Source organism: Gouania willdenowi, chromosome 7 (assembly GCF_900634775.1).
Source record: "Gouania willdenowi chromosome 7, fGouWil2.1, whole genome shotgun sequence".
NCBI lineage: Eukaryota > Metazoa > Chordata > Actinopteri > Blenniiformes > Gobiesocidae > Gouania > Gouania willdenowi.
In genome coordinates, this window is record NC_041050.1 from 5365602 (window position 1) to 5618801 (window position 253200).

The 253200-nt window shown below is 37.2% G+C and overlaps 6 protein-coding genes and 5 non-coding genes across 28 annotated transcripts in view; 7 read left to right on the top strand and 4 right to left on the bottom strand.

The window, feature by feature from the left end:
- The window catches only part of eif2d (eukaryotic translation initiation factor 2D), an 18077-nt gene extending 15142 nt beyond the window's left edge, over positions 1-2935 (bottom strand). The window contains exons 1-4 of the mRNA XM_028453744.1: positions 2710-2935; positions 1025-1215; positions 866-949; positions 677-767 (exon numbers count right to left, since the gene is read on the bottom strand). Coding sequence (XP_028309545.1) covers positions 677-767; positions 866-949; positions 1025-1215; positions 2710-2765 — 422 coding nt within the window. The 5' untranslated portion in view covers positions 2766-2935. The remainder of the gene's footprint in view (positions 1-676; positions 768-865; positions 950-1024; positions 1216-2709) is intronic.
- A 15283-nt stretch (positions 2936-18218) lies between these two features.
- Positions 18219-20852, top strand: fmodb (fibromodulin b). The gene is made up of 3 exons (XM_028453783.1): positions 18219-18349; positions 18459-19352; positions 20439-20852. Exons 2-3 carry the CDS (start codon positions 18464-18466, stop codon positions 20588-20590), a joined length of 1041 nt encoding a protein of 346 aa, XP_028309584.1. The 5' UTR covers positions 18219-18349; positions 18459-18463; the 3' UTR covers positions 20591-20852.
- Positions 20853-24664: 3812 nt separating this feature from the next.
- Positions 24665-39145, bottom strand: csf1b (colony stimulating factor 1b (macrophage)). 3 transcript variants are annotated; one of them, XR_003674515.1, is made up of 9 exons: positions 38922-39145; positions 34233-34352; positions 34074-34136; positions 33815-33985; positions 32152-32356; positions 31943-32075; positions 27682-27725; positions 27572-27609; positions 24665-25325 (listed from the first exon to the last, which is right to left on the bottom strand). XR_003674515.1 is itself a non-coding variant. In XM_028453788.1 (9 exons), exons 1-8 carry the CDS (start codon positions 38961-38963, stop codon positions 27573-27575), a joined length of 819 nt encoding a protein of 272 aa, XP_028309589.1. In that variant the 5' UTR covers positions 38964-39145; the 3' UTR covers positions 24665-25325; position 27572. The 3 variants fall into 3 exon arrangements, 2 of the variants coding, with proteins under 2 accessions (XP_028309589.1, XP_028309590.1); XM_028453788.1 differs by having other exon boundaries at positions 31943-32079; XM_028453789.1 differs by having other exon boundaries at positions 31943-32079; positions 38918-38958.
- A 7244-nt stretch (positions 39146-46389) lies between these two features.
- ren (renin) lies at positions 46390-56472 on the bottom strand. Of its 2 annotated transcripts, none has more exons than XM_028453772.1 (9): positions 56344-56472; positions 55801-55948; positions 53169-53292; positions 51843-51961; positions 51558-51730; positions 49844-49966; positions 49621-49762; positions 49428-49526; positions 46390-46892 (listed from the first exon to the last, which is right to left on the bottom strand). In XM_028453772.1, the coding sequence occupies exons 1-9, from the start codon at positions 56418-56420 to the stop codon at positions 46731-46733; spliced, it is 1167 nt and encodes a 388-aa protein (XP_028309573.1). In that variant the 5' UTR covers positions 56421-56472; the 3' UTR covers positions 46390-46730. The 2 variants fall into 2 exon arrangements, with proteins under 2 accessions (XP_028309573.1, XP_028309572.1); XM_028453771.1 differs by having other exon boundaries at positions 51558-51754.
- Positions 56473-72864: 16392 nt separating this feature from the next.
- Positions 72865-199042, top strand: LOC114467420 (membrane-associated guanylate kinase, WW and PDZ domain-containing protein 1-like). Of its 15 annotated transcripts, XM_028453714.1 has the most exons (25): positions 72865-73545; positions 111919-112035; positions 141672-141791; positions 144177-144365; positions 145676-145937; positions 148241-148288; positions 148574-148656; positions 149797-149835; positions 152781-152838; positions 152989-153104; positions 156765-156887; positions 158007-158192; positions 160073-160684; positions 172211-172245; positions 175732-175990; positions 180435-180526; positions 181967-182162; positions 183317-183619; positions 187815-188018; positions 192161-192245; positions 192342-192393; positions 193858-194001; positions 194074-194212; positions 195387-195478; positions 196975-197181. In XM_028453714.1, the coding sequence occupies exons 1-25, from the start codon at positions 73242-73244 to the stop codon at positions 197029-197031; spliced, it is 3915 nt and encodes a 1304-aa protein (XP_028309515.1). In that variant the 5' UTR covers positions 72865-73241; the 3' UTR covers positions 197032-197181. The 15 variants fall into 15 exon arrangements, with proteins under 15 accessions (XP_028309515.1, XP_028309501.1, XP_028309506.1 ...); XM_028453700.1 differs by lacking the exon at positions 195387-195478 and having other exon boundaries at positions 196975-199042; XM_028453705.1 differs by lacking the exon at positions 195387-195478 and having other exon boundaries at positions 187851-188018; positions 196975-199042.
- Positions 199043-203402: 4360 nt separating this feature from the next.
- Positions 203403-204846, bottom strand: LOC114467466 (rhodopsin). The gene has a single exon (XM_028453781.1). It carries the CDS (start codon positions 204774-204776, stop codon positions 203715-203717), a length of 1062 nt encoding a protein of 353 aa, XP_028309582.1. The 5' UTR covers positions 204777-204846; the 3' UTR covers positions 203403-203714.
- A 4585-nt stretch (positions 204847-209431) lies between these two features.
- On the top strand, positions 209432-209503 carry trnaa-ugc (transfer RNA alanine (anticodon UGC)). Its single transcript has one exon. It is a non-coding gene; the product is annotated as a tRNA-Ala (tRNA).
- Positions 209504-212014: 2511 nt separating this feature from the next.
- Positions 212015-212086, top strand: trnaa-ugc (transfer RNA alanine (anticodon UGC)). Its single transcript has one exon. It is a non-coding gene; the product is annotated as a tRNA-Ala (tRNA).
- A 6042-nt stretch (positions 212087-218128) lies between these two features.
- trnaa-ugc (transfer RNA alanine (anticodon UGC)) lies at positions 218129-218200 on the top strand. Its single transcript has one exon. It is a non-coding gene; the product is annotated as a tRNA-Ala (tRNA).
- A 1288-nt stretch (positions 218201-219488) lies between these two features.
- trnaa-ugc (transfer RNA alanine (anticodon UGC)) lies at positions 219489-219560 on the top strand. The gene has a single exon. It is a non-coding gene; the product is annotated as a tRNA-Ala (tRNA).
- A 1473-nt stretch (positions 219561-221033) lies between these two features.
- trnaa-ugc (transfer RNA alanine (anticodon UGC)) lies at positions 221034-221105 on the top strand. The gene has a single exon. It is a non-coding gene; the product is annotated as a tRNA-Ala (tRNA).
- Positions 221106-253200: the final 32095 nt, after the last annotated feature.

The window sequence follows — 253200 nt, forward strand, 5'->3', positions numbered from 1 at the left end:
TTATCCAGGAAGTTTATTATTATTTGCACCATAGTATATAGTCATCTTAAAGATGTAAATCCTTGTTTAAATCAGAAATAAAATGGTTTAAAAGTGACCTAAAATGGTGGAAAAGGTGTTGAATGGGATTTTTGAAAACCACAGAAATTGGTTAAAAAGTGGAAATTAAGTGTGGCCAAAAACGAACAGAGAAAGTGTTAAAAAGGGTTCAAATTGTCAATATTGGGAAGAATTAGTTTCAATTTGCAAATAATGGACATGACAAATCGTGAATGTGGTTAAATTGGCAAAAAATAGGCATGAATTGTGGTGAAAAGGTTAAAAGTGACAATAACAGGTCAACATATGTGACGTGGGAAAAGTGGTGGAAATGGTTTATAAACGGCGAAAAAAGAAATGTGCAAAAAAGGCATGGAAATTTGATGGAGAATTGGCAGAAATGTAGCAAAAATGCATTAAAAGGAGCAAAAATATGGCACGAAAAAAGTGATGAAAATAGGTTAAACAATAGAAAATTTGTAGTTGCATAAAAAAATGGGTAAAAGTAAGCAAAAAAATGGGCTCAAAAAAAATTCTTAGTTTCTTGAAGGCATCTGGCGACCCCCTCCCAGTGTCTGATGACCCTAAATGGGGTTCCGACCCCAATGTTGAGAAACACTGCTTTACCGTAACACACCTGTTGTGTACGAGAGTGACGGCACAACAGTCGCCCTGCTTTACATCTGGTAGACCACATGGAGGCACCACCACTCCCGGCAACATGAGATCTGTAAAAAATAAACACATAATAAGGGCTGTTAATCATTTACCATCACCAACAAATACATGCTCAGAACATGACGTTAGTTTGTAGAAATAAAAGTACCCGCTCCTCCGATCAGCTTCTGCAGCACAGGAGGCCATGTAGTGAACGTAGGCAGGAGAGCTGGGCAGCGCCACAGCACGTAGACTGAAAAACAACAACATCACAGATTCATTTCCATTGCAAAGAGCTCATTTCCCCACGCTGAATGTGCTTCATCACCTGTGGGATACAGTCGTTTCTCCACCTCAAAAAACAAAGGATTTTTGTGGACAACATAAAGTGTCACTGCTTCTCCTTTGTGGGCATAAATCTTTACAACATTTAGTTCTTCTTTGTTGGGAACCAGCTCAGAAAGATCATCAGCAGAGAGAGAAGGAAACGCTGCTAACAGGTCGGACTTGAGCTTTCGCCTGAAAGTAGAAAACAACAAAAAGTCAGAAAACAAAATTACCCAGTAGCTCTCCTTTTTACAGCACAAAGCCAACTATTTAATGCATTTTAAATTTACGCAGAACACTGGAAGTACATGGGAAATCTGCAAACTTATGAAAGTGGTTGAGGGGAAAAAAAAACTATATTTAGTGTCAGAAAACAAAGGATAGTCTATCATTTACACTAAAAAGAAATAAATAAATTACTCTACAGTCCCTAAACTAGTCTCATTACATTTGTATCTTTAAAAACTATTTTCTTAATCATTATTATGATCAATATTTAAGTAGATTTTTATTTTTATTTACTTCATTAATATTACTAGTCTCATTTTCCATTTTAAATTTTCCTAAATTGTTTTTGACAGATCCCCAATTTCCATTTTGTTTCAGTATTACAGTTTTTTCCAAATTTGATGTCATGATACTTTCTGAAATCGTGCCAAACAACCTTAATATGGTTACCGTACTTGAGTTTACTATTGTTACATTTATATTGCTATGCTTGAGTTGAGATGTGCAGAAGGAATGTTGTGCAAAAAAAAAAAAAATAATCACAAAAAATTGCATAATAGCCGTTCAAACGATTCAACCATCCATTTACAGGAAAACAATCCATATTCCTCACGTCTCTACTCTTTAAAAATGACACACACAGCACAGACCCAGATGGAAAAATGTTTAATACAGTATATTCTTGTATGTGCTCTAAAATCTGAAACTAAATCTAAGCCCAAAAAAATATTCAGGATCACATTAAAACAGCAGATAAACACAGAAGAGGAATAGGGCCACTAAAAAAACAAAAAAAACAATACGTTAAAAAAACAGAGCGAGTAGTAGAAATAATCTTTTTTTTTTTTTGAATTATTATTATTTCTTTTTCCCTTGATTTTTTTTTTTTTTTTTTTTGAGACGCCTGCAAGCTCCTCCCACACAAAACACAGGAAAAAAAACGAGTGAAAATGACCAAATTTGTGTGGCCCTAATCCCCTTCCGTAGATAAAGGTGTATTTTGAAGAAGGAAAAAAAAAAAGCATGTTAATACACGTTTAATATCATAATAATATCATGATAATACATATTTTAAATTTGAAAAGGGACCAAAATATCAGTATCTATATTACAGGCAAAACATTTTAAATGAAACAATTAGGATGTTTATTTGCTGAGGACTTGCGGAGTTAGTGAAAAATAAAAAAACGGCCACTTTTGTAAAAATTAAGAGCAACATTTAATTAAAGAAAATATTTTATTCCACTTGTGCGTCTCCGAACTTTGACCACGTTAAAAACCCGCACATGCGCACTGCTAACTAAACGTCAGAGCCCAGTGATGCGTTTTTATTCACATGGTGTGAAGTTATTTTATTAAGTACATGATTTGGACGAAGTTACAAGGTCATGAAAGCGTCACAGAGGTAAAAACACGTATATAACACCTTCAGTTTGGATTCTTGTGTGTGTGACTCACCTGTCAGAGCCCTTTATAGCAGTGTTGGATTTGACACGAAACGCTTTAGCAAACATTATCTCACAAAATGAGAAGAGCAGACCGATTTAACCTCATAGAGTCAAACTTAATAGTTACTATAAAGTTGTCGCATATTTGTGAAAAGACTGCATAGCAGTTGACAGCCTGCCTGTTTGGCTTTTTGAGATATTTTAATAAAGATAAGCTGCACCGCGTTCTATCTAAATGAGTCTCACACGTATTTACCTCCGGTCAGAAACCGCGCATGAGAAAAGTTCCGGGGGACGAGTAAAGATGCACACATAGAGAAAATCAACGAGGGTTTGAATGTTTAAATGTTTCTTTGGGAATCGCATTTATTCTTAGCTTCAGACCACTCATATATTATAGCAAGTAAATTCGTTTTGAAAAGAAAACGTTTAACACTATTTCTCTCAGTTATTATTATTTTCTTCATGATGATTATGATTAAAGATAATATTGTGTTTAGAAAAAATATATTGACGTGTAAAAAATATTTTCTGACTTTGATTTTAGTTGAAAAATATCTCCGGATTTGAATTTGAATCCTTGGAGATGACAATAGATTATAGACATTAATTAATTTGTGTGTATTAATTACTATACAAAATAACAAACACTAAATATGCAAGTGAAATTCTTGTCAAACACATGTAAAATAAACTATAAATTACATATGTTTTCATTTATAATGCATTTACTTATTTATTTTAAATATGTAACAATGACTCAATCAGAAAAGTAAGTAAACTAAAATAATTTGAACTCATGCAAAATAATAAAAGAAAGAAAGAAAGAATATTACTAGCACTCTTATTCATACCGCTGAATCTCTTCAAAATAAAATAAAATATTGCTCACTTGGGATTGTTTTCAGTGTTTATAATTTTGAAAAACACATAATTAGATAGTCAAACTAAAATACATTAAAAGGATAAGTGAATGAAATAAGATAAGACTCGAGGTGTGACAATTTTTTATTTTTTTTTACAAGGTGAAGAAGAGTGTGCTGTGCACTACAGCCAAACACACTGATAGTGATTGTCATATATCTGACAGTTGTATAATGCAAAATCATATTTATGTGCTCAGAAAAGTACATATTATACTGTTATGCGTTATCTGCCCGTTCTCTGTAGCAGCAGTTCTTAAACTGGGGTTAGGGGTCCTCGAGCTGCAGCTTCGGGTACATGTTTTTTTTTTTTTTTTATTCATGTTGTATTATTATAAAAGTGTTCATCTACATATGGGACCAATGCCCCAATAATACAAACATACTTCACATGTACAGTATGTAATTGGTGGTCACGACGCACTGCTCATTCACTGTGGAAAAAAACTACTTTAAACATTTTTTTAAAAAAAAATGTGCACATATTTTGTTTATTGGTAATACATTAAACACATTTTATGTGATATACAAGACTAGTACAGGTTCATTTCTACTATAGCGATCTTAAACATTTACGTTAAAATGTTAAAAGAATAAATAATTTCTATGGCACCCAGGGGTCCGACAAATGGCAGTTTGACGTGAAGATTATGCAACCCAGTAGTTTCACAGCAAATCGTCAAAATAATTCTAAAGCCACAATCTATCTTGAAATAAGGCAACTTGCCACTAAAACATACGAGATGTCCACCATGTTTATCATTGCGGAGTCAGCAGTCACGTGACCTGATGTCAGCCCGTTGAAAAGACTGGGTGGAACAAACTGTAAGCATCTTACGTTCTAAGAGCCTCATCTATCTATAATGCAAGAAAGGTCTGTGTGTGTGTGTGTGTGTGTGTGTGTGTGTGTGTGTGTGTGTGTGTGTGTGTGTGTGTGTGTGTGTGTGTGTGTGTGTGTGTGTGTGTGTGTGTGTGTGTGTGTGTGTGTGTGTGTGTGCGCGTGTGCGTGTGTTTGTGGAGCGTATTTCTCTCTGACACGGTGTCTGTTGGACCTGAAACTTTGTCAATGGCTTCCAAATACCTCAAGTGTGTGCATCCGTTATTTTGGGGTAATTTGGTGTTGCAAAACGTTCATTTTTTTTTTTAAGTAGTGTTGTCAAAAAACTCGATACTGAATAAAGTATTGATATCAAAAAGTGAGTATCGGATATGACACTCACTTGCAAAAGTATCGATGCTAACAGCGCCGTGTTCGTCTCTTAATATATCTATAGTTCATCTCCAGTTTTTTTTTCTTCCTCGCCTGTTTCATTTGACACAACTTTATTCTCTGCTGCAGACACAGACAGTCACACGTGCAGCCCCTCCCCTCAGCTGCAGCTGAACACACTACTTGGGCCCTATAAAATCTGCATTAACGGAATCGTGGACGGAATCACGAAATCGACCAATGAAAACGGTTAAACGCGAAATGGACAGAATCAGGATAAAACACAGTCAACGTGAGGCAAGGAATGTTTTTCATGGGGAAATGTTCAACTGATAAGGTGCACCGTTCTCCACCCTCCTGTCCTGGCTGCATTAAGCACTGCCTAAAACACCCAAACGCTCTCTAAAATTGCCAAAAAACACTGCACAAATCATCAGTGACTCCTAAATACAGAGCCACCAGTGCCCATTTAACTTTGCTGTGCCTGTGAAGCTCCATCCAATTCTCGTGTAGCGCAGCTGCGCTCTGAGAAAACATCATCAGCTTTCATCAGTTTCACATGCTCAGGGCGTTTGAACAACATCTCATCTGTGCTACAGGAGATCCGTGGAAAAAAGTTGTTCTGTTGTTGTGGACAAGACCATCGATGCCAGGGATTGTGTACATAAAATGTTTACAATATTGCTTGTGGACAAATATTGCTATTACACATTTTGCTGTAAGATTATGATTATGATGGGGTCCTTGAAGAATTTTCTCCTTCGTAAAGGATCCCTTGATCCAAAAAGTGTGAGAACCACTACGTTATAGAATTTCAGATTTCTTCCTTCTAAGAGTGAAAAAGCTTGTATTCAGCCAAAGACGTACTTTGTTTTTAACGTAGGGTTATCACGTTAAACCTCTGGACTTTCACCCTGTTTGCTTGCCTGTAAAGAAGGCATTGAAATATTTTTCAGTGCAGCATGGATTAAATTTATCATTTGTCAGCCTAACTTCATGTATTAGAAGCACTTAGCGGTAGCACTGGAGCCACATTGCAGAAAGTCCTGGGTTTGATTTCCCACAGAGGACTTGGGACTTTCCCGTGTACAGTTTACATGTTTTTTTCCCCCCAGTATTATTTTAGTATTCCCACATTTGTAGTCATGTGCCTTTCTATTTGAAACCTTGTCACATGCTGGCTGTAGTGGTCACAGAGAAAGTGTGATCGCTGTCACAGAAAGGCCCACATTGAGGATGGGAAATGAAAGTGAACAGATGCCTGTTTCTTGTTTTGTGTGTCACTGTAATTGCCTTACACGCTCTGCGTTCCCTCACTGGACGCCAGCGTAATGTGTGTGTGCAGCTGAGTGGGACCGGCACTCTTCAAGGAAAAGAAAAATGAGCATGTTAGCTTTGTGCTGCGTTCCTACACAATCAGTTATTCACCACATGAGGTGTGAAAGGCAGTATTTATAGTCCCACGTTCAAAGCGATGATCTTACAAGAATGCAGGGTTTTTTTTGGTGATGCCAGACAACCTGTAATTTATTTGGTATTTTTCAAAAAGAATGTTTTCCTCTCACTCATCTCAGAGCTTTCTTAGGTCCTAATTTATGTCTTTACCCACAAAAATCGGATTTTATAAATTATATATTACCAGAAGTCGTGCCGTAGGCTTTCCAGATTCAGGTGTGTATTTTGAGAGAACTCTTTTTTTTCATTGCCGAGATGTTGCCAGAGAGAGAGAGAGAGAAGTCTCATGAAAATGTGCAGATGACTGAGCAGACTGTTTGAGATCAAATTAGGAAGTTGTCACTGTGCAAAATTATTTGTGATACCGTAGTTTTTTAGAGAAGTAAGACAGCGATTGGCTTGGCACCATTTTTGTTCTAGTTTGGTCCCGGTATTAATAATAAAATATCCCAATATAATATAAGGGACACTTTTAAACTTCTGCGATTTTTTTCTGAGTAAATCATTTTCGATTTATTGATTTAAGAGGCTGTTGTAACGCTCCTTAGGCTAGAGGGACTGACTGTGGTAAGCTATACAATAATTATTACAGCCAATCAGAAAGATTCATCTCACTTTAAGTATGTGTGTAAATGAAAATAAGAAAAATAAGAATTGTTTGCAAACCTGTATATTTTAGAAATTGGAAGATTATATACAAATATATATATATATATATAAGACATTTGTACAGTGGGAACAAAAAAGAAAAGGAGGAAAAACTCAATTCATGCTTTTGTTTCCATTGTTTTTTTAAAGTAGAGGTCCCAAGATCCAGCAGAAAAAACAAAGGTTTGATTCCTACCACGGTGTGATTGAGGAGGGGTAGCTCACCATCTTCTGAGTCAGGTCATGTAGGGTTTTTGTCCGCAAATAAAAACCTGACCTTGACGCAACTTTGATCAGAAGTATTGTGATGAGTTCCGGGTTGTGGCCGACTTTCCAAAAAGCTCTTAGCACCTCGTGGAATCCAACTCAAAGGTCGCTTATTCAGCATCCATCCATCGATTCAATTTGGTACTTTTGTGCCAGTTCACCATAGAAGTTTAACACGCGTGCTCCTATACCCCATAGGAAAACAGTGCTGCGGCCGGAACGTTTTCAAAATAAAAGTAGGTAAAGTAACATGGGTTACACTGTGTTCGAAAATGCATAATAATGTAAACGTATACTAAGTTTGATGTCAAAATTAGTTTGTAGTGCATTCAATTTATGTAGTATGAAAAGAACGCAAGAAATACCTGGATTTATCAAGATATATTTTAATTATACACGGTGGGCACACTAGTCATACTCAACCACTCCATGATGCATTGCGAGCGAAACGTATGGAGTGTGTCATTACATCATGTCTTTAAATATTTTAGTTTTAGAGTAGAGTTCTATAAGCCCAGTTACAGTCAGTGTCTCATGTACAATATTTTTAAGTACAATTCTAATCTGCTTTGCTAAAAAAAAAAAAAAAAAAAAAAAAAATTCCCAAAAATAATCTCTGTTTCAGTATTTAATACATTTCACATACAAACCAGTTATTTTCCTAAACAGGCCTGTAACCCACAAATGTAACAAATTTATTTACTAGTTTCTTTGTATATGTTAAACATGCTGTAGTTGTTTGATAGGTACTTTTTTTATTTGCAAAACAAAATGCATGTGTTTTGCATCTTCACACTGAGTTTTTGTTTTGAATCTTTGGCTGTGAGTAAAATATGTTTTGTGTTTGTGAGGTTTTGGCCTGACTAACTTCATACCAGCAACTCCGTGCATGATAAAACGAACATAGGAAACATGCATTTACTGCCGTACACATGCTTTTGTAATCTCCTGTCTCTGATATCTGATACCGTTACTTCTCCATATCTTCTCAGTTCAAAGCCTTCAAACATCACTAAATCAAACAGTCATTGTCCTGCATCTTGTCTTACTTTTGAAAAGAAACAGCCTCAGCCTGTTTAAGGTTTACAGGGTGGAGCGTAAACCTTTTCTGGTGTTTTATGCCATGTCAGACAGGTGGATCTCATGATGAGTGACCTGTAGAGAGAAGCCAATGAAGTGATGAATAATCCCAGTCATCTGAAAGAGCCGTTAAGAGATAGTTATCAGATGGAGAGCTAACAGGCTTATGGAGGAAAGGCAGCGCAGAGCAAGAATGATCGTGATCTTTCTAAAAGATACACAAAGCGTTAGAAAACAGAGAAGATGTTTGTCCTCCCGTCGATTTCAATCTGCGTTCTGATCCTGATCCAACACAGATAAAGAGAAACCATGCAAACTAAATCATCTCCCTGAGGGGATGGCCACAGACCACTGGCACCAACCAACTCATCCATTTATCACAGACAGACACGGTCACTCCTACAGAAATTTATAATCACTGACACGTCGCCCTGTTGAACTGTACGTATTATTTCTGGAAGTGCTACTGTGAATATGACTATACAGTCAGTCCCTGTGTGACAGAAGATAACAGTGAGCAAGTGGTGAATGAATATGTAACTGTTAGTTTTGTGTGTAAAAACTCAGTCATTTAGCTAATTTTTCTTTCATTTGAGACAGATTTATTTAAAGCGTCCTGTTTCTAAACATTTAGCTTTACACGTGGTGACTGATTTAACATTTCGATTTAACATTAGCATTTCGATTTAACATTAGGATTTCGATTTAACATTTAGATTTAGCTATACATTAAACATTTAGATTTAGATATAAATTTAACATTTAGATTTACATTTCACATTTAGATTTAGGTTTAACATTAGGATTTAGATTTGATATGTTTAACGTGATAGACCCCTGCTTCAACCTCTTCTTTTTTAAATGTGAATTTTGTGTGAGGTTCTTTAATGTGAGTTTTTTTCTGAATGAATGAATGAAGGTTGTTATTTTATCATTCTTTGTTAAACCTTTGCAGTTGCACTTTATTCCCAATACAAATATTTCAGTTTTCACTTCTTCAATTTAAAGAAAATACTTGAAACAAGGAAATCCAGGCTTTTTTTTAAGTTTTTTTTTTTTTTTTTTGAGCTAAAATTGTGCAGCCTTAATAAAACCCCATATTTTTAATGTTTACATTTGTTAATTTTCCACTCTCTCTCACAAGTACCCCCTGTAGTGCCATGGCTTACCCCTAGAGGTACACGTACCGCGATTTGAGAAACACTGGTTTAGTTAAGAGGCAGCGACCAAACAGTAGGTGTCGACTTGTTCACACATTGTACTTGATGTAAATGTTTTCAAGAATCTGGAACAAAGCCAGAACTGCCTTTTTATCGTCCTGGAGTTCTGTGCACCAGCGTAACACACACACACACACACACACACACACACACACACACACACACACACACACACACACACACACACACACACACACACACACACACACACACAAAGTAGTATTAACATATGTTGGCTGCAGTAGTTTTCCGTTGCTGGACATTGTTCATCTTTTACTGGCTCCTGGCAGTTGTAACTTTTTATGGAGGAGGCGAGGGAGGTTCTCCTCGCATTCAATAAGTTATGGGAGGTTTGTAGCTTTTAGTACTTCAAGACAAGATGGCTTCATTCTATTACAGGCCTGTGGAGGATCACGACCATCATTAGTCCACCTGTGCTTAAGGCCCAGGAGATATATTGTTTTTCATCTGATAACCCTGTCATGTGTTTTCTGCATTGGGCGAAGATCAAAATATTACCAGAGCAAGTACAGCTACCAATGCAGTCTTACATCTGATCATGTCTGCTCAGAAAAGAACAGAAGTGATGGATTAGAACATAAAATTGTTGTTTTTGAGTTATTTACGAGTTAGAAAACATAGATTGGATGGGTTTGTGCTTTTGTAACCCAGCAACAATGGCATGACATTACAACTTTTCTTTAATTTGGATCAAGTTGAAAGAATATATGTTATAGGAAAGTAACTTTACAAGAAGACAGAAGGAAAGAAAGAAAGGACATTTTTGAAATTTAGATTTTTACACTTTCATTTTTATTCTTCTAAATGTTTTTATACTTTGAAAAATGTTTTGTTTAGTGTTCTTTAAACGTACAGGACTTTTTTGATTTGGAGGGGTAAAAAAAATAAATTAAGATGAAGGAATTTATGTTATAGGAAAGTACAATAAGAAAGAAGGAAACAATTTGGATTTTGACAATTTTTTCTATACTTTAAAAAAAATGTTTTCTAGTATTTTTTTAACGTACAAGACAGATGTTTAAAAAAAAAAAAATAATAATAATAATAATTATTAATATTATTTTAAACCTTAATGGAATCTAAAATTGAAATAAAAAAATATCCAGAAATTTGTTGGCTTAGGAATGCTCTTTAATTTGATTTGTTCAGCTTTGTTTGACATATTTGCCAACTGTTGCATCACCAATCATTATGCACAAGTGGTTGGGACATGGGAACACAACCGTGCAGCATTAAATGATTCATTCTGTAACGCGGCCCAATTTGCATCAGTTGTTTTCAACAAAGCACCAGTCAGAAAATGACTTTTCTTTCACAGTCAGACCACAGGCTGCACTATTATTTTGTCTGTTACCAATGATTTTGGTCTTTCTGTAAATCCTGACAAAATGTATAAACAATGTGTTTTGTGAAAGACCCACATTATAACCACAGTCATAATCTCTATCATATTGTAGTCCTGTGTGTGATGATACTGTAAGTTACTGTTTTCCACTTTGCTTTTCTTGCTTAATGCAGAAAGACTTGAGAGGCCACATATTGTTCACTCATCAATGTGCACAACTCAATGTTTGATGTAAAGACAAGAGTTTACAATTGTAATCAATCGTAAACCCTTATTGTAAACCCTTGTGTAACTGAAGTTGACCCAGTTGTTGTAACTAAAAACAGCAATAGACACGTAACAATTAAACCAGGACCAACAAACCAGAAGCAGCTGTTGTTTTGAGTCACTGTCCAGAGAAGGAAAATGTGTTGGAGGTGGACGGAGGCGGTGGAGTGAAAGGCATCCAACGGCACTGGAACAACTGGAGAGGTTTAACTGCATGTCTACCACAGCAATTGACTCATTAGGATTATAATCCCTAAGATCTGCTCTTGTTCTTTGACATTGGAAAGTTTGATTGACAGCAGCTTTTTAGACCTGAGAGACCAAAGCGTTGTCACATTAGCTTTGTGCTTAAAGCTGCAGTATGTAGAATCCAGAGGTGTAAAGAGTACTGATACTGTATGTCCTACTCAAGTAGAACTGTTAATTGAAATTGTACTCAAGTACAAGTAGAAGTAAGTCATACATAAAAGAATCAAGTACAAGTTAAAAAAAAATGCTCAATTAAATAGTACTCAAAGTTAAATCAGTAAACATCTCATGTATAAACTTAAAAGGAAGAGACCAAATTGCACAAATGGAACTCAAAATGTACAATTATTTTAAAAATAGAATAACACCAATGAATTCAATTCAAAATAATAATAATAAAAAATGTATGAACTCTGAAACTGAGGAAATAACCAGTATTCAATGCTGTTTTGGCACCGTGTAATACGTTTAATCTTGTTGGTTGATTGTCTCGTCATTTAATTTTTTGTAGTTTCACAATGTCCGTTGATCATTTTAAAATAAAAAAATAATAATTTACCCAGTAAAGGTTGGGTCTAAAAATGTAATAAATTACTTATTTTAAAACATGCTTAAGCACAAGTAAAAATTACTGATTTAGAAATATAATCCGTTACCTTCTCCTCTGGTATAATATTGAGACTTGTATGGAATCAACCACACTCCCCCCTCCTCTCACTGTTTTGAATTTACCTTTATCCTTGTGAACGTGCACAACTCCGGAGTTCTTAGCTACTTTTTTCTAACGATGTGATGGGGACCTCTACTTTTACCTATGGGACGTGAACGCGCATTGACTTCAGTCGAGCAGGCAATAGTAACGCCCAGAACAACTCATGGAGCACTGTTTGTAGAAAGATCTCTGATTGGCTCAAAAGTAGTGTCACACTCCTGGATTTCTAAAAGCTGAAATACAGAGCCAAGAGAAGGAGCAGAAGTCTAGTGTGCTCTTAGAACGCTTTGAATTACAATACGCTCAAAGGATACAATGGATTTTGGACCAAATGAAGCCAAAAAAATAAACGTACATACTGCAGCTTTAAAGGGTCCCTGTAGCAAACTTTAATTGCAAGCTCTGTCAAAGGTTCACCTATATAATACAAAAGGTTGAGTCTTGGAATGTTCATCATAAGTCTTTGTGAAGCTTCCAGAAGTAGGTAACACCCTACTGTTAATAATAGCATGCAAATTTGTGGGATTACTACAAACAGAGGAAAGATAATTATCATTGTCAAATGATGGTATTTTATAAAAGAGATAAAAGAATATGTATAATTCCAAAACTAGATTTATTTGACAACCTTAAAGGAAACGTATTGTTTTCTCTGATCCCAATAATGGTACAGTATGTGTTTGTTTTGTGCTACTCTTTGGCCCTTGAGTATCATTCAAGAACATTAGCAGAGCTCTTTTTTTCTTTTTGAAAGAATGAAATTATTTAACAGTTATATGAATCTACCAGATGTTTGACCACTGTTTCCTCTTTTAACCTAGAAAACCATGTGCAAATCAGAAAGGCCGATAATGCTCTCAAGCTGAAATATTCTGGCCAAACAAACTCCATCCTTCAAGTCTTTGGTTTGAGTAAACTACATTGTAGGTTCATGGCAGCTATGCTACCTGCTGAGACATTTTGTTTACTCACTGAACAGATTATCTGCTTTCTTAATGGATTCCTGTCAAATAAAGATGGAAATAAGATGCAAAACGTGGTTTTCATAATCAATTTGCATCTCATCAGCCAATAGTGTGCAGAACTTCCTATTCGAGGAGTATTGTAAATTTCTTGGAAAGTGGCCATTACAACGGTGCGCTCTATACCTCGGAAAATACGTCATTTTCTCAACCAAAATTCTACAAATCAAGGTCCATGCCTTTTTCCTTGTTGGTTTGTACCTTAGACATGTGCTCACTTCAACACTGAGGATTCCTGGAGCCACTCTCCCAGTTTGGGGTCACTGTTCCGTCTGCTACTAGTACCCCGGGGACGACGTGGACTTTGACCTTCCACATCTGCTCTAGTTGTTCTATCAACCTTCGGTGCTTCTGATTTCACTACATCTATTAGCACCATGGACGTTTTTGGCTATAGGTGAACTCTGCTATTGCATAGTGCCCCACAAGCCACTTGAGGCCCCCTACACAAAGTCATAGGTCTCATCTGGGGAATGTGACCTGTCTTTGTCATTAATACAGGGGCGTCAAATTCATTCTAATTCGGGGGCTAAATACTGACCAGTTTGATCTCAAGTGGGCCACAGATACTAAGCAGGAAAATAAGCATTTTCAACATTCATGTGCCATTGTTTGCACTTCCATGTTAAATGATATGTGAAGCACGTAAGGCACCGTCAATATCCAAGTAATAAGTGACAGATATCTGTCCCTGTAGGATGTTCCCTTAGATTTCCTAAAACCGTTGGTTGTCATAGTTGCACAGTGTGTGACGTCTCCATTAGGAATCTCTCTATGCAGTTACAAACTGGGGACACCCAAACAGGAACTTGCCTAGGCCCCCCACACAGTTTAAAGCTATTCTACTATGTTAGCTTGGTTAGCCAGCAGCTGTAACTTTGTTAGTCATGAAGCGTAAGTCCCACTTTTGGTGTTATATCCCATTGGGATTTGGGTTCCTCAAGTTTGTACTAGATACAGATGTTCCTGTACTCTATTCCCACCACTTGGTTGTGCCTTTTCATGTACATGGATGCCTGCATCTTACACACTACTCCTAGCCCCCAATTTTCACTGGAGCTGATAGGTTTCCACTTTAGTCTATGTGTTAATTTCCACCGGGTCCCCTGCGGTGCGTATCTGCTCCTTCCCAGCTGTGGCAGTCTGGTGCCCTCTGCCAGATATACGCAGGGCTTCTATTTCTGGTGGACACCGGAGCACGACACATCAATCAGCACAGAGCAAATGAAGCTAAACAGGAAATTAGGCACGTATTCCGCAATAGAATGTCCAGTCACTTTTCAAAATAAAACAGTTTCAAGTAACTACATCACCAAAACATCATAATGTGTAAAAACAAAATTACATTCACTATATTGTTTCCTCTCATACTGTAACTGCACTGTAAACTGCAGCAACTTTGATGTAGTTCATATTTTACTGGTGCAGTTTTATCTCTTCTCTGTTGGCTGTTGATAAAAAATGTGGTTATGACAAATCCAGAGAGTCCAACCTTCTTGTTCTCCTTCGTTAGGAACACTGACCTGTTTATCTGTTTATTGTTGCGTTTATAACACATACCTTTAACTGCGTTCCTGCGCGATTATATAAATATCGTGAGAACTTCTCTGTCTCGTGATGTCATAGTCATCCAACTGGAGTGCACCGTGGCGCACTCAAAATGCAACCGGTGGGGATTACCGGACGGCTGACATTGGGGCAAAACCGGATCGGTGCCGTGGCGTAGCGGAGACGTATCCAGTGGAAACCCCCAGTAAGTGCCCCTCTCTCCCCATCTCTCTCTTTGTCTCTGTCTCTATTTCTTTCTGTTTCCTATTACAATAATATTCTTGACCCACATTTGTTAAAAAAAAAACATAATTTCAGAACAATAATACCACTTGTTGTACATTCAAGTAAATATATAGTACTTAATCAATTTGTATCAATATCTCATGCAGGTCACTAAAAGGAAGTGCTTGCAATTCAGGCGGTGGACATACATTCCCTGCCTGTCATGCCAATTTGTCATATAAAACACATTAATGAAGGAGGACGGGAACCGGTTCCAGCATTGACAATCAAGGGACCGCCTTTGGACTCTCCTCAAATAAACTAAATTCACTGTTTTGCCTTCCACTTTGCATTGTGCTTGTGTGATTGCATAATAGCCCCTAAGCGGTGCTCTGAAGATCAGAGGGAGTCTGAAGAGAAATGCACTTTCCAGTTCTAAAAAACTAGCTGCGCACACATGACCTGTCTGTTTGAATTACAGCACAAACACAGGTCGAACCAATAAAAGAGCCTGACTTAGTGCCTTGGAATGTGTATACTTTGTGTTTTGAGATTCATGTGTACCTAATATCAAGTGGCTTCTTTGTGAGGGCGATCAGGGTGATGCCCTACCAAAGGGGAAAAATAAGTGATTTGTTTCTAACAATTTCACAGTGTTACAGGGTTGTGACAGTTCTAGACAGTTTTAGCTGCTCTCTATGTCATTGTCCAATCAGCACAGGGCTGTGCTCCATAAAGTACCGCCCCTTTTGGGTGACATCAGTCAAATTGAAAATTGCCCAAACTGCTCTCTTAGACTCCCATGTAAAATCAGGTTTTTTTTTCCTAATTTCAGTGATTACAATGCATTCCTTATAGGTTCCGGGAGGGCTTGCACTAAAGTGCTTTTGTCATCCCTAATGTGAGCATAGCCGGTGTCAGATTGGCTGGAAATTACGTTGTTGAAACTGAATTTACTCTAGCGTGTGAATTCCTGATGTGGAAGATGAGTGACACCCCAGTTCCCCACAAAGACGACAAATGGACAATCGCCAACGTCCTCAGCACATTTAAATGTGCACTTCAGACAATGCTGACGGTTTTAACAGCCTACTGCCTTGATCTAACCTTAGAAGCATCAAGAGTCACCTGTGATAACTTGTTTTCAACACTTAAATACAGAGAAACACCATCTCCCTCTTTACTGACACAAGATAAACTGGAGAGAGGACGCCACCGCCTCTACTCAAAGTGTGTGTGTGCGTGTGCATGCTTGGCGCTGTGATGGACTGGCATCGTTCCAGGGGTATCCTGGATAAACTGCACAATCCATCGTAGTATAACATGTTTTTTTTGTCAATTGTTAAAAAAAATGTGTGCCTACTTGGTGCCAGTTATTAAATCAGCGTGCCTCTGTATATATCTGATACACACACACACACAGACAAATTCAATAGTTATATTTTCATTCAAATGCTGCTTTCAGGCAATATGTTGAACTTACTGATTCACAGTTTATCTCTCTCTTGATATTCATTTGTAGAGCCATTGAGTTTAATTTTATTGGTTAAACACTCCTGGATGTAACTTTTCCCTGTAGCCGTTACATTTGGTATTGCTATGTAAGTTGACCAGAAAATAACAAGATACGGCAATTGTCTTGCTTCCTATTAATTTTCCCATATAACGGGTCACCTTAGTCATCATCAAAACATTAGCCCCCCCTGAGTAATTTGTCGGGAGCCGCCACTGATCCAGTGTTAAGCAAAGTTTTAAGGCCCCAGATCTTAAAACGCTGATAGTAAGGCATCTGTGCATGTGTAGTAACCTCATCCGTTGATGGAGTAAATCAAGCCTTTTTGTTAAAGTGCATCAAGGTCATTTTGAGATATTGAGGTAGTTACCATATTTTTATCTATGTTTGCCTCACTAGACAGAAGTCTAGACAGTGTCTGAAATCGAAGATGTTGCAGCCGATATGATGTCATGATGGTAATTTCACACTCGTGTAGAAGGGAAGCCATAAGGAAAAGGAAAACGCACTGCAAGGGGAAGAAAAGAGAGCAAATAACACCTCCACTTTTTAGGCCATGTCTGTCGGCCTAGAAATCTGTGAGACACTTTGTGACAAAATACTTTATTTTTTACTTTAAGTGTTTGAAACAGTGTTGAACACATCTGCAAATTTGCAGTGCGGTGTTCTTCGTACACATGTTTTCAATGGAGAAGCCCACACACAAGGGAAGCACGAATGTTCTTTTTCCTGTTGTCTACTTTGTTTATTCTTCAGCATAAAGTGGAAGTGTAAACATGCTTGCAACTTAAGATTAAAGCCGATGAACTTTTGCTTTTTGTGTTTTTTGGGGATTTACAGCACATAAACAACATGTTTATTGAACACAGTAGATGTGTGCATGAATTCATAGCTCTGCTGCAGTGGAAAATGTCTCCGGGCAAAAGGTTTTTTAAATGCAGCAGCATGATGTGGTCCCTATAGAAAAGCTGTCTCCCTAGTGCACATTGATGTGGATTTGATAAATAAACACTTTTTCTGTAATGAATTCACATACAGTATTACATGTGGAACATGGATTTTAGCCACTATTTTTCATGGGGAAATCCTATATGTCAAATCTAGGCATCGTGGTAGTTTTGCACGGGTCATGGTTCCAGTGCTCGTGTACAATAGAAGCCAAACAACTACTACACTTATGCATGGCACAACACAGGAGAGCCCACACCTCAGGTCAGGAAGTCCTTTAAATCCACTAAACGTGATCAAGATAAAAATCCGTCCTAATCTTGCTTCTGAAGAGTTTGAGGATTAAGGCCTTTTCCTTGTAAAGACTACAAACACGGCGTGGTAATCCATTTGTTCACACACGCCAACAAAACCATATGTGATTGTTCTCCCTTGCTTTAACACTGCACTTGCAGAAGCCAGAGAAAGCAAAGTAGTGTTTTTAAAGGATGATTTTAGATAATAGTGTGCATTACATAGTGCACTACACAGTGTGTAGCTGAAATAAGCTACACTTTTACACAATTACAAAGGTGCAGTGTCTGATTGCACACACAGAAACACTGATACCATGTACCATGTGCTTGTTATAACAAAGCAATGCTGCTGTCTTCTCAGCAGATCATCAGATCTCCAGTGACTGCTAATAATAAGGCGCCATGCAGCGAAGCAAAAACAGGGCTGTTAAAAAGCAGATGTCCATACTGGTTCACAGCTGGGATTGATATTAACTTTGCCGGAGGTGTGTAGTGTATGCTTACATGCTTACAAGTGGAGAAGGGTACTTGTGCTAATGAGTGTGAGTGGCTGGGACTGCTGCTGCAGGCAGTGAAGGGGGATATTTACTCTGAACCAAAAACGTTGCCCCACTCAGTCGATCAGAGACCCCGGCAACGTGAGCAAGGAGGCGTTCTGTCTGTTCAAGCCGCAGGTTGATACACTTCACCACCTGTACCTGGTAAGAATACATCTAAGAACAACCCATACCTGCAGCTATGGCACTGATGATACCTCTCATTTTGAAGTCATAGATTTAAAGCATTTTCTTTTCTTGGGGTTTCTCTCAGGGATCATGCGAACTGTACTGCTCATTCTCGTGTTGGGAACAGTGAATCTGATCATGACTCAGCGTCACAGCCATTTCCACTGGCTGTCCCACTTACGAGGTCGTCGGCTGTATGATCATCTGCAATCTGAAGATGTGGATTGCCCTTTGGAGTGTGACTGCCCCTCAAAGTACCCCACAGCAATGTACTGCCACAACCGCAACCTGCAGCACGTTCCCTACGTTCCCTCCCACATCAAGTACGTCTACCTGCAGCAGAACCAGATCGCAAGCATCCAGGAGGGAGTGTTCAGCAATGCAACCAACTTAGTTTGGCTTGTCCTGTATCACAACCAGCTCGACGTAGACAAGATTGAGAAAAATGTTTTTCGTAAGCTCAAGAATCTTGAACATCTCCACTTGGACTACAACAAACTTACCCGGGTGCCTCCGAACCTGCCTAAATCCATTACAAACCTGCGACTTGGTCACAACAAGCTTTCAAAGATTCCCTCCAACACTTTTGAGGGAATGGTCAACCTAACCAACCTCTACCTGCAGTCCAACACCATAGAGGATGTTGGAGGTGTGTTCAAAGAACTAAAGTTCTTGACAAAGCTGGATTTAAGAAACAACAAGTTGAGGAAAGTCCCTGACCATCTTCCTGAGAATCTGCAGCAGCTATATTTAGAGTTTAACAACATTGAGAGTGTGCCAGTGGGATTCCTCACCACATATCCCCAACTGCAGTTTGTCCGGCTAGCGCACAACAAGCTAACCGACAGAGGGCTCCCATTTAATGTCTTTAACATCAGCTCTCTGATTGAACTTGATCTGTCCTTTAACAACCTGGAGAAGATCCCTGCTGTCAGCAGAAATCTGGAGAACCTTTATCTGCACGCGAATAAGATCAAGGGTATGTACAGTACATCACTCTTTACAACCTTTTAATATACTAATTTAATATCAACATGAATATGACCTTAAAAATAATAATACATAACCTTTTATGTGGATAATCTTTTAAGAATCCAATGATTTTACTTCTAATTATCTTAATGTTTTATGTGTGGAGACATGCAAATAGTGTAGATCAATTTAGCACACGCAATAAGATTTACTAAAAATTAGAGATGGGTGATTTTATCCAATAACCCAAATTGTCGGACAATATTGGCCAAAAAATACAATATCGGTTGACATCGGTATTGGTCTTTCCACAGATATTGAAAAACCGATATGTTCTACACAAGGGTTGATACTTTCTCCGGTGGGGAGAGATATTGAGGTGAAAGCGTATTAGGTGGTCAATGAACTGAACTCAATAAACCCTTTTTTCTACTAAAATGTATTTGGTATTTGAAACCCATCAATTACAATCAAATTTAGCTATTGGCTCAAAATGATGGTTTGTGATGTTTTGGTGGCTTATTACATTATGAACCACCACTTTTGGCCCCACCCCTTCTATAAAAACTGACACCCGTGGACTCTGCAATCTGTGGTGAGAAGATTGGATTGAGAGAATTGTGAATAGAGAGGTATAGTGAGCATTGAGTAGCTAGTTAATATAGTTAGAAAAAAAATTACCCCACCCCATAATGTATTTAGGGTGGGGCACAAACACAATTCACAAAGTAAGGTTTTCAATCACGAGATGACAGCAGGCCTGGAATTCTTGAGCTGTTTTCCAGTTGAAACAAAGGAAATTTTTGAAAAAATATTTGTTACCATCGACATGTTGCCAAAAGACAAGACCACAGGAGCAGTAAAAGGCATCATAAAAATTGATATTCTTTAAATAAATGTAGGAAATTCCAAATAAATGTTATTTCAGATTCATAGGATTTGGTCACTTTATGGTTGCTTAATAGTTACGAACCATCAAATCTGGATTTTTGGCATGAGTTAAAATCCCTGGTTTAAATTAAAGACTCTGTGATTTATTTCCGACTCGTGAAAAGGCCAATTAACCTCTTCTCCTGTTCTCCACCACTTGCAGAGTTCTCCCTCAGCAGCTTCTGCAGCACAGTTGACATGGCAAACTTCTCCAGGCTGAAAATGCTGCGTTTGGATGCCAATGAGATCAGTGCCAGAGACATTCCTGCTGAAGCGGCCTACTGCTTGAGACGCGTTACCTTCATTGATGTGTAGTCTCCATCTAAACATTCACACCTTGGCTATGTGTCGTACAATTAAATTTGACTGTTGTCCACTCAGGTAAAATGAGTTAGAGAACATTTTATTATGGTCATACCGCAAAGCTTTAATTAGTTGGTCAAAGGGGAAATACCATTGTTGTATAATCATGCATTCAAATGAAAGGCATGTGGGTGGCAGAGAGGGATGAAACATCCCAAGATGACCAATATATTTACAAAGAATCCACTTTAGTGTTCTGCATGAAGAATACGATCCTGGCCCAATGTGAGTCACAACATTTATCACACATGACAATGACTGACTCATCTGTTGTATGAAACGATCCTTTCCTTATTGTCAGATTCAGCTTTGCCTCCACCATGTGGCACACGGTGATAAAACAGTGATGGGTGTTAATTAACAGTGTAGTTAATAGATCCTCCTTTATTACGCAGGCTGATCGTGTGTTTTCTACTATTCAAAATGTGTTCTCATCTCACTTGTTGATTTAATATGAACTTTTTACTTGACACTTGGTTTGTATTCAATCATTAAATAATCTTAAAAGTACATAATGAGTCAAATATAAATTTTCATCAACAACACTATTGTTGAAAACAGTAACAGAAAACAGATGTTAAGCTATTGCTAGGTTAATGCTTAGCTAATGCAATGCTATAGCTAGGCGAATACGCTAATGCTAGATTTTTTTTTGTTTGTTGCTAATGCCAGGTTAGTGCTCATGCTAGATTATTACTAGATTAATGCTAGGTTATTGCTAATGCTAGGTTAATGTTAATGTTAAGCTATTGCTAGGTTAATGCTTAGCTAATGCAAGGTTAATGCTATAGCTCGGCGAATGCGCTAATGCTAGATTTTTTTTTGTTTGTTGCTAATGCCAGGTTAGTGCTCATGCTAGATTATTACTAGATTAATGCTAGGTTATTGCTAATGCTAGGTTAATGTTAATGTTAAGCTATTGCTAGGTTAATGCTTAGCTAATGCTTGGTTACTGTTATAGCTAGGCAAATGCTAATGCTAGGTTAGTCCTCAACTCATGCGCCCAGGACTACGTCACTTCCTTTGCTCGAAATCCATAAGACAGAGCTACTGGGACGTAATATTTGAATGTAAACCGACCATACAATGTTTGTTAAATATTTTAATAATGCACATTTAAATATGTGACTGTTTTGTGGCGTTTTTCATTTTTCATTAAAAAAAAACTAAACAAAAAAAAAAAAATTTTTACATAGCAGGTTTTCAAACTTTTATATAGTAAACAAACTGCCGTAAAATAGGCTGACCGGATGTAGACGCGTTGCGTGCATGCGTTGATAGGATCCGCTCTGTGAAAGGATTTGGTAGTGACAGTGCTAATGCTAGGATAATGCTATTGCTAGGTTAATGCTTAGCTAATGCTAGGTTAATGCTATTGCTAGGTTGATGCAGGTGTAATGCTATAGATAGGCAAATGCTAATGCTAGATTCATTCTAATGCTAAGCCAATGCAAATGTTAGGTTAGTGCTAATGCTAAATTAATGCTAAAGCTAGATTAATGCTAGAATAATGCAATTGCTTGGGTTATGCTAGGTTGATGTTAGTGCTAATGCAAGGTTAATGCTAGGTTAGTTCTAACACTAGGTTAGTGTTAACACTAGTTTAATGCTAATGTTAGGTTAATGCTATAGCTAGCCAATGCTATGATGATGCTAATGCTATAGCTAGCCAATGCTATGATGATGCTAATGCTAGGCTAGCGCTAATGCTAGGTTAATGTTAGTGCTAGATTCATGCTAATGCTACGTTTGTGTTAATACTATGTTAATGTTAACACTAGGTTAATGCTAATGCTATGCCAATGCTAAAGCAAGCTAATGCTTTGTTAATGCTATGCTAATGCTCATTCTAATGCTAAGCTAATGCAGTGTGACGCGGGATAGCACCTGCATTCTCACTTGCATTGTCTTCAGGAAATACAAATATTCTAGTTACATTTGACTACATTTAACTATTTGACTTCGACAATAATGACCAAACATAAATCAGTCTGTGACTCGCTTTGGTCCTGCCACATAACTGATTTAAAAAAAAATAAATAAATAAATATATATATATATATATATATGTATATATTTTTATTTTTTTTTTTATTTTTTTTTTTTTCCCCCCTAAACATCTGAATAAAGTTTAAAAAAACAAACAGTATTACTCTATATTGTCTTTTGTCTAACTGTTTTGTCTGTTGGGATGAAGCCTTTCCTTGGATTTGAGGTTGAGATGCACAATTAGAAAACATGTGAATTAGGGTTAGGGTCCTATCTAAGTGATTTCTTCTACTTCCCACATGTTTAATGATGGACTACCATCTTCCCATTTCCAGCAGCTGCTTTTAACTGCTTGCAAAGAAGCACTCATTAGAATAAGAGAAATGTACAACTCGTTTTGTAACAGATGATATTATTCTGGGATGATTTGTGACAGGCTGTGAAGCTGCTGATGTTTATTTGAGGCTTCAGGGAATGGTTTTCCTTCAGCAAGGATTCCTTAAAATTACAAAATAGTTTAGCTTTGTGGAATGTAGGTGGGACTGTCTTATGGGAGACGTAATGATACAATTTTCGACAACAAAGGGGGAATATCATACGCGTGAAAGTCAGGAGAGTGTGATGCTAAACACCGCCCTTTATTATTAACCTGTTATTACTACTGTGCTATAATGATTAAATGCCTTTTGAGCAGCGTATCATTGCCTTTTCTTTAATCTCTTGGATAGTATCAAGAGTTTAGGCAGTTTGTGCAATTACAAAGTATTCCTGAAAGTAAAGTAAAGATGCTTTAATATAGTATTCCTCAACATGCATGTTTTGATGGTCAGGCACACTGCACCTAGAAAGGACCCCAGGGATCAAACCACGGTCTTCTTCTAATCACCACCAATCCATTAATCTGCTACGCTGCACCATGGTGTTGCTGACACCCGCATGCCTACCCTCTCCGGTGGCCCACTGTATGGACGGACCGGGCTCTCACCAGAGAGGCCTCCTACATGGACCGGGTCTCAAACATTGTTAGGCATGTGTGCAAAGCTATACAGTGCACTTAGGACCCCGAAACATTAAGTTGCCAACAACAGAGAGTGGCGTCCATTTACTTGTGGATAGCACATTTAATAGTTCAATGCACAATGGCAAACAACTGTATTTTCGGTACGTTTCCCCATCACAAAACTTTTTCAAAACTTTGTGCTGCCGCGCATGCGGTGAGAGCAGCACATTGTTCAGGCTCAGTGCCATGCGTTGCTCATGCTGCCTTCAGAGCCAATCAGAACATCCCTGAATTTCCTAGGAGCCAATCAGTGCTCTGCATGCTCTGAGGAGCGCTGACTGGCTGCTGGGAAACTTCCTCCGCTGTCAGAACATTGTGTTTCCAGCACGGAGGAACCTGTTAACCTACAATCTTCTGTGCGTTTGTACAACTCCTCGCCAACCGTCCGCGTTTCACCGGCATGGATCCTGCTGCATGTGTATCAGACTGGAGCTGCAGGAGCCTGTCTGTAGAGCTGCATGTACAGGCTGGGGCGTGGACGCTGTGATTGTGCATTCATGAAGTGCGGGCCAGGATTTTTCCAACCCGCTGGGCCCCGCATGTACAGCAAAATCTTACCCACACTGACCGCCCCGAGCTGCTCCCTCTATTTTCAGAATCCGCCCCAATCCAACCCAACGGCGTCATGCTTTACGTCCAACTTAGAGTTCAGTTTGTGTAAATCACATTTTTGTGGCCCCCGATGTGATAAAAGTTGCCCATCTTTGAACTAGACTTTTATTTTATTTATTTATGTGACTAAAGGGGTAATGAGGTTCCAAAAACAACTCCCTTCATCTTCTGTACCTACCTATCCAGTGTATGATAAGTAGTGGTTGCTGGAGCCAATCGAGGTAACATCCCATGGATGGACTCAGACAGACAAGGCTCCACTAGTCGACTTGAATCCATAGTATCTGCGCTGAGAGAGCGATGCTCACCACACAACACACCAGGGATCCATCCATTCAAATAACGTGGATTTATTTCAGCTCGAGACAACAATACAAAACTTACAATTTGGTTTCCCCGCAATATCCTGAAAATCTAGTGCTTTGTAGCTTCAGACGTGCGCCTTCGTTGAAACGAAATCTTTGTTCACTTTGTCACCAGTTTAACACCAGGAAATCATTTCACACTTTCATTCTTTACACCTTATTTACACTGATGATGAACACACAATTTTTTGGGATGAGATCATTACCTGCCGTTCACATGTTTTCCGGTTTTAAGATACCTGAACAGAGTTGTATAGACAGCAAGACAGCATCATAAACTTTCCTTTGCGCTTGTGATTAACTGTTATGTTCAATATGGTGAATGGATAGCATAATAAATAACGCATAGAAATGTTGGCAAACTGTTACAAACTTTTGGTTTAGTGGAAGCAAATGGAGAGACATACATTTGGGAAAATAGAATTTTTTAGTAAACTTGAAATGTTTTCTGCAATGAAGCACAGACATAATATATACAGAGCATATAATTCAAAATAAGTCCATCTTTGTTCTTTGTCAAAGCAAAGCTTCTGATTAAATAGTCGTGCACGATACTTGATATTACACATACATTATTGACATTAAGAGTTGCTCATGATGGATAAAATGTACAGCTTCACTAGTGCTCTGTCTTCAGGTGGAACCATGTGCTCCTGAATGCCTGAAGAAAAAAGAGGGAAAGTGTTGAGCACCGTTGTCCAAACATTAGCGGCTCAAACTTTTCTGTGCCAGCTCCAAAAGTTCATGGTTATGGAAAGCGGTTTGTTCATACATTTAGTATCAGTGATATTAACTGTAGTTAAGATCTACCAATACTCAAATTTGGAGTACATGTACTCAATTTTTTGTTTACTAGTACGTGGCTAAACATTACCACTGAAGCAAAAGTGTCACTTGTTAGCCTTATACTTGTTAGCCTTTTTTTGTGTGTACTGTACTGGTAATACTAGTAAATTAAAAAGTTGTTTTACTCGTAACAGTTTTTGGCGCACTAGTGAGGAAGTAGACCTTGCTGCTAGTAAAACAAAATCCTCTGCTACCAGATAAGTTTTTGTAGCCAGTAGTACTAGTAGACTTAAAATACCTTATGTTACGTGTAGAAACCCAACGCTTCATGAGTACAACTAGTAACACAAACTTGCCCACTAGTAGATAATTTTGCTCTAGTAGTAGTAAGGTCTAGTTGCTCACAAGTTTGCCAAAAAATTGTACTCGTGAGCAGAAACGGCGTATTACCACACCCAATTTCTTACTTTTTGTAAGAAAGTGGGTGTGGCTTATCACCAGGCTAGTTCCTCAGGGCTCCATCCTGGGGCCCTTGCTGTTCATCATCTACTTACTCCCTCTCGGCCATATTTTTTGTCAACACCACATCAATTCACATTTTTATGCGGATGACACCAACCTCAACCCCTTTCCCCCCTCCTCCCTCACTCACTGCCTCCTTGAAATAAAGTCTCAATTCACATCCAACTTTCTAAAATTAAACAGGGATAGTACTGAAGTTTTATTAATTGGTACACAATTCACTCTAACCAAAGCTGATAGTTTTACAATATCCATTGACAAGGGACAACTCCTCCATCTCTCCCTCTCATCAGGTTAAAAGTGTGGGTGTCATCCTCAACAACACACGACACTTGTATCGCAAAAGCCCTATGGCAACACTTTTGACGTACCTGGTGACATGACCACTTCTCTCCAAGAAACATGGCACTGTACATGTGGACAGAAGGCATTTCTTAACATTATACTTGAAAATTATTACTGCCACATTTGACTGCAAACAGCAAAGGATTACAGAGTGCTGTGAGGATGTTCTGAGTGTTCATCTGCCTGCAGTGAAGTCTCATGGGATGAGATTTCATGGGAGTTAGGAGGCTCCAAAACAACCTTCAATAGAAAAACATTCAATGCTCACTTGTACTTTGTCGACATTTAGAAATGTCACTTTTATTTTGCAAAAATCTGTAATGTTACAGCTACTGCAGCCATACGAGTACAAGGTCTTGTTACTTCCCGTCTGGATTATTATTCCCTCCTGTTTGGCCTACCTTAAAAAACGCTCCATAAAGTACAACTGGTCCAGAACTCTGCAGCCAGGCTCATCATCAGGACCCCCTCAACTCACCACATCACATCCATCCTGCAGCAGCTCCACAATCTACCAATAACACATCGCATCAACTACAACATTTTATTAATCTTTAAAGCCATCCACAATCTCACTGCCCCATACCCCCCCCATACCTCTTCTTCACATGACCACACCTGCTCAGCTCACTCAGATTCTGCTCTTCCATCCACCTCACTGTCTCCTCTGCACGCCTCATCACCATAGGTCTACTCCCAACCTCTGGTATTTACTCCCTTCTGAACCTCCGAGACACTGATTCACTCAATCTGTTGACACTCGCCTACTCCCTCTGATCAACTGCTCTTCCATCATTGTCCACCTTATTTTCTTTGTACATTTTATTGTTCTTTATATGTTTTTTTTATCTTTATCTGATAATGCAGTGACCTTGGGTATTTTGAAAATGAATAAATAAAATGCAGTATTATTATTTATTATTACTAGTAATACTAAATCCAAAAGTTTTACTAGTAGCACTAATAGACCTAATGTAAATAAAGTAGGAGGGATTACAACCAAATCCAGCTCCCTGATTGGTTTGTAATATTTTTGAAAGCCAATGCCAATGCCTGAATTTGCTTGTCCGCATCCCCTTATTAGCATGTCACTGATATGATATATGATATCAGGCTCACTAGTAATACTAACATCTTTTACTTCACTAGTAAAGTGTAGTCAGTAAACCAACATTGAGTACACGTACTCGAAATATGAGCTTAACTATGGTTGATATCACAATTATGCTTTAAACACGTCGAACAAATACTCACGTTACTCTGGTTCTATCTCAGCGTCCTGTCGGTCTCGCCTACAGGAAACACAGCTTTAATAACATGCCATTGATAAATATGTAAAAAATAGAAAATCAGCCTCTTCTCACCTGAAGTTTGAATATATTCTTGCTCCACCTGGATTATGATTCCTCTATTTATGGAAAAAAAATATTTTAAATTAATATATAATCTTTGTTTGCAGAGCAAGTGCTTTAAGCAGGGCAACAATAAACAACTACAATTACGCATTCATGCGTTTTAAAAGAAAAAAAAATCAGATTGATGGATATATTCACACAGAAAGACTCAATGGGTTATACAGTATGTATAATGTTTTTGCACATTTAAGATGAGATATTATCTTTGCTTTTTTCATTTTCACTTAATCTCAGGAGAAAAGGATTTCCAAGGAACTCGTGTGTATGTTTCCCCTGAGCTTGGCCACTGTCCTGCTGACAGATGGACAAAGAGTTTCATTTTGGTCACGACAAACAGCTGTGCATCCGCCTCCTGTTTGGATGTTCCTGTGTTGTTAATGACAGGCATTAAATGACTCACTTTGAGAGGGTTTCTTCTTGTATACTTTAGTCAATATTGATCAGACCAACAGAAATACTTTTATTAAAAGCTACTCATTACTAAAAACCCATGGCAAATCAATTTTACATGTATTTTTTAGGGCTGCTGTAACACAGAAGTAAATCATCATGGCAAGAGGCAAACATGAGGTTAGTGGAGTTCTTAAAGAGGTCATCAGCAAAGGGTTTGTTTAACATCCATTACTCATCCAGCACATACAGTAGTTTTGTGTTACACTGTACCCACATTATGTTCAAACCAGATGTTCTGCTGGTCACGTGCAGGTACCATTACGTGCAAACAGCTAAACAATAAATCCTTAGCAGTGTTGGAACTCACACGAAACTGTAACACCAATAATTCTGGCGTAACGAATACTGTAACACACAAATTCTTATAATAAGTCACTCCTTTACTGTAAAGTGCATTTCTCCAGTGGTTCCCAAACAGTGTGTAATGTTTCAATGGGACAGAGCTGCCATGCAAGGCGCTAGTCAATCACTGGGAGCAACTTGGGGTTCAGTGTCTTGCCCAGGGACACTTTAATGTATAGACCGGGATCTTAATCGGAGGACGACCCCTCTACCACCTAAGTCATGGTCGCCCAGGGGTACAGGAGCACATTGCAGGCGGTACTCGTTAAGATTGAACAAATAATTTAAAAACAGTCGGGAAATGTTCCAAGTTCCTTATTTTTTGGCTATTTTTTGGACAAATTCACCACAAACTAACAGTACTAATGCACAATAAAATACAACATTTACTTGTAATTTATTGAAATAGGATTATTTTTTTGCTGTAGAGGCCATTTTATCACAGACAATCGAGGACAATAATTGGCTACCATTTACAAAAGAGACTATATTTACTTACTAATGAAGTAAACTCTGAAGTATTTTTGGCAAATTGGCCATTTTTGAAAATAACTCGTCTATTTCCGATACAAAGTGTGATCTAACTTGTGTCTTAGGATAAATGTATTTGTATGACCCAAAAGCACTTCCATACCTAAGGGGACCTTTGCATGAGTTGAAGTCAAAGGCCTCATTTTTGGGCTTAACCTCCCTAACCTCCATTAGGTTTATTAACGTATAAGTTGATCAAATATAATTGATTTAAGTCAACATAAATTCATTTTCTGAAGTCAACGAGTTTGCATATTTTTTTTTTTTAAAGTAAAGTTAACGTATTATTCTTCACAGTGTATCTACTACCGGATACAGCATTCCTATGAATAAGCAAGAAGCTAAAAGAGACCAGATGGACACATCTAAAGTGATTCAAGCCTCTACATCAACACTACAGCAGCTGGTTTTAATCAAAGGGCTGTTACAGATTAAAACGTGTAAATAACAAATATATGATTTACTGTAATTTTACTGAAAATTCTAATGGTATTTAATGTAAGATACAAACAAATCCAGGCGGCTACTTTGGGGCTGAAATAATTAACTGTTTATTAAATAAAGAAGGGCATGATGGGGATGATGATGATGATGATCAAAGTGACATTCTTTACAATAACAGACTATTCAGTGCTTTAAAGTAATTATTGTAAGTCATTTAGTCTTCAGGATTTGTATTCTCCCCTGCCTATAGTATTTGGTTTTTAATCCTTATTTGTATTCTTGTGTTATTATAATAATTGTCTGGGTTGGTATATTTTAAGAATAGAGTTGTAATTTTATCTTAAAAACTTGTAATGTTATAGCGCTCAGAATTCCATGTTGAAGTGAATGCAACTAACACCGATGACCCTTAAATCGTCCACTTCCAGCCAGTTCCTCCTCCACTAAAGATGCTATTTGCTCCAAATCAGTCTGGTTCTTTCGTCGGAACAAGCATATTGCGCTCCTCACGAGTCATGTGCATGAACTTCCTTAACAGTATCCAACCAGCGTGAGGTCTCCTGAAGGTCATAGAAACAGAGCTTCTCCCCAACGAGCTGGTTATCTGTGCCATGTGTGGTGTATAAATGCTCTCACAAGCTTTTGGCTGATGTAGATCTACTTCTAGTGCTGTAGTGAACCTAAAATGATTGGGATTTAGCAACAATTGGCCCAACATAAGTGCTGTTAAAACCTTCTACTGTATCTAATACTCATTGAAACTGTATCCTAGCTGGAAGGTCCTGGGCAAGAATGCAGAATCTGGTCTCTTTAGGGCAGTGGCTCCCTAACTTTTCACAGTCCTGTACCCCTTCAGACATTTAACCTGAAGCCATGTACCCCCTACTCCTGCACACTTAAAAACATAATAATGTAATGTCAGATACAAAGTAACCCTACAGTGAAATTTGGCCTTGAATTTTACCTATCCTGTAAGGAATTATCTGTAAGCACACAACAAAACATCTTATTCAGAATGATCAGATTTATTAAATAATTAGCCAAGCATTTTTAGTGAGAAACAATATTTTTTCAGGAAAAATAAATCTACCAAACATTTGTTGATTGAACATATAGCAGTAATACAACATTTTCACCACCATAAAACTGTGAAATAGAACTTGCAGGGTGAGAAGGGTAAGGTTGAGAGGATGACCATAACTCTGCAATGTTTGGCTGATTTTGGGAGAATGTGAGTCTTAAATTGTTCTCTATGGAAAGTCTTGTTCTATATTTTGTTTTCATGTTTGTCAAAGCTGAAAATCCAATTTCACAGCACGTTAATTAGTGTCTTTCTAAATATGTGCATCAATTGTCCCCACTGCCAATATTCACCTTTTCACTTTTCTTTTTTTAATCATAATATGCAATCAATATTAAACACAGAACCAGGGACTTTTTCTTTGTATCCAAACGATGTCCACACTTTAAAATGAAATAGTTAATAATGTTAACGACGAGCCCTAATTTCCAAGAACATATTTGGAGAACAATTTGCTTTCCACTGCCTTGGAGCATGGGGTGATGTAAGCTCCCTCTATGGTGGATGTAAACATGTCATTCTCTATAGCCATTCTCCATAGTTTATGAATGAAGAAACCACAGCCTCTTCATGATTTAAAACAGCAACAAACAAGTCCAATGCTCATATGTTTCTTGGGAATGCTCTTTTGCAGCCGATAACGCACAAACCACATGCACTTTTCTCCACAACGTAACCACACAACCGCTGATAGCTCAGTTGATCTAACTTCATCAACTTATCCAATTGATCTAACTTGCCCTTAAAAAAAGAAAAGCAAAGCAGAAACCTTTGTGGCGCTTTCACAAAAAGGTCAACTTCTTCTGTTATCAAAGATGTCGACAGATGTGCTTGGTTCACAGAAAAGCATTAAGCGGCTAAATAAAACAGTTCCCTTGTCAGGATGTAAATTAGGAATGACGCATTTCCTTTTTCCAAACCAAACACTGTGCTAACATTTGGCCAATTTGCATATATCTTTTTTTTTTTTTTAACATGAATCTTGTTTTTTTTTATTTTACCTGGGATACATTTACTGTTTTACTTTATTGTTTCTAAGAATCTTGTAAAATGCATTAGTCCATGGTGTTGGTGGTTTTAATTACAAAGTCAAACCAAGTGTTTTTTATGGGGAAATAAAAACATTTTTCAAAGATTAAACCATTTTTCGAGCATATTCTTAATTTTTTTTTTTTTTTTAATGTGGGCCTACACTTTGTTTTTCTCTGCTGACTTTATTTTCTTACATCTACAGAAGGGAGTATCGCAGCGAGCAAATGAAGCCTGCCATGATTTGACTTTCTTACATAACAACCGGAATGCCATTTTATAGGAGCAGATGTGATTATTTAACCGACACAACAGACGCAGCAGGTATACCTTGTGTGTGATGAGGCAGTAAAGAGTAAATATTAACAGCACTCCTCCGCTGACGGATGTGACGATAAAGCCAAGCTTGTATACGTCTTTGACCGCTCTTTTCTGAGAGGCTTTTGCAGGGTTTGTTGCATAACTGTCTGCAGAAAAGAGAGAACATTTCATAAGAGATCAGAGCAGCTCCCACACATCTGCAGAACTCGTGTCCTCACCTGTAAAGTACGACTCTGCAGGCGACTCTGTGAAATGCTCTGTCGTCGAGTCGAATATTTCTGTGTATTCGTACTGACATCTCCAGTCTACTGATGCGTAGCTCATGGTCATCAGCTCCAAGTAAAGTGACAACACCTCTAGAACTCTTTGTAGTGTTTCTGAAGGAGAGCTTTTGTAGATTATCTCGAAAGACTCTGGCTTGTCCTGCAGCAGATTTTAAAAAGGATTCCTGAAACGTTTTCCCATTGGCTTCAGTGTTACGAGCTGATGACAGCTTGTTTTTTAAATGGAGCATTTGGGACTTTTTCAACTGTCGTAGAACAGAATGTTATGGGATTTAACTTTGTACACTCATTGGCCCACTGTTAGTCAATCTCTATTTGTGTTCTTGTCTTAAAAGCTTCATGAAGGAATTATACAGTATTTAATACTGATTCATAAATTAAATTGCTGCTATTCTACTGCACGTTTGAAGCTTTAGATCTATTAAGATATATTTGATATGTTGACTGCAGAAAAAAAACTAAAATATGAATATCCAAACTTCATTCTTCCCACTGATTGAGCCAAAAATACCTTAATAATGTGACAGGGTAAAGGCTGTCAAGAGAACCAACCCTCTGTTAAAATATGGATGAACGTTTTTCATAAAGTGTACAATAAGATAAGCTTTTTAAGGCCATTTTATGAACATTGATTAATCAATTATTCTTCTGTACACACTGTATTCTGTGTCAAACTAAAGACCCCGGGGCCAAACCCAGCTCTTTAGAGAATCCAATTCAGTAAATGTGCCAATATGAATCTGAATTTAATTTATTTATGAATATGAATTCAGTTGTTGATATCTCAGACCCTCAAAATGCACAAATTCAATAAAATTCCACCATATTTGCATGGCTCACAGTTTTCCTGTGCTTAGATCATATGATGGCAGTCATTTTTAGTCACAAATTTTCCTTTAATTCTTCCACAAAATGTACCATAATCAAACAATATGTGGTTACAAAATCAAGGAAATGTACAGTAAGGGAATATTCTACTATATTCCTTGGATATTGTTGGTGTCTTACATTCTTTATATATTATTCACACATGGAAGTGCAAACGAGAGCACTATAATGTTGCAACTGTTCTCCTTAAATCTGCGGCCCACTTGAGATCAAACTTTTCTGTTTTTGGCCCCTAAACTAAAATGAGTTATCTATTTAAATAAACTAAAATGAGAATACACCAACGTAAATGTTGGGCTCTGCCTTTTTGGGAAAACTTGGCATTGGGAGAACATGCAATTTCATACAGAAAGTTCCCAGGTCTTTAACCCAAGGAGTGAAGCTATGGGCCTTGAAATGGAAAAAACACATCTTAGCTTTTTATAGCCTGAAGTAAACAGATTTATATCCCATGTCCACCATGGACTCAACAGGGACCAATAACAAGGTAAGGTTATTCAACTTTGTGTTAGATTAGATCTGCAGATCAGACGGCTTTTAATTTGGCTGCTTTTTATAGTTTACTTCGGGTTAGATTTAGGCTGTTATGTCATTATTTGCTGGCTTTTATCAGAAGGACAGGACATTATCAGTGATGAGAGAACATGTGCTGATTGTGCAAAGTGGCATTTTCAGATATTCCCACACTCGAGTTGCACAAAACACTCACCTCAACCTCTTCATTTATCTGAGGCACACATTTTTGAGAATAGATGTTGAGGATGAGCGTTCTGAGGGTCTGAACATAGCCATCATTGACTGAGCCCCGATTATATCTGAAGTGTGTTGTGAGAAGCTCCAGGATCCAGGGTAGAGCAGCTTTAACAAAGCAACATTTACTCTGTGGGAAACAGAAACATGTTACCCCACAAATCGAATCAAAAGCTGACATCCAAACAAACATGGTCATTACGCAGCCATTACGTTACCAAGCTTCTTCGCTCTATGAACGTGTAGCTTATTGAACAGCCACTTCTTAACTGGTTATCCATCTGCAGAAACAAGAGGAAGATTTCATCATCAGCTCTATCTCATGTTGATCTAGCTGCTGCTGTTGTTGTTGTTGTTGTTGTTGTTTGAACACCTACCAGCTGTCTGACTGTCAGTAGGTGCTCCCTAGTGATGGAGTGTCTGCATGGACCGGGAACCTCAGCCATGGTCAGAGGGAAGCTCAGGAACATAAGTACACACAGACACTTTACCTGCAACTGACACAACCAGACAATGTACACTAAATGTGGTCACTAACATCACCCACTTTGCTCTAGGGCCTGTACTATGAAGCAGGATATAAAAATGTTTACTTAAGCAAGGTGATTTCAGCCAGAATATGTGCACGCTCCTCTGACAGGGGTGGAGCTTGCAGCGTCAGACCAATCACAATCACAGAGAAACTGAAGTTTTATACATAAGGCTGACATTACACTTTCAGGCGCTCTGCTCCCAGACTCTGGAACGCCCTCCCCCCAGATATCAGAAACATTTTCTATTTTTACTGTAAAGTGTCCTTGGGTGGCCCGAAAGGCGCTTTTAAATAAAATAAATTATTATGAATAAGTTGTCATGAAAACTGTCATTAAGCTGATATCCAGAGTTTCTGAGAAATCTATGTTTATGTATGATTCTTTTGAAACTAGTCTTTTACTATGGTCTACTGCCAGTGGTCATTCATATACATTAATGTATATAAGTCCCTCCTTCGTCCTATAGACCCCTATACAAATGGAAGCGAGTACCGTGATTGCCCAGCCAATAGGCTTCGACTTCCTGTTTTTGAGACTGTCAATCAAAATTAATGCGGAACTGTGCACGGAAACAAGACCGCGCGTCACATCAGCAAACAGGTAAATATGATTTTGGCTCTTACCTGACTCATAAACCTACAGTAAATCAATGCGACCCGATGCGACCTTGTTATGTTCCGCGATGCGCATGCAGAAAAGTAGAAGCGTGGCTTCTGGTAGATTGGTAGAGGTTGTAGGAGGAAGTGAAGTTGTTTAGGGCGGGACATCAATACATTTCTCAGAAACTCCGGATATCAGCTTTAAGTGTCGTTCACTAAATGATGACACCTTTCGCTAAATTATGACAACTTCGGAGTTATGTTGGTATTTTTTGGGTTAGGTCAAGGGATCTAGTGGGGTTAGTTAGTGGTTAGGGTTAGGGTTAGATGCATTGATTATTGGTTTTAATGAAACCCCCTGAATAAATCTGGGACCGATCCAGTTTGCAATAGGGACTCAAAGGCAGGGCACGGGCCGGTGCTTGTCATAAAAGTTTCTCCACACCTGCACGTTCATAGAAAAAAGTTTGGGTTAGGGTTAGGGTAACGATTGAGAAATAATTCTTTAAAAATACGAAGACTTAAAATCCATAATTCAGACCAAAAATAAAAACTGTTAGAAAAAGAGCAGGAAGAAAGGAACACAGGCAGGAAACTGCTGACACTGTTAATGTGTAAAAGCCTGAAAATATAATCTATGAGATGATGATCAGTTTCACCTATTTACATCACAGACGCTTTTTTATTCAGGTAGTCCTCCTCAATTTATCACACACACACTGGTATGAGAGCACATTGTGACTTTAGATCTCGCTCAGATCTTATCCACTTCATAACCTGGTCCTGACCATGATAAGAGGAAATCCAGCTTCGTAGTACAGGCACTACGCAAACACTTTATCTGGAGATCAAATGTAAATCTGACCACACAGATTCAGAAGCACTGCAACAGTGGTTCACTCCAATTTCCCCCTACCACCAAAGAGCCTGTACCTGTTGAAGATTGTTTCTTAGTATATAAAGCTCCTGGAGATGATAACTATTTTTATCTGAAAAAGACATGGTGTAGGCCTCCGAGATCAATAAATGAAATGATGTGGGGTGGGATCATATAAAGTTCACGAGATGAGACGATATTTTAGAAAAGGGTAAAAAAAGGCCCCAAAAAATATGATTTGAAAAATAATCATGCTTTTATTTGACAGACATACTTAATTATACTCTGGGAATAACATTTCCAACTTAAAAGAAGTATTAAATAACGAATCAATGAATAATAATAAATTAGACCAATTATTCCTATTTAAAGTCCTAAAAGTGCCAATTTGCAAATAGAACCCAAAAACAGATTAACAATTCATGCCAATAAAATTAAAACTACATCATGTCATTATCAGGACATTCTTACAAAAATATTCCCATGTATAAAATTTGCATAATATTTTTAAAACATAGAATGTATCTACACAGCCTATATTTAGTTTATATTTTGTGACACTGTGGTACATTGTTCCACCCGTAGTAAAAGGTTAAAATTGCTGCTCAAAAATCTGTTTTCATATTTACGGTAAACACTCCGTTTGTTGACATTGTCAAAAAAATTTGGCACATTGCATTGTGGGATGTGGAGCCGAATAGACGGAAGTGTTTTACTTCATTCTTACTGTGATTTCTTGTGGAAAAACTCTGCCAAAGTGACTTCCCAACACATTTCTTGTGTTTTTATAGACTGAAAGGCTTTAATGGAAAAGTCCTGAATCCATCCAAAAATGAATGTCTCACAGAGAGAGGTGATCTCATCGGGAATACCGGAAATAAACTAAAATGAAATCTGAGCCAAGCCGATCACTGTCCTTTTTGTCTGGTGAAAAAAGACAAGAAATCACAGAAACAATGAAGTAAAAACACTTCTATTTATCCGTCTATTGCAGTGGTACTCAACCTTTTCAGCCTGTGACCCCCATAAAGGTTCCAGAGAGCGGGGACCCCCGCTGTACTTGAAGGTGATTGAACACAGACATGAACATTGAAGAACAGTCATGTGGAGACAGGGCCATCTATAAGGGGGAATAAAGGGGGCTTTTTGGGGTCCATCTATAAAGTCAGCAAATTGATGTTCCATTGTTCTATGAATCTGTGATAACCACATTTATTTTTATTTTACTGAATAATATCCACTGTTATCCAGGAAGTTTAGTATTATTTGGGCCATGGTATATAATCATCATAAAGAAGTAAATCTTTTTTTTAATTAAAAATGAAATGGGTCAAAAGTGACCAAAAATGATGGAAAAAGTGGTGAAATGGGATTTTAAAAATTACAGAAATTGGTTAAAAGTTGCAAATTAGAGTGGCTAAAAACGGACAGAAAAAGTGGTAAAAAGGGTTCAAAGTGTGAACAATTAGTTTGCAAAACAGCAATTAATGGGAATGGCAAATCGTGAATGTGGGTAAATTGGCAATTGACATTAGTGGGAAAAATGGTGGAAAGGGTTTATAAGTGTCAAAAATGTCTTGAAAGTGGAAAAAATGTGCAGAACATTTATTAAAATTTGATGAGAAGTGGCAGAAATGTGAATGTTGTAGCTACAATGCATTAAAAGGAGCAAAAAATATGGCAAGAAAAATTAATGGAAATTTTGTGTAGTTGCAGAAAAATGAGCAAAAATTAGCTGAAATTGTTAAAAAAAAATTTAGTTTCTTGAAGGCATCTGGCGACCCCCTCCCGGTGTCTCGTGACCCCAAGGTTGAAAAACGCCTGGTATATGGGACTCCACATCCCACAATGCAATGCGCCAAACCAGTAAGTGAGTGTTTACGGTGGAGATGAACACAAACTTTCGAGCAGCAATTTCAAACTTTGATTTTTTTTCCCCAGAAAATAATCTTTGATCCATTGATCAATGAGGCCTACGCTCTGTGTCTGATGAAACATGTTTTTGTCTCCAGCAGATTTAAATAACGAATCACAGCAAGCTCAGCTCAGTTTCCCCAACCAATCTCCCAGACTCTGAGAGAAATCTTCACATTAGGAATAATAACAGTGCATTCTCTTTGCTCTGCTCACTGCCTGCTGCTGATTTCCAGAGCATCAGGTTTCAGTTTGGGTGGTACGCACAGCGCTTTCTCTGCTGCAAAAGCCACCAGTGTTAAAGATTTAACTAACCATGACCTCAGAGGAACTGAGCCAATGTTTAGATTCCAGTTACGGTCAAATAGTGCCCTCTACCATGAAAACTTGGCCATGGAGAAAAACATGCAGAGACTCTGATGCTGCAGAAGCAGAGAAATGGTACCCAGATGGATTTCTCTTTTCTGACACAGGTTTTAAAACAAACACATTTGCCATTGCAGATAAAAATTTAAAAAAAATAGCATTTGAAAGGATTTGTATTCTGCAAAACCTTGACTGATGAGTTGGTTACAGTTTTTGCCAAAAAAATGTCTGATGGAGACAACAATGAACCCCGCAATGGTTTCTCTTGTCTTCTGAGATATGTCAGTGAAAACAAATCGTCTTTTAAACCAAACCATGATTGCAAGCTTTTCCATTATAATGAACTGTTTGTTTGTCTTCTAACACAAAGTTGTAAACTTGTAATGTTATTCCTCACACATGAACTACAGGCATTTGCCAACAATCAAATGCTTTATAGAAAAGAAATAAAGAAAAACAGGAATGTGTTCAATAGTTTTCACATCTTGAGCAAATTGGCCATAATGTGACCAAATGTGAAAAAGAGCTTTTCTCCCAAGTTATTTTCCACCTAACAGCTAATAAACATAGACAATCAAGTTAATGTAATCTAATAAATCTTTTGATCCGACTGGTATGTGGAAAATACAGACCCACATGATACAAATGTTGTCTATCACATGATTCCTTTTCTACATGCACGTTATGTATATATCTCTATGTAGGTCAGCAATGAAACATAAAATCTTGATGAACAAAAGTTTGCAGCTTTTCTCATAATCTCAAATTCTCACCTACCTTTACTTTGCTCTGGATCAGGGTTAGCACAAGGATGGTCATCTGGTACGTATTTGGCAGTGGAAAACATCAAACTCCTCTGTCACACATTGAAGCAAAGAGGTCCTTTTCATATAGTCAGTCCCGCTCCACGTGAAGAATGTGCCGCTGAGTAAATGTAACACTTTGTCATATGGTGTGGTTTTCCAAAAGCTGATGTGCGGACGTGCTCCCTCTTGGTTCAGTCTTTTTGCTGAAACTGAGACTGTTTGAGCAAGACCCTTTTAAAGACCTCCCACCTCTGTAAGTTTGGCAAACCGTCCCAGTTTTACAGATGAGCAATGGCAGATCAGCTCCTTGTGTTGAAAGCAGATCAGTTGACTTGACATGGATGTTGGTTGGGTGACTTTTGTTTACGCATTTAGCCAAATACATTTTACTAGCTACCAAAAGAAGAGAAAAAAAATAATGACGAGGATGCTGACATCTGTTCTTGCTTTTGAAACTCAACTCTTTGGTGAAATCTTTCAGGCTAAGTATTTCATCAAGGAGCCTTTCACCTTGTCCACAGGAGAATTCAGGCTGAAATTGAGATGACCCATTCCCAGAAAAAAGGAAAACATATGGACTGCTTGTTGTGGCATTGAAGGTGAAGCTTCACCATGGACCACACAACTTCAGCAATCTAAAATGCTGTCTTTCAAAACTCCTAATTAATCACATAGACCAGGGGTTCTCAAACTTGTGAGTCACTGGGAGGGGGTCGCCAGATGCCTTTAAGAAACTAACATTTTGAGCCCATTTTTCCTTATTGTTTACCTATTTGTTTTTCTGCAACTACACAAAACTCCTTTGTGCTTCTTTTAATACATTTTGCTACATCACTCCCATTTCTGCCACTTCTATATAAAATTTCAGTGCCTTTTCTGCACATTTTGTTTTCCACTTTCAAGGCGTTTTCAGCACTAACAAACCCTTTCTACCACTTTTCCCACCCAATGTTACACATGTCACAAACTAATTGTCCCTCCTTTTTTTCTGTCCATTTTTGTCCACTCTAATTTGCAACTTTTAAACAATTTCTGTGGTTTTTATAATCCCATTTCACCACCTTTTCCACCATTTTTGGTCACTTTTAATTCATTTTATTTCTGATTAAAACAAGGATTTACATTTTTAAGATGACTATATGGCACAAATGATAATAAACTTCCTGAATAACAGTGGATATTATTCAGATAAATGAATGAATGTGGTTATCACAGATTCATAGAGCAATGGACCATCATTTTGCATTGTATATTGCATTGATTTTTCACATTTAAGTTAGAAAATCTAGAAGAAAATGAAAGCGGTAGGACTAGATAAGTTTAAACTTCTTCCTACTCCTTTTCGTTCATGTAAACTGAGATCTGCAACAATAATTTGAAGATGCAAGATATGGTTTTGTTGTTATTTCTTGATGTTAATTTTTTTTTTTTTATTTTAAACAGTTTTTAAGTTGTCATTTACATGATTGAAATAAATAAATAAATAAATAAGATAAAAATAATACAAGTGTTTTTGTGATTATTTGCTTTGCTCATAAATAGGCAGGAAAAAGGCTAAAACACAGTGTAAAAAGGACAAGCATGTATTGCATATGTCGTAATACCGTTCGTGATTTAAAGGCACACTGTAACTTTGGCCACTAGGGGCGCTAGACCAGTGACTTTCACGCTAGCGCCCCTAGTGGCCACAAGCACCACAGCACTGTTGCAAAAATCAACAAACAGTCTGTCGGGCCAGCCTTTCTTGTCTTTTGATCGTGTATGCAGACAGTAGTGACCTGTGACTTCGGAATAAGGATTGACTGGGGTGCAAAACGGGGGTGGGCTCGTGCCGCGGCTACAGTCTTTGGGCTGGAGGAGCAGCCGCTCCCCGTCATGTTTATCTGAACTATCGCGGCAATTAGTGCATTAACCCACCACGGAACTACTATTGTGGTCTTTTGGCTGTAAACAGAGGCTAACTCGTTTCGGCGCCAGGTCGGGAAATGCCCGTATGTTGTGACGTCACGTAGGAACTATATTGATCCGAGGGTCACGTGACTGCCGTAAAGTGAAACGTTCTCCAGGCATTCACCAGGCATGACCTGGCCAAAGATTGACCGTCTCTCCAAACTTACATAATCGGTATTTCAAAAGGGAAGCCCCGCTTGGAGCGTTGATACTGTCAAGCTCTGTATATTGGCCTGAGGAATCATTTAAAATAACTCATATGGGTCAACTCTTTAGGTCCACGATGCGCCTTTAATGTAAGCAAAGTGCAAAAAACCACCAAACTTCTACATGAAAAAGATTCAAATAAATAAAATAGTAATAACCGTAAATATTCCTTCTACAGTATTTCATGTAATTTACCATTTAAATGAAATATAATTGAAAATGTATGCACCGATATTGATTACTGTCAGAATGACGATGCATCAATGCATCAATTATTTCTCCTATTCCACTCAGAACTTTATAATGACTCCCAGCAAGGCCAGTTTGTCTGACAGAACATGCATGTGCACCTAAACCTTTATGTAAGCAGTGCCATCCTGATGCCAACCCAGAGGCCTAAACCCTGAAGGCTGGAGTAGCAACCAATGACCAAAGCCCAACGACACACCAAAGACCCAGTAGCCCAAAGGGGGATCCACATTTTCAGTCCAGACCAGTGTGGTGCAGTGGTCCATCCACCCTCCACGCCAATGCATGTTGCATGTTCTCCTTGTGCTTTCTTTAGGAGCTCTGATTTCTTCCCAATTGGAAGAATTGGAGACACTAAATTGTGTGAGTCGGTTGAGTGGTTGGCGCTCTGTTTGCTTTTGCCTTAATTGCAATAGATTGGCCTCCCTCATCCAGGGTGTAACCCCACCTATACCTGCTGAAAGCTGGAGACAAGGACCAGCAGACCCCTGTACAATAAACAGCTCAGAAGATGATTCAATGTTCTGAGATACAGTATAGTGCTTCAAATAATAAAGAAAAGTAAAAGTGTGAGCATGAACTTTTCACTGGTGATTATCAGAAGGTTAGAATTGTATTAAGAATGTCTTAAAAAAAAGAACTATAGTTTTTTTAAGTTCCCTCAATGATCCTTTTACACTAATCAGTGCTTCTTAAATGGGGGTACACGATGGCACTACCCGGGGTACTTTAAAGAGAGGAACAGAGAGTGGGAAACTAACAAATTAAAGCATAAAAATATTGGGTTTTATAATATTTATTTTTCGTTAAAAATGATAATACAGTAATGATGGAAATGATATTGATTAGAACATGAACTGAAAATAGAAGGTCCCACATGAGACCGCAGATGACCAGTAATGATACAAACTATAGAAATAAATCTATTCAAGAGGCACAAAATGCTGTTTCATTCCAATAAGATTCTTTAAAATGTGTGTTATTACTCATTCATTCCATCATTATGCTCTACGAGTACAGTACTCTACTAGAAGTATGTATTCATATAGTGGGAGCTTAGGTAGAGTTGTCAATAATGGCCAAATGAGTGTGTTTGAAGGTTGGACGTACAAAGAGGTGGACATACTCTGTACTCTGTAGTGTTTTAAAGGGGCATATTTGTGGGTGCAAAGTAAAATAGTGTGCGCGATTTCCCTGCGATTTGCTCCTCAAACACACACACGCACACACACACGCACACACACAGAACCTTTTTGCTTTTTTAGATAGATCGCTGTTTTTTCATAGTATTCTGAGAAAAATGCTGTACTCGGACCAAAGGAGTACTTGGATTCAGAAGTAAGAGAAAGGCAGTAACTCAGCCAAAAAAGTTTGAGAACCACTAACTGATGAATTATATAAGATTCAGGTTCAGTTTTAGGATACTTAATTTATTCCCGAGGGGCAATTCAGTTTGCAGTAGTGGGTTGGGTTGCAGCGAGAGACAGAACATTACACACACATCCACATTTCATCTTATCAGTCAGTCACTGTACAGGAGAAAAACAGAATCAGAATTGTCTTTTATTTCCAAGTACATTTACATATATGAGGAATTTGTCTTGGTGTATTGGTGCAAAAGAAAAAAACAAGACTAAAATAACAAGTACTTAAATAAAATAAAATATGAGAAGCAATTAACCATTATATAAAATATAATTTAAACATGAAATGTACAGCCATGAAGTAGCTACAGTAGTTACGACATTGCTACAAAGTGTAATAGTGGTAATACAAGCTTTCTAGCTTGATGGCGGAAAGAATAAAAGAGTTTGCGTACCTCTCATCTCTCTTTAAGAACATGATGTGGATGGCCAATGATGTCCTTTGCTTTTTGGAGCACCTGTCTGCTCCATAGAGAGTGCAAATCAGGAATCTGCACACACATGATCCTGGCACAATGTTAAGTGTCGTTTTTACAATGTTAAGTGTCGCTCCTGCCTGTGTTATCTTTACATGTTATTTTGTGCCTTTTCTTGACTGAGGTGCTTGCTTAAGCCTCTTTTCATACCAAATACTTTTGTTCGCTAGTGCTGCGAGAAATGTTTTTGCAACAGTTTGATGACTGAACAAATACAAATGTGGAGCTTTTCCAGCCTTGCTTCAATGCTCTCTGTCAACACGTTAAATCAAAAGCCGATTAATCATTATAAAGAAGAATGGGTGGAAACGAGATGTCGGTGCTGCATTAATGAGCGTCTGTGGGAGGTGATTAATGAAGACAAAGGAGAAATCTGACACTAGATGTTATCTAGGACTGAGGACATAGTATGTTTTAGATGAGCCAAATTGGCTGTACTTTAATATATTCATACACATGCTGTATTTTATGTTTAGTAAATTATGTAAAGGCTACAGGGCTGAGGAAAAACACTTTAATGCTTCAGTCATCTGTTTTGAAACTGAGAAGATCAACTTCGTGTCGCAGATCACAAGCAAATCGTGAAAGCTTCAGAGGGAATAATTGGATTTTGGGAAAAATAATTGTGACAAGTCAGGTGCCATCGGCTGTTATGGTAAGTGTTGTTTACCTAACCCAGTTTAGACCTGAAGCCACACAGGCCATTCTTTCATAAAGGGGAAACACGTTGAAATGTTTTATTATTCAAAGGCCTTCTGCTGACATCTACGTGGAGTTCTATGAACTAATGTCCAAGTTGTACAAGCAATCTAAAAAGACAGGGAACCAAATGTAGCATCAGGTTGGGACCAGTTAGTCATGCTCTACTGGGGGCAACTTTAGGTAAAGGAGCCTGTCTCCATTGGTGACATAAATATGTGTCTGATCGTGTCTGATTCTGGAAAAGTATCTGTTCTCATTCTATTGGATCTAAGTGCCGCATTTGACACTGTAGATCATACAATTTTGTTGCACAGATTGCAAACATGGGTTGGACTAAATGGAAAAGTAATGCAATGGTTTAAGTCATACTTGGAGGAGAGAAGTTATTTTGTAAGCATTGGAAACTTTGAATCTGACAGATTACCAACGTCCTGTGGGGTTCCTCAGGGCTCTGTTCTTGGACCCCTTCTGTTTAGCCTTTATATGCTTCCTTTAGGACAAATTTTACAGAACTGTAAGGTTGATTATCAGAGCTACGCAGATGACACACAACTATATCTATCACTGAACCCAGATGACTATGGTCCCATTGAGGTGTTGTGTGACTGCTTAGAAAAAGTAAACTGCTGGATGAGTGAAAACTTCCTTCAACTAAACCATGACAAGACGGAGGTGATTGTCTTTGGTAAAAAGGAAAAGAGGACTGCTGTCAGCAATTATCTTTAGTCTTGATCTTTAAAAGCTAAAGACCAAGTCAAAAACCTTGGTGTTCTGATTGACTCAGATCTGACATTCAGCAGTCAGATCAAATCTATCACAAAAACAGCTTCTACCACCTAAAGAACATCTCCAGAGTGAAAGGTTTAATGGCTCAGAAAGACCAGGAGAAACTGGTCCATGCTTTTATCTCCAGCAGACTGGACTATTGTAATGGTCTTCATCAAACATCTACAGCTGGTTCAGAACACTGCAGCTCGGGTCTTAACCAGAACAAAGAGGTCAGAACACATTAGTCCAGTTTTAAAGTCTTTACACTGGCTCCCAGTCAGCCTCAGAATAAACTTTAAAGTTCTGCTGCTGGTGTATAAATCTGTGAATAGGTTTCGTCCAGAATACATCAGTGACATGTTAGTCAGGTATGAACTCAGCAGGTCTCTCAGATCTATGGACACAGGTCAGATAGTGGAGCCCAGAGCTCACAGTAAACATGGTGATGCTGCTTTTAGTTGTTATGCTGCAAAGAAGTGGAACAAACTGCAGCAGAGCTAAAGTCAGCATCACATGTGAACATTTTTAAATCAAAATTAAAGGCACTTTTTTTCTCTACTGCGTATGATTGAGAGAGAGATTTTTGGTTATGTTGTTGATGTAATGTGTTTGTTGATGATTTGAATGGATTTTACTGATGATTTTAAATGTTGTTATTGATTTTAAGCAATTGAATGTTTTATCATTTAAAGCACATTGAGTTGCCTTGTGTATGAAATGCACTAAACAAATAAATTTGCCTTGCCTTGCCTTTACCCTGTAAATGTTTCTATTGTTTGCAAAAGCGTTAAATTGCACAGCAAATTTGATTTAGTTCTCATCTTTTGACTTAAATGCAACTTAATTTTTGTCCAAATGTAGTCATCAGGATTAATTCAGTTATAGTCTAAATCATGGTGTCGGACTCATCTTAGCTTGAGGGCCACATACGACCCAGTTTGTTTTTAAGTGGGCCGGACCAGAAGAACCTATAATTTTGTAAAAAGCAGTTTTTTTCACGTGTAGGATTTTTTTTTTTTGAAGTCTCCTATAAAGTCCTGAATGTCAAGCAAGTGGTCAAAATTTCTTGAATTCACAATACATTTTCTTGAAATTTGAATTCTGTTGGATTTTTTACGAAAATTTTTTCGATTTTAATGTTGCTGCAAGTAATGTAGCTAGTACTGCGATCCTCATTGTATTTTGGTGGAGTTATTTAAATGGAGGGACTGTGATATCGTCTAAGAGTCAGACTAGATGCGAGCGCAGCTGGCTCAAGTGTTGTAGGGGGGTCCTGGGGCATCCTCCCCTGGACCCCTCTATAATACTCGCAACAAAATGTTTAACTCTCTTTGTTACTGGCTTACTTTAAAGCCAAAGGTTATTTGGAAAAAACAACACAAAAAGCACCCTACGCTGGTTGAACACACCGTAGGGGATCAAAGTCACACCGTAGGAGGCCGCTACAAAAATGTGGTCGACGAAAACTACAGCAAAACTTTTTAGTCAACAACATTAACATTGGTTTGCAAATGTAACAATGAGTGAAAATAACATCGGAGCGTCCTGTGGCGCGTGACGTGTAACTTATCAACAATCTGAAACCTGAATTTCAGAACATCACAGAATATGTTTGTTTGATGGACTTCATAGAAACCAAGTAAGACAGCGGACTAAACTGGAATTGAAAATTTATTAGAAAACTTTATTCTTAGTACATCAAAACAATGCAAATGCAGAGTCCCATTGTTGTTGTACGGTGACATTAACACTAAGTGAAGGAAAGCTCTCAGACATTTTGGATTTGCTTGCAAAGAAAAGTAAAAACATGTCAAATAACACGCCTTTTTATAGGAAAGCAGATGTGCAAAAATGAAAACATTTGAGCAGAAACTTCTTTGTCTAAGTCATTGCAGAAAGCTTTAAAGGAGAAGAACCGGTGGACATTGTGTCTTTGGTAGATTGCAGTGCAATTATATTGAGGATGAAGAAAAAACTGTGACGTTGTTGGTGCTTCACCAGCTGTCAGACGGCTGTAGCAAATCCTATTCTATTATTTTGGCGATCAAACTCTGTGTAGTAGCGAGCGATGAAGTTGGCACCCAGAATCCAGATGGGTCCTGTGGGGGGAGGCACATCCAGGCCCCTGAAGGTGACAATGCAGACGTCTCCTTCGATCTGGGAATGCTGGGAATCAGTGCAAAGAGGAGTTAGCCACTTTTTAAAAGGACTGGTACACAACAGCATTATAAGTACAAAGAATGAATGAATACTCTAAAATGGCTTAGAGTGGTGTTGGCAGTAAATAGGGTGAGGCCTTTCTGAAATGGTTTCTTTGATGATAGTTGGGAGGGGGTTGAGCTTTGTTTTGAAAACTTTTGTCTGTTTTTGTTTTGAACATGTGTAGAACTTTAAATCTCAACAACGTTAGGGTATACGCAGAGTTTGCGGGAGGTAGTGTTCAAAAGTGTTTGAAAAAATACAATATAATGTACATATAAGTGCCATAAAACACAGTGGCTGTACAAAATATCTATCTACCTCAGGTGTGTAGTATAAGTTTTCAGTGAAACGGTCCCAAAATTTTGAGACTTTAGGTTGGTTCTTCTTCTGTTGCACAATTCTTTGTCACAATGTAAATGGTGAAGCAACAGTGCACCCAGCAGGTCATGTATGGTACTGCAGCAAAAACAAAGCAGAAAGCGGCCGCCGGCCTGATTTTATCATGAATTTACAACATTAAACGGCGCGTCAACGCAAATTTTTGTTGTCAACATTATAACGTGTTCCTAATCATTTTTGCATTATTGTATATGTTGGCGCGGATCTCGAGATGGTTCATATATTTAATTCTATTTTTACTTTTGACCCCCCAACGGCCAGAATCTCAAACTCCGCCTATGTGTAAGGGCTGGGTTAAAAAAAATAAATCGATTTAACAGTTTGAATGCATCCCTTGGATAGCCCAATACTGATCCTAAAATCGATCATTTAATACGTCTTTTCTACCACATGTAATGCAGTGTTCTCGGCTCAGTTCTTTCTGTACAATAAACATGAATATGTTTAGTTTGTTTCTAGTATTTACAGCACGAGTTCTCTGAGGATCGCTTTCATATTAAAGTATGATTGGTACTGTGATTGAAACATCGAATCGATAACGAATCAAAACTCAACATTTGTAATCGAATCAATAATTAGCTCTAAACATAATCAAACATAAAAACGTATGAATACAGTTAGATTCACTGAAGATTGGCTAAGTCTTAAGAAATAAAAGACTGAAAAAAAAACCTTTAATTTCATCTTTGCAAATTTGAGATGAATCCGGAATTCAGTTTTTTCAGATATCCATGCACACCCTGATCTGCTCACATACAGTCGTATGACGACATTATACGCTGGGCCAAGGCTGGGAAAATTGTTATGAAACCTTATACAAACAAACCCTGAAGGCAAAAAAATTAAAAAAAACAAAAACTCATAATGTACAATGTTTTGACATTGTATGGTTTTCGTTAAACCTGTGTAGTGTTGGCAACCGCTCCAATATCAGATCCAAGAGAAAATGAATTTTTCATGACTGCTGTTGCTTTTCCTCAAACTGCATTTTAGAAAATCAGCTTTTTCACTGACAGCCTCAGATCAGTGGAGCTAATGAAACAAGGGCCACAGTAGAATTCTCTGTAATGACCCAGTGTGACTAAATCCAAAAATTGAACTGAAAAGCTAATGTTGTGTGAGGTGTATGCCAGCAGTCTTCAGATGAATAGAATACATTATGCAGAATTTTGGATATCATTTAGGGTATGAGGGTTACAATTTAGTTTAAATTCAATATGTCTTTTACCGTTTATGTTTCCAAAGCAGGACAAAAAAAAAGAAAAAGAAAATGTAATATTGTAACAAAAATATTCACATGAATAGCCTTGAAAATATAAATGTGATCAGTAACTTGTGGTTTGAGCGTCAATTGTGGCTCAATGGTTTGTCAGATTCAATCAGATTCAATCAGAAAAAGGCTTAAAACATGTAACGAGTAAAAAGTCAAAGCTTGACTGATGCTACTAGCAACACAAAATTGTCAAATAGTAGATTTAGCTTCACTCTAAAAGTCTACTCGAGCACACACTAGTAAAACAGTGTGTGAAAGCTTTACGCTCACGTGAAAAGATTTATGTGCGCACACACACAAACATGCTAATGCGAGGTAAACTCAGACCGTGACACTGGTTCACTTGACGGAGGTTTTGTTTAGTCATGAGTCCGTTTTGTCCGACAAATGACAGTCTTTCCTGTTACCAGATACCCTACTGTGAGACCTGAGGGTGCCCTAAAACGTACACCATATGCCAGTGTTGTTGTCGGGTAATGTTGCACACGTATACATTGACATGTTGACATTTCGGCACCAGCAGTCACAGACTCTGATATGTCACAGATTTCAGTGTATCACTTTACTTTTACAATAAAGTATTGTGTATGTATTTACGCACTGGCATAAAACTTTAAAGTGCTCACATAAAACAGTTTTAAAAAGTTTTAGTTTAGTTTAGTTTTCTTTAGAACGACAAAGTATGTAGTTAAATATAGCAATAGTACATTGTTAAATAATGAACAGTTTATATAATAAATCCTGTTTGTGAAAATTGGAGGAGAGGAGAAGTGTAAGTAGGTAAAAGAGTTATGTTGAATGAACCAGGATTTAATGATCCTTCGTACCCATAAAATATAATCCTCCTGGGTAAGTGAGTACTCCTGACCGCCCAGGAGAAACGTGACACTTGGCAAACTCTTCACAGTCTCACAGTCCACTTTGTACTGTCAATGCAGAGGAAAATGGTGATAATAGACTTTAAACAGACGCATATGTTAGTCTTTGCGGTAAAACTATTCAGTGTATAGGAAAGCTCACTCCGCTCTCATCTTGCTGTGCCCCAATGGTTTTCATCAGCATGGACACGGAGGAGGCGGGGCCTGTGATGAAGGAGGAGCCTGTGTCAATCACTGCTGTGCAGCCCTCAGCACAAAACATCATCTCCATCCCCACAGAAACTCTGGGAAACATGAACATTAGAGAGTTTCTGAATGACAGCACAGAGACACACTGAGACCAAGCCATGAGGCGCTGAGCTCACCCTTTCATCATCACCTCCCATTTACCCATTTCTCTGGTGTCCAGGTAATTGAATCCTCCAGTGTAGTAGTTTGGGTCGGTTCCACCGAGAACCAGCTCTCCACCTGGAAGGTGTTTGGGGTCCCTGAAACGATAAATGGAAGTACCCTCAATTGTATCCTGCTCTGCACATTGTCATCAGTACTGAAGGTCAAATGTGCCACTCAGTATAATTCAAAAAAATTATATATATTTCAAATACACAAAATGACTTCAAAAACAAAACACAGACAAAAAAAAAAGATGAGCAAAATGACGACAACAAAAGAACTAACACAAAATGAATCCAGAAACAGACAAGATAACCTAAATATATATATATATATAATGTATATATATGCTAATTCAGGGAAATACACAAAAGCCTTTTATTTTATTTTATTTTGATTTTGTTTGTTTAGTTTTGTGAGTAATTATTTTGTTATTTGTCATACCTGTTCTCTTTTTTCCAAGTTTATTATTATTCTCTCTATATTTAGTACCTTTTACATTGTAGGTTGCTTTTTAAAATCTAACCAGGGACACCAGATGAAAACTAGCCTCTTGTGGCTAACTCTGGCTCATTTACAATGCATTGTCCCTTTTGAATAATCAACAAATTAAAATTCAAATATTTCAACATCGCTCAAAATAACAAAAATACACAAAAACTGAATGTATCAATATTGATGAATCTCGTATTGGGCTTAACCTTAGACATGTTGATCCCAAAATAGCACTCACCCCTTCCCTCTGTTCACGCCCACCATTATTATACTTAAGAAGGGTGCTGTGTTTGAGGCATTTATTATTTTTAGAGATAATAGCATTTATTGAAAAAAAAACAACTTCATACTTAACCATAGATATAAAGTTTTTTATTATATTTTTATACATTATATTTTTTTTTTTTGCAATTTTTGTCTTAAAAACACAATTAAGAGATTTTTTTTCCAAAAAATAAGGTACATTTTGTATTCTGAAGGTAGATGTTTAGATTTACTAGTTATTAAAACCACTGTTATATGTCAAGATAACAGTATATCCAAAATATGTGGTTATAACTGGAGTCAATGGGACAAAGTCGGTCCCAAACACATAGAGTGTCGGTACATTTTATATCTTCTGTTCTACACATCTCGCAATAAAAGTGATCATGGAATCACGGACTTGACATTAAAAGAAAACTCCTGGCCAAGGTTCATACAATTAATCTTTAAACTGAATGAGATATTTAGGATTTAAAAAACTGAATAAGCTGAAGGTACACGTTTTTCCCCACAAATAGGAATTTAAAATTGCACATCATTATCATGTTTAAAGAGGTTCTCCTGAGCGGTCCTTTCTTCTGATAGATTATTAGACTATGTGTGAAAATGTTTGGCACCCAGAGGAAGAAAAAAGAAAGTGTCTGTTTGTGCGGTTGCCGTATACGGACAACCCCCGGTGCTATTGGTATGGTTACCGAAGTAAACGTACGTAGCATTTTAGGGTTAGAGTTAGGATCAGGTAAGCAACCGTACGGATAGCCACTGCCAAAAAGAAAATTAACACCTCGTCAACGAAAGTGTTTTGTAATGGTCCCTTAGAAAACACCCCAAATCTGGACATAGTCAGAGAAACATGAGAAACATATTAAGGAGTGACTGGAAGAGAGGACATGAAACATCAGGGCACCAAATTGGTTCAGGGCCCACCTGCTGTAGTAGACGGAGAACACCTCCTCTTTGAGGACTTGCTGAGACATGATGCGATCGAACACGGGCATTATGCCATCGATGGCCACGTTGGGGTAACCCATCCCTAGAACGCCGTCAAACTTAGCAAAAATGAAGGGCATGGCTGACAGTGATGTGGCCTCAGCAAAGACCTGAACCACAGGGATGCCCCCCACCTCCATGTATCACAGAGAGAGAGTGTCAAGGTAGAGGTCACACGCTTCACTGAAATCATCTCACTCACAAAAGCAGACAATGACTCACCACAACCACGTCCTCGCTCAGGAATCCCCGGATGTTTCCCGATGCGTATTGGATGGAAAACCCAGTCCCGTTTTCCAGATAGGTATGAGATTTAGATGCATCATACCTGTTGTGAGTAACTAAAAGTTCAAAATGCATTTGAGTCGTGAAGCAATCACATCACTGGAAACATCAGTTCATTCACAGGGGCACTAGAGGCCAGCATAGGGGGTGTAATGGTTAGGATGGTTGTGGGTTTAAACCTTAGGGGTTCACACTCTGGAATAACAGGAAATTAGGAATAAGCCAAATATTCCTACAAATGATCCATTCAATAACTCGTAATATGTTAAGTGGATTGGGTAAACTACTTCACTGTGCGTTCAAAATCGATTATCATTAATGATTCAGATATTGGATTATTGCTGATATGCCAAAATCTCATTTGGCCGATAGCCGATATTTTCCCCCTACATCTAATTACAGAGATCTGGTTTCCGTACATATGAAATTATTCTGCAGACTCTTGATCATGTTGGCCACAAATACCTTGCGGAAATAAATAAATAGAATTATTTTGACAACATTTTAACCAAAGATAGACCATACGCCATGGGGAAAGATTTCATTACGTCTTAGAGGAGATCCAGATCAATATACTGATTCTGGATCAGTTTAACAATTCAAAAACAGTCCCTATCTGTCATTATTGGCAAAGTTTTAAAATGTCATATCTCTGTTTGTAATTGACCAATCTTTATGAAATTAGACTCAGTTATGTCTCAGTTATCTTTGTTCTCGAATAGATATGATTATTACCGCAACAAGTTTCATCCGTATCAATTCAAATTGTGCATTTTATCATGATTTCTCCCAAAAATGGGGGTGTGCATTCATTTGGACCTACTGTATGGTTATTTATGGGGATAGAAATTGCTTCCATGCCTTTAAAGTGTGATGTACTATTATCAGATAACTGTGAATATCTGGCAAAAACGAGATTTGGCTGTTTGTAGAGATTTTCTCTCTCTCAGGGCTTTTGTTATTGTTCACTTTGATTCTGGTCATTGAAAGAAGGTCTTCAGAACATTCACACTATTAATTAATATTAATGTTATGTTTTCATTCCTTAAGAAGTCTCCCGTGAACCTATCTTGCCCTCTCATTGTGTTGAGTACATTCTACTGCGGTGCGACTGCTGCTTGTTTGGTTGCCTGTGGTTTATTTTGGCCAGAAGAAGTGAGAGTGAAGGAAAACCACAGGTCTCACATCGTAGAGAGAGCGAACGGAAGTGGACATAAATCTACTCTGAGGTCATTGTTAGTCGTTGGTGTTTAATCATCTTACAACAGGCTGTGGAGAAGGGCGAGCAGCTCTGGGAGGGCACCCACAGGTTGGCAGAGCCGGTGTCAAACACCACGTTGAACATCTGAGCCGGAGAGCCGATGCTGATTTCCCCAAAATACTGAGACTTTTAGGAGAAAAGAAAAAAACAGAGATTTTATCAGAAAAAAACAACTTCCAAAAATTGATCAAAAAGTGAGTGTAAGTAACGGAATGTAGGGTCATGACTCCAAAACACCAAGTCGTTCAAAGAATAAAAAGCTGCTGTTTATTCTGGATCATCAGGACACTTATCTGAATAATAATAATGATACATCAATTTTTTATAGCGCTTTTTTGGACGCTCAAAGATGCTTTACAAAATCAAGGGTTATTTTTTCATTCCACACTTACGAAGACTGATGATCTTCCACGATGAATGTATTTAACCATCAAAACTAGGGGTGGAGCAGAGGGTGTTCTAAGGGTAGGGCAACCATCAACTACGATTTACTAAAACCACGATAAAGCTGCGATTAGGCCACTGATACTCAACATGTAGCTCTTTATGTCTTAATTTCAATTATTATTCTGCCAGAAAACCTTAAAAGTCAGAAACTTTTTAACCCCTTTTTACCTTTTTCTTTGGCCATTTTGCAACTTCCATTGTCTCATTTTTGCCCCTTGTTGCTAAAAATTGTACAGTTTTTTGTTTTTTCAAATTTTTGCATAATTCTTTTTGCCAATAAATATACCTTTTTCTTATTTCTTTGTCAATTTTTTAACCATTTTTGCCACTTTTCATCCAAATAAGCTACCTTTTGCCCAATAAATAATTTTTTTCCTTACATTTTGCCTCTTTTTGTTCCACGTTTGCCTTTGTTCACTATTGTTTGTCACATTTTGCTCATTTCAGCTGCCTTTTGCCATCACATAACACTTGTTTACTCTTTTTTGTCAATTTCTTTTGCCACTCTTGACTGCTTTTGGTCACTTTTTATTAACTTTTCACTCTTCTTTCCTGATTTTTGCCACTTTTGGACAATGTTTTGCCACCTGTTACTCATTTTTTTTATCACTTTTGCAAATAAATATACCCTTTTCCTATTTTTGTCCATTTGTTCAAGTTTTTTTTTTTGACGCTTTTATCCAATTTTTTTCTATTCTTATCCATTTTTTTTTTTGCCACTTTTCATCCAAATAAGCTACATTTTGCCCAATAAATATCACTAGTTTCCTTTTTCACCCTACATTTTGCCTATTTTTGTTCCACATTTTTGCCCTTGTTGTTACTACCCATTTCCGCTTTCCTCTCTAACACCCATGTCATTTTTTTTTTTTTTTGCCACACTTGATTGCTTTTGGCCAATTTTATTAACTTTTTACTCTTTTCTTGCCACATTTTTGCCACTTTTGGGCATTTTTTTTGCCACCTGTTACTCATTTTTTTGTCACTTTACTCATCACTGGCAGCTCTTTGTTTCCCTTCTTGGAACAGCATATTCGTCAAATGGCTGGCTGTGATTGGCTTGATCACCATTCAGTCAATCTAACTGGATGACCTTTTGTTTTTATGTCGCGTCCCCCGCATCCCCCTCGGGTGAGACGTGCCTGATCAAAACTGACATCTGTATTTGTCTTCGAGCTCAAAGAACAAACCCACATGTCTTCAGTTTATTGCCGCTATGCTTTTGTTGGCTTTTAAACCCATCCATCTATTTTCATATCGCTTATTCCCGTTTGGTTTTTAAACCTTTCACGATAAACACACAGTCGTGGCCAGATTTTTGTGAAATGATCTGGCTCTCAAACTTTTTTGGCTCAAGTACCCCTTTCTATTACTTTTGAATGCAAGTACCCTCTTATGTCCGACTGCAACATTTTGCTCAGAATACTATGAAACAACTATAGAGCATAATGATGAAATGAATATTTTAAATAATATAATTCCGTAAATAAGTGAAAGAAACAGTATTTAGTGCCTCCTGAATTATTATGAATTATTTTTATAGTTTTTTTAATCATTTCTATCATCAATTTGTGTGTTTTTAGTGTGATTTTGTGTATTTTGTTGTTGTTTCTGTTCTTTTTATTATTCAGTGTATTTTTCTCCTATTTTGGGTGTTTTTCTTGTCATTTTTGTGTGTTGTTGGTATTATTTAAATTGTTCTCTCTCAGTGTGTGTGTTTTTGGTGTCGTTTGGTTGTTTCTTACGTTGTTTTGTATGTTTCTCTGTTATTGTTGTGTATTTTATCGTGCTCTTGTGTATTTTTTTTTCATTAAGTGTGTCTTTGTTGTAATTTTGTGTGTTGCTGGTAATAGTCAGTATTTTTCTATCTTAGTGTGTGTGTGTGTGTGTGTGTGTGTGTGTGTGTGTGTTTTGGTGTCACTGTGTATTTTGTTGTTATTTCTCTGTTCTTTTTATTATTAGGTATATTTTTCTCTTATTTTGTGTGTTTTTGTTGTCGTTTAGTGAGTTGCTGGTAATATTCAGTGTGACTATCATTTTTGAACTAAAATAAACATTGCAAAAACCCCATATTTTTGATGATTTCATTTACACATTTTCCTCTCTCTCTCTGTCTAAAGTACCCCCCTGTAGTGTCATCGCGTACCCCCATTTGAGAAACACTGATCTAATGAATGCAGCCCTTACGTCTAGGTAGTTTGTCAGCGGTGTGGGAACGGTGCCATTGTTGGTATCAGTGGAGCCTTTCTGGGCCAGCTCCGTCAACACCTGCTCCACAGAAACTCCCATGTCCTGCAACGTCTCTCTGATGGAGGGCATCCTCTTCAGAGCTATTCTATACACACACACACGCACACGCACACACACACACACACACACACACACACACACACACACACACACACACACACACACACACACACACACAATGAGAAATTTAAGCACAGAACACTAAAAACATGCTAGAGGTCTAGAGGTTCCTGAAGCATATGTTGGGTATTTTGGTGTTCATCCCATTATAATGTCTTTGATTAAAAAAATAAATAAAAAATAAAAAACAGGTGGTTTTTCTTTCTGCCTCTAGCAGAGAGAAAGACCATTATGAACTCAGGCATGTGTTGAAATGCTTTTTTTTTGGAAAAATGTGCTGCTCTGCTGTGGCTTTAGGTCACCCAAACTGAGGCTGATTTGTTGTCTTAATCCTGCATGCAAATAAAGAGATATATTTACCTTTTCAGAGAATAACTCGTGGTTATAGTCAAAGACAGAGCAGCAAAAGCCATCAAGTAATTCAGCAACATTGCCATGGTGGTTCCGTTGAGTTATAGTAACTGGGATATCCAGGTGAAAAGAAGTCTTCCTGGGTTGGTTGTGGGAGTCTTTGGGCTCTTATTTATACTGCGTCCTCCTCACAGAAAGGCCCCTGGCTCTAGCCCGTAGCTTCCCCTAAGGTGACCACATGAAAACATCCCACCCCAACGAGCACCCTTCCCCACCCTCACCCCAGTGGTTCTGTCACACAACCCTTCATGCGATAAACAGGTCTCAGGGAGACGTGAACTTTGACCTCTGACGACGCAAGGCAGGGGTCGTGGAGCAGCAGAGCTGGACTTCCTCGTCTGCCAGACTGTGAGAAACTTTAAAGAAGATGAAAGATTTTAGTGAGAGTAAAAGCAGTTGGTAGTTGTTAACTCCAGAGAATGAGATAATCCTTCTCAGCTGCTTTTACACTTTAGGGCAAATATTCTTGTTTTTCAAAATATCAAGGAAACATTAACGTACAGGCTCAGTTCATCTTTCGGGTCCATTTTCCCACCTTATCTTATTCTTTCAAAATGTTTTCTCTGATGTGAAATGGATTACAAGTACTGACGTCACTTTAATTGAGTTGTTTTTATGGGTACTTGAACATTTTTGAGTATAATTTTAAACCTAAGTGTGTTTTAAAGTAAGTGTATTTATAAGATTCAAGATTAGTAAAGAAACATGTTATTCCTACTTTGCTCACCACACTGGATGCCACAGAAAAAAACGAAAATTCAAAACGAAACAAAGAACAAAACCAACAATTAAAGAGAATGGTATAATAACAATAATTATAATCATTTAAAAAGTAATAAAGATATATGTACAAAGTAGAAAAAATAGAAAAGGCAAATATAAAGTGCATTTTCCACCTTGTACATACAACTGTTATTAAGTAAATTATTATTTTTTGTGATTTTTTTTTATTTCCGTTTCATGGCAAATTGAACATAATTCATTTTCGTAGTCGTGCCATTTCTGATCAACGCCACTTTCTTTGGTTGAGGTTGTGTTTTCTACCTATTATTGTTGTTACCCACAGGGAACATTTGGCATGACTTTGTTTTAGAATTCATAAATGTAACTTTAACTAGAGCCTGATCATTTCAATTCAATTTCAATTCATTGGTATTATTTTATTTTAAAAAAGAAATGTACATTTTGACAAACCTTTTTTATTTTATACAGATGCCTTTGTGGAAAATAAATTAAGTTCCAATTGTCCAAGATTTTCTCTCTTCCTTCCTAAGTTTATACATGAGATGTATCGATCCAAAAAAAATGTCCAAATCGATTTTTTTAAGTCATGGTTTTTAATGAGATGTTTTTTTTTAAAAGAAGTAAAGAAATTTCATGGCACATTGAACATAATCCATATGTTTTTAGTCGTGCCATTTCTGATCCAAACCCAGTCACTTTCTTTGGTTGAGGTTGTGGTTTATGAAATTGTTACCCACATGGTACATTTGGCACTGATTTAGAGTTTATAATATAATACTAGGAGCCTGAGATTTTGTTTTATTTTAAATTGAAATCGTTGGTGTTATTTTATTTTGAAAATAATTGGACATTCTTCTTCTTTCTTTGACATTGGCCTGTTGCAACCAACTTTAATAGGTGCATATGGCCAGCTAATGTACATTATTTATTTTATTACTCTGTGCAAGTCATTAGTGAGTTTTAATTTTACACAGATGCTTTTGTGAAAAATAAATGAAGTTCCAATTGAGCAGGATTTGGTCTCTTCTTTTTTAAGTTTATACATGAGATGTTTTAGATTTATTACCAAAAATAAACATGGGGGTACTTATTAATCATTAATTAGTTGCTTATAAGCATGGAAATTAGTAACATCTTAATTAGTCATTATTACATATTTATTAATGCCTTATTCTGCATGGCCGTATTATACAACCAGTAAGCCATTAACTAAGAGTTTTCCCTCAATAACGTCTGAATTATTACATATTAGTAGTAAGTGAGGAAGTTGTTGTATATTGTCACGGCAAATTTGCGGTTGACCTCATTTGGAGACATGATTTATTGCTCTGGTTGAATGATGGAGTCCAGTCGAAGCATTGATGATTTTATAAAAAAAGATTTATTATAAAATTAAATAAAAAAGGAGTAAAAAATAAGCTTCCATCCTGTGGAATGAAAGGCAAAAGGCTCGTGGCAGAGCAAAAAGGCAAGACCCACTCTAACTAACAGTTTCACAGCTTAAGCTTTTATACAGATAACAGAAAAAGTTCCACCCTGAGGTGAGGAGAAGGAGGGAGTCAGATGCCCAACAGTGGAAACGTTTGAGGATGATGAAGACGTGTATATTATGAGGAAAGTTAAGCGCCACTCTTATCTATCCTTGATAGCGTGTGTGCGTGTATATCTGCATGTGAGTTTGAGTTCAGCAGAGACTCTGTGTTGCACTGTGGACACAATACGATCTGTACTGTTTAATCTAACATGACTCAGCTGTTCAAAAGTGCAAAGAGTAATGGAGTCATCATGTATTAAAACATGACAAATTGTACACATGAACACACATTTGACGATATGATGATGAATATAATAATTGCCATAACAATATGAGTTATGATCTCAATAAATTAGGGTTAGGATTAGGATTAGCGTTAACCCTAATCCTAACCCTAACCCTGTTTGAACTGCAAGACTGCCATTAAGTGTATAGAAGGCATTAATAAGTACTTATTGATAAGTAATTAAGAGCCAATATGTTACTAATGCTATTGAGCAACTAATTAATGGTTAATAAGTGTTCCCTAAACTAAAGTGTGACCGTTTACTTTGAGTACCATTTAATCGTGCTATTTTTTACTTGTACTTGAGTATTTTATGAATGACTTCCTTGTACTTATATTTGAGTACAATTTCAATCAGTACTTCTACTTGAGTAGCATTTATCAGTATCTTTACACCTCTGCTTTGAGTCTATATCCCTGATTTCTACGTGAGAGAGAGAGAGAGCGAGCGCATGTTAGGTGTGATAGATGGCAGCGTATGATGTGCTTTTCTCGGGCAGCGTTTGGACTAAACAGTTTTGGACAATGGACAGCGAGCGCTTGATTCACACCCAATGTGAGGGTCGTGCCTTCACTGTTACTGGCTCAGATGTGAGGAATTCTATGGTTATCAGCTCTGATAACACCATATTTTACCACAAATATTAAAGCTGCAAACAAAAGTCAATTTAACAAGTGATCAAATCGGTTTAATGGAAATACTGTACAGTTTAGTAAACCATACTCCACAGCATCAGTTGTTTAAATGAATGTACTCATTGTGGCACGTCAGCCAAAACCTGATCTTTACTTACTCTTTAAATAGTTAAATCTTTTCATGGATTTTTAGAACACAAATGATAACCTCTGAAAACAAACAAGCAATGTTCTTCAACCTTGGGGTCGTGATCCCATGTGGGGTCGCCTGAAATGTCTAGTATTTGATAGAAAAAAATTACTGATTCAAATTGTCATTATTCATTTTATTTATTATTGTTCTTTTTCAAATTAAAATGCCACACACATTCTCAAACAGTTGTATTTTATACTTTCATTTGCACAAATATAGATTTAGTTAAAAAAAAAAATGAAGTATAAAAATATCTAAGCAAGCGCATTTTGTCACTCTGCGCACAATCCTAGCTTTACTCTGTAAAACAAACATGATCAAAAACTAATTCTAGAGGAAAAATGTCTCTGGAGTCGCCAGAAATTAGTGATGTAAAAATGGGGTCACCACCTGAAAAAGCACTGTGTGGCCTTTTAAAAAAAATATTATTAATATTTTTGCATGTACAGTATATGTAATATATTTTCATAATCATTCAACTCGCTCTTGACTACGTTTTATGCATGTTTTTACATTTCTGGCTCGAGGCAGAAAGAAAAACCTGTTTCATATTAAAGATGTTACAAAAGGATGAACGCCCAAATATCCAACATGTGCTGCAGGAACCTCTTCCATCATTTTTAGTATTTTTCAGTGTGTGTGTGTTGGATGGGGGGGGTCATGTTTACAGACATCTGACTTTTGACCTTCTTGTCTTCAAACATACGAGAACATTTCCCACAGAGTCCTGGCGTCACCCACCACATGGCCTCCCACCTCTGCAATGGAGTGCACTGCACTGGTGGACATGGGAAATGTAGAGAAGGATGATTTATTAACCTTTGTGCCTTGTCTCAAAGATGCGGAAGAGGATTAGGGACAATTTTGAAGGATGAAAATCATTTTGGGAAAATCAAATGTCGGGAACAAAGCCCAAATGTTGAGATTAAAGTGGAAATCTTCAAAAATAAACTCAAAATACAAAATTGTAGTATAAGTAGAAGGTTTGCTATTAAAGCCAAATCGAGTGAAACGGACCGGTACAGCCAAAAACACAGCAATATTTCACTATTAACTCTCGAAATTTGGGATTTGCTTGTGTGTGTGCTGTTTGTAAACCTGCTGCATATCTCCAAAATGGCGACTTCCGGGTTGATGAGGCGGTTGATGGCGTGGCGTGAAAACCCTCTATTCTTGAAATTTCATCTTTTTTCTCGACATTTCGACTCTATTCTCCATTTGTCCAAAATGATTTTATCCATCAAAATTGGCCCTAAACTTCTCTGGGATGGTCAAAGAAAACTCCAGCTCTATATGAACAAATTTTAATAATCGCCACAAGACAGGAATGAACTTTACTTGCTACAAACACCTGAAGCAAATAATGTCCAAAGATGATGTAAGTCCATCCAATGCTTTGGAGCACATGGACACGTAGCAGTGGCAGATCTCCTGAGGGGGTACATCATGGAGATCCCCAATATAAAAGAACATGAAGTAATGCCCTGGATTAAACTCAAGTGGGGAAACAAGCTTAATCCCCCCAAAGTCACAAAAAGTCCTCATGAAATGTCAATTTGCAGAATGAAAACCTGCGTGTACAATGTTTAAATGACTCATTTCTAAACACCTGCTTTCTCAGATCAAACCTCCAAAAAGCTGCTGAAACGAGGTGAAATCTCACAGTTTCCGAACTTAATCTTTTGTGAGTTTCAAATAATCCAAAGCCGTATTTCAAAATATGAAGCTGCATATCCATCTGGAGACAATATGTGGAGTAAAAATATGTGAGGCTCACAACAGGAGGTAGAACAATATGAAAACTGAGATGAAGTGTGGTGGACAAACGTCTTTTAAATCTTTTTCCACAATAACACATCACAACAAGATTTCCCCCATATGGACTTTCAGGGACTTTATGAACAAAATATTACATTTGTATCTTTTTTTTAATCTCTGAAATCTTTTTTTTTTTTTTTTTTTTTTAATACATCAGCAGTGTTGGTCTGAACCAGTAGGCGGCAGCATTTTACTTAAATCGCTAGCATAGAAGTCCCAAAGTCTAACTGCTCTCATATGGAGGTAGATCTGTCTTTATTTTTCAATTAAAAAAGAATTGAACACAAATCTACCTCCATACTCTTAGATCACACTTCACTTGAAGGCAAACATCATGTATTTAATAATTTGTCGTGTTGGTGATAAATAAGTTCCTAAACAAGTTTATCTATCTCATGATTAAATACAAGTGTATTGATATAAATGTACTTTACCAGCATCGATTATAAAACCTCATTATCCTAACAGATATTTGATTTGGTCATAAATTTAGAATACATTGTATCAAAATGTTTGACTATAAACGATAATGTAAATTCATATTTGGATGAAGAATTTCTCAAAAACTGAATATTTTTTACATTTTGAATTTTGCTCTCATGCAAACAATTGGAGTCAATGCAAAAATGGCATTTTTTAACATCCGTTTTTCTCTTATGGAGCCAATACATAATTGTTAAAAAAACACAAATGACCAACATCTCCATGCTGCACATGCACCATGATGCAATATGTGTGTTTTGGAAATTGTTTGTCTTAATAACTCATTTTTTGCATGCATTTGAAATCTTCTTTCTGTTCTGCACACATGTGACTGGCTTAGTGAATTAGTGAAGCTGCAGGTGACATTTTCATGTGCTGACTAACTTAGTGAGATAAAGCATCATTCCTTGTGCCATAAATGGTGAGTTAGCCTGCATTAATTTAATTTATTTATCTGTTTGAATAATATCCAGGAAGTTTATTATTAATTGTGCCATAGTATCTAGTCATCTTAAAGATGTAAATCATTGTTTCAACCAGAAATAAAAATGGGTTAAAACTTAATGACCAAAAATGGTGGAAAAGGCAGTGAAATGGGATTTTAAAAACTACAGAAATGGGTTAAAGTTGCAAATTAGAGTGGACAAAAATGGACAAAAGGGTTCAAGGTGTCAATATTGGACCATTTAGTTTAAACTGGCAAATAATGGACATGAAAAATTGTGAATGTGGTTAAATTGGCCAAAATAAACATGAAATATGGTGAAAAGAGGTTAAAAGTGACAATAATGGGTCAGCATATGCGACATTAGGTGGGAAAAGTGGTGGAAAGGGTTTTTAAGTGCCAAAAATGTCTTGAAAGTGAAAAGAAATGTGCAGAAAATACATTAAATTTTGATGAAGAGTGGAAGAAGTGTGATTAATGAATTAAAAGTGCATTAAAAGGAGCAAAATAATGGCAAGAAAAAGTGATGAAAATAGGTTAAAATATGGCACATTTTGTGTAGTTGCAGAAAAAATTTAAATTGTACACAAATATTTTTAGTTTCTCAAAGGCATTTGGTGACACCCTCCCAGTGTCTCTCGACTCCAAATGGGGTCCCAACCCCAAGGTTGAGAAACCCCTGAACTATACTACACTACAGTCTATTGTTTGTGTATTGTTTGACAGGAAATGAAAGTTGTAACAATTACAGTAGATCAGAGGACAGAGTAAGTCATCCAAAAATGTAATAAAACTCCATAAAAACCCAAGTCTGCATGCAGCCCTTTGCCTGGTTTTATGTGTTAAGTTCATGTACAAAATGACAGAAAATACACAAAACAAAAGCAAGAATATATATTAAAAAAAATGCAGGAACATACAGTAAAAGACAAGAAAAACACAGAAAATACTACAAAAACACACAAAACTACTACAAAAATAAACAAATTGTCAGCAGTAATACACAAAATCACACCAAATAACATAAAAAACGACTGACTCAAAACATTTTTACAAAATTACAGAAAATGACAAAAAAGTACACAAAAAGACAACAAAAACAGAAAAAATTACTCTGCTAACCCACAGTACTAATAAACAAGCAAAACGACAACAGAATTACACAAAAATTACTCAAAAAACAAAAATAAAATAAAATGACAACACCAATAAATATGACTCTAAAAACATATCTTACAGGACAAATACACAACTGCTGAAATGCACAAAAAGCACACAAAATCTCTAAAAAAGCATGTCCTGTGTTAGTGCTCAGATTATTTTAAATGCTGACATAATGATGTGGCCCTTCTATCAAACAAACCCATTTTTGTGGTCCCCGCTGTGATAGTTGTCCACCTCTGCTCTACAGACAATAAACCACAGTTGATGCTTGTCTGTCGGCCAGTTAACCAGGAAAAGTATTCCAAGAGAGCGACCACCTGTTTTCAGTGCTAACCAGTAAATACAATTATGCACACAAAGCCACCTTTCTCTTTCTTATTGTGAGAACAAACACTTATCAGAGTCGGAAAGAGAAGTCCTTTTATCCTGGTGCCTGATGGCTTTGATGTGAGCATGAGGTCTGCAGCTGATTTGAATCCCGTGGGTGATAAAATAGGGCACCAGCCTAGAATGTGTTGCTAAGAGTTGTTGGAGCCACAGACTCTGATCATCTGTGTTTGAAAAGCCTGAAACTCACACAAATATCTTTGTTTTATACTAAATGGCTGAATGTCAGACTAAAAACCTTCTGGAGGGAAATTAAGCTTTGATATTTGAATTTCGCTGTGTTTACTGTCAAAGAAGTTTCCCTCAACACACACGACACACACACACACACACGTTTGTTCTTTCCCCAAATAGATAAATAGTTTAACGGGGAGTAACCATAGTTTAAATCTAATCTTCCCACAGTAGCTTCTCCTCTCCCTGCAGTAGCCCTAACGTCTTTCCTGAGTAAAGGAACACAATATTGAATTTCAACTTTTATTTTGCTCAAGGGCTTAACATTTGATCTATTTAGGCTCATATTAGCTGCAGCTAAAGATACTGAATAGAATACCACTGCAGATGGAACCTGCTGCCACAGGAAAGCAAACAGATATTATGGCCAACCAGTGTTAGTGTTGCTGAGTAAAAAAATACTCATGCAAACCATTAGCAAATCAGGCCCATAGACTGTTGTGATGGGCTGCAACCAGTGACAACGTCATCTTTGCAGATAATACTTGTCATTTTCTTTTCTACTTGATGGGTTGATGATTGAAGGCTAAGGACAGGACACTGACCACTACAGCACGCAGCACACGGAGCGGACAAAGGGGCAAAGTTGTGCATGCTAAAATAAAAACAGCCACTTTTTGCTACATTTAGCAACAATCTATGTTTAAAGAAACTTATGTGAATTTTTTTTTGTTACTTTTGTCCAGATATACAGAAATATTTGTGAAATTTGTGATATTTTTTTTCTCTAAATTTTTGTAAATGTAAAACATCTAAATCTAAATGTTAAATATTAAAGCTAAATTTAAATGCTGAATGTTAAATATCTAATTCAAAAATATGAAATAGTAAATCTAAATGCTAAATTTTAAATCTAAATGTTAAATCTAAATGTTAAATGTGAAATATCTAAATCCAAATCTAAATGTTAAATGTTAAATATTAAAGCTAAATCTAAATGTTAAATATCTAAATGTTAAATATCTAAATGTTAAATATCTAAATGTTAAATATCTAAATGTTAAATATCTAAATGTTAAATCTAAATGTCACAGCTGAACCTAAATATTTAGCTAATATGCAAAGTAATTGTTTGGATTTACATTTAACATTTAGGTTTAGATTGAACATTTAGCATTTAGATTTAACATTTAGATTAAACATTTAGCATTTAGATTGAACATTTAGATTAAACATTCACAAAGTTTTACAAGAAAAAAAAATCACAGATTTCACAAACATTGCTGTAAATCTGGTCTAATAAGAAACAAATTCACATGTGGTGTTTTGTTAAATGTTTATTTTAGCATGCGCAACTTTACAAATGTCGCCCCAAACCAGGAGCTGTTAATGAAAATGAAAGATCTAAACTTTGATCAAATATTGATCAAACTCAGCACCTGCAGTAAGAACTAATCGCTATTTGTTGCCCAGGTGACTAAATTATATACGTTTTCCCATCATGCAACATTGTATTATGTTGGTTTTCTGGCCACTTTGCTCTGCTTCTGTGATGTTCTCTGTGCCTGAATAATTCAATATTGCTCAGTGTCTGCTCCTGTTGTGCTGAATGCTTAAGAGCCAGTGAAGGATAACGCTCAATGCATGGGGACAGGCCTTGTTTTTTTACGCTCTCGGCCAAGCGTGCGTCTTATGTAATGTGGGGGGGGGGGGATGTTGAATGTTGGATGGTCAGAGTGAAACATCCGCTGCTTTAAAGCTCACGTCACATCTTCTAGTCTCCTCATGCTATGGCTCCTCTAATGCTTGACTGTTGGTTGTGCTCACTATCACTTTGCCATGCATCATTCTTTGTCACTTTGTCATCGTTCTGAATCTGTCGGATGTATCTGCATTCAGTGCTTCATCCTTTCACATCCATCCCTGCCCCCACACACCCTCCTTGGTCATCTTTAACAGCCCTAGAGCACACACACGCACACACACACACACACGCACACGCACACATGCACACATGCACACATGCACACACACACGCACACACGCACACACGCACACTTACTTTACCATTCACAACTCGCAAGGAAACACTTTATTTTGACATTCATAAACTCATCATAAAATATTCATGCACAAACATTGTACCAGGGAACATATGTGTGTTCTTCTAAACGCAGCAGGAGTTTATCTAAAAGAAGAATGCATGCTCATTAGAAATAGTAAAAACAAGCCAGTTAATGACATGAGGGGAGGAGTGGGGGCTCTGGGTTGTTCTGCACATGTTCAGTTCACGTCCCAAACTGTATAAATGACTATAAATGTAATAAAGTGAATGAAATCATCATTGTTTGAACCAAAATTACAGAAAAAAGTTTATTGCATAAACCCATTGAACACTCTGCTAAATAGTGATGGAGCTAATCACGAAACGAAGCACACCGGGGTGCAAAACAGGAGGGAGCTTTATCACTCAGTGGGAGTGACGAGTCAAGCAGGAAACCCTGGGAACACAAAAAACAACAGTTAACAAAACACATGAACCAGAAACCTAAATACTACACAGAACTAAAGCAGCAGCACGAAGGCATGAAATGAATCATAAATCATCACTATAGCCTAGATATACAGGGTATATCGGAGGCTTATGTACAGTATATAGTTTAGTGCAGTGGTTCTCTAACTTTTTTGGCTATAGTTCCCCCTTTCTCTTATTTCTGAATCCAAGAACCCTTTGTCCCCCCCTTTGACAACAACATTTTGCTCAGAATAGTGTGAAAAACCAACTATAGAGCATAATAATGGAACGATGAATGATAACACACATTGTAAAGAATGTAATTTTGTAGATTAGTGGAATGAAACAGTTATTAATGCCTCCTGAATAGATTTATTTCTATAGTTTTATCATTTCCTGGGATCTCCTGCCTGTTTTTCAGTTCATGTTCTAATCAGGATCATTTTCAACATTATTATGATTATAATTTTTAACGATAAAGAAACATTATAAAACCCCATATAATTAATGCTTTCATTTGTTAATTTTTACACTCTCTCTTTCAAGTACCCGCTGTAGTGCCTTTGCGTACCCCCATTTGAGAAACACTGGTTTAGTGTATATAGTATTACATTTTATAGTTTTTTCTATTTATTTAAATTTCATTATTATTTTTACACATTGATATAAATACTGTTTCCCAGTTGTTTGCATAATCACACCTCGTGTTATCTGAGTGACATCATCCCACATTTAGGTTAGCATTATCAACAAATAAGCAAATGCTTGGTTTGCTTATTTGTTTAGGTTTCATTCAGATGATTTTGTAGTTTAATACTGTACATGTATTGTTGTTCTTCTGTAATCCTAAAAGCAGAATGAAACTAAACGTTTTATCTCTTTCTATCTTGGTAATGCAATTAAACTAATTAATATGTTGGAAAAGTTTGGCAAAGATTATAATTTACTGCATTTAAAAAAAAAAAAATGCATGTATATAACGTGTTTGAATATGAAAACAAGGAATCTGACTTTTTGCTAAATACATGAGTTATAAAGACGAAAAAAGTTTATGGACAATTAATTGAATTAGAGGAGAGAAATATTTGTTAAGAAATTCATCGATAAAGCAAGCCCCGCCCACAAAGTGCAGACTGGGTGTGGGACAATGCATACTTTGATCTTTGCCATCATCATCACCAGAGAAACTTTCTGATACAGTGTTTGTTTGACTGCGAGAGGTTCACAATGGATCAATACAATGCTAGACGTTAATATTTAACTACGTATTGACTGAAAACCCTTGACATTCCCGAGGTTTGGATCGACCCATTCACTGTCAGTCAGAACAGTAAACACAGTCTCTATTACACGACACACAAAACATTCATTATTCCCTCCATGTAAGTCAGCCCTCTCTGTTACTGCTCACTGATGTATGTTTGAGTCACAGATCATTTTATTAGCAGATAAAACATAATGTAGGCTCATAGATTAATAAATCATAAAGAAAAAATGTTCAAAAAAGGATGAAAAATGATTGAAATTGATGCTCGAAACTTGGTTGTTTTAATCTCACACTCGGTTTATTTACATTTTTGGAAAAGATTTGTTCATTGCATTGTGGGATGTGGAGTCCTGCAGACAGATGCACAGAAGTGTTTTTACTTTATTCTTCTCGGGAATTCTTGTGTTTGCCCCCAAAAACTCTGCTAAAATGACCTCCCAACACATTTCTGATATTCACGTGGACTGAAAATTGCGGCAAAACAATAGCAAATGTTCATTTAGATCCAAATTCGGCCATAATTCAATGTCTTGTGGCGTGAGATGTGCCAAGACTCAGAATCACTGTCCTCCATGGCTGGTGAATTAATACAATTTCAACCTTTTACTTCTGTTTTTGTTTTTTTTTTTAGCAAATTATCTTTGATTTATTGATCTATGACTTTCTATGACTATGTATGTCTGATAAAACAAATATGGCCTCAAGCAGAAGAGCTTTGAATCAAGAGATTTGTTTAAAACTCTTTGTAATCAGAAATGATTTCAATCCAAATTGAAGTGGTTGATAAAAATGATTTTACACTTATTTTGGCAATGGCTATCCGTACAGTTGCCGTATCAATAAACCGACATTCTATCCATACTCAGTGCCACTATTTGACCAGTTTAGCTCACGTTACTAAGACTAAACCTTACCCTAACCCTAACCCTAAACCTAAGACAGGAACTCGTACTTCGGTAACTGTACCAATAGCACCTGGGGTTGTCCGTACGGCAACCGTACAAATAGACACTTTTATTTATTTTACACTAGCGTCAGTTTGCAGTTTAAAAAACAAAACTTTTTCAAATGCAGGATTTGTTGTGATGTCACGTGTTTTTTGTTTTCTAGGCCATATTGGATGACAAACATAACTATCGTTGGGAGGGGTTTATGGGATATTTCACGACTTATGCTATGTTCGAATTGTCATACTAATATACAACTCATATCAGTCTAACGTCAAAACGAGTATGTAATGTGTTCACAATAGATAGTATTAAAAGATTGAGTACACGAGAAACACCTGGATGTACAGTATACTATATGGGGACATTTTTTAAGTATGCACAGTGAGCACACCAGTCATACTCAACCGTCCCATGATGCATTGCAAGCGGATCATAAAGTCGTCTTCAAGCTAAAAGTCAAACATCTCCTTTTAAAAACAAAAGCATCTCTTTTTGTCTTCCTTGTTTTTTTTTGTTTTTAACCCTTTCGTAAATAGGGCTCAAGTTTTAGTCAGTAGCACAATGGATGGTCTCTGAAAATGTTCGAAATTTCGGCATTAAACGGGTATAAGTGAGTTTTGTGGATCAAATGACCACATGTTGATATTCTACTGGGTCACTTTCTCACTTAAAATGTTTTCATAACTTTCAAAGGTGGAAAATCATCAGAGATATTTAACCTCAGTGTGATTCAGGTTTTTGTTGTTGTAGGTTCCAAATGCATCTTGGGAAACTTGGCTGTGGTCAAGTCCTGCTCTTTCTGTGCAGTTTGCATGTTTTCCCCAAGCATCAATGGATCCAGTGTAGTAGGTTGATTTTTATTTTCTGATCGAACGTCCTCTTTCTCTCATACTGTTAATGCTTATTTCTATAGAGATGTATTCTCCCAGAATGTGAGCTCCATTATTTATGTCCCAATAAAAATCAGCATCAATGCATAAAACCAGAGGCCGTAGAAAAGCATTGAACCTTAGCCTTTTGAAGCCAACAGGGGTCCAATCCATTATTCATTGACGCTGTGGCCCTCCCAGCTGAAGCCTGTGATGTATGGACTGGATGTAGCTGTGGAGTTGATGGAGGGTCTTCATGTAGGAAACTGTGCGCACTGTGCACCTCGCCATTAACACACCGTGCATGTGTGTGATGTTCAGCAGCCTGCAGCCACTTCTCCCTGCTGAGAATGTCATGTGACACACAACATGCAGAATGGCCTCTCACACACACACACACACACACACACACTGCATCCACATGGAGAGAAACGATACATACATCAGCATCTACTGCACGTTACGGATTGGTTGATTAAGATGATCAGAGGTAAATGTGGGCTAGTTTCAGACTATAGCTTCTTTTCATATGAGAATCAGAGGAACAGCTGAGTTCTCATCGCTGAGATGTAATGGAATGGAAATCTGTCTTTTCATCCACTGCTATCCAGGCCAATGCCCTCACAGACAGTGTAGAGTGCAGGAAAGAGGAGAAGTGAACTGGAAATGTCACTTAGTGTCAACAGATAGATACTGTACCTTTCAAAGGATCAACTCTGTATTCTAGATCAGGGGTTCTCAACCTTGGGGTCAGACACTGGGAGGGCGTCGCTAGATGCCTTCAAGAAACTAAGAGTATTTTTTGAACAATGTGAGTAAATTTTTGCTTATTTTTACCCTTTTTCTGCAACTACACCAAACGTTACTTTTTCTTGCCATGTTTTTGCACTTTCAAAACATTTTTGGCACTTATAAACCCTTTCCACTACTTTTCCCACATATGTTGACTCATTATTGTCACTTCTAACCTCTTTTCATCTCATTTCATGCTTATTTTTTGCCTATTTAACCACATTTACGGTTTGTTATGCCCATTTTTTGCCAGTTTGAACTAATTGTTCCTTTTTCTGTCACGTTTAGGCAAATATTGACACTTTGAACCCTTTTTACCACTTTTTCTGTCTGTTTTTGGACTCTAATTACCAACTTTTCACCACCTTTTCCACTATTTTTGGTCACTTTTAACCCATTTTATTTCTGATTAAAACAAGGATTTACATCTTGCAAATGACTATGTACTGTGGCGCAAATAATACTAAACTTTGTGGATAACAGTGGATATTATTCAGATGGATAAATAAATGTGATTATCACAGATTCATAAAACAATGAACCATCATCGCTTTCATGTATTAACAAAAAGAAAGTATCACAAATGTATACAAGTTTAGTAAAAGTGTGTATAGTGGTACCACCGAGCAGAAAAAGTATCTAATTATCAATAAATAAATGGCATGTTTTCATTTTCCCAGGACTCTTTTTTACATTTTGAATTCCTTTTAAGAATTTGGTTTCGAAACGATTTTATAGCAAGCATTTCATTTAAAACCTATAACTTACACTTAAAAAAAAAGTTTTAAGGTATCATTGTGAATTTAGTCAATTTAATTACGGTTTTACAAGAGTTAAAGTATTAATTCAAAAGGACTGAAAACAAAAGAATAAAATGCTGGTTTCATATGAATTAAAGTATTATTAATTATAGTATTATTATATTAATTACTGACGCCTTTGTAGTGTCAGATATTACAGAACACATTCAACAGTCTATAGAGTGCAGACAGGATATGGAGCTGAAACTGAACCCCAGTGCAATAAAAGCTTAGTTAGCTAAAGTGTATACACACACACGCACACACACGCACACACACACGCACACACGCACCCACACACGCACTCATTTATACATGTTCACATACTTAAGATGAACAATTATATGCTGTTTAAAAAAAATAAATAAATAAATAAATATATATATATATATATATATATATATATATATATATATATATATATATATATATATATATATATATATATATATATATATATATATTTTTTTTTTAGAATGTCAGGATGACATGGTTTGGTTTTAATTTTATATTGGCATGAATTATCAGTCTCTGTTTTTGCATTTTATTTGTTAAGTGGCACATTTTGCACTTCGAGTCATAAAAATGTATCTTATTTATTATTACTACTAGTTTGGAATTTTTTTTCAAGTTATTTTTTTTTAATAAATCCTATATGAGTTGAAAAGGTTATACCCAGAGTATTTTCCTAACTGTATTTTGGGGTATTTTTTCCCTTTCCAAAAATATCATCTTGTACCATGATTGTGACCCTGGTATGTATGTATGTATGTATGTATGTATGTATGTATGGGGTGTAGAATGTAAAAATTCAGTCACTGTTTCATAGATGACATATATTTAACATTAACTAATTTTTTTTTTTTAATTTGCAACAGGAATTCATGAAAAATTTGAATGAATGAATTTGTCTCAAACGAAAGAAACATGAGCTAAATATTCAAAATATGTTGGCTATTTTTACATTCAACACCTCAGAGGTATGTTATATTGTCTTGTGAACTCTGTACCTCTAGTGAACATTAATGAGTCATTGTGTCTATATGTGTGGCTTTTTTTTGTTTTGTTTTTTAAACTAAATATGTATTGTTCTTCAACCATGCAGGCATATCTTGAGCAGTATTAACATGGGGTTTACTCTGTAGAGGTCTGACTAATCCTCAGCACAGCCTTGTTTCTACACTGATCCACCTCCTGCTGAGTGTTTCCATTATTTATCCATCCACACACTGGGCTGGAGGCAGATCCAGGGGATTTAACCCAGTGATCGCTGTAATCCTGTGGATGGACTGGGCTGGGTGGGGTGACAGAGGAGGAGGATGATGATGATGATGATGATGATGGGTGGAGTTCCTTCCTCTGGCACCTGGTGGAGCAGCGGCTGCGCATGCGCCACATCCAGGGCGCACCGCAAATTGGATGAACTTGTTACGTTACCTGTTTAAAGGCGCAGTGAGGAGGAAGAGGAGGAATGAGATCAACCTGTGCAGTGAGGAAACAGGTGAGTGTAGGAGGTTAAAGAGTCCAGTTTAAAGGTGTTTGGATGTGGAGCGCGAGCGCGGATTAGATCCATTGAGAGGAATCAGAGCGCGCGCTGTTAAAGATGCGGAAACAACAACAACAACAACAAGAGACGAACCAACGGGACGGACTCTGATCCATCTGGGAATATTATGTTTCTGCTCAGGAGAAGGATTAAAGTCCTCCAAGTAGTTGGACTGAGACACCATGAAGTTCCTCAGTGTGCTTTGACTGAGTGGGATTAGATATGATCCTGATCCTGATCCAACATGTCTAAAGTCATCCAGAAGAAGAACCACTGGATCACCAAAGTCAAGGAGTGCGTCGTGGTCCGGGACGCGTTTGGGGAGCTGAACTTGGAGCTGCGCGGCGGAGCGGAGAACGGAGAGTTCCCCTTCATAGGACCAGTCCGAGAGGATGCTGTGGTGGACCAGGACCAGGACCGGACTGTGTCCGAGGGAGAGCTGCTGCTGGAGGTGCAGGGACTGGCCGTGTCTGGATTACCGCTTTATGACATTTATATGGTGATCGAGTGCTGCAAAGGACCCGTCAGGTTGAAAACTGTGCGTCAAGGTAGGAAAAATATACACAAAAGTTGGTAATACGTGTTTGTAGAAGAGTATGAGCTAGGTCTGTAGAGCTGGGCGATATATCGAGGTTCCGGGTGCTGATTGGAAAGTTGCGCATGCTAAAATAAACAGCACCTTTTCGCAAGTTTTAGAAACAAATCACATTTATAAATCGTGATTTTTTTTTTTTAATTTTTACATTTGATCAGATTTACAGTAATATTTGTTAAATTTGTGATATTTTTGTCTCAGGGCGATTTTACGTTACACTCGCAATGCATCATGGGGCGGTTGAGTATGACTAAAAAAATGTGACGATGTACAATACATCTGGGTATTTTTCGCATACTCATTCTTTCCATACTATCTAATGTGAACGCACTGCATACTCATTTTGACATCAGAGTTAGCATGAGTAGTATGCTAGCATGAGTAGTACGCTAGTGTGAGTAGTACGCTAGTGTGAGTAGTACGTTAGCGTGAGTAGTACGTTAGCGTGAGTAGTACGTTAGTGTGAGTAGTACGCCAGTGTGAGTAGCGTGAGTTGTACGTTAGTGTGAGTAGTACGCTGGTGTGAGTAGTATGTTAGCGTGAGTAGTACGTTAGTGTGAGTAGTACGCTAGTGTGAGTAGCGTGAGTTGTACGTTAGTGTGAGTAGTACGCTAGTGTGAGTAGTACGCTAGTGTGAGTAGTACGCTAGTATGAGTAGCGTGAGTAGTACGTTAGTGTGAGTAGCACCCTAGTGTAAGTCGTAGATTAGCGTGAGTTGTACGTTAGTGTGAGTAGTACGCTAGTGTGAGTAGTATGTTAGCGTGAGTAGTATGTTAGCGTGAGTAGTACGTTAGTGTGAGTAGTACCCTAGTGTAAGTCGTACATTAGCGTGAGTTGTACGTTAGTGTGAGTAGTACGCTAGTGTGAGTAGTACCCTAGTGTGAGTCGTGCATTAGCGTGAGTGGTAAGCTAGTGTGAATATTACATTAGCGTGAGTAGTACGCTAGTGTGAGTAGCGTGAGTAGTACGTTAGCGTGAGTAGTACGTTAGTGCGAGTAGTACCCTAGTGTAAGTCGTACATTAGCGTGAGTTGTACATTAGTGTGAGTAGTACGCTAGTGTGAGTAGTACGCTAGTGTGAGTAGTACGCTAGTGTGAGTAGTACCCTAGTGTGAGTCGTGCATTAGCGTGAGTAGTAAGCTAGTGTGAATATTACATTAGCGTGAGTAGTACGCTAGTGTGAGTAGTACGCTAGTGTGAGTAGTACCCTAGTGTAAGTCGTACATTAGCGTGAGTTGTACGTTAGTGTGAGTAGTACGCTAGTGTGAATATTACATTAGTGTGAGTAGTACGCTAGTGTGAGTAGTACCCTAGTGTGAGTAGTACACTAGTGTGAGTAGTACGCTAGTGTGAGTAGTACCCTAGTGTGAGTAGTACGCTAGTGTGAGTAGTACGTTAGCATGAGTAGCACGTAGGACATTTTGAACACAGCCTTGGTATTGACTGGTATCCTCCTACTTCTTAACAAGGCTGATGTTGTGTTTTTGTAAAGTGAGCGTGCAGAGGGAGAAACCACTTTGTGAAACAAAACGGGGGTTATTTTTGGAAGTGCACATGTGTTGGATGAGCTTGACCCAAAGCTCACGGTCGGCTAAAGCTGCATCTGTCTTAAACACAGCCAAAAGGAGTTCAGTCCTATGTGTGAACTAACTGTGCTTTGTTTCATTTTTCTATTTTTTGAAGGTAATAACTGAGGGCTGTATTTGAATGTGAATGCCCACATGTGTGTAGTTCATCTCAGGTGTTTCTCCTTCCACACTAGTTCACATTAACTCACACGTACACAGCGTATGATGAAGTTTGCAGAGTCCCCTCCTCTGGGAAATCATTACCTCTGTTATATAATGTTGGCTTAGTGTGATGGTAGCTTCTTTCACTTTGTTATGTTTGTCCATTAGTGGCAACAATAAGAACGATTCGTTGTCAAACCTGCAGTATTTGCTAAACACACCTTTGTTGGACAGTGAAAGAAACATTATTTCTAACTCATGTCCAGATGTGTAAAGAGTACTGATTCATCCTACTGTTACTTGATTGAATTTGTACTCAAGTACAAGTAAGTCGTACATAAAGTACTCAAGTACAAGTAAAAAGTAGTACTAGTTACTTTCACACCCAATGTTTATTGTTGGTAATAAATCTTGCCATGGTTCCCTTACATACAGTAAACCTCTCATGTATAAACTTAAAAAGGAAGAGATTAAAACTTGTACAATTAGAACTTCATTTATTTTCCACCAAAGCATAACATAATCATTATTATTTTCTAAATAAAATAACACAAATGAATAAAAAATAAAAAATGATCATGCTCTAAGTATAGCTACATTTATGAACTCTAAAACTGAGAAAATAACAGGCATTCAATGCTGTTTTGACGCCGTACATTAAGTTTAATCTGGTTTGTCAGCTATGATGTGATACATTTGGTTGTTGTCTGGCAATTTTTATGTTTGTATCTGATTTTGTGGGTTTTTGTTGTGGTTTTTGTATATTTTATTTTTTAGTGTCATTTTTTTGTTGCTATGTATATTTTTCTCTCATTATGTGTATTTTTCTTGTGCTTTTGTGTGTTGTGTGTCATTTTGGGTCATTTTGGGTATTTCTGTTGACATATTAGGTTTCCGGAGTTATTTTGTCCTTTTTTTTATGTCATTTGTACATGTTTCTGTTTTTTTTTTTGTGTATTTTTGAAGTCTTCCTGTTTGTTTTTAGGAGTAATGTGTGCATTTCTGTTGTCCTTTAGTGTATTTTTCCTGTTTTGTGTACCTTTCTCTTGTTGTGCTTTATTTCTGCTGTTGTTTTTGCATATTTTTCCATCCTTTTGTGTTCTTTTAGAGTCATTTTGTGTGTTTACTTTTGGAGGACTGAGGGAAGCATGTCGCCAGTCACCAGTTACTTTCATTTTCTGTAGTTTCACAATGTCTGTTGATCATTTTAAAACAAAAGATAATAATTTACTCAGTAACGGTTCAGTGTAAAAATGTAGTAACAAATTACTTCTTTTTTAAAAATTACCTAAGTAAAAGTAAAATAACTGATTTAGAAATATACCGTACTCTAATAAGTACAAGTACCCATAAAAGCAACTCAATTACAGCAACGTGAATACTTGTAATCCGTTACTTTCTCCTCTGCTCATGTATAACTTGCAAAACTTTGATTGTAAACATGCCTTTTATTTCTCTACTGAGTCAACAGATTTTCCTGGTCTCTAATTAAAGTGGAGGGATATTCCCTGTGTGTCACTGGAGCTCACAAACCCTCCATTGTGCCGTCTGTTGGGCAGTCGGGCAGAACTGGAGGAGAGCGATCCAAGCTGTCCCAGTCCAGTGACAGGCTGCTGAGATGGATCGTATCGCAAACTCATTTTTTCCCCTCTTCAATAAAGCCGTGGGTTAGGTTACGCGAGGCCGCATTACCTCCGTACTGTAACACTATCACAGTGTCGCCGTGTGCACTGCCCACAGGTGTGTTCATCATTGTGAGGAATGCAGGAAGAAAGAGAAAATTCAGAGCGTTCCTGTGGAGAAGGTGGAACATTACGCTCTTTGTGACCGTCCCTCTGAGTTTGGGGTGTGTGTGAAAGTTTAAACAAGGTTGGGGGTCATTCTGTGTCATTTCACAAATGGCCCACGCACTTTGGACTCCAAAAATTAGGATATCAATTGTTCCTCAATAATTCAATAGGCATACTGTACATTTTTAGTTTGATCGAATGAATACTTTTAGAGATATGGACAATTATTTTCCTTCCCTTTTCATCTTCCAATATCTCAGGAACTACATCACATAACTAACTGAAATTTTATACACTAATACAGCTCCACCTACTCTCTTAGAATATACAGAAATGTCTGCTATACATTCTATCTGGTGGACATGCCAGCCCCTCAAAATTAGAATAAATTTTGTCGGGTTTTGGGGCTGGAACATGTTTGGGCCTTCAGTAAACCACTTTAAATATGCCTCAGCTCCCTGTGATTTGATCAGCTTTGAGTTATGAACATAGACTGTTCACATCACTAATGATTAGTCACATATATGCATTGGTCTTTGGGGTGACAGTCTCTTGAATTCAGAAAAAAACATTTTTTTAAACTTTTTTCAGTGGCCTGTAACTGCATGTGGGAATGTAAGAAAAAAAATCTCTATTTTAATTCATAGTATAAAGATTAACTCTTTATTGGGATATGAAACATTTTTTCTTCATGCAACTTTAAAATGTTTATTTTTTTAATTTCACCACTTGCGAATATTGAAAATCCTTGACATGAGGCCATTGCAGTTTGCCTCTGTGTCTTATAATCATTTGTTCATTAGTTTTTCATGTGAACCGTAACATGTAGTGTGGTATTTTGAACAGGATTACAGGTGGAATTGCACATATTTGTCACACTTTAAAGTTTATAGACATTCAATCATCTGTTTTCTTGTGAAAAATAGTGTGAAAATGTGTGATTTTGTCTCAAAACATGCAGGCGAGGCATTCGAGTATCATGTTCTACAACTTTAAATTGAGAGCGATCAGATTGCTTTTTTCATTTCACATCGCGCTAAATTCTTTTTTTTTTCTGTGATCACAGGAAATCAGAGGCCCTACATAAGCTTCTATTTGAATGATTCTTGATTTGACTCTAACAACTGCACATAACCTCTGCCTTGCATTCCTCGTGAAATTCTTAATATGATGTAGTGTAAATATATTGGAATACGTTTCAGACGTTAAAAAACTTCAAAAAGTGCCGTTAGATGCTTCCAGCAACTCCAAGCATTCATTGTGCATTATCCTACCTTTAATCTTAATATTTTGTTATCTGATGTGTGGCTTTTATTCATAGTTTATGTAAAATGCTGATGAATTAGCAGCTTTAAAATGGATAATGTAGCATAATGTTGCAGCTACCCCTCCAAAAACTTCTCAGTAAATCCAAAAAATTCCAAATTTTATCTTCAATGACAAGTGTAAATAGGTTTGTTTGTGTGTTAGTTATTTGTGTGAAGGTCTGTGACGAGTGAACTAACAAAACAATTTCTTCAGAAATCAGCCTTTTGTTCCTCTAAACAGACCCGGGTCTTACAACACAAGGTGAATACATTCAGTTGATATATTGTCTTGTATTATTTGTGCTTTAATAAGCTACAATGTGTCATTTAGTAATGAATATTGGTCTAGTCTAGTGTGTGCAATAAGAAGGTAAATGTTATCTACGGCACGCTGCAGGATGATCTTTTCAGTCAGTTGCACCTTTTGAGTGGCCTTAACAAAGTAGCAACACAGTGATGATTGTGTTACAGTTTGAAACATCATTGTATTGTTTTGTATTCAGTAATCCAACACACACCTGTGTCTTCAGCACGCTAGCCTCAGGCCTCGCACTCTCCAGCCTCGTCCCTCTGTGTCACAAAGTGAGAAAAGCACAAAAGTCAACAATAGATTCTCTGAATGAGAACCACAACCACGCGTTGGATTTTCTTTTGTTCCAAAGGTGAAGAACAAACATTTTATGGCAAAGGATTAAAGTCGGGGTAAAGTACAAAGAAGAGGGATGGTCGTTATCAGCTGTCGGGTACAAAGTGTGATCTTCAGTAAAACGATTCCTGGCTATTATTGGCAGGGTTGTGTAGGTGCATTAATTACGTGTTTTATTAGAACATCAGTAGAAGTAGGACAGTTTATTTTACAATGAACTGACTTGTAACTTCAAAGAGAACAGCTGTTTTATTTCTAAGCCAGGGATGGGCAGTGTGTCACTATTTAGAATATTACTGTATCTGAGCAAGTACAGGCAAAAACAAAGGGTTCAGTAAGAGTTTTCTTGTGGTTTCTTTTTTTTTTGTTGCTATTTTATATATTTTTATATAGTTTTGTGGATTTTTGTTGTGGTTTTTGCATATTTTCAATGTTATTTTGCATGCTTTTGCTGTTGCTATGTATATATATATTTTTTTTTTATCTCATTCTATGTATTTTTGTTGTGTTTTTGTGTGTTGAGTCATTTTGTGTATTTCTGTTGATATAATTTAATGCTTTTTTGATGCCATTTGTTTATGTTTCTGTTATTTTTGTGTATTTTGTAGTCTTCCTGTTTGCTTTTTGGGAGACATTTGTGCATTTCTGTTGTTCTTTTATGTATTTTTCCTGTTTTATGTACCTTTCTGTCATTGTGCTGTATTTCAACTGTGTGTTTCTTTTTGTGTATTATCCCTGTTTTGTGTACCTTTGTGTCATTGTGCTGCTGTTGTTTTGTATATTTTTCTGTCCTTTCGTGTATGTTGATGTGATCATGAGTGGGTTGTGGCCAGGTGTGTGTCTGAGCTTTGAGGACAAAAGGCCTTTCGTCCCTTTGACTTTAACCAGCCAGAGCGATTCAGACCCGCCTGCTGGATGCCACGCATTCCTCAGACCAGGGGCCAGGAGTTCATCTAATCTAAACGCCACATTTCAGTGACCTCATTCAACAATATCATCCTTTGGAACATTTTAATACGATGATATCGTGGTCACGGAATTCACTTATTTAAGGACAGCATGGTTTAAGAATTAAGTTGAACATTTGGTAAACCATTTGAACCTTTTTGGTCGTGAGAATTTGATTGATTCCAACAATTCCCGCAGCTTGGCAGAAATTAACGCATTCTTCATTTCTTTCTGTGAAATTGCGAGTAATCACAGACTAGATAGAAGTCGTTTTGGGTGGGAGTCCTTCAACAGTACATTATTTACTTCCTAACTTCAGCCACCAGAGCATGTCAGCACACTGTTTAAGGGAGAGTAAAGGTCCCATAGGAGAGCTTTTCTTCTCTGCTTCATTGTCTATTAGGAAACAGCTGAGGGGGAACTGTCGCCCCCTGCGGTCACAGATTGTTTTTCAGGTCACGACTGTTTTTATTCTCTTTCGTTAAAGAAAATATTTTAACGTCGACATCTTTAACTTTTCCTGATTATTTAGTAGGGGTGTGCATTGCCATGAATCTGACGATACGATATGATTCGCGATTTGCAAGTCACGATACGATATAACCCAATATATCTCGATACTAAACAATACTATACAATTACAAATTTCACCTTAACAAGTACAAAATGGCATAAAATACAAACTTTAAACTTGTGAGAACAAATAAATGGTCACTTACTGTAATTCAAGTATTAATATCAAAATCAAGTGGTCACTATCAAATTACATTTTTCAAAAATGTTTAACTTTTGGTTCTACATCAGATTATGATTCTGTTATGATCTTTAATTCTTTAAAAAAAATAATAACCACATGCATCTATTGTACAAGTGTCCAGTATGTTTTATGAAAATAAAGTGAAATCAACTTCCAGCTAAAATGCATTGATTAGTGAGGTAGTTTAACAAGGTCTGATGCGGTTCACTGACCTTGTTAAACTAGGACCGGGCGTTTATGTGCTATGCATTTGTTAGCACAACAAATAGTTTTTTTTTTTGTTGTCATAAAACACAATTTAAAAAAAATTGATTTGGAGATTTTTCGGATCAATACGATAATCGCGCGGTGAAATATCGTGATATATTGTCAAATCGATTTTTTCTTACACCCTTATTATTTAGAGCATCCAAAAGCAGCAAAAATTAGAATTTTGACTGAAAAAGTTGCAAAATGATTTTAAAAAGCAGCCTGAATGTTTGACTCCAATAGGAAACAATGGGATGTTCATAGTTATAAGTTAATAAAATGAATAGGGTGCAAAATAATACATTTTGTTAGGCATAGGTCTTCTAATTAGTACATTTCAGAGGTTTTTGGCCACATTTGTAAAAACAGTGGATGATCCCTTTAACATAATGTTGTTTTAATGCTGTATGGAAAGGAGTTTAAGCATATATCAAGTTCCATATTTCCTCAGTTTGGTGCTTGTGACTCCACACAGGTCATAAAACAAGCAGGTCACGCTTAAAATAACTTATGGTTTTGGTGAAGCTGAAATCAGTTGGAATTGAAAGATGATTATAGTAGTTGTGTGTGTGTGTGTGTGTGTAGCCCACAGAGCTGTTAGCGTGCATGAGTCTGTAAGTAGAGCAGAGTCTTTGAGCGGCGACACTGCTGTCCATATGGAGCGCTGGGATGTCACAGATGGTGAGAAGCAAAGGCTAACCACGTTCGCCCACCAAATGGTTAAAGAGCTGTGAAGCTCGTGAAATGTAATGGCACAGATCGAGTGTCAGCGAGTCATTTACTGGAGATTCTAACACTGAGAACGCCACGCTATTGGAAAACCGTCATGTTTCTGGTAAGTGTGCTCACAAGTGCGTCAATACGAGAAAAACTGAGGAAATGACAAAAAATATCGTCATTCACATTTAATCTTTTATTTTCTCTCACTGGACAAAAAAATACAATATTTGAGCTTAAACTAAAACTATTTGCATGCATTGAGTGGTATTATCCGTCCTAGATCTAACTTTTTGTTTGCTAATTTATCGTCATGTTCCCGCCCTTTTACTTTGAAATGTCATATTCATAATAGTCAATATTTGTTATAGCATTATTAATCTTTCAAATCACACAAAGCACAACCATTTAGACAGATTAGTAAACTGATCCAATATCGATATCAGATATCGGTCTGATATTAGCCTGAAAACGAATATCGGATATCTGATTGAAAGTTCCGGATTTTCCGATTTTTTTTTCTTCTTTTTTAATTCATTTTGTATTATTTTATTCAATTGTAGAATACTGTAGATATTATGTTGAAGGTTAAAAAATATGTAACCAATTGGTCAGTTTTTCTCATGCCTTCTGTTGCTGACTATTGTTCTCTGTTTGGTAACATCACTTGATCAAGCCTTTTCTAACATTCCATTCTACAAAATAAGTAATTATTTTTTTATTAAAGAAAAGAGAGAGAAAATAATAATAATAATAATAATAGTAATAATAATTTAAAAAAAAAAAGTATAAATAATTCATGCTAATATCGGTATCGGCCGATACACAAGGCTGCAATATCGGTATCATATTGGAAATGAAAAAGTTGTATTGGGACATCCCTATGCATGATACTGGATTTTTGACCGATCTTTTACATCTCATTTGGTTAATAACCAATGCCGATATATTTGCAGAGATCATTTAATTTTTTTAGTTATATTAACAAACATAATTATTCTTCTGACTCTTTATCATGTTAGCCTAATGCAGACATAAGACAAAACCAACAAAACAAAAGTGATGTAACATAAGTAATCATGCCTTGTGCAAAATGAAAAAAAAACTTCAACATATGTTCTGTAAATTCACATTTTCTCATGACTATTGTTTTTAAACACAACAATGAAGATACTGTTACTTACCTACTTACATTTGTATTTCAGTGGTAAACACAGCATTTGTATAGGATCCAAGCTTTCTGTGTCCTAGCTATAAATTATGAAAAAATCGGATTATTACAAAATCTGTAAATTAAGTGAATAATTCTACTTTTCACAGAAAAACCTGAATCTGGCTAAAATTGAGTGAGGTGACATAATGGGGAATACTGTGAACAAACTAAAACAAAAATGGTGTCAAGCCAGTCACTGTCCTCTTTGTCTCGCGAAGAAACACAAGAAATCACAATAAGAATGAAGAAAAAACATTTCTATGCATCCGACTGTTTGACTCCACATCCCACAATGCAACTGTGCAAAACTTTCCAAAAACGTCAATAAGAGAGTGTTTACAGTTTCAAGCAACAATTTCAACCCTGAGCCTCTTCTCTGTGAGTGACTCGATTAAATAAAACTAGCTTATGTCTACAGTACAACTACATTCCTTCTTTAATTCCATATCTTAAAACACACCTTGATGAAGTAACTCCGTCTGCACTGGCAGCACAACAGCAAAGGATGTGTGCCGCCACAGAGCAGCTTGCGTCGTTTAGAGTTGAACAAATGGTTGTATAATTCCGAGTCCTTGCCTCAGGTGTTTTAACAAAGAGGTTAGGATGGAATGCAGGCCAGAAATGAAACAACAAACAGTGCTGTGGTTGTGATGCTCCAGAGAGCAGCATCATTGAATGCTTCCTTTTTTTGTACCAGCAAACTGTCAGGGACCCAAAACTGACATCAAACATTTGGCTTGATTTGTACGTTTGTATGTATGTGTGTGTGTGGAACATAAATTGATGAAAATCTGTCTTCCTCCTTATGCACAGCTCAGTTTAACCAGCTCACACGAATGCTCTTTAGATCACGTGGCAAACTCAAGGCCCGGGGGCAAAATCCGGCCCTTTAAAGCTTTCAATGTGGTCCGCAGGAGAAAGTAAAAAATGACAGTGTAAATATGACTCATTGTGTAAATCACCAACTGATTCGGTTGTAGATATCTCAGTACCTCCAAATACACAAATTCAGTGAAACTGCACATTTTCTCCAGGGCTAAAAGTTTTCCCATGCCTATATCACATGATGGCAGCTATTTTGAACTTTCAATTGTTGTAACTACTCTCAATTTTTCCAAATTCCTACAATTTTTCGCAAATTATTCCCCAGAATTGGTCACAAAATCAAGGAATTTGCATATTGTCGGTGCCTTACATGCTTTAAATACTGTTATAGGTGGAAGGTAAAACTTGGGCACATGGATGATAAAATTGCTCGTTTTACCACCTATAATCTGTGGCCCACATGAGAATAAACTGGTCTGTATTTGGTCACTGAATGAAATGAGTTTGACAAACACCCCTGCTTTAGATGATTGCTCTAAAGCTGAATATTAAAAGTTTCTTACTAATTTGTGTCAGAAATGTCTTTAGTCTCTCTTTATATGTGCATCGCATCTTTGTATATCATGTCACCTCGTCAGGGGCTCCCAAAGAGAATCTATGGAGAAATAACATTTTAATCAGCCGTTAAGTTTCACCTCCTCCTCAATGCAGTTGGACCTACATTAATGGAGCACTTTCTTGAATAATCACTACGTCACAGTTTGTCAAACATGTCGACCTCCACAAGTATGAGTTTAAAGTGCCTTTTTGTTATTGCATATTATGCAGCTGCTAGGAAAGCTTATCTAAGCTATGTTCAAAATCGCATACTAACGTAAAAGTACTACTTATCCTTAGTTTGACGTCAAAATTAGTATGTAGTGGGTTCACATTAGATAATATGAATAGATTGAGTACGTAAGAAATAAACAGATGTATACTATATGGGGACATTTTTTAAGTATGCACGCCATTGCACGGTGGGCACACGAGTCATACTCAATCGCCCCATGATGCATTGCGAGCGGATTGTAAAATCGTCCTGGGACCGGCTTCAAGCTAGAAATAAAACATCCCTTTTTCAAAATAAAGTTAACCAGAAGTTTTGTCAGTAGTACAATGGAAGGTCTCCGAAAATCTCTGAAATGTCGGAATGAAATGTGTATACGTGAGTTTTATGGATGAAACGATATTCTACTTGGTCACTTTCTCTCTTAAAATGTTTTCAGAAATTTGGAGGTGGAGAATTAACAGAGATATTTAGCCTCAGTGTGCTTCAGGTGTTTGTCGTTGTAGGTTCCAAATGCATCTTGGGAAATTTGGAAATATACTTCAGTGGGAACGCTAATCATCCTAACCATACTTATCGTATATAGTCGATAGTATATACTCATTGAGTTTGTTGTGTATAGTATGGTGTTCTATTTCAAACACAACCATAGTCTTTCAGTTGAGCTGTTTTTGTAAATTGATTTCTCACAATCAAACAGTAGAAACTCGCCAAATAACAGTGAGACTGATTGTTGGCCAGCTCAAAGGTAATGCATCCATCCATCCATCCATCCATCCATCCATTAAACACATATGAGGGTTCTGTTTTTAAGTGGAGGTCTACAGAAAATGAAGTTGTGCTTCTTTCTTCAGTCCCACACCTGGAGGGGATTATATAATATTACTGGGTCTATACACAGAAGTCATACTTCTAGTTTGAGGCCTTTCTTTGGTTTTGTTGTGGTTTTTGAAGTCACAGTAATTGCACTTTACTTAAGATGTTAATTACACACTGTGTGCTAGCTGCTCTCATTTTCCCAGGGCTCCTCTGTCATTTCTAACCAGCTACTGGCTGCAGGTCACCGCGTTGAATGAAAACATTTATAAAGACATCACTTACTGTCGTAGCATTTTATATACATTGAGTGAGTCTTGCTGTGTCGTTCATGTGAAGGGAATAGTTTTCCCTCCTCCTCCTCCTCCTCCTCCCGAGTCATGTCTACAGATTCAGGTTACTCATATGCTCTTGAGAGGCTGACCCAACACTGCAGGGTTTACCGCTCTATAAAACCCTTTAACACTACTGCTTAATCCCAGAGCATCTTTCTATTTAATATGCATGTGAAAAATAGACATGTTGTCCTATACTATACTGCTGTTTGTGAAACATCTCAATAACCAACAATCTAAAGCTTTATTTGTTCCTGAATGATTGCAGCATGACCTCAGTACAGCTACCCCAGGGCTGTTAGAGGAATATGAGCTTTTTCTTAATATTTAACCACTACAGGGCTGGCAAAGTGATGCTTTAAGATCTTATTCTTAACTTGATCTAAGTTGAATTGTCATTAAAATTTCTTGGGATACACTGAAATGAAAATTTGTGGCTAAATCCGAATAAAATATAAACGCTTGGCCGAATACTGAATATCGGATACCGAATATCAAATGCGGTTGTTAAGTTTTTCACTATTTTTTTTAATAGTGCATAAATAGCCTCGGTTGTGGAATTAAACAGTTTCCAATTTTTACGCGGTAACGGACGACGGAGAGCGGGAAGCGGAAAGTAGAGAGTCTGGCTGTGTTTGTGTGTGGAAAGGAGGAGCTGCTGCTGCTGCTGATGATGCTGCTGCTCCTGCAGCGACGCGCACACACTTTTCCGACTAAATCACTGCATGTTGTTTGCATCACACGCTACTATTCGGCCTTGCTTTTAACTCACCAAACTGAAGGCCGAATGTTGCTTTTTTTTTGCAATATTCGGCAGAATATATTCAGTGGCCGAATATTCGGTGTAAGGACTTTGCTGCACAGTTGGTTGTAGGAGGTAAAGCGCACAAAGGCCCTCATTTATCAACCTTGCGTGAAAACGGGTGCAAATCTGCGTGCACATTGTGTTGTAAGACAGGACCAACGTGTGATTTATGAAATATTTGTATCTGTCCAATATCAGTGTACAAATGATCGCTACCCAAAAAACTGGCATCAGTAATAACGTAGGCTTTTCTTTTTTTTTTTTTTAAATGAATTTTATTTCGTTTTATTTGTTTTAATAATCCGTTTTCTCTGATTGTAGAGTACGCTCACGTCAAAATTGATAAATTGGCTTCAGATTGCCAAAATAGTAGCCTAAAATCATATTTGAAAATGTGGTCAACAAGAGACAGACAAACAAACATAATGCTATCAGTTAAACTTAGCGACGCTTGTCTTCACATACGTACATCTGCAGAGAGCTCTGCTTTCTGTATCTACACAAAGTCCAAATTAGGTTAGACTTGAAGCTCAGATCTGAATTTTTCACTAAGGAAAATTCAATTTAAATTGCAATAGCATTGCAATAACATAAAAACATCAGGAAAATGGAGTTTTAGCATCACCATCTTGCAGTGGTTGTAGGTTCAAGTCCCAAGTATAGAGCCCAGATTGGGCCTCATACATGGGACGTGCTGAGTCAGCAGAAGTATGAACCAAAAGCAACCACCTGAAAGAAACTTGTCATTTTTAAAACCTTCCATTGCTTTAATCAAATAAAAAAGTTATGTTTATCTGTCTATTTGTTGCCTTTATGTTCCAATCTAGTGGGAAAATAAGTGCATGGTGTACTGCACGTAATGCATATCTTGTATTTTTTCACTGTTAATCAAAGAGTGAGAAGCTGGAGGTTGCTGCAGTTTTGCAGAAAGAAACCCATCAGCAGACGAAGCTATGACTTCATGTAGAGCCCTCCAGTGGCAGAATCATGTAGTTTTATAATGAAACGTAGCAAAAGTAGGGATTTTTCAAACCTTTTGCTTCATAGTGTCAAGTGTGGTGGCGAAGAGTTTAAATTTGCATGTAAGTAACCTCTGACATGCATGTTTCTCTTTATTGTTTCAGTATTCTTTGCAAATACTTTCATGTGTGAACTAGCACTCATCAAAAGAAGAAGATAGAGGTGTGTGCATGCGATGGAATTCACTCATTGGATTTAGTCCCTTAGTTTGTATCCAAATAGTTTCAAAATCCATGTGAAATCAAAGGGAAGTTTCTATTTTACTACAGCAACAAACAGAAACCCAGTTGCATCACTCCAGAAAAACGCAGCTTTGATCTTTGACCATTAGTGGATTCAACATGGCTTTCCCACGATTCTTTAACCTGAGTTATGAGCCACGAAAAAAAATGATGAAGTGAAGCCGTTCAACAGGTGAAGAGGAAGCTTCAAACTCTCTTGATCTCAGCGACTGCTTGTTTTTAGGTATGGGGTCCAACAACAAAGCGGTCAGTACCTTATCCAAATCAAAGCTGACCTCCGACATCTGAGATATGCATCACTGGTGACAGGAAGATGGAGATGAGTGTGGTAGCTGTGGTGGTATGGGTTAGTCACAGTGACCAGAGGAAAGGCTGATTAGTGGAATCATCCTATGGTTCATGTTCTCAACAGCGTCACGCTCTGTGATTCACAGAACCAGAAGTGTTTGAAACTGAAAAACATCAACCAAGGCATCCATGATGGAGAGAGTTTATCCATACCTGTCAAGTTTTGAATTTGAAAATAAGGGAAATTTTCTGGCACCCACTATGAGCCGTCCCACCCGCTCAACCAAGCAGTTTCCCTTATATTTTAAGACAAGTGTACAATAAATCTAAAATACCCACTTGTCAACCACTTACTAAATACAATTATGTGATTATAATCTGGTAGGTCGACCTTTATTAACATTTAAATGCTGTGAACATTCCTACTAGGGCTGGGCAATATGGACCAAAACTCATATCTCAATATATTTTCTCAAAATGGTGATAATCTTGATAATTTTATCAAATAAAGTCTGACCAGAAAGACAATTATGGGTTTAATTTGCTGATGCAAAATGCTACACAGGGACATTCATTAGCAAAAAGCTGATCAATATGTGCACTCATTAATCATCTAACTGAGCTTTACATATTGTTCTGAGAAGTAAAAGTAGCGACTCCTAAAACTAGTATTTTGATACATAATAAGCTATAATATATATATATATACATATGAAATAATATATTATTCTGTATCGCCAAAATAGAAAACTCGATATATCTTGAATCTCGATATATTGCCCAGCGCTAATTCCTAAATTACAAAACAGCCTAAATAAAAACATAAATGTGTATATGAAGCACGTGTTTATTTAATATAGTTACTGTTTATATACAAATCAACACATTGCATATTTATTTTTAATTTCACATTGTTTTTAAGTTAGACATTAACATTTTATTTTTTTATAATTTCTCATGCTCACTCGTGGTTCTCTGGTATTCACTAATGACTTAATAGACACATTTATTACAGACTTTACATTCTTTAACACTTTTTTAAAGCAGTGTATATTTGTGGCGCTTGTGATTGGCTGATTTTTCATGGTGACTTACGTTGTTCCTCCTGCTGTGGGAGACGTTAAAATCTCAGTTATTAATCTAACAGAACGTGTAACTGTGTCACATCCTGCTGCTCTTTAGGAAGATAAACTCTCTGTCACATTTCACAACATATTTACACCAGTTCTTTGTTTTTTTTTTCACCAGAACGTCTTCATTCATTCATCTCTCTTCTGAGTTGTTTCCGGGTTTGTTGCCGCTGTCAGCACTAATCTCGCGAGAACCAACGCAGGCTACTTCAGGTGGCAGTTCTCGCGAGGCTAGTGACGGCGTTCAGTTTAGTGAGGCATCTTTTATTTATTACATTAAAATACGGGATATTTATGGGAAAATACCTATACGGGAAAGAGCGGTAAAATACGGGAGTTTCCCGGCCAAAACGTGATACTTGACAGGTATGAGTTCATCTGTTACAGACTCCACACCAAAAGACAGAACAGTTTGGATTGTACAAAAGAACACAAAGAAAATAAGTGTAATAACAATAATTATAGTAATTTAAAAAGTAATAAAGATACATATGTACACGGTAGAAAAGAAATCCAATTTAAGTATATAAGTAGAAGTTCTGTTCCTTGATTGAAGTTGTACTCAAGTACAAGTAAGTCAAACATAAAATACTCAAGTATAAGTACAATGTATCTCAATGAAATAGTACCCAAAGTAAAAGTTACTAGTTACTTTCACCCCCACGTTTATTTTTGATAATAAATCTTGCCATGGTTCCGTTGAATACAGTAAACATCTCTTAATTTATTTAACACAAATTCATCTGTATAAAATAAAAAAAGGTTTGTCAAAATGTACAGTTCCAATGAAATCAATTAAAAAAAAAAAAAATAAGCACACTAACACACATATATAACAGTGCCATGCCAAATGTGCCCTTTGGGTAATAATATAACAGGTAGAAACCCCAACCTGAACCTCAGAAAGTAGCTGGGTGTTGATCAGAAATGGTACGACTAAGAAGATATCAGCAGTTTATCAAGAGACCATGAAACAGAAATAAAAATAATCCCAAAAAATAATAATTTACTCAGTAACGGTTGGGTATAGAAATGTAACAAATGACTTTACTTCTTTTAAAACATACTTAAGTACAAATAAAATTACTGATTCAGAAATACACTCAAAAAAGTACAAGTACCCATAAAAGCAACTCATTTACAGTAACGTGAGTACTTGTAATCCATTACTTTCACCTCTGCCATTCTTCCTTCATGACAGAAATCTAACGTTATCAAACGAGATCCAACAACTGGCGATGGGATGGAGCTAGGGATGCATCGATACGACCTTTTCACTTCCAATACGATACAGATATTGCAACCTTGCATACTGGCCGATAACGATTTGATCCGAAATCAGCATGAATCGAACATACGTTTTATGACTTATTTTGTAGTATGGAATGTTAGAAAAGACTTGATTAAGTGATATTACTCAAACAGAGAACAATATTCAGCAACTGTAGGAATGAGGAGAAACTGAGTAATTTATTAGAAACGCTGGGGTCTGGAATGGACTGCTTATATCAAAGATTTTAGATGCTTGCTGGAATATTCCATACTCCTTTTTTCTTTGCTGATATCAGATATAGGTCCAATATTGGATCAGGACACCCCAGATTAAGTACGTAAGAAAAAAATCTAATCGGAGATATATTGCGATATTTTATTATGTGATTATCGTATTGATCCAAAAAGTCGATTTATTTAATAATGTTTTTTAATGAAAAAAACCATATAATTGCACTAACATATGCATAGCATGTAAACGCCTGATCACTAGGTGTCAGTGAACCACATCAGACCTTGTTAAACTACATCACTCCTCAATGCTTTTTAGATTGGAAGTTGATTGCACTTTATTTTTAAAAAAACATACTGAGCACTTTTATTAGAATTTAAGAACATAACAGAAACAGAATTTCTTGTTGAAGCAAAAGTTAAACTTTTTTGAAAAATGTAATTTGACAGTTTGATAAACATACCAGTTGCTGTTGATATTTGTACTTGAATTACAGTTGGTTACCATTTACTTGTTCTCGCAAATGAAACAAAAAAATGAAATAAATTGTATTTCATGTGTTATTCTCAGCCTAGCAGCCACTGAACGGCACATGAACACGTCACCTTACACCAACCTCAGGCAGCACACCAACACACGTTTACAAAAGCAGGGCTGTTTATTAAAGCCACATGTAAGAAAAATGATATTTACCAAACCGGGTTACGCAGAACCCAAATGAGAAGAACATAGGTTTTACCAACTGAGCCAGACGAGAAAAACGTATAAGTAACAGAACCACTCTAGCATCGGTCTCACTGTCAGCTGTCAAACACTCAACTGTCAGCTGTCAAAGGACTGAAGGACGTGCTGTGTGCTGGTTGGAGCGTGGGTAGGATAACCCGCCCTCTGAACCTTCTCTGGCCTCATCCAACGTCACCTTGGCTCTTTTTCTAGCCGGCCTCCACCGAAGCTCAGCCAATCCGACGTGGACCCGTTACTTCCACAGACCACGCATTCAGGTTGGGCTGTTCATAGAGAGAGACACCCCCCAGCGCACAACACAGAAACACAGGTAGAACACAAACAAAAATATGACATATGACAGCAGTCATAGCATCATAACATTTTATACTATAAAGGTGAAATTTGTAATTATTGATATTGCGATATATCGCGATATACCGCATTAGTATTGGGATATATTGTATTGTGACATGCAAATTGTGAATCGTATGTGTCAGATTCATGGGAATGCACACCCCTACCCCAGTTGCATCTTTTTTTTGTCCTTGTTTAACATTATTTTTCCCATGTTTGCTGGTTTAGTCCAAGCCAGGGTTTTTTAATTGGGAGCTCTCACTTGTTTATTTGGAAGGGAGAGAACAACAATCCTTATTACCACAATATGGAATAAAAGATTCATAGTTTTTTGACCTCAGACCAAGTTTCTACAGATACACTCAGACATCAAGACAACAATGAAATACACACATCTTAATTACTGTAACCATTCATTTACAATCTGAGAATCTTTGCCATATTTGATTTCTATGGCATATGTTTTCTTGGAGTCGTTGACTCACATCTGGCTTTTCTTCCACATCTGTTCCAAAGACATGTCATCTAAGCTTTTCTATGGACCAACATTCTACCTCAGTCTGCTGCACAGCTGTCACGTGACGAATCCACCTCAGCCCGAGTGCTTTCTGAAGGCTCGCTGTGCGTTCCCAGCTATGGCTTTGAAGCCCAGTGTTTCCAGAGTAACTGTAGGCCTTGTGTGGCCACTAGGGATGTAACGATTCACTCAACTCCCGATACGATTCGATTCACGATACTGGGTTCACGATACGATTTTCTCACGATTTATTTTACAAAATGGGACTGTAGACAAATGATGACTGAAAAAATATTCCTTTATTTTTTTGGGGAAAATACTGTACTATTTTCCTTTTATTTTTCATTGTCAAAAGAATCCCTTGATAAACTATTCAAAACAATGCAATTTCACTAAAAATAAATCTTGAATTGAAATAAATAAAGGAATAATACAAATGAAGAAGAAGCCTATTAATTTAAATTCTGGTTTTATAGTAAACAATTCAAAACTACATAATAGTTCTTTTTCTTTTTAAAAGTGCAACTGAAAATGTATTTTGTGGCTTAACAATTAGACTTTAAAAAAAAAAAAAAAAAAAAAAAAGTCATTTTACTGTGTTGACGTCAGATATTTGTTTGGACCAGCAGAGGGCGCTGGTAACCCAGTGGTCGGTTGGCATGCAGATATTCCACCAGTGAGGAAGAGATGCTATGCTAGCAGACAGAGCTAATAGAAAAACGTGACTTTTACAGATATTCACGTAATATTACAGATAGTCTTTCGGTGCTAAAGATGTAAAGAATCATTTATGAGAATGTTTAACAGTAAATGGCGGCCAGAAAGAAAGTAGTAGCAGATTCCGCCCGTCACGTCCACTTCTGGAAGGATTAATATATAGCGCCCTCTGCTGGTTAAAAAAAAGTACTGCGATTCAATTTTCAGAGCATCGATGTGAACCGTGGTACCTATGAATCGATTTTTAACTGCCTTACGATTAATCGTTACATCCCTAGTGGCCACGGTAGGAATCATATTTGAGCAGCGATGTCAGCTAAAGCCACTTTAAACACGCGTAATTCACTTGCTTGTACATTTATATACATTAGAAACTTAATCTAAAACAAACGTATTCCTCATAAAGCTCTTTAAATGAAAGCGATACTCTTGGTTTATGGATGATTGTTGGTCTCAATGTGGCATATTAGAGTGATCTTATACAGTCCATACAGAGGATGATTATTATCCTCAGTATGTAGCATGTTAAGAAAGAAAAGCAGATACACATGGATTCAGTGAGTTTACATGCTTGTGCCTGTCTGAGGGGGGAGTGACATTGTTCTGCAGCTGTTGGCAGCATCTGGCTGTGCAGAAGAGAGAGAAGAAGTGTTAGTGAGGGTCACTTTGTTCAGAGCAGGTCACATCGAGGACACTCGGAACACTTCCTGTATTTGGAAACCATTGATTTAGGTGTCTGAAGATAAGTAGATGAACTGATTAAAGACATACAGTATCTATGGCATTGACGGTGGTCAACATTTTGCACAGTGCACGAGAAGATTACTTACTATAATGTTGTCATTATTTGCGTTTCAGAGCTAATCCATTTCTGCGTCAGTTTACCCTTTTCCATTTGGTTTCTTCAAATTGGTGATGAAGTGTACTCTCATCCAACGCTAACGGCTATGCTAACGGCATTTCGGCATGATAAGATCGCTGCTTCCAACTGTGCATCCGAAACGTGTCCTTTTCGCTTTAGCTGGTGTTGGGCACAGAACCTCCTCATGGACATTTCAGAGGATTTAGAGACTTTTAGGTGTTGCAGAGCTAAAGATATCTCGTAATGTGTAACGCTTGACTTCCGGGTCACGTAATTTGGCATCGGTAATGGAGAAAACGAATAAAAATGTTCGTTTTTCGTTTTCTGTACCGAAGCAAAAGAGCTTGAATTTGAAAAACAAGGCGTTTTCCGTTTTTTCATTCTGGTGTTTGTGAACACTAGCAGAATCCATCTTGCAGGCAAGGTTAATGGAAACCCAGCATGTGTTGAGTTATTGTTTTTTGCTTGTTACAACGAAGACCTACGAGGTCGCTAGTAAACACGGAGTTCAGACACAGGAGACACCATTTTGTTGACTTGTGATGATATTTGTGACCAGACAAAACGGTGACTCATCATGTCTGTCTTTTCCTGGCTGCTCTATGGGGCATTTTTTAATACAACCTTCTACCTTAGTAAATGTTTTCAAGCTTAAGTATGTTGTTACCCAAATGAGTAGTAGTCAGTTATAATTATGAAGCTCTGAAGCCTATATCACTCACACAGATGTCGTAGGAATCACAACAGTGGAGTATTCAGGGTTAATGGGATTAAAATGCTTGTAAATACTTACTTGTCTCTGCTGTAGCTGTACGCTTCTGTACAAAACAATTGCTAATGCGTGGCTGCACCTACTGTACCAACCTGTTGTCATCTGTATCTTTAACTTTTCTGATTTCTTTTTTTTAGAGCAACTAAAAGCAGCACAAGTCGAAGCTATATGTTAGGTTTATATCTTCTAATAGGTACAGTTGAACGATTTTCGGCCAAATTTAAACTATTGTTCATAATTTTGTATTTGTAAGCTGTATTTTTGCGACAGATACAAAATTATTGTGAGAATTTGCATAAGACTTGACATCCTTCTGTTTGTTAAAGTCGCTACACAGTAAACCACCTGTTTTACAGCGGAAAATTGAGTGTAAGTGCATGATATTCTCCCAAAAGTCAGTGAGGGTTTAGTCCACTTCACATAGCCATACTGTATGTGAACGTGAATTGATATTTCTGACTCTTTTGGATTTTAATGAAGTCATAATAATCTGAACTGTTTGTTCATCATTAAAAACAGATTGCTTTTTAGGTTTTAGAACGTGAATTCTGTTTTCCTCGTCCGTCTTCCGCGATAGTGGAAAATCGGAGGCCATACAACTTCCTGTTGTAATGTCAACACCACTCATTTATGTTTGTGTGGCATCTCTTCTTTTTTGTTCTGCTCTATGATATGAATATGAACCATGATTCAGGACTGAATAATGCCTTGTCTTGTATCTGACTATATTTTATCATGGTCTGCTGATGACCCTCATCCCTGTAGTGTGACTATGTGCTTTAGACTCCTGCAGCAGGATTAATGTGGGAGGAGCCTCCCCTCCGTCTCATCGCCCCTGGTCATTGGCTGTTGTGAGAGAGAAGCCATTAATGATAAAGGGGGGGTGGTGTGTGTGTGTGTGTGTGTGTGTGTGATCCAGGCTTGTAGTGACATTTTAGAGAAGCAGCTGCTAAGAAAAGAAAAGATGGCGTGCGTGAGTAGGGCTGGGCAATATGAACCCAAACTCATATCTCACAATGGTGACATATTATGTCAATTTTGATATTTTTAACTTAAAGTGTTACCAGAATGACAATTGAATATGAAATTTGCTGATGAAAATAGCCACACAGGCACATTTATAAACAAACAGCTGCACAATACAATATGTGCCACTTTTGTCTTTATCTCCTCTAAGGGACAGCACGTGTGAGTGAGTTCTGTGTTGTAGCGTCTTTAGGGGACGGTCTGGGTTAGGACGCTCTCAATAATCCAAAAAAAAGCCAAAAGTGGCACATATTGTGCAGCTGTTTGATAAAAAATGTGCCAGAAATTCACAAAAAGATGACAAAAAACATGAAACCATGAGAAAAATACACAAAAGGACAACAAAAATACAAGAAAACACAAATAGTTACTCCAATAACACACAAAATTACTACAAAAATAAACAATTCGACAACAAAAATACACAGAATGACTTGAGTTTTCTATTTTGTTCATATAAAAGATTACAATATCGCTTATAATGATATACTTATATTTTATAACTCATTTTGTATTAAAATTCTTGTTTTAGGAGTTGCTGCTTTTGCTACTTTTTAGAACAGCATGAAAAGTACAGTTCGATGGGTCACTGAGTGTGTCCTAACCCAAACCTTCCCCTAAACAAGCCACACTACAGAACTCACTCACACGTGCTGTCCCTTATAGGAGAAAAAGCCAAAAGTGGCACATATTGTGCAGCTTTTTGTTAATAAATGAGCCTGTGTGGCTTTTTTCATCAGCAAATTTAACCGAGAATTGTCTTTCTGGTCAGATTTTCAGTTAAAAATATCGAGATTTATATCGGATATCGCTTGAGTAAAAACATCAAGATCCATAAAGCCCAGCGCTTAATTGGAGTCATCTAAAGGAATCAAAAGAGTGAATGTGTATGTTTTTTTCTGTCTTTGTGGAAGATAACCAATGATTGGAAAAAAAGCTAAATATTTGTGTGTGAGAAATAGTGTTAGCTCTTAGATTGTGATGGAAGGAAGTGTTTTTCTACTTCCCAAATGAACCCATGGGATGAGAATGCGGAGGATGTTAAGTTTGATATTAAGTGATTCTGACATGTCCATCTCTCTGTGTTTAGCCTGTGTCCAAATATTTTCAGGCACTGGTCATGCACATCTGTCTATCTTTATTCAGAGCAGTGCCCACCTATAGGCGTGGCCTCTCTCTTCTTAAAGTCCGTCTCTCTCTCCGTCTCCATCCATTGCACAGAGCAGAGAGGGAGTGGTCAGCCTGATCCTCCTCAGGTTATATTTAGCTATGAACAGATGCGGCGCACTGGAGCGGAAGATATACCGCCTCTGTTATGTGTGCGCGCCCGCTTCTTTATTTGCGTCTTTGTCTGTGACTCTTCCTTCAAACATCTTTCCCATCATGCACTGCTCACTTTGACTCAGTGGTACAAACTGGGTCAGTCCTGACCCGCCCTACACACATATTGGCTAATTCCTGCCTAGTGAAAAGAATGTTATGTTTAATATCATTCTTTCATTCATTGTGAAAAACATTTGGAGTTTTATAAACTGCCAAAAGTTATAACAATTCAGGGAGAACAATGTAAAAAATGATCAGAGAACCAGCATCTAGACTATGAGGCAAAAATCTCGACAAACATCCGAATTGTAAGTGAATTGTTGATAGTAGCGGCTCTTAGCTCATTGTGTGATTATGATAATATAATTCATATCAAGCTACTGTATGTGGCATTATTGACTTAATATAATTAGATTTAATAGCCTGCTACAGTAGCAACACTGTTGTTAAAATATAGAGCTAAAATGTTCTGTATTTCTCATTGTATTCCAGGTAAAAGGTCTGAACTTTTAATGTTGATCCACACACCATCTGGTTATAGTCCTTCAAACTTTTATAAGATTAAAGGTCTTCCGCTGCGTATGGGCCTGGCGAGAAAAACAGGTAGTTGACGATATCACGATACATAATGTACGGACGACTCTCTGGGTCGTCATTGATCCAAGACAAGGGAGCCGACTCGTATGGATCTGCACCATCAACAAACTGTAACTTTTCCAAATATTGTACCCTTTCCTGCAGACCAAGTATTTCCCTGTTTGCCTTTGCATCTAAAATGCATTTTGAGGAGCTTTTCCGTGGTTTATCCATCACAATAATTCACCACTTCTTCTCGGAATTCGGGATTTGCTTGTGTGTGCGCGGTTAGTTTTGCTGCTGCCTAACGCCAAAATGTCGACTTCTGGGTTGTTGATGCACAGTGAAAACCCTCTATAGGTTTGCACAAAAAAAACAACATATGAAAATGCGACAATAGGAAATGATAGTTTCAAAAGTAGCTTTAGAACCTTTGTTGGATCTCTCTAAACAGACTGACAAGCATCTCATAGTGGAGAGTTAGTTGTGATTATGTCTGATTATAGAGACAAATATAGAATGAGGAGCACAATGACCAGTTCAGAGCTTTATGGTTGACCTCTCTGTGATTGCTGTTTTTTTCCTGGCTCTGATTGCAGGGCTAGTGTTTGACTGTAAGTAGATGATGGTTGTTTAGGGTGAACAGGAGACAGATGCTTAAATACACTGTGTATGTATCGCTGGATTGTGAGTGTGGCCTTTGTCCCTTACATCAGTTGTGTCAGCTGTGAAGCCTCCCTGCTTGTGTAATGGGTGTTTCATCTGGAGATTGCAGCTACTTTAACACTTTAATGAACTATAGGAAGCAGTGACTGACAGTACCACACCACATTTAGAAGGTCATGGTGTTGGAAAGGCTGGAATCGTGACTTTCCATCGTGACCAGTGGAGACCACCACTGAGCTTCATTAATGTGAGAATAAGGAGAAGCACTTGGAACTGTTCCTGATTAATAAATAATGCTGTAATATGACTTCCAACATGTAGCGTTAGCGCACTGATTGTTCTTGGAAATCTGTCCCAGTAGGGCTGCTCGCCGATTATAGAAAAATCAATAATCACGATTATTTTAGTCATAATTGAAATCACGATTATTCAAACCAAAAAGTTATTTATTTTTTGTTCAGAAAAACTAAATATATTCTTTAAACAAATAAAATCATTAAACACTAAAATCAATGTTCACTTTTGCACAAAACAAAACACTTGTTGCACGTGATGTCTTTGCTCTAGGTCTTCATCTTTAACCCCAAAATGTTCCCATATCAGAGAATTTGATTTGCCACTTGTTTACCAAGCATTTTTGCTGCATTTCTCCTGCCATGTTTCAAGACCACGAGCAACAACTTTCCTCGTGTTAGCCTGCAAGCTAGCTTTGGCTTTGAGGGGGGCGGGGCAGAGGGGAGGAGCTTGCATGTGCATGGATTAAATAACTCATAGTTAGTATTAATAACATGTGTGCGCCGAGCTTTATTATTTGTAGATGTCCGAAATAGTGGGTTTGTTTTATTTAGCGAATAAAACATTAGATATTTTTAATTAATTAATTATTTAATTTTTTTTTTTAATAATTGTTTTTCCTCGATTATGTTATTTTTGTAATTGTTGGGTGTAATAATCGAAATGTTCCAGTGGTCTGTGTGTCGACAACTGCAAAAACTGGAGTTCATCTTATTTCTAGTGAGACTTTCCTCTGACCTCAGGGTGTGAGAAAAAATGTCACCGTGCGATTATTGTATTCAACCAAAAATGTCCAAATCGATTTTTTTATAATCATGTTTTTTAAAGGAAGAAAACATTTAATGATGCTAACATACGCATAGCACGTAATCGCCCGGTCACTAGATGTCAGTGAACCACATCAGATCTTATTAAATTACTTCTATGCATTTTAGCTGGAAGTTGATTACACTTTATTTTCATATAAATTACTGGACACTTTTATAGATGTTTGTGGTTACTTTTAAAAAAAAGGGAATTTAAGAACTTATCAGAATCTAAATATAATTTAACACTTGGATGAACATACCACTTGTTTTTTATATTGTACTTGAATTACAGTTATTTATCGTTTACTTGTTCTTGCAAGCTTAAATTTAAAAAAAAAAAAAACTGTATTTCATACCATTATGTACTTGTAAAGGTAACATTTGTTATTATAATTATTGATATTGTGATATATTGCAATGTATATCGTATTGTGACATGCAAATCGTGAAACGTATCGTATCGTCAGATCCATGGCAATGCACACTCCTACTTTACACACTTACTTTAGGCCTCATTCACCTGACAAATTAACTTCTTATTTTCAGATATTTAAGTTCTATACATAAGGCTGACATTACACTGTCATTATTGTGACTTGACACCTGTCATTAGCATGAATAAGGTGTCATTAAGTGTTGTTTGTCACCCTAACCCCTAACGCCACTAGGTCCCTCTACTTAACCCAAAAAATGCCAACATAGCTCCAAAGGTGTCATAATTCAGCAAACGACACTTAATGACAGCCTTCATGACACCTTATTCATGCTAATGACAGATAATGACAGCGTAATGTCAGCCTTATGTAGAAAACTTGAGGTAAGTGTTACCATTTTAAATAGTTCTGGACTTTTTGGTTCCTTTTAAATACATAAAAGGATTAAAAACAAATATATATATATATATATATATATAATCAATAATTTCGTCGAACAAATTTGTCTAGATTTAATATCAACGCCTTGTTTTTGTCTGTCAAATATATTTAAAGGAAAACTATAATTAAAGAGAGAATGCTCTTTAATTGTTTGACTGTGTCATGGTTTTTAAAATAAATTTAGTTTAATTAATTTAATTTAAATGAGTTTTTGGTCTTGAGTTTTGTCCCTGCAGAGGTTCACCTCCTTCAATCACGTCCTCTTTCTTACTATTGTGGGATAATGTGAAGCTAAATGCTTTCTTCTGTAACTGGAGAGGCCAGTGTTGACTGACGGGATGTCCTGAGACCAGCAGGAAGCCCCTGAAACAATGGAATCCACTCTTTAAGAAGCAACATGTCCATTTCCTTTGCTGCTGCTGCTGCTGCTGCTGTGGCCGATATTTAGAGTCAGCAAGAGGAAAAACATTCTGGAGGGAATGCCATTTTTTGTTGTCCTCTGTTTCAGTGCTGTGTTGTTGGCTTCAGATGCTCTTAAAGCATGTCTGAACCCCATAAAAGCATTTATTGTATGTGTAGTTAGAATAAATCTAAAAGATATAATCTGTGATTTTAGCTTAATCTCCTTATCGGCCCCTGTATTTTAGCTCTGGAACAGGGTGAGAGCAGCAGACAGAAAGGAGCCATCCTAATCAAAATGTGATAACATCCTGAGTGACCACCGCCTGAACCAGGACTTCTCAAACCCCTCAGGACTTCTTACAAGGAAGAGACAGTTGCAAAAAAAAAAATAGTACATTGGATTTTATTTAGTGCTTTATCATAGACACTCAAAGCCCTTTCACTCCACACTTAGTGGTGGTAAGCTACTGTTGTACCCACAGCTGTTCTGGGGCAGAGGCTGCCATGGTGCGCCATCGGCCCCTCCGACCAACACCAACACTCACACACTACATTCAATAGGCAATGTGGGTGAAGTGCCTTGCCCAAGGACACAATGACAGTAACGACTGGAGCGACTGTCCCCCACTGTGGCACCTGGAAGTGGTCTCAGTGGTCTCCCATCCCACTACTAACCAGACCCAGACCTGCTTAGCTTCTGAGATCTAACCAGATCAGACAATGATCTGGCGTCTCTACCCCTAAATACTTGTCTTATAATAATTAGCTGCTATACAGATTTTAGCATAACTAAAGTAAATAAAAAAAACCCATAATAATACGAATAAAAACTACATTATTAGGGTGTTGTCCGTTATACTACATTGCATCAGAATGGGTGTGCTGTGCATTCTTTAGAAAGAACAATGGGTCCCTTTTCAAACACTCACGTCCATCACGTTGACTGATGGTATTTTATTAGGCTAAGCTTTATGAGTTAGTTTTCATGTAACGATTAGGGTCAGGATGTCCATCTGATGAATCATTTCCACTAGAGATGAAGTTTCACAACTGATGTTGACAACTCACACAGTCAGACTCTTGTGTTTGTGTCTGGATCAGTTGATCATATTCAATAATAACACAATAAAACAATGATTATTATGAGCACAAAACACTATTTACATTATGCTGTACAGAACAGATGGGCCACTTTCATCTTAGTGGGGGCCAGATTATGAAAATTCACATCAGCATTTAGTTTCTAATCTAATATTAATGTGAGTTTTGTATTTTTGTTGTCGTTTTGTGCATTTCTGTTGTCATTCTATGTGTTTTTACTGTCATTTTGCATATTTTTTCTCTTGCTTTATCTATGTTTGTTTTTTTTTCTGTGTTTCTGGCTTCTTTTTATGCGTTTTCATTTTTTTGTGTGTGTTTTTAATATCATTTAGTTTATCTTCCTCCCATTTTATGTGTTTTTGATGATGATTTACGTGTTTTTGTTGTTGTTTTGAGAGTTTATTGATTTCTTTGTTGTCCTTTTGTGTGTTTTTGGTGTCATTTTGTGTGTTTCTGTTGTTGTTAGCGTGTTTTTAGTGTCATTTCATATCATTTTTCTCATTCTGTGTTTTTGTTGTCGTTTTGCATGCTTCTGAGGTAATTTTGTGTGTTGTTGGTTGTGGGTTTTTTTTTCATCATTTTGTCTATTTTTCTGTCATCGTGAGTGTTTTTGGAGTCATTTAAGTTTACTTTTGGGGCCACACAAAATTAGGGTGACTGCTGCACAGAGCTGTGCGTCATTGGAGCTGAAAAGCAGGGTGTGTCATGAATCACACACATTGCAGATGATTACAGACACACACACTTGGTTGATCCCACTTATACACATGCGGAAATCATGCTTACTTTGCAGGAAAATTGCTCAAAACACAGTTTTCTATCAGAGAAACAGCATTAATTCATTGTTTACCTGCATGTGCTTCACAGGAAACAATAAACAGGACAAAGGTCAATAGAGCATAAACAGATAATTCCAGACAAAGAGGATAAACAAACGTGTGAACATGAAACCATTATTAAAGTTACTTACTGTACATCTTTTGCCTTTTTCTATTGGCTGTGATCAGTGGTGGACTGGCCATCCGGCGTATCGGGCATCTACCAGGTGGGCCGTCGATCCCAAAGTGGGCCCTTTCCGGTCCGCTATGTTTTTTGGTAACAGGTTTCCAAAAATGTTCAAAAAGTGGCCAAAACATGGCAAGAAATAGTGAAAAGTGACTAAAATGTGCCAAAAACAGTCAAGAGTAGCCAAAAAATGGCCAAGTAAAGGGGAACCAAGTGGTATATAATGGCAATGGATGGCTTAAATTGACAAAATATGGCAAACAATAGTGAAAAGCGGCAAAAATGTGGAACAAAAAGAGGCAAAATGTAGGGGGATAAGGAAACAAGTGATATTTATATGGGCAAAAGTTAGCTTGTTTGGATGAAAAGTGGCCACATTTTTTTTTTTTAAAGTACAAAAAATTGATAAAACTGTCAAAAAGGACTTGCAAAAATTGACCAAAATATAAGAAAAATGCACATTTATTGGCTAAGGTGGCCAGAGGAAGTTGCAAAATTGCCAAAGGAAATGGTAAAAATGGATTAAAAGTTTCTGCATTTTAAGGTTTTCTGGGGGAATAATAATTAAAATGAAGACAAAGAGCCACATGTTGAGCATCACTGACTAAATAACGCCTTACATGGTGTTGCTGATAATGTGGATAATGTGCTGGTGTGGACAGAAAATGCCAAGGCTGAATGTTTGTTCCTGATTTTATCATGTGGTCACGTTTTGTAGCTGATTTTCTCTCCTCAGAGACCTTCCCATTGGCCACTGGAGGGCAGCATCCAATAATGACCACACATAGATCCCCTCTCACTGTGGAGTAGCTCTAGGTTGCCACGGTAACGTGTCTGTGTGAAGAGGACTTGAGGGATTTGGAGGCCTGGAGACACAGAGGGCAGTATTGAGCTGGAGGAGAGGACGATGCTTGAATCCCAATCAGCAGCTGAGCACAGCATCACCGTCTGATGTGGATGATGTTCTCCTATCAATGTTGGTTCTGTTCAAAGTCTTCCACCCAAAATGGACTCATTTCACGTAGAAATGGAGAGCGCTTCTCTCCAGAGGCGTGATTGACAGGCTGGAGCTGCTGTGTGGTAGTGACAGTAGTGTAGTGCAGCTGTTGGGTGGTTACTATGGACTGCAGCTGCTTGGCACTGTCTTCTGCTGAGGATTTAAGCAGCCAGCCACCACCATATGTTAGCTTAGCACTGCTCTCTGGCTATGTGGCCATTAGCTTGATTTAATGCATCTATATTAATGAAACCGTCCTGTTTGTTATAGGACAGGTTTCTGGGCTCCATCTCGCATTGAATGTCTTTTTTAGTGCTTGGATCGAGCTATTTTCTGCACATGTGCAATACAACAACAACCCCCACACCCATTCCCAAAATGAGAGGGAGATGCATAACTAGATTTAAGGTTATGTAATGCTGACAGGAGGCATTGAGGATGTGTATAATCCACTTTTATTTGGGTTAAATCCATCTCCCTCGCACACAGGACAACGACTTCTCATCCTCACACTTCCTCTGCCTCTTCAGGCTCAAAAAGCACCAATTTATTCATCACACACAGCCTTAAAAACATATGAGCTCCCAGGAACCCATCTTCCACATCTATGGTGTCTCAGACGTGATTGTGATTGTTGTGAGAATGAAGTATATCCTCTGAAAACGCTGAAGAGGATTTCTCTTATCATTAAAAGACAGTTTTCACAGGAAGTGTTTGTATTGTTTGTCCAAGTTGCAGGATCATATTTAACTTCTAAATATAGTTCATAATAGTCTTACAATACACTCTTTCTTTTTTATTTCTTTCTTTGAGAAGTGTGAGAAACATTATGTGACAGATTTATCACTCCCTACAGGAATCTTCACTTAAATTTCCTGAATTCTTTGAAACATTTTGATTTGTAGAAAATTTGTGGAATAATTTAAGGAACACTTTGAGCAATGGATAATATTGTGGACTTTAATTGTATTTGTGTATTTGGAGTGGCTGAGAGACATTATCTACAAGTGAATTACCTGTGGTTTGTCATTTACACAATGGTTCATATTTTCTTTTGTCATTTTGACTTTCTTCTGCGAGCTGAACTGAATGCTCTAACAAGCTGGATGAGGCCCCAGGGCCTTGAGTTTGACACGTGTGCCATAAATGATGCATATTGCAATATATACCAAGCATAATTTAACTAGTATCGTATTACAATTTGTGATGCATTTTTGCAGTTTTTGCTTAACAATAAAAAAGAAATGTGAATATAGCAACTTATTGTTCTGTCAACTAGGGATTGTGTTGGAGTTCTTTCCATTAAATAATCTAATATGTTTTTTTTTATTTCATGGAGGACAGAACATCCACCTCACAGCAAGAAGGTCTTGGGTTCAACCCCTGGGGTGGAGACTTGGGTCCTTTCTGTGTGGAGTTTGCATGTTCTCCCCGTGCTGTGTGGGTTTCCTCCCACAATCCAAAAACGTGACCGATAGGTTGATTGGAGACTGAAATGGCCGTAGAAGTGAATATGAGTGTGAGTGGTTGTTTGTGTCTGTGTTGGACTGTGATGGACTGGTGCAGACCCCCGCGACCCAGAAAAACCGGAACAAGTGGGTCTAAAAATGGCTGGATGGATGTTCTTTGGTGCGTTTGTTTCAATAAGAATGTAATGACTTCCACCAAGTGTCTGTTAGCAGGATTATGTCAAAAGTACTTGAATGTTAATCCAAAAAAGACCTTACACCGTGGAAGATTCACATTTTTGAATCACTCTCTCTCTCATCGTTGGCAAAATTTCAGAAAATCATATCTGGGTTTGTTATTGATCGATCTTTATGAAATTGGACTCAGTTGTGTCGGGTTGGTTTCTCAATTACTCCACCAAGTGTTATGTTGATCAGATCCAGATTGTGCATTTTATTGCAATTTTTCAAAAAAATAAAAAATAGTGATGCCAATACATTTGGTACAGTGAGGATATCTTTCAAAGATAATATTTGGCAGTTGGTGGAGGTGTGTCACAAAACCTGTACATGGTGGAGAAAAAAAGACTTGAATCCACGTGTATCTCCTGATGTGGTTGTTTCTAAATATAATATATATACATATATACATATTTTAACTGGTATTGCATCTCATTTTGTGATACATTTTGACAATTTCTGGCCAACAATAAAAATTAAACTCAGATACAGCATCTAATTATCTGAATCCATGTGTATCGGCTCTCCTGATGTGGTTGTTGCGTGTCTGTTTTCTAACGTGCGTTATCCACAGGACTGTGATAGATTTAGATTTTGTTTTATTTTTCATATCATGTCACGTCGACAAGAAGCTACAGAGTTCTCTAAGCTACATTTTTGATATTAAAGTCATTTAGAAAGTGCCGGGAGATATTCAGTACAGTGCACACTGTACACACACACACACACACACAGAGAGATACACACACACAGTGGTGCGAGTGTAATCTCTGGTCCAAGCTGCTTTAATCCTCATAAATAATGAATATTTGATGACTTTCTCATTGATAGAGAGCGACACCTAAGCATCCCGCTTCTTTTCTAGCTGCATGTGCCCTCATGAAGGGGAGTGTGGGGGGGTCTGTTCCCAACAGCAGTCTGTTTTTAGTAAAAAGGTTACCTACCTCCTTTTTAAATCTCAATAACAAATAAAATGTATTATTATTATTATTATGTGTGTGAATACTGTCTGTGCCAGCAAAACTGACAAGACAAGCCACGACTGGAGGACATAACATACTTTATTTTCCGTATGAAGCGGTTTTAATAAATCTGAATACCAGGGTATCACATGAGACACAATTCAGTTTGTTTTTGTGTGTTTTGCGTGTGTGCATATGTGTGTGTGTGTGTGTGCATGTTTTCTGCTGTAGTGGTTTTTCCTCTTACAGTCTCACTTCTGCTGGCCTGGCATGGACCCTAATGATGGTCGTCAGCACTGGCCGTTGCTAGGTAACAATTACCTGACTGTGCTTTGCTTGCACTGGATTACACAGTGTGTGTGTGTGTGTGTGTGTATAGAGGTTTGGGAAGAAAGCCAAAGATAAACCACAGCCAGTGTCTCCACTGCTTGGCAGAAAAGACCCTATGGTTGCATTGTTATGTGTTATTGCTATTAGCCTACATGCTACATGTTAAGCTAACTATCATCTCCATCCTGCCTCAGGTATCTCTGACACTGGCAGAATGTAAATGTTTCCCTCTCATCTGCACTAATTCCTCAGTGGCCTGGTGTTGTATGTTCTCCCTGTCACTGTATTCTGTTGGATGTTGTTGTTTTTTAGTCGGATGCGTCCCTGTCCATGTTGCTTCAGTATTTATATAGTGGATGTGGAGCATCGGGGAGGAGGCGGATGTGGAAGGAGGCTGTCAGATGATGATGTCACCATTGGGCCACTCCTCAGGGCAGATGACTGTTAAAACAAGCTGCTCTGATGCTGATGTGCTGTGCAGCCTTTCTCTATGCTTGTGTTTATTCTTACATTATTGTAACGCGTACTATCCATATCATGCACCAAACCCCTTCATTCTGCAGGGACACAATCTACCTTTGGCAATCTGATGATAGAGTGATAATAAATTGGCCTTTGATTTTCAATGATTGCAGAAAACGGATGGAAAAAACGAAATTCATGTTCTGAAATGGTTGAAAGCATTGCCCCTTTTATTCATTCTGTCTTTATGTAAAATCTGGCCTCAATATGACGGAATATTCTCATATTCACGATTTGGGACAATATCATGCATTTACATGCTACTTTTCACTTGAAAACTGGTGATTGAATATTATTTAATGTATGAGTGGGGATGAGTGAAACATTTATTTATTTTATTTTATGTTGTGCATTGTGGGAACGTCAGTGCTAAATAATTATTTTCATATTTGTAATTGATTTATTCTTTAAAGCATTCATATCAATGTATACAATTGCAATGTTTTAATTTTAGTGAGGTTAGTACACAGTCAGAGTCATACGTGCAATGGGACTAATCATTTGCTTAATAATTTATTTCAACGTTTCGGTTTTCGGCCTTGGTTTTTTTTCATTTTCGGTTTTCGGTTTCGCTACAATTTTCGGTATTGCTCGTTATGTGTTAAGGTCTGAGTAGTGATCATGTTATTCTGTGACTGAAAGCCTCATCTGAAGTGTATTTTTAAGGTTCAGATTATTATGATGCATTCAAATCTGCAAAAAGGCTCTGGTACACAGATGGTGTATTAGTTTAAATGGTGATAATTTTACCTGATGGTAACCTTTTCTTGTATTTTTTTCCCCCGCCACAAAGTGTGGAAGGGAATATAGGTTTGAGATCTGGCCGTTTGTCCGAGTTAAAGTGGACAGCTTTTCTCAGAAACTGTTTAAGATACAATAACCAAATTCGGTGTGTAGCTTTAGGTTATCAAATACCTTGATGGAGTTTGAAAATGAGAAGCGCGCAATTATTTTTTCTGGAGTTATTGCCCTTGTTCCGTTTCTTTTTACTCTTTCACAGCTTTTCTTAGAAAACGTTTAAGATAGTAATTTTTTATTCTGATGTGATAATATTTTTTTCAATGTAAACATCCAAGTTAGATTTAGGACATTTAGGTAAAGGTTGTGAGTTATAATGAGAACCAATCTGGAGATGTTGATGACTGTCTTTTTGTTATTTTATCTTTTTAAAAAATATATATTTTTTAAACTTTACATTTTGATAAATTAATAAATGTGCAGTTTATTTTGGTTCAAACAGTTAAAAATTGTAAAAAAAAAAAAAAAACTGTAGACAATTTAAATACAAGAATAAGAATCTGTAATTTGACTAATCACTTTTTCTCTCCAAAATATGATCTCTATGTATTTAAATTGAAAGGAGTTAATTGCATCATTGATTTGAGTTTTTATTTTTTTAAATTCGGGATTGGAATCAAATTGTTGCTTGAGTGTATCCTTCCACCCCTACTATTAATCCTATTTAGCATGTTTGGTCAATTTTCGAGACATTTAATAGCCAATAAATTCACATAAACGGGGAAAGATGATGAAATAGTTCAACCCTAAAACAGAGTTTGGTCCTATTTAAGAGGAAACTGTGTTTGCACTATAACGGACTCTTAACAGACTTTTAAAGTTAAATTTAAACTCTAAACTCATTAGTTTTTTCCTCTTAAAGGCACAGCGCAGACTTTTTGACCTAAAGAGTTATTTTAAATGATTCCTCAGGCCAATATATAGCACTTGACAGTATCAATGCTCCGAGCAGGGTTCCCCTCTTGAAATAGTGACTATGTACTGTAAGTTTGGAGAGACGGACCGTCTTTGGCCTGGAGCCGTCTGGTGAATACCTGGAGAACGTTTCACTTTACGGCAGTCAAGGGACCACAGGGTTGGATATACACCTAGTTCCTACATGACGTCCCAACATTTCCCAACCCGGCGCCATTGCTGTGGGCAGCTGAAACGAGTTAGCCTCTGTTTACAGCCAAAAGACCACAATATGGTAGTTTAATGTTGGGTTAATGGTGCACTATTCACTGTGATTGTTCAGCCTCGCCGCATCCGGTGGTGTTCCCCCCTACTCCCTGACCTCGCTGCCGCCGTCGGCCCCCTTCACCTGAGACAGAGCGGACGGGCAACCCAGTGTGTGCTGTCCTACGAAGCTCGCTAGCGTCTTACGAAGCTAAATCACTATGGTAACTTAGGCTGAACGACTAACCTGGTCGGGACCAGGTTTTGTTCTGGATAAGATCTGAGAGCAAGTACTAATGTCCCGCCTCCTGACCAATCAGTTCTCTTAGAAAACGACCTGTCCAATAAAAGGAGGATAATTGTGAACACATCTCTGTGTGGATCTGATGTGATGCTGACAGGAGAGAGAAAATTTAGACGATGCAATCCTTTAATTTACCAATGACATCCTATAGGAAATATAAAGATTTTTATCTGATGGACTGATAAAGTAAATTAATTCAGCTGATAAAGCCTGCGTGCGCTTTCAGACCAATACATTCATTAATTAATTTAGTCATTAATTAATTAAATAATTCATTCATTCATTCATGTATTCTGGGGTGATGCAAAGAGCCTCCGTCCTGTAAGATAACATGAAATATAAATATATGATTTAGGCTGATCTGTATAAACGCAGCATCAGAGGTAAAAGGGAAAGTGAAACTGATCAGTGTGTTTATTCTCCGTTTATAATCTCACTAATTTAATCATTAACACTCATCAATTCCTGCATTAATTACTTGTTGCTTTTACTGGAGCAACAGTGTTGTTTTTGATCTGAATTATGGATTTTAATTCTTCATATTTTAAAGAATTATTCCTCAATTGTGACGTAAATTGCTCTCCACAGTTTCTCTGTGATTGTGATTGGTCTGACGCTGTATTGATAGTCTCCACCCCTGTCTCAAGAACGCGCCTGTAACCAGGCTGGAAACAACTTGCTAAACCTAGCGAGTTGTAATAAAGATTAGTAGGACAGCTTCGGTCTGACAGACAATGTGTGGTTAGGTGAAGCCCGCTAACGGAGATAAATCCAGGATATAATGATCTAGTTTCGTAGTATAGGCCCTTACAGACAAGTGAGATCTATTGCATTGTATTGGTTCAGTAAAGCTGTGACATTTAAAGGGATTTCAGGTTTTCAGTTGGACAAACAAAAAGGTGATTTGTACTATAAAAGAAGTCCAATTGCAAAGCAGATCAGTACAGTCTGGCACAGGTTTGGTTTGTTCATTAAAAGAGTTTCTGATTGGCTGGATTATTCAGCATTTGTCCAATTAGGCGGCCCGATGCTGCAGGCTGGTTTTGAACACAACTCCGATGCTCACAATAGGGCCAGATGGTCAGTGCTTGCTCTCACGCCAGGGTCTCGTTTAGGACCATTTAATGATCTCCAAATTTATCATCCATGTCTGGGAGAACTGGCAAAGCAGTTCCTTGGGGAGGAGCCTCTTGTCGGCCTCGTATCACAGCAGAGGAGTCTCTCTTGGCTCTTAGAAAAAGGATAGTCGGCCAGTTTGTAAACTACGTCTAGTCTGAGGTCAATGTTGAGTCGAAAAGACTTTTAAAAAGGTTATAAACAAAGCATATTAACAGTTGAAGCACAATATGATTTATAAGTGTTCTTGGCACATATATATATACAGTATACAAAGCCTTATTTATGGTCAAGCATTCTAGTAATGCAGCAGATGCAAAAAAAAAAAATATATATATATATATATATATATATAAAAAAAAATATATACTGTATATAGGAAAACCTCCCGTGTTGGGAAATGTTGTGACGTCATGTAGGAACTAGGTGTATATCCAACCCTGTGGTCACTTGCCGTAAAGTGAAACGTTCTCCAGGTATTCACCAGACGGCTCCAGGCCAAAGACGGTTCGTCTCTCCAAACTTACATAGTCAATATTTCAAGAGGGGAACCCCGCTCGGAGCATTGATACTGTCAAGTGCTGTATATTGGTCTGAGGAATCATTTCAAATAAGTCTTTAGGTCAAAAGGTCTGTGGTGTGCCTTTAAGAGGATATTTGTGCTTGAATACTCAGTGGTTTTATGCTTTCCGTTAAATACAGTAAGTGAAACAATTGACAGTTCTGTTATCCTCAAATATCACTAACACAATTTACCATTGGGGTCAATCTGACCCCAGGGATATTTGCCTCCAGAGAATGATTTTGTGTCAGGCACTTTTTTTTATTTGTTGAATACATAAATAAACCCTTGATAACGAAACCGTGGCCTGTTCTCTAGCGCCACCATCAGGCCAAACGTTTACATTAGAATTAATTTAACTTGAATAGTTTTCATTTAAATATTTGTAAATTTACTGGCAACATTAATGACCACAAGAGTATGAACCCTATTGGTTGTGGTGATGATATGATGTCATACACAACTAAAACAGCTTGGGGGTCAAATTGAGCCCAGAGGAATACCAAGGCGTGCAATATGTGTTCAGCACATTGAAAGCATATTATCCTGATAATTTAATGCCTAATCAATTGTGCCCCTCAATTAGGGAAAAGTTATGAAATATGAAGCAATGGTAAACATTGAATTGGGGTGAAATTGACCCCAATGATAATATGAGGGTTGATGATGCTTTGGGTTGTTTGGTGACTCCATGTGTGTATTTGTGTATTCCAGGACACAAACTCAACAAAGACCTAAAGCACTACCTGAGCCTGAGGTTCCAGAAGTCGTCTCCTGACCACGAGCTACAGAAAATCATCCGAGCCAACCTGTATCGCCACGCTGTGCCTTGTGAGTAACACACAAAGTCGGGTTTTTTGGATGATGCGATGGTGGCTGCTTAAAGTAGGGCAGCTGTAGGACGAGGATATATTTCTTTACCCGTGCACTCTTTTTGTCTTATTTACCCCATGACCTAATTAATATTTTTTCACAAAAAAAATCTGTTTTAATTGTTTTAATTGGTGGTTTTATTTCTTTCTCTTCATGTAAAACTTCCTAGGAGCTAAAACCAGACATAGGCAAATGGCGGCCCAGGGGCCACATGCAAACCCTCTGTCAAATTTTGTGCAGCCCCCAAAACAAAGTTATAATTCATGAAGTGTGAAGTTATATGAAGCCCAACATAGCGCACAAAGCTCCAGAAACACAGAAAATGCACAAAATGTCAACTAAAGTACACAAAATGACTACAAAAACAACAATATATACATAAGGACTTTAAAGACACACAAAATGCCAACGAAACAATAACACAAAAAATCCAACAAAAACACACATAATGACTTGAAAAACACACAAAAAGGGAACATCAGAATCAGGATCACATATACCTTATTTATCCCAGGGGAAAATTCCTTTTTTATAAGATGCTCCAGTATATTTCAAGTGAAAAGAAGAAACACTAAAAACATAGAAAAACAAATGTTTTCTTTTCCTTTTAAATAAAGACTGTTAATTAAATAGGGATTAAATACAAGTGCACACCACCAGAAAAAAATAATAATGAAAATGAACACATATACAAATATAATACAGATAAATACAAGTGTTGTACAGTGAGCCATCTACCAATTGCACAGTAAAATCATGTCACTACATATATTTGCCATATTGATGAGACAATAGACAAAATGAATTATGAAACACATGAATGTTGATGATGTGGCCCTTGGATCAGACAATCACAATTTTGTTGCCCCCTCTCTGATAGAAGTTGCCCATATCTGGCTTAAACACTCGTCTTTGTAGTTTTCCTTGTTACATCCCATTTAAAGCATTTTGGTGTTGACCTCCCTGCAGCATCGTTTTCACAGCTGCTTCAATATGATCACAGAAAGAGATTCATGCCAAACATGCTGCACAATGGCTCCACAGCTGGGCTTAGTGACGTCACAAACACACAGGACAACTCAGTCCACTTCATTTTCCTTCTGTGTCATGTTCATATATGTGTCTTTATCCTCTATAGTGGCGACAACACAAATTTCTCTTTTTGTGTGTGGTTTTTTTTGTGTGTTGGCTTGATGAGATCTACATCCATCCATCGATACGTCTACACATCTTTTTTTCTCTTTATTCTCTGCCTCTCAATCTCTGGCTGTCCTTTCTTTGGCTCAGTCATGTGACTGGTAAATCCCACTCTCTGAGCCCCGCCCCCAGTGCCCTGCCTGGGATTATGATGTTCTGATATAGTGAAAATAGATTCCTCCCTGATTATGTGATGACCATGTTTGGGATTTTGCAAAGTGTGGCAGTATGATGACGGACAAGCTTTTGCATGCAAATAACAGAGGACTGACCCAAACTTGCAACAAATGAAATGCTCTAAGGGGACACGAGATACATTTTTAATTTATTTTGCTGTTTCACTTGTGACAAATTATTGAACACGACATAATAAGATAACAGCAAGAATCATACATACTTTTATTACTTATTTTGTTGTGTGGAATGCTAGGAAAGCCTTGATCAGGTGACGTTAATGTCATTTATAATTAACCAGTGGGTTACATACATTTGAACCTACACCCATTATGAGTGTTGTACAATTAAATAAACTAAATAGAAAAATATTTTTTAATATAGGCCGATGTAATTTGCCGATATCAGGCAGATGTCAATATCGGATCCAGACACCCTTAATTCCAGAAGTTCTGCAGTGAGTTTTTTTTTAAAAATGTCTTACTTATTATGTATGTAACAAAGCATTACCCAAACAAGAGCACGCAGAGAAGGCAAACGTCCACCAGATTTCCTCTTTGCCAGAAATTGGCACTTATCTAGATAAACCATCCTGGTCATGTTACCAGGATTATTCGGACTTTAATGGCGCGTTCACACCAAACGCATCAAAAGCATCAGGTTTAAGACAATATACGGTGGACGTGCTTCTAGGAGCATCGAGAGGTCCCACGCCTCCTGTGCGGCGCGTTTTGAATCTTTACGCGCGGCGGATGCTACGCATTTTAAGCTTTGAATTTTGACGTGTGTCCGGCGCCTCCAACGCGGCCGACGCTTGAGTTGGGATTGTTGAACTTTTGGGGCATATTGCGGCTCGTCGAACAATCAGGAGCTTTCCCCAACCGTGACATATTCAGAATAATGAAAAAAAAAAAACACTAACCAGAGACAGATGGGCAGGCACTCTTCTGCTGGAATAGAGAGTAGCGGAAAGTGACTCTCGTCTGAGCGCAGCTCTGGTAAATCTAGAAATGGCGCCAAGGCGCAAATAAAGCCAAGCCACTCCCTGGATAATGTAGAGCCGATGAACGGGAATCGGAGGTGGCGTGTTCAGCAAGGAACTCCAAACTTTTCTCCATTCACCCACACTTCTCTATAACCCTCTAACGTCACAGTGCACACACTGAGTCACACCAAAATACATCTGACCGGAAACACCGCCTTCTCAACACAATAATGTTCTCCACCACTTCATAGTCACTGGGTGAATAAAGAACGTAACTGATTGCCATAATATCATCCATTGTATAAACACCACTGGCAACAGAGAAGCCCCTCCCCTCAACGCGCTTTCTTCCCAACTTCTTTGGACATGCGTCCAGAGCTTCTTTGACGCTGGTGACAAGCGTCTGATTCAATGAGCACAAGTGTCCAATTACGGGCGTGAGGTACGGTTTTGACGCCGAAACGCGTTCGGTGTGAACGCAGCATAAAGGCTTGGAAGACGTTTATATCGCCATTTATAACAATACAGTGTGGTTCAAATTTATGGGCACCCATATTATTTCGAAAAATTGTGACGAAAAGCACAATCCGGATGCAGTGGGTTTCATACCAGTTAACGATAAGCTGCACAGCGGACTCTATCTAAACTTCAGTGCTAATGTTGGTGGTAATGAGGACGTACCATGTGCTGAAACAGAACAGCTTGTTTGATATTCAATGGAATCTTTCTAAAATGCCTAATGTTGGTTTTTAGGATGAATTTATTATATTTCTGCTGATGACAACTTCTTAAAGAAAGGATCAAAACCCATCATTGGTCACAGTCTCTTCCTCTTTCTTTTATTCATCTTCATCTCTCCTTCTTCAGAGGTGTAAACACAAGAGTACTGATATATCCTACTACTCAAGTAGAAGTACTCTTGCTTGATTGAAATTGAACTCAAATACAAATAACTCATACATGAAATACTCAAGTACAAGTAAAAAGTAGCTCAATTAAATAGTTCTCAAAATAATTACAGTAACGTGAATACTTGTAATCCGTTACTTTCGCCTCTGGCAGCAATGATGTGATACGTTTGATTACTGTCTGGTCATTTCATTTTTTGTAATTTCACAATGTCCGTTTATCATTTTAAAACATAAAAATAACAATTTACTCAGTAACGGTTAGGTGTAGAAATGTAACAAATTACTTTACTTCTTTTTTTTTTCTTCAATTACAGTAACGTGAGTACTTGTAATCCATTACTTTTACCTCTGCTCTGTGGCGGACACACACATGCAAATATTTCTCTTGCATGACGAGGCAAAGTGACAAAAGCAGTCCAATAACCGCCACACTCCCCAGCTCGCTGTGTTTTCTTTGTTTCTTCTTCCCTTGTGTGTCCCCCCCCTCTCCTGAGTATATGTGTTGCTCCCTGTGCTTGACTCAAACAGGTGCCATTCTCTCCACAGTCCAAAACATTTTTTTCTTCTGATATGTGTGTGTATGTGTGTGTTTACAGACAAAAACGCTCCCCTGTTCAATCAAAACCTCCCATTCCTCCCTGGCCGGCCCCAGCCCCCGTACTTCCACAGATGGCCTTTGTTGTGCAGCAAATGTCACAATTGATAGAGAAGTTGCTCTCTCATGGGATTCATTTGCCTCTCACGTCTACAGCTGCTGCTCGTGGATGAGGGTTATCTCGGTGTTATCCCAGCGTTTGAGCCATAGAGCGAACCAATCCTCCCTCCCCCACCTGATCTCTCCCTCCCTCCTTCCCTTCTCTCTCCCTCCCTCCTCTCTCTCACTCTCCAACACTGCTTCGTTCTCCTCTCCTCACTTCAAATCCTCCAGTGAGTGTCAGCGTCCCTGTGGCTTGGCGGTGGCGGCTGCCTTCCTCTGTCACACTAGAGCTGCTCCCACTACCTCCTTCCTCTTGCTCTCACTCTCCATCTCCTCCTATCTATCGCCTGCTCTCTCTCTCTCTTCCTCTCTCTTTTATCTCTCCCTTCCATCCTAGCTGTCTTTCACTCCCTTGCTTCCTTGTTTTCCACTCCATTGACGATCTGGAGAAAATCATTGTGGGAGACAAATTTCTCTGTTTGCCGCTCGCACAAAGAAAAAGGATTACGGGTTGATTCCCTGGCTCCAGGCAAGTGGCAGCTCCTTGATCTTGCCTTATTTTTTCACAGCTTTCACTAGCATCCGTCATCCAATGTCTGTAATGTATGCATGGCAGAGTATGTGTGTGTGTGTGTGTGTGTGTGTGTGTGTGTGTGTGTGTGTGTGTGTGTGTGTGCACGGCTGGTGCTGTATATAGGCTACGGGAATCAGGAAAGGTGGGGAGGGGGGGTGGAATTATGTGAGGGAAGCTGAGGGTGGGGGGGTGCATGCATGCACACTCGGAGCATGTACACGTCCAACCGTACAGGGACAGATGGCCAGTAACCCTGGTGCTTTTTCCCTCTTTGGTTTTCTAATTCACCCTACAGGCTTTGTATACAGGCCCATAATACACAGAGCTGCTCTTTAAGATGCAAGAGATGGCTGGTGTCCTCAGATAGAGACGGAGGGAGTATCAGTGTGTGGAGAACGGACAGGGGAGAGGGGAGAGGAGAGGGGGTGGTGGGCTGCTGTGGAGAAATAGCAGGTTTTTAGGAAGAGGTTAGGCTAGGAGAGAAGAGGGGAAGAGAGGGGCTGAGAGAGGGAACAGGGAGAGAGAGAGGGAGGGGGGTCATCAGCCTTGAATACATGGAGGTCAGGTCCAGATGCTGCTCAAACAAAAGGGCTTCTCTGGGGGAACGGCAGGGGGAAGCGTGGCACTCGCCATTGTGTGTGTGTGTGTGTGTGTGTGTGTGTGTGTGTGTGTGTGTGTGTGTGCGTGTGCGTGTGTGCGTGTGTGTGTGTGTGCGCGTGCGTGTGTGTGTGTCGCTGCATTGCAGGGTGCTGCCTGGGAGCCTCATGCTAATGATGGCCATTCATTCTTGTAATGGATGAGTGGGCCCCAGCTTCTGTTTGCCCGATTTTCACATACGCACTAGTCATATTTCGTCCATGTGACCAAACGTCTCCAACGTTATCGTGCAATAGTCCGTCCAGAAACGGCGACGGATAGAAAAACAACCTCCGAGCTGGTTAAAGAAGCTGATCAAATATGTACTCTCTCTCTCACACAGTAATTATGCACAAAGCCTGCATTTGTGTTTGTTTACAAGGACTCTGTGTGTGTGTGTGTGTGTGTGTGTGTGTGTGTGTGTGTGTGTGTGTGTGTGTGTGTGCGTGCGTGTGTGTAAGCTCAATGTTTAATGCATGCGTTGATGTTTTTAGAGCTACATTTATCATGTTTTACAGATACAGTGACAGACAGGCAGTGATTCACGTCGCACATTCAGGCCAAATATACCTCACATTCTCTTTTTTTAAAAGGTTGGTGTGATGCCTGCATGATGTTGTGTTCATAAAAATCACCTCTAGGCCTTTTTTTCATGACACAAGTCTCACAATACATCCTCTGTTTGTGATTTTAGCTGCATTTACAACCATAAGACTGATTTCCTCATCCATTCTGACGAACCAGGGACTGTAGAGTAACACACAGTAGTGTTTTTGTCATTCAAATACCCAATCCCAGCTCATGAAAGACAACCGTCCTTTGATCTGGTGAATACAGGAGTGAGGGTGTAAACATCGTTGTTAGCCCCGCCATAAAGGTCAATATAATGCAGTCAGTCTTCCATTAATGAGCTGCCTTTTTTGTTTCGTAACATTAGAAAAAAAGCGGAGGACGGCAAGTCTCACAGCGTTAAATTGGATGTCTTTTCCACAAATGGAAATTTAAACTCAAAGCTTAAGGTTAAGCATAGCTTCGTAGGCTGCTACTGCTAGCTGCTAGCGTTGTTGTGGGATAAATGCTGTTAAATGCTACTATTCGTCAGGTTAAAAGAGAGGAGATAATTTTGCACAAAGATTCTCTGCTATTATCATGAGGACTTGTCAGTGAGTGAGTGTTTTGTGATAATTTGGGTGTTGATTTGCTTTTGCGGCCTGTTAGCCTGTGAGCCTGCTAGCTAGCTCCGATAAGTTCTAAACATGTTGGAGTTACTTTGAGCTACAGTTGGGGTGACCAGATTTTCAAAATTCAAAACCAGGACAGTAATTTAACCAAAGAACACGACAGAATGTCAAAAAAATCTATTTGCATATGCTTTTATTTGTAATGAAAAAAGGTCACATTAATTACATTTCTTTTTTTTTCCTTTTGAATGAAATGTATTATTGTAACGGCTAATCAAAATTTATGGTGGCCATCAGTAAAAAAACATTTTAAGTTAATATAAATTTGTTTTAAATAATACAAAAAAAGAAGACTATTTTTCATTTTCGGCATGTTGAAGGAGAAGGCATGAGAGGAAACGAACGAGTAATATTGTCAATGCCATCGACCAATCAGCATTGAGTTGCAAACACGAAGACTTTTGAGCTTTTGAATTTGGTTTATATTGCAAGCGCTACTATGGCAACTGTTTTGATTGACAGCTCACAGTCCACAGAGATCACGTTTTTAAGCTAAATGCACTTTCAGAGTCTTTTCTGTCAGCAGCAACAGACCAGACGTCCATTTAAACGGAAATCGACCAGGAAACGGGACGTAACTCTGTCCCGGGTTAATCGGGAAGTCTGATCACCCTAGCTACAGTTTCAGATTTACGCAACAGTTTTTACATTGGTTTTGAGTTATCTTTTTGTCCTGAACCTTCTCGATCTCTTCATGATGATTTATGTTTAGCTTCTTGCTAAACGTCACCCATTGCTTCATCAGTCTGTCCAACAGGTTTGCATATTTAAATCTCAAACCAAGCCTCTCGTTTTATGGGCTGCATGTTTTGCATCGTCTCCCTGGCAATCCAAGAACATGGATAGCGCAAAAGTTGGCCATAACATTAGGACCACTTATGGGTTCATTAGAAAACACTGGAATAAAGGACTTTCGGTGGTTAGAGTTCCGTCATTTTTACAGCTTTGACATATACCACTTTTCTATGCATTGTATGCATTTTTTATTGAAATGGTTCACAGTTGATTAAAGGGACATATGAATGGCGAAATGTCTACTTTGCTTCCAAATTATATTCAGATCTGCTTCCAAGGCTCAAAGTTGAAATACACAGGAAAAGGCAAGGAATGCCACAACAGTAAAAATAAATTGAATTTTTAGGCAGGTGGTTACAATTTTATTGCTACACTACATCATATTTGCATTTGACTTTGGCACAAATTAGTAAGACGTAACCGTTATGTAACTTGACCTGACGCTGCCTTTTTCTACTGATCTACTGGTTACTATAAGAATCTGGGTTTTGGGGTTGTTTTTTAAAGATACATTTACACACTGTAAACGCATAAAGGTTTGGAATTTGGACAGTTTGGAAAAGGTTTGTAAATATCCAACAATTATAAAGCTAATTTTAATGAACACTGTATATTTGTTTAGTTTGAATGAACTTTTAAATGAGTCAAATATTTTTCCACTGAGCTACACTAGAGGAATCTTTTGGGTCTAGCTTTAGTAAAGCCTCACATTTTCTATTTCAAAATTTCCCCAATTCCGTTTTAGAGTTTTACTCATTTTCCATCTCGTTCCCATTTATTCTGCTTTTCATAATTCAATGACATTACCAGCTATTAAACTGGTTAATTGAGTTAACTCAATATTTCTATGGTGCAGAAGTGCGCTGAAATCACGCAAGATTACATAGTGCGTGATTTTGCACGAGATTTGTCGTCTGTTGTTTTAGCTACAGTTGCTAGACATGAGGTCATCTGTTTTACAGCAAAATAAATGTATAAATGGGTGATATTGCCCCAAAACATGTAGGTGAGGACTTGGTCCCTTTCATATTGTGAAGTCCTTTCGATTTTGTTGAAAAGATTAATTAACACAGTATAGTTTAGAAATTATTAACAATATTGGCGTTTCTGTATCAGGAAGTGAATTCCATAGTTTTTCGTCTGATTCCTGCCATCACGGAAAGTTGGAGGCCCCACTTTGGCATGTGTGCTTTTCCTTTTTGAAAAATCAGTACTTTTAGTCGTAAACTTCATAAAGAAATGGTTTGATCTCTTCCACAACCTGCACAGAGTGCTTGAGTTTAGTGAACCCAAACAGAAACGTGCCATCCTCTACCCTCAGGGCAGCTCCCTGGTTTGTGGTCAGGTTTCCCAGGCATATCCATGCAGGTACAGGCCTGTGCTGCCAGGTACCAGCTTTTCTTCGGCCAACCTTTGTGACCTTAATCTCTCAATGTCCTAATCAGGTTTGGACAGAAAACAAAAACAACATCCTGGGACTGAAAGTTGCATGATTTTACAGTCTTCTTCTCGCACAATAAAATACTTGTCTTATCACTCCCCCTCCCCCTTTTCTCCATTATACAGTCTACACCCTTCGTTAATCCTTCATTCATCCCCACTGAGGTTTTCTTAGTAAAAGACCTGCACGAAGCTCGCTGTTTATCATGAGGAACCATGTGTTAGGTAATGCCAGGAGTCTATATTTATGTCTAAGATAGTGAGTGAAGGGGGAAGGAACAAGGGGAAGATAGAGGAGAGTAAGCGATGGAGAGAGAGAGCGAGAGGGCGGTGAGGGGCGGGAGTTTGCAGGGTGCTGTGGGGCTGCAGCCATTGGCTCCAGACGAGAGCCGGAGTGTGAGTAGCTCACATTGGCTTAGCCTCTAAGCTGGGCTGGACCTCTAATTTGCTCTGCCTGTAGAGCTTTGAAGAAAAACGCCAGCTGCCTACTAGCTGCCTGCATGAATGAGCTCGCGAGCTATTGAAGCTAGCACTGGTTCACAGGCAGCTGGATGGTACATGGAGGGCTTGGATGGAGCAGAGGAGCAGAATTCCCTCTGCTTGGAGATGTCTTTTTGAATCCATCTGTGGAATAAGCAGCAGGAGGAAAGGAGAGACAGCAGCAGCAGCAGCAGCAGTGGTGGTGGTGTTGGTGGTGTTGGTGGTGACGTCGAGGTAATTCTTTAACATTTACGTCTTCTCCTGGGAATGATGCTCTCGCTTCTAGGATTGGATTAGAGAAGGTGTGGCTAAGGGGGAAATGAACAGATCCAGTAATGTCTGCATGTGGATGGAGAATCAGTGCCTGTGCAGATTTGTGTATGGGTTTTTATAGGATGTATTTTTCTGTTGTGATCTGTAGATACAAACACTCCTTGTTTGTTTTCCTGAGGTTGAAATCATAGATTTGGTGACACATTCACCTGCTGGGCAGCACATTTCCTTTTTAATTCACAACTGCAGTGTCATCTTTCTATAGATATTCTATATTTTACTCATTCAATCACCCCTCCTTATCTACTTGGCTTTACCTTTTTAATGGAACCTGCTTTTTTCTTGTTCCTCAGAGACAAAAACCAAACAAACAAAAAGGCTCTGCAATCTTTTGTGCCAGTTTTTGAGACGTCTAAGCTAATGATGCTTTAGATTGGATGTGCTTGCCTACTTTTCATTTCCAGTCTCCCCTCGCTCGCTCATTGTGAAAGGGGGAGAGATGGGGAGGGAGCCGGGGGAGCAGCAGGAGAATAGCGACTGGACTCAGCTGTGAGGAGTGTTGTGGCGCGAGCTGAAAGAATGGCCTGTTGTGTTGGGCAGCAGCAGCAGCAGCAGCAGCAGTATTGTGTCTGCTCTCTCCCTCTTCTAGGTTCTTATGGGCTGTATGGGGGAAACTTCGTCATCCCTTTTATCGAGCATTGGCAGCTTGGAACCTGCAGGTTTTTTTTTTTTTTTTTTTTTTTTTTGTATATTCTGTTTATTACAGTTTTTCTTTTTTTTTAACAGGAACAATTACACAAACATTACACAGTAAACAAATGATACTGCACCAACAACAACAATAATAATAACAGAGCCGCGAGACTGGTCCCTATAGTAATGTATGTGGCAAACACAGCACAGTGAAATACTGCAACATTTACATATTTGCCCATAGCCTATGATGACATCTACCAATATAATATGTTCAAACCCAAATCAAACTTGTGTCCTCCGTTCAGTGGCAACAAATGAAATAAAATCAAATAAAGTTATCAATTTAAATCCAGATTATAATCGAGTCCCAGAAGTTCCAGTGGTTTTCTCCATTCCTGCAAAAAAAGATGAGTCCTTCCATTGATGCAATGTCCAAGTTTTTCCAGAGTCACAACCTCCGAGATCAGAGATTTCCACACAGAGATAGAAGGAGGGGCCTCTCCAACCCATTTTACCATTATAGCTTTTCTTGCTAGCATTAAAAGGGACTGGATTACATTTTCATTATTTTTTTAAAGAGGCAGGGATCTTCCCAAGCACCTGCAGGTTTTTACACAAAAAACATGTTTTCAATTGCTGCAGTAGAGCTGGAGTTTTAAATAATACATTATAGATTAAAGCTCAAGTGGTAAGGTATTGGCTGGGAGACTTTAAACATGTTTCATGCCACATGATATGAAAGAACAAATGCTAGTTAAGCTAATTGGTTATTATTACCACTGCAAAAGAGGAAATATTTTCACTCGCTTTTTTATTTATGTATTTGTTTGTCTATTAGCAGGATTACGTCAAAAGTAGTTAAGAGATTTTGACGAAATTTCAACCAAAGACTGACCTTACGCCAGTGGTTCCCAACCTTTTTTGGAGTGTGACCCCATTTTGATATCAAGAACTTCTGGCAACCCTAAGTAAATATTTTTTTCTTTCTTTTAGAATTAGTTTTTGATCATGTTTGTTATACTGTATTACAAATAGAAGAGCCAGGATTAGTGACAAGTAATATTATTATTATTAATAATAATAATTATAATAATAATATTTATAATAATAATGATAACTAGATTTATATTTGACAAAGTGAAAGTATAGAGTATAAGCGTTTACGATTGTGTGTTGTTTTAATTTGAAAAAGAATAATAATTAAAACAATTCAGAAATGTATTTTTAATTTTATATTTTTTTTTTTTTTATTAATTACTAGACAGTAAGGTCTCCCCATTTAAACTCCAGGTAACCCCACATGGGGTCCCGACCCCATGGTTGAAAATCATTGCTTTACACCATGGAATATTCCATAAAATTTTGGAGACGATCTGAATCAATATACTGATTCTGGATTAGTTTGAAACATAATGATAATAATAATTATAAATCAGTTTTATATAGCACTTTTTTTGGGATTCAAAGCCGCTTTACAGAAAAATAAACAATGAAAGTTAAAAAAAAGGTTAAGGAAAAGCAAAGTTTGAACAGGTGGGTTTTGAGGAGTGTTTTAAAGTTCTGTAATGACTCTGCGTTCTTCATGGATTGTGGGAGTGAGTTCCAGAGGGCGGGGACGGCGGCAGCAAAGGCTCCCTATCTCTCATCATTGGCCAAATTTCAAAAATTCATATCTCTCCTCATAACTGTCAGCTTGGTTCCTTGATTACCCCATTATCCAGTTTCATCTGGTTTGCTCATTTCCTCGTGGTATAAAAAAAATGATGGCATACATTTGGACCTACTGTATGGTTAATAATGGGAATAGGAATGTTCTTCCAGCCCAATAATCCTGATAACTGCCAATATCAGACAAAGAGGAGATTTGGCGCTTGTCAATTATGATCAATGTATGCCAATAGAAGGCGTAATATAAAGGTATTGCACCTCTACAAAAGCCTTCATTGTGTTTCTTGGTTAGTTTTGGTGTTTCTTTCACATTTTCTTGTGCTGTGACAGAGAATGGAATGCATTGGGACTCCCTTCTGTGATGCGTTCACAACCATGGCGTAGTTTATTGGATCTACTACTGGCTGGCGTGCTCCCAGCTGCACCCCGGTCCCTGATAGGATCAGAAGTGGGGCTGCTATTTACTTAATCATTCATCTGAGGGCCTCCACTACATCCATTTGCTCCCTGTTCCCCTTCATAAATCATTATAGCCCAGCATTTACTTTAATGGGGAATAAAAGTGCTGATTGAACACAAGACTGAGGACATACAGTGGTGCTCACGTTGCTGTCGCAGTCAACCAATGAGGACTGATAATACAGGTCAGACATTGTCTATGTTTAGAAACATCTTTAAATTGAGCAAATATGCATTTTTGTGCAGTATTAGTGTCTCTAAATATGTGTCCCACTAAATATGTGACCCCACTGTAATGCAGGGGTGTCAAACTCAGGGTGCCCTAGTTTACAATTCTATACATAAAATACAAAATTATGTAGAAAACAGACACTAAGTGATATATATATATATATATATATATATATATATATATATATATATATATATATATATCAGTCCCAACAGGATCTTCACTTTAGATTTCCTAGATTTTGTGACCAATTTCTATTTAATTACGGGGAATATTTTCAGTTTTTTCAGCTGTTTATTATTAAAAAAGGCTGCGATCATGCGATATAAGCACAGAGAAAACTGTGAGCACCTGCAAATATTGTTTAAGTTAATTTACACCATGTGTCAAACTCAAGGCCCGGCAGCCAAAACCGCCCCTTGAGAGCATCAAATTCAGCCCGCAGGATAAAGCCAAAATTACAGAAAACATGAATCGTTCAATAAATATCCATAATATTTGCCAAGGCACACAGTTTTACCATGTTTTTATTACATGATGTCATTTTTGAATATTAGATATGCTTCACCTTCACACCACTGCACAGTACATTTTATGTGATTTTTCTTATATATCTTAATTACTTTTTAAGATATATTGTTGTTATACCTTTATTTTGTTTGTTTTGTTTGTTCTTTGTTTATTTATGTATTTTATTATTTATTTTTTGGCATCCAGTGTGGACAGAAAAATAGGAATTTCACTCTACAGGGAAACATATTTCATTACCGTGCACATGATAATAAATACTTTGAATCTTGAATTTTGAATATTTTAATTGCAAATTGTTGAGAAATAAATCTTAAATTTTCCCAGAATCCTGCAATTTTATAAAAATTATTCCACATTTTTTTCCCCAAATTGAATGAAATTTAGAATTTTAAAGACTGTATATTGTCTGGAACTTCCATTACTTTACATATATTTATAGGGCAGAATAATGTTGAAATTGCTTGTTTTCCCTCCTACAATTTTTGGCCCACTTGAGAACAAAGTGGTCTGTATTTGACCCTTGAACTAAAATATGTTTGACACCCCTGATTTACACAATGATTCATGTTTTCTGTCATTTCTACTTTGTTCTGTGGGCCGATTTTGATGTTCCAAACGGCTGGATTTGGCCCATGGGCCTTGAGTTTGTCACATATGGTGTAATGGATGCAGACGTCGGCCCATCCTTAGTTTGTGGTTGATCCGCTTCCATCATCTGACCAGTGTATTAAGGGACTACTTGTGTAGATGAGGCCTTAAAGTGCTGCCTCAATCAATGCGGCTCCAGTAATTGGCTTAGAGGCCCAGGAGAGTCCCCTGCTAACTCCCTGTGTGACTGTTTGCTTTCTTTGCCCTTCCCCTACTCGCGCTGCACTGAGATATGCATGTATTTGCGTCTCAGGTAACCCAGTGTTTTCATAACACACACACTCCCATCAACAGACAGCGTGTGTTTGTTTCTGGAAACAAAGCATGGATTTTTCGATTTTTCAAGTTTTTATCTTGTGGAAAGTGCACGAGAGGTTAGCATTAAATAAGGAGATCTGCTTGGTTTGTTTACTACTGTCACTGCGCTTAAATGTGATCCGCCTACAGACGAGTGACTGACACATTTACAATGTGTGTGAAAATGCTCTCGGTATATAAACAAGTAAAGAAGGAAGTCACAATCCCACTATCAGATTTACACACACACTGAAGCACGTGCACGCAGGTTCAGCCAAACATCTGCTGCTTTTAACCCCTGCTGATTGTGCATGTGTGGTGTGTGTGTGTTTGTGTGTCTCAGACAATGAGTGGAAGCCCCTCAGACCTTCAACAGCAGGAAGACGATGGAGAGTATCAGATGTCACCAGAGTGGTGTCGGCCCATTGCCTATTGTTGATATGTGTTACTGGGGTGTGTTGGTTTTAGTGGTGGTGACAGTGTTTCCTTTAAGACTAGGTTTGTTGTTGGTTTTTTCTCTATAGAATTAATTTCTTGTCAATGTTGATCTAACTGAACGGAGCGAGGGGTGACGTAGGTGTCCGTGGAGGGTTATTCAGTTCACTTCATCCCCAGGTAACAGAGCTGCAGAGGTTCTGAGGTCAGGACAGGACAACAGCTCTCAGAGAGCAAAGATGGTTTCCCTGCTCTGCATTTCATATATTTTGCTATGTTTGCTATGTAATTTGTTTGGCACATTTCAAATACAAGCAATTCAATGTGCTTTACATGATTACTACGATGTGTTTGGCTGTTAAAAAGAGACCAAGAAAAAACACATTGGGCCATTCCATGTCATTTCAACAAATGGCCCATGCACTTTGGTCGAAAAAAATTTGTAGATTTTTTACCAATTGTTCTGTGATTATACAATAGGCACATTGTGACATTTTAGTTTGATCGGATGACCACTTTTTGAGATATGGCCAATTTACTGAGGGGGGTACGTTTCGTTTTTTATTTTTTATCCATTTTCAGCTTTCAATATCTCAATAACTACATCACATAGGAAACTGAAATTTGGTGAAGTAATACAACTCCACCTACTATCTCAAAATATACAAAAAAAAGACTTGAAAAAAGTTTGTCAGGGTTAAGGTCTGGAATATATTTGGGTCTTCAGTAAACAACTTAGCATCTTCCTCAGTTCCTTGTAATTAGATCAGCTTTGAGCTATGAACATGGACTGTTCTCATCACTAATGATTAGTCACATATATGCATTGGTTCTTGGAATCCGAATATTTAGTCAGTCTCTGCAGATAACAGTTTCTCTCTCAATATTGAGCCTTCTTCAGTGCTGCCATGTAGATTAAATGTTTGTCTACAATATTCGTTTTTGACAAAATATGATTTCATTTCGGGGTTTTTGTTACTTTTTCCTAATGATGCCACACAGTGAGAGATTATACATTTTCTATTCTGGCAAAACAGTGCAAGGCTTGTGCTTTGTAAAAGATTCAGTATCCAGATGGCCTTTGGATCCACTGTTCTCAAGCTTTGAAGCTACATAAAATGGCCTGTATACGTATTACGCCATCATTATCCTAGCTTTGTTCTAAGTTTGTTCATAAAATGTGGAAACTTAAGATAATGTTCAACCTCATTGTATAAGAAGAGTTGTCGAATGAGAATTTGTTGTTTTTTTACATACCCTTTAGACAGCATTGCTGTAACCTACTGTAGTTTACTATGAAGTTAAATCATCTAAACCTCCTATTTATTGTTGGGATAATCAATGGAAAGAAATTAAAACATTAAAAAAAAAAAAAAAACTATGTATCTGATGATTTAAGATGCTTCACTGCAAGAAGGTGCTGGGTTCAAGCCCCTGGATTGGACACTAAAGAACAGCTAAGAATCAAAACTTAAAACACTGTGCCACTTTATGGAGTAGTTTGATATTTTTTCAATATGTTTCTATTTTTTTAATTGTTTCTTGCCGGGATAAGTGTGGTTTCTGTAAAAAAAAAAAACAACAAAAAAAAAAACAAAAGAGCAGAATGTCGTCGGCATATAAACTGATTTTTTGAAAGGTGGTTTGGTGTTTTTATTCCATGGACATTTCTATTTTATCGGATGGTTGTTTGTTTTTGCCCTTTGTCTTGTATGTTGCAAAGCAAAATAGTTTATAATAATAATAATAATAATAATAATAATAATAACAATAATAATAATAATAATAATAATAATAATAATAATAATAATAATAATAATAATAAATAATAATTATTTGATAAAAGAAAAAAAAGATAAGAATTAAATGGCTTAACCCAAATCAAACAATGTAGAGACAATAAAAGCGACAAAAAAAACAAACTTAAAACACTTGCTTCAAATCAAAGTCTAGAGTGATTCAGTTGCACTGTGGGTGTTAAAGATGCCTTTAATTGCACGGCATTGTGGGTAGACAGGAAAACCGTTTACGGCCCGAAACAAATCATCAAAACGACCAAAAGCATGGCAAAAAAACAGACAGAAGGAGGAATTTTCTCTTCACTCTTGTGTACTCGGTTTGACCAATAGATGAGAACCTCTTCTTCTTAATTCTGTTTGTCTGACCAGAGAAGTCTCTGGTCCAGTAACAGCGTCCATAAGTGACTAGCTCATGCAACTGCACCAGAGGCTGTTTCAGAGCAGATCAAAAAGTGCATTATGAACACAAAGTGAGCTGTTCTCCACTAATTTGGCCCAAGTCTTGGACTATATCGGTGTGAAAGCAAAGCACCCTAAGGGAGTTTTCAGAAAGGGAGAGAAGCGATATCTCCGGACTGGAGCCAAATAGAATCACTCTAGATTATCTTCTGGAAAAACTTGTAAGTCCCACTAGCTCCATGTATTTTTTTTCCACATAATATATATTGTACAGTGTTGTAATTTTTCACCAGCAAAAAGGAGTAGAGTGAACAAGTCAATGACTTCCTCACTTGCTTGTTTGCATCCTCAGCAATGATTTCTTTAACCTGCTAAACATGTTAAAACCTGGTTATTCCTGTGAGTTTCCACCAAACGTCCACACACGCCTGCTCGTCTTCACTGCTGGACATATGCATATCAGACACTTTATTGATTTATGTTGTTTTTTTTATTTCACACATGCTGCAGTTCTGCTGTCTGTAAGTCAGTTCTCCTAAGGTCTGCTGAGATCTCTGTTTTTAACCCGGAGTAGAACGTACTTCTTAGATACACTCTAAAGTTTGATTGCAAGTCCAAACAATCAATGCAAGGGTTGATTCGTTCGGATACACTAGTGTGATTGTTCCTTTACTCTGTATGTGTAGTTTGCATGTTCTCCCTTTGCTTGTGTGGGTTTTCTCCTACTATCTACAGGAACGTTCACAGGAATAAGTGGGTCAGAATATGGATGAATAAATGATAGCCTTTTGCTTTGTATAAAACTTATCTTAGTCATCTCATCAGGTACACAGTGTACTTGCTTTTTTTTTTTTTTGCAACGCACTAAGAACTAATGCAGCTATCTTGCATATAAACTTCAAACTCACTCTTAATTTTGAGTCTTCCTCATGTAAAAACTATATCTAGGGCCTCCGATTTTCCAATTCTGTTTCAGGGTTTACCCATTTCTGTGTTAAGTTCCATTTTTTGGTTCAGTTTTAGTTTCATCATCTTCCTCTGTTTAGATTTAGACTTTGCTTGTTATTAAACTTCATGAAATCAAACCAAACACTCTAAATAGAAAGTTCATTGAGTCAGCTACTTTTATTAAGTTTACATTTTCTATGCATCCGATGATTTACCTCAGGGGTGGCCAATCCTGGTCCTCAAGAGCCACTATCCAGCATGTTTTACATGTTTCCCTCTTCCAACACACCTGATTCAAGGACCAGGATTGGCCACCCCTGATTTACCTAAACCTGATGTTATGCTGAAATTATGCGCCCTAGCCACATTAACTCTCAGCCACCCGTTTAACAGGAAAATCCCATGGAAATATGTGATATAGTCTCAACAAATGGAACTTTTAATCACCACCAAATGGCGAATTACTCTCAAATTTTGCTCAAAATCTTGCACAGCCGTGTGCTTTGATTTGCAATGCTTCTGCCATGGTGTGTCACAAGCCAAACTAATCACCAGTTAAACTAATACACCATCAGCTAAACCTGTCTTTGTACCAGAGCCTTTTCAGATTTGAATGAGTCGTAATAATCTCAACCACTTGTTCATCACAGCACATTAAAAACACACTTCAGATGAAGCTCGGCATGTACTTCCAACCCCAGGATAACCCGATAACTAGATGAACCTCGATAAGTAGTGCAAGATTTTTAATGGGATTATGGTTGAAATTTGACATATTTGTCTATTCGTCAAAGTGTCTAATCATTCAATCACTCATTTTGCAATTTAAAAAGTATGTAAATATGTGATATTTTCCCAAAACAAACCGTACATGTGTGAGAGAAATGTTTTTTTTAAAAAAACTTGGGAAATTGCTTTTTCTGTTTCAAAACATGAATTTAGTTTTTTCTGTTCGTTTTCCGGGATAACGGAAAATCAGAGGCCCTATATATTGTTCTTAACTTCTTAAGCTCTATATTAAAGTGAGTGCAGCTTTGGGACGCCTAATTATTGTCGCAGCAAAGGGACAATCCTGCAATAGTTTATGTTCCATGTTTAGTCGGAGTGAGTAACCTGTAGTAGGAAACAAGATGTGGGTCATCATGCAGTCCACCTCTGGGACTCACGTGCCTTATTCCAGAGCCTTTTATGAACTGCCAGTGAGGCCAGATATTTTTAGTCCACACATTAAATCGGCGATATGTGTGTTGACACACTCTTCTGTGTATCTTCCTTTCTTTGTCTCTCTAATTACAAGCTCCACAATGTGCCACAGAGGAGGGCTTTACCTGTAACTACATGTGTATTACTGTAAATCTTATGCCAGGCACAAAATGAGGCTTATTCTACAGCAAGTCACGTCAAAAACAAAGGAAGAAACATTTAAATGATACAATGTTTTTACTGAGCTATAGTGAACTGTACAAGACCTTTTGCCAGGTGTGAAAAAAGCTGTAAACAAAGAAGGTTTTCTGAATACGGGTAAAACAGTTGCTTACGTTATGCTTGCCGTGTCAATCACGCCTCTGTCATCAGTACTAGTCCACATTCTGCGTCCCATTGACTAGAGTTTTTGTTGACACAATCACATTCATTGCTGATGGTTTTAGTTGGTCATGTACTTGTGATTCTATACGACAAGGGAGTGTGTAGATTTGGTATGGATGCAGAAATAGCTTCAGTTTATTTAGTCATTAATTCAGTAAGCCATTGTCCACTTTTTGGCTTTTACAAACTATTACTGCTTCAAAAACCACCATTCTGTGGCGAGTACAAATACAGTGTTGCTAGTAACGTTGGAATTATTGCTGCTTAGGCTTGTGGTTCATGTCGTAGGATATACAACTTGGCAAGTTGTATAAAAAATTTTTAATTGTTATTAAGTTCTTGCATTGCAACAACTTGGCTAATTCTGTGTTGGACCAAGACTTCCAACCAGACAGTTGTACAAGGATAGGAAATGGAAAGATTTTCAAAACTATACTAGTTTTGGGGCAGCAGCAATTTCTGCTTGGTTAAAATAAATGTATAAAAATAATGACAATATTGCCATTTCCGTTTCAGGAAGTTAATTCTGTTTTTTGGTCCGTTTCCCACAATTACGAGTCCCTACAGAGATGATGGAGGGAAATACAATCATGAATGCAAGCATTTTAAAAGAATGGTGGAGGTCCCTTGCCAATTTAAAGCTGCATTCATATGGAATAGGAAATGCTAAGAAATAATGACGTACTGTACCTGTGTGTGCAATGCCATCCTCTGATGTTTTTAGGAAAGGTGAGGTCTAGGAGTGTAGCTTGACAAAGGTTGCAAAGGGTTTGTTGTAACTCAAAATTCTAAGAAACGTCAAGGGAAGTGCAAAAAGTACAAAGTGAAAACCCTTAACAGTATGAATGTAAAGTGTTCGTCGAATCTAAAATGGGGAACTGCAGAAAAAACACAAATAAACAAACCTTAGGAAATTAGGAGCTTGAGGAAAAGCATTAAAAACATGAAAGACAATTTTTTTTCTTTGTGCTCATGGACATCTTAAGAAACACATGCACTCTGCACTTACACACAGAAAGGACAGGGTGCGCAGAACACAGAGAAGGACTAAACTGACTCGGACACAACGAAAACATACCAAACAGAAACCGCTACAGAGTGATAACTGGTAACCAAAACATGAACATCCAACAACCAAGAACCCAAGGTTGGGGCAAGAGCAACACAACCCCAACATTCATCCAATATCCTTTGGTATTATTCTCAGTACAATCAAGAACAAACAAAGAACTGATGGTTCAGCCTCCTTTAGATCCCTGAATGTCTTCTTCTAGAAACAAGACATACTGTATTTGCTTGTCTTGGAAAACCAGTTGATAAGATCATAGCCTTTGTAAATTGTCGATATGTCCTGGTTCTGCTACTTTGAGACCTTGCATGTTGCACTAAGAGCTTTAGGTATTGCAGCAGAACAGCACACAGATGCCAGGAGACTGTGTTAATGACGTAACAGGGTGAGGACAGGCTCGCCTGTACTTCTTTATCCTTTTAGCACTGCTGAGATCAATACATTACAAACGCACACACGCACATCCTAGCAAGACATACGTAGGTGCTTTATGGGAACTACTACTCACTCAATAACACCATATCAAGACCAGATCAAGTTGGAGCTTGAAGGAGAAGCTACATCTCACTGTGTAGACGGTGAGGTGAGAATGAAGGGAAAAGCAACGAGCGTTCCATCATGTGAGGGATTTCACATCCTGTGCATTAGGTGATGGTTTTTCCTGTTGTTTGTGTCATGTCTGAACCACCTTCATCCTCTTTCCTCTGTTCAGACACACTATCAACAGTCCTGCAAGTAGCTTTTCAAAGGAACTGATTATCACTGTGGGTTAAAGAGTTTCTGTCGGTTTGGTTTGAAGACTGACTCACTCTTATCATGGTTCATCAGATGAAAGTGGAAAACGTGGCTTGATGTTTTTTTTTTAGAAGCATGTCTTCCCTTATCTTAGTGACTTCTTTTAATCTGTAGAGGGAATTACACTGAACACTTTTGCTCAATATGTGTTTGAAAACTTAAGAGGTGCAGGATTATTTTATTACCTTAACACTTTATTGGTTGTGTTTCCCCCAAAAATTCTAAATAAAATGGTGGAAATGAGAGACAGTGAGCAAACCAGTGTTAGTTGTTTATCCCAGTAACACAAAAAGCTTTACTAACTGAATATCTTAATGCCCAAACCGGTACAAACAAGCTCAACCTGTTTGGTGATCTGCATTTACTGTTTACTGTCTTATATCGTGATGTCCTTCAATTCCATGTTGGTTTTGGCACTTTTGCAGTGATGTCCATGAGAACAAATTTGGATTTGATAGTGGATATGAGATCATAGGGATCAATGAGTGCCTGTGTAAATTACTTAATACTTTTTCCTCAAGAAGCCATTGGTTTACTGGGGAGTATTTTTGCATACTGGTTCTTGTGTTTGAGAAAAAAACTCAAACCTACCCTAGACAATAGTTTTTTTTAAAATAATAATAATGCATTGGATTTTATATCGCGCTTTATCATAGACACTCAGAGACTCTTTACAGAATTAAGGCATTATTCTTTCACTCCACACTTAGTGGTGGTAAGGTACTATTGTAGCCACTGCTGCCCTGGGGCAGACTGACGGAAGCAAGGCTGCCATAGTGCGCCAACTGCCCCTCTGACCACCACCAACACTCACTCACACGCTACATTCATACTTGACAATGTGGGTAAAGTGCCTTGCCCAAGGATGCAATGACAGAGACCACTAGAGCAACTGTCCCCCACTGTGGCACCTGTAATTCTCGCTCTCTCTTTAAACCCTCCAAAATGACCTGAGTATTACAGTCAGTCGAGCTGATTTGGATTGAGTTTGTCGGTAGAAAATCCATGATAACCTTTTTGTTGTTCTTTCACCTTAGAGCGGTAATTGGGGATCCCACTTTTTTTTAAAGAAGCTGCAGATTTGGTGTATGGGTTGTGATGAGGTATGTTATGTCTGAGGTAGAGCTTCTGGCGCTGCAGTCTGCTGCCTCCAGCAGTGCAATTCGGTGGTGACTGGTGTTGCCAGATTTGATGTTTTCCCCTCGCATAAATGGTAAAGCCCGTTTACCGCTTGTTTTAGCCGAGGCTCTTTAGAAATGTGGCACTTTCCTGAACGAAGCCCAAATTATGAATGAGTTCATGAGTGATCGTAAAAGTGGGTCTTATGTAAAAATTAAGCTATGATTTTGTCTTGCCACTTATTGAAACTTGACTAATTTATGCTTTTGACAAAAGGTGTTGAAGAATTTCTATTCCTTAAACACACTTTTTATTATTTTTGAGTTTGTGTATTAAGCAAGACCCTTTGGTAACCAATGTTTTAGTTTTGCGAGACCCTGCTAATATGAAACAGCATCTGAAGATGTGAAGGTAGGCTACTTATGCTATATTGAGGGGGTACACAGGACAAAAACGGTTGGTAACCACTTCTATAAAGGCTAAGCAAAAGACTCCTTACTGGATGTACTCGGGCCTGCTAGATTGTAGTTAGGTCACGTTATCCATTCATGACCGGAGAAGCTCTTTTTCACACTGAATGAATGAAGCCTATTGACGGTAGTGTCGGGTGGTTAGTTCATCTGAGCTGCAGTCCCAGCTGACTGTGGTGCTGCCTTTGTTTCTGTGGTTGGAGAATATAGCAAGATTGACCACACGGATGGGAAAAGGAACGAGGTCGAGGTCACTGTCAGTACCGAGGTCTGACGATTGACCATGTGACGACAATCTGCATTGTGATCAAGATACAATAAGAAGAAGCAGTGAAGTTGGACAAGCAATATCAAAGTCCATAATGCATGTGTGGAGAGCAAAACCAACCCCAAAAAAACAAGGAACAGCACCTTTAAATCATGGGTGTCAAACTCATTTTATTTCAGGGGCCAAATACAGACCAGTTCAATCACAAGTGGGCCGCAGGTTTTTGGCGGGAATACAAACAATTTCAAAACTAATCAACATTAAGTTTGCATTTCCAGTTGTAAATTATCATTATAAAGTATGGAAGCCATCAACAATATATATTCTAAGCAATAAGTGACAGATACTTAGATGTCCTTTGATTTTTTTTTTACCAATTTGTATTTAATTTGAAGAGATTTTGTGGAATAATTTGAGAAAAATTGCAGGATTTTGGAAAAAAATGAGAGTTCTTTCAATAACAATTTACAACTGAATTATTTGGTAATTTACACAATGATTAATGTTTTCTCTGTCATTTTCACTTTCTCCTGTGGGACGAATCGAATGCTCTGAAGGGCCGGATTTGGTCCCTGGACCTTGGGTTTGACACATGTGCTGTAAATACACAAAATGAGAACATAAACACACAAAATGGCAATAAATTGCGCAAAAAGACAACAAAAATCCACCAAAAATACACAAAATGACAACAAAACCATTGGTTCTTTCCTGTATTAATGCTCAGATTGGTCCTTATTTCAAATGATAGCATTAATGTTGATAATGTGGCCCTCAGACAGACAATCACATTTTGTGGCCCCCACTGTAATAAAAGTTGCTTCTCTGGACAGTGAGTAGCAAATAAAAACACTCATGTTAATGAGGAACAAAAGGCATAAATACGACACGTTTAAAAAAAACCTTTTTGGCCATAAAAGACGATTTTGTTACAGAACACTATTTGTTCTGTAACAGACACAGCAGAAGAGTCCGACCTATAGAAGAACCTCCGCTGTGAGGAATATCCTGGAATAACAGCTTCGTTCCCAGCTCAGCACTCAGTGTCATTAGAGCAAACATCAGAAACACCATCTTCCACCATGGGACCACCCAGTTCTGTGACTCAAACTCTCCGATAGCTTCACTTTCATCTCCTCTTGATCCTCTGAGGTGAATACAAAGCAGTACATTACGCTGCTGTAATCGCCACATAAATGGTTTTATCCCTGTGCACATGTTTATTCTTTTTCTTCTTATTTTGGACTTTGGTTTTCGTTATTGGATTAAAACTCTCCCTCCTGAAAAGTGTTTTTTCAAGTGAATCATGCCTTAAAAACTGTTATTAGTGGGGTTTTTTTATGGTTGAGTTTTAGTGGACAGTCCTTGCTTGATGTTTGTTTATTCTACTTTCACATGGTTATGAGGTCTCCACAGCATGAAAAACAGTAAAAAAAAAAAAAAAAAAAAAATGCACTCAAAGAACTTGATTGCCCATTTAATGTCATTTGTATGTGTTTTGAAGAATAGTCTAAATTTTTTGCCTTTTTGATTTTTTTAAACCAATTTTGTTGAAATTTGGCTGCAATGGAGAGCGAAGACCTGAAAAGTTTTCATTTTTCAAGGGGGGCACAACATGCGCAGACACTTGTTGTGGTTCATCTACTCACCCGGGCGCACCGATTATTGTCTCTAAAAATAACACAAGCAATATATTTAGCGTGTTTGCCTCTAATGAATAATGTCATCTGGGCGTTTTAGTCAGAAGACGCAAAAAAACTGAGAGGAGGAGATGCAAATGAATGTGATTTACCAAAGCTGGAACTGAATCAGTCATTCACAGCTTTACTCACAGATGGCTGCAGGTATTATTGCAAGGAGGACACGATGAAAGATGACGGACAAAACTGATCTCAACATTTCTACAATGAATGAATAAAAAATAATTTGATGCAATGAAAATTCGGCCACCGAAAGAAATTATCAGAGAAACAACAGAATGCTTTGATGATGCGCCATCTTGTCTGTGGTGAGAATGTATTTCAAAACCTCTGAAGCGTCTTCAAAGCAAAGATGTCGAGACGGACCAAGGGATGAAAACAATGAAAAATGACTCCTAGAGTCTGCCATCACACGTTTCACCAGAATCTACTGCGATCTACTTGATCTGCGTTATAAAGATCATTATTTGTGGATGCGGAGAACCTGCTGAGAGAAGGAGACGTACATAGTACAGAAAGAGATCAGAGTGCTGACAGTGACACTGTTCAGTGTTTAGTGCTGAAGCTCATGTTCTCAATAATAAGAGGAACAGATTTCACTGTAATAAAGCAGAGAAGATGATCTTTATCAAGAGTTTAAATGCACTTCAGCAGCCCAGTCAGTTATTGGCCTGTACATTATTATTTAAAGAACACAAGAGTGGGATCAAGTTCGTCTTGATTTTAGTAATTAGTACACAACTAGTACTCAGTTTTTAGTTTTTTGACCTTCGTTTCATAATTTTTGGTTTTGGCCCAGAAATTTCATTTCGATGCATATCTAAAAATAATGTAAACATTTCGTATGAGCATTTTTTTAAACTTTGTTCCTCGTTTTTTAGCTGTCTGTCCATCTTTGCTTCACTGTGTAACCATGTTTTTAGGCCGGGCTACTGGACTCAAAACACCACTCACTTTGTTCTTCTTGTTCTTGTTGTTGTGTACACTAGTTACTCCTCTGTTAATCGCCAACAGATTGGGATGAAATTTGGTAGTTATAATCTATGAATGTGTACGCATCGACGCTCGGAGCTCGATTTTTGATTTGGGGCCCCATTTTTTAAATGACTACTCCTCCGTTAGTTCTCGTTAGATCAGAATGCAGTTTGGTATGAATAAATGGGGTTCGGGGGTTAACCCCACATTTCCGGTAATTTCCAAATTTATGGGAACATAGTCGTGTGATATATCGTTTCAAAGGTAATTCAACGTAGATTACGATTATGCCTTGTACAATTCGATTAGGGGCCCACCCCCCCCTTTTTTTTTGCTATTTCCATTAAAGTTGTTTTCTCATTTATTTGTAAGTCACATATTGCGACAGTTGGTGGTACCAATTAATTGACACATACCAATATATGAATGGGGCCCATTACTCCGTATGTGCCACGGGGGCCCCAGCATTTTCAAATGAATACTCCTCCCTTAATGCTCGTTGAATCGGGGTGTAATTTGACATGGATATTCTATGAGCTGATGTCAAGAGCCTCACGGAGACCTTTTTTTCTCAGTGGGACCGAGTCATTTGACTGAATTCTTGGTAACGTGGTACGTGCTATTCGGCACAAAGACGTTCCACGTGCCCGGTCGTAGTTATGTTGCTCCTAGGGCTGGGCGATATGGACCAAAACTCACATCTCGATATTTTTTCTTACAATAGTGATATATGGTATAAATCTAATTTTAACTTAATTAAGTTTTAGCGGAAAGACATTTCTGGGTTAAATTTACTGATAGAAAATGCCACACAGGCACATTTAATAACAAACCGCTGGACAATATGGGTGACTTTTGGCTTTTTCTCCTATAAAGGGTCAGCACGTGTGAGTGAGTTCTGTAGTTTAGCTTGTTTAGGTGAAAGTCTGGGTTACAACACATGCAGAAATCCATCTTTCTTTGCCTTTCATGCTGATCTTAAAAGAAGTGAAAGCAGTGACTCCTAAAACAACTAATTCGATACAAAATAAGCTATAATATATATATATATATATGCGATATTGTAAAATGGAAAACTCTATATATGTTAAATATCGATATATCACCCAGGCCTAGTTACTCCTGCTTATGATGCTACTTCTTTCAATTCAATGGCCTCAAATTTCCTTTTGCACATGCGGCGACTCTGTTCTTCCGCATTCTCCATGCTGTATGTCATAATGTATGGAAAACACTCATTTAAATAGAGCGGTCGCCACCATTTTCTCACCTTTTATGATCTGCGCAAGAAACCTTAGTAAATCACCACTATATTTAGTGCTCTTTATTTGGGATCTTGGTAAACTTGTTTTTCTAAAAACTGAAAATGTCTGAGTGTGTGTGTGTGTGTGCGCGCGCGCGCGTGTGTGTGTGTGTGTGTGTGTGTGCGTGTGTCTTTTAACATACACACTCTGACCTGGTCACAGATGGACCACAACTTCCGTCAACCATCTGGCATGTCATCTCATCTCCTTTTTGTGAAGACACAGACACAATAGGTTGAGTCTCTATTGTCTGGTGTCATTGTCCTCCCCGTGAAGTAAAACGCCACAGACCGCCATGCACAGACCGCTAATCATTAACTCTAGCAGGAGGTCAGGCTTGGGGCTGTAGACCCGCTGTGGAAAGTATTGATGATGGTTTCTGAGGAGTGTTTTTTTTTACGAATTCTATACTTTATGAATATATGTAAACAGTTTGTTTTATATTGTTTGACTTAATTGATGAATTCTCTTTGGATTTGTTAATGTATCAATCTGAAAGTTCTTCATTGCACTGCCAACCCAAAGAGCACAATGATAGCAGTAATACTGAACACACGTTTCTACCTACAAATTTTCAGAACGTCCAAAACACTTTGGTCTCAAAAAATTCTGAATTTTTTACAAATTGTTTGTTAACAAATTAATATGCACACTGTACATTTTTAGTTTGATCGGATGAAAACTTTTTGAGATATGGACAATTTAGTGAGGGGGTATCTGTCGATTTTCGTGCGTCCTTGTTTTTTTTTCCCATTTTCAACTTTCAATATCTCAGGAACTACATCACATAGGAAACTAAAATATGTTATAGTAATACAGCTCCACCTACTTTCTCAGAATATATGAAAAATATCTGCTATACATCCTATGTGGTGGACATGCCAGACCCTCAAAATTGTGAAAAAAGTTGGTTGGGGTTTGGGTCTGGAACATGTTTGGGCCTTCAGTAAACAACTTTACATATTTCTCAGCTCCTTGTAATTTGATAAGCTTAGAGCTATGAACATAGACTGTTCACATCACTAATGATTAGTAACATATACTGTATGTATTGGTTCTTGGGTGACGGTCTCTTGAAATCCAAAAAATACTTTTTCCCCCTCTTTTTATTGACCCCTAACTGCAAGTGGGAACACTTGGGAGTTGCTACACCTGATGTTTTAATTTATAGTATAAAGATTACTCTTTCTTTGGATATAAAACAAATTTTCTTTATGTGACTTCTTCATTTTTATTTTGGACCCCAACTTTGGGTTATTTCACCACTCGTGGATATTGAAAATCCTTTATATGAGGCCATTGTAGCTTGTCTCTGCGTCTTATAATCATTTATTGTTTATTAGTTGGACAATCCGATTACCTAACATACATGTTTTTGGATGGTGGAACATGCAAACTCCACACAAAAATGTTCCACGTGTCCTCACCGGGCCCTGCACCCATTACCCAGATGGTCTAACCACTACACCAGGGATGGACAACTCTATCACAATTTGATCTATTATTGTGTTATGTAGTCCTGTGTGGGTTTTCTTGGTATGTTTTAGAATTCATTTTGTCTATTTTCTTGTCAATATGGCACATTTTTGTTGCCTTTTTGTGTTTTTCGAGTCATTATGTGTGTCTTTGTTATATTTTTTGTGTTACTGTTGTATTTATAGTGTATTTTTCTGTCCATTTGTGCAATTTCATTGGCATTTTGTGGGTTTTTGAATTCCTTTTGTAAATGTTGTTGTTTTTGTTGTTGTTTAGTGTGTCTTTGTTATCACATTGTGTACTTTTGTTGACATTTTGCTGTCGTTTACTATGTTTCTGGAGTTTGTGTGTTACATCGGGCTTCATATAACTTCCAACTTCTTAAATTACAATTTTGTTTTGGGGGCTGCACAAAATTAGACAGAAGCCCCCCATGTGGCCCCTGGGCCACCATTTGCCTATGTCTGAACTACACCATCATGTTATATGATATTTATGTTGCTACATATTAACATGCTAATGTTAATGCTCGCGCTAACGCTTAGATCAGGGTTGGGGTCAATTACATTTTTCATTTACAATTCAGTTACAATTACAGTGACCAGCAGTTTTCCAAATTACAATAATTAAAAAAAAAAGTGTCCTCAGAAAGTCAATTACGTTCTCAATTACTAAAATTCAATTACAATTAATCACAATTACTGAGCCTGAAATAAATAACCTAATAAAAGTTAGCCTTCCTCTTGTGTTAGCTTTCTGTTAGCACCTCTAATGATAACAGGTCCTAAATCAGCTGTAAAATACACTAAAAACTAATACCTATCATCTAATTTCTTTCCGATCTATTGGTTACCTTGTTAGACTTTCTAATCAATTAATATTTAGGTTTTAATATTTTTGGTGTGGGCATCTGAGCCTTTTTTTGTGTCAGTTTACCCCTGAATTTCAATTTTTTAAATGGTAAAATATGGGAAAGCTTGATATGAAACATATTTTAATAATTGTTTACTACATACAGTATGTGTAGAACTGTTCATAGAACTGTTTCAGGGTTCCCCAGTTTTGCATTCAATTATAATTGACAATTTATATAGAATTTTCACAACAATTTCAAAGTCAATTACCTAAACTCAATTACAATTTTATTACAATTATGACAGCGACATATTTTTAAAATTAAAATTATAATTATGCCTTAATTGTAATTAATTATCAATTATGTAACTACAATTGTAAATGACCCCAATCCTGGCTCAGATACTGTAAATCAATGCCTGCATTGTAAAAGTTTCTTCCTTCTTTTGTCTTGTCCAAAGGTACAACCCGCCCCCCTCGAGAGGGAGAGGTCCCAGGGGTGGATTACAACTTCCTGTCGGTGAAGGACTTCCATGAACTTGAGGAGAACGGCACACTACTAGAAATTGGAACATATGAAGGTGAGGAGGAAGAAGACGGTAATGAAGATCATAGCTGGCACTTCCTGTGAGTCACTGTAGAAGCACAGGTGTCCTTGTTCTCCACAGACACGCTGAGGAGCAGCAAACAGTATTTTTTTTAAATTTTTTATTTTTTGCTACAAGCACACAGGCTGTAGAAACGAGCTCCCTGTTGATTCTGATTAGACTAGTGCATGATTGGTGGCTGATGCATCCAGGAGACAGCGGGTCGCTCTTCATCTGCCCCTCTCACTCTGATTAGGACTGAGTTGTGCAGCGCTAAGTCTCTATCTGACACAAACCTGTGTGTGTGTGCGTGTGTGTGTGTGTGTGTGCGTGTGTGCGTGTGTGTGTGTGTGTGTGTGTGTGTGTGTGTGTGTGTGTGCGTGTGTGTGTGTGACTCTGCGGAAAGGGAACGTAACAACATTAATCTGCTTGGCACCAGTTCTGCTGTGTGTTGGCACGCTTCTGCTTTTCATGCAGACAATGTCAAATACCTGTCCACGGGAGTCTGAGAGCGTCTGACAAGCAGAGGAAGGTCATTAATACACAGAACAGTCAAAACATTGATTTAACAAATAGGTTTATTAAAAATGTCAGGATGCGCTGGTCATGATGGATCTCAGTGTCGTTGTGTATCATACATACTGTACATACTGTACATATATGGCCGTGGTTATTGATACGGAAACGTATGAACAGACTGCTCGTCTATTCATACGTAGCGCCCCTCATTGACCAGTTATGTCACATGATAGGTGCAAGTTCCATCAGTTTTATTTTTGCTCATATTTATTTTTGGCTACCAAGCTAACCCTTTTATTTCTAACACAGGAGATACCCTAAAATATTAATTTTTTTGTATATGTATTTTTAAAGGTGGAATTCGCCATGTTAAATATGTTCAAATGAAAACATTTATATGACAAAAATGGGATTTGAACCCACGGCAGTGGAAGGAAGAATTCTTGAGTCAGGCGCCTTAGACCACTCGGCTATCGTCCGGAAAACTTTCCATATCAATAGACACTTTCTACATACATGCATACATACATACATGCATACATACATACATACATGCATACATACATACATACATACATACATACACACATACTAAGGGTGAGAAAAAATATCAATTAACGATATGTCGCAATTTTTTTTGTATTTATTTATTTACTTTGGTGATGACATTAAAAATCTACATAAATACAAACAAATGACTTATTCATTTGTTTGTATTTATGTAGATTTTTTTTTATATATATATATGTGTGTGTGTGTGTGTGTGTGTGTGCGTGTGTGTGTGTGTGTTTGTTGAATTGTTTGTTTAATTGTTGATTTATTTATTTGTTTTTAGCATGTTTGGATACGTGGTCATAGGTTATTACTATATGTAGTGTACGGCATTTTTATGTGAAGTTAAATCAACTTTCAAACCGAGTGACTTGTGATGTGAAATATTCTTTTGAAACTGGCACTCATACTGTATATTGTTTCCAGAATAGCATGATTCAACTTTTTTTTTTTTTTGGACGAGGAAAATAAGGAAATGGAATCAGCAATAATGTTAGTATCAAATCGCTAAAAAATCAGGATCACAATATATACTGTATATCAAATCGGCACCAAGTATCGTGATGAAATCACATCGGGACAAAGCATATTGTCCCAGCTCTAATACACACACATATATATATATATATATATATGTATATATATAGCATACATACATACATACAGGCAGTACATTAATTACAGTAACATATGTGTTAAGGGAATAAATGTGAATAGTCTGTTGCAGCCTCTTTTTTGTTTTTTAACTAAACTATTCTAATTGTTATCAATTAAGATTTTTTGAAAGAATGACCTAATGAAACTATATATATATATATATATATATACAGTATATAGAGAGAGTTTGTGTAAAAACCTCCAGAAGTCAATATGTGTGTAGTTGTCGTAACACCACATATTGTAACACTGTGTATATTCACATGCACAATTAATCGTGCATGTGAATAGAAAAAAATATTGCTTTTCTCCGAAAATGTGATGCATTAAAACTGAACAGGACCAAGTCTGTGCTGAGATACTTTGCATTATAGCGGCTTAAAGGAGAAAAAGACAGTTTTACTGTTGTGTGTTTTAAAACCCAAACCCCAAAAAAAAAGGGGTCTGAAGAGAAACAACAGTATATCTTTGCTGCTCCACCAGCAGCTTCTCCGAATCATGTGAAGTCCTGTTGTGATCCAGCTTTATGTCTTTTTCCCTCATTGTGAGATTAGCATGTTTAGATGGATCCCTGCCTGCTTGTTTTCATCACAGACTCCTTCTCTCTTCACATCTTCTTCAAAGCACGCTAAAGTCCCTCTTGTTGCCTAGGTAACTATTATGGGACCCCCAAGCCGCCACGGCAGCCCGTCTTTGGGACAGTGATTCTCAGCGATGCAGGCTCCCATCGGTCCACCCCAACACGCACCAAGTCTTACAATGACATGCAAAACGCTCGCTTAGTGCCTGCTGACGATGATGATGACGACCAGGCCACGGAAATGAACAACAGTTTTACAGGTGAGAGCCACGCTGGTTAATCTTCTTTTCCCTTCACCACCTAGTTTAGGTTTGTAATTGTGAACTAAATAGTGGAAACATAAAGGAAGATGTTTTTATTTTACATCAATGTCTTTGTGATACTGCCATCTGCCTGTGTGGAAGGATTCAGAATGATAAAAATTGTTTTTAGTCTCCAAAAGAGATTCTTTAAATTCATTACTTAAGATCCCCAAGTCAGTGGTTCTCAACCTTTTCAACCCAGGATCCCCAAAATAAAGGTGACGAAATGGTATTTTAAAAACCACAGAAAATGGCTAAAACATGTATAATCGAGTGTCCAAAAATGGACAGAAAAACTAGTAAAAAGAGTTTTTAAAAAAAAGTGGCAGAAATGAGTGGGGGATTGTAATTTAAAAAGTAAGAACAATTAATTCCAGCAATTTCATTTTGTCTTCTTTTTTGTATCTCTTTGGAGATTAACATTTCCTGAAAAACCTTGTCTGCATAAATTAAACAATTAGTTTAAACCAACAAATAATGGGCATGGCATTGTGAATGTGGTTAAATTGGCAAAAATAAGTAGAAAACATGGCGAAAAGAGGTTTAAAGTGACGATAATGGGTTAGCATATGTGACATTAGGTGGGAAAGTGGTGGAAAGGGTTTATAAGTGCTGAAAATGTTTTGAAAGTGGTAAAAAAAATGTGCAGTAAAGGAATTGAAATTTGATGGAGAAGTGGCAGGTGTTCAGAAATGATTCTTAGCTTCTTGAAGGCATCTGGCAAAGAGAACCCCTCCTCTAGGTTTTTTGTTATTAACACCTACACTTTTTTTTGCCTTTCTCAACTTTTACTGCACATTATTTTTTCATTGGAGCTCTGTATGCATCGTGAGTGAAGGAAAGAAGTGGGGTTGTGTGTTTTTCTCCTCTCTTGATGCAGTGAATGTATGCCCTCTCTGTGTCCCCCTGCCAGGCTGCCAACGTTAAATTTGCATTTGATCTACTCTGAAAGGCCCACGGAAGTAGATATTTGGCCAAAACTGGGCAGTAAAGGGGAGGACGAGGGGGGGTGAGATAGCTTGCTTTGGTAGAAAGAGGTTTACACGTTGTGAGGTGAAGTGAATGGTGGATAAATGGAGTTTGGGAGAGGATGTTGTTGAAGGAATTAGCATATACTGTATATCAGTGAGGGCCTGGGACTTTGCATGATGTCAACTGAAAAGTTTCCAGAGTGAATGAGTTATGATTCTCCTTCGAGTTCGCACCGTAAACCTGTGTTTTTGTGTTTGTCTGTGTATGTCATGTCGTGGTTTTTCTGTGTTACCTAGGAACCTTAGTGCGTAGTCTCTTCCCTTCTCCTCTGTTGTGCACAGGTAACCCTAACGACCAGGACGAGAGCCGTGGCGGCATCCTCCGGCCGTACCGCGACTACGCTCCACCCTTCGGTCTGAACAATGTGGCCACTTGCACCGCAGAGAGCGGTCAGCAGACCCTGGCAGAGCCGCAGGTCTCTCCTGAGGACCCGCTGGGACCGCTGCCCGAGAACTGGGAGATGGCCTACACTGAGAATAGAGAGCTTTACTTCATTGAGTATGTATCATTAGCCTGCAGTAGTGGTTCCCAACTAGGGGTGCACAAACCCTAAAGCATGGTACAGCCCGTTTTCTCCTTCCCCACCAACAACAACAAATGCCGTATTATTTCTCTAACATGATTTAATAATCTTGAATTCTAAATATTAAACGTGAAACGAAAACTCCTTGGCCCTCATTTATCAGCCTTTGGTGAAAACGCGTGCAAATTTGAGTGCACATTTGATCGTGCGACAAGACTAATGAGTGATTCATGAAACATTCATATTTGACCAATCCCAAATGATCGGGTGTTGATAAATGCGGCAGCTGAATTTGATTGTCATTTACTTGCTACGCCCTCCTATTTCGGAGGCCCCGCCCACTGTGGGAATCAGCTGCTAAGCTGGTGACGTCTGCCCCCCTGTGTGCTCTGTGAGCAACTTCACAGCGGCAATCCTGTAGACACACATGGATATGACATTTATATTAGGGATGTCCCGATCCCACTTTTTCACTTCCGATACGATACCAATATTGCAGCCTTTCGTATTGGCCGATACCGATATTGGTCCGATATCAGCACGATTCATACATACCTTTATTACGTGTTTTGTAGTGTGGAATGTTAGAAAAGGCTTGATCAAGTGATGTTACTCAAAGAGAGAACAATAGTCAGCAACAGTAGGTATGAGAAAAACTGACCCATTTATTATTAACCAATTGATTACATACTTTTTACCTTCAACGTAAGATCTGCAGTATTCTGCAATTGAATAAAAGTAATAAAAAATAAATTGTAAAACCAGCACCAAAGTTAAGGTGCATTGCCGCCACCTACTTTGTTGGAGTATGAACCACAGTCACCTATGGATAGAAGTGCTGGAGAGCTTATATCAGTGATTTTAGATGCAGTCCGATAAAATCCGATACTTGTTTTCTGGCTGATATCGGACCAATATCAATATCGGATCGGGACACCTCTAGTTTATATCGACCTCAGTCTGCACGCTTTAGACAATAAACATCACATTAATGATCGAAACGCTTTAAAAAAGCCTTGGCAATGACTAAATGTTGTCCCTTGTCTGTGTTTATTATGTCTTCAGCCAATTTCACTTATAATTCGTCCCATTACCGATTACTGCAGCGCATTTCAGAATCACAATCAGAAATACTTTAATAATGCCAGGGCGAAAGTATCTTGTAAAAGTTCAAGAAACTATTTACATTTAAAGCATGAATGAGGTCCTATTTCCTCCGTACAGCCCCCAGTGATGTAGGAGGAAATATGACCTCATCTCTAAAACAGAGCATAGCAGCACTGCGTCCTGTGTGCGTGTACGCACTGAGTTCATTCGTGGGGTTATACAGTATTCTGTGAAAGGAAAACCAAAATAGTGGTATCAGCAATAATGTGGGCTTTTTTAAATTCATTTTCTTTTGTTTAATTAACTTTAATAATCTTTCTGAATGTGTGTTTATGCTTAAATGACTGCTGAGGTTTGTTTTTATATATTATTTTCAGATTTTCTTGTACAAATCCACACACTCAGATTATATCGTACACGAGCACAGACATGACGTGAGATCTGATTGTAGCGTACGCTCACATCAGAAATGATAAACACCGAGTTTGCATGAATATGGTCGAACGCATGTTGTACTCTCAGATCTGAACGTACGAACGGTTGATCAATGAGGGCCCAGGTGTGTGTGGGAAAACAACGACTCCCGCATATAAAGAAGGTATATTACATGTAGCCTATTTGAGACTAAAAGTCAAATACATTTTATTATTTAAATTTAGACCTAAAACTACTCAACGATTACTTCTTCCAAACGTGTATATTATTTACAGATAAACACAGCCCCACACTGCTTTTGTTTTGAAAGTGAAAAACCAATGAACACTATTATTCAGCAACGTCCCCATTGCAATGTGTATGTTACGGTGGAGAGTCTAAGGCCCTTTAATGCTGATGATATGAGGGGGTACGTTAGCAGATTAAAGGGGTTGGGAACCAAAGTCCTACAGCACTAACAGTTGATTCTGCTCAGCACAGCTTTGGCCTTTTTCTCAGTAAACCTTTCCCATCACGCTTCATGCTTCATGCTGTAGTTTGTGTTCTGTGTGATTTCACCCCCACTAATAGTCCTGTTGTTGGATCCAGTGGCTTTTCTTCCCACGTGGTTTGGTTTTTAGGGCGTCCCTAAAGGCTCCTGGGTTCTCCTGGGTGCTGCTGCTGTCCTGTTAATCCCTGCATGTCCCGATCACATCCTGATCACCTGACTACCTCCACCTCTCTGTCCTCTCCGCAGCACGGCAAAGGCACACCACCAGGACATGGCTGTCTATTTTCAGAGCTTGTATGTTCATTTCCGCTATCACTGAATTTACACCATGTCCATGTTGAAACAATAGAAGGGGAAACGCAGACTGTTCATTGTTGACGTCTTGTCTCGTGGATCCTTTTCTCTCTGTTTGCAGCAGATTCCCTCAGTCTTGTGTAAACGTACTGACACAGCATTTAATCCCCGTTGATTGCACTTACACATGCTTTTCTTTGCTTTATTTGTTTGTGTGGTTTTTGTCACGCTTTGAACGCTCGTGCTGAAACGTTTGGTTGTGTTTCCTTGTTTGTGTCCAATCAGCCACAACACGAAGACCACATCCTGGTTAGATCCTCGGTGCAGGGACAAAGCTTCCAGGGCTTTGGAAGAGTGTGAAGATGATGGTAAGTGTGTACTTAATAATTGAAACAAGGATACATGTGTATTGAAGCCTTTTCAAACAGTGACGAGAGTCTGAACCTTTGATACATGAAAATAAATTCAGTCAGATGGCATTTAAAGCACAAAAAAAACTTCTATTCAGAAACTATTTATTGAGAAGATGTGAGATTTCACTACACGTGCGGACAACGAAAAAAAGCTTTTGTGTGTCATTAACGATACCAGGTTGTGGAACAGTTTGTGGAAATAAATAAATGTCTGAATTTAAAGCAATTTAAACATAAATACGTAAAATGTATTTTCTCGAAGCAAAATGTTAAAGGGAAAAAATATAAATAGTTGTGTATATATACTTTGTAAATACTGTATACATAACTATGTATATACTTATGTATGTGTCTGTTTGGACAGATGAATGTATAGTGGATTACAATGATTTATGTCTCCTTTTATTGTGTAAATAGGTGTATATTATAAGAATATTAATGAATAGAAATAAAGTATAGTACTAAATATTACAAGGGGTAAAATCATATATGTGAGTACTTCCTCCTCCTTTTCGAACATGTACAAGGTTTCACGTGCAGGATTTATTTATTTGCTTTATTTTATTTTTGATTTTGTTATTATTATTATTATTATTATTATTATTATTATTATTATTATTATTATTATTATTATTATTATTATTATCTTAAATTTACTGCTGTTGTGTTAATGTTTGAAATGAAAAATAATTCAAATCAAATGGTTTGTTTGTGAGTTTGGCTTCAATGCAATATAGGTTTATTCACAGTTGGTTTGTTAATTTTAATTCTGAAGTCAAACAAAATGTAATAATTTCAAACTATTACTTGTTTGTGTTGAGTTCTTAAATTGCAGAATAGCACCACCATGTGGTCAGACTGAGAATAGCATTTCCTCTGGTTGTTTTTAGAAGCTGTGTCATGTCCTTTAATCATCTGTTTCTAAGGGTTTTCTCCTTTCCCTGTTTCTTTTCTTTTTTTTGTTTTCCTCTGCGTTCTCATTTCCATCTTCATTCTGTCTTTTTTTTCCTTCCTACCCTGACGATCTCCCTCTCTGCCTCCATTCATCCTTTCTTCACTTTATTTGCTTTGTTTTATTCTGCTTTCACCTTGGAGAAGAAGGGATACACACGGAAGAGCTGGAAAGTGATCTTGGTGAGTGTTTTCAGTCTTTTTTTCCCCATTATTCTATGACGTTATCGCTCTCCTACTTCTTTTAATGAACTGGGTCAGTGCATGTTTTAGTCATTGGATTTTCTGATCAGAATAAGATTTTTTAAAAACAAAAAAAAAGGAAATATGAGTGGTTATTTGATTTTCATTTCATTTGAAGTTAACAGCATTTTTCTTTATCAAATTTTAGAAACAATGGGGAGAGGTTGGTCTAAAAAATATGCACACACATATCCACAATTTTCAATTTGTATTTTTCATATTTTTTTTTTTTGTGTTGATTTTAACTTGTGTGTCGATGACACGTGAAAATCTAAAAAACACATTTTGAAAACCTAAAAAAGACCGTGAAGAAATCTAAAAATAAATAAATTAATAAATTAAAAAAATGGCGCTCCTGCTTGAAACACATCATCGTCCTCACACACGCTCTTAATTTGAAAACACCAACTTCCAGTCGCATCATATGAAAAAAAAACATTTTATTTTTGTCTTCTAACATTAAATATTTTCTTTTTAGGAACACAAAACAAAAAGTTTTTCTCTTCTCGACCCTTATTAAAAAAAAAGTTTTAAGTTGTAATCCTAATACAATAATTTTAAAATGATGAAAAGGAACAAAACTCATTTGTTGTTTTTTTTCAAAATAGTATTTTCTGAACAGAAAATCCAATGACCAAAACATATCGATGTACGACAGGGTTTTTATTTACAATGACAGCTCAGAGCTAAAGTTAGCATTAGCAATATAATCTTCATATTTCCAATGCACTTATGAATTCTCATTTTTTACTCAACATATGCTGCTTTATTTAAAGTGTTTAAAGGGAAAATTGTGTTTATTTGGTGAATTTCCACAACTTTTTTACTTTTCCAAGTAATAATTACCATAAATAAATAATTAAAACTATAAATTAGAAATTTGAAAAGTATTAATGTAAACATTTGCTTTTTGAGGTATCTGTTTTTTTCCCCAAATTACATCTGCATTAACTATTAAACTGAAATCAATACAAAATCAATCAGCATTAGAGTATTGAAATGCCTTCTGGGCGGTCAAAGGTCACAGTTATGTTATTAAATGAACCCCATTATTATTATTATTATTACTTTTATTATTATATTAAGCTCAGATGCAGATTTCCGTTCCATCTGTAAGGGTTAGTCCGATCTAAAGCAGGGATTCTCAACTGATGGGTCTGGACCCAAAAGTGGGTCGCGGACTTGTCCTGGGTGGGTCGCGGAAAGCTGGCCAAATAAATAAATACTTAATGTCTGTTATGTTAGACTTGTCTTTTATTTTGAAAGAAACAGGCATGCTGTGAAATGCATACTGCACAGGACAGTATATAGATTTATATTTTAAAAAAGATTATATATGCGTGATTTCAACAGCTATCTTTTGAAAAAAAAATACGTTTGGTTGGTTGAATTCTAAAAAAAAAAAAAGTGGGCTGCGATTTGAAGACCGTGGAAAAATGTGGGTCCCAGGGTGAGACCAGTTGAGAAGCCCTGATCTAAAGCATGACTCCACACATGCACAATCCAGGAAATCTGTGATTATGAATGTGAAATCAGGTCCTCTTTGAAAAATGTTACTGCGCTGCAGAGAAACCCACAGATAATGTATTTCTGTGAAATGAAATAGAATGAGGAAGTTATCTCAGATTTCTTAATGAAACATTTAGATTTCTCTATAATTTGACGGAGGAGAATGTGAGAGAGAAAAGTATGAAACAGGAAGAGAAAAGTCATCTGCTGAAGAAGCTGCGTTGCCAGGTTGGGGGGTTTTTGTGTCTGCAGAGAAGGGTTTAGTCACCATTTAGGGTAATGTTTCAAAGTTTCTGCAGGAAATGATACGAGCTGTATCTGGCAACGTAGAGGAGACAGCTTCAGGTGTGAGATGTAGTTAGTGTGGCCCAGTTTGGATTCCTGCTGTGATTGACAGGTACACTGATGGCAGTGAATATGTGTCACTGGCACGGCTCAAACATCTCAGTCTGTACTTGAGAAAAGTGAAAGTGGACAAGATAAATGCTATATCCTGTTTCATCTGAGATTAAAACATTGCAGTTTAACTCTGATGTGCAGGCCTTTCTCCTTTATTATTTGGATGATTTCATACAGCATTTTTCTGTTATTTTGATCTATTTATGTTATTATTTTGTGTGTATTGGAAGTATTTTATGTTAATTTTTGTTGTATGTGTTTTTGGAGTTATTTTGTGTATTTTTGTTGTAATGTTTTGTGTTGGAGCCATTATGTGTATTTTTGTTTGATTTAAAAGTTTTTTTGTGTAATGTAGTATATTTTAGTTTTTTGTGTTATTGGAATATTTTTTGTGTATTTTTTTGTTGTTTTGTGTGTTTTTGGAGCCATGTTGTGTATTTTTGTGTGTTTTGGAACTTATTTTGTGTATTTTCCAGTCATTTATCTTGTTTTTTAGTTCTCATTTTGTGTATTATTGTAGCTATTTTGTGTATTTCTGTTATTGGTCTATTTGTTTTTGTTGTCGATTTGTGTGTTTTTAGAGCCAGTTTGTTTATTTTTGTGTGTTTAAGAAGTCATTTTTGTTGTCATTTTGTGTGTTATTGGAGCAATTTTTAGATTTTTGTTATTTTTGTTGTCATTTTCTATATTTTGCTATTACTATTGTGTATTTTTGTTGTATTGTGGGTTATTGGAGTCGATTTGTGTGTCTTGGAATTTATTTTGTATATTTTTGTGTGTTTTGGAACTTATTTTGTGTATTTTCCTGTCATTTTTGTACATTTTCAGTTGCCCACGTCTGCCCACACCTGCCAGGAATACACTAATGATGGATTCATTAAAAATGTGCAACAACTGCCTTAAATGTTCATTTTCAGCTCTGAGTTTTAGGAATATGTGGATTGGTGTTGAACTCTTTTCTCCTCTTTGTATTTCAGAGCTGCCCCCAGGCTGGGAGAGGATAGATGACCCCGTGTATGGAGTTTATTATGTCGAGTAAGTCTCTTCTTCTTCTTCTTCTTCTTCTTCTTATGGATCTATTTTCTAATTTTACTTCAGTTTAAATTCTGTGCGCGTTTCTTGTCGTGTTCTAACCGTGTCTTGGTGTTTGTGCCTCCTGTGTCTCTCCCTCTGACTTCCTCTCAGTCACATAAACAGAAAAACCCAGTACGAGAACCCAATGGTGGAGGCGCGGCGTCGAAAAATCCTGGAGCAGCAGCAGCCGCAGCCGCAGCCTCCAGAAGGTGAGCGGTATATTCGAGGTTCGTTTCCTGCCCATTTCTTTCTTTCTTCATGTCTGTCAGTGTCACGTCCTTCTTCGTTTGTCCTGTGCTCCTCAGAGTTTGGGCCAGAACCTCATCTCTTATACTTTGTAGAGCCACACGCAATCACCTCATCACCAGTTGAAATCCAAAGATTTACTGTATGTTGTAAATCATTCTAATTTGGCCCAAGCCCTGGATTTGTCTTCAGTGTTTAGTTTTTGTTTGTGTGATTTGTAAGTCATACTGTTGTAAATCATTCTGTAATGGTCATTTTAATTTGCTTTATCATGAGCAGGATCTGTGAGTGTATGTGTTGTTGGTTAAAGGGTGTAAGAACAGCTGTTTAGTGGTTTGTTGCACTGATTAGTTGGTCAGGTATCAAAGATCAGAATCAGAATCAGAATCATCTTTATTGGCCAAGTGTATGTTGTACACACGAGGAATTTGACTCGGTCAACTGTGCTCTCTCCAATAGTGAAAACATTCAATAATAAACAATCAACTAGAAAAGATGATAATAAGTATAAACATAAGTATAAATATAAACAGTAGTTAGACTAAAATGTGCAAACTCGATAAAATAACAAGATAATAATAATAATAATAATAATAATAATAATAATAATAATAATAATAATAATAATAATAATAAAATAAAAATAAAAAAATAAGATAAAAAGAAGGAAAATAATAGAAAAGAAAGATAATAATAAAATATAATAATAATAAAAGGAAAATAGTGCAGTAGAGCATTGATAAGTAGTGCAGGAGAACATTTAAATTAAAGGTATGTACATGAACAAATTAAAGGTATGTACATGCAACAAGATTTATATTTGCTTCACCAACATATACATTTAATACTCATTTATGTCAGAAAACAACCAAAAAATATATACACATATACATTTTATATAAATATACATTCAAGCCGTAATTCTCAGTTAGTGGGTCATAATCTAAAACGAAAGAGTCGTTGTAAGTACCGTTGTCACGTACTGAGTTTGCATCGTACTGAGATTGTATCTGAGCATGCGCTCATGAGCATGTTAGATAGATTCTCCTACAATCTCAGTACGTGACTGCTATGTACTGAGATGCACCCGTGCTGGATTAGCCATGCACATGCAGAGATTACTGTACTGATTTTAAAAATCAGTCGACCATTCATAAAAAATCGACCAATGATAAAAAAAAAATAGGATTGTCATGATCAGATTTATATGAATACAACAGCTTATTATTCTAAAAACTGCATCGAATAAATGATAAAACATATATTTGTTTGTACAAACACAATACATGTAATAATAAAAAAACTGCCTATAATACATTAAAAAACATATTTTTTATACAAACATAATATATGTAATAATAAAAAAAACTGCATAGAATAAATTATACATATTTTAAAAAAATTTTTATACAAACACATTGCTTTGAAATTTTATTTTCCATCTCAGCATGGCGGATGTAGCAAAACTCACAGCGGAACTAGCATAAATTAATTTTCCCGTAGTTCACATGCCCGTAATCGATTTCAGTACGAGCTAAACTCAGACCGTGACACCGGAAAATGAATTTTTGCGTGCTGAGATTGTTCATTCAATTTCAAAGTAAATGTTCAAAGTAAATTTTGGGCATAAAATGCACTGACAAATAACTTGCAGAAATATTTCAAATTCATTATTACACTTCTTAATACTCAATATTAATGTGAATTACGACTCAGATATCATTGTAATCTCAGTATAACAATTTGCACGGGTACAATCCCAGTATGTGACACCGTAAATGAAAGAGTAAAATCATGTGCTTTTATTTTGAAGGATATTTAATCGTTTAATCTTTATATATATATTTAACAAAGGTTATTATGTGCTTACCTTCTAATAATGTAATGATGATAAATGTTAAGGTATTCTTTTCTGTTTCATAAATTTACTGTTGTGACAACATTTGTATCAAATCAAATGCCAACCAAACATAAGGATAGTAGCTTGATGCTGAGTCCAAGCAAACATTAAAATGTATCAGTAGATGCCTCTGAGGAAGACTGACAGTTGGCAGTCGTAACACGTCAGAAGATTAAAGTAAATTTCCTGAATAAAGTTATCTGAATAAATGAAACCTCAACATATTATTGAAATGTACAGACCAATCTGTGATTATTATTTGTTTTTTAATTGAATCATGTTCAACCATTCACCTTATCTCGGTGCTTGCCCCGCCCATCTCACCTGCCAAACGAATGTGGCTTCACCGGTGGATTCTCCCTGACATCACCCGCCAAAATAAAATGTGTTTTCCTTCAAACCAAACTAATATGCAAGGAACCTTTTCAAAATAAATTCACAAATGATTTAAAACTATAGAAATAGCTCGAACATTAATTTCATTGAGATTTCTGAGACAAATCTTCATCATTTGCGTCTTTTGCTGTGCTTTTTCATTTGTTTTCCGAAATGAAAGCACTTTTCTTTTGAAAATCAGACACAGAAACTCACACCTTCTTGTATCGAAGTGTTTGGTTCATTACACGAGGCATTTTAACGTGCACATCATCATAGAGTGAGTCTGCTGTAAAATGGTCTTTGCACACAACTGTAAACTATTCGCCTCCGACTTGTACACTTAATACGTCACAATATTGAACAATAACGCAGGAATGAGTGTATAGCGACCACTATGTCAGCGTCTATTATAAGCAGCCACTAAAACAAAACATACATTTTATGCTAGTTGGTGCAGAACAACATGGTCTCAAAACATTTTCTAACAATTGTTCTGTGATTGTTCAATAGTCACACTGTACATTTTTAGGTTGATCAGATGAATACTTTTTGAGATATGAACAATTTAGTGAGGGGGGTGTGTCCTTATTTTTCTTCCATTTTCAGCTTCCAATATCTCAGGAACTACATCACATAGGAAACTGTAATTTAGTATAGTAATACAGCTCCACCTACTCTCTTAGAATATATAAAAATATCTGCTATACATTCTATCTGGTGGACATGCCAGACCCTCAAATTTGGAATAAAGTTTGACAGGGTTTGGGTCTTCAGTAAACAACTTTACATATGCCTCAGCTCCCTGTGATTTGATCAGCTTAGAGCTATGAACATAGACTGTTCACATCACTAATGATTAGTCACATATATGCATTGGTTCTTGGGGTGACAGTCTCTTAAAATCCAGAAAACCCTTTTTTATTTTACTATTTTCATTGTCCCCCAACTGTACTTGGGAATATAAGAAACATTTTTTAATTCATAGTATAAACTTTACTAATTCTTATGATGTAAACAATTTTTCTTTATGCAACTCCATCATTTTTATTTTGGACCGTGTATATTAAAAACCCTTTACATGAGGTCATTGTAGCTGACCTCTGTGTCTTATAATCATTTGTCGTCATGGAATGACCCACATGTGAAAATACATTAATTAAGTTTTTGTGCATTTAATAGAAACACGAACACACTTAGAAATAGTTGAATTGATGATCACACCTTTGTAGCTGGGAAAGTTTGTCCTTTTGTCTTGGAGCTCTGTTTGTATGTTTGTGTCTGTTCATGATTCTTTCACACACACATGTTGTGTGTGTGTGTGTGTGTGTGTGTGTGTTAATTGTTGTGTAACTCATGTCCATAGAATGGATAGAGGAGCACTCGTCAGCTGCAGCTCCACTGGCCAACTACGTCCCCAACCACCTAGAGACCTACAGAGACCCTCAGGTCCCGCCCACTCTGCCTCCAGGCCCTGCAGGAGTAAAACGTACGTCACACAACTCGATTGCAGATCTCGTGCTCGTTCATTTTGGCGTCATCATTTATTTTTGACAGATGGCTGTAAATATAGTCTGATTATTTTTCTGTCTTTTTTCTTGCTGGAAAGAGTCGACTGATCGTTTCTTGAATAAGGAATTCAAATACGACATCAATTTAAAATTATTATATCCCGCCGCAAAGTGTGGAAGGGGGATATAGGTTTGAGCTCCGTCCGTCCGTGTGTCCGTCCGCCCAAGTTAAAGGGGACAGCTTTTCTCAGAAATTGTTTAAGATAGGATAACCAAATTCAGTGTATGGTTTCAGGGTATCAATACCTTGATGGAGTTCGAAAATGAGAAGTGCGCAATCATTTTTTTCCGGAGGTGTTGCCCTTCTTCTGTTTTTTGGACTCTGTTTGAGGTATCTTCAAAGGGGACAGCTTTTCTCAGAAATCGTTTAAGATAGGATAACCAAATTAGGTGTATGGCTTCAGGGTCTCTTTACCTTGACGGAGTTCGAAAATGAGAAGGGGACAGCTTTTCTAAAAAAACCGTTTACGATAGTTAGTAATTTTATATTCTGATGTGATAATATTTTCTCAAGTATACATCAAAGTTCTTTGATTTGGGACATTCAGGAAAAGGTTGTGAGTTTTAAAGACAACCAATCTGACAGGGGATGTTGATGACTATGTCTTCTTGTTATTATTATTTTTTTGTCAAGGTCTTTTTATTGTTTCTTTTCCAATTATACACAAACAAAAAAATAAACATCAATGATGTTTCAATTTACAGTGAAAAATCCCCCTCCCCCACCCCATAGCTGCAGCAGAGCTATTCTCTCAATGTATTGTAATCAAATTATAGTAGTTATATGTATATATATATGCATATATACATATACACAATATATACATGCTTATATATATTTGTATGCATACACACACTAAAAAAAAACATGAGTAAACAATGAAAGTTATAAAAGGTTGTACACAACATAATTTACCCATTAATGTAAATGTGTTTTTAAAAAATGTTTTTTATGCAACTGCAAATCATTTCTGCACCATTTCCCTCAGAAGGTTCTGCTGGTGGTGAATTAGAATGAAGTGTTTTGTATTTTGCAGGAGGGAAACCTTTCTTCACCAGAAACCCAGCAGAGCTGAAAGGAACCTTCATTAACACGAAGCTGAAGAAAAGTCGACGCGGGTTTGGCTTCACGGTGGTCGGCGGAGATGAGCCCGATGAGTTCCTGCAGATCAAGAGTCTGGTTCTGGATGGACCTGCAGCTGTGGATGGCAAAATGGAGACAGGTGCAGTGCCTAGATGTGACCCACAGGGGACACTGTTTCATTTAGCAGCACTCTGAATACTCCTCAGTATGCATGTTTATGGCTGTGTTTGAAATGGCATACTCTGTACTATGCACCACAAACCTATTGAGCATATACTAATGACTACATACTATAAACATGGTTAGGGGCTGGGGTGTCAAACCCATTTTAATTCAGGGGCAAAATAGAGACCAGTTTGATCTCAAATTGGCCACAGATTTTAGGCAGGAAAAAGGAACATTTTAACATTAATGTGCCCTAGTTTGCACTTCGAGGTTTTTAATTACACATGAAGTATATGAGCGTCTGACAATATCCAAGCATTGGTGACCTTAAACTTAAATTAATTTATATGTCCTTCATATTATGAACAATTATTTATCTTAGTAGAATAAGTTTGAGGAAATTTGCAGGATTTTGAAAAAATGTTGGTTACTTTTCACATCACATGACTGTAATCATGTGATGTAGACATAGATTTATATCCATGTGTATTTGGAGGGGCTGAGATAGCTGATAACTGAATTATTTTGTAATTTACACAATGATAAAAAAACATTTCTGTTCTTTTTAATTTGTCCAGCAGGCCACATTAGATGCTCTAAAGGGCCGTATTTGGCCCCCAGGCCTTGAGTTTGACACACGTGGTTAGGAGGATTAGAATGATGAGTCCTATTTACAAAACTAATGGAAGACAAGAAGAGATGCTTTTGTTTTGAAAAGAGGATGTTTGATTTAATTCTGAATTACACATCCTGAGTTACCATGACTACCGGTCAACATTGAGCTGTTGTAACTTATCCTGACATTGAGCTGTTCTGCAAAGCTGCATTTTAAGACAATTATGTGAAATAATTTATGAAAGTATCATTGCAGTTCAAACAAATTTGACGTTGCACACCATTGAACCAAGCAGCAGCCATGTTGAAAGTCTCAGGTCAGTTTGAGCCTGATTCAGTGAGCCAGACACACACAGACAGACAGAGATTCCTTGCTTTATAGATAGATACATAGATAGATAGATAGATAGATACATAGATAGATAGATAGATAGATAGATAGATAGATAGATAGATAGATAGATAGATGTCGGTCCCAGGACGATATTACATTCCACTCGCAATGCATCATGGAACGGTTGAGTATCACACTTAAAAAACGTCCCTATATAGCAGGGGTGTCAAAGTCACTATAGTTCAGGAGCCAAATATGCAGCAGTTTCATGTCAAGAGGGCCACAGATTTTAAGCGGGAAAACAATTAATTTCAACATTATTGTGCCCTAGTTTGCACTTCTACGTATGCATAAAATACAAAATATGTAAAAAAAAAAAAAAAACTGACAATATCCAAGCATTTTAAATTTCCTAGATACTGTGACCAATTTGTATTCAGCTAAGAGAAATATGTCATAATTTGAGGAAAAGTTTATCATTTTGAGTTTTTTCAACAGTTTAATGTTAAAAATGGCTGCAGCCATGCGCTATAATCACTGAGAGGGTTGAATTTCATTTACACAATAATTCATGTTTTATCTGTCATTTTTACTTTCTCCTGCGGGCCAAATTGGATGCTCCAAAGGGCCGGATTTGGCCCCCGGGGCATGAGTTTGACACATGTGCCATATAATATACATCATGTACTACTTAATCCTTCATACAATCTAATGTGAACGCACTACATACTAATTTATGACATCAGACTTAGTATGAGTGGTACGTTAGTATGACGTTTCCAACACAGCCATAGTGTTTTCTTTTACCTACACTATGTACTATTCTATTCTATATTCTATTCTAATTGTAATGTATTATTATTATATACGTGAGATGATTAACACGTGGACCCTCCTCTTTGCAGGTGACGTGATCGTCAGTGTGAATGACACCATCGTGCTGGGATACACCCACGCTCAGGTGGTAAAGATCTTCCAATCCATCCCCATTGGATCCATGGTGGACTTGGCCTTATGCCGGGGTTACCCTTTGCCCTTCGACCCCGACGACCCCAACACCAGCTTGGTGACCTCAGTAGCGATCGTAGACAAGGAGCCTATTATCGTCAACGGACAAGAGACGTTTGACTCTCCTGCCAACTCTACGGGGCCCATTAACGGCCTGCGTGAGCCGCGACCCCACAGCCCGTCCACCGACGCAGCATCCAACGGCTCGCACGGATACTCCAGCGACGTGGTGACGCTCGCCTCGTCCATCGCCACACAGCCCGAGCTGATCACCATCCACATGGAGAAGGGAGACAAAGGGTTCGGGTTCACCATCGCTGACAGTCTGGTTGGCGGGGGTCAGCGGGTAAAGCAGATCGTGGACTATCCACGATGTCGCGGCCTGAAGGAATGCGACATTCTCATGGAGGTCAACAAGAGGAACGTCCAGAATATGAGCCACAACCAGGTGGTGGACCTACTGAGTAAATGTCCAAGAGGAAGTGAGGTCACGATGCTGGTGCAAAGAGGTACGTTTAACACTATTTAACACTATTATCGTTGTATCGTTCCTCGTACTGTGGACATTTTAGGACATACTGTAGTTCTCAGAGTGAGGTATCAGGAAAACCTCTGTCAATGATACAGCCTCAGGCTTCAAAATAAGTCATCAGACTCGACAGCCTCAGGCCATAAAACACGACATTGTGTTTTATTTTTAGGAACTGGAAATATTCATGACGAAGTAAGTTGAAAAGCCGTTTGTCAGCGCCCAATCCTTTCACGAGCCTGATCCTTTCAGATCCTTTCAACGTATGCGTGTAGACTACGTCACTTCCTTCACTTGCAACCTTTACGACAGAGCTCCTGCGACGTGATATTTGAATGTAAACCGACCATACATCGTTTGTTAAAGAGTAACTAAACCCCAAACCCACTTTTTTCTGCTGAATACATATGTATTTGGGTATTAAGTAGTGCTGTTTATTAATCCTAGTCTCACTCTTCACATTTTTGTTGTTGTAAAATGTTGTAAAAATGTCAGAATTATTGGACTCTAAGGATGAAACGCCGGCTATTACAACTGAGAGGTGCTGCGTACGGATGGAATGTTGATATATTGATACATGAACAAGGCCTATGCTGTGGTACTCTATAGTTCTTCTATTTTTTCTCTAATCTTTCTTATTTTTATATGCGAACCATTTCCCCCAGTGTTTATCAAAGCATTCTTCCTTCATTTTTAATTTGAAAGTCAGTCTTTCCATCTCAACAATATCATCCATAATCATCATCCATTGTTTGAAGTTCAGTTATTCAGTCTTGAGCCAGTTTTTAAGTGATGGCCTTCTTTCCAGCTGCTAGTCCTTTTACTTTTCAAAGGTTAAGATATAAAAACGTATGATTAATAAATACATAAGAAACATTGATATATCTTCACCCTTTAAATAAATGTAAAATAACAGCTTTGTTTCCGGTTTCTTCAAAATACAACGTCATGTCGTGTTTTGAGGCCGTTTAGTCTGATGACTTTTATTTTGAAGCCTGAGTCCGTTTCATCTGACATATCACAGAGGTTTTCCTGATACCTGATACCTCACTCTGAGACCTGAGGATGTCCTAACATGTACACAGTACCTCCGGCTCACTGCAGGCAAACAAGCAACACTAGCCGAGTAAAAAAGCAGAGGAGAGGAAAGTGAGGAAGGTGTGGGCGGCAGGTGGAAAACTCTTGGATGAGATGAGATGGAAAGAAGGAAAGTGCTGATGTCAGCTTGGCAGTGAATGAGAACGGGTGTGGGCTGATGGAGAAAGATGAATGAGAGGAGGAGTTGTGTTAAATGAGAACTCTGAGCATTGAGATGGTTTGTCTGTGCATGTTTGTACTAGGGCTGTGCGATATGGACTAAAACCCATTTCTCGATTTTGAATTTCTTACAGGAAAGACAAAAATGCCACACAGAGACATTTATTAATAAACGGCTACACAATATGTGGCATCTTTGGCTTTTTCTCCTATGTGGGACAGCACGTGTGAGTGAGTTATATATATATATATATATATATATATATATATATATATATATATATATATATCGATAAAGGTGATATTGTAATTTTCTGTATCGTAAAATAGAAAACTTGAAATATTTTCAATCTCAATATATCGCCCAGCCCTATGTTTGTACATGTGATATGTGTGTTGGAAAAACATATTGTTAACTGGCGATCAGCTGGATTGGTTGCACGTAAATAAATTTAATACACCTTGTTTTTTAGGAACTAACTAACATTTCATTGTGCACTAATACACATTTGGCCTGGAAGCACCTGCTGATCCCTTTATCTGACATTAAAGTGTGAGAAAAACAAACGGTACATTGGAGGTTCCTCATTTGTCTTTTCTCCTCCCGATGTTTGACCCAGATCTGTATTGGGTGCAGGTAGGGATACACTCCCTGCATCAGTTAAGTCCTCTAATGGCCGACCCTTTGCTCTGTGCCACACTAACACTGCTCGGTTGTATTAAATGTCAGCATCATTAGGTACCTGAGTGAGAGAGGGACAGTGATATGGATGTAGGGTAGTTTCCGCACTAGCAGTGCACATAGACGAGTGGTGAGAAATGAAACAGGGCTGATAACAGAGGTTGAATAGGAAGGAGGAACGCTGGCACTCAGTGGGGCGAGCAGGGTGACTGACAGCACCATAGATCATCTCTGTGAGCTTTCACACTGGGCTGTCATTAGTAACGTTTCAGGTGAGAGACCAGAGTCACAGTGGAGCTCAGTGGAGATAAAGCTGCTAGTGTAGACCTCAAAGCAGGGGTGGACTGGGACAACAATCCAGCCACATAGAAGCCATTATGTCAGTAATGCCCAACATGTGGCTCTTTATGTCTGAATTTTAATTATTATTCCCCCAGAAAACCTTAAAAGGTGGAAACTTTTTAACCCCTTTTTTTTTTTTTTTTTGCCCTTTTTCAAAAAGTTTGGACACTTTTTTCAGACTTTAGCTAACGTTTGCCAATAATTGTTCCTTTTTTCCTATTTTTTTGTACATTTTTGCAAGTTCTGTTTGGCACTTTTATCCAAATTCTGCCCTCTCTTACATTTTTTTTCTCCACTTTTCATCTAAATGTACTGACTTTTGCCCAATAGATATCACTCGTTTCATTTTTTCCCTACATTTTGCCTCCTGTTGTTCCACATTTTTGCCCTTTTTCACTATTGTTTGCTACATTTTGCCCATTTAAGCTACCCTTTGCTAATACATACCACCTGGTTTCTCTTTATTTGCCCATTTCTTGGCCACTCGTGACTGCTTTTGGCCAACTTTAGTCACTTTTCACTCTTTTCTTGCCACGATTTTACCGCTTTTGGACCATTACTCAAACAGAGAACAATTGTCAGCAACAGTAGGGATGACAAAAACTGACCCATTATTAACCAATTGGTTACATACATTTTAACCTTCAACATAATATCTACAGTATTCTACAATTGAATAAAAAAAATAGGAAATTTTAATCCGCTATTCGTTTTCAGGCTGATATCGATATCCGATATCAATATCAGATCGGGACACCCCTAATCCTATCGTTTACAATCGGGATATATCGTGGCATGTAAATCATGAATCGTATTGTATCGTCACATACATGGCAAAGCCCACCCCTAGTTGAAACTGTGTTAAGGGTAAGTTTTCACCTTCACATGTGCAGCATGTGTAGAGGATACGCATCAGGTGATTCATCTGTCATGGACGGTTCGATAACAAAGCTGTTAGATACAAAAGCACGTTGCTGTGACAACAAAAATCCTTTCTACATGGTGATCAAAGACTTCCGGTACCACATTGTAAACTCAAAATGAAATCATAAAGAATAGATGCATCATCCTATAAACAGCAGTGAGTAATGTTTGAGAGTTTTCGGATATGTTTTAGTTCAAACTACATTACTCAGGAGCCTCCCAACATTCTGTGAGATACAGAAAATGTCCGACATCACAGAAGCTATTGTTGATGAAATATCACCAGAAAACATTTGCAGCTTATTTCACCTCCTTTTCCTTCTTTACTTTCACCGATCATCTCCAGCCAGTGAGACGGTTTCATGCTTTAAGCTTTAACGCTGCAGTAGGAGAAAAATATGACACTTTAATCACATCTTATTTGTTTTATTAAATATGACAAAATGTACTTTTACAAACGTTTCTTCTAATTTAAATGAACCCGAATGCAATTTCTATATTTTATCAAAAATAGCAACAAATATTAGTTGGATAATAATGATTGACAAGCAGCTGTTTTAAAGAACTAAAGGAGTGAAGATAAGAAGGCAGAGGATGGGAAAAATAAGTGTAGTAAGTTTCACAGTGAAAGGAGGAAGATTTACTTTTATTTATTACACCTTTTTTTTGCGTAAACACACGTCAGAATCTATTTAGTTAGATATCCTTTATTGATCTATACATCTGTGTAGATCTACCATAACGCTCTGAATATTGTCTGAAGGAGATGCAAATAGAACCAATTTATTTATAGAAACTATTTTTTATACCGGGTATTAGGGCTGTTTGATTATAGAAAAAATAGAAATCACGATTATTTTAGTCATAATTGAAATCACGATTATTCAAACGATTATTTGTCAACCAAAAAGTTATTTATTTTTTGTACAAAAAAACATAAAATATATTCTTTAAACATAAATATAATCCTTCAAACGCTAAAATCAAGTATGTTCACTTTTACACAAAACAAAACACTTGTTGTACGTGATGTCTTTGCTCTAGGTCTTCATCTTTAAACCCAAAATGTTCCCATATCAGAGAATTTGATTTGCCACTTGTTTACCAAGCATTTTTGCTGCATTTCTCCTGCCATGTTTCAAGACCACTAGCAACAACTTTCCTCTTGTTAGCCTGCAAGCTAGCTTTGGCTTTGATAGGGGCGGGGCGGAGGGGAGGAGCTTGCATGTGCGTGGATTAAACAACTCAAAGTTAGTATTAATAACATGTGTGTGCCAAGCTTTATTATTTGTAGATGTCCGAAATAGTGTTTGTTTTATTTAGTGAATAAAACATATACATATATATATATATATATATATATATATATATATATATGTATTTATATGTATTATATATATGTATATATATATATATAAAATTCTCGATTGTGTTATTCTTGTAATCATTGGGTGTAATAATCAGAATCGTAATCAAATTTTGATTAATTGAGCAGCCCTACCGGGTATAATAAAATGTATAATGAATAGCAATTTTCTATTCATGTAATGTAATTTTGGGGAATAAATACTGGAAAAAAAATAATAAAAAATGTACATTTGAAATTAATTTTCAACATTTAGCATCAGTTCACACAACAACCTATTTGAACAGAGCCATTTTAGTTGATATATGAGTAGTCCTCTTTTCGCTATTTTTTTCAAAATGTTGCAATTATTTTTTCTATCTGCGTTTGCATTTCAAAAAGGTTATTTGTTCATAAAAGTTGCATGTGAACACCTGGACGCGTCACCCACAGGATGATTCTCCTGTAAAGGAGGCCAGGCCAGCAGTGACTCCTCCATCTTTTCTTCTCATTGTTCGTTGCCATGACGATCGTGCACACCTCTGATGTCCCCTGAGAACCAGCGAGAAAGTAGATAAAACGAATTGAAGGAAAATCAAATGCACAGAAAACAAAAGGTGGAAACAAACATTTTGGGGGGAAAGGATAATGGAAGGACTTTGTAAGTGGAGCGAGGAAAAGGTTTTTCAGCTTTGACTCCACAAAAAGTAGCATTACTCATAATGTGCGTACGCCCTCAAACAATGTATTACAAATGTAACGTGGGCTCTGCAGAGCTGCACCAAGGCCACTGCGTCAGCGCCTCATTCACTGCATCTGAGATTTACAAAGCTTCTCCACGTTTACAATTTATTCCATCACGTGTGCTTTAGTTTTCACCACAAACCAGCAGCAGAAACTGGTGTGTGGATAATTTACAATTTTTAAGAAAAAAAACCCAACAAATTCACATGATTTCTATAACAGTTTTTCACTGAATCTAGACTACGATTAAATGCAAACAAAGCATGACTAAAGCTAACTTAAGCAAATACTAAATGTACAAAAGAAAAGTACATTTACTGCTAAATCCATTCAAAACAACATTCATCTCATCAGTATATCAAATATCATATATGAAATAAGAATGTTGATAAACACAGGATACATACTGTACATGAACAGAATAGGATTCAAGACAAAGAAGCAAAACACTAAATTTAAATGAGTTAATTAGTGACACTGGCACTGATAAATAACAAAAGGCAAACTTTTGCAAACTGTATTTGTAGAATACGTTTTCAAAAATAAATTTGCTCAAATTTCTTACAGTAAACATGAATAAATCAAAAAAGCCACAGATTTGTTTGCTTTATTGTTGTTAAATTTATATTTTCTATTTATTTAAAGTTTAAATAAATCTGAAATTGTTTATTATGAAACAGATTCATTTATTGCTTGTGTTCATTAAAAAATACAGGACAAGAGGCCCTTGAAAAAATAATTGCATATTAAATTGCAACCGCAATATTGAGGAAAAGATAGCAATTAGATTATTTTCCAAAATCGCCCAGCCCTAATAATTACGAGTGGTAAATTCTACCCTAAGAAATGCTTTTGGTTCACTAGTAGAAACGTTTGTGTTACTATAAAATGTGTTAATAGTAAAACCTCAAAGCTGAACATAAAACTGTTCTACTAGTAGACAGGTTTGTGTTATAGTAGACTTAAAATATGTTACTAGAAAAACTCAAAGCTTTAATAGTAAAGCCTACTGAGCGCTAGTTTGCTTAAAGCTTTATTAGTGGTAGTTTATTAGTATAACTAGTACACGTCACTAGAAAAACGTATTCACTCACCACTAAACCAAAATAGAGTACATGTATTAAATTTGAGTATTAGTAGAGCTTTACTATTGATGATGTCACTAATATTACATTTATGCTGAAAGTGCTCATATCCCTGTTTGTGTCAGCGTGTAAAAAGCCCATTTTTTTATTGAGATGAGTTACAAGGATACTGTATGTGGAGTAGGAGTGTGACGATATCTCGATTCTGCGATATATCACGATATTTTTTTCGCACGATCGATTATGATATGCTTGATTATGATTTTTTTTTTTTTTAACCTTTTCTGCTTTTTCACTAAAATGTGCACAGAAATGTTGTCACTGTTTGTTGAAAGAACCAATTTATTGTTTACTGGAATATTGCACTATAATGATGTCACTGGTAAGAAAGACCCTATTTTTTGTTTACAGAAAGCACTATTGGAGATACTTATTTGTTTACATATGTAAATTTTTTTACAGAAATGTTGCACTAAAATAGTGTCACTGTTCATAGGACACTTTTTCAATTTATCGTCTTTCAGAGATATGAAATAAAAATTGTATTTTTTCACTTAATCTTTTTTTTTCTTGTTATGTCATAGATTATCGTAGACTGATTTCGGACCAATATATTGATAATCGCAGTATTGTCATATCGTGAGACAAATGTTATCGTGAGCTTTGAATCGCGTATCGTATCGTATCGTGAGGTACCCAGAGCTTCCCACCCCTAATGTGGAGACGCTTAATAAAACACAGAGGTCATGAGCTTCCTGCTTAGAGATGCTTCAGGTCACCAAACAACTACTGATGCTCCCCCCTTTCACTTCTGTTTATTCTCATTTGAATTGGAATGGACACTGTCTTAGTCTGGGTAAAGGTTGACTTTGTCAGAATAAAAACAGTTCTTTTCCAGTCATCTTTTAATTCATCGTTTGTTTGCAGGGGGTTAAGTTGAGCCATCCTGTTGTACGATCCTATAGGGGTACGTTTTTTTGCATCATTGTCACTATTGGTGCACAATGCATCAATAAGCGTGCACCATCCTGCATACCTGATATTACAGCATGCATGCATTCACATATGGATGCTTTCCCTTTGACTTGCGTGCGTGCGTGCAGGAACATGCAATTGCCATATTTCTTCCTCAGAGCTCCAGCTGCTCATAAATGTTACATTCAGCCAGATTCAGTCAGGTTTGGATTACACGTATATACATCAGCTTCATAAAGCTGGAGGAGGCAAAGCATATTCAAAGGCAGCGTATTGCACGAAGAGGCGCTCCCACTGTGCAGCATGTAAATCAGTCGCTCCAGCTGACCTGAGCTCCTGGGAATGAATTCAGACGATGAGTAAAGTGATGTCAGCAGCTCAGTTGGTTTTCTTTGTGCATTCCTGTTAAGTTCTAAACATAAATATGTATCTGTATTTGTCCACGTGCATAAAATGTTGTTGTCATTAATCGCCTGCAGGGTTCAAAGCATATGTGTCAAAGTCAAGGCCCGGCAGCCAAATACGGCCCTTTTAAACCTCCAATCCGGCCCACATGGTAAAGTAGAAATGACTGAGGAAACATCAGTCATTGTGTAAACCAGGGGTTCTCAACCTTAGGGTCGCAAGGCTCTTGGAGGGGGTCGCCAGAAATTGACTTTTTCAAGATTTATATCATATTACTATGTAATTCCCTCATTAAAAACATGCCTGGAGGTTTGCCTTGGCTCATTCATGTATGTTTGAGTAATCTTTAAAAACGCCATTTTAGGTGAAATCGAAGCGTCATGAACCGTGTGCTACAGAGGGAAATTTATTTTAATTTTTTTTTAATATTTGCTGCATTCTCCCCAAAAAAAATGGGTAGCGTAGTTACAGTATTTAAGTATGCTATAGAATGGTACTACGTGCCTGAAAAAAACATGATATCCCCCTTTAAGAAACTAAGAATATTTTTTGAACAATTTGAGCCCATTTTTGCTTATTCTTATCATTTTTCTGCAACTAAACCAAACTTGCCATATTTTAACCTATTTCATCACTTTTTCTTGCCATATTTTTGCTCCTTTTAATGCATTTTTGCTACATGACTCCCATTTCTGCCACTTCTCCATCAAATTTCAATGCCTTTTCTGGAATTCTTTTCCACTTTCAAGCCATTTCTGGCACTTATAAAAACCTTTCCACCACTTTTCCCACTAAATGTCACATATGTTGGCTCATTATTGTCTCTTTTAACCTCTTTTCACCATATTTCATGCTTATTTTTGCCAATTAATGATTTGTCATGCCCATTATTTGCAAGTATACTCATTACCCCAATCCCCCTCCCCCATTTCTAGCACTTTTAAGCCCATTTTGAAACTTTTAACCCTTTTTTTTTTACCACTTTTTCTGTCCATTTTTAGCCACTCTAATTGGCAACTTTGAAACTTTGTTTTTTTTTCACCCCATTTCACCACCTTTTCCACCATTTTTGGTCACTTTTAATCCATTTTATTTCTGATTAAAACAAGGATTGAAATCTTTAAGATGACTTTATACTATGACACAAATAATAATAAACTTCCTGGATAACAGTGGATGTTATTCATATGAATATATAAATGTGGTTATCACAGATTCATAGAACAATGGACCATCATTTTGCTGACTTTATGGATGGACCCCAGAAATCTCTCCTCTATATTCCCCCTTATAGATGACCCTGTCTCTACATGACTGTTCTTCAATGTTCATGTCTGTGTTCAACCACCCTCTGCTCTCTGGCACCTTTATTTTGGGGGTCGTGGGCTGAAAGGGTTGAGAACCACTGCTGCAAACTACCAAATAATTTAGTTGGGGATATCTCAGTAGGGTTGTAATGGGGTGTAAAATATCTGGTAAATTTTGACAGGAACTTAATAATTTTGACTATATTAAAAAAAATTAATTTTTCAAGGGAATTATTTATTGAAATTAACCAGAAATTGGGAGTCATTTCACATCACTGTATCATATCCAAACATAGATATTGTTATCCATGCAAAATAATACTCAACAATTGAATAGATTTATTTCCCATTATTCAAATGGAGTTTCATTGAATTTGCAGGCGTTGGCAGTTTTCCCATGCTTACATTAGTCCGTTTTATTCTTGTATTGTTGGAACAAACCTATTTTTTTCAAAATCCTGCTCAATACTCAAATTATTTGACAGTATTTTCCCAAATTTAAATAACATTGTCACTACCTTTCATTTTTGGATATTTGTCGGTGCCTTATATACTGCTGTGTATTTTAGTTCAGGGGCCAAATATGGACCAGTTTGATCTCAAGTGGGCCACAAATTTTAGTTGGGGGGAAAAAAACAAAAAGTTTACATCATTGCGTCCTAGTTTCCGTTGTCATTTCAATTCACTTCAAAAATTCTTGATTTTGTTACCAATTTTTTGTGAAATTTAGAGGAATTGTGTCGAATTGTTCGTGAGAAATTACAAAATTTGTGGAAAAATTCAGACTTCTTTCCGCAGTATGTGATTAAAAATGACTGCATTTACGTGATAATGACAAAGAAAAAATGCAAGCCCTTAAAAAGTTGTAAAGTTTCAATTAATTGGTGAATTTGAGATATCTACAACTGGATTATTTGGTAATTTACACAATAATCCATATTTTCTCTGTCATTTTTACTTTCTTCTGTGGGCCAAATTTGGCCCCCGAGCCTTGACTTGAACACATGCGCTCTACATACATGCTTTTAAAGTAGCACTTATGTTCCCCACCTCTGTGGCCCACTTGAGATCAAACTTGTTGTGTTTGACCCCTGAACTAAAATGAATTTGACACCCCTTGTTTAAAGAGTGAAAATCTTCCTGTGAGTGACTCAGTGATGCATTGAAGTGTTGCCCCTCCCACAGACACATGCACATCACCTTTGACTGCACGTTAACAGCTGATTTCCTCTGTAGAGAGCATGGGAGTATGAGAGAGAACGGGGATGAATTATGAATCATGTAGAGAGGAGGTTTGCAGCAACAGAGAGTTTTAACATTTAATGATTTTTTTTCTTTCCAATGCTGCTGAAGACGACTAAAATGGATGCATTACATGTCGTTGCGTGCATTAATGCCACTTACACACGCTGATTTAACACTTTTCAGACACATTTAAATAAAAGGGAGGAAAGGTTTTAAGGAACGAAACACACATGATGCCGATTCCTGTTTTTTTTTTCTTTATGTTTAATAAAGATCATCCTCCCATTGTGTGTATATATGTACTGTATATATATATATATACACACTGCTACTGGATCGCCTTGGCAACAGCAACTATGTCCCAGTCCTGCCTCGCACCTTTTTTCTGTTCTTTTCTCTATTTTTGTCTCATTACCAATGCTGGTGGGAGTGGAGCTGGGTTCCCTTTGAAATGGAGACTAGTGTAACATTGTAATAGCAGCAGCAGTGGTAATAGTGTGCAGGTTAATTCATTGAGTGTGCTCTGAATTAGGTGCGAACTAATAAATGTGAGTCGAATGTATATTATCGTTCTCTGTGGATCCTAGCGAGTGGGTCCAAGTATTAATATTTTATTAGCACAAATGAGATTGATCTTCTTGGTGACTTTCTTCATAAGTTAAATCAAAAATGGTTAAGAGAGGGAGAGAAAGAGAGTGAGGGAGGGAGGTAGTGGCAATAGGATGGGAGGGGAAGGGGGAGGGAATGATGGGAAAAGGGCAGTGAGAGGAGAGGAAGCAGCAGCTCAGTAGTTACTCAGAGAGGATGTGCATAGTAACGCTCGCTGTGCGTGGAAGATAGTTGAGATTGGGCAGAGGGAGGAGGGAGGAGGGAGGAACCTGTAGCTGCAGCATCAGCATCCCTCAGCAAACACAGCACAGACTCTTCTCCTCTGTTTGGAGCCGGACGGCACGGAGGAAACATCACTTATATTTGCAGATAGCCCAGCGCAGAAGGAGAAAGCATCAAAGAACAAGAAGAGAAAGAGGAGGAGAAAGAAAGCTGGAGTGTTAGTGCTCTGCAGCAGCTGTAGTCATATAGGGCTCACCATCCGTTAGTCCGGGGGAGTTTTTTCTTTTTTTTCTTCCGAGGGGAAACAGGGGAGAGCATCGCAGGTCATTAATGCTCTCTCTGTCTCTCTGCCGATGTTTTGCAGGAGTGGTCCCAGCCAAGAGGAGTCCAAAGCTGGTGGTGAGTACTGGAGTGTGTGATCTTCATCTTTGCTCGTGTGTTTTGCATTTCAGACATGGAGGGGGGCTGGTTCTATTTAAAGAACAAATGTTGGAGATGAAACTCCGAAAGCTTCACATCTCTGTCTCCCAATCTGCACCACTTCCTTCTCTCTTCTGTGCTTCTCTTTGTTTTGCATCCTCCTCTTCTTTCTCCATGCCTTCCCTTCCCCTCCTGCCCTCCACGCTGCCATTCTGTGACTGATTATAAAAAAGCAGGGTCACAGTGACCAGCTGCAGTAAAAGGCTGGATAAGCTCAGATATAAGCGGAGAATAAGGGTAAAATCGTTAAAAAGAAAGGAACAGAGGAGATCATTAGTGTCCCAGTGTTGAATCCCAGATACAGAGGGAACAGGAGGACAAATGAAAGGAGGAAGGAGCTGAGGGGGAAGGTGAGGGTGGGGTGGGGTGGGGGGGTTGGATTGGGGGATGCCTGAGGAGGAGAAGCAGTAACAGATTGCAAAGTGACTTTTGATGGATAAGACAGGCAGAGGAAAAGGAGGAACAAACAGCTGGAAAGACGAGCTCTGTGATCAGCATCAGACTCTCTCTCTCAGGGGAACGAGGCACTTATTCAGGAGTTTAAAGAGCAAACGCCTCCTTTTTCCACCCGTCTCGACCCGATGAAAGATCGATTGAAGCTCAGAGAAGATGCCGCGGAGGACATCTTTAAAACGAATGTCACCTTGTTTCAACTCTAAGGTGTTTCCGTCGTACAGGCTCATCCACACTCAGTGATGGGTTCGATTTCCTGTCCCACGGTGGGACAACAACCTGAAATCCGTCCCCTCTCAGACAGCTGGATTTTAGGATTAGGATTAGTTAGAAATGGTTTGAAAAGTGTCGGAATGGTGGGCGTTGCCTATGAGGTCACATGGCTTTGGCGGGTGGAGGAGGATGAGCTCAGTGAGGGACCAACAGTGTCAGTCTGGATTAGCCTTTCAGAGAGAAAAAAGCTGCTTTTCTCCCCCCTGTGTTATGTCAGTGAAATGTCACGCTGCATGTGACTCCATGCCAGCCCAGAACAACCATTTTAGCCTCCAGTTCCCAGTACCCATAAACCTCCAAACATCATGACCAACGCACTCGTCTTCTTTCATTATGCAAGTCCCCAGCGAGCAAGTGAAAGTTACATTTTTCATGCCTTGTTTTTCTCATGAGACTCCTCTGCCATTTTAGCGTGTTGGTTCATTTATTCACTTTGGATAAAAATGATCCACTTGTCAAATTAGTCGTTTTTTAAAGTCGCTGTAATTAGGTTTCCTCTGTCAGGCTCGTTTCTCATAATGCAGTGAAGTGCTTCGTTATGAGCATCAGTAAATAACAATGTGACTTCTTGCATATTCTCTGGTTCCAGAATGAGATTTAAAACATGACAGCTGAAAACGATGACAGCCATTACACAATATTAGACTAAATTGTGCATTAGTAAAATTTTTAAACACTTCCATGGCATGAGTTGTTGCATCCATTTTCTGTTGGTTTGTCATTTTTCATTTATTAATAATGGGACATCGACTGATAATTGTGGATGATCCATGTCTGAATAACAACTCCACTGTATTAGAGGGGGCGTGGCTTTGGAGGAAGCAGGAGGGAATGGATGTAAGACTATGGCTGTGTTTGAAATGTCACACTCTGTACTATACACTACAAACTCAATGAGTATATACTATGATAAGTATGATGAGGATGTTCACTGTTCCCACTGAAGTATACTTCCAAGTTTCCCAAGATGCATTTGGAACCTACAACGACAAAAACCTGAATCACACTGAGGCTAAATATCTCTGTTGATTTTCCACCTTTGAAATGACCAAGTAGAATATCAACATGTGCTCATTTGATTCATAGACACATTTTACTCCGACATTTCAGAGATTTTCCGAGACCCTCCATTGTACTACTGACAAAACCTCCGGTTAACTTCAAAATAAGAGCCATATTTATTAAAGCATTTTAAAACCTAATGGAAGACATGAAGACAAGGGAATGTTTGATTTTTAGCTTGAAGCCGGTCCAGAACGATTTTACGTTCCACTCGCAATGCATCATGGGGCGGTTGAGTATGTGCCCACTGTGCACACTTAAAAAATGGAACAACCCCCGGTGCTATTGATACGATTACCGAAGTACAAGTTAGGGTTAGGTTTTATGCCAATATCGCAACATTTTTTAGGATTAAGGTTAGGTTTAAGGTAAGGTTTAGTCTTAGTCACATGACTTAAACTGGCCAAATAGGGACACTGCGTACGGAGAGAATGTCAGTATATTGATACGGCAACCGTACGGATAGCCAATGCCTAAAAAATGTCCCTATATAGTATACATCCAGGTATTTCTCGCATACTCAATCTTTTCATACTATCTAATGCAGGGGTGTCAAAGTCACTATAGTTCAGGAGCCAAATACTGTATGCAGCAGTTTCATGTCAAGAGGGCCATAGATTTTAAGTGGGAAAACAATTAATTTCAACATTATTGTGCCCTAGTTTGCACTTCTACCTATACATAAAATACAAAATATGTTAAAAAAAACTGACAATATCCAAGCATTTTAAATTTCCTAGATACTGTGACCAATTTGTATTCAGCTAAGAGAAATATGTCATAATTTGAGGTTTTTTCAACAGTTTAATGTTAAAAATGGCTGCAGCCATGCGCTATAATCACTGAGAGGGTTGAATTTCATTTACACAATAATTCATGTTTTATCTGCCATTTTTACTTTCCCCTGCGGGCCAAATTGGATGCTCCAAAGGGCCGGATTTGGCCCCCGGGCCATGAGTTTGACACATGTGATCTAATGTGAACGCACTACATACTCATTTTGACATCAGACAGTACATTAGTATGACATTTCAAACGCAGCCAAACTCTTTAATATCTTTGAAATGTGATGAACTTGTATTAAACTTGCAAGATTTCAAATGGTGAACTTTTGGTTATTTTATCCTATAGTTTTTGCACATTATTTCTCTGTCTTTATACATATTTTTTAATCCTTACCGAGGCATCTTTGCCTTAACATTGTATAAACAGGGTTTCCGCTCTGGGAAGTATCTGGGTGAGGCAAAGTTGCCTTGAGTTGAGAAAAAATTATTTATTTTTTTTCTTCAAGTGAATACAATACACTTCTGTATGTAAGAGCCCTGTAAAAAAAAAAAAAGCAATACATTTGTGATGTGTTCTTGTAACCATGGAAACCAAGTCACACTCACACAGGCGAACAGTTTAGGGAGAGATGCTTCACTGCGAAATATAAAAAGAACGACCTTGGAGGATTTCTTCTTCTGTTTGACCTCCATCGACACATTTCTTATTCCTCTCTCATTGATCTTGCCACTAACCCCGCCCCCCCTGCCCTCTGTTTATGTTTGTGTCGACCCCCCTTCCTCCTCCTCCACCCACATACACACTCTCTGCTGTCTGTGTGTGTCCACTCAGCACCAGTTGGAGAGGAAAGACAGTCAGAGCAGCTCCCAGCACAGTGTGTGCAGCCATCGCAGCGCCCACACTGACTCCCCCAGCCACCACCCGCCCTCGGCCATGCCGGGCGAGTTGGGGGCCCCCACGCCTGCTGCACCCACACAGCCTCTGCCTGGTCTGCCCCCCCAGGACCAGGTTGATGGCATGCTCACCCTGCAGAAGAAACCCGACCCCTTCAAGATCTGGGCCCAGTCCAGGAGCATGTACGAGAGTCGACGTGAGTATGACTTAATACACTTGGAATCAAACTGGTTGGACTTTTGCTGACTTTCACACTGAAACCAGTAATACAGGTTGGTTTTTAAAGCTCCCAGTAAGGGTAGCATATAGTCACAGTCAGGAAAGCTCAGATCAAAGATAAACCTCCCTCAGAATCCGACTCAGATTTAGAAATACTTCATTTATCCCAGTGGGAAATGACTTTGTTCCAGAGGCTTTAGCAATATTACAAATGAAAAGAATAAACACTAAACAAAGAAAGAGAAATGTACATAATTAAGTAAAAGACTGGATTAAAGGATTAAATACATTGCAGTAGAAAAAATAAAATTACATACAAATAATGATAATAGAAATATACAAATGTACAAATATAATACAGATAAATGTGGAGTAAAGTTTCTTTATTGTTTTTCCAGGTTGTTTGAAATACAAACTCAAAAAGAAAATCCACCTGAACAGTACATTTATTTTTCATTATACAAATGTATTATTATTATTATCATTATTAGGTTGTTGTTGTTTTTTTTTTACATCTAATTCAATCATCAGCCATTTATCCTGCAGGAAGTAGCACCCAAAATCAAAATGTAGCACCCTCTGGGATGAGGATGGATTTAGTCAGTAACAATGCAAACGCTAGAGATGCACGATATTTGATTTTTGTCTGATATCCGATACGCCTATATTTTACAACTTATTTGGTCAATAACCATTATTTTTTTAATCTAGTTTCTGTAGTGGGATTAACAAACAGAATTATTTTTTATACTCTTGCTCGCAAATACAGACATGAGACAGACGTATGTAACATCAGTAACCATTCCTAGTGCAAAATAAGAAAAATACTTCAACTAATGCTATGTTGCTACCTACCAACCTACTTACATTTTTATTTGAGTGGTAAAAAACACTTCTTTTTTTAACAAGATCCAAGCATTTTTTGTCATGTAAAGTCAAACTGTTTGGAAATGGGTGAATTCAGTGAATAATTTTTTATCTCCATCAATATACAAAAACACTCCCACAGTTTGTGGCGGTGCATAGTCACACCTCTTCCCGGGTGATTAATTGTCTAGTACAGTGGTTCCCAAACTGGGGTATGTGTATCCCTAAGAACTTCAACACACACAGAAAAAATTGTCAGTTTAGTTTTTTTAACATTATAGATTTCTTTTTACATGCACACATACTTTTTTTTCTCATCAATCAATAATAATTTGTGGCACAATTCTTTAAAATCCACCAAAAGGTGAAGTTTAAATTCTAAAATGAACAAAACTTCAGAAATAAATGAATAAAAAGTCCTAAACTCAAGGTTAATGTTGGACGAGACACAGAAAAGCATTTAGATGAGCATACAGACACAAATAAATCATGTATAACATGAGCCAAGGGATACTTGTGGTAAGTAAAATAAAGGCAAAGGGGTACATGTGGCAGTAAAGTTTGGGAAACACTGCTCTAGTATAGACATAGGCGACTGGCAGCCCGGCGGCCACATGCGGCCCTCGGTCTAATTTTGTGCGGTCGCCAGAACAAAATGAATGCACAAAATTCCAGAAACACAGAAAATGACAGCAAATTGCATAAAATGTCTAGAAAAGTACCACAAGTAATAACAAAAAGATTAAAAAAAATAATAATAATACAAAAAAAATATTCATAAAATACACAAAATGACAAAAAAAACAAAAACATATACAAAAAGACTTCAAAGACATAGAAAATGACACAAAATGATAAGAACAAAGTTTAACATGTAATGTGTGTTTTCAAGCTTGCATTAATGCTCAGGTCATTCCTCTAAATGCTGACATGAATGTTGATAGAAGTTGCCCATCTCTGGTCTAGCATATGATATCTATGAATTATCTTCTTATTTATGAAAGTCGGCATTTTATCTGTACACCTTTTAAATTCCATTTGAGCCCATTTTGATATTCTTCGCAGAGCAGGGAGTTAAAGACTAAAGAACATGTGTGAGAGCTTGTACTGGTCTAATGTAACTATCCCCAACTGGTTCCATTTCTAACAGTAATAATTTAAAGCACTAGCTCAGTAATTAGTTTCACGGTGCACAGTATGTGATTGTGATGGTGCAGGTTTGAGGCTGATGTCAAAATAGGTCCAAAAGTGTGTGTTTTTTCTCCCACTTTTGGACGATTCCCAGCACAGATGTGCAGGTCGTGCTCATGCTCTGAGTGGTGGTTAATAATCATGGCTGCCTGTAAAAATCTAGGGCTCCTGCTGATTAAATATTAACTGGGCCTGGAGAGAGCTGCAGAGAGCGGCTTTAAGCTGCGGCTGATTGGTGTATCTGTTTGATAAACCCTTGAGCATCTTAGGCCCCTTATTTTATTCAATGGGGGAGGAGAGAAGAAGAAAGTCAATGAAAGAAGAATAAAAACAAAGGAAAACAATGAGTGACAAAGGCCCAGATTCTCTATCTGTACCAAATCTGATATTAATGTGCACCCATATACACTGGAAAGTGTTTGATCAGTGCAGTTTCATAACTAGACAATGATAGAAAAATGTTATATATGAATCACTCCACAGCGCTTTAGGTATAATCAGATCTGGGTCAAGGATGGATGATTACAAGTAGAATAGTCGTGTAATAGTTAATACCAAGATAAAGATCAGGGAAAAAAAGTGCAGAGTCAAGGTTAGTGGGTCTACGTGTGTCCTGGGGGGCGGTGCAGTGAGAAATGACCTGTGCCGTCTGCGCCTCACGGCCCTGAGGGATGGACAGACTGACAGTCAGAATCCTGTGTGTGTGTGTGTGTGTGTGTGTGTGTGTGTGCGTGTGTGTGCGCGTGCGTGCGTGCGTGTGCGTGCGCTCCATAGAGAAATGCTAACGTGCGAGGTGATGCGTCTTTATCTGAAAAGAAGGAGATTCATTAAAACACAGCAAAATGCCAGAACATTTAAATTTAGTCGTATATTTTTCAACTTATGATCAAAACCCATTTTGCTTTCTTCTTGATTTAGTCTGCAGAATTATTATTCATTCTTAGGTTTAGTTAAACCTGCAGCTCATTTTAAAGTTAGTAAAGGCTTATTTTAGTTCAGTATCACAGGGGTTCTCAACATTAGGGTCAGGACCCCATTTGATGTCGAGAGATGCTGGGAGGGGGGTCGCCAGATTTCTTCAAGAAACGAATATGTTTTGAACAATTTGAGCCCATTTTCGCTTATTTTCACCCTTTTTCTGCAACTACACCAAACTTGCCATATTTTAACCTATTTTCATCACTTTTTCTTGCCATATTTTTGCTCCTTTTAATGCATTTTTGCTACATTACTCCCATTTTTGCAACTTCTCCATGGGTCAACATATGTTGACCCATTATTTGCCAGTTTAACCACATTCATGCTTTGCCGTGCCCAAATTAATTGTTCCTACTTTTTTAAATACATGACTTTTAAGCCAATATTGACACTTTCAACCCTTTTTACAACTTTTTGGCCACTCTAATTTGCAATTTATAGCCAACTTCTGTGGTTTTTAAAATCCCATTTCACCACCTTTTCCACCATTTTCGGTCACTTTTAACCCATTTTTATTTCTGATTAAAACAAGGATTTACATCTTTAAGATGACTATATACTATGGCACAAATAATAATAAACTTCCTGGATAACAGTGGACATTATTCAGATAAATAAATAAATGTGGTTATCACAGATTCATAGAACAATAGACCATCATTTTGCTGTCTTTATGGATGGACCCCAAAAATCTCTCCCCTTTATTCCCCCTTATAGATGACCATGTCTCCACATGACTGTTCTTCAATGTGTTAAACCACCTTCAGCTACAGTGGGGGTCCCTGGTCTCTGGCACCTTTATTTTGGGGGTCGCGGGCTGAAAAAGTTGAGCACATCTGACATATCAGACGAAGGGGAGACATTTATTGAATGTTACGATGCAGATTCTGTAATCTTGTCCTCATTTTAAATTAGTTCTAGTTTAGTTCTTTACAGGTGAAAAAGTGTAGCTGAAAAATATGATGAGAGTAATTTTTCCAGCTATCAGACACATGCATAATAAAGGGCTTGATAATAAGCTTTTATAGCTTCATTAGTGTTCAGTATTAGTGGAGCCGTGTCTGAAGCTCCATTTTTAGAACATTGTTCAAACAGGAAACGGCACCTTTGTGTGGACTCAACATTAAAACGATGAGTCAGGCAGAACTGAGCCTCCTCCTCTCCTTCTCCCACTAACAGTAAAACCAATGCTCCATTGATCGCTTGTTACACACTTTAATGTAATTTTTCTGCTAATTAGACAAAACAGAAGCCAGCACCTGCTGATCCGAGCAACAAGCACGCTGTGATCATTTACTAATCAGCACCAAACCGAGCACAGGCTGCACGTTTTAGTGGGTTTGATGTGTGCACAGTCCTCACGCTGCTCCTCCTGTGTATTTCAGTGCCAGATTGCCAAGAGCAGGATATTTTTCTTTGGCGGAAGGATACGGGATTTGGATTTCGGATCTTGGGCGGAAATGAGCCTGGAGAGCCTGTAAGTACCCCTTCTTCACGTTCTAATCCCATCAGCCGTTCTGTATTTTTAGTCCGTGAACCATCACATTAAAGTGTGCAATCACACTTTCTCTGGATTCCCAGGCCCCTTGAGAGGTTTTTTTTTTTTTGCTTCATTAGCTGCCTCTGTTTGTCCATCTTCTCCTGCTTTTCTGTTCGGTCGAGCTTCAAACTAACACATCGCTATCTCTCCCTCTCAGTGGAGCTGTGTTTCTCTGGGGTACCACGAAGACGACTTTCTAAAAGTAGCAAAGGCCTCATCACCAATCATTCTTGTTTTGTGTTTTCTGTTTCTCTTATAAAACATGGGCTAAAAGGCAGATATTGAGGTACAGAAGCAAATAAATCGTCAGCAGTCCTCAGGTCTACCCCTAAGGAGTCAGTACTTGTTCTCTGTGCCAAAAACTCTACATGAGCTGTTGTTTCTTTGTGATTTGTGTGTAGTGTGTACACTCCTACACAGTGCCTAAAGCATGCATGTGTTGCCAGTCCCAGTAGACCACACTGGTTCTCCTGGGTTTGTTGATGTAGCCTTCATCAAAATGAACTCCAAATCCGGGGAAATCACTTCAGCGCCTGTTGGACGATAATGCTATTATAATGTATTTATTCTTTATAACTCAGAGATGAATACTAACCTAATGTATCTGTAACAAGCACTCAGAGAACTTCAACCTTTGCCAAGCACCAAATCTCCTCTTTGCCTGATATTGACAGTTATCTGGATCAGTGATGCTGATCATGGTACTATGATCATTTACACTTTAAAGGCTTGAAATGTATATCTTCATTAATAACCATACAGTAAGTCCAAATGTATGGACACCCCCATTTTTTTTTTCCTAGAAATCACGATGAAAAGCCCAATGCGCAACCAACCGTTTGAATGTATTTCAGTTTAAAAGAATGTACAAACATGGTCTTTAGAGTGTTATTTCTTTTCCTATTTTGGTGCTAAGAGTAGACGTGTAAGTCCTTGAATTTGGTAATGTATTATTTATTTTTGAATAATACTGTAGTATCATTATCTCAGTTGGCAGACCAGTTGTTTGAGTAAAGTAATATAAATATGTTTTTCTTCTCCTTGCTCCTTTCTGGTCATGGAATGTAATGAAGTTTAATATTCCTTGTGAAAAATTGTGAAGAAATTTGAAATCTGAAATTTCATAAATATTGGTCAGCTACGAACCGTGATAATAATATTTGAAATGTTGCCAGTGATGACAATACACTATGTTGATCCAGACTTAATGGAATCTTCCATTGCATAACATCTACCTTTGGTTAAAATTCTGTCAAATGAACAAATAATAAGGGATAAAGGACAGTGAACATATACTGTACGCTCCTTGGCAGAGGTAAAAACCTTGTACGGTTGTGCTTCGAGTCAAACGTTGTGTTCTGTGCTTCTATTTCCTAGATCTACATTGGCCACATAGTGAAGTACGGAGCCGCAGATGAAGACGGGCGCCTGCGGTCGGGCGATGAGCTCATCTGTGTGGACGGCACAGCGGTCGTGGGCAAGTCTCACCAGCTGGTGGTTCAGCTGATGCAGCAGGCGGCCAAACAGGGCCACGTTAACCTCACTGTCAGACGCAAGACCTCTGGTTATGGAGGTAATGGACTAAACTTTGAAAGCTGCTTCCCATAATCATTTTTTTTTTATCAAACAAAATCATAGTGTTATTTACTCCAAAAAGAAGGGGAAAAAGTTGAAATTGACGCTTCTACACTTCTATGCACCCGCTTTAAGACTCCACATCCCATGATGCAATGCATGGCAGTTTCAAGCAACAAAGTGTTTAGGGTGAAGATTGAAAACAAACATTAATTTCAACTTTTTCTGTTTCTTTTTAGAGTAAATCTCAAACGTTTCTGGGTGTTCCTGTTCCCACTTTGAATGAAGCTGAACTTTTAAGCCCCACCTGTACCCATTGTCCCCCAAATAACACATTTTCATATGTATTGAACTAACAGGGAACAAGTGACATCATATTTCATAATAAATCAAAAACTAAATCAAACTAATCACCTTCATAAAAAACAAATGTGAAAATACAGGAAATATCCAAATATCATTTACAGTCTGTGACAAAAAGCCTTTTAAACCATTTAAAATGTAAAGACAGTCAATTATTTTGTCTAACTTGGAAAAAAAATGGCAACCAACATAAACAAGCTAGCCTCCTCACATTTAAAGTTACTGAATCCATATATTCCATCAAAATCTCAAAATCTTGCTAAGATATTAAAAAATCCAATGAATCCCAACATTTAGTCCAAAACTCAGTAAAACTGCTGTAAAAAGATCAAATGTAACATCCAATTTGCAAGAAGAAAGCAGCCCCGTACTAATTTCTTCTTAGTTATTTAGCTCTGTGACGCAGACAATGTCATTAAAAATTCTCATTTTTAGATCAAATGGCCTCACGCTTCTACCAGTTTGATTGACACATAATTTTAGCCAATCCGACCCAGTATTACTAAGAAGATTGGCATTAAATTGAAATATTTCCACCTGTTTGTCACACCCCACCTGTCATACCTCCATCCCCCACCAGGGGGGCGCACCACACACTTTGAGAAACGCGGGATTAAATGATGTTGGATTCATTGATCTATGAGGCATATGCTATGATTTTATCTAATGAAAAAAAGGATCATGGTTGCAGCTTTAACTTTAAATATTTGTTTCACACATACTTTTTCTTCTCTATGCACAAAGTGGAATTGGAGTGTGATATTTTGGTCATTTTCTTCCTATCTCCAGTATCCAAAGGAGAGGGAGACGTCCCGCCTTCGCCAGCTTCTTCCCACCACAGCAGCACCCAGGCACCCAGTCTGACGGAGGGCAAACGGACCCCTCAGGGCAGCCAGAACTCGCTCAACACAGTGAGCTCGGGCAGCGGCTCCACCAGCGGCATAGGCAGCGGTGGGGGAGGAGGCAGCGGGAGTGCGGTGGTCCCCGCCTCCTTGCAGCCGTATGACGTGGAGATCCAGCGAGGAGAGAACGAGGGCTTTGGTTTTGTCATCGTGTCGTCTGTTTCCAGGCCAGACGCCGGCACCACCTTTGGTAGGTGAAGTAGAAGTAGATCAGGATGAGACTGACAGGGTTTCTGGCTTAGCAACACATTAGAACTTGTAGCATTTGTATTTAAGTTGTAGTTCATCCTTGAAATTGCTTCAGCAACTGCTGTGTGCTGCTTCTGCTGCATCACGTTACCATGGCAACGTTTCACAGCCAACCAATAAAACATCTTAACGCATAGTTTTTACTCTTTGGAATTGGAATATCACACAAAACGTCTCTAATTATCTTCAAATTATAAGAATCCCACCATTTTGCGGGGGTTGTTTTGCTAATACACCTCGGCGCTGAATAGACAGCTTCGACATCAAAAGAACAACAGGACATATTTTTGACTTTGATGTGACTCAGTTAGCTTCTCTCTAAATGAATGTAGATCTCAGTCTATTATTTGCTCCCCAACTGTGAGCAGCATTTATGAAAAAAACCATGAAATATAATTATAGTTCAACCTAACACCGTCGCCTCTAAAGGTCACTGCATGACTCTGACATTTTATGATTCAAACCAGCAACTCGCAACCTCAGGAATAACACTTAAGATTCATAAAACCAATCAAGGTGGGGGAAGGTAATGAAGGAGAGGAGGAACATCTGAGTGGAAACAAGAAGGAAGAGGACTATGCATTTGTTTTCACATACTGACAGGACGACGTGGGAAGACTAAGAGAAAAAACTAAGAAAATACTGAGTATGTCGCCAAGAAAAGGCCGACAAAACATGAATCAGTGAAAAAAACTAACTGAGAAAGAACTCCACCGAGACTTGACCTCACGTACTGCAACTCACAAGATTAAAACTAAAAATGATTATAAGAAACAAAGGCAAAATGACCTCGTGTGATGGATTTACGTTATCCGCATGTGGTGTAATAACACAAAGTTGGGGTACAAAAAACAAATGAAGAAGTTACATAAAGAAAAATATTTTCACAGCCAGTGAAAGAGTAATCTTTATAGTATACATTAAAACAGAGATGAAAGATGCACTGTTGAGGAAAAGAAACTTTTCAAAGATTAAAGATTTTAAAAGCGCCAAAATTATTAAATGATTGATGCCTTCGTCTGGCACATTTTCCATATTCCTAAAGTCTCTTTCTGTGGAGTCTGTACCACTGATAACCAGGGGAGTGGAATTTCATATGAGTTAATGCCACAGACTGACCTGAAATCATGAGCTTAAGGGTAAAGACACCCTTCATATGCTGAGCAGGAGAGCGAGTGCTTTCATCATCATGCACTAATGCCTTACAGCTACGCTCTCTTATTCAGTCGGCCAGTAATTGAAGACCAAACACTCACTCCATCATAGTCCAGAGCGTTTATGTGTTGGAGCACAGCATCAGCATCACATGTGCAAACGTTTCCCAGGCACTGATGAAGATTAGCCGGCGTCGTCCTTGAATACATTTAGATTTCACCTTTGAAGTGATGAATTTCCAGTACAAATGTCCTTCCCAGGCCGTTATTATGATGTACGATGCTGTGCCACAGGTGAAAGACAGAGATGGATGATTCAACAGCAGCACTAAGGGATATTTCTACAGCTCCCCTGTGCTTATGATGTCGGTTTGTCGTGTCCAAGATACAACACAAGAAATATAGTGTTATTTATTGTGACAGAACAAGCCAACAACCTTGTCCATACACAGTGCCGTGTTGTGCAGCTCTTATTTCTACTTTGCTGCTCCATTACTGCACCTCCTGGGACCAGCAGATGACTGGACTTCTTGTTTTTCATGCACGTGCTTCAGTATTTTGGTCTCTTCACTCACTCCTAATGGACTCCAACCATGTGGACAGACTGGACTGGACTGGGACAAAAAATCCACCTTGGCGTTTTCTGTCCAGACATTATCAGCGACACTATGTAGAAGCAGTTATTAAGTCAGTGATGCTCAACATGTGGCTATTTATGTCTTAATTTTGATTATTATTCCCCCAGAAAACCTTAAAAGGTGGAAACGTTTTAACTCCTTTTAAACCTATTTGCATTTTGCAACTTCCTTTGTCCAATTTTTGTCCCTTTTCAAAAAGTTATGACATTTTTTTCAGACTTAAGCTACCTTTGGCCAATAACTGTCTCTTTTTTCCTACTTTTTTGTCCATTTTTGCAAGTTCATTTTTGCACTTTTATCTAAATAAGCTAACTTTTGTCTAATAAATACCACTTGTTTCCTTTTTTCCTTACATTTTGCCTCTTTTTGTCCCACATTTTCCCCCTTTTTCACTATTGTTTGCCACATTTTGCCCATTTGAGCTACCCTTTGCCATTACATACCAACTGTTTACTCTTTATTTGCCTATTTGTGGCCACTTTTGAATGATTTTGGCCCATTTTAGTGTTTTTGCCACTTTTGGACCAAAATTGGCCACCAGTTACCATGTCTGCCCCCACTCGCTCCTAAAAAAAATAACAAAAACATTTAGCGGACTGGCACAAAGCCTGGTATATCAGATAGCCAGTCCACCTCTGCATGTGGGACACAAGCTTAAAACTCTCCTGGTAATGTGAATGTCTTGAAAACAATAAAGCATCGATTTCCTTTTGGAAACTCTTCTCGACCTTTAGAAAAACAAACGTGTGGAGTCAAATGGAATTTGAGCTGATTCATTGTCCCGCAAGACAGCGTCTCAGTGGAGCCCCGCCCCCCTGCTTCCTTCTCATCCACTACCACACTGACCCAGGGTTACTGCAGTGCTAAGCAGATTAGGCATTAGACCCTGGCCCCACCCTAATGTCTCATATCTCATTCTTTAGATGAAGTGAGCAGACATAAGCACATTATTCACAGTAAAGATGGAGCATAGACACGACATGATGAGATATGTATGGATATTTCAAACAATGCTGAGTAGAAAGGAGTGAGCAGTGGAAGTGTGTCGGCAGCTGAAGCTTTCTGGAAGCTTCTGTGTGAACAAAATGAACCATGCTAACATTGTTGCTTTGGTGCAGCTTCTATGTCCTGGACTGAGACCGACCAATAAGGGATCATCAGGACATATACCAATATATATGGGGATTTTAATGTATCAGCCAATAACAAATACATCGGCCAATATATGAAATAAAAACATCAATATACACAGGATATACACAGGATATATATATATATATATGTGTGTGTGTGTGTATGTGTGAACAGAAATTCTTATAATACCCAAAATATGGATCAAAACTAAGAAGTAAAAAACTCCTAAAGTATATTAAGGAACTTTAATTCAACATAAGGACTGCAAAGCCACTGATAAATAACAAAAGGCAAACTTAGAATGATTCTCGCGAGATCATTTTTGTCTCTTCTTTTTGAATAATTTGTTACGGTTTCAATTATCAGTGGCTATAATGAATGAAACCTTAAGATATTATTCAAAAACAATCTTGCTGGAATATCACTTCAAACTTCAAAGGAAACATCAAAGCGATCAGCAGACGCCTCTGACGAAGACTGGCAGCTGTCAGACGAAACATGTCATAAGATAAAAGTAAATTTCCTGAATAAATGAAACCTCAACATATTAAAGAAAAGGCAAATGTATACAAACTATATTTATGGAATACAATGTAAAAAAATGTATCAAAAAAACTAATGATGTAGGTTTTTCAAATCCTAAATAGTAAACATGGATAAATCTTAAGAGTATGTGATGTTTTCATAATTAGAATTTTTGTTATTTTCATTATGTTAACGCTTCCATACACAAAAATAAATTGTGGTCAGAACTTTTGGCTTTGAGCAAAGAAAAATGGCATAAATAGATAGTGAAATGAGGTGAAATGGCATAAATATAAACACATTATTATTATTCAAATATGAATATAAACATATGAGGAAAAAGTATACACGTTTCCATATAGCGTTTTTTACAGTGTGCATGTGCTGCAGCAGTAGCAGCAGCATTTTGGGAGGCAAAGCAGGCTACAGATGTAGCTACTATAGAATGTGTGATTTTAATCCAAGCCGTATTTTGTTCCTTGCATGCATTGAAGTTCTGTTGGTAAATTAAGGGTGCAATAATCTGGAAAATTAATTCCTATTTTCCTGTATTCCTTCTTTTTCTCTATTCTCTCTCTCTCTCTCTTTTTTTTCTTTCTTATTCAATGCAAATCAATGCCACCAATCAACCAAAAACTGAAACAAATCAATCGTAAACCATCAAATTTTCATGCTTTCCTAAAAGCTGGAAATGCATGTGTGGCCATGCCCCACAAAATAGGACGAATCATCGAAGGCAGCCCTGCGGACCGCTGTGGGAAGCTGAAAGTGGGAGACAGAATCCTGGCTGTCAACGGCTGCTCCATCACCAACAAATCCCACTCAGACATCGTCAACCTGATCAAAGAGGCTGGAAACACGGTGTCGCTCAGGATCATCCCAGGTGATGGTAAGTACCTGTGTGTGTGTGTGTGTGTGTGGAAGCAAAGGGCATTGATAGCTTCACAGGAAAGAGCTAATGGCACCCGAGTGTGAATCGGTCCATCTAAGGATGTGAGTCAGTGTGTAGGAGGAAGGTGAGAGGAGAGCGCCTCTGGAAACCGTTGTGGCATTTCAATATCTTCTCCCTCACACACTCTCTCCTTCTGTTTCTTCTTTGCTTTATTTGTTGGATTTTGTTTTCAGTGTCGTCGGATTACAAACACTGCTCACATTTAATCACGCACTTCCTGTTTGCGATAATCTCTCCATTTTAGCCCAGATTAAATTAATTAGAACGTTGCAGTGAAAGCAGCTTGAGTGACCCAAACCTTAGCGCAGAGGTTTCCGACCTTTTTTGGGTTGTGACCCAATTTTTAGAGACTTTTTTTTCTAGAATTTGTTTTTGATCATGTTTGTTACGCTGTGTTACAAATACAGAGTAGTCAGGATTAGTTGATTAGTTATATTTGATAAAGTGATAGTATAGAATACTTTTGTTTGAGATTGTGTGATAAAGAATAACAATTAAATAGTAATAATGTATTAATAAAATAAGTAAATAAATAAATAAATAAATATTATTATATATATGATATATGTGATATCACCTCAAATATATACATAGATATAATTTTTGAAAGTGAATGTATAGAGTACTTTTGTTTGAGATTGTGTGTGATAAAGAATAACACCTAAATAGTAATTATTTATATATATATATGAGATTGTGCATGATAAAAAAAATAACAACTAAATAGTGATAATGTAGTTTTGATAGAAAATAGAATTTATACATATATTATATCTGTTATATTTGATCACCTCAAATATATATACATGTATATATAATTTTACAAAGTGAAATTATAGAATACTTTTGTTTGAGATTGTGTGTGATAACGAATAACAATTAAATAGTAATAATGTGATAATAAAATAAATAAATATATATTATTATATATGTGATATATTTGATATCACCTCAAATATATAATATTTATTTTTTATTATTGTTATTACTACATTATTAATATTTAATTGTTATTCTTTATCATGCAAAATATCAAAGAATATATATATAATTTTGTTTGAAATCGTGTGTGATAAAGAATAACAATTAAATAGTAATGATGTAATAATAATAAAATAAATACATGTATACAAATGTGATATATTTGATAACATATCAAGTGTATATATAATTTTAATCAGTAATTTCTTATCAATCACTAGACATTTCAGGTAAACCCATTTTAATTTTAGGCGACCCGACATGGGGTCCCAACCCAAGGTTGAAAAACCCTGCCTTAACATTTCAGCTAAAACTAAAACAAGACTGAGTGAGAAAGCGAGTGAATCCACAGCGCAGCTTACTCCATAGAAATGTAAACATTGAAAGTAGAGGTACGAGAGGTGGGAACTCACTCCCACACACACATGTTCACCGAGCGTTATGCATGCAGCAATAACACAGTACAAAGTTTGATGGAAGAAAAACAAAAAATAAAACTGTGTGGCTTGAACAAACTGTTCCCTTCAGAGAGAGAAAGAACAGCCATGAAATAAAGAGCCTCAGAGGAATGAGGCTCTTTTTGGCCGTCGTGTTCCTGCTGCACGACGGCCAATCTCTGTGCATCCTCCACTATCTCATTATAAATATTCTCTACCAGATTACAATCAAAGCTCACACTCATTCTGCTGATTAGTATGAATTCTTGATACTGTAAGATATTTAAATATCACCTTAAAACTCACATAATGATACACTACTCCCTGCTAATAGGCAGTAAAACTACTTTTTTAGTCTTAAAAATACCCTGCAGTGACCACTTTGTTGTCTTGTTTGCATTTTTATAATTCTTGTGAGAATAAAGTGATAAAGACGTGATTAAATAAGCCGAATAAAGAGCACAAGTGTGTGTTGTCTAACCTAAATAAGATGCTAACTCTTTTACAAAGTACCAAACTGTAGCCTTGTATGATTTTACTACTGACTTTACTTACTGACCTGGAGGTTTGTTACTAAGAGCCACTATCCTATAGAATAGATCTACATGTACAGTACATGCAGCTGTTGTTTAAAGCTGCTGAAGATGATCATTTTCAGATAAAGACAGCGTGACTCATAGATCAATAAATAAAAGATAGTTTGCTCATTTAAAAAAATATATATAAATATATTTATATATATATATATATAAAAGGTTGAATTTTGCCACTTTAAAGTGTGTTCTGATCTCCGCTGTAAACACTCTCTAATACAGTAATTCTCAACTGGTGGGTCGGGACCCAAAAGTGGGTCGTGGACCTGTACTGGGTGGGTCGCGGACAGTTGGTCAAAAATAAATAAAATACTTAATGTCTCTCATGATAGATTTGTCTTTTATTTTGAAAGAAACTTTTTTTTGACAGGCATGCTGTGAAATGCATGTTGCACAAGAAAATATATAGATTTATGTTTTAAAAAATGATTATATGTGCTTTTTCAACATCTATTTTTGAAAAACTAAATTTGGTTGGTTGAATTCTAAAAAAAAATGTGGGTCCCAGGGTGAGACCAGTTGAGAACCCCTGCTCTAATAGACATTATCGAAAAAGTTTCACACATTGCATTGTGGGATGTGGAGTCCCGTAGACAGATGCATAGAAGTGTTTTTACTTCATTCTTACGGTGACTTTGTGTTTCATTTCTTTGCCAGACACAAAGGAAAGTATTTGGTTTGACACCATTTTTGTTCTAGTTTGTTCCCAGTATTCCCAGTGATGTCACCTCACTCCAAGAGGCGTTCACATTTGGCCGAATTCAGGTCTTTTAGTAAACGCCCCAAAATAAACATCCTTCCCTTGCCTTACTTTCAGTGAAAATGACCAGAAATGTGTCGGTAAGTGACTTTGAGTTTTTGAGCCAAACACAAGAAATCACAGTAAGAATGACATAAAAACACTTCTATGCATCCGTCTACAGCAGTGGTTCTCAAACTTTCCATTTCTCGTATTTCTGAATCCAAGTACCTTTGTTGTCTGACGTCAATATTTTACTCAGAATTCTAGGAAGAAAAAAAACAACTATAGAGCATAATGATGGAATCAATGAGTGATAACACACATTTGAAAGAATCCCATTGTAAATAAGTAGAATGAAACATTACTATTTTAATATTCTATAGTTTGTCTGGGACCAAAACTGACCCTTGTATTTTCAGTTCATGTTTTAATCAAGATAATGTTCATCGTCATTATTATGATTATCATTTCAAACTAAAAATAAACATCGCAAAACCCCATATTTTTAACATTTTTGTTTTTTAATTTCCCACTGTTTCTCTCTCAAGTATCCCCTGTGTTTCTGATTTAACTGACTTGGTGACAGTCCAATGTGTAAATTATGTCAACATTCAGAAGGTTAACTATCTTTTACAACCGCTAAGCGTGCATTATTCTTACAACAAATACAAAAAGACATTGTATTTATTATAGAAAGTGACTATTTGTACGGTTGCCGTACGAACAACCCCCGGTGCTATTGAAACAGTAACCAAAGTAAGTTTAGTTAATTTTCTACTTTCTCTCAAGTACCCCATGTAGTGGCATCATGTACCCCCAAGAAACACTGGTCTACAGGACTCCACATCCCACAATGCAATGCGAGAAACTTTTCAGACAATGTAAATAAGCGAAGTTCTTTGCGGCCATTTAAACAATTTTATCTTATTTTTGAGCAAATGATCATTGATTTATTGATCCATGAGGCCTACAGTATGTCTTTGTCTGATCAAATATTATCATCTCCAGCACAACCACACATGCTTGTTTCTCGCTGTTCCGACACATCAGATGAAACATTGTGCGCTCGCCTGTGTTTCCACTGGTGATTTACTCATGCACAGTGGTGCCTGTGTTTCCCATGAGCAAATGTCAAAGGACAACATCAAAGGCGGTTTGTGTCAGGTTGAATCCAGCTGGCTGTGGGGGGGGGGGCTGTACTGGATGGTAACATTTAGTTCTGCTGAAAACACATTCAGCTGCAGGCTGAGTGTGTTCATCCAAAGCCTTCACTTTGTTCTTCTGTTGTTGTTTTTTTCTTGTCTTGATGTTCACTCTTCTTTCCAGAATCTTCCAATGCTTCTTTGCTGACAAATGCCGAGAAGATCGCCACCATCACCACAACACACACACCTCAGTCATCAGAGACTCGGTACGTCCTCACTGAAAATCTGCTCCGCAAAACAATGTTTTTTTTAAACTTTTCTTACGATATCTAATTGTGATATGGATTTCGTCTTTCCTAAAGGATTAATTCAAAGTCAAAAGGAGCTCCGCCTCCTCCTCCCACACAAACACAGGTATAAATATCATATTTAACATTGATATTACTCTTTTCTACATGTGGAGATTTGTTTAAAATGCTGATGTAAAGCTGCTGATTGGTTATTTTGGAATTTTTCTGAGGTTATTGACAGTTTCAGCAGTGAGCTGTGGGTACTGTTGCAAAGGGGCAGAAGATTTACGGTAGATTTTCAACGGAATTATTGAATGGAATTAACCGAAAATTGGGCGTAGCTATTAAATAACTGATGCTGATATTTGCTAAAATATATTGTTCCAACTCTTCTTAATAACTCTGTCATAAGCCAACCGTTAATTTGGAAAATTGCCCGCTAATTGTCCATGGAAAGTTTACAACTTTGAAAATTCCCGGAATTTTGCAGCCCGAGTTGAAATGGTATGTTTTTTTTGTTTTTTTTTAAATCATGTTATTTTGCATGGATGCTACTATCAGAATCAGATACAGTTATTCAAATTTACTCACAAATTCCGATTGATTCCAAGATATAACTCCCATTAAAAGTTGAGCCAAAACTTATATCTCAATATTTTTTCTCAAAATAGCGATACACGATATAAATCTTGATATTTTTTACTCGATAAAGTTTCACCAGAAAGACAATTCTGGGTTAAATTTGCTGATGCAAAATGCCACACAGGCACTTGTATTAACAAACAGCTGCACAATACTGTATGTACCACTTTTGGCTTTTTCCCCTATATGGGACAGCATGTGTGAGTGAGTTCTGTAGTGTGGCTTGTTTAGGGGAAGATCTGGTTTAGGATGCACTCAGCAATCCATCTAACTGTGCTTTTTTTGCTGTTCTGAGAAGTAGCAAAAGCAGTAAAATGGGTATTTTTATACAAATAAGCTATAGAATAAACATATATGGTTATAGGTGATATTGTAATTTTCTATATCGCCAAAATAGAAAACTTGATATATCTTGAATGTTGATATATTGCCTAAATTTCCGATTGATTCCAAAAAATAATTCCCATGAAAAGTTCATATTTTAGAATATTACATGTTCCACCTCTTTGCAACCCTGGTTGTGGACTGGATGAGATCAGAGGTTAGCTTCATTTGCCCCTTAGTAACAATTAGCCTTTTATAGCCGTGCTAATGTTCTCCATTACAGTGCACAGATCCTCCTTTTTATGAACTTACAAAACACAACCATGACATAATTTAAATAAAAAGGTTACATTGTCATCCAAAGGCGCCTCGAATACTTGTACAAGTTACAGAAGAAGAATGTAAATCCTCTTTAAAGTTCACTAATCCTGGTTGGAGTAAATCAAGCCCACATTGGTTTTATGGGATTTTCTTTCTGTGAAGACTTTGGTGAGGAGTGTACGATAGAGTTCAGCCCTTGCAGTGCCCTTGCTCTGGGACCTGCTCTCATGCACGGCTCATTATTTATAAAGTCCTCTTTATGGTATGGAACTTTTCTAATCAACTCATTTCTTCCACCTAGGATGCTGAATTCTACTCTGTGGACCTGGAGCGTGATAATAAAGGGTTCGGCTTCAGTTTAAGGGGAGGACGGGAATACAACATGGACCTGTATGTGTTGAGACTAGCGGAGGACGGGGCCGCCGTGAGAAATGGAAAAATGAGGGTATGAAGCAGTGTGTGCATGTGCAGCGCTTGTATCAAAGAGCCTGGGACTAATCACCTGTACTGATTTCAGGTGGGAGATGAGATATTGGAGATAAACGGTGAGAGCACAAAGAACATGAAGCATTCACGAGCCATCGAGCTGATCAAGAACGGTGGACGGAGGGCGCGGCTCGTCCTCAAACGAGGAGATGGATCCGTACCTGAATATGGTAGGTTAGCACCAAACAGTTAGGCTTTCATTTCAAACATATTCACGGAAAGCTTCAAAATGATTCTATTAAACCAGTGGTTCCCAACCTTTTTCTTGTCTTGACCCCATTTTTAGATCCTAGAGACTTTCTTTGTCTAAAATTACTTTTTTGATCATGTTTGTTGTGCTGTGTTGCACATACAGAGTAGCCAGGATTAGTGCACAAAATTACTATTTTTAAACTGTATTTTATTTGAACTAAATTTTGATTTGAGAAAGTGAAAGTATGGAATACACTTGTTACACTTATTTAAGCTATTCGTCGCTTTTTATGAGTATATATATTTCTGTGACATTACGTATTGTTATCTTTCGTTTTTTTAAGTGTGCAAAATGATAACAATAAACAAATTCTAAAAATTTAAAAATGAAATTTTAATCCGTAGTTTTTTAATTTTATTATTACGAGACATTTCAAGCGATCCCATTTTATTTCCAGGCGACTCCACCTTTTGTCACGACCCCAAATACACTCGATAGCAGACATATAGTGGCTCATGGCCCATGTCCTTTGTCTAATTTTGTGTGGAATTTAGAAATTAAATCAGAATATAAAATACTCCAACACAAACAAAGTGACAACAAAAATACTCAAAAGACTCGAAAAACACAATACAACAAAAATCAACAAAATGACTCCAAATAGACACAATACTACAACAAAAACACACAAAATGACCCCAAAAACACACTTAAACCCCTTTCTTTCTCGTATTATTGATCACAATGGCATGAATGTTGAATAATGACTAGAATGTACATTTCCAACAGCACTTTTGCAGATTTTGATGAACTTTTTAAAGAAGTAAAACTCATTATGTAGCTAAACTACATGTAAAAAAGTGAAAACATTAGCATCATTAGCCTCATTGGCAGCATCTCTCAGTCTGAGACTGTGTTGATTATCAGTGTAAGACTTTCACGCTGTTGTTTCCTCTCACAGATTGCACTTTTGACATTATGAAGAGTGTAAACATTTCTTGTCTTTCACTACAAACCCTTCTGCACTTTATAAAACAGCCTCTCGTCTGTTCTATTTCTCCTCCTCCTCCTCCTCTTCCTCCTCCTTCTCGTCCTCCTCCTCCTCTCTCTTTGACTGTCTCTTGTCGCTGGGCTCTTCCTCCTCTCTCCAGCGATGATGGCTCCACATCTCGCTGTTGGTACAATGAGGAATGACAAGATGGGAGAGCCCTGTTTCTACCTAATGGGCCAAAATCAGACAACGGTTTGTAGCCAAGTCTGTCCCAATCCATCCTCCCTGTCTATTTCCCTCCAGCTCATCCTCACCCTGCAACCTGTGTGTGTCCCTTTGGATGTGTTCACATTGTGCACATGCTTTATGTCTCGTCACGGCTGAACTGAACTTGGCCTATTTTGCGTTCCTGTGGATCTGTACATGTACAAACCCCACCCTCAGACAAATTTGGTTCTCAGTCTTTAGTTCTGGTTGAGCTACATCCAAACACATGGATTTGTATGTTTGTTTTTTTGCATATTGAGTTTTTCCACCGGTTGAATGACCTTGGAGGTGCCTGCTGTGTCATTGGTAACCCTTTCTTTTCCCTTCACCTGATGATGTGCTCCTCCTGCTGCTTTTGCTGACATCATCCTGTGTGTCACCCTTTTAACCCCAAAGTCCAAACATATACGTATGGCTTTAAGAAAAAACGCTTTCACTCCATGGTCATTCCATGTTATTTAACAAATGGCCCACGCACTTCCGTCTGAAAAAATATGAAAATTTTACCAATTGTTCCATAATTATTCAATAGACACACTGTCAATTCTTAGTTTGATCGGATTAATACTTTTACTTTATTTTTCTTCCATTTTCAGCTTTCAATATCTCAGAAACTACATCACATAGGAAACTGAAATTTGGTATCGTAATACAGCCCCACCTACTCTCTCAAAATATACAAAAATATTCGCTATACATCCTATCTGGTGGACATGCCAGCCCCTCAAATTTGGAAAAAAGAATGTCGGGGTTTGGGTCTGGAACATGTTTGGGCCTTCAGTAAACAACTTATCATATGCCTCAGCTCCCTGTGATTTGATCAGATTTTAGCTATGAACATAGACTGTTCACATCACTGATGATTAGTCACATATATGCATTAGTTCTTGGGTGACAGTCTTTGAAAATCTGAAAAAAAAATATTTTTTTACTATTTTCGTTGGCCCATAACTGCACGTGGGAATGTAAAAAAAACGTACTCCTTCTTGGGATATACATTTTTTTTTCTTTATGCAACTTCATTTTATTTTGGACGTAGTGTCACTTTTTATGTATTGGAAGCTGAAAATGGAAGAAAAATAAGGATGCACGAAGATTGACTCTCACTAAATTCTCCATCCCTCAAAAAGTATTCATCCGATGAAACTCAAAATGCAAAGTGTGCCAATGAAATTAATGAGGAACATTGGTAAAAAATTGTACAATATTTTGAGACAGAAGTGCGTGGGATGTCCTGAAATTTTGTTGAAATGACATGAAATGACCCTACATTTAAATCAGCCTGAATGTTTAATGTGAATGCACACAGTGTATTAAAGTGCACGTGTGTGCATGACTCCCAAAAATCTCTGTATTGAATGTTCTGTCATCTCAATGCAAGAGCTCACACACCAAAGAGAAGTCATGGCGGCTGAACTTAAATATGATTTAACATCAGCGTGTGCTTCATGTGTTTCTAATCTTCTCCTCGTCTCTCGCAGACGGCAGCAGTGACGGGCACCCTTCCACACCCGGGGCACAAAACACTCCGGAAGTGAGACCGCTGCCACCCAACAGCAGATATCACACCTCATTGGAGTCCAGCTATCCACCAGACCTTCACAAACCATCACGCCAGGACGAGGCTGTGCGTGGTCGAGACATGGATAGGAACCAGGACAGGGCCGGGTCGGATCACACGGACTACCAAGGTCGCCAATTTAACTCCCATCATCATTTCCCCTGGAATAACAATCACAGTCAAAGCACCCTCAGCAAACAGTCTCCGGAGAACAGTAACAGCAGCAAGAAAAGCCGAGGTCGCAAAGTGAAAAAGTCCGAGTCGGAGAGCGGGATCTCTAAACTCCTAAAGACTCTGAGGAAAGACAGCTCGGGGAAGAAAGCTGCGGCTGCAGAGAAACGGAGAGGCCGAGAGCGCTCAACCAGCAGCAGCTCTACGTTGGACGGGAAGTTTCGTCAGCAGCGCCGCGGCTCCCTCGACCGCTCACCTACACGGAAGCAAATCCCTTCACCTGATCGTAGACGGGCAAAATCAATGGACCGCAGGGCAGAGCGGGCACACCGCGATCGCACGCCTGAGCGAGAGTGCGATGATGGAGGGTTCCTCTCCGTCACTCCTGAGCGGAAGCTGTACGAGCGGCGGCTCCTGAAGGACTCACAGATCAGTGGGCGAGTCAGGGAGCCTTCGACCCCCGAGCACACCAACAACAACAACAACGGGGATTCCTTCTCTCTCTCCAGAGGCCGTACGAACGATCGATCCTCCAAGAACGGCAACCTTTTGAGAGACTTTTCCGCAGAGAGGAGGGAGGAGAGTCACCGGATGAACGAGGCGGCAGAGAGACGATACAGAACGGAGCGTGACTCGTCCCCTGACAGTAGCTACAGCCGCGAGGAGCTGAACTATGCAGCAGCACCACGACTGAAGGACTACTACAGCATGATGAAGAACAACGCTGCCTACAACAACACAGGCCATAACAATAACAGCCCCAAGCAGCTCCCTGAGCCCAAGAGGAGGCTGTACAAAGAAAGCCCCAAAGACCTCAGCATCTAACGCTCGCCACTCTCTCCTCCGTCCGTGCAAACTTTGTACCATACACTGGAATCGGACTCACGAGGAGACAAACTTTTGTGATTAATTTGGTCAAATGGTTTACTGATTGATTTAAATAACTACCTGTGATCCAATTCAGTGATTCCTGAAGCAGCAGCGGTACGATCCTTTGTTTCTGCTATTCTGAACATACCAGAGGTTGTTGTACTGTAGTAAAGGTATTGTTTGTGCCTGCATATGAAATCAGTGATATTACTTTTTCTTAGGCATTGTTGACTCTCAATATTTGTCCTCAATATTTGGAGGGTGCATCCAGTTGGGATGAATTTTAAGCTTGTTTTCAGACATTTTCTTCATACTGAACAAACTATAGCACAAGACACAGAAGGTTCACAGGAAGTGACGAACCATGTCGCATTGAAAGGCAAGAATCACGTCAGATAAATATATTTCTAATTTTTCATTTTAAATACACTTTTAATTCTTAATTTGGTGCAGGTTAGGAGTAGAATTGAAGGAAGTAAACTGAAGCCGGGAAGGCGTGTTGCGTTCACCACCGACATATTTGGTACATAAATAAATAAATAAATTACATAAGTAATAAATAAGACTATGGCTATGTTCGAAATGCCACACTCTGTACTACACACTACAAACAAAGTATATACTGTCTACTATATGCTATAAGTATGATTAGGATGATGACTGTTCCCAATGAACTATACTTCAAAGTTTCCCAGAATGCATTTCAAACCTAAGACAAAAACCTGAAGCACAATGAGGCTAAATATCTCCATTGATTTTCCACCTTTGAAAGGTCTGAAAGCATTTTAAGCGAGAAAGTAGAAATTAAATTCTGAAATTTCAGAGATGTTTGGATACCCTCCATTGTGCTACTGACATAACTTCCAGTTCACTTCAAAACAAGAGCCCTATTCACAAAAGCGTTAAAAAACTAATGGAAGACAAAAAGAGATGCTTTTGTTTTGAAAATAGTACATTTGATTTTTAGCTTGAAGCCGTTCCTCTAGCAATGCATCATGGGTCGGTTGAGTATGACTAGTGTGCTCACCGTGCATACTTTCCCTATATAGGATACATCAGCGTATCTCTCATGTACTCAATCTTTTCATACTATCTAATAAGGCTGCACAATTAATCAAATTTAAATTGTGATCATGATTTTGGCCTGATTGTCAGTGATTTTTACATTTAAAATGAAGGTTAAAATTAATATTAATACACTCAAGACAGAAAATGTTGACAAGCTGCTGCTGACAAGCCTAATGTTCTTAATTTTTCTTTATACGCTGTAATTGTTTTCAAAGAGTTGCACTCTGTAACAGTGTATTAATAATTAGCCCATAGTAAATTTAAAATTTTGGGGTAAATTTTATAGTATTTATCATAATTCTTGTTTAAAGTTTTTTCTTTTGCACTCTATTCATATATTCTTTGTTAAAAAGTCGTTAAATACGTTTTTCCTAACATGATGATGAATATTTGTGAATAATAATTGTCATTTAAATTTGTATCCAAATAATGGTGATTATCATTTTGGCCATAATTGTGCAGCCCTACTATCTAATGTGAACGCACTACATGCTCATTTTGACGTCAGACTTAGTATGAGCCATACGTTAGTATGACGTTTTGAACACAGCCTAAGTTATTTAAAAATGGCAAAACCAGCTCAAAACTACTGGACACAGAATTCTTGCAAATCATCCTAAATCTATATTTACTATTTCAGTGTAATTACTACACTCGACTCTGAGTTTTGTCCTAAAACCAGCTGATGCTGCCCCACTGTGTGATTTCTCAGACACACTTGTGTGTTTTTCAAACACATGGAAAGCTATCTTTGTGCAGAAAGAGCATGCAGATTTCAATGTCAGTAAAATAATAAACAATGGAACACTTCTACCTGGCGGATCCCAATGAGAGTCAATAATGAACACACACTGGAATCATGTGTTTACTCCGTCCACGTTTGTGCACCGACCGCCTTCTGGGTCCCAACACAAAGCGCACTTGAGGTTTGTTGTGTTGGTCGCGGTACTGGAAGAGGACTTATTCTGCTGTGCTGAGCCATGCTGTCACGCCACTGGAGTCTGACTGCTGCGTTTTAACACGTGTTCTGTGTGTGTTCTCTGTTTTATGTTTCATTTATTAACTAACTAAAACATGTGTTGGATGAACCACAACAAATGCATTGTTTGATCACTGTTGTCGTCATGGTGTATTCAACCTTTAAAAAAGATATTTTACAAAAAAAAAAGGAGATTTCCCCCCTCTCGGTCGTCACTTGTAAAGAAAACTCCCAGTGTAACTACTGAAGATGTTGAGGAATAATATGTTGCCTTTTTCTTGTACAAAAGAGAAGTTTATGAAAGCCTCAGCAGTGAGGAATGTGATATTGTGTTTATATCTCTGAAAATGGACCTGATGATTTATGGCAAATATGTTGATTTATTCTGGATCAGGTATGTAAAGACATTTTAAAAGTCTGTATGTGGTCAGTGAGAGACTGTTTGATGGTTTGAATCTCTCTGGATGGTTAGCCTGCCTTTGTATTATAAAGCACTTGTGTGCAGTCTGTGTTCTTTAAGCATTATTTCTTGCAATGTGCTCCGGACTTAATGCTGTCTCTGTGTTGATCAAAGCAGTACATGTATATGGGCCAATCTTTTTTATATAACTATGCATATATAAATACTACATTGTTCATAGCTTTATTTGACCCATGAAGCTATACATAACATTAGTCAAAGTACAAGTAGATGTGGACTTATCCAGCTTCTTTCCTCAACATGGATTACAATGTATATGTAGCTATCAAAAGAAGTCTGTGAATGCTATTTTTATTATCAAATAAAGTTTTCCATACAAATTCAAAATGACTTTTTGTATTTATGCACTGTTGTGTTTTAACCCTTTTATTGTTCTTGGGGTAAATTTGACCCCATTCCATGTTTATCATTAAAAAAAAGTTGGCTTTATTTTTATTAATTTTTTTTGCTTCATATTCCATGACTTTTCCTAATTTGGGTACAATTAATTGAGCATAAAGTTATCATAGTATTTTCTCAATGTGCTGAACACATATTGCATGCATTGGTGTTCCTCTGTGGTCAATTTGACCCCAGGCTGTTTTAGCATGGTCATGGTTTCATCAAGGGGTAATTTATGTATTTCTATTTTATTTATCTTTTTTCTATTTATATATATATATTTCACTTTTTATGTCTTATCTGTGTGATTTCACTGGGTTTTTCATCTAACTATTTATTCATTTATGTTTTAAATTCATTGTTCATGTACTTATGCAGTTACTTTTCTATTTATTCAACTATTTAAGTGTTTTATTCATGAATAATGTATTTGTTTATCTATGAATATATATGGTAGTTAATCATCTATTTAATCTTCCACTTTTTTATTTTGCTCATCTGTCTATTTGTTTAATTGAACACATTGCACGCACTAGTGTTCCTCTGGGGTCAATTTGACCCCACTCTGTTTTAGCTGTGTTGATTGATTATCACCAACAATAATCAATATGGTTCAAGATTAAATTAATTGTAATTTAAAAGTTTGGCGCTCGAGAACAGGTCATGGTTTCATTATCAAGGGGTTATTTATGTATTCAATAAATAAAGTGCCTGACACAAAAACTTGGTCAACATTTTGCTGAAAATCATTTTCTGAAATCAATTATTATGATAAAATGTGTTAGTAATATTTGAGGATAATAGAAGGGGTTAAAATGCAGCACACACACTGGGAAACACTGATGTCACATGGAAACAGGAAAACACAACACGCAATCCTTATTACTTCACCATGTTATTAGGCGTGTCATGTAACATGTATACTTTGTGTTACTAAACAGAGGGATGTGCCTGTTTAATGCAGAGAACATTCTTTGGAAATTGTGAAGCCAACTGAGATGATTGTCACGTGTTTGTGCAGCAGTTTGTAACCACGAAGCTGTAGCTTATTAGAAATGTGTGAAATACTTCTCTGTTTCTTCTTTAAGATCTCTGCTGGAGCCCGACTTCAGAAAGCTCAGCGAGTCCATCTTTGTAACATAAAAGCTCTAGTGGTATTATGGTTGCCATGGTTACAAACGAAGGTCAGACAGGAGGAAATCTGACTTTCATTTGTTGTCGTTGCTTCAGTAAATCGTGCTGCTGCACTCTCTGGAGCTTTTGAAGAGCAGGGAACTGATAGGTGTACCGTACCATCATGTAAGTGCTAAAACCAGTAGCGTTGCTCACAAAAAAGAGATTAAAAAAGCAAATACTGCAGTGGTATACAGCACTAGGATGTTAGAGGGAACATGAGTTTGTAGGCTGTGACATAACTGTAAAGCTGATACAAACATAATAATATTAATACTGTACATTAGGCTATGTTTTCCAGCTACACTTGTCTATGTGGTTTATTTGGAGGAATAATTACTGTGTAGCTTAGTGCAGTACGTTGATTTGGATGTGACACGTATTCATTTATGCATTTATTTAATTGTGAATTTTGCATTTATTTTTTTATTTATCTGTTTTTGTTCAGGTTTTTTTATTTTAAATGTATTGTTTTTTATTTATTTATCTATTTTTTTTTTTACTTTTTATGTTAATTTATTTATGCCATTATTCATTTATTTATTCATGAATCTCTTAAATTCATTTTTCATTTATTTATGCAGTTATTGTATATGTATTCATCTATTTAAAATGTGTATTTTCCATTTTTTTTATCATATTATTACATCTGTTAAATATTCATGTATTCATTCATCAACTTTTTATTCAATTTTTCTGTCCTTTGTTTATTTGTTTAATTGTTTCTTTTTGATTCATTAATGTGTTTTTTATGCACCCATTTACTTTTATTTTTAGATATTCTTTTGGAAAATGTCTCTCATTTAGCTAATTAGGGTACTATACAAATGACTGGTCTATTGTTGTTGTTCTTTTACCTGTTTATTTTGAGTAGTGGAGGCCATAATAGTTATAGAACTATAGTAGCAGATCCATGTTTTTCTTTTAAATCCTAAACGGTGTGAATTTCTTTCAGATTATGATAATAAATTATTCATTACACATGTAGGTATTGGGTCATATGCCAATCTATTCCTCATGATTAATATCATAATCCCTTTACCAGGACAATACTTAAACCCAAGGTGATCTGCAAATGAGATTACAGGAGCTACGCAAGCATCTATAATACTACTCCTTAGTCGTCCCTATCACTTTATCATAAATACATTATGAGTGTGTAATTCTATAATTCAATTAATTCACATTTGAAACATACAGTCAGTAAAGAACATATAAACGGAATGAGTAATTTGCAAAGTGCGTTTTATTTTACGTTGCCTCAATTACATGCCTCTACATTCAAAAATAAGCCAGTATCATGTAGGATCCAACTTTTCCCTTTCAAAGGGGAACAAATCAAAGGTTGTGAAGTTGGATATTCTGTACAAACAGGAACAACTCTGTAATGGGCTGGCGTTCCCTGCAACTGTCTTTAGGTTGAACCAACTCATTTGTAAAAATACAAAGAAGTTATTTTGGTAGACATTAGCCTTTCGGTCATATCCCTGGGAGAGCAGACGTCTTCTTAGGTTTGAGCCTGTGCCTGATGACCCTCTTATGCGGGAGACACGGAGCTGGAGGAGACGGAGGAGGCCTCGGTCTTGGAGGCAGTGGTGGATCCCTCCTCTTCTTCGAATGGGTTCTTGCCGCAGCACAAGGTGGTAATCATGCAGTGGCGGAACTGCTTGTTCATGCAGATGTAGATCATTGGGTTGTAGATGGAAGAACTCTTGGCAAAGAAGGCTGGAACAGTCATGAAGAGCGGTCCAAACTCAGTACCCTGATGTGTGAAGATATACCAAGCCACGCTGGCATAGGGCAACCAGCACACCAGGAAACCGATTACCATGATGACGACCATGCGGGTGACTTCCCTCTCAGCCCTCTGGGTGGTCTCAGACTCCTGCTGGGCAGCAGCAGCCTCTTTGACGGCACAGAGCAGGCGGCCGTAGCAGAAAAACACAACAAAGAGAGGAAGGCAGAAGTGGCAGACGAACATGTAGACCACGAATGACTCGTTGTTGAATCCCTCAGCACGGGTGTAATAGTCCACTCCGCATGAGCACTGCATGCCCTCAGGGATGTAACGGGACCAGCCGACGAGTGGAGGGACTGCACAAGCACTGGCCATTATCCAAGTGAAGGCCAGACCCATGATGGCGTGATTCTCCCCAAAGCGGAAGTTGCTGATGGGCTTGCAGACAACGACCCACCTTTCGATAGCCAGAACAACCAGTGACCAGAGGGCAATCTCACCACCAAGGGTGGCAAAGAATCCTTCCAGGTTGCAGCCGAGGCGTCCGAGAACAAAGTAGCCGTGCATTGAGGTGTACATCGTTGTAGTGAATCCTCCGAACACCATGAAGAGGTTTGCCACCGCGAGATTCAGCAGGATGTAGTTTAGAGGGGTTCGCAGCTTCTTGTGTTCGAGGGTAACGTAGAGAGTGAGGAAGTTGATGGGGAAGCCAAAAAGAATAAGGAAGAACATATAGGCGCCCAGAACAGCATAGGCTGCTGGGTTGACAAGGTAGTACTGAGGGTATTCATAGGGACTCCGGACAACACCAGTGGTGTTGAGCATAGGAATATAGAAATATGGTCCCTCTGTGCCGTTCATGATTGCGGCTTGCGGTTGCAATCAGCCCCTTCGGTGATGGTTCTTCTGGCTGTTTGGGAGAGTGATGGACAGGGACCTTCCTACTAATGGCCTCAGGTTCCCAGTCGCAGACTTTTAAAGGCCACACCTTGGATTATCACTTTCCAAATCCGTCAGCACAGATTGATTTAGGCCATAGATAATTTCTAATCCAGCCACCACTGCAAACATTACTGACCACTCATCAAGATATTAAGGTTACACCTGCTCATACTTCAGACGTACTAATGCAAAGCAGGATAACAGCATTGTGTTGGGGGAGGGATGTCACCAGTACAGATTTTATTGGTATGATTATTGTCAGAGAAATAATTGTGAATTTCTGATTATGACGATAATTTATTTTTGCATTAATTAATTTCACACTACCAAAAATAAGTATACAAATACTTAAACTGTCCTTAGGGATATAGATCTTGAATTTGAATTTATTTATATCTTTGGATGGGACATTACATTTTAAAAAATGGACCAAAAATTTAAAAATGATATCTTGCAATTAAACAAAAATCCTATCTGCTGTGTAAACAATGAATAAATGCTTCACTGTGTACTTCTCGCAGAGAAAACATATCTAAAGGTTACATGACCTCTACCAGGACTTGGGTGGGTTCTTTCTGTAAATTACTTTAAAAAGAATAAAAAACTTAACATTTCTTTTGAATCTGTGTATTTATTTATTTATTTATTTTACTTTTTTAGTTGTTTTAACAACTGTGAAGTGTTTTTGAGTTTTTGAAAAGTGCTTATGAATGGTATTGTTATTATTGATGGCATAAAAAAAAGTTATTATTGATGGTAAAGTAAGATTTCCGTGTGAAAAGGACAGTATGAGTTCTCACTTTGAAAAGGTAAATTTACGTGGTCCACCATTCACCACCTAGGTCCATGATTAATTTTATTAAGCTATTATTTTACAAATTTGAAGGAAGTGCACAAGATGGTCAGGCCGATAAGTGAAACAGCACTGTTTAGCTGATTGATCACTGTTTAAAAAGCAGGAAAAACATGAATTTTTAGCTTGTGTGCAGCATTAGCTTTAGCAGCTAACTCGGCATTTCTACCTTGGAGACCGATACTACGTTTCCGCAATTTTTTTGTTTTCATAGACTCAATGATCTAAATCTCTGTCAGACTCACTGTTTACGCCGTCAGCTATGGCGAGTATATCCCTCTTGATCTTTGACCTCATGCGCGAGAACTGAACCAGAGCGAGTGTGAAAAGGTACCACGAGGCGGTAACACGCAGTAGTTGTGTTGTTTTCGTTCCAGCTGGCACTGATAAGGAATCAATATGGTTCAGACATAGAATTTTGTTGAAATATCTTGAAAAACTAATGTTTAACATCTCGTTGTGGGAAAGAATTTTTTTTAGCATTTGTTTGAAAAATTCATCTGAGATTTCAGTACCGATACCATATTAATGTAGTAAGCATTGTAGTTTACTTCTTAATGACAAAAAATTAAACTGTTAGGTTGTGTACTATAATTTTACAGTGAAATTTACCCAAATACCCATCAAAACGGATGCTTCTGTACAGCGTAGCATTAGCATGTAGCTTGTTAGCAACAGAAGGACAAAGTTTGGTGGATAAAGATGAGCTATGCAGGGGTTTTCCTGTGCTAAACTGAAAGTGGAGCAGAGCTGTTGCTGAGCAGAGAACCATCTTAGCTGATGGTAGAGAGCTCAGCACTTTCCCTAATGGGTGTCGTATTAACAGATTTTGGGCTTATGGATGTGTTCCTCTCATAAGGCGGTGACGGATTTAATGCTGCATTGGGTGACCATTACTCAGTGTAGTAATGTGCCCCTCAGATCTGACATTAGGCCTATGTCACTTTTTTGAAACAATTTGTTTTTAAGATAATATTTGTAAATAGTTTTGCACGGAGGAAAATTATTGTCCGGCACACAACATTGTAATAGCCTTATCTCAGAAAAAAAATAAATCTAAAATTTATAAATTTTTATGCCTTACAATATATAGCCTTACTTCTGATGGGGAGTTTGTCACATTTTTCTTATTTTACACTTTTTTTCTCATTTTTCATGCCTTATTGAATTTTAATCCCAGTTTAAGTGTGCACATCACATTTGCACTAGTTTTTAGTGTCTTGTGATAGCCTTATCTCTGAAAAAAAAATGATTTTTTTAAATATATACAATTTTCTTTTTTTTCTCATTTTGCACTTTTTTCTCATTGTTCATGCCTTATTGAATTTTCATCCCAGTTTAAGTGTGTACATCATATTTGCAATAGTTTTTAGTGTCTTGAAATAGCTTTATCTCAGCAAAAAAAAAATTAAAATTTTTACATTTTTATGCCTTACTATAGCCTTACCTCCATTTTTGGGTGTTTAGTGTTTAGTGTCTTGTGTTACCATTGTCTGCGAAAAAAATAAATAAATAAATAAAAAAAATTATTCAATTTTTATGCCTCTGATTTTGGGTATTTGTCACTTTTTTCTAATTTTTCATGCTTTACTGAATTTTCATCCCAGTTTAAGTGTTCACATCATATTTGAAGTAGTGTTTAGTGTCTTGTGTTACCATAGTCTGCGAAAAAAAAAAAAAAAAAAAATCTGAATTTTTCCATTTTTATGCCTTACTATAGCCTTACCTCTGATTTGGGGTATTTGTCACTCTTTTCTAATTTTTCATGCTTTACTGAATTTTCATCCCAGTTTATGTGTGCATATCATATTAGCACTAGTGCTTAGAGTCTTGTGTTAGCGTAGTCTGCGAAAAATAAAATAAAATCTGAATTTTTCCATTTTTATGCCTTACTATAGCCTTACCTCTGATTTGGGGTATTTGTCACTTTTTTCTAATTTTTCATGCTTTACTGAATTTTCATCCCAGTTTAAGTGTTCACATCATATTTGAAGTAGTGTTTGGTGTCTTGTGTTACCATAGTCTGCGAAAAAAAAAAAAAAAAAAAAATCTGAATTTTTCCATTTTTATGGCTTACTAAAGCCTTACCTCTGATTTGAGGTGTTTGTCCCTTTTTTCTCACTTTTCATGCTTTACTGCATTTTCATCCCAGTTTCAGTGTGCACATCATATTTGCACTAGTTTTTAGAGTCTTGCAATAGCTTTATCTCAGAATTTAAAAAAAAAAAAAAAAAAAATTTAATTTTTGTGCTTTACCTAAATGGTACATTGGATGTAGTGTGTTTGTCACCTTTTCCAATGTCTTTTTCAATTTTTAGTCTCTAAAAGTGGGGATGTATCTCAGTGGAAGAGCACATGCTTTGCATGTATGGGGCCCTGGGTTCAATCCCCAGCATCTCCAAACAGAAAAATTCTGCAGTACTTTAATTTGTATGCTGTACTTTTCAATTTGGGGGTTTGTCACTGTTTTCTCATTCTTTATACCTTACTGCATTTTAATTCAAATTAAATTTAAGAGTGCTCATAACACTTACAGTAGTTTTTCAGGTATTGTGATAACCGTATCTAAAAAAAAAAATCGAAAATTTTTCAATTTTCTTTTCTTTCAATTTGTTTTTTTTTTCATTTTTCATTTTTTTTTTTCCTTTTTCATGCCTTACTGAATTTGCATCCTAGTTTAAGTGTGCACATCATATTTGCACTCGTTTTTAGTGTCTTGCGATAGCCTTATCTCAGCAAAATAAAATTTTAAATTTTAAATTTTTATGCTATACTATAATTTACCTTCTTTTTTGGGTGTTTGTCACTCTTTTCTAAATTTTCAGGCCTCATTGATTTTTCATCCCAGTTTAAGTGTGCACATCAATTTTGCACTAGTTTTTAGTGTTTTGTGACAGCTTCATCTCAGAAAAAAAAAAAAAAAAAAAAAAAATTCAATATTTATGCCTTACCTCTGATTTTCAGTATTTGTCACTTTTTAATAATTTTTCATGCTTTACTGAATTTTCGTCCCAGTTTAAGTGTTCACATCATATTTGAACTAGTGTTTAGTGTCTTGTGCTACCATAATCTGCGGGGAAAAAAAAAAATCTGATTTTTTCAATTTTTATGCCTTAGTATAGCCTTACCTCTGATTTGGGGTGTTTGTCATTTTTTCTAAATTTTCAGGCCTTTCTGAATTTTCATCCCAGTTTAAGTGTGCACATCAATTTTGCACTAGTTTTTAGTATCTTGTGACAGCTTCATCTCAGAAAAAAAAAAAAAAAACCAAATTTTTTCAATTTTTATGCCTTACTATAGCCTTACCTCTAATTTTGGGTATTTGTCACTTTTTTCAAATTTTTCATGCTTTACTGAATTTTCATCCCAGTTTAAGTGTTCACATCATAATTGAAGTAGTCTTTAGTGTCTTGTGTTACCATAATCTGCAAAAAAAAAAAAAAAAAATCTGAATTTTCATTTTTATGCCTTACTATAGTCTTACCTCTGATTTGGGGTATTTGTCACTTTTTTCTAATTTTTCATGCTTTACTGAATTTTCATTCCAGTTTCAGTGTGCATAACATATTTGCAATCGTTTTTAGAGTCTTGCAATAGCTTTATCTCAGAATTTTGAAAAAAAAAATTTTTTAAATTTTTGTGCTTTACCTAAATGGTACATTGGATGTCGTGTGTTTGTCACTTTTTCCAATGTCTTTTTCTATTTTTAGTCTGTAAAAGTGGGGATGTAGCTCAGTGGAAGAGCACATGCTTTGCATGTATGGGGCCCTGGGTTCAATCCCCAGCATCTCCAAACAGCAAAATTCTGCAGTACTTTAATTTGTATGCTGTACTTTTCAATTTGGGGGTTTGTCACTGTTTTCTCATTCTTTATACCTTACTGCATTTTAATTCAAATTAAATTTAAGAGTGCTCATAACATTTACAGTAGTTTTTCAGGTATTGTGATAACCGTATCTAAAAAAAAAATCGAAAATTTTTCAATTTTCTTTTCTTTCAATTTGCTTTTTTTTCATTTTTCATTTTTTTTTTTCTTTTTTCATCCCTTACTGAATTTGCATCCTAGTTTAAGTGTGCACATCATATTTGCACTCGTTTTTAGTGTCTTGCGATAGCCTTATCTCAGCAAAATAAAATTTTAAATTTAAAATTTTTATGCTATACGATAATTTACCTTCTTTTTTGGGTGTTTGTCACTCTTTTCTAAATTTTCAGGCCTCATTGATTTTTCATCCCAGTTTAAGTGTGCACATCAATTTTGCACTAGTTTTTAGTGTTTTGTGACCACTTCATCTCAGAAAAAAAAAAAAAAAAAAAAAAATTCAATTTTTTTGCCTTACCTCTGATTTTCATTATTTGTCACTTTTTAATAATTTTTCATGCTTTACTGAATTTTCGTCCCAGTTTAAGTGTTCACATCATATTTGAACTAGTGTTTAGTGTCTTGTGCTACCATAATCTGCGGGGAAAAAAAAAAATCTGATTTTTTCAATTTTTATGCCTTAGTATAGCCTTACCTCTGATTTGGGGTGTTTGTCATTTTTTCTAAATTTTCAGGCCTTTCTGAATTTTCATCCCAGTTTAAGTGTGCACATCAATTTTGCACTAGTTTTTAGTATCTTGTGACAGCTTCATCTCAGAAAAAAAAACAAACAAATTTTTTCAATTTTTATGCCTTAGTATAGCCTTACCTCTAATTTTGGGTATTTGTCACTTTTTTCAAATTTTTCATGCTTTACTGAATTTTCATCCCAGTTTAAGTGTTTAGTTTCTTGTGTTACCATAGTCTGCGAAAAAAAAATAAATAAATAAATCTGAATTTTCATTTTTATGCCTTACTATAGTCTTACCTCTGATTGGGGGTATTTGTCACTTTTTTCTAATTTTTCATGCTTTACTGAATTTTCATCCCAGTTTCAGTGTGCATATCATATTTGCACTAGTGTTTAGAGTCTTGTGTTAGCGTAGTCTGCAAAAAAAAAAAAAAAAAAAAATTATTCAATTTTTATGCCTTACTATAGCATTACCTCTGATTTTGGGTATTTGTCACTTTTTTCTAATTTTTCATGCTTTACTGAATTTTCATCCCAGTTTAAGTGTTCACATCATATTTGAAGTAGTGTTTAGTGTCTTGTGTTGCCATAGTCTGCGGGAAAAAAAAAAAAAAAAATCTGAATTTTTCCATTTTTATGCCTTACCTCTGATTTGGGGTATTAGTCACTCTTTTCTAATTTTTCATGCTTTACTGAATTTTCATCCCAGTTTATGTGTGCATATCATATTAGCACTAGTGCATAGAGTCTTGTGTTAGCGTATTCTGCGAAAAAAAAAAAAAAATCTGAATTTTTCCATTTTTATGCCTTACTATAGCCTTACCTCTGATTTGGGGTATTTGTCACTTTTTTCTAATTTTTCATGCTTTACTGAATTTTCATCCCAGTTTAAGTGTGCATATCATATTTGAACTAGTGTTTAGAGTCTTGTGTTAGCATAGTCTGCGAAAAAAAAAAAATCTGAATTTTTCCATTTTTATGCCTTAGTATAGCCTTACCTCTGATTTGGGGTGTTTGTCATTTTTTCTAAATTTTCAGGCCTTTCTGAATTTTCATCCCAGTTTAAGTGTGCACATCAATTTTGCACTAGTTTTTAGTATCTTGTGACAGCTTCATCTCAGAAAAAAAAAACCCAAATTTTTTCAATTTTTCTGCCTTAGTATAGCCTTACCTCTAATTTTGGGTATTTGTCACTTTTTTCTAATTTTTCATGCTTTACTGAATTTTCATCCCAGTTTAAGTGTTCACATCATATTTGAAGTAGTGTTTAGTGTCTTGTGTTACCATAATCTGCGAAAAAAAAAAAAAAAAAAAATCTAAATTTTTCATTTTTCATTACCTCTGATTTGGGGTATTTGTCACTTTTTTCTAATTTTTCATGCTTTACTGAATTTTCATCCCAGTTTCAGTGTGCATATCATATTTGCACTAGTGTTTAGAGTCTTGTGTTAGCGTAGTCTGCGAAAAAAAAAATAAATAAATACATTTTTCAATTTTTATGCCTTACTATAGCCTTACCTCTGATTTGAGGTGTTTGTCCCTTTTTTCTCACTTTTCATGCTTTACTGCATTTTCATCCCAGTTTGAGTGTGCACATCCTATTTGCACTAGTTTTTAGAGTCTTGCGATAGCTTTATTTCAGAATTTTTAAAAAAAAATATTTTTTAATTTTTGTGCTTTACCTAAATGGTACATTGGATGTAGTGTGTCACTTTTTCCAATGTCTTTTACAATTTTTAGTCTCTAAAAGTGGGGATGTAGCTCAGTGGAAGAGCACATGCTTTGCATGTATGGGGCCCTGGGTTCAATCCCCAGCATCTCCAAAACAGAGAAATTCTGCAGCACTTTAATTTGTATGCTGTACTTTTCAATTTGGGGGTTTGTAACTGTTTTCTCATTCTTTATACCTTACTGCATTTTAATTCAAATTAAATTTAAGAGTGCTCATAACATTTAAAGTAGTTTTTCAGGTATTGTGATAACCGTAATTAAAAAAAAAATCGAAAATTTTTCAATTTTCTTTTCTTTCAATTTGCTTTTTTTTCATTTTTCATTTTTTTTTTCTTTTTTCATGCCTTACTGAATTTGCATCCTAGTTTAAGTGTGCACATCATATTTGTACTTGTTTTTAGTGTCTTGCGATAGCCTTATCTCAGCAAAATAAAATTTTAAATTTTAAATTTTTATGCTATACTATAATTTACCTTCTTTTTTGGGTGTTTGTCACTCTTTTCTATATTTTCAGGCCTCATCGATTTTTCATCCCAGTTTAAGTGTGCACATCAATTTTGCACTAGTTTTTAGTGTTTTGTGACAGCTTCATTTCAGAAAAAAAAAAAAAAAATTCAATTTTTATGCCTTACCTCTGATTTTCAGTATTTGTCACTTTTTAATAATTTTTCATGCTTTACTGAATTTTCGTCCCAGTTTAAGTGTTCACATCATATTTGAACTAGTGTTTAGTGTCTTGTGACAGCTTCATCTCAGAAAAAAAAAAAAACAAATTTTTTCAATTTTTATGCGTTACTATAGCCTTACCCCTGATTTTGGGTATTTGTCACTTTTTTCTAATTTTTCATGCTTTACTGAATTTTCATCCCAGTTTAAGTGTTCACATCATATTTGAAGTAGTGTTTAGTGTCTTGTGTTACCATAATCTGCGAAAAAAAAAATCTGAATTTTTCATTTTTATGCCTTACTATAGCCTTACCTCTGATTTGGGGTATTTGTCACTTTTTTCTAATTTTTCATGCTTTACTGAATTTTCATCCCAGTTTCAGTGTGCATATCATATTTGCACTAGTGTTTAGAGTCTTGTGTTAGCATAGTCTGCGAAAAAAAAAAATAATAATAAATTTTTCAATTTTTATGCCTTACCTCTGATTTGAGGTGTTTGTCCCTTTATTCTCACTTTTCATGCTTTACTGCATTTTCATCCCAGTTTGAGTGTTCACATCATATTTGCACTAGTTTTTAGAGTCTTGCAATAGCTTTATCTCAGAATTTTGAAAAAAAAAATTTTTTAAATTTTTGTGCTTTACCTAAATGGTACATTGGATGTCGTGTGTTTGTCACTTTTTCCAATGTCTTTTTCAATTTTTAATCTGTGAAAGTGGGGATGGAGCTCAGTGGAAGAGCACATGCTTTGCATGTATGGGGCCCTGGGTTCAATCCCCAGCATCTCCAAACAGCAAAATTCTGCAGTACTTTAATTTGTATGCTGTACTTTTCAATTTGGGGGTTTGTCACTGTTTTCTCATTCTTTATACCTTACTGCATTTTAATTCAAATTAAATTTAAGAGTGCTCATAACATTTACAGTAGTTTTTCAGGTATTGTGATAACCGTATCTAAAAAAAAAATCGAAAATTTTTCAATTTTCTTTTCTTTCAATTTGCTTTTTTTCATTTTTCATTTTTTTTTTTCTTTTTTCATGCCTTACTGAATTTGCATCCTAGTTTAAGTGTGCACATCATATTTGCACTCGTTTTTAGTGTCTTGCGATAGCCTTATCTCAGCAAAATAAAATTTTAAATTTTAAATTTTTATGCTATACGATAATTTACCTTCTTTTTTGGGTGTTTGTCACTCTTTTCTAAATTTTCAGGCCTCATTGATTTTTCATCCCAGTTTAAGTGTGCACATCAATTTTGCACTAGTTTTTAGTGTTTTGTGACCACTTCATCTCAGAAAAAAAAAAAAAAAAAAAAAAAATTCAATTTTTTTGCCTTACCTCTGATTTTCATTATTTGTCACTTTTTAATAATTTTTCATGCTTTACTGAATTTTCGTCCCAGTTTAAGTGTTCACATCATATTTGAACTAGTGTTTAGTGTCTTGTGCTACCATAATCTGCGGAAAAAAAAAAAAATCTGATTTTTTCAATTTTTATGCCTTAGTATAGCCTTACCTCTGATTTGGGGTGTTTGTCATTTTTTCTAAATTTTCAGGCCTTTCTGAATTTTCATCCCAGTTTAAGTGTGCACATCAATTTTGCACTAGTTTTTAGTATCTTGTGACAGCTTCATCTCAGAAAAAAAAAAAACCAAATTTTTTCAATTTTTATGCCTTACTATAGCCTTACCTCTAATTTTGGGTATTTGTCACTTTTTTCTAATTTTTCATGCTTTACTGAATTTTCATCCCAGTTTAAGTGTTCACATCATATTTGAAGTAGTGTTTAGTGTCTTGTGTTACCATAATCTGCGAAAAAAAAAAATCTGAATTTTTCATTTTTATGCCTTACTATAGCCTGACCTCTGATTTGGGGTATTTGTCACTTTTTTCTAATTTTTCATGCTTTACTGAATTTTCATCCCAGTTTAAGTGTTCACATCATATTTGAAGTAGTGTTTAGTGTCTTGTGTTACTATAGTCTGCGAAAAAAAAAAAAAAAAAAATCTGAATTTTTCCATTTTTATGCCTTACCTCTGATTTTGGGTATTTGTCACTTTTTTCTAATTTTTCATGCTTTACTGAATTTTCATCCCAGTTTCAGTGTGCATATTATATTTGCACTAGTGTTTAGAGTCTTGTGTTAGCGTAGTCTGCGAAAAAAAAAAAAAAAAAAATTACCCTTTTTCAATTTTTATGCCTTACTATAGTCTTACCTCTGATTTTGGGTATTTGTCACTTTTTTCTAATTTTTCATGCTTTACTGAATTTTCATCCCAGTTTAAGTGTTCACATCATATTTGAAGTAGTGTTTAGTGTCTTGTGTTACCATATTCTGCGAAAAAAAAAAAAAAAAAAAAATCTGAATTTTTCCATTTTTATGCCTTACTATAGTCTTACCTCTGATTGGGGGTATTTGTCACTTTTTTCTAATTTTTCATGCTTTACTGAATTTTCATCCCAGTTTAAGTGTGCATATCATATTTGCACTAGTGTTTAGAGTCTTGTGTTAGCGTAGTCTGCAAAAAAAAAAAAAAAAAATTATTTAATTTTTATGCCTTACTATAGCATTACCTCTGATTTTGGGTATTTGTCACTTTTTTCTAATTTTTCATGCTTTACTGAATTTTCATCCCAGTTTAAGTGTTCACATCATATTTGAAGTAGTGTTTAGTGTCTTGTGTTACCATAGTCTGCAAAAAAAAAAAAAAAAAAAATCTGAATTTTTCCATTTTTATGCCTTACCTCTGATTTGAGGTGTTTGTCCCTTTTTTCTAATTTTTCATGCTTTACTGAATTTTCATCCCAGTTTAACTGTGCATATCATATTTGCACTAGTGTTTAGAGTCTTGTGTTACCATAATCTGCGAAAAAAAAAAATCTGAATTTTTCATTTTTATGCCTTACTATAGCCTGACCTCTGATTTGGGGTATTTGTCACTTTTTTCTAATTTTTCATGCTTTACTGAATTTTCATCCCAGTTTAAGTGTTCACATCATATTTGAAGTAGTGTTTAGTGTCTTGTGTTACCATAGTCTGAGAAAAAAAAAAAAAAAAAAAATCTGAATTTTTCCATTTTTATGCCTTAGTATAGCCTTACCTCTGATTTGGGGTGTTTGTCATTTTTTCTAAGTTTTCATGCTTTACTGAATTTTCATCCCAGTTTAAGTGTTCACATCATATTTGAAGTAGTGTTTAGTGTCTTGTGTTACCATAGTCTGAGAAAAAAAAAAAAAAAAAAAATCTGAATTTTTCCATTTTTATGCCTTAGTATATAGCCTTACCTCTGATTTGGGGTGTTTGTCATTTTTTCTAAGTTTTCATGCTTTACTGAATTTTCATCCCAGTTTAAGTGTTCACATCATATTTGAAGTAGTGTTTAGTGTCTTGTGTTACCATAATCTGCGAAAAAAAAAAATCTGAATTTTTCATTTTTATGCCTTACTATAGCCTGACCTCTGATTTGGGGTATTTGTCACTTTTTTCTAATTTTTCATGCTTTACTGAATTTTCATCCCAGTTTAAGTGTTCACATCATATTTGAAGTAGTGTTTAGTGTCTTGTGTTACCATAGTCTGCGAAAAAAAAAAAAAAAAAAAATCTGAATTTTTCCATTTTTATGCCTTACCTCTGATTTTGGGTATTTGTCACTTTTTTCTAATTTTTCATGCTTTACTGAATTTTCATCCCAGTTTCAGTGTGCATATTATATTTGCACTAGTGTTTAGAGTCTTGTGTTAGCGTAGTCTGCAAAAAAAAAAAAAAAAAAAATTACCCTTTTTCAATTTTTATGCCTTACTATAGTCTTACCTCTGATTTTGGGTATTTGTCACTTTTTTCTAATTTTTCATGCTTTACTGAATTTTCATCCCAGTTTAAGTGTTCACATCATATTTGAAGTAGTGTTTAGTGTCTTGTGTTACCATATTCTGCGAAAAAAAAAAAAAAAAAATCTGAATTTTTCCATTTTTATGCCTTACTATAGTCTTACCTCTGATTGGGGGTATTTGTCACTTTTTTCTAATTTTTCATGCTTTACTGAATTTTCATCCCAGTTTAAGTGTGCATATCATATTTGCACTAGTGTTTAGAGTCTTGTGTTAGCGTAGTCTGCAAAAAAAAAAAAAAAAAATTATTTAATTTTTATGCCTTACTATAGCATTACCTCTGATTTTGGGTATTTGTCACTTTTTTCTAATTTTTCATGCTTTACTGAATTTTCATTCCAGTTTAAGTGTTCACATCATATTTGAAGTAGTGTTTAGTGTCTTGTGTTACCATAGTCTGCGAAAAAAAAAAAAAAAAAAATCTGAATTTTTCCATTTTTATGCCTTACCTCTGATTTGAGGTGTTTGTCCCTTTTTTCTAATTTTTCATGCTTTACTGAATTTTCATCCCAGTTTAACTGTGCATATCATATTTGCACTAGTGTTTAGAGTCTTGTGTTACCATAATCTGCGAAAAAAAAAAATCTGAATTTTTCATTTTTATGCCTTACTATAGCCTGACCTCTGATTTGGGGTATTTGTCACTTTTTTCTAATTTTTCATGCTTTACTGAATTTTCATCCCAGTTTAAGTGTTCACATCATATTTGAAGTAGTGTTTAGTGTCTTGTGTTACCATAGTCTGAGAAAAAAAAAAAAAAAAAAATCTGAATTTTTCCATTTTTATGCCTTAGTGTAGCCTTACCTCTGATTTGGGGTGTTTGTCATTTTTTCTAAGTTTTCATGCTTTACTGAATTTTCATCCCAGTTTAAGTGTTCACATCATATTTGAAGTAGTGTTTAGTGTCTTGTGTTACCATAGTCTGAAAAAAAAAAAAAAAAAAAAAAATCTGAATTTTTCCATTTTTATGCCTTAGTATATAGCCTTACCTCTGATTTGGGGTGTTTGTCATTTTTTCTAAGTTTTCATGCTTTACTGAATTTTCATCCCAGTTTAAGTGTTCACATCATATTTGAAGTAGTGTTTAGTGTCTTGTGTTACCATAGTCTGAGAAAAAAAAAAAAAAAAAAAAATCTGAATTTTTCCATTTTTATGCCTTACTATAGCCTTACCTCTGATTTGGGGTATTTGTCACTTTTTTCTAATTTTTCATGCTTTACTGAATTTTCATCACAGTTTAAGTGTGCATATCATAATTGCACTAGTGTTTAGAGTCTTGTGTTAGCGTAGTCTGCGAAAAAAAAAAAAATAAATACATTTTTCAATTTTTATGCCTTACTATAGCCTTACCTCTGATTTGAGGTGTTTGTCCCTTTTTTCTCACTTTTCATGCTTTACTGCATTTTCATCCCAGTTTGAGTGTGCACATCCTATTTGCACTAGTTTTTAGAGTCTTGCGATAGCTTTATTTCAGAATTTTTAAAAAAAAATATTTTTTAATTTTTGTGCTTTACCTAAATGGTACATTGGATGTAGTGTGTCACTTTTTCCAATGTCTTTTACAATTTTTAGTCTCTAAAAGTGGGGATGTAGCTCAGTGGAAGAGCACATGCTTTGCATGTATGGGGCCCTGGGTTCAATCCCCAGCATCTCCAAAACAGAGAAATTCTGCAGCACTTTAATTTGTATGCTGTACTTTTCAATTTGGGGGTTTGTAACTGTTTTCTCATTCTTTATACCTTACTGCATTTTAATTCAAATTAAATTTAAGAGTGCTCATAACATTTAAAGTAGTTTTTCAGGTATTGTGATAATCGTAATTAAAAAAAAAATCGAAAATTTTTCAATTTTCTTTTCTTTCAATTTGCTTTTTTTTCATTTTTCATTTTTTTTTTCTTTTTTCATGCCTTACTGAATTTGCATCCTAGTTTAAGTGTGCACATCATATTTTTACTTGTTTTTAGTGTCTTGCGATAGCCTTATCTCAGCAAAATAAAATTTTAAATTTTAAATTTTTATGCTATACTATAATTTACCTTCTTTTTTGGGTGTTTGTCACTCTTTTCTATATTTTCAGGCCTCATCGATTTTTCATCCCAGTTTAAGTGTGCACATCAATTTTGCACTAGTTTTTAGTGTTTTGTGACAGCTTCATTTCAGAAAAAAAAAAAAAAAATTCAATTTTTATGCCTTACCTCTGATTTTCAGTATTTGTCACTTTTTAATAATTTTTCATGCTTTACTGAATTTTCGTCCCAGTTTAAGTGTTCACATCATATTTGAACTAGTGTTTAGTGTCTTGTGACAGCTTCATCTCAGAAAAAAAAAAAAACAAATTTTTTCAATTTTTATGCGTTACTATAGCCTTACCCCTGATTTTGGGTATTTGTCACTTTTTTCTAATTTTTCATGCTTTACTGAATTTTCATCCCAGTTTAAGTGTTCACATCATATTTGAAGTAGTGTTTAGTGTCTTGTGTTACCATAATCTGCGAAAAAAAAAAATCTGAATTTTTCATTTTTATGCCTTACTATAGCCTTACCTCTGATTTGGGGTATTTGTCACTTTTTTCTAATTTTTCATGCTTTACTGAATTTTCATCCCAGTTTCAGTGTGCATATCATATTTGCACTAGTGTTTAGAGTCTTGTGTTAGCATAGTCTGCGAAAAAAAAAAATAATAATAAATTTTTCAATTTTTATGCCTTACCTCTGATTTGAGGTGTTTGTCCCTTTATTCTCACTTTTCATGCTTTACTGCATTTTCATCCCAGTTTGAGTGTTCACATCATATTTGCACTAGTTTTTAGAGTCTTGCAATAGCTTTATCTCAGAATTTTGAAAAAAAAAATTTTTTAAATTTTTGTGCTTTACCTAAATGGTACATTGGATGTAGTGTGTCACTTTTTCCAATGTCTTTTTCAAATTTTAGTCTGTAAAAGTGGGGATGTAGCTCAGTGGAAGAGCACATGCTTTGCATGTATGGGGCCCTGGGTTCAATCCCCAGCATCTCCAAACAGCAAAATTCTGCAGTACTTTAATTTGTATGCTGTACTTTTCAATTTGGGGGTTTGCCACTGTTTTCTCATTCTTTATACCTTACTGCATTTTAATTCAAATTAAATTTAAGAGTGCTCATAACATTTACAGTAGTTTTTCAGGTATTGTGATAACCGTATCTAAAAAAAAAATCGAAAATTTTTCAATTTTCTTTTCTTTCAATTTGCTTTTTTTTCATTTTTCATTTTTTTTTTTCTTTTTTCATGCCTTACTGAATTTGCATCCTAGTTTAAGTGTGCACATCATATTTGCACTCGTTTTTAGTGTCTTGCGATAGCCTTATCTCAGCAAAATAAAATTTTAAATTTTAAATTTTTATGCTATACGATAATTTACCTTCTTTTTTGGGTGTTTGTCACTCTTTTCTAAATTTTCAGGCCTCATTGATTTTTCATCCCAGTTTAAGTGTGCACATCAATTTTGCACTAGTTTTTAGTGTTTTGTGACCACTTCATCTCAGAAAAAAAAAAAAAAAAAAAAAAAATTCAATTTTTTTGCCTTACCTCTGATTTTCATTATTTGTCACTTTTTAATAATTTTTCATGCTTTACTGAATTTTCGTCCCAGTTTAAGTGTTCACATCATATTTGAACTAGTGTTTAGTGTCTTGTGCTACCATAATCTGCGGAAAAAAAAAAAAAATCTGATTTTTTCAATTTTTATGCCTTAGTATAGCCTTACCTCTGATTTGGGGTGTTTGTCATTTTTTCTAAATTTTCAGGCCTTTCTGAATTTTCATCCCAGTTTAAGTGTGCACATCAATTTTGCACTAGTTTTTAGTATCTTGTGACAGCTTCATCTCAGAAAAAAAAAAAACCAAATTTTTTCAATTTTTATGCCTTACTATAGCCTTACCTCTAATTTTGGGTATTTGTCACTTTTTTCTAATTTTTCATGCTTTACTGAATTTTCATCCCAGTTTAAGTGTTCACATCATATTTGAAGTAGTGTTTAGTGTCTTGTGTTACCATAATCTGCGAAAAAAAAAAATCTGAATTTTTCATTTTTATGCCTTACTATAGCCTTACCTCTGATTTGGGGTATTTGTCACTTTTTTCTAATTTTTCATGCTTTACTGAATTTTCATCCCAGTTTCAGTGTGCATATCATATTTGCACTAGTGTTGAGAGTCTTGTGTTAGCATAGTCTGCGAAAAAAAAAAATAATAATAAATTTTTCAATTTTTATGCCTTACCTCTGATTTGAGGTGTTTGTCTCTTTATTCTCACTTTTCATGCTTTACTGCATTTTCATCCCAGTTTGAGTGTTCACATCATATTTGCACTAGTTTTTAGAGTCTTGCAATAGCTTTATCTCAGAATTTTGAAAAAAAAAATTTTTTAAATTTTTGTGCTTTACCTAAATGGTACATTGGATGTAGTGTGTCACTTTTTCCAATGTCTTTTTCAAATTTTAGTCTGTAAAAGTGGGGATGTAGCTCAGTGGAAGAGCACATGCTTTGCATGTATGGGGCCCTGGGTTCAATCCCCAGCATCTCCAAACAGCAAAATTCTGCAGTACTTTAATTTGTATGCTGTACTTTTCAATTTGGGGGTTTGTCACTGTTTTCTCATTCTTTATACCTTACTGCATTTTAATTCAAATTAAATTTAAGAGTGCTCATAACATTTACAGTAGTTTTTCAGGTATTGTGATAACCGTATCTAAAAAAAAAATCGAAAATTTTTCAATTTTCTTTTCTTTCAATTTGCTTTTTTTTTCATTTTTCATTTTTTTTTTTCTTTTTTCATGCCTTACTGAATTTGCATCCTAGTTTAAGTGTGCACATCATATTTGCACTCGTTTTTAGTGTCTTGCGATAGCCTTATCTCAGCAAAATAAAATTTTAAATTTTAAATTTTTATGCTATACGATAATTTACCTTCTTTTTTGGGTGTTTGTCACTCTTTTCTAAATTTTCAGGCCTCATTGATTTTTCATCCCAGTTTAAGTGTGCACATCAATTTTGCACTAGTTTTTAGTGTTTTGTGACCACTTCATCTCAGAAAAAAAAAAAAAAAAAAAAAAATTCAATTTTTTTGCCTTACCTCTGATTTTCATTATTTGTCACTTTTTAATAATTTTTCATGCTTTACTGAATTTTCGTCCCAGTTTAAGTGTTCACATCATATTTGAACTAGTGTTTAGTGTCTTGTGCTACCATAATCTGCGGAAAAAAAAAAAAATCTGATTTTTTCAATTTTTATGCCTTACCTCTGATTTTGGGTATTTGTCACTTTTTTCTAATTTTTCATGCTTTACTGAATTTTCATCCCAGTTTCAGTGTGCATATTATATTTGCACTAGTGTTTAGAGTCTTGTGTTAGCGTAGTCTGCGAAAAAAAAAAAAAAAAAAATTACCCTTTTTCAATTTTTATGCCTTCCTATCGTCTTACCTCTGATTTTGGGTATTTGTCACTTTTTTCTAATTTTTCATGCTTTACTGAATTTTCATCCCAGTTTAAGTGTTCACATCATATTTGAAGTAGTGTTTAGTGTCTTGTGTTACCATATTCTGCGAAAAAAAAAAAAAAAAAAAATCTGAATTTTTCCATTTTTATGCCTTACTATAGTCTTACCTCTGATTGGGGGTATTTGTCACTTTTTTCTAATTTTTCATGCTTTACTGAATTTTCATCCCAGTTTAAGTGTGCATATCATATTTGCACTAGTGTTTAGAGTCTTGTGTTAGCGTAGTCTGAAAAAAAAAAAAAAAAAAATTATTTAATTTTTATGCCTTACTATAGCATTACCTCTGATTTTGGGTATTTGTCACTTTTTTCTAATTTTTCATGCTTTACTGAATTTTCATCCCAGTTTAAGTGTTCACATCATATTTGAAGTAGTGTTTAGTGTCTTGTGTTACCATAGTCTGCGAAAAAAAAAAAAAAAAAAATCTGAATTTTTCCATTTTTATGCCTTACCTCTGATTTGAGGTGTTTGTCCCTTTTTTCTAATTTTTCATGCTTTACTGAATTTTCATCCCAGTTTAACTGTGCATATCATATTTGCACTAGTGTTTAGAGTCTTGTGTTACCATAATCTGCGAAAAAAAAAAATCTGAATTTTTCATTTTTATGCCTTACTAGACCTGACCTCTGATTTGGGGTATTTGTCACTTTTTTCTAATTTTTCATGCTTTACTGAATTTTCATCCCAGTTTAAGTGTTCACATCATATTTGAAGTAGTGTTTAGTGTCTTGTGTTACCATAGTCTGAGAAAAAAAAAAAAAAAAAAAATCTGAATTTTTCCATTTTTATGCCTTAGTATAGCCTTACCTCTGATTTGGGGTGTTTGTCATTTTTTCTAAGTTTTCATGCTTTACTGAATTTTCATCCCAGTTTAAGTGTTCACATCATATTTGAAGTAGTGTTTAGTGTCTTGTGTTACCATAGTCTGAGAAAAAAAAAAAAAAAAAAATTCTGAATTTTTCCATTTTTATGCCTTAGTATATAGCCTTACCTCTGATTTGGGGTGTTTGTCATTTTTTCTAAGTTTTCATGCTTTACTGAATTTTCATCCCAGTTTAAGTGTTCACATCATATTTGAAGTAGTGTTTAGTGTCTTGTGTTACCATAGTCTGAGAAAAAAAAAAAAAAAAAAAAATCTGAATTTTTCCATTTTTATGCCTTACTAAAGCCTTACCTCTGATTTGGGGTATTTGTCACTTTTTTCTAATTTTTCATGCTTTACTGAATTTTCATCCCAGTTTAAGTGTTCACATCATATTTGAAGTAGTGTTTAGTGTCTTGTGTTACCATAGTCTGAAAAAAAAAAAAAAAAAAAAAATCTGAATTTTTCCATTTTTATGCCTTAGTATAGCCTTACCTCTGATTTGGGGTGTTTGTCATTTTTTCTAAGTTTTCATGCTTTACTGAATTTTCATCCCAGTTTAAGTGTGCATATCATATTTGCACTAGTGTTTAGAGTCTTGTGTTAGTGTAGTCTGAAAAAAAAAAAAAAAAAAAAAAAAAAATTATTTAATTTTTATGCCTTACTATAGCATTACCTCTGATTTTGGGTATTTGTCACTTTTTTCTAATTTTTCATGCTTTACTGAATTTTCATCCCAGTTTAAGTGTTCACATCATATTTGAAGTAGTGTTTAGTGTCTTGTGTTACCATAGTCTGCGAAAAAAAAAAAAAAAAAAATCTGAATTTTTCCATTTTTATGCCTTACCTCTGATTTGAGGTGTTTGTCCCTTTTTTCTAATTTTTCATGCTTTACTGAATTTTCATCCCAGTTTAACTGTGCATATCATATTTGCACTAGTGTTTAGAGTCTTGTGTTAGCGTAGACTGCGAAAAAAAAAAAAAATCTGAATTTTTCCATTTTTATGCCTTACTATAGCCCTACCCCTGATTTGGGGTGTTTGTCACTTTTTTCAAAATTTTCAGGCGTTACTGAATTTGCATCCCAGTTTAAGTGTTCACATCAATTTTGCACTAGTTTTTAGTGTCTTGTGACAGCTTCATCTCAGAAAAAAAAAATCTAAATTTTTTTCAAGTTTTATTCTTTACTATAGCCTTACCTCTAATTTGAGGTATTTGTCCCTTGTTTCTCATTTTTCATGCCTTACTGAATTTCCATCCCAGTTCAAGTCTGCACATCATATTTGCGTTAGTTTTTAGTGTCTTGTGATAGCCTTTTCTCAGAAAACAAAAAAAAAAATCTAAATATTTTAAATTTTCTTTTTTTTCTCATTTTTCACTTTCTTCTCAGCCTTAGTTTCTTCTCAGAAAAACTAAATTTTTCAATTTTTATGCCTTACTATAGCCTCACTTCTTATTTGGGATGTTTGTCACTTTTTTCTAATTTTTCATGCCTTACTGAATTTTTATCCCAGTTAGAGTGTGTACATCACATTTACACTATGTTTTAGTGTCTTGTAATAACCTTATCTCAGAAAAAAAATAAATGAAAAAAATATTAAATGTTCTTTTTTTTTCTTTTTGCACTTTTTTTTCACATTTTTCATGCCTTAGTGAATTTTTATCCCAGTTTAAGTGTGCACATCACATTTGCACTAGTTTTTAGTGTCTTGCGATCGCCTTATCTCAGAAAAAAAAAAAAAAAATCTTAATTTTTCAATTTTTATGCCTTCCTATAGCCTTACTTCTGATTTGGGGTGTTTGTCATTTTTTTCTTATTTTTCATGCCTTACTGAGTTTCCATCCCAGTTTAAGTGTATACATCATATCTGCACTAGTTTTAGTGTCTTATGATAGCCTTTTCTCAGGGGGGAAAAAAAAAAAAAAAATATATATATATATATATATATATACAGTATACACATTCTTTTTATGCCTCACTATAGCTTTACCTCGGATCTCTTTTTCTCATTTTTCTTTGCCTTATTTAATTTTCATCCTAGTTTCAGTGTGCACCTCACATTTACACTAGTTTTTATGGTCTTGTGATAGCCTTATCTCAGAAAAAAAAAAAAAAAAAAATATATATATATATATATATATATATATATATTATGCCTTACTATATAGCTTTACCTCTCAATTTTGTGTTTTTCACTTTTTTTTCTCAATTTTTCGCTTTTTTTCTCATTTTTAATGCCTGCTGTATTTTTATTCCAGTTCAGATAGGCACGTCATATTTGCACTAGTTATTAGCTGAGCTGAAAAACCATTTGGACTGTTAGTGTAAATATAGGCTGAGTTTGTGTTTGAACGCCCTCCTCAGGAAGCTCGAGTAAACTCAGTCCTCTATGCTCAATGATAAACATTATGTCATTTTAACATCCATGGAACTTTTTTGATAACTTTCTGTGGTGCTCCATGTTTAGTATTTGGTATTCCTAAGACCTGAAGTCTGGCCAACATTAATTTCATCCTAACTTTTCAAAGTAAATAGACGATTATGACTGTAAAAACTGTTCTTGTCATAAAAAGAGAACTATTTTTTAGGAAAACTATTCCATCAAACAATTTTATTTAGTCACTTAACTCAGGACAAAATGTTACAAACAAACAATAATCAATGAGGTAATGTAAATATGCAAATGTTGTGTTGTATTGTTTTGGTGAAATTGCTGCACAAGCATTTTTGTTGCACCTCCTTTAGAAACACCAGAACTAAAAAAGTGTCCATCATAAGTTGAAACCAAAGATGTCTTAGAAGAGGACCTTTCTGATAAATAATACACCTATTTTCAGCCTCGCCATGAATAGTGCAGGACTTGCCCTTTAAAGGGAAACACAGGAAAATGTCCTTTTACTGCCCAGGAGAATGTGTGTTCCTTCAGGAAATAAAGCTTATAAAATGTTTTACACCAAATCAGTAAATAATATTTAATAACACACACTCAAGGTCAAATTTATTTCATAGCATTTTGTTATTAACAGAGGTGACATGTAACAAAGTACAATTGATATTCATTTTGTCTTCTTTTTGAACAATTGAAGTCAAGTGAAACTTCAAAGGAACCATCAAAGGCGATCAGCAGAACTCCTCTGTCAGGAGATATAAAAAATTCCTGAAAAACCTTGTCTGAATAAAATCTCAACTTTACATACTATTAAAAAAGAAGACAAAATGAATCTCGCTGAAACTATTACATATGGAAGTCAAGTGAAACTTCAAAGAAAACATCAAAGGCAGATCTCCTTTGACGAAGACTGCCAGAAAAACCCAACATATTAGGAAGTACAAATACTTTGTTATTGTAGTTTTTCTGGTATCTGTACTTTACTTGAGTATTTATTTTTTGTTGTCTTTTTCCACTTTTTATTAACAGATTTTATTTATTATTAGTGCTAAATTCTCCAGGTGTTCAGAGGAACCAGATTTAACTTATTTCTATATACAAGTATTCTACAAGTTCCTAAAAAATAAAAGATATCGAGTTTGCTGGTTTAAAAACCCTGTCTTATTACTGAAGGTACATTTGTTTTACTTTTTTACTTACATACATTTACTAGCATGTACTTTTTTACTTTTACTCAAGTAAGAGAGCAACTTCAATTCTTTTACTTTTACCAGAGTCATTTTTCATTCAAGTATCTATACTTATACTTGGGAACCTTTGTTCTTTGATCTTTTCACAGGATTCCTTTTAAACAGGATGTCATCCAAATATGATTGTGGCCTAATTTCTTTTCTTCTACTTTCTGATGATGACTGTAGATTTTTGGAGGACAAACGTGTGGGCTGAGTGTGATGCTCTCTCATTCTGCCCACAGGATGTCTATTGATGAGTGACCGGTAAAGGACGGAGCACTGTGACAGGACATGGTGGCTCATTTCTCACCAAAACCTCCAGCTCCCACATACATTTCACACCCCAGGGTTTATACATCAGCTCGCTCGTGAGGGTAAAAAATAACCACTGTGGCTGTTGATGCTCATCATTCAGAGCTGAAGTGATAAGGAATCAGCAGCTTTGGTAAATATTCCACTGAGAGGATTTTGCTTGTCTTGAAGTAAAAAATTAAATGACTAAAAAAAACTCAAAAAAAAAAAAAAAAGACCCAAAAATGTAATATTACAAAAAAATACACAAAAGAAAAACAAAAGTAACAAACACATATAAAAAAACAACAACAAAAAATACACCAAGCGACAACAGAAATACTCAAAGTTAGCCAAAAAAAAAAAAAGCCTGCGACCCCTAAAATAAAGGTGCTAGAGACCAGGGACCCCCACTGTACCTGAAGGTGGTTGAACACAGACATGAACATTGAAGAACAGTCATGTGGAAACAGGGCCTTTTGGGGGGCCATCCATCCATCCAGGAAATTTATTATTATTTGCACAATAGCATCTTAAAGATATAAATCAGAATCAGAATCAGAATCAGAATCATCTTTATTCGCCAAGTGTATGTTGTACACACGAGGAATTTGACTCGGTCAATCCTTGTTTTCATCAGAAATAAAATGGGTTAAGTGACCAAAAATGGTGGAAAAGGTCGTGAAATGAGATTTTAAAAACCACAGAAATTGGTTAAAAGTTGCAAATTAAAGTGGCAAAAAAAAAAAAACGGAAGAAGTGTTAAAGTGGCAATAGTCAACATATGCGGCATTAGGTGGGAAAAGTGGTGGAAAAGGTTTATATAAGTGCCAAAAATGTCTTGAAAGAAACATGTGCAGAAACAGCTTTGAAATTTGATAAAGAAGTGCCAAAAATGGGAGTGATATCACACAAATGCATTAAAATGAGCAAAAAATATGGCAACAAAAAGTTGTGAAAATAGGGTAGGTAAAAATAAGGCAAGTTTGGTATAGTTGCAGAAAAAGGGTAAGAATAAACAAAAAATTGGTTCAAGATGTTAAAAAAATATTCTTAGTTTCTTGAGCCATCTGGCGACTCACTCCCAGTGTCTCCCAATGACCCCAAGGTTGAGAATCCCTGGACTAGACAACTAAGAATACAAAATGGCAACAAAAATACACAAAAATGACATTGACCCTAACACAAAAACAAACAAATTAACTAAACAAACTATTTATTATTTCCTGTATTAATACTCAGATTTGGTATTATTCTGAATGCTGACATGGATGTTGATAATCTGTCCCCCCACTGTGATATTTCTGCTGTATTTCTGATGAATCCTCTGAGCTGCATTCTGAAGCTCTACCAGCAGTGGGCGCTGTGTACCTTCGGTGAGCTGCTGATGATTCTTCAGGAATAATCTGAAACAGTCAGTATATGCATCTTGTTGCTGGATTAGCAGGGGTGTGTTTGTCCTTCCATAAATCTGCACATTGTCTTAACCGTCTCACTGCTGGTGTGTGCGTGCAGCATCGTTTGCATCATTACTTTCATCATGTTCTTGAACTCATTGATGATAGATGCCATCATTCGTTGACAACAGCTGAATTTGTGCAGGAGAGGCTTTCATGCACACTTAGCTTCTGTTATGCACATTTGATCCTGTTTTACTACATTTATCATAAGCCAGCAGGATATCTAACAGCTTTAGCTCCAAAAATAACACCGGTGGAATACATCTGAATCACAAGTGTGCAATCAAGAAAGCTTTTGTTCCAAAGTGAGTGTAATTTTTCCACAGTGAACTGAAGTAGACTACGTAGAAGCAGAAAAGGGTGAATCCTCCCTAAAACGAGAAGCTGAGTGTATGTCAACTTAACACTGCTCACATCTCTATTGCCTCCTTTTCATGACTGTCGACTGATTAGCCTTGATTATGCCCTACACACGCTCTGAGGTCAGCTTTCTGAGATTCTTCACGCCGCCTTTTGTTCTTATTTGACAACTGCAAAGAAATCAGCAGTCTCGTCTCTGATTCATCATCTTTCAATGGTTGCTAAGGTGATGAATCTGTAGTGTATGCACACAGTGCATCAATCCTGTGGAGTGTGTGGAGAGCCATGTCTGCTGTTCAACAGGGAGGGAGTGAAAATTGACTGTTGGAGAGTCCTGGTCCTGGTTCTGGTCCTGGTCCTGGTCCTGGATGCAGCTGGTGATGGTTGAAGCATCTCGCTGTGAGCAGAAATGTCACCCTCATCAACAAAACACTCTCAGGCACAAACACAAACACACATTCGTGCTCACAAATAGACACACACATGCGACACCTCCCACGCTCTCATCTGCACACGATCACACAACAACCCCTTCAAAGCCACACATATTCATCAGCTCTCTCCAAACTCCTTCTATCATATCTTATTATTCTTATGCCAATCAGCAAAAAAGCTTTTTAGCTGATTGGCATCAGAAGAGCATGAAAAGCTGAGAAGTGAACACAATCAAATTAACAGATTTGGGGGTCTGGCTTTTCAAACACAGGGCCCAAACATGCACACATAAGTGGCCCAACATGTGGTCCATCCTTATATACTGTATGTCAATAGATATTTAGTATCATGGCCTTAGTAGTCTGCACTTAATGTGATATGCAACCAATCACATGAATGCACATGGTTCTCAACCTTTTCAGTCCACGACCCCAAAGTAAAGGTTTCAGAGACCAGGGACCCCCAGTGTACCTGTAGGTGGTTGAACACAGACATGAACATTGAAGAACATGTGGAGACAGCAGGTCATGTAGGGTACTGCAGCAAAAACAAAGCAGAAAGCGGCCACCGGCCTGATTTCATCATAAATTGACGCGTCAACGCAAATTTTTGTAGTCAACATTATCAATTATGCTACTAATATTTTTTTCATTATTGCATATGTTGCACACATTGTGGTTGGCGCGAATCTCGAGACAGTCTATATATTTAATTCTATTTTTTTATTTTGCCCCCTCTTGGCAAGAATCTCAAACTCTGCCTTTGTTTTCAGTGTTTTAGAACTTTTTTGTCTTCATAAACTCAAATTTCCCCCTTCATCTCCTTTACTAAACCCTTTTAACTTGGCTTTGTTGTAGTTTTTCCAGATTAATTAAAATCTAAATCTAAATTCATTACACAAATTGTTACGACCCCCTCCAGGATGTTATTCAAGGCTTGAGGGGCCGCAACATAAACAAGACGCCACACAGAAAACAACGATTATCAAAAGTATTTATTAACAAAATTATAAAAGTACCAACAGAGCAAACTAAAAGGGACTGGAGACCCTGGCCAAACTGAACAAAAGTAGGGAGGACACTGGGCCAACCCTATACAGGGCCGTCGTCCCAGTTTTTTTTTTTTTTTTAACGATTCATGTTACGCTCAGCCTAGGAGCCACTGAACGGCACATGAACAGGTCATCCTTTACCAGCCTCAAGCAGCACGCCAACACATCTTTTCCAAACTGGGCTATTTATTTGAGCCACATAAGAAAAATAATAGGTACCAAACTGGGTTACGCAGAACCCACAAATAAAAGAACATAAGTTTCCTAGCCAACTGGGCCAAACTGAAGAAAACGTATCACCGCTTCGGTCTCGCTGTGAAGCTGTGAAGCTGTCAAAGGGCAGAAGGACGTGCTGCGTGCTGGTTGGAGCGTGGGTATAGGATGACCCGCCCTCTGAACCACCTCTGGCACACCATTCGTCATCTGGGTCTTTTTGTAGCCGCCCTCCTCCGAAGCTCAGCCAATCCGAAGCGGACCTGTTATTCACAGACCACGTAGGTTGGGCTGTTGATAGAGAGACACCCCCCCCCAGTGCACAACACAGAAACACAAGTAGCACACAAACAAAACTGACATACGACAACAGTCGTAACAACATACTACACCACATACTGGTGTGTGTAATTGTGTGACAAAACCTAACATGTTGGTTTTAAAATCAGGCCTTTCTGAAGAGTGTAGCTGAATTGTTGAGCAATAAATAAAGAAATGTAAATGTAATAAAGCTGGATTGTTCAGAAAGGTGGCATAAGTCTGTTAAAACATGCCACCGCTGATGCTGGTTTGCTATATTTGATTAGTTTGGGGTGAAACTGCACACTTGTTCTGCTTCAAGTCATTAATCACTGAACTCATAATGTGGTGTGAGTATCAGAAAGTGGGCGAGGATGAAAGCGTTTATCAGGGGTATGCATCAGTGCGGCTCCTCTCCCAAACGTGTCAAGTTGGTGTCATATCTTGGGGAAATGAATGGGAGAAATGGGAGATAGAGTTTCAGCATGTCACATAATTAACACAATTTCCAATTAGGGCTCTGGTTTCTTTAATTAAGGAAAGAGACTTAAACCGATTTTACAGACAGATCAGCAGATGATGGATTGGGCTCCAGAGGGGCGTGACTGCATGGGAACAGGCTTTCAAGGAAGCCATATTTGACTTTGATTCATAAAACATGCCACTTAAACACCTTGATTACAGATTAAAATCCTCTTCTCATTTGTTTTCTTCATGTTGTGTGTGAAAATGAGGTGAAAAATCATTCCCTGCTCTGGATGCCAGAGGTAACACATCGGATCAAAGGCAGAATTCTTCATCCAAGAAAATCTGTGTTCAGCTTCTAAAAACTCTTCTTAATGTTGGAAAAATGAAGCTCTCAGATACGTCAGAGGCTTCTTCCTGCCTGAGAGAAGGGTTAGGAGTCCTTGGACATGTTTAAAGTAGACGCAGACATCAGATCTCATTCAATCAACTCTTTACAATGTATCAAAGAATCACTATCAGAGGTGAAAGTAATGGATATCAAGTACTCACATTACTGTAAATGAGTTGCTTTTATGGATACTTGTAATTTTTTAGTATATATTCACTCATCAAAACACATCTGTTTCACTCAGCTTTTAACATTGAACCATTCACTCATTCATACCTGTTTCCTGTCTTTTTTTTAAACATTTTTTTTTTACTGATGTTCTTTCTTTTTTACTGACTTATTTTTCTTTGTTTTAATCACTGTTTTTGCTATTGATGTTTTATCTTGTATAGTGTCTTTGAATGAAACGTAATTTGTTACATTTCTACAGCCAATCGTTACTAAGTAAATTATTATTTTTGGTTTTAAAATGATCAACGGACATTGAGAAACTACAAAAAATGACGTGACCAGACAACAACATATAGAGAACCAATCAGATTGAATGGAGGTTATTTTCTCAGTTTTAGAGTTCATAAATGTAGCTATACTTAAGGCACTTTCATTTACTATGGATCCTGTAGTATTTTAGGTGACATTTGTTTGTTTGTTTTTGACGTGTAACATCTTTTTAAATGTTGACAGTGCATTTTTTTTCCAATGTGGTTTTTATACAGAAAATGGCAAATAAACTGAACTGAATTGAACTGAAATTGTAATTTTTTTTTTTTAAAGAATTGTACATTAGGATAAAGCTTTTATTTCATACAGATGCCTTTGTGGAAAATAAATGAAGTTCCAATTGTGCAAGATCTCGTTCCAGTAACTTTTACTTTGAGTACTATGTAACTGAGCTACTATGACTTGTACTTGAGTATTTTATGCATGACTTACTTGTAGGTGAGGTGTAAGTGAGTAAGATATATCAGTACTCTTTACACCTCTGTCTCTTATCTACACTGCTCCACTGGCAAGTATTTTCACAAGTTCTCTGATTCCCTCCAACAGTCCAAAAAAGTATATCCCAGTGTAATCACGGTCTATAAATGGACCTAGAAGATCAGAAGAGCCTGTGCCCCATCTCCGCCCTCTTCCTTCTCACGCATCTCCACCAGAGAACCAATTCATATGAACAGGGAGAAATATAACGTAGCTGAGGGTAGGGGCACAAACCCATGTCATCATCTAAAAGAGTGGGGGTTTTTTGCCGAATCCTGAGTAACCCCTCCTCATATCATAAATACACCCCTAATATTTGTTATATGCCATTCAAAAGTGTCAGCAACACTAGTTTGGGACATTGGTTTGATGTAGTCCTGACAGTTTGGTCACTTTAAGATTTTGGTATTGAAGGTTAAAGCTGCTGAAGAAGATAATTTCTTTATCAGATAAAAACGTAGTGTAATCCTCATGGATCAATAAATCAAAGATCATTTGGTTGAAAAATTGTTGCTTGATCATGTTCTTGGTATCAATGGTAAACATTTTTATTGATATTGTCATTGAAAAGTTCCGTGCATTGCATTGTGGGATGTGGAGTCCCGTAGACCAGGGGTGTTAAACTCATTGTAGTTCAGGGGCCAAATATGGAGCAGTTTGATCTCAAGAGAGCCGCAGATTTTATGCAGAAAACAAGTCATTTCAACAGTTATGTGGCCCAGTTCAACATATACATAAAATAATAAATATGTAAGAAACCAACAATATCCGAGCAATAAGTGACATATATGAGTCCTAACAGGATCTTCACTTTAAATTTCCTAGATTTGTGACGAGATTCTATTTAATTAAGGAAAATGTTGTGTAATAATTTGAGGAAAATTCTCCATTTTTTTCAACTGAAAAATGACTGCAATCATGCAATATAAGCACCGGGAAAAACTGTGAGCCCCTGCAAATATTGTTGAGTGTCATTTACACAATGATTCATGTTTTCTCTGTCATTTTTACTTCCTCCTGTGGGCCAAATTTGATACTCCAAAGGGCCGGATTTGGCCCCCAGGCCTTGAGTTTGACACATGTGCTGTAAACAGATGCATAAAAGTGTTTTTCTGGTGTTTGCCCCAAACCTCTGCCAAAGTCACTTCCCAACACATTCCTGGAGTTTTCACAGACTGAAAGTTGTTGAAAAAACAATGGAGGATGTTTATTTTTGGGCTGACACGGAAAGGTCTGATTTCAGCAGAAATATAATGTCATGTAATAGTACAATGAAATACTGAAGAAACTAGAACAAAACTGGTTTTAAGCCAATTATGGAGAAACAAAAAAATCACAGTAAGAATGAAGTCTACATGACTCCATGTCCCACAATGCAATGCGCAAAACTTTTCCGACATTGTCAATGACACTATTTACAGTGTAGATCAATACAAACTTTCAAGCAACAATTTCTACATTTTACAACTTCTTTTCGAGCCATTGATCTTTGAATTACTGATCAATACACTACATGTCTTTATCTGAATAAATCTACAGAAAGTCATATTTGGCTGATAGAAAAATGTACGATTCACACAGTTTGTTTGTTTTAAAAGCGACTAGAAAATTTAGGCGCACGTTTTAAAATTCATTGATTGATAAATGTTTGCAAATACCACTTGCAATGTGTTGATGTAACCCTACGGGTACATGTACCCCTGGTTGGGTAATGGAGTTTTGTTGTTTTACTTGGCTTCCACTGATTTGGACACTGCAGGAAGCTGCTTTGAATATTCTTTTTTCCCTTAGTTACTTCCATCCTTTGCTCCATTTGTCCCCAGTTTCCATCTCCTTTGTGTCTTGAATCTAATTATATTTGATGGTCACTTTGGCTTTTTAATTGTCTTATTTTATGTTATGCGTACTTGTACTTCCTTTATGCCCATCAGTCAAGTCCCAATGGAGGCTGTAAAAGACTGCAATTGCCTGCCTGTGACAGTGTGTCCTCTGATAGTCTTTACTTGCGACAATGAACATGATACGATGGGAGATACTTATTAAACATCTTAAAGACATTTGTGCATTAAGGGGTTTGGAACACACCGGCAGTAAAAGCTTCCATCTACCTCACAAGTATGTGCAAAAACACATTAATGCACTGTATGTAAGAAAGAAATGAAAAAGTATCAACAGAGAACTGAAGATTACGAGATTGCAGAGAACTATTACAGGCTGGTAGATGAGAGTTGCATAGAACATGGAGTAATCCTGAATATGCCGGTACATTGGTAACCACCGCTAGGGGGTCCGATCCATAAAGTCAGTAAAATGATGGTCCGCTGTTCTATGAATCTGTGATAACCACATTTATTTATTTATCTGAATAATATCCACTGTTATCCAGGAAGTTTATTATTTGGGCCATAGTATATAGTCATCCTAAAGATGTAAATCCTTGTTTTAATCGGAAATAAAATGTGTTAAAAGTGACCAAAAATGGTGGAAAAGGTGGTGATATGGTTGAAAATTAGATAAAAAGGGTTTAATGTGTCAATATTGGAACAATTAGTTTAAAATGGTAAATAATAGCCTTGACAAATCATGAATGGGGTTAAATTGGCAAAGAAAATAAGCATGACATATGGTGAAAAGAGGTAAAAGTGACAATAACGGGCCAACAAATGCAACATTAGGTGGGAAAAGTGGCGGAAAAGATTTATAAGTGACGAAAATATCTTGAAAGTGAAAAAATTTGCAGAAAACACATTGAAATCTGACAAAAATGTGGCAGAAATGAGAATAATATAGCAAAAATGCATAAAAAAGAGCTAAAATATGGCAAGAATAAGTGATGAAAATTGGTTGAAATTTGGCAAAATTGATGTAGTAACAGAAAAAGGGTCAGTAACGGTTGTTTGTAGATATATAACAAGTACAAGTAAAATTTCTGATTTAGAAATATACTCTATAAAGTACAAGCACCCATAATAGCAACTAAATTTCACCTCTGACTGTGATACATTGTTGAATTTTATCTTTTGATATCTGTTTCCATCCACTGCAGCATCACCTGTATACTGACCATCATCATCATCATCATCATCATCATCATCATCATCATCATCACAGATACTGCTGACGACTCAACCGCCAAAGGTTTCTTATTAATCTTACATGACTTGCTGTACTTCCAACCTTGTGCATTTCGTGCTTGCCTGATCTCAGCACGTTTGCACTGAACATTGAGCGAGCGCCGCTTATAAAACACAGTACACTGAAGCCATTTGTTGTTATAAATGGCCCTGTGCTCTTAAAGGCATGCGTTTCTGAATTATTGATTCCCTCGGCGTGTAGAAAGCAGACTTTATAAAGACAAATATGATCACACACGAGAGATGGTTATGTACAATAGATGTTTACATTCACTTTACTGCAGGTTCTCACGTTGTTTTTGTTCAAATCCGTGAGAGAAAAATCCTGCATTAGCCACACAACAGATTTTCACTATGGATTAGCCACACACACACACACACACACACACACACTTACATGTATGTGTGAAAGTGTTTATTATGTATACAGTGTAAAACAAAGGCTTGTTGTCTTGTTTATAACGACACTGCCTTCTACTGACAGAGTATTTATCCACTTTACAATATGTCGAGAAATCTACTCACACCTCATTTTGCACCATTGTTTTGTAATTATGTATGAACACATTTTATATATTTAGGCCTGCCATTTTAAGCTCAAGTCATTCAATAATCCACTGTCCTTATTTTGTTTTTGTTGTTTTTTTTTTTTTGCTCGCTACATCAAGTAAACAGATAATTATGCTTCCACTGTCTTATCACACACACACACACACACACACACACACACACACGCTTAATGACACGGTCGTATTCGATAATTCCTCTCAAATGATGCTGCTAAAAATACAGAGGACCCACCACCACTAATCCCTGTGAGGTTTGCAGTAGGACTGAAACAGCAGAATGCTATATCACAATCCCTCTTCTTACATAAGTGTGCACACATTTATCAACCTAGCATGAAAACGGGGGCAAACGTGAGCGCGCATTGTGTCGTACGACAGGACCAACGTGGGATTTATGAAACATTCGTATCTGACCGGGTGTGGCGGCTGAATTTGATCGTCATTAACATGTTACGCCCTCAAATATTCCTGGTTCGCAGGCCCCGCCAACTGAGGTCAAACAAACACTGGCAAGTAAATAATCGTTTCCGAGATGAATATCAGTAACCTCACCACTGAGCTGAACAAACAGAAACATGCTTTTCGGGAGTGTGATAACTGGAATTTAAAGAGTACATTCTGTGGTGGAGAATAACGGAGAAAGTGAACAACGTTTCCGTATTGATCGGATTCAGGCTGAGGTTTGAATTAAATTATCAATAACTAACGTAACCAATGTCTAATGATGGTTTAAATGAAAATGTACTCACCCACAGCCTAAACGTGTAAATCCCTGCTATTTGATCAATTCTTTACATTTGGTCAAGAAAAAGTAGACGAGGCACGTGCGAGCCTGTGACAGCTGTGGCTTGTTTAATATTTTTTCTTTGGCCTCAGTCAGATTTTAGTGTGCTACAGCACAAATCAACACCCTCAGATTTGCGTCAGACCAGACGTCAGCGTTGGGGTCAACTGACCTTTCGCAACAGCCCCGCCTCCCTTATTTACTGTCGGAATGTCCGTCAAGTTCCTGAGTTGATCTTGTCTGTAATGGCTGGGAGAAGTCTACCGGTGTGTGTTAGTGACTGTTTTTAGAGCAATACCTGCACAATCTCCTCCAGATCCAGGCAAAATGGGTTACAATACGCTGTGGAGGGATATATTCAACATATTAAAATAAACAACAAAGGGGACATTGCAACTATCGAAGCGAAAGCAAAGCTTATCGGTGAATGGCGAAAGGAGAAAAACCCCATGAACTCTACCTGCTCATGCACTGTGGGTACGTTTTCTTATATTATATTGTTCGTATCCACTTTAAGCTATAAGAGGGTTACCACAGCTAATGGAGATCTTAATGAAACAAACTGTTACATTAGCTTTAGCTAGCTGAACCTACAGGTGACCCAAGGCTAATAAGATAGCAGCTATTAATGCTGGTAAGTGCTAACAAAGCCTGTGCATATACTCTAGATTCACGAGGTACGTGAATGTATAGTTATGTCACCTTATTTAATCAAAATCAAATCAAATCAAGGTTTATTGTCATTTTGCTGAACATACATATTAGTGCAGACAAGATAATGTTAAATATACTACACATACACGCATACTAACACACCCCCAGCCAAACACTTGGGGTACCTTGTATCCAACCTGCATAAGCCATAAGCAGCACACTGCTTCACCATTGTGTCTGAGCATGTCGTGCATTGCTTACATAGTAACGGTTGCTCGGACGTATGATTGGACAACGACTGTTTGTGGGTGAAGTTTTGCAAAAGGTCAATTGCTTTTTTCAGTTGCAATAACGTTTTCAATCATCAATGTTCAATTACAATTAAATTATGATAACAGTGACCACCATTTTTTCCAATTACAATTAAATTACAGTGGTTTTTTTATCCTCAGAAAGTAAATTACAGTTAATCACAATTACGGAGCCTGAAATAAAAAACCTAATAAAAGTTAACCTTCGTCTTGTGTTAGCATCTCTTATGATAACGGCTCCTAAATCAGCTGTAAAATACAATAAAAACAAATATCTATCTTCAAACTTGTCTATTGGTTACCTTATGAGGCTTCCTAATCAATGAAAATATAGGTTTTAGTATTTTTGGTGTGGGCGTCTGAGCTTCTTTTGTGTCAGTATACCCCTAGATTTGTTTTTTTGTTTTTTTTTAAATGGTAAAATGTGGGAAAGCTTGATATGAAAAATATTTTAATAATTGTTAACTAGAACTGTACTACTTAGGACTGTGACATGGTTCCCCAGTTTAGCAATAAATTACAATTTACAATGTTTTATAGAATTTTCATGGCAATTACAATTACAAAGTCAATTACAATGTAATTATGACTACGACAGCAATAGGTTTTTAAAATTACAATTACAATTACAATGACACCATAATTGTAATCAATTATCAATTATCAACTCTGCCTCAGGGTCCAACCAACAGTGTGTGCTGGCTTTGCACCAATCAGACACACTAGTACTAGTTTACATTCCAGACAATTCATTGTCATATTCTCACTCCAGTTATCAACATTTTTGACTCTTTTAAAAGACAGCTAAAAAAAAATGTTAATAATCTTTAAATATGTGTATATATATTTAAAACATTGACCTACTTGCTCATGCCTGTTTTTGTTTCAATTTACTTTGGGGACGTGGTCTTAAAAGACCTCTAATGGTCTTTTCTCACTCTCTCCTGCACAGTTATGTTCTTTTAACCACTGTATACATTTTTGTCTGGTTATTTGTGCAAATGAAATGAAATGTCAGAAAAAGGACCAGCAGAGTTTTGAATGCACACAGCTCACTTAGTGTTTGTTTGGTTCTGCTGAACATAAAGCAAACAGTAAGCAGCTGATTTTGTCTGGATCGTCTGGCTCAAAAGTACTTGGCAGCAGAAAAAAAATCAGCAAAGGAGCAGAAATAACTCACAAGACAGAAGCATAAACGACAGCAGAGCAAACCCTGAGTGCTTTGTCTTCTTATTTGACTTGCAATCTGCCAGAAATGAGAGAACGAGCGGCTAAAAATAAGTTGGAAAATCACACACACAGTAAGAAGTGAGATAAAAAGCTCAAATATTTTACATTTACTGCAGCTTTCCTTAAATCTGACTGTGCTTGATCCTTCAATTATTTAAAGAACGTCAAATGACATCAGCTTTCATCCATACAGGCGACTTTGTTTCACTGTAACCTGATTGATTACACACTAAAGTAGTTTCTTTAAAGGTATTGATTACCGACTGTGGAGCAGGTCGGATGGTTTGCATGTTACACTTTCCACTCCTGCAATGTCAGGGATCGAATGGGAGTTGATTTACAAGCCCCGCAGAGCAGGTAAATCAACATTTGATGGTTAAAAAGGAAAAAAAAAATTATCTCCTGCTGTTAAATTTTGTATTACTGAGCGTAAGAGAATTTGGCTTCACTAATGTTTGAATTAATAAAGCGATTATTGTTGTTGTTTTTTTTGCCACATTACCTTTTATTTTACAAGCTGTCTTTTTTATGGCAAACTGAGAGAGGAGGAGAAACGGCAGCTTTCAGGCCTCACACAGGTGATATTGTATTGAGAAATTTCCACTGAAATTGGATCAGCCTGTATCGTGAGTTTCCACTTTTATTTTCAGTAGGATTCCAAATCCCCCATGACCCCCATGGGATAATAATTACATTTTACATGAATCATTTTTATGTTCTTTTGTTCTCAACACATTCAACTATGTGATTAATAAATATTTTCAACTGGAACATTTCACTAATTGATATCTAGGATGTATTATTTTAGTGTTTTAGTGTATTTTAGTGTGTTAACATTGAGCAGTGTATAAATATCTTACCCATTTTTTGAGTTTTCTTCTTGTTTTGTAGCATAAAAAATCTTAATTGTGAGCAGCAAAATATGTCCCAATGTATGTTGTCTGAATGTGTGCACTGTATTTTAATGCTAAAAAAAAAAATAATAAAAAAAAAAAAAAAAAATGGGTTGAGAATTTGGGAAGTAATCAAAAATAAAATTAGATCCTCTACATCTGTATAAGCATGTGTATGGTTGCTCCTTTTATACACTTGTTTTATAATATTATTGTGTTTCTTCTGCTGTGACGGTGAGCCTCTGGAGGATTGTTGCTCATCAGCCTTGGGTTTTAAAAGGAAGAGGTGGACATGGGGGACACGTGGCTGAGACGCATGTGAACACACTGAACACGGGCAGAGAGACTGACGTTTATAGAACACTTTAACATGGCTTGTTTTAATGAACGCAAAATTTCCATGAATACAAACACACAACATACGGTAGTACTGCTCCTTCATGTTAATCTTCTTTATGAATCGTAGGTAGTGAACCAAACACACGTGGCTGATGAAAGTGGATTTTGATGCAATCCTCCTTCTACAGTATTGATGTGCAAATGTTCTTTGAACCACCACAGAATCAATTGCTCATCTCCCGTGAGACCTCTGTGGTCTTAAGCATGAACGGACTGACTGTTCACCCCTAAATGGCTTTCTCACCAAAGAGGAAATCGCTGTTTTTCTAATAAATTTGTATATTTTTACACTGCACTCCCTTATATGTCATCCTTTCTTTCCTATTATGATCATCCATTCTTCTGGAGTGCTTTGTTTGTAGGGTTTTTATTGCTAATTATAGAAGACAAAAGAAGATCAAAGTGTATGAAATGAACTTGATACTTTTCTTGATGTATTCAGAAGAGGAGAACAAAAACCAAACCTGTGTGAGCTAAAAACAGCCTGTGTAATTGGAAAAGGGACACTGGGACATAATCATTCTATCACAGCCGCACAAAGACGTGAAAATATTCACGACTTGTTAGAAGGAAACCGTGCCACCTGGAAATGCTGATGTCTTGTTTACATGGAGAAGGTCATCTATAAAAAGCAGAACGCAATAGAAATGTGTCGGGTCACACTTCAACAGCAAAATGTGTTTTTTATCCCAAAGGAAATACATATTTTTCATCTGTGTCCGTGCATGCTGTGTTTTCTGTCGTACCCGGGAGGGGGATAGCAGGTCTTTCACTCTTTGAACAGCGGTGTGAATTGTCTCTGTTCTCAGATGGATAGTGGCGCTTTCAACTGGGTGTTTTTGTTTTATATGTCACTTAAAAATAACTGAGAACAACTTTAACATTGGACTGGCGCCCTGTCCAGGGTGTTCCGCCGCTTAGCGGACAAAGAAAGCTGAAAATATGCACCAGCAGACCCACGAAACACTCAAAAAAGGAGCAAGCCGGTATAGGAAAATTGATGGATGGAACTTCAACATTATTTCAGGAAAATTACTTTGTCCTCCAGACATGTTTCGACTGTCTACTGTCAGTCTTCTTCCGCGGCATCTGCTGATTGCTTTAATGTGTCCTTAATTTCCGTGTAATTTTTCTTTCCTGAAAAAAAGCTGTCACAATAAATAAAACCTTAACATATTATTAAAAAAGAAGACAAAATGAACTTGCTGAAATTATTACGTGGAAGTCATTGAGACATCAAAGCGATCAGCAGACGCCTCTGAAGAAGACTGGCAGTTGACAGTCGAAAGATGTCAGGAGATCAAAATAAATTGTTTGAATAAATGAGACCTTAACATATTATTCAAAAAGAAGACAAAATTAACCTGCTGAAATTATTACGCGGAAGTCAATAAGGACAGATCAAACTAATCTGTAGACACCTCTGAAGAAGACTGGCAGTTGACAGTCGAAACATGTCAGGAAATCAAAGCTTTTTTCCTGAAGAACAGTCAATCTGAGTAAATGAAATCTTACCATATTATTCCAAGAGAAGACAAAATGAAGTTGCTGGAATTATTACGCGGAAGTCATTGACACGTCAAAGCGATCAGCAGACGCCTCTGAAGAAGACTGGCAGTTGACAGTTGAAACGTGTCAGGAGATCAAAGTAAATTTCCAGAATAAATGAGATCTTAACATATTATTAAAAAAAAAAGACAAAATGAAGTTGCTGGAATTATTACGCGGAAGTCATTGACACGTCAAAGCAATCAGCAGACGCCTCTGAAGAAGACTGGCAGTTGACAGTTGAAACGTGTCAGGAGATCAAAGTAAATTTCCAGAATAAATGAGATCTTAACATATTATTAAAAAAAAAAGACAAAATGAAGTTGCTGGAATTATTATGCGGAAGTCAAGGACACATCAAAGTAAATTTCCTGAAACAAAGTTTTCTGAATAAATGAAACATTAACATATCATTAAATATTATTTACCTTGAAAAGCATTTTTTTGTTGAAAGGTTCAAGATAACTACCCAAGGAAGAATAGATGAACTTTATGGGGCACGAAATGAGGAATGATATTTCAAGTGTTTTTGGGTTTTTTTTTTTGACAACTTCTCAGTAATAATTGAAGTCGTCAAATAAAGTGTTTGAACACGAGACAAACAGTCTTTAAGCCAGTATTTGATCGAAATGAATAGAGAACTGGAAATTAGCTAAATATAAACCAGGTGAATGAATTATAAATAGTTTGACTTTTTATACTCAGCAGTGGGTTTTTTTAAGCTCCTAGTTTTACGTGTAACAGTCATTTGTCTGTTATTGTGTAACTGGGATTTAGATTGACAAGCAGGAATGTGAATGAATGGCTCTATTCTTTTTCTTGTCGGGCTCATACTGTACAACCCCCTACACAGGCATGGCTGCTACAAAATAGACCAGAAACAGCTTGTACGTTTGCAGTTGCATGAACATTAACCAGTAAAATTGAAAATTCTCACCAAAAAGCTTTTACAAGGTGTGTTTTCTGCTTGTGTGCTGCTTATTCATGTGAGAGATTATTTCTGTAGTTTATGGACCTGATGCTCATTTCATTTCATGTCTGTTCACCTCACAATGTTCACAGAGAGAGCACACGCTAGCTCTTCACCCAAAAATACAGCATGGGGTCTGAAAATAGGCAGTGAAACCCATTCAAATGTAATTCAGTAGCTCTTATTGATGTACTTTGGATCCAATTCTGCCTTTTTTAATGGCTAATGGAGTTTTCTTTCAAGCTCCAATAAATGCTCATGTTTAATAAGGTTTGGTTGGGTAACATTGGTGATAAACACTTGAGAAGCAGCCATGAGTAGAAAGTAACTGAACCTCAGGAAGGAACGGTCTGCAACATCTGACCCAGTGGTTCCTAACCTTTTTTGGATTGTGTGACCCCCAGTTTGATATCAAGGATTTCTGGCGACCCTAAAGACATTTTTTTTCTAGAATAGGTATTGTGGTCACATGAGGTTTACCATTTGAGAGTGGTGTGGGAGCTGTGTCTCAGATATAGGAAGGATGTAAATTCTGGGATGCATCATCAGTAGTGTTCCTTTGAATCAGGTGGTGTATTTGTTTTTTTTACCACTAGACACCGTCATCAAAGCTGGCCAGCTACAGGGTGATCAAGTGGTTGGGTCCCATAAGTGTTTCCCACTCTCTCTTCTATCTGCAGCTTTGAGCCACTTCACACTCGGCCTGTTTTTCTCCCTACAAAGTGTCTGTGATCAAGTTTGTTATACGGTATTACAAACACAAAGTTGCGAGTGTTGGTAACAAGTTTTATTTATTTATTTCTTTTTTATTTATTTATTCAGTTTATTTCCGACATGGTTACATTCACTTTTTTTTTTTTTTTTGTACATGCCGAAAAAGGAGACGAGAGAAGCAGTTTGCTTATCTGGGTCCCGTCCCTGTTTTACCATCGCAAATTTACATGGGTTTACATGTCTCTCTGGTCAAACATTCTTGAGTTGTTCTGAACGGTCCTTTTTTGTGTATTCTCATCTGTAGTCAGTGTTGTCTTGTTTTTATTCCTCCTCCTCTCTATCGTTGCTCGTGTTGGCCTTGTTCCCTGCCAGACGTTGTTAGCATTCCTCCAGTTCAAGAATAGTTCCTCTTTCGAAGGTGTTTGGAAGGTTTTTCACCAAACCTCTTCTCCAGATACACATATGACTGTGTCTCCGCACACGACAACAACACCCTCATCATTAAGTATGCAGACAACTCAACCATCCTTGGCTTCATCAGAGATGGGGAAGGCTGAAGAAGGCGGGGCTTAAACGTCAAGCCCTGATCGAGGCCTACAGAGGTCTCGTTGAGAGCATCCTCACCAGTCCAATCACAGTGTGGTATGGGAACACCACGCTGGCTAAGAAGAAGAAGCTGCAGCGGGTTGTCAAAACTGCAGAATGGGTCGTTGGCTCTGATCTCCCCTCCATGGACACTATTTTCATACAGCACAGCAGGAGAAAAGCACAGAGCATTTCAAAGGACAAGCATCACCCAGCCCATGCTCTGTTCCAGTGGGTGGAGTCAGGTTACAACTGCAGGCCCGTGAGCATCAGCACTCACAGAGCCCGCTTCAACAACAGCTTTTTCCCAGCTGCTGTCAGGCTCGTGGCACAGGACATTAAAGAGGGCAGATACCACAGTACTCTTCCATCTTTTTCCTGCTCAATACACAATACTTCTGGCCACTCCTGTCACAAAGAGTTCAAGTAAAAGTAACACTTCCAAGTTGTCCATTGTAATAAATAAACCCAATACTAAAAATAACGTGAAGAAAAACACTACAAAAAGTACTTATTGTGTGTTTTTGAAATAAATGTGCAAGTCTTGCTTACTAGAAATACATTAAAAAAATCATTATTATGATTATTATTATTATTATTATTATTATTATTATTATTATTATTATTATTATTATTATTATTATTAAACCAGATAAATGTTTGATGTCATAAAGAAAATGAATACAGGTTCTTCACTCGTTCTACATGAACAGGCCTTGAGAGGATGTGATTTCTCTGTTGACCTTGTGTTCAAAGAGCAAAAAAGGATGTCAGAGACTCTAAAAGAGGCAACAAATCACTTGACTTCATTTTCATTATCTTCATTATCAACTCAGTCATACTGCTCAGACAACACAGTAAACTACTTGTCTGTTAGAGGTTGAATTAATGTCTCTCCATGGAGCTGAATCACACCTGCACATCCAACAGAGTTATGAGTAAATGAAGCAGAGTGTGTTTCACGTTTAATGTGGGTCAAATGTTGTGTTGTCAAATACACACACACACACACACACATTTACCTTTGTTTTAAGTGTGTATGCTCTTAAAGCTACTGTTATTTTTTTAATCAGTTAAAAACAGTAAAATTGAAATAGCTACTTGAAAGTTTGTTCTGATTTTCCCTGAAACACTGGAATCTCCTGTAAGAATAAAGTAAAACACTTTGTCTATGCATTTGTCTATGGCAATGTTTCCCAATCTTTATTGCCCCATGTACCCGTTAGCCTTTATTTCTTACCGCAAGTACTCCTTAGCATTACTCCTTAACATTATTTATTTGAGTCTCGTCCAACAATATCCTTGAATTTACAAATTTAGGCCTTTTTATCCATTTATTTCTGATGTTTTGCTTGTTTTAGAATTTGAACTTTACCTTTTGGTGTATTTAAAAAAGCTGTGCCATAAATGAATATTGATGGATGAGAGAAAGTCTGTGTAGATTTTTTTTTACATGCACAATGATAAAAAAACAAACTGACAAATGTTTCTGTGTATCTCCTGAGAGGTGTTCAAGTACCCCTAGAGGTACATGTACCCCGTTTGGGAACCACTGGACTCTACAGGACTCCACATCCCACAATGCAACGCGCAAAATATTTCCGACAATCTCAATAGGAGAGAAGTTACAGTGGAAATCAAAACTAAAATTTGAGCTGCAATTTCATCCTTTTACAGTACATCTTTATTTTGAGTCTGCACAGCTGCTCAGCACTGTTTAAATGCCATAACTTCTGAAGAATTTGCTGTAATCATATCCTGCCGCTAACACACGCTACCACTCCTGCAGAGTTTGCCAGCTGAGTGCAATTTACGCCTCAAATGTCACTGGTTATGGTCAAATCAAACCTGTTCTCACTCATAGCAACACTGGGTTGAGTGCAATAGTAGAGGGATATGTGCAATAGTGGGGTGAGTGCAATAGTGGGGTGTGTGCAATAGTGGGGTGTGTGCAACGATGGGGTGTGTGCAATAGTGGGGTGTGTGCAATAGTGGGGTGTGTACGCAATAGTGGGGTATGGGCAATAGTGGGGTATGTGCAATGGTGGGGTGTGTGCAATAGTGGGGTGTGTGCAATAGTGGGGTATGTGCAATAGTGGGGTGTGTGCAATAGTGGGGTGTGTGCAATGGTGGGGTATGTGCAATAGTGGGGTGTGTGCAATAGTGGGGTATGTGCAATAGTGGGGTATGTGCAATAGTGGGGTGTGTGCAATAGTGGGGTGTGTGCAATAGTGGGGTGTGTGCAATAGTGGGGTGTGTGCATTAGTGAGAAGTGTGCAGTAGTGAGTAGTGTCTGGTTTGTGAATATGTTTTTTTTTTTTTAAATGTATGAAATTAATGTACCTCGTGTGTGGCATTATGAACTTTTGGTATTTGTGTATAGTTTACTGTCTTATTCTGTATATAGCGCCATGTGACCCCAGCCCTTTGTGACCCCTGCCCCATTTGAGACAACAGATGGAAATTAGCCACTGGCTACAATCTGGCGTGTTTACATTCATATATTTTTTTTATTGATGTATGTCCATTAACATGCACTGTCCCAATCAAATAAATAAATAAAACAAAAATTAAAAATAATAAGCCATGTGGCATATACAGTGAGTGCCGTTGTTTTAAACAATGACACAAGAACAACAGACAGCAACACTGAGGCGCATTAGGTGGTTACAGTGAGCCACAAGATGTGAACATTCAAATAAAGCCAGTATTAGTAACAGGCCAAAACCAAACCACTGTGGGCTTCAGAGCACAAATACAGGCGAGTCATGCAGAGATGCTCAGAGCAATGGGTAGGATTAGTGCTGCTGCCCTTGAGGCCAGAAATCCTTCCATAGCAAGAGAAAAGAATCAGTCTGAGCCGTCTGCCACTAAATGGCAATTAAGTAAGAAAATAAGTGCCCATGTTTATAATGACCTCATTTGTCATTCACTCTCTGTTCTTATTTTCTAACTCGTGTTTCCTGAAAGACTTAACGTTGTATATACTGTATTGATTTGTCCTGTTTGAAAGGAAAGACTCCCACTGATCTTCTGTGTAACAATGAGTTAAGGTCGATTTTGTAGTATAGTCAAATAATGATTTTCCTTGACACACCATGTGATTCCATCTTACTGTGCATGTGTGTGATTGAGTTCAGGCCTACGTGACAGTTAAGTGACTATTAGGCTACCATTATTATTAAAACATGTAAAAAAAAGTTTGATGCCCAATGAGAGCTGGAGATAGGCTGAAGATAGGCACCAGCAGACCCCCGAGACCCTTAGAACCTTTTCTAAGTGGGTCAGAAAATGGATGGATGAAGTTTTTGCAGAGCTGTCCGTGGTCCTGAATATTTCAAACTGACCACACTACCTCCGACCAGAGCTTTCTGTGGTCCTGAATCTTCTGTACCAACTATATTACCTTTGATCAGAGCTTCCATGGTCCTGAATCTTTTGTACTGCCCTCATTACCCATTTCTTCCCATCACTGCAGATTACACAGCAAACTGCTTAAAGTAGGCTAATGTTGAACAAAATACTTTATACTTTATACATCTTGAACTAAAGTTACCCAAAATATTACTGAAAACAATTCTGGATGATGTGCTGTCTTACACCCTGTCCTCTTCCTCCTTCACATCCACCAGTGGGGCAGGTGCCTCCTCTTCTTCATCCCCTGAGTCAGTGTTGTTTTCATGTTGCTTAACACACAGCTCAGCTCTCGTAGCTATGTTAGTCCCTATATCTTGGGGTGACTATAGCCTATAGCAGAGCCCCACCGCTCTATCACGGTCCGTGTCCGGTTGTGTACCCGGTTTTAGGCTGCTTCCTTATCATTAGCCAGATTTTGCACCAGAGTCCTCAGCCATGGCTGGAGTTGGTAGCCTCTGTCACATCAATCACCGCTGCCATAATTACCGGAATGTCCCGGCATGAGCATGACAGCCTTTATATAGGCTGTGCTCCACAGGCACCACCAGCTGAGTGCAATTTGCCATCCTTTTACATGAGGGACAGAGAGAGAAAGGGCTAAGGTGAAATTGGGCGGACTAAATACACGGGTCTCACTTGTGCTGCTCTATCTGCATGTGGTAAATAGCGCTGGTGTTTTTGGATGAGGTGCTATTTGCTCTGAAGCATATTTGCATACGAGGGTGACACATTTGGGCAGGAATAATGAGTGTTCCTCCATTTTCTTATATTCAAATGAGACCGGTGCTATTGGTGGTGGCGGCGCACCACAGAGCATATCACGGTTTGCTTACGTTCTGTTGATCGCACAATGTCTTTTTTTTCCTCTCATTTGTGCCAGTTTAGTGTTGCAAACGCAACTCAATCTTTAAGGATCTGGCCTTGTGTCTCTATCTAATAAAAATCACCATCTCCAGCAGCTTTAAATCTAAGTAAACTTCTTTCTCTCCACAGTCTTAAACATGGATAATCTATTTGTTGGAGTTGAATGGACATTTGGCAGAGGATGATATATGCGAGTGTGTGGTTGCCCCTCAGTGTGTGGAACTCTTTGATACGCTGCTGTTGTAATGCTTCTTGTGTCTTGAGTCAGCAGTTGCTGAGGTTTACAAGAACGCATCACAATAGCTGTGTGATGACACTGCTTTGTTCAGCGCTGATAGAATTTGCTAGCTTGAGCAGCAGCCAAAAGTTTTCTCCATCGCTCTTCATTCTACTGATGAGGCAATGATCGATCTATCAATACTGTCAGACAGCACTGGGCCTCAGATAACTCGTACCTACATTATACACTATTATGCATATTTTTGCACTACTAAATGATGTCCCCTAACGTATACTACAATACTTTTAGGTGATAATTGATTTGTATTAGTCTGGACCCTCAGCTTTGGTCACCTGACACTTGGATGCTCGTTTCCACAGATGGTTTTCGTCAAGTGAGCTGGAAAGGGTTTGTTTATCTGGAACCACACTTGTTATTTCTGTTTTTTTGAAAACCATTGGCAGATCTCTCTCCTTCTGCAGACTGCAATCATCATCATGCTCATTGAAAAACGTGACTAGATTTCAGGAACAAAGAGTCATTAAGTGAGTCTTAAAGAAGTGGCTGATCACAGTGAGGATGAGAAGGCGCAAAGCAACCAAATGTGATTGTGGCATTTGTCTTGGGTACATGTGCCACTAATGAATAGAAGATGGGAAATATTTTTTTTAAGAAAGAAAAAAAAATCTAAGCTCTCTATTTCATATTTTTACAGCTAGTTTTCCAAAGCAGAGATATGAAAGTGAAACGTCTCGCTTTAATACACAATCACAAGTATTTTCTGCACATTCTACACTACATAAAAATTTTTCATACACCAGTCTATCCATCTAAACCATGGATGGGCAACATTTACCACAGCGGGGGCCACAAAAACGTGACAGTCTGATCTGAGGGCCACTTTCTCAACATTCATTCAGCCTTTATGATGTTTTTTTTGGAGCAATTTTGTGTATTTTTCATGCCACTTTGCAAAAAGTATTGTTATTTTGGGTATTTCCATTCTATTTGTATATTTTGTGTATTTTTGTGTGTTTTTGTAGTAATTCTCAATATTTTGGTTGTCTTGTGCAGTTTTGCGTATTTTTTTTGATATTTTTATACAGTCATTTTGGGTATTTCTCTTTTAATTTTTTATACTTTTCTACAGTCATTTTGAGTATTTTCAAAGTCATTTTGTGTGTTTACTTTGGGGGCCGCACAGAATTAGTCTGAATGCTGCCAGTTTAAAAAAAAAACCTTGTGAAACTAAACCAAAGTTATGAATGGTTCTCTGCTTTGTGCCTTCTTCACAATTCCCCATGACCAACTGATAATAAGTCAATGACCCATTTTTTATTCCTGTTGAGAACCCCTGTCCAAACAATTATAACTATAATTCCTGAAATTGATCATTTGCAGTGGTCTGAGCTGCTGTGTAATGCTATTCTTTAACAGACTATCAATAATACTCCTGGATGTGTTTCACATTTACGTTTTTAAAGAAACTCTGACCTAAGATGTGTGCATTGTGATGACCTTATCTGTCTCATGTAAAAACTCTTAAATAACATAATCATTTTGGTGTCCCGTCTTATTCATTGCTAAGTATGTTCTCCCGGTTACAACAACTGTGTACAAAAATGAATAATTTTGGTACTTATCTGTAATTTTTTTGTGCCGATAATGGTAATTTGAAGAGAAAAAGAGGTAGGAAAAGAGTTCTGCTCAGTGCACTAACCATTAGAATAAGCTATTATTTGCGAGTGAATGTGAACGTCTATTTTCAGCCATCAGGAGAAACTCTGAGAAAAAAGGGGATTTGAACAGCTACTCTGCTGTGTTCCCTTTGATCCAGGAGCTACAGCCTCCATTACTTGTCCTCACTGCATCTTCCTTGCTCTGTTTTGCTTCCAGATTCATATATTGATCTGTATTTCTTCACCCTTATTCCCTCCAGCTCAAATCTTTTCTCTGACTTGGGGAGGGGAGAGTTGACAGGAAGTCATTTAGATGTGAGGACCACGAGGCCTAGTTGGACCATAGTGGAGATCTCTAGTTTCTATTCAATCTAGGCATCCATCTCTCTACAGTTCTAGAGAAAATGTTTGTACAAAGGGTCTTGCCTCCTGGAGTGGCTCAGACAAAAATAGAAAACAAACAAAAAGCCACTTTTGGTCACTGCAGTCATTGGTCATGTAATATGCAGCAAAATTATCCCATTTTCACCACCAAAACCAGGGCCTCCAATTTTCCGCAATCGCAAAAAACGAATGGAAAACACCGGAAAGCAATCTGGCCATGTTTTCCACTCCCTCTCTCTTTATTTAAAATCAGGCCCCAACATGGCATGAAAATGTTTCACATGCAATTTCTAGAAAAAGTGACAAACAGATGAACATGTCCAGAGCCGACAATAATCCCACTCAAAATCCTGCGGTTTGTGTTTTAAGGTTTTGTTAGTCTTTAGGTTCTTTAAAAAAATGGTAGTAAGTTAGTTTAAATTGACATGGACTTAATGATTTATCCATTCTTATTTAAACGTTTTGCATTAGTTGAACTGAAAATGAAGACAAGTGAACCTAAATTAAGACACAATAATTTATATAACCGGAAATTAAAATAATGCACTTTTCTAACCTGATGCTATACAATTACTTCCCCTTTCTTTTTAGTTTTGTTTAAAGAAGCAGTCTGCAACTCTTACAAAAGTAACTTTTTGTCATATTTGCTAAAGTTGTCACTATGTAAGGACAGCTTTACATTCAACTAGTAGTTTGTGAGAAAAAAAACAGGCTCATTGAGTCCCGCCCCCTGCTGCTCCTGCAGCCTTTGGCAAATTTCCAGAATGCACCGCGACCGAGCAAAAAGAACCAATCAGAGCCAGGATTGTGTTTGATGGGCTGTCTGACAGCTGTTGCTCACAGGCCCCACCCCTTTCCCGGGTCTGGAGCGCAGTCGTTTTCACAGTGTATGATCTGGAGGAGTAGAAGATGGAATTGGTGACTTTTATTTATCCTATTTATCCTTTATTCTCTATCTATCCTTTATTTATCCCTCATCCTTTATAGTTATCATTATTGTTATTATTATTATTGTTGCTGGGTTGTTCCTTGTTTTTTTTTTTTTTTTTTTTTTTTGTGCACCAACTACCAAGACAAATTCCTTGTACTGTCCTTAAAACTGTACATGGCCATTAAAAACATTTCTGATTCTGATTCTGATTCTGCTTGAAAGGTAATTACTGCTGCTTGATTTACATGATGTTTGATTAGTAATTGTTACACTAGAACTCTGTAGTGCATGTGTTGTTCATGTGCGCGCAGCAGCCTCCGTATGGGCTGCTGTAAGTGACACTGTGCTGTTGCTGCTGCTGTTGCTGAGGTGTGTGCACATTGAAAGAGAGAAGCGGGGCAGTAATATGCTTTAACCAGAGCATGTTATATTACTGGGATGTTGCTGTCGGACTAACATTAGCTTGTAGAGCTCCTCTGAGGGAGTGACTTTGGAAAGTTTGGAGGCAGGGCAAGAGAGGAGTGGGGAGGGAGGGATCTGAGAGTTGAGAATTGCATCTTTAATACCTAAAATTTAAATTTTACATTGAAATAAAATATAAAACTGAACATATATATATATGGTAAATGGTAAATGGACTTGATTTTATATAGCGCTTTATCAACACACTGAAGCAGTCTCAAAGCGCTTTACATAACAGCTTATTCACCCAATCACTCTCACATTCACACACCAGTGGGACAGGACTGCCATGCAAGGCGCTAGTCGACCACTGAGAGCAACTTAGGGTTCAGTGTCTTGCCCAAGGACACTTCGACACATAGTCAGGTACTGACTTTTAATTTATTTATTTTTCTTCTGGAGATTTTTCAAGAGAAACCTGATGTAGTTTCACTCAAATGAGAAAGGCAGGTTGTAGACATCTAAATGAAACTCACTCAGAACTTTGCGTTACTTCAACATCTGCTGGAATACAATATTTTGTGTGTATTCTAAACACACATTAGCATGAAAATCGAAAAAAACAAAGTAATGATTTTTCAGTTTTTGCTTTGTAGAGATGTTGTCATTTTGATGACTCGTGACTCAGTTCCTCCCCATGCTGATCTTATACAAACAGTGCATTTAAAGAGCATGAAGAGCCACTCTAAACACTGTTGAAGCACAAACAACCCATGGATCTTTTGAAGCCCAAAAATACCTCCTCCCACTTCCTTACACAAGGACACTCGTATGTGCACATACTTTACTTTCAGAGAGCAGGGAGCAGAATCTTTGTGTTTCAGATTAAAAATGTACCTCCATTCCAACAGGTGGAGGGTGGGGTGGGGAGTCCAGGGTCACAGCCTTATTTACTCAAAAGTGCATCACTAACCAAAGTGAGTCAGATCTAAGTAACGATGATGGCT

Coding starts and splice junctions, on each gene's coding strand:
- fmodb (XM_028453783.1), top strand. CDS start 18,464: ATGCGAACTGTACTGCTCATTCTCGTGTTGGGAACAGTGAATCTGATC. Junction 19,353..20,438: donor GCACGCGAATAAGATCAAGG/GTATGTACAGTA, acceptor CACCACTTGCAG/AGTTCTCCCTCAGCAGCTTC.
- csf1b (XM_028453788.1), bottom strand. CDS start 38,963: ATGACCATCCTTGTGCTAACCCTGATCCAGAGCAAAGTAAAG. Junction 34,137..34,232: donor TACTGACAGTCAGACAGCTG/GTAGGTGTTCAA, acceptor TTGTTTCTGCAG/ATGGATAACCAGTTAAGAAG. Junction 33,986..34,073: donor TCATAGAGCGAAGAAGCTTG/GTAACGTAATGG, acceptor TGTTTCCCACAG/AGTAAATGTTGCTTTGTTAA.
- ren (XM_028453771.1), bottom strand. CDS start 56,420: ATGGCAATGTTGCTGAATTACTTGATGGCTTTTGCTGCTCTGTCTTTG. Junction 49,967..51,557: donor TTCTCCGTCTACTACAGCAG/GTGGGCCCTGAA, acceptor TTATCGTTTCAG/GGACCCCAAACACCTTCCAG. Junction 49,527..49,620: donor CACAGCAAGATGAGAGCGGA/GTGAGCTTTCCT, acceptor CTGCATTGACAG/TACAAAGTGGACTGTGAGAC.
- LOC114467420 (XM_028453700.1), top strand. CDS start 73,242: ATGTCTAAAGTCATCCAGAAGAAGAACCACTGGATCACCAAAGTCAAG. Junction 145,938..148,240: donor AGAGAGCTTTACTTCATTGA/GTATGTATCATT, acceptor TCCTCTCCGCAG/CACGGCAAAGGCACACCACC. Junction 158,193..160,072: donor GGATGGCAAAATGGAGACAG/GTGCAGTGCCTA, acceptor TCCTCTTTGCAG/GTGACGTGATCGTCAGTGTG.
- LOC114467466 (XM_028453781.1), bottom strand. CDS start 204,776: ATGAACGGCACAGAGGGACCATATTTCTATATTCCTATGCTCAACACC.